This window comes from Tursiops truncatus, chromosome 20 (genome assembly GCF_011762595.2).
Source record: "Tursiops truncatus isolate mTurTru1 chromosome 20, mTurTru1.mat.Y, whole genome shotgun sequence".
Taxonomy (NCBI): Eukaryota; Metazoa; Chordata; class Mammalia; order Artiodactyla; family Delphinidae; genus Tursiops; species Tursiops truncatus.
In genome coordinates, this window is record NC_047053.1 from 10,709,654 (window position 1) to 10,977,972 (window position 268,319).

A 268,319-nucleotide genomic window follows, 5' to 3' on the forward strand; every position below is an offset into this window, starting at 1 on the left:
TGGTATGGCCGCTGTCCAACTCTCTGATGGTGACTTGCACGGAAGTCAGGAGCAGGACAGTGGTCTGGTTAGGTGACTTACCCCTGTCCACTGCTGATGGACGCCAACAGAAGGAGGCCTGGGGCAGGACCAGGGCCAACTTGAGCCCGGCAGCAAAGGCGCCAGTGAGTCCCTCGGCCTCTGCCGGTGTCACGTGGGTCTCTCTCACCCGAGCTGCTGGAAACGCCTTCCCTCCCTGCAGTGTCTCCTGTCCTGGCTCTAGCCATCCGGGCCCCTCCTCGCTGGTTCCCACACTTTAAAGAAACTTAGGGGTTGTCCACTGCCATGAGGCTCGCCCCCAATCACGAAAGCAGCCCTAGGAATAGATGCTGTTCTTTGGAGCCTTCCAGAACAACCGGGAGTGGCTGGTTTGTTCTCACCATCGCCTTCTCGCACCAGGCTGCCCCCCACTTCTGCCCACCATCCGGGACACTGGGTAGAATGTGCCTTCGCATCTAGAGCTCTTCTTCTTCTCCTTGCTGGAGCTGTGGCTTATCTAGTCCGTGCTTCCACCTTCAACCTTAAGAAAGGTTAGGACCCTGCCTGTCCCCTTCCCTGCTGGCGAGGGCCCGTTCCCAGCAGTTACGCTAATAACCCCAGCCTCACGTTCACAGCAGATCCTGTGAAGGAGGCACTGGGTCACCAAGGTTCTCATTTGTGATCTCACGCAGAGGCAGGAAGATTCCCTTAAGATCAACACAAATGACCTCTTAGGTGAGCCCTAGACCCCTGTGTAAGAACCCCTGGCCAGGAAAGACCCCCACCCACCCACCCACCCACCGACCTAATAGACCAAGGAGAATGCTCTACCTTTACATAGACCATGGTCCCCCCTCTATGCCCACAAGGGTGGGCCGCAAAATCTAGATGACATTCACATTCCTGCATCCTCAGTATTTTCGAAAGATGCTTGGAGACATCTTGCAGAACCTGTTGAACAAGACCTCCCCCGGTTTTACTTGAGTGCTGAGATGACCCGAGGCTCAAGTTTAGATTTTATTTCATCAATTGCTGTTTAGCCGGCTTCCTGTTCTTCTGAATGGGGTGCGCTGGTAGATGGGATTTTGGAGGGAGGGTCTGGAGAGGCCGAAGGGAGATTTTTTAAGAAAAGAGGGGGTTGGGTGGAGGCAGAGAGATGTGGCCGCGGCTCTAAGGAACGAGCTGATTTAAGAGGCTGCCCAATGGGTTAGCAATTTATCTCCTCCTTCCACGCTTGCAGTTGGAGCTGTGTTTTGTGTTTGTTTGATGTCAAGACTGTTGAGATTGGCCTCAAGCAAGACCAGTTGTCTTCAAGTTATATTTAGACCAAATACAAACGAGGAACTGGCTGAAAATCTAAAACGCACTGCAAGAGTGGTCCTTGGAGTCTACACTCCTGCAAACATGCATCAGTGCCAGCGGCCCCAAACAAGCATGTACCAAAGCTCCGACCTCAGACTCGTTGCTCCCCTGCCCTGGCCCCCCACACGACATTGTTTATGACAGATTCCAGAACACAGAGAAGCAAACACAGGTATAGATGATAAGGCACTAAGGAAACAATAGATCAGCCCGTGCGACCTGATTACTAATGTAACTGTATTGACGAGGCAGGAAATCACAACCAGATTATGTAAATAGATTATGTAACAGACTTTACTGGCATCTAGTAGACTCCCTACACCTATTAGGGCTCTTGTACACCTTTCTTCAGATACGGCTTTGCTCAGGCTCCACAGCTCGGCATGGCCCTTGCTCTGGACCCCTACAAGGTCCCAGCTCTGGCCATGCCGGCTGAGTACCAGGATGGCAGTGCTGGAAGGTCCTGAGGGAATCATCTAGACCCAAACCATCTTTATCTATTGTGTTTGAACCCGAGATGCACCTAACAGGATATAATAGGATTTGGTATTACCAGCTCATGGCATCTCCTAGCAGTCTCAGCAGTCTTTTTTTTTTTTTTTTTGATCTCTTTTTGTCCTCACCCCCAGTCCATTCCTCTCTTCCAAATGCTGTGTGCTTTTCCCATCTAACTTCAGAAGCTCTTTCTCCTGTCTGTGTAGCCTAAACATTATATACCTGCATGGATGCATTTAAAACATTACATAATGGGGCTTCCCTGGTGGCTCAGTGGTTGAGAGTCCGCCTGCCGATGCAGGGGACACGGGTTCGTGCCCCGGTCTGGGAAGATCCCACATGCCGCGGAGCGGCTGGGCCCGTGAGCCATGGCCGCTGAGCCTGCGCATCCGGAGCCCGTGCTCCGCAACGGGAGAGGCCACAACAGTGAGAGGCCCGCATATCGCAAAAAAAAAAAAAAAAAAAAAAGTATTTAAAACATTACATAATGGCACCATGGCTAGCCCGTTCTGCTTCTTACTTTCCCCCCTTTAATATTGTTTTCAGATCTATTCATACTGATATTTATGGATTTGGCGGGTTCCTTTTGATGATAATGTTTCCTAGTGTGATAAGACCTCATCTTGTATTTCCTCATCCCCTCTTGGTGGGCATTTAGTTTTCACAGCCCTTCGCTGCTACAGATGCTGCTGTAACAAACATCCCCCGCATTTCTTGGGTTTCTCTGTGTCAGAGATTCTCTGGGGCACATACACAGCACTGGAACTGTAGGGCCGTTGGGAACACGCAGATTTCCCTAATCACCGCATCAGTAAGCTGCTCTCGAGAGAGTGTTCTGCCAATACCCTCATTTGATGGATATTAAGACCGAGGCCCAGAGCAGGGAAGGGCCTTGTCCTAGTTTAGAACCCGACTGTTCTGACTTCCAGCCCAGTCTCCATCCGCTCAGAACACTCCACACTCCCTGTCTCCCACGGAGAGAGCAGGGCAGCTGCAGCCTCGTTGAGCAGGCAGCTCGGCCTGTGATACAAATTTCATCTCTCTCCTCCAGGTCCGAGCACAGTGGTACCCACCACAAGCCTCCCCAGGAGGGGATGGAGAAGAAGGTGGGCAGTCTGAGCTGAAGTCAGCAGAGAAAGGCCTCCTATTCACCAGGAATAAACGCTGGCAGCCCCCATGGCCCGAGTGTGATATAAGCTCCCGCTGCAGACCTGCCCCACCCTGCCCTCTCCACAGAGGCATCATCTGTACTTGCTGATACAGATCTCAAAGTGTATTAGTCTTAACTCCCCAGAGAGGACCCCACACTGCTGGGGCTCAGGCAGCTGCTGAAAAGAAGCCAAGACAGAGTCACTGGGGGGAGGGAACCCCTAAGAAAGGGTCATCCTGTCCATCCTTCTGCCTCCAGACTTTGCTACAACCTTCAGCTCTCTGTTAGGCTAGCTGGGAAGCTCTTCTTCACACCTGCTCTATTTCTCTCCAGCTGTAACAACAACACAATAACAACAATAACAGGAATAGATTTGCTGAGTGACTACTATGTACCTGGAAATGTTTTAAGTACTTTTTATGTGTTACCTCATTTAATCCTTACAGCAACATAATGAGGGAGGCATTATTCTAACCATCCCCATTTCACAGATAAGAAACTGAGGCCCAGAGAGGCTAGGTATCTTTCTTTAGGTCACACAGCTAGTAAGTGGTTGGACCAAGTATTCCAACCCAAGCCCTAGGATGCCTGTGATTCTGACCTTAACCTCTAGAGAGAAGACAAGAAGAAATAAATAAGACAAAAGCAAGACACAGGAAACTGAGAGGCTGAGGCTCTGCCACTAACTCCAGGTACAGCCTCAGACAGCTCACCGCCCTGCCCTGTCTATACTAGATTCACAGGTTTCCCAGAACCTTTCCGCTGGGCTCTGACCCCGTGGTTTTCCAAAGCCCACATTCAAGATGCTCTGGCAGGTGAAGAAGCTGAGTCAGCAGGAGTCTCCAGGGCACAGATGCTGCGGCCTTGGCCCAGGCAGAGGCCTCCTGGGGCTATCAGCCCATATCCCCTGGCCGGATCTCATCCCCTGGCCGGAGTGGGTGGGTGCTGCTGGGGCTATCTATTCTTATTGGAATTTGAATGCTTCAGGTCAGAGTGACTAAAAGGCTGAATTTTACGAGGGTTTTGAAAGTGAATTGACTCCACTTATTAAAGATATACTAGATTACTCGCTGAGTGAAAGGACGCTCCAGGGACTCCAGGCCTTTCTTGAAGACAGAAACATCCCTTTCCGAGCCCAGCCGCTGCCAGTAAACCACAGGGGGAGACATTGCACTGGGCAGGTGTCAATTAAATTACCGGCTGAAGGATCTCAGTCCATTAAGGAAACATCCTGGCCTAGAAGGGCTGCAGGTGAATAAAGAGGCAGCTGTAGAAATCCCCTCTGGTTATTTTATGCAAATCCATTTCTAAAGGCAGGAAGGCAAAGACTACAAGGAACGTATACACGGGAAGACTTTGACTTTTGGTCATGAAATGTATAAGGGAGAGAGAGGGATGAAGGGTGTTTGGTGCTCCAGAATGTGACGCACAGGACCGATGCCAGGTAGGGGTCAAGACACTGCTTGTTTTCAGACTCAGAGTCCTAGGGGAGTGAGTCCTAGGTGGGCGGGGGCTGGGAGGTTGTTTGTCTATGCCTCTGAGGATGTTGGACAGTTTGAAGGGTATCTGGACTCAGGGCTGGAGTTGGAAGGACCTCCAGACCCCACTCACCGCATACAACTCCAACTCAACGGACCCAGCACCTCACTATACAGATGGGGAAGCTGGGCCCCAGGTACCGGGGCTGGGAAGCGGGGAGTCACAAACAGGGCATTGGGCTTCCCTGGTGGCGCAGTGGTTAAGAATCCGCCTGCCAATGCAAGGGACACGGGTTCGAGCCCTGGTCTGGGAAGATCCCACATGCCGCGGAGCAACTAAGCCTGTGTGCCACAACTACTAAGCCTGCGCTCTAGAGTCCGTGAGCCACAACTACTGAGCTCACACGCCTAGAGCCCGTGCTCTGCAACAGGAGAAGCCACCGCAATGAGAAGCCCGCGCACCGCAACAGAGTAGCCCCCGCTCACCGCAACTAGAGAAAGCCCACGCACAGCAACGAAGACCCAACACAGCCAAAAATAAATAAATAAAATAAATAAATTTATTAAAACAAAAAACAAGGCATTGGTGGCAGAGGGTCTCCAGGTTCATCTCTCAGGGCTCTCTCCTCACACTCCTGCGTGGAGGTGGAGGGAGTGTTGCTAGCTTGTGGAAAGGAGTCTTTTCTACTCTCTTTGACCCCCTCCACCCCATCCTGCCAGGAGAAGTGAGGGTGTTGCTGGTGCCCGGGTAGCATTTGCTTGCGGAAGTAACACGAGGTCCAGACGGCGTGCATGCAACGTGGATGCTTCCTATTGTAGCAGACACAGACTCGGGCTCTCTTAAGCAAAAGGGAATTTATTGGCGGGCTGCCGGGGCTGAGGCTGCAGGGACAGGCTTGGAGAGCAGACAGGAACAAAGGCAGCTCAGAGGGCAGAGAACTGTAAAGCCCAACAGCCATCTCGTGGCAGAACAATTTGGCCCGAGGGTCACCCCCTGCACCTTGGACAGCCCCACCGCTGCGTGGGTTCTAGAGGAACCTCATCTTTGCACACTCATTCAAGCCAGGTCTGATTGGCCAAGGCTGGGACGTGGCAGCACGTCCCAGGTTCCAGCAGTGGGAGAGGGAGCTCTGAGAATCCTGCCATGGCAGATGGGCTCCTGCATTCCCAGGACTCTATTCCAAGGGCACTGGCAATGTCCCACATGAAAGGCTGCATCGTGCGTTCCAAATCACTTGGATATTGGGGGCTGCGTCATCTCATGGATGACATAGCCCCTGCAATCCCCCCAAAACTCAATCCTGAAGACTTGCCGAAGTTAAGGGTTCCAAAAGTCTTCAGGAGAGTGCTGTTGTCGCTGTTTAGAGTCATCTGGCACTGGCATCCTCCGTGCAGGAGGGTCCTGGTGTGTCCCCGGCAGGAAAGTTCTGGGAAGGGGCTGGATTAACCGCACAACTACGTGGAGAGGCTGTCAGTCCTTTCACAGTGCTTTTTAGTCCAGGCTGCCGCAGGCTGTATGGTTTTAAATGTTCCAACGTTACAATAGTTCATACTTGGGAATTAAGCACAACTATGGTTTTCAGAGTTCAAATTGTATTTCAAGCTATAGAGAGTAAAATTTAACAACTTGGCCCAAGATTCAGTAGATTTCTGCTCCCCTCCCCACCATGAGTTATTAGAAATTCCTAGGGTGGGGAAATGAGGTTTTTTTCTGTGCATCAAAAGGGAGCATGGCCTAAAAAAGTTAGAGGAAACACTGGTGGAGCTGATGAGCCCCTTTCACTATTGATTTCCTATCAGACCCGTCCCCGCTCTGCAGAAAAGGGGGTAATAAACCCTCCTCTGTCTACCTCAGAGTAAGAGGTTAGAAAATGCTTTGTGATGGGGGCACGGCTTGTACCTAGACGGCTTCGGAGAGAATTACAGGGGAAGAGGCCGGACCCCAGAATCATTCAGTTCAGGGCTCCTTAACCAGGCATCCGGGCCAGCCTGGATCTGGGGATTGCCAGCCCCCTGACATGGCACTGCAGGTGTGTGTGTGTGTGTGTGTGTACATGCACATATGTGTATGTGTGCATATAATGTGTGCGCGCGCATGTATATGTATGTACACGTGTTTGTGTGTGTACATGTGTGTGTGTGTGTGTGTGTGTGTGTGTGTGTGTGTGTTTTCTGAGGAAAGGGCCCATAGCTTTTTCCAGATTTTTAAAGGGATTTTTCCTGAAACAGCAAGAACTCCTATTTCGTCCATCCCTTTGTGCGGATGGGATACAGGCCCCCTGAGTTAGTGTGGGGAGTCTGGGGCATGTTCGTGTCTGACCTGTGAATGATTATGTGAGTTAATTAAAAGCATTGGCAGAGCTAAGCCCGCATCCCTGTGTCCTCCCACGGCAAGGTGGCCTTCTGCCACGCCTGCCACAGGTCACAGGGCTGCAGCAGTGCCCGACGCCTGGGTCTCAGGCCCCAGCGTGCCCTCTCCAGGCAAGGACGACAGGATCAACACTGACAGGAAGGCCGACACCCTGAGGCCCGGCCTAGATTGTCCTCGCAAAGACCCCACGGCTCGGCGGGCCCTGCATCTGTTCCAAACATGCCTGGGGTTTCTTTTTGACACTAAAGTAAATGTTGGCTGGAGAGCCACCTACGCGGCTGCCGGCTTCTCATTGGCGGGCCGGGAGGAAATTCTGCAGGTCTCTGAGGCTTGCCCAGACTCCTCCGTCACACGGAGCAGATATAAAATCCATTACCAAGAGCTAATAAAGGCGAGGAGACCAGGCTGAGGACAAGCCGAGGGTGCAGCGGGCCCGGGCGGGCGGGGCTCCGTGGGCTCCCCCTCTGCTGCGCAGCCTTCAATATTTGCCCCTCTTGCGGCACCTCCTTCGGATCCCCATTGTTCTCAGTTCAACAGTTTGGGCAGCGATTCTGTTTCTCATTCACTAGAAAAGCCCGTCCCTCCGGACCTCTCGGCACATTTATTGTGAGGCTGGAATTTATGACGGATTGGATTTCAGAGGAGGGATTGATTAAGTACAGATGGAGCACTTGGCAGGGGCCTGGGGCTCCCAGTAGACTCCCCCCATCTGGAAACAGAATAAAGATTAGGAAGCTTGAGCAAGGGGCAATCTGGGGCAAATCCTGCTTTCAAGGGCAGCGAGGGTGGACGCTCTCCCAGGGAAACTGCTTGTTTCTGTTCAAGGGCATCTTCTTGAAGCCGGACAAAAATTCTTTGTCGGCAGGAGTCGTGAGCTGCCAAGGCCACTCCTCACTGCCTCAGATGCACTCAGTCTCGGGCACACAGGCTCCCAGTGCAGGCGTCTCAGCTCTGGCTAAACCCCTCTAGCACCTTAGCCTAATCGCATTATATTCGCATATGCCCTTCCCTTTCGAGAGTTCGATCCTTGCCCTTGCTGTTCCCTCTGCCTGGAGGGGCCTTCCCCTAAGAGTTTCAATTTTCTTTCAAGGTCTCATTCAAATGCCACGTCCTCCATGAAGACCACCAGGATTGCAACCTTCGCTCAATAAAAATGAGTCACTCCTTTGAACGCACAACCATGCTCTGTTGCTTCCCTCTGTTTCACCTTAATTTTCATTCGCTTAACGAGGGTCTGTGCCTTACTTATCTCTGGATTTCCATAGATGTAGTAAACTTTGCATGACTGTTAATGAAAATTAAAATGTGTCTTGTGACCTAGTCTTAAGAAGACATGCTACTTTTTGTAGTGCACACTGGCAGACTCTCCAGCCTCAGGTAACGCAGCCTCTGTTTTCCTCTGGGAAGCTGCCGCTTCTCCATGTTCAGTCCATGTGGTTGGGATGCTGCTGATCCATCCTCTTTTCCAGATGCACATGTGACTAAGATCTGACCAATCAGAGCACAGGCATTAGGTCGGGGATGGGTCTGTTCCGTGGGTTGGGCCCATCAGACCAATGAGCAGTGACCCTGAAGCCTTCGTGGCACTCCTGGGAGAGAAGGGCTTCTCTCTGCTGAGGTTGCCAAGGGGAAAAATGTCCAGCTGGGGCCGCTGGGGCCCCGCATGACGCTATGTGGGGAGGGGCTACCTGAGAATGATGCCTTGAGGAGGCAAAGGAGGAAATTAGACCGGAGGGCGGGGACACTGGCTTTGCCACTGAGGCTGGCCTGCACAGGGCAGAGGCCTTTTGGGAACAGTGCTTGGCAGGTAGAGCAAAAGCCCAGGTACCGCCCAGGCGAGGGGTGTACCAGCATGTCCAATTCGGCACATGCTCCAGGCACAGGAGGCGAGGCCGCAGCTGTGGCTTCGGCTGCCTTCTGAGCGGATGCCCAGCCTCCGGCCGGCCGGAGGTTCTGGGGGAGGAGCCTGAGCGGCAGGCAGGATGCCAGGGCCCAGGGGGGTCCACGGCGGTACACTGGGAAGAGCCCAAATTTGTAAGCAGACCCAGAACCACTGTCTCGTTGGGAAAATCTCCTTCTCACTTGGCTTCAGTTTTATCTGGAAAACAGGTTAATAATCTCTATTTCAGTTTAGTGTGAGACTCAGATGAGATCGTGTACATAAAGCACCTACCTGGTCAGCACTCAAGCAGTGGACAATTATCATTACTCTGCGGGCTGAGCTCTGGGGAGGGGTCAGCCCCAGCAGGAGCGCAGGGGATGAGGGAGGCAGATGATGAAAACCGAGGCAGCAGCTCAGCTCTGGGCAGCGGGGACGCTGTGTCAGGAAGGTGGGAAACGCATCTTAGTCATCTTTGTAGGCCCCAAACTAAGCCTAGTGTCTGGCAGAGTGCAGGACCAGAGTGCAGGACCACTTACAGTTACATCTGCTAAGACTTTCTAGACCACCTAAGAATCATCTGCTTGAGAGAAAGACCAAATGGTGTTACAGAATGGAAAGGTCACTAGGTCTGAAGTCAAAAGATGCAGATTGAGTTTTGGTTCTGTCACTGTGTGTGCACATGACCTCTTCATTTCGGTAGACCTTATTTTTTTCATCTGCAAAACAAGGCTAGTGGACTTCCCTGGTGGCGCAGTGGTTAAGAATCCACCTGCCAATGCAGGGGACACGGGTTCGCGCCCTGGTCCGGGAAGATCCCACATGCCGCGGAGCAGCTAAGCCCGTGCGCCACAACTACTGAGCCTGCAAGCCACAACTACTGAGCCCGCGCGCCTAGAGCCCGTGCTCCACAACAAGAGAGGCCACCGCAATGAGAAACCTGTGCACCACAACAAAGAGTAGCCCCTGCTCTCTGCAACTAGAGAAAGCCCGCACGCAGCAAAGAAGACCCAACGCAGCCAAAAAACAAAACAACAACAACAAAAAAAACCAAGGCTAGTAATACTTCATCTGCCTGCCCCTTAAGGATGTGGTCCAGTTCAGAAGGTTCTGGTGGCACTGGGAGCCCTAGAGCAAAGCGTACAGGACCACTGTCCACGGTGCAGTTAGTCCCGTGGCCAAAAGGGACATCTCTCTGAGGCGGCCCAGCGGGATAAGCTGGAGGGGGAACCAGCTGTGTGGCTCAGGGCAGCCAAAGGAATGGCTAACTGTTGCCAAGTGTTTGGCTTCGAGGGCAAGGCAAGAAGAGACACAGGGCTGTAGGCAGGAAGAACACAACAAGAGCAAAGAGGCAAGGAGAGCACTTCAGAAAGAAGGCTGTGAGAACAGCCACAAGCATCCCCCTCCTAAGTCCTCAGTGACAAACCTAAGAGTGAACACTTGCTGAGCACTTACTATCCGCCAGGTGCTCTTCTCAATGTTTGCAAGGATTACTTCCCTTAATCCGTACAGTAACCCTGGGTGGATACTACTGTTATCCCCATTTCACAGATGAGGAAACTGAGGCATGGAGGTCCCAGGAGATTTTAACTCGTGGCTCACATTCTTAAGCAGTCCGTGTTACTGCTGGTACACAATGCAGGGTGGCTACAGTGACTGAAAGACAGAAGGGAATGTATTGAAAGGCATTTTGTGAATTGTAAAGTGCTGAGTAGATGTGGGATGGGGTTAAACCCCAAATATTCACTTAACCTCTCTCGGCCTCTCAGTAACTCTCCAAGAACTGTGTTGGACAATCATGGCTAAGGAGAACCATGTTTCCTCCTGGGCCTGGCCCTGGAGCTCGGTCTGTAGGGGCCATAAAGACAAGTGGCTGCACAGGTGCTGGTGGCCAGCCTCATCTCCCCAGCTCTCTGGACTCCCAGCCTCCCATGCCATCTCGAGGAATCATCTGCTGGGGGCCTCCCAGGTAATTCAGCCCAGGCTTAGGGAACCCTGGAGCTGTGGGGCAGATGGCAGAGCCCAAGTGTCCAGGATCTGATCACAGTGTGTCAAGAGCCGGACGCTGCTGGAATTCTCGCATTCCCAAATGGGATGCCGGGTGTGGATAGAGACAGAGCAAGCTTCTAGACACAGGCATGGCGCCCACAGTGGGAGGCCTTAGGCTGACCTCACCCCCACCCAAGGGAAGACAGAGGAACAGTGTGTGGATGGAAGATTCCAGGGAGACAACCAGAGCAGAAGGGAAATGCTTCTGGTCCAGGGAGGGGGCAGTGAGGGAGGCTGGGGAGGGGAGGGCGAGGCACAAGGTGCGAAGACACACCCAGAGGGGGTGCCGAGGGGCCCGGGGGAGGGGTGCAATGGAAGCAAAGGGAGACAGGGCCTGGGGAGGCAAAGGCTGTGACAGAGGGGCTCTGGGACAGGGTGACTTCTCTTGGATCCAGAGCAGAATGGGAGGGGAGCAGCCCCTCAGTCAGTCCCCGGGAGAGCTGGAGCTCAGAGAAGGGTAGGAGGCGCAGGCGTCTTACTCATTTCGTGGCGTCGGGACATGGAGTAGCCCAACCTCCGGACACCTGCTGGGGCATGCGGGTGGGGGATCTGATTCAGTGGGGGGAAGGATGGACTCAGCCACAAGAGAAGTCCCGCTGGGTGGATGGAAAGTCAGCCAGAGAAAAAGGTGAGAGGCAGCAGGTTTGGTTCAAGAAAAATCGATCAGGGTTACCAGGCAGATGGAGCACAGAAACAGTTAAGGGGACTCTAGGAAGAGCAGCAGATAAAGGGGGTTCATCAGAGAGGGTGGGGGCAACTTCGGGGCTCCCTGTTCCAGGCTGAGGGTCAGAGGCCACACTTGAGGCTCTGGGAAGACTGGGCAGAGCAGAGCAGGCCCAGTGTCACAGGAACAGGGCCCTGGGGAGGCTGGCAAGAGGGACCTAGAACCGGAGCCGCAAAGCAAAGAGGAGGCCTGGCCACACAGCCAGCCCAGAGTCATTATCAGAGCTGCGAGCCTGGTCAGGGTGGGACCCGCACTGACGGACGAGTCGACTGAGATCGCGTGGGCCTGACAGCCAGCCCAGGGCCGACATGGGATTCCCTGGGGCCCCGACCGAGGGAAGCCCTCAGGACGTCTGGTGGAAGCCCTTCCAGGCCAGCCCTCATTATTAGGTTCAACCAACTAATAAACAGATGAGAGGTCTCTGCTCTTGAGCCAGCAGAGGCGAATGGGAGAGGCCACTATTTAGGAAGATAGTGGTCACACCGCTGCCTTCCTGCTGCTTCTCATGAGCCCCCAGAACCGAGAGCTCTCCAGCCCGCTGGCCCTCCCAAAGGACGCTCCTGCGGTGGCCCGTGCGTGGTGAGCAGACACCCCTGATTTACAGGGTTTGCGGGGAATTCTCATCACTCCCTCAAGTTGCTAAAACACTCCCTCAGAAACATTCAAGAGTTAAGGAAACTTACATGGCACCACAGAGAAAACCGGAAGCTTTCCGACCGGGCTTAGAGCCCCTTCCTCTCCTCTGGGCCCTGGGGGCTTCGCTCCGACGCTCACTCTTGCCTTCCAGACCCACCAGTGCACAGTTCATGCCTCCTCCAGGCACTGCCTCTGGCTGCCCACTCCCTGCACACACACTCCCCTCGGTTTCAGGGAAGCAGGAACTGCGAGCAAAGGAAGAGAGGGAGGAGAGGCAGAAAGGATGCTACTCACCGCCTCCCCTCCGGCCCCCAGCACCAGCAGGCAGAGGGGAAAGGGACCCCGGCATCAAGGCAGTCATTGCTGCGGTCCCGCATCCACTCCTCTGCCCTCTGCCCGAGCCCTGGGCCCCCGCCAAGCCCACTCTGCAGCAGTTCTGGAAGTTCTGAGTTGGAATCCCCGATGCATCGGCACCTCGGAGATGGGATCTGCAGCTCCTCACAGGCGACATCCTACATCAGGTCACAAAAGATTAACAGAGATGTCTGTGGACTCTGCAGAGATGTGATAGAACCCCCATCGCAAACCAAAACCGACCCCAGGAAAAAGTGTGCCTTCCTTCTTTCATTAACTCAAAAGAATTTACTGAGCACTAACTACATGCTGGGCAGAGGCCTTGCCCTCAAGGAGCTGTACAGACTAGAGGCAAGCATGTAAACAGGTAAGACCCCCTAGGGCCAGAGCTGTGAAGCTGGACAGATCAGGAATTTCAGCATGTCCGTCCATTGGGACAGCCTATGTAACGCAGAAATACTACACTCATGCCTTTCTCTGTTTCTGAAAATAATGCATGAATAGGTCAGGAGAAAACTGGAGGGGATTAGAGAATAACCTATACGGGATCAGCCTTTGCTCATGAAGAACAAAAATTCTAGAGGTCTGGGATAACTGCAAGGCTATAAACAGGAAAATTTATATTTTAAGGATTCAACTTCCATTTTCAAATGAAAGTTTTTATTTCTTGCAATTTATTTTTGCATCTTTGGAGAATGCTTTGGACGAGGAGGTTCACTGTGGGCCAGGGCTATAAAGTAGACAGCAGACACGGAGGTAGGTGTAAGCCTCACCCACAGGAGCCAGAGACAGGGAGACCCAGCCGGTGGGAGGAGCAGGAGAGATACTGGAAAGATCTGCAAGCAAAGGAGTCTGGACCTGACTCTTCAGCGGACAGGAGGTGCTTAGGAAAGGACTGGTCCAGACAACAGCGTCTAAGACATGTTGAGCGGACACAGGAAGAGGCAGGAGGATGCACTTGAGTGAACTCTCAAAACTCTGACACCTATCTTTATGGGAGTAAGTGAATCCATGACCACGGTGCTGCTGAATACAGGCTTATGTGATCAAATTATCTCCCCATTCTGTGCCTCATTTGATTCATCTACAAAATGGGCGTATTAATGGTATCTACCACACACAGATATGAGGAGTAAGTACGTTGATACAGGGAAGGCATTTAGAGCTATGCCTGGTACATAGTATGTGCTCAATAAAATGTTAGCTTTTATTATCATTTATTTCTTTCTGGGGGTGGTGAGAGGTGGCAAATAATCCAGTACGCTCATATTAAACATAAAAGTATTCTCAGTGGTTTCTGTAAATCACATTTCACTTTGCCTGGAAAAAAAAAGGAGATGTAAATTTTTTCAAACCGACATGTACATACTTTAAAATATTGAGTTTATTTAAAAAATGAGCACAGTAAAAACTGCCACACAAATTATCAATAACAGACACTCCTATCAAGTGTACATATATAACTCCTCAAATAGAGGACCTTTAATTTCCCTTGAAGTCTTTTAAATTCTGAGTTTATATAAAATTAAGCAGGAAAACATTAACATTAAACAAAAATCAATTTTGCACAAGTAAGTGTGATCAAGCAGTTTAAATTATCACCTGAAATTCTTGTACTTCAGAGAAAAATCCCCGATGACAACACTATATGTGCTATAAAAGGATTCACATTATTCTGTGGGGTGTGTCTCACGCCACTCGTTCTCCACATTTCTTTCACCAAGCCCCAGGCAAAAAAGTGAGGGAAACTTTTTCGAGGCAGTGGCCTTATTTTATACACATTCCTTTTCTTTTTCTGAATCCAGAGTTTCTGAAAACACAGAGGCTTTTCTCTTGGTAAAATATGACTTATAAGACGTTCGAGGACCAAGCTATTGTGGTTCTTAAAGTTTCTTCCTTTCTTGGGGGAGACCCTGTGGTCTTCACGCTACCCAGATCTGTTTTCTCCTCCCACACAGGCTCCTTTTTGGTGTGGAAACATAGCAACTTGTGACCTCAGCAGAGAGGGGGGTGAGCTCTGTACCTCTGACCAGGCCCCAGAGAAGGCCGGCCTCTCCTGATGTCCTCAAACTTCCTCTGAATTCAGAGTTCTGTATATCAGAATATGTCAACCCACAGCGACAAAAGACTTGAGGAACTCAAATGTGAAGAAGCGCCTAGCAACTGAGAGTTAGAGAAATGTGTGTTTATCGTTGTACACAGATAACTGCTGGGTTCCCACTTTAATGATGGAGCAGTTTTGGCAGCATAACTAAGTCCTGTGCTCGACACAAGTCTGTAACCCGGCAGGACAGGTGTCCTGGTAGGAAACTGTCAAAGAAGCAAACACGAGCCAGGTGATGGGACCAGAGAGTAATTGCACTTGTGCTGGCATCAAGGCCACCCACAGATCAACAGCAACTTGAATCCCTGTGTGAAGACTTATCTGTTATCTTTCAAAACGCTCTGATCACCAAACTGAGCCAGTGTAATGAACATGGTATTTCAATGGGAAAATTATACATTCAGCAAATATTATACTGTCATAATTGATTCACGTTTCCTGGGCACTGATAAATATAACACAGTCCATCCTAGACTACCAGAACCATTGCTCTGACAATGAGAAGATGCAAAGTGAGGATGGCCTCACTGTCACTTCCTTCCTTTCAGTGGGAAGCACCTTCTGGGTCTGGATGGACAGCTGAGGAAAAAGATTTCCTGTGGCTAGTAGAAAGGGTGGTGCCGCCCCCTCACCAGTGACACTGGGGGCCCTGCCTTGGAGAGCCTTTATGTAGCCGCCTCCAAGAATTCTGAGGTGAACACGGCTTCTGCATAATCTTCACACACATCCTGGAATTCAGCAGCCACGGCCCCCAGAGCTTCATCTACAAGCTCTTCTGCAAAGCTGGAAGACAAACAACACAGCTAAAGGTACATACAGCCAAGTATGGGAGCCATTCTGTTACTCAGCTGAGGAACTTACCAAGTCACTTCTAAGATTTAAATGGAAACTCAAGAGGCCAAGAATAGCCAAGATAATTTTAAAGAAGAAAAACAAGGTGAGAAGCCTGGCTTTCCTAGACAGTAAAATGGTGGTGCTGAGATCCCAAAGTCAGGCTAGAGGGAGGGGCCTGTAATACACACGGGGCGGACCTCACCCTTGAGATGGTTGAAACCAGAGGTGACTGGAAACTAACTAGCTGCAACCCAGCCCCAATCCAGATCTCCCTCCTACAGCCACCCAACTGCCTGACAGAGGAAAAGGGTGTGGGCCTTCTCTGTGGGGCGGGGGGCAGGAAATTCCAGGTTCCTCTCAACACACACATACACACACACCCATACACACACACACTTTCCTGCCTCCAAACTGTTTGAGAGTAAGTTGCAGACTTGATATCCCTCAGGTACTTCTGGGTACATTTCCTAAAAACAAGGACATTCTCTTAAATAACCCTGACACAATTATAAAAATCTTAACATTAACACGGATACAATACTATTATCTAATCTTACCTACAGACCTTTTTCAAATTTTTGCCAACTGTCCAAAAAATGTCCTTTAAAAGAAAACATTTTCTAGTCCAGGATTCAATGCAGGATCACATGTTGCATTCAGTGGCCACATCTCTTTAGTCAATTTTCATCTAGAATCGTTCTTCAATCTGTCTTTCATGACCTGAACATTTTTTGAAGAGTAAAGGCTATTTTTTTGTTGTTTTAGAATGTCCCTCAATTTGGGTTTGTCAGGTTCAGGTTCTACATTTTGGGGACAAATGTCCAGAAGGGATACTGTGTCCCTCAATACAGCTATTTGTCTTACTATGATGAGTGCTAATTTCTATCACACAGTTACGCTGATGTCTGCCAGGTTTCTCCCTTGTAAAGTCACTATTTTCCCTTTGTAATTAATACTTATATTGCAGGGAGATACTTCGAGACTATGTAAATATCCTGTTTCTCATCAAACTTGCTGAATCAATTATTCCAGGGTTGCCAACACTGATCTTCTAATTCTGTCATTCCCAACTACATGGAAGAGCTTTCCCTTCTCTATTACTTATTTATGTATTTATATCGGCTTGGTCTTACACATTCTTATTTTATTCAACAGTTTGTAATCTGTTTCTATTATTACTTATTTTGATACTCAAAGTGTCCCAGATTGGCCAGTAGGAGCCCCTTCAAGCCAGCTCCCAGGTCCTCTTGACACGTTCCCATCATTCTTTGAACACTTCCTTTCTGCCACAAGATGATGTTTCAGCCTCATCTTACATTTTCCCAGCCCCAGTCTTGGAATCGGCTATTTCTCCAAGGAGCCCTGGTACCTTTTCATGGAGAAGAGTATTTAGAAACCAAAGTCTGGGTACTAAGTGTGCTCATTGCTACTAAGTGTGCCATCGCTTCTAGGCCCTCTCAGCAGATAGACTCGGACAGACAAACAGACACATAGACACACACCCCATGTCTATTTCTATATCTAACAAAAACCATAAATTCATAATACCTCCAATCCCACTTCAAAACAGGGGATTCATTCTAGCCTTCCCCCAGAAACCTGGCTCTCATTATTCACAATATACTTATTTATTTGATCAACCCTAAAATATAGAGAAAGTAGTTTTAGAATTGTTAACCCACGCTGCTGGGTAAAAGAAACCTACTTATTAGAATCTAATATGTGTTTACAGTCTTTTTGTCTTTAGCCAGAAGGTACAGAGTCAAAATACTGCATTCAAAAGTAACTCAGGGGCTTCCCTGGTGGCGCAGTGGTTGAGAGTCCGCCTGCTGATGCAGGGGACACGGGTTCGTGCCCCGGTCCGGGAAGATCCCACATGCTGCGGAGCGGCTGGGCCCGTGAGCCATGGCCGCTGAGCCTGCGCGTCGGAGCCTGCGCGTCGGAGCCTGTGCTCCGTAACAGGAGAGGCCACAACAGTGAGAGGCCCGCATACCGCAAAAAAAACAAAACAAACAAACAAAAAAAAGTAACTCAGACAAGGCCTTATCTGTATGTATCCCTTTAGTATGGTTATTTCTTGGAAATACAGTTAGTGTCATATTTCTTTTTGTATTCCAATTTAGGGTCAACCTTCACTGCCCGCCCCCATCCTTGATGACTTGGAGGGATGTACAGGAAACATTAACAGTTCCAAAAGTCAGAATTATACAAAAGAGGTAAACGAAGATAAGTGTCCTTCCCCTTCTCTCATCCCTTCTACCCCAATTCCTGTCCCAGTTTTATTTTGGCTAATCTGACAATCTTTCGTCTTTTAATTGGTGGGTATAGTTCTTTTTCACTTAATGTAATTCTGATATATTTGAGCTTCTACTACTAGAATACTACGTACTTTCTATTTGTCTATTTGTTCTCTCTTCTTTCTTTTCTTTTTTAGGATTTTGTGATTGTTTAAATTACATTCTTTCCTCACTATTAACTTGGATTTTAAACACTCTTACTATTCTTTTAGTGGCCACTCTAGATTACAATGAGCATCCTTGACTTAGAATCTAACATTAATTGATATTCTTACCATTTTCCCAGACAATGCAAGAACCTTACTAGAATATTAACTCTATTTATCCCCTTCCCAATTCATATGCTATTTTTGTCATGGATTTCAGATGTATATATACATACATACACACACCCATAAGACATCAGTTTTTTGTTTTATACAGTCAATATTCACTTACCTACATGTTGACTTTTTCTTAATTCATGCCTTCCCGTATTTCTGACTTTTCATCTGTGACTGTTTTTGCTCTGCCTGAAAAATACCCTTTTAATGCTTCCTATAGTGACGGTCTACTGGTAATAAATTTTCTCAGCTTTGTTTAGAACCTTCATTGCCTTCCGTCTTGAAACACATTTCACTGGGCTTAGATCCAGATTGGTAGCTTTCTCTTTTAGAACTTTAGAAAATACACCAGGTCATCCAGCTTCCATTGTTTCTGTTTCTCCTTTTTCCTTCCTCTGGCTGATTTTAAGATTCTCTCTTTGCCTTTCATTTTCCAGCAATACTGTGATATGCTACATATGGATTTCTTTTATTTTTCTTGCTTGGGGCATTTAGAGCTCCTTGAATCTAGGCCTGATGCCTTTTGTTATCTGGGGAAATTATCAGCCGTCCTCTCTATGGGTGTGGTTTCTGCCCCATTCTCCCTCTCTCCTCTCCTTCTGTGACTCCAGCCACATGGATATTAGACCTTGTCCCTTTACCCTCCACGTCCCTCATCCTCTCTTCTTTATTTTCATCTTTTTGTGTGTCTCCGTGCATCACACTGGATATTTTCTTCTGTGCTATGTCCCAAGTCTCTAATATTTTTTTCATAAATAAGATCTTTTATTTGTCACCATTAAAAGTCTGAATTTTCAGCAGATCCTTGGCTCATGTCCATCAGCTCGTTCAACTCGAGCACCTGCCTCGTCCCCAGTAGCTTTTCCAGAACAACTACCTTCACCAAGTAGCTCCATGAGTTTTCCCAATTCAAACTTGGGCTTCTTCAGCATTTTTACCTTTCTAACAATGACATCATGGAGCAGATAAACAGATTGGCAAGCCTTTTCTATGTCTTTTCCAATGCTGTCTGGAATCAATTTATTGACCACCTCTTTCAAGTCAGTTGTCTGCACCTCTCGGGTCATGATTTCCCTCATCTTCTTGCGGATCTGGCGGACCTGCTGGTGCTGGGCATAAAAGGTCTTCCGAATCTGACTGTTGCATTTTTTAGTAAAACCCACACAGAATAGATGAAGCAAATAACCATCAACGTGAGCTTCAATCATGGTCTGACATTTTTTTGACCATGGGAGCACATTTTGTCATGGGTAATATCCATGCCACAGAAATTAGTCAGGGAGTTTTTGCCCTGAACATCCTCAGTAATTAGCTTAAATTTTCTAAATGCAAACTCATCATTCTGCAGATCAGCAAGGCTCACTTCAAAAACACAACACTTGAGGCTGTCAGATGCGATTTTGGTTCCCTGAGTTCTCGTGTCTAGTGTTTTCCCAATATCTCTTACATTGAACATAGCTGGTGCTTCCACATCATAGCAATCTTTCTTAGAAAATGGGTCAACCACTTTCTTCTTGGCTCCCTTTTGGCCGCCTTTCATAAGACGCCTGTTCTTGCTGACGCCATGGTGCTGCTCAGAGAGCCAAAAGGCTCTAATCTTTTCTTTTGATGTGTCTAATTGGCTATTAAGCCCATCCAATGAGCTGCTCATTTCAGAATTTGTATTTTTCAGTTCTCGAACATCCACGTGGATTTAGTTCAGTTCCCCGTTCTCTGCTAAAATTCTAAAGTGTGTCCTTTATCTCTGTGCACATAGTAGGCACAGTTATTCCAATATCTGTGCCCAGTGGCTCTGATATGTGGAGCTGCTGTGGGTCTGGTTCTTGTTATTGTCATGTCTCTCTGTTGCCTGCCTTTTTTTTTTTTTTTACCATATACCAGACACTGAATTTGAAAATTGCAGAAATAATTTCAATCCTAAGATGATATTATAAATCTTCAGAGAAATGTTAAGTTTGCTTCTGCTCGGTGCCTGCGGGGCAACAATCTAGAATCACCTCAACGCAATCTCAGGAAGTGAGATGACGTGGAACCGAGTGGAGTCCTGAGAGGGCCTGCCGGCTTCCCGGTCACCCTTATTCCAGAGTGCCACCCTTCAGGGTCCCAATCAGAAACGAGGGAAGTTCATCAGGCCAGTTCCCCGCCCTTGGCAAGCCCTTAATTTCCACCTCTGTCCTCTGATCTGAAAAGGCCACTGAAAGTACCATTTATCTTCCTCCAGAACTGCCAATCCAGTGCCAGACAAGGGCTAACCTCCCTGGGTCTCTGTCTCCTCAGGATCCTGGCCCAGTTATTCTTCATTACCTAGTTAACTTCCTGGTGCCTTCAAGCATGTACGTTTTATTTTTAATCTAGCTTTTCTATTAACAGTTATCCTCAGTGGGAGAGGCGGTCCAAAATTACCAACTGTGTCATTACTAGAAGCAGAAGTGATTACTTTGTTTTTATGCTTGCTTTGCTTTCTATATTCCTATCACTAATTCATCCTCAAACTATGAGAAACACAAAGGTGCTCCCAATACATTCAAACACATGAGGTAATGTATCTGTTTTCTTCTTCTTTTTTAACCTTCCTCACGCTGGCTTCCCCTGCTGGAAACTACTCCTCCTGGAGCCCTCTGTCCTCCTGACTCCAATCTACACTAGCTGCCTTCTATGCTCACTGAAAAATTCTCTCAGAAATAGCTCTTCCCATTTTCTTGCAAGTTCCACGCTGGGGTCTTAAGTTTCCTAAATCCCGTCTTCCTCTTTCTCAATGTGCACCTTGTGCTGGTGGTACACACCTTCTGGTAGCTTACTGAGAAACAGTGCATGGGAACTACATTTTTGGACACTTTGCATACCTTAAACTGTCTTTATTCTACCCTTTTATTTAATCAATAATTTAGCTGAGCACAGAATTCTAGGGTAAATATGGGAGGCATGCTCTAATATCTTCTAGCAGGGTTGCTACTGACAACAATATGCCATTCTCATTTCTGATTATTTGAATGTGCCCAGTTTTAACTCTCTGGAACCTTCTGTCATCTTCTCCTTACATTGGGATGCCCACCTATCCTTTGCACAACAGCATGCCGTGATGTGTTCTGTTCTGTTTATTTATTCACTCACTCACTCACTCACAGTGGGCAACTGGCGAACCCTTTCAATCTAGAGACTAACAACCTTCTGGGGATTTTTCTATAGTATTTCCTCAATAATTTTCCATTCCTCCTTTTTCCCTGTTTTCACATTCTGGAACTCCTATTATGCAGATGTTTTCTCTGTTATAATAGCCTATGTAGCTTTCATGGTTTTCAGCAAATGTCTGGATCGCTTAGCAATCTGCTATATTCAAGACTGAGAGTTTCAACTAAGCCTCCTACTTTCTGACTCCCCTGGACCCACGCATCTAGTGCTCCTCATTCCTGAGTCTTACCAAGGTTCTTCTGCACAAATCAGCCAGGGTCTTGGCTCCACCCTCATCAGGCACTTGGCTCTCTCTGGTCTGCTAAGTCACTTACCATTTCTCTAACTGCTTTGTGGCTTTCAAAATTTTCTTGCTATTTCTTATTTGCTGTCATCTATGGTTTCATGCCTTTTATCTAGTCTTTCAGTGGCATAGAGTGGGCTAGGGATATAGGGAGTAGAGATAAATCATATGTTCAATCTGTCCTTTTCTTTTCTTTTCTTTTTTTTGCGATACGCGGGCCTTTCACTGTTGTGGCCTCTCCCGTTGCGGAGCACAGGCTCCGGACGCGCAGGCTCAGCGGCCATGGCTCACGGGCCCAGCCGCTCCGCGGCATGTGGGATCTTCCCGGACCGGGGCACGAACCTGTGTCCCCTGCATCGGCAGAAAACCCCCAACCACTGCGCCACCAGGGAAGCCCTCAATCTGACCTTTTCAACCAGAAGTCTCCTGATTTGTTTTTCAAACAAGGAACCTTTAAGAGTTTGCTTTCATTAAAAGCATTATCACCTGAAGCCTTCCCTTCCAGAATGACTCTTTTATTTACATCCAGTTTATATCACCTGCCCCATTTGACCACTGGAACAGTGCTTTTCTCGTGGAGGGAGGAGTGGAGATATTAAAAGAAGGAGAAAAACTCAGCTTACTTCTCCCTCACCCAGAGGCTATCAGATGAAGTCAACTGTCTTTGGATACTTTTTCAAGATTTGATCAATATACTTCTCATCTTTGGAACACTCAAATTAAGAAACAAAACAAGGGAGATCAAAAACAGAGCTAGAATATTTAGATGTGCTGTCACTTGAGGGTCAAGGACAGGAGAAGAGAACATCCGTGAAATTCAGGCGTATTTTAATAGATCTGACCTCAACATCTTAACCTATTAGTCCTTATAAACTGAGAGAGCTTTTCCCTACATCTACAAAACAACTATGAGCAAAATGTATCGTTAATCAAGTGGTAAGAACATACAAGGAACAGTCTATCTTCCTTAGCTTATTTTGGACTTCCCAAGATGCCAGTTAGCCTAACCAATCCAGACAGGTTCTGTGCAAACCAGTGAGTATGCTACAGGACTGCGTGTTAACACACGGAAGCGAGTCAAGTGTACCTACTCTCCTCTCCAGAAAATAAATGCGCGTCTCAACAGAACAAAGGGTCTCATATGCTTTGAAGGGTATGTATATTAAGAGAAGTCCCAGGACTTCAGGCCAAGCCTGAGAGATAGAACATAAGTGATCATCTCTGATCTCACCCAAAAGCCCACCAAAATAAAAGGAGATAAATGAACACAGAAATCTGCAAGGAGAAAAAGACAAAACTAGATGAGAAATGTCCAAGATTTTCGGAAGATAAAAAGCACATGGAAGAATCAAAATTGACTCAGCGGTACAGAGGAACAATACAGAGGAAGCCGACACCTTAGGGTACATAGAGGGAGACGCCAAGGAAAAGCAAGCTGATCTGTCTCACAAAACACGTCTCACAGAAAGACTCCGGAAGTAAGAGAACCAGGAACCATGAAAGTGGAATGAAGGATCCAGTAGGAAATGAACCAACTGGCTGAGAATCTGCAGAACAAGCAGTTAGACTGATGGGTCTCCACGTCTGCTCCTGGCAGCTACCTGACGATCCCTGCTTGACCCCCACAATAAAAGGAAGGTATATTCTTTGGAAAAAATAAACCAGTAATTTGGGGCTTTCCTGGTGGTGCAGTGGTTAAGAATCCGCTTGCCAATGCAGGGGACACGGGTTCGAGCCCTGGTCCGGGAAGATCCCACATGCCGCGGAGCGACTACGCCCGTGCACCACAACTACTGAGCCTGCGCTCTAGAGCTCGCGAGCCACAACTACTGAGCCCGTGAGCCACAACTACTGAAACCCGTGCGCCTAGAGTCCACGCTCCGCAACAAGAGAAGCCACCGCAATGAGAAGCCCACGCACCACAATGAAGAGTAGCCCCTGCTGGCCGCAACTAGAGAAAGCCCGTGTGCGGCAACGAAGACCCAACACAGCCAAAAATAAATAAATAAAGTAATAAACCAGTAATTTAAAACCCAGCCAAATCATCAATCAAGTATGAAGATAGACACCTTCAAACATTTTAAGTCTCAAGAAATGTCCTCTAATACACAAAGCAGTATAGGCTCCATCAGAGTAAGAGAATAAACCAAGAAAGAGGAGGACACGTGCAAACAGAAAACAAGGATCCTAACATGGGAGGGAGAATCGCATACTCAGCGTGGTTCCCAGGACCAGAACCACACTGCAGACCTAGAAAGCGGCTGGGCCAGACTGAGGCAGAAGGAAAGAGGGCCTCAGGAGAAAGAGTCGGGGTGGAGGCGAGAAACAGAGATTAATCAACATATCTGATCATGAGGAAAATTATGTTCAGACGTGTTGGCTAGTATGTGGGAAACGATAACAAATACATAAAAGAATAGGCAAATTAAAAAGAGGCAATTATTAACTCCTGGAATACATTTGAAACTTGTTCAAGAAAGAAATGTCATCATGGTATACTGCTTGGCTCAATGATGAAGATTATCTGCACGTATGTAATAAAGTGATGCTCATGAGGAATTTAAATTTGGGCTCCATTTTAAGAGAAGGAATTTACACACATCTTTCAATTAACTATTTACGTAAAAGAAGGCTACCCATTCTTCAAATATTTAGTAGCAGTGGGACTGTTTTCTGACTCCACAAAACTCCCCTTCTTAGGGGAGGCGACAGCCAGAAGGAGGAGGTTAAGTGTAGCAAAGGCTGTAGGCCTGCTGCTCCTACTGTAAGTTTTTTTTTTTTTTTTTTTTTTGCGGTACGCGGGCCTCTCACTGTTGTGGCCTCTCCCATTGTGGAGCACAGGCTCTGGACGCGCAGGCTCAGCGGCCATGGCCCACGGGCCCAGCCGCTCCGCAGCATGTGGGATCCTCCCGGACCGGGGCATGAACCCGTGTCCCCCAGCATCGGCAGGCGGACTCTCAACCACTGCCCACCAGGGAAGCCCCCTACTGTAAGTTTGTCCCGACCTTGAAGATTTCATGATCATAACTGTTTCCTGCCCAGTAATAATCTGTGTTCTCTGATGACACAGCCCTCAGTACCAGCAACAGGAAACCTGTCCTGTCTTGAATATTGTGCCTCTACCTAAGGAGGGGAGTCTGCAGAACGCTCCTTTGGATGCCATCAGCCATGCAGTTTTCCCATCTCCTCTCCCTGAAGAGAGGCATTTAGCAGAGAAAGCCTGTTCACTAGCCCCGAAGCAGCCACTGGAACTCCAGGGCGCAAAAGCACGGCCTGAGACCCTGGCCAGGCCTTTCTCCAGCCTTTCCGTAAGTTGACACGTGGCACCCAGTTCCTCAACAAAGCACAAACCTTCTACTGACCTTTCAGCTATCAGCCACGGGTTGAAGGAGCCCACAGCCTCGTGCGCAGTAACCCGGAGGTACTGCTCGAAGCGGCGGCAGTAGTCACCAATGCTGCGCCGCATGCCCCGCGGGACAAAGAGAGCAGCTCGGCCTTCCTTCTGCTGAGCATCTTCTGAAAGGGAGAGAAGGGGATTCTCTCTTTTTTCCGGTCTCTCCTCTGTTCCCACACTTTCATCTAGGGAACTGAGAGCAAATAAAAATGATGAGAGCATTCAAAATCATCTGCAAGCGAGGGTAAACTGTTAATTCACCCTGATGGTTTGACAACCAAAGGTTTACCTCCATTTCCCTTCCTCACACTGAACAAAACGCAACATCTTATCACCACTCATTGTTTCTCCTTTACACCGGACTAACCCTCCACACAGGAGGAACATGTGTCCCACGGACAAAAGAATTCTTAAAGCAGATCTTGCAGTAATTACCTGCACAATCACCTGTGCCAGTGTGATGCTTTCAATCGTAAAAACCAGCTAAACGTTACTGAAAGGATCCTTAAGATGCAACACACTCAATGCCCATCTTATAAGCACTACTATTTTACTGGGCCATCTTGGAGTTTGTCAAGATCTTGGTCAAAAGGAGAATCTCTCTCTGTCTTGTGGTAATTGAAGGAATGTGAAATCTAACAACATCAAAGGCAACCAACTACAATGAAATCTTACAGTCTCGTTACCACTTACGTGCCATTGCAGGGCCTTTCTAACACGATGTTCACATCTGGGTCTTTGCGAGCTGCTGTCTTTGTGATCCTGATTGGATGAGGAGAAAGACGCCTTTCACTTACTGCTGGGATTTTTTGGTCTAGAAAAGGAGAAGCATAAAATGACTGCATATAAAGAAATGCTGGTGTATATATCAGAGCTGTCTTGGTGGCCAATAACCTGTGAGGAAGTCATGGGCACATCTCTTAAGCATAAAGGTTGCATTAGCAGTACAAAGGGAAAAAAGTGCCCTTGTTTTAAATGAAAAGGGGAATTTAGAAGTCCCCAAGAGGGACTTCCGTGGTGGTCCAGTGGTTGAGGATCTGTCTTACAATACAGGGGACACCAGTTCGATCCCTAGTCGGGGAACTAAGATCCCACATGCTGCGGGGCAATTCAGCCTGTGCGCCACAAGTGCAGAGCCTGCACACCACAACTGGAGAGCCCGAGCGCCGCAACTACTGAGCCTGTGTGCTCGGGAGCTCACGCGCCACAACTAGAGAGCCCACGCGCCACAACTGGAGAGAAGCTTGCACACCGCAGCGAGGAGCCCACGTGCTGCAACAGAAGATCCCGCACGCCGCAACTAAGACCCGATACAGCCAAAAAATAAATAAATAAATAATATTAAGGGGACTGTCGTTAAAAAATAAAAAAATAAAAGTTACCAAGAAACAAACCAATGAGGAGTCAGTTTTAAGAAATAAAGAACTTGTTTAAAAGCTGCTGTCAGCTCTTTGGAAGACTCTTTGAAGAAGTCTGTGCAAAGCCAGGTTCCATTAGGATCCAGCCCCCATTCCGAGGAGTCTTAAGCAGTTGGGTTTGTTTTTTAACCTTTAAATGATTTGATTGCTGGAGAAGGAAAAAAACCATTCACACCTGAACACTTAATTAGCTGATTTGTCTCTGGGCTTCGTTGGAAAAATCTGCATGATGATAGTCAAAACATTTAACTTATTAACTATACCTTGCAGGCTTGACCGCTCTTTTGAGTTTTGGATTACTTATCATTTTAAATGCATTTCAAATGTAGAATCCCACTACTGGCACACACCCAGAGAAAATCATAATTCAAAAAGACACATGCACCCCAATGTTCATTGCAGCACTATTGACAATAGCCAGGTCATGGAAGCAACCTAAATGCCCATCAACAGATGAATGGATAAAGAAGATGTGGTACATATATACAATGGAATATTACTCAGCCATAAAAAGGAATGAAATTGGGTCATTTGTAGAGATGTGTATGGACCTAGAGACTGTCATACAGACTGAAGTAAGTCAGAAAGAGAAAAACAAATATCGTATATTAACGCATTTATGTGGAATCTAGAAAAATGGTACAGACGAACCGGTTTGCAAGGCAGAAATAGAGACACAGATGTAGAGAACAAACATATGGACACCAAAGGGGGAAAGCAGGGTGGGGGGGATGAATTGTGAGATTGGGATTGACATATATATACTAATATGTATAAAATAGATAACTAATTTAAAAATGTAGAATCTGACTCACATATTTATATGCTTATGATTTTTTATGCTCAGAAATACTGCAAAAGTCAGTTTTTGTAAAAATATTACTGAGAAGGGCTTCCCTGGTGGTGCAGTGGTTGAGAATCTGCCTGCTAATGCAGGGGACACGGGTTCAAGCCCTGGTTTGGGAGGATCCCACATGCTGCAGAGCAACTAGGCCCATGAGCCACAGCTACTGAGCCTACGCGTCTGGAGCCTGTGCTCCGCAACAACAGAGGCTGTGATTGTGAGAGGCCCGTGCACCGTGATGAAGAGTGGCCCCCACTTGCCACAACTAGAGAAAGCCCTTGCACAGAAATGAAGATCCAACACAGCAAAAATAAATTAATTAATAAACTCCTACCCCCAACATCTAAAAAATAAAAGAATATTAGAAAATATTACTGAGAGTACAATCAATTTTCAATTGATTTCAGAAAAGAGAAGATAAGAGATATAGGTTCGACACTGCACAATTCAAAAATCACTTTAAATTTGGTTTTTGTGATGCAACTGAACATACAATCAGAACAATTAGAAACAGAGGGTTCTTATGAGGATTTCATGATTCTGGATTTAAAGTGTCCAAAAATTCATTTCAGAGCTCCTTTTAAATGCAAACCTAGACTCTAGCAGAGTCAGAGATAGTGACTAACAATTTAAATTGTCCTTGAAAAAGAGAACACCGAGTCCTTGGTAAGGCTGTCTTCTGCATGATGCAACCTGACTGTGGCCATTGGCCAAACCATCAGTGAAACAGTCACCCTTCAACACTTCCCTCTCCTCTGCTTCCTTACGAAAAGATGCCCACTGATTCACTAAGCAATGATTAGAAGGGTCCCTGTGCCAGGCCCATGCTAGGTACCGTCGGGACACAACTGAATATGACAAAACTCTCTGGCCTCAAAGATTCTGTGGCTTCTTTGGGAGAGATAAAGAGCTCTAACAGGGTAGGACATGCCAAAAGTCTACGGGAGTTCACAGGAAGGGAGCAAAGTTCCAGCCTAGGAAAGCCAGGAAAAGCACGGCCGAGTAGGATCACATGAGCCGGGCCTCGAAGAATGGTTCAACTGTCATGTGAGGATGAAAATGGAAGCTGGAGTAGGAATCGGGGAAAGAGAGACTGACATGAACAAAGAATAGCGCTGGAAAAATTACAGAAGACAAAAGGAACAAATTTGTTATTTTGTTTAGATGGCTCATCTTTCTGTCAGAATTTGACATGGAGAATACTTTTCCTAAGACAATACCCCAAACTCATACTCTAAAAAAAGTATATATACATAAGCTGCTGTTGTAAACCTTCTATATCCACAATTTCCTTTACTTCTCTTAATACTCATAGTACTGAAATTCCTTTAGAGGTAATGTTTAACCACAGTTTATTTTCCTCCTTTCACTGCGTAAAGTAATAACTGATAAGCATGTGTCAAAGAGAATTTGAGTAACACTTCCCAGCCCAAATTGTGACAGTAGCCTAGCAACTGCAGCCAGAACGCATATGTATGAATTTTTTAAAGTGGAAGAGACAAGTGAAAGTCTTTTCAACAAACAGAGCAAGAACAAGTGGATATCCATTAGTGGAAAAAAAAAAAGAACCTCTACCTCAAACCACAGGCAAACTTTTATTCAAGATGGATCACAGGCCCACACATAAAAGCTAAAACCATGAAGCTTCTAGAGGAAAACAAGTCTCTCTTCTCAACTTGGGAGTAGGCAAAGGTTTATTAGATCAGAGAAAGCAAAAACTATACAAGAAAAAATGGACAGGTTAGACTTTATCAAAATTTAAAATGTCTGCTCATAATAAAACACATTTGAGAAAATAAATAGGTGAGCTATAGATGGGGAAGAATGTTTGCAGATATCCGCTGGACGAGATTAGTGCCTGCTGGGATGAGGGGAGGGAGAATGAGGGGTGATGCTACTGGATGCAGGGCTTCTTTTCAGTGAGGAAAACGTTCTGGAATTAGCAATGACGTCTGCACAATTCTGTAAATATACTAAAAATTACTGAACTCTTTAAAAGGGTAAATTTTATGGTATGTGAATTACATCCAATAAAGCTGTTTTGAAAACAAACTATATATACATATATATATATATATATATATATGAGACAAAGAACTCAAACCCACAATGCATAAAGAATTCCTACAACTCAAAAATAAAAAGACAATCCAATTTCTTAAAATGTACAAAAGATTTGGACACTTCACAAAGGAAGACATACAAATGACTAATAACTACTTGAAAATGTTCTAAACATCATTATTCACCAAGGAAATGAAATTAAAGCCATAAAGAGATATTGCTACAGGCCCACCAGAATGGTTACAATGAAAAAGACTGACAATTCAAATACTGGCAAAGCTCTCTAGCAACAGGAACTCAATGTAGATGGGAGTGTAAAACGGTACAGCCACTTTGGGGAAAGGTTTGGCAGTTTTTTATAAAGTTAAACATGTACCTATCCCATAACCTGGCAAGTCTACTCAGGTGTTTATCCAAGAGAAATGAAAACTTATGTCCATACAAAGACTATACATGAATACACCCATAGCAGATTTATTTCTAATAGCCCCAAACTAGAAATAACCAAATGCAGATCTACAGGCAAATGGATAAACTAGATGTGGTACATGCGTACAATGGAATACTACTCAGCAATAAAAAGGAATGAACGCTGATACAAAGTGTGGTAGGCTGCACACTGGCTCCACATTCTATTCCCTGGAACCTGTTAATGTCCCCTCTATGGCAAGAGGGACTTTAAGGATCTTGAGATGGGGAGAGTAACCTGGATCACTGGGGTGGCCCCTAAGTGTAATCAACATGTCCTTATAACAAGCAGGCAGAGGAAGATTTGACTCAGAAGAGGAGAAGGCAATGTGACAACAGAAGCAGTGTGAAGTAATATGGCTGCAAGCCAAGGACTGCAGGCAGCCTTAGAAGGTGGAAGAAGGAACCAGCCCTGCCACCACCTTGATTTTAGCCCTTTAAGACTCACTTCAAACTTCTGACCTCCAGGAACTGTAAGAGAAAAAATTTGTTTTAAACTGCTAAATTTGTGCTTTAACTTGTTACAAACTTGTTACTGTGGCAATAGGAAACAAGTAATAGATAAATTTATAAGATATCATGCTAAATGAAAGAAGCCTTAGACAAAAGAGTAAATACATGTATGATTCCATTTATATGAAATTCTAAAACAGGCAAAACTAATCTATAGTTAAAAAAAAAAAAGCACAGTCGTTGCCTGGGTGGTGCGGAACTGACAGGGAAGGAGCATAGGGGAACTCTCCACAGTGATGAGAAGCTCTGTTTTGAGAGAAGTGTTGGGTAACAAAGGTATGCCCGTCTGTCAAAACCCATCAAACAACACTTAATAAGTTAACACTTAATAAGTTAAGATCTGTGCATTTTATTATATGTGAATTTTATCTCAAAAGGAAAAAAAGCCATAAATAAATATTAAGCCCTAGTTAGTGATAACAAATGTTGAAATATTTCAGATAAGATGTACTGATGTCTTCAAGTTACTCTGAAATGCATCCAAAAATAAGATGGATTGATGGATGCACAGAGGATAAGTAGACATATGATAAAGCAAACACGGCAACATTTTAATTGTAGAATCTAGAAGATGCGTATATGGGTGTCCACTGCAGAATTTTTTCAACTTTTCTGTATGTTTGAAATTTTTCAGAATACAATGTCGAGGGAAAAAGTGGGGAAACACTCACCATTTTTTTCTTCCTGCATCCAAAGATGAGGATCAGTAAATACAATTTTATTATATCTTTGGCGAACCGTCTCCTGGTATTTCTTTAAAAAAAAAAAAAAGTATAATTTATGAGGAAAAAAATTAGTTTCATTACAAACCAGAGACAGTACAGCAGACATTTCCTATAGACCCATTACCAGAAACAGGCATCTCCCAGGGCCAGGAAGTGATTAGTTCATGAGATGAAATGTAAAAGAAAATGAAGCAATTAATCTAATTAATCTAATCTAGACCAGCACTGCCCACTAGAGCTTGAAGTGATGATGGAAATGTTCTATTTTTGCCATGTCCAATATACCAGCTAACTATTGACCGCTTGAAATGTGAGTGATGTACTTACTCTTAATTAATTTGCCTTAAATGGCCTCTGTGGCTACAGACTACCGTTTTGGAGCTTCAGGTCTAGACAGTTAACGAGGGGTAATCAGTTACAAGACTAGGATGAACTACACATTTTAAAATGTTCAAAAACCAACTAAAAGTTGCCTTCCCTAGAATGTTTCTGTTTAGCAGCAAAGCCAAAATGAGATTTCATCATGGTGGAGTTAAAAAGAAAATGCTGAACTAGGAGTCAGGAGACCTGGATTCTCAGCCCACCTCTGGTGGGAATTTTTGTGTGACCTTGGCCACGTCACTTACTCCCTTATTGGGTCTCAATTTCCTGCTCAGAACAATCCAGGGGTTGGCTTGAGTAATGTTTGAGGTCTAAAATTCTCTGAGAAAAGCGTTCTAAAGTAGTATCATGGGAATTAGAGAAGGTAAAGTTAGCTGTGATTTGCCGGGATCACATGCTAGCAGAGCAGAAGAGGCAACTGAACAGCATTTACAAGCTGAGGGATGAAGAAGTTAAGTTGTTGGTCGCATCGGTGGGCCTGGGCTCCGGTCCAGTGTCTTTCGTATCCCATACCAAAGATGAGTTATGTGTCAGGCAGGGTGCTGATACTTCATACCTCATTTTGTCCTTAAAAGCACCCTACTTATTAGAGAGAGTACAGGACTTTACCAAGGCCGTACACTGGGCTGGCAGTCGAGCTGGGATTTAAGCTCAGGACCAGGTGACTCTGAAGTTCTAAGCTACAGAGCCATGAGAAGAAGTGGCGCTCGGCAGAAGTCAGCAGCCAGCCACCGACCAGAGCTGGCAGTCCCGGCCTTACCTCCATTTCCTCCATGCGGAGCATCATGGCCTCCAGACATGGGCTGTCATTGCTGCCCCCCCAGGTGGCTAAGGCCTCAGGCTCCGAGATCTTAGAGTGAGTCACAGCCCAGAGCTCGTGAGCGGCATCTTCCAAAAAATCATCCAGCTGCTGAATGCTACTGGATTCACAATCAACAGCTGTAGCCTGCAAAACAAGGGAAGGGGATGGAGAGGCGATACAGAAATAACAGAGATCTTAAAGATTAATGCTACTCATAATAAACCAACCACGCAGTGATCCAACACGCAGTCTCTACACTACATCTAACCTCTCCTAAGTCAGTAAACGTCAAGAGCAGTAACATCAGTACAATTTCTACCACAGTCATTTAAACAGCAACATCAACTGAGGAGTACCATTACTGAGGAGTACCATTACTGCGAATTATCTTTATTACCTGTTTTGCCAGTTGGTAAAGCAAATATATTCCTTGTGCTATACTCAGAAGAACGTCCAATATTTCACATGTCACATACTACAGAGGACATACCTACAGTATTCTCTTTTTGGTTCAGTGCTTTGTAAAAACATCTGTTCATGACATCACAAAAGTTCATGATTCTTGTCTTTGCTTGAGACTTTCTACCTGTAACCTGGAAGAGCTTTGACCAGCCTTTCTTGACCTTGTATTCTTTACATTCACTTTACAGCTTGCAAAGCATTTTTATACGTGTTGTTATTTCTTTTGATTCTAATATATGTCTATAATCTGCTCTGAAAGAGGCTTTTACAAAGAATGTCTGCTGGGGGAATAATCATATCAGGCTCTGGAATGAGACATTCCTGGGACTAAATCTTGGTTCTGCCTACTGGTATGCCTCCAAGTGTGGGCAAGTTTACTTAACCTCTCTGGGCCTCAACCTTCTGGTCTGTAACATGGAAATAATAATCCTATATTTCAGAGTTGTAAGGATTACATGAGCATTTTCACATTGGAACACTTACAATGGTTGGCACGAAGAACAGTTACCGCCATAGTAATTTTTAAAACCTTTTAATCAATGGTTCACAGAAGAAAATATATTAATGGCCAATCAAGATATAAAGAAATGCTCAACCTTAACCAAAGTTAAAGAAATGAATATCAGTTGAATAACCAATACAATAAAATTAACAAAAAAATCTAGAGACAACTAAACCAATAATACAGGTCTGGTTAAGATGTGTTTATTTGTATTTTCATTCTTAATATTTAAAGAATTGAATATCAAGAATACTACGAGATGAGAGATAAGGTCCCAATATGCTGGTATGGAAAGATCACCAAAATATAAAGGAAGAAGCTGGATACAGAAGAGCATATGGTATCCGTTTGTGGGGGGCTTTTACTTTTTACATTACACTTTCTCTGAATCGTTTGCATTTTTAGCCACGTGCATATACAACTTTTAATTAAAAAAACCACACTTTGGAAAAGTGCATTTCACACACAAGTTCAGTTAGTGGCGGCAGCAGCAGCAGGAGACAAACACGTTATGATGGCACCTTTCCAAAACCTTTTTCCTGATACCAGGGATCGTCTTGTCTGCAAGAAAACTACCGAGAGCTTCAGTTTACTTGCAAAGCGCAGCAAACGTCTATTCCATTTGAGAGATGAGAACTCTGGGAATATGTGTTCAAGGTCCCACAGCTCTTTTATAAGTTAACACAGCAAAATAACTCTTTTTACTTCATCATGCCAACTTCAATGAGTTGGTTTTTACTCAGTTATTTATAAAAACTGACTGTTGACGGTGCTGCCTGGGAAATTCTGTGCAGTGATGCTGTGTAACAGCAGCCCAGAACACTGAATACTGGATAGAGTTACTTTTCTATTTCAAGAAATTGTATTAAAGCCCATTTAATGCCTCCAGAATGATTCTTATATATAAGAATGATCATTTCTAGTAATATTCAAACATGTCTACTTCACTGACAGCATTTATGGCCACTTCATATTTCTGTCATATTAATATGCCTTATGGAGCTGCCTCCCTAGATGGGCGGCTAGTCTCATTTTTTGCTAGGGAAAAAGGTATTTGGCGGCTCTGATGCACAAAGCATCCAGCCATAGCGTGCCCAGTCTGTACGAGTCAGAGGTAGGCTTTCAGCTTCCGGTCTCAGAAGCCTCACCTCACGTGAGATTCTGTCACAAAATATTGGTACAATAAAATTACAATTGCAGAAATTATGAAAATACACCAAAACTAAACTATTGCTTAATAAATTAGAACAGGGTTACATTCTCAAAATCTTTCTTCCCGTTCCTAAGGTTGGGCTGGTGGAACTTCATTCCAACTTCCTTCTAACTCTGAGACCTTCACCCTTGCTCTGCCCTTTACTTGCTTTGAGCATGTAAAGCAGTAACTTCTTTCCAACCTCCACAAAGACCCACTAGAGGCAGCCTGCACCTCCCCGTCCCTACGCCTAGGCAGGGTGGGAACATTCCCACAGATGCTGAACACAAGTCCTCCGGAGGAAGAGCACGAGGGTGGCCAACCACAAGATATGTTTCCATTCTTCTCAAATGTTATCATTTGCTCCTGAGCCACCTCTTCTCTCTGCCAGGCCAGGTACTGGTCATTATTAGGCACTCAAAACATGCTTGCCTAACAAGAAGTATTAGGCCCTCAGTATAAAGGAAATTAGGCCAGTAATGAGCAAAAGTAGGCTGAATCAGAGGAAATGAGGGCAGCCATTCTTCTGCCGCAGGCCATCAACATTCAGGGTCACGCAGTCTACCCACATTCTGTCATCAGGAGGAAAGGAAAAAGACGCTGACAAAAAATCTGTGGCTCTAGAGATTTCTGTGAGCTGTCTGCAAGGCTCATCTAAGTCATAATGCTAAATATACACTGTAAGAATGAATATGCCAAATATGAAAAACAACCTCCACCCTCTGGAGCGGGATAGTCTAGTGTTTGCAGGGTAATCCGCCTATCAGTTTTCCTTACAACCCAGGACATTATCATGCAATAATACCAGTGTCAGGCCAGAATGCCAGCCCCACACAACACACACCTTCTCCGCAGGCTGGGCTGTTGCTGCGATCACTGACAGTCGATCCTTCAAACGAGTATCTGCTTCCACAGAAGAATTGACTCTCTATTAAAACAGACAAGCATGCTCATGAATGATGAACATTTACAACCCATATTAGTACAAATGGATTTTGCTCCCAGAATAACTTCTGTGTGGAACTGTTCATCAGCTTTAGCTATATCAGGCTTTTTGCGGGAATTCAAAGCACTCTGTCTTCATGAAAATAAATGCCATGTGCTGATCTTGGCTTTCTGCGCCTTGTCTTCCCTCAACTTTGTAAACACTGTCAGAGTAGCTGTGTGTTTTTGTGCAATTACTCAACTTCTCTGTTCCACAGTTTCCTCACTGATAACATAAGGAGGTTGGACGGTTTGGCCACTAAGAACCCTCCCAGTTCTATAGTCCTGAGATTTCCATGGACTCTAAAAATGATTTAACATTTCTTAGACCAAGAGATACAGAAGTTCAGTGGTCTGTTCAGGGTCCCAGAATGTCCTTCATTCTATTTAAGATTCTAGTGCTCTTCTGTGGCCTCATCTACTCACACAAACAAGATTATTTCCATTTACGGGGTGGATCTAGAGGGTCTGGCCGTAGCCTTCAGCTCACCGCTCATAGGAGGATGGCACAACCTACTGGTGAGGCTCTATGCAATTTCATCTTGAAGAAAGTACCGGTTTGTGCACAGAAAGCTGTCCTAACATCTCTCTCCTTGGGAAAAATAGAGCAAATCATTCCAAATCACTGAGGTGAAAGAGCAGTGATGGGATTAGAGTGGAAGCAGTGAACGGAACACTAACACCACCAATAGCTCTATTTGATTAAGAACGTAAATTGCAATAGAAACTCATTCCCCAAACTAAAATCTCACCTTTCTCAAAAGTGGTACTTTCTCTTCCCCCATCTGGTTCCCTTCCTCACAATAGAAGACACATCAACCATGTGGGTGCCCCAAAGGGGCCCCAGCAGCACTGCACACACGCTATGAAGCACGGAGCAGCACCGCAGCTTCCAGCTGCCAGACACTCAGCCCTGCAAAGGCTCAGTGTGACCTCTGGAGCAACTCTTTTTATTTGAAACTTCCAAAAGGCAAGCACACGGGATGAACTAGATTACCTGGGCCTTGACCAGGAGAGGCTTCAAACGCTCCAGAACTGCCTTCTCTACCTTATCCGCTAATTGGGTGGCAGAAACACTATTTAGAAATAAAACTGAAAATTAAAATCAAAAGCAAGAAAATATCCTATTGTGCATATTTATTTACCACCCCAGCCGAAGGGAAACCAAATGATTATAAAAACTGTAGGGCCTCTAATTTTCATGGCCATATGAAATCCCTGGGGATCTCGTTAAATGCAGATTCTGATTCACTTGGTCTGAGGGAGGCCTGAGAGTCTGCATTTCCAACAAGCTTTCAGGTGATGCAATAATGCTGGTCGTGAACCTAACTTTGAGGACAAGGGCTGAGATAACATCTGAAGAAGTATATTAGGCTCTGAATCCATTTTGAAAGAATAATGGCTGCCTTGAAACAACTAAAGAGGGCAGAAGACTCGACAAATGAAACCAATTTTGTTCCCTTCCAAGCCCGACAGTAACACAATTAGACATAAACTCACAAAGACAAGGGGGGAAAATGGTGCTGGAAGCAGAAGGACAAAAGTGGTAAGTAACTTACTGGCCTGAGAAAGCTGAATTCTAGGGTCATAATGGGGAAACCTGAGAACTTACACAATTTGTACTGCTGACTTAAAGAGGCCCAAGACTGGTAGCACCAGGTATGCCTAGGCCTGGGGGTGAGCTGGGAGGCGGTGGCTTAACTATAAAAGACAAGAGTCAAATGATGTTTGAGAAGTTAGATCCCGAGGTCCCTTTCCCTCCTTCGCACAACTGGACCACTGCCTCTCTCCAGCTCTGAGGGAAGTCTGGTTGCTCATTCTCTGGAGGGGCCTCTTGACCAGGGGATGCCAATTACATTGAGACAGGAGGTGCCCTACTGAAAAGAGGGGGTTCATGTACGTGAGCTGAATGCCAAGTGGTAAGACTCACCACCCTCCTGCCCAGCTCAGCTCCTAGGACACTGGCATCAGGTCCTCACCCTCCAGGCAGAAGATCAAAAGACTCATCTCTGGATAGTTTGACCTACCCCAAAGGAAAGACCTAAAGACCCACATGAGGGTCCTTAGCCAACAGTCCACCCAGATGACCCTAGAGTAAAGCTCAAGGTCAATAATCCTTCCATCAGATGGTGCTAGAATAGCCAGATATCCATAAGGAAAACAATGAACTTGCGTCAGCATCTCATCTCATGCACAGAAATTAATAAAAAATGGATTGCAGACATAAAAATAAAACCTAAAACTATAAAGCATTTAGAAGGAAACACAGACCATCTTTGAGATGTCAGCATTGGCAATGATTACTTGTTTCACAGAAGAGACTGTAAAATGAAAAAACTGATAAGCTGATCCTAATCAAAATTTAAAACTTCTAGTCATCAAAAGACCCCATTAAGAAAATATATAGGCAAGCCACAGTATTGTGAGAAAATATCTGCTGCACATATTCTGAAAAGGGCCTCAAATCCAGAAAATATATTTTAAAACTCTTAGAAATCAGTAATTAAAAAAATGATAAAAAATGGGCAAAAGACTTGAACAGACACATGACAATAAGCACTAAAACAGATGCTCATCATCATTAGACTTCAAGAAAATACAAACTAAAATCCCACCAAGATACCACCACACTCTCACCAGAATGGCTAAAATTAAAAAACAATAAAACAAAAACCCCAGACATTACCAAATGTCAGCTAGGATGTGGAAAAACTAGAAAGTAACTCCCATACTAACTAAAAATGGAAAATACCCCAAAGGTTAATTCACAGGAGGATGGATAAACAGACTGTGGGACAGTCATGCAATAGAATACTTCTTGGCAATAAAACAGAAAACTATGCAAGGCAGCCCGCTGTCCCCCTGACCAGGCTTCTTCCAGAAGTCCACTGCACTTGGTTCACTTCCAGATGCCCCAAATGGGGTAAGCCCTACATTTGCAAGGACTCATTCATGACCTTGCCCATTAACTTCCCAGGATGGGCACCTAAAAACTCCTAGGGAAGTGCAGGATGGACTCTGTGCAGCCTACTTTCCCTGGGAATCTTCATCTACTACCAGCAGCGTGGCCTTTTCCTTGTTTAGCTAGGTTTGGGCTTGCTTCTCAGCTGTCAGGATGAACAATATATGGCTAGTGATACACACTTATATAACAGATTTATGAATAAGGGTAATGAAAAGATTAACACAGGAATCAGGACAGTGGTGAACTCTGGGGAGAAAGAAGGGGATGCAACTGAAGAGGGACTCACAGGGAGTTTGAGAGCAGGGGTGCTGACCTATCTCTTGGTTTGGGGTGGTGGTTCACAGTGCTCACCCTCGAAAGCAAGAGCCACAGCCCTTCCAGCCTGGGAGTGAACGTTCTATCGTGACCAGTGACAGCATGCACAGCTGTGTCAACGAAAATTCTGTTCATGTGACTTCAGGGTGAATCATTATCAGAGCTAGAAAAATGAGCCAACTGCAGTAGTATCAACTAAACCTTCTCATGAACTTCTTCGTGCCCGTAGTTAGGTGGTAACACTCTTGGGGGCAAATGGGAAAAGCAAACTAATTCAAAAACCTTAGGCTGCACTCAAGCTAACATGTGAAGCAAAAGTATCCACACAGCCACTCACAAGAGCAGATTGCATGTCAACCTCCTACCCTACCAAGCCAGGAGAAAAGTACCTCTGAGTGCAGTACAGACAAACAGATATAATACTGATCTTTCAGATTAAACTCCTCCGAAACTATAGATATCATATCATTCAAACTCCACACAAAAGAAATAATTCCTAGCAAAAATACTGTGTAAAATACACATAGGCATGCAGATATTCATTCATTCATTCATTTAGTGAGCTTAGGCCCAAATGGTCCAGCTTGGTGGTGAAACTATCTAGACCAATTAGAATAGGCAAGCATTCACTGTCCTTCCTCAGAAGCAAACACATACCTCAGTTTTTTTCCCCCTATTAATTAATTAATCAATCTATCTATTTATTTATTTATGGTTGTGTTGGGTCTTTGTTGCTGCGCGTGGGCTTTCTCTAGTTGCGGCGAGCAGGGGCTACTCTTCATTGCGGTGGATGGGCTTCTCATTGTGGTGGCTTCTCTTGTTGCAGAGCACGGGCTCTAGGCGCACAGGCTTCAGTAGTTGTGGCTCGCGGGCTCTAGAGCACAGGCTCAGTAGTTGTGGCGCACAGGCTTAGCTGCTCCGCGGCATGTGGGATCTTCCTGGACCAGGGCTCGAACCCGTGTCCCCTGCATTGGCAGGCGGATTCTTAACCACTGCGCCACCAGGAAAGTCCCATACCTCAGTTTTTGAAGTCTATCCATTTCTTCAGTTTTGAGTTCATTCAATTCCTTTGTTCTTCTGGAAGTTTCAGCATCAAGCCAACTGAGCCTAGAGGATGGTATCAGAGTCACCCTAACTCTCCTCAAACCAGCCAGGACTCCCTGGGGCTCCAGTCTGGGCTCCACTGTTGGCTTCTTAGGTGACTTCGAAGTACTTTAAGCAGGCAGATGGTCAATAAACATAAGAAGTGTGACTACACCACTCAACAATCTCAACTAGTTGTGAAAATGACTAGATGACGTAGAACAGCCCTGCTGCTTTGGTTTTTCTCTACCTCAGAAACATACAGTTACCTCTGTTTTTGCATTTTGTCCATTTCTTCGGCTTTTAATTCTTCTAATTCCTTTAATCTTTTGGAAATTTCAGCATCAAGCCAAGTGAGTCTAGCAGACAGTACAAAAGACTCAGACCAATTCTGCCTTGACCTGCAGGTAGCATTACCACATAAAGAGACCAGGAGTCAGGATCCCCCAGAGCACCAATCCTGGCCCCATTAAAGACTCAGGAGGTAACGCAGCCTCTGGGCCAGTAAAGCTCTCCGTGTAACGTTTCATGTAAAAAGACATTCACCCGCAAGAGCACTCCTAGTGAGTGTGCAGAGCCACAAAAAAGAAATACCCACGAATATTCTCGAGAAAACTAGCCATTGCTGCAGTTAGGACTTCTTGCTCAGCTGTAAAACAAAGCTGTTCCTGTATCTTCCAGCTCAAAGAAATGGGCTCCCAGGAGAGCCCTAAAGGCAGAGAAAAGTCAAATAAAAACAGAAAGGAAAAGCTGACTCGGAACAACCTTACTGTATGTGTTAGGGCTTGATGCTTTCAGTTTAGGGTACGTGAATAGTATCAAATTATCTAATGGTCCACTTTTGCTTTGGCTTCCCTATAATTGCAAGAACAATTCCAGCCAAATGAATGCAGAGCAACCTGTTTTCACTGCTCTCTTGTCATGGAATGGCCTCACCTCATCACCCCCTATTTAAAGCCTATTCTTTAAGTCCTAATTGATTTTCCATCTCCCTCCACAAAGCATAGATCTCTGCAGAGGTGTCCTGTCCCCGTTCTGAACTCTCTCAGCTCTTAACTCTTCAGTTCTCAGGGGACATACGATGTTCTATCTTAAATTATAGTCAGTGATATGTCCTCTCTACTAAGCAGCGCCTGGGATTCTGTCCTTTTTGCCCCCCTTTTTAAAAGTCTCCAGAGAGCTCACAACTGTACCATATACAAAACAAGCAATTGGTAGACAACTGACACATACATAATTTTTGAATGAATTAGACAAGGAATAAAAAAGGGGTTCACTGTCTGAGCTGCATAATTTGACAGAAAAGTTTAGTGATTTCCATTTTAAATAGCCAAATTTATACATGGGAAAGAGAAGAGTTCACTTTACAATCCTCGTGAAAGGGGGCCTTTACTTTTCAAAGACTTGACGAACGCCAGGACAAACCTCACTGCTTCGTGCTCAACAGCACCTCTCAACTGACTTTCCCCTTGAGTATCTTCTTTCTGGAGAGACTGTTCTTTTGCGGCATCTTTGGGGCTAGATTTCACCTTTAGCCAGGCAGCACTGCAAAAAAATGGAAAACTATGCCTTTGTAATCATTCACTCCACATCCAATGACTCGTAAAAGGTGCCAGCTCAGAGAAGACAAGAGCGTTAAATTAATGGTGATCTACAGGATGGGGCTCTGAATTGGAAACTGAATGTAAAGCAGAGTGAGATCCTCCAGGGTTCAGGCTCAGTGTCAAAGGAGAGAAGTCCTCCTTTGCTTCATGGAAGCAATCACTATTGTAAATGAAAAAGCAACTGTCCATTACAGAATAATGGGTGAACCTCAACAGAACCCTGTTTTAATATATAGCTTTGGGTCACTGATTACATTCCACGTTACATAGCAACGTTGTGCCTTTATGAGGCCTAATACAGCACTTTGAGCCCGTAAGCCTTATGCCCTCCCCTCCCCCACCGACCACACATACACTCTAGAAGGCAGTCCACTGTATATTTGGTTTGCAATATAAACTCCAACCAACTGCTGTTTTTATGAGCTTACAACTGAATTCACATCTCTATACTAACACGTATATAAAAATACAGATTTTTTTTTTTTTTTTTTTTTGCCACGTTGGGTGGCATGCGAGATCCTAGTTCCCCAACCAGGGATCGAACCCATGCCCCCTGCAGTGGAAGCACGGAGTCCTAACCACTGGACTGCCAGGGAATTCCCCAAAAACAAAGAATTTAGAGCAGAGAAACAAAAGCAAAAAAGCACATGCACTGTGAAATCAGAAGACCTGATTTTAGTCCCAGCTCTGCTATATAAGCAAGACATTAGATTCGCTGGACACTGTTTCTTCAGCTTTAAAGTGAGAGTCGAGGAATAAGCATAACTATCCGTTCACAGTCATTCAGAGTCTTCGGGGACTCCATCCCACCAGGCTTCTCACCGTGTCTCCTGCCCGCCTCTTAAAAGCTGAACCCTTCAAGTCACCTATCTTCTCACTTGTTCTCCTCCCCCCATTACTACTTTTGGCTGCCTTCCTTTTACTGTCCTACCTCCTGGCCCTTTCCATTGTGCTTTTGAGCACATTGTGTATACTGTCCCACAGTATACACGCTCCCCTTCACTTTTAAATTTTTTTTTCTATATATATATTCTATAAATTTATTTATTTATTTTTGGCTGCATTGGGTCTTCGTTGCTACGCACGGGCTTGCTCTAGTTGTGGCAAGTGGGGGCTACTCTTCATTGTAGTGCGCAGGCTTCTTGTTGAGGTGGCTTCTCTTGTTGCGGAGCACGGGCTCTAGGCGTGCGGGCTTCAGTAGTTGTGGCACATGGGCTCAGTAGTTGTGGCTCGCGGGCTCTAGAGTGCAGGCTTCAGTAGTTGTGGCACATAGGCTTAGTTGTTCCGCGGCATGTGGGATCTTCCCTGACCAGGGCTCGAACCCGTGTCCCCTGCATTGGCAGGCGGATTCTTAACCACTGCGCCACCAGGGAAGTCCTCCCCTTCACTTTTAACCAATTCCCCAAAGACTACTTCCACCTAACTGGACTCTGCAGCCCCTGAAGGACAATGCCTTCTCCCCAGCTCCGTGGAATGGCGGGTCCTCATTCTCCATGTGCTATGAGTGAGGGTGACAAGGCAGTAACGTCAGCATTATCCTAACTGTCCCCTGCGGTCAGGACAGTGCCTATGAGATTTGCATGGTTTTATAATTCATATTGTCTTGACTTGGAATAGGAATTATTTTTAAATATTCATTCATTCAGCAAAGATTTACTAGATGTCTACTAAGATTTACTACATCAGGCACTGTACATTCAGATATAAGGAAGGCACAGTTCCTGGCCTCAAGTAACTAGGATCCACTGGGTGAAGAGACAAGTGAAGGGCAGCCCATGATCCTCCATACGGTGAACATGTCCACAGGGTATTGGGGTGACCCGTGGGAGTTACTCTACCCATAGCCAGGTAGGAAAGAGGAACCAATAGGCTTCTAGCAAAAAATGTCTCATGTATCTATTACTCATCCAAATAAGCTTTTCTCCTTAATGGGAACTAAGGATGCTGCTTTATTTGCTCTAAGGAGTAGGTCGCCTTTGATCTGTGGAGGAAAATAAAGTCAAATACCCAAATGGTTCCGTGAATTTTTACATACCATTTAGGAGATGCCAGTGGGGATGTGGGGTTTGGAGGTATCCAAGGAGCCTTATGGTCCTTCACAGGCTGCTGGTTCATTTTTAACCTGGAGGAGACTGTTGTCCGTTGCAACCTGCTTTTGCTGTAAGATTGGGGTGGTCTACTTTTTTCAGCTTTGTGGAGTCCCTGCAAGAGATAACTATGAATTATAAAGCCAAACGGATATCAAAGAAACTGGCTGTAACCTCTGGCTTACTGAAGCTTCAAATGGCCCTATGATGTTCATACACCCATTCAGCAAAAACCTAAGTGGAAAGCACTGTAGCAGAAATTTGGGGAGGGTACAAATTACACTGAAACAACTTTGGTTGTGGGGAGAGGGGTGGAGGCATAAAACTGGAATCCCTGGCTTGGCCGTCTTTATATATATATATATATATATATATATATATATATATATATATATATATTATTTTTTTAAAAATAATTTTTCCTAACTAAACAAAAGAGGTAAATTGTAAAACATTCTTGGTTAAAACGCATCTCTGAGTCTTAGGCTTCCCATCTGTAAAATGGGAGCTAATGTGTTCACGAATTTCTAGAAGATTAAAAGGGCTAATGGAGGAGGAGCACGATGGTGGAGGCAGAAAGGCACACGCCATCTAAACAGAATGGCTACTGTAAAACACTGTAGAGGATGAGGCTGCCTCGGAGGAGAGCACCAGGCTGAATTTACACAGGCTGAATCCTGATTTCCCAATGACCCCCCTTAAGAGTTTGTTTGAAAAGGAATAAAGACGATCTTAATCCATGATCTCTCAGTAACAGGTGATAATTGCCAATATCCTTTTTCTGGGATCACCTGACAATATGCAGGTTTGCTACATAAGCCTCTGGACAACCCATCAGACGGAAGTAACTACATTAAGGGTATTTAGACTAGGAGGTGGTCTTGTGGCCAGTTCTCCACTGGTAGGGCCTTAAGTTAACTTTTAGATAGAAGCTTAAAATATAATGTACTTTCAAGCCAGCTGGCTCCCAAAGCCATATTAGAAAGTACTCACCCTAAGATGCCTTTCAATATCAAATATTTATCGATATTTATCTTTAGCAGGAAATCTTAATCCCCTCAAATTTCACACTTCCAAATCAGAAGCAGAAAAAACCTGAATTTTAAAATAGCCTACCCAGTGAAGACCTTGGTGTCAAAACAGTTAGGCTCTAATTAAACCAGGACAAGAAAGAATGCCCTGCCCTTAGTAACAGTATTAAAACTTGTTTTTTGTTAAAAGATAAAAATGACCTGGAGCTAAGCTTAGTTTAGATAGTTGGACTCAAGGGCTCTGGCATTCAAAGGCTTGAGAACTCAAATCCTAGCTCCACCTCTTACCAGCCTGTGTGACCTTGGACAATGTCAGATTAATACAAATGGGCCAGAAGAAAGGAGTGATTTCATACTTGCTGGAGTCTTGCCGGTGCCACAGTGTCTTTCTTCCTAAAGGGTGGCACATTCTCAGTCACAAGCTTCTTTTTCCCTGCTCTTGTTTTTGCCAGGGCTAATGCCTCTTCTTTGAAGTTCGCATTTTGGTCTACAACAGATGGAGCTTCTTCCGGAAGGATATCCGCATCTAATACATCAAGCTCGTTTTCCAACCTCTGGGTCACTGGAAGCTCTATATCAGGTTGATACTTATCTACATGGAGATTTCAGAAGGACAAATTGAGGGAAATGCTGTTCAAATCAAGTGAGAGTGATTATCTAGAGACAGATAAGCTCACAATAATACCCTGTTAAAAACTGAGGTGTTTTGCTGTCCAAGTTGCTCCTAATCCTATGACTCCTACTGCAGTTCTACAAGCAGAAACCTAAGTGCCATGGCTGACTCCCTGAATCTCACCTCCCACATTTACTTATTCACCCGGTCCCTCAGATCCCAGTTCTTAAATATGTCTTGTCCTTCCTTCCCTTCTGCCACTACCCAAGGTCAGGCTTGCAATATCCTGTGACTGTAACAATAGCATCTTCTAACTGACCCCTGCTTCATCTTCAATCACACCTTCTCCTGGCTACCATAATTATTTTTTTCAATGTAAATATTTAAATATCACTTCTCAAAACCTTCAATGGCTCCTAAGTTGATAGAGAATAAAGTCTGAACTCCATACATGACATACAACCTGCAGTGGAAAAGAAAGTAAAACTGTCTTTATTTGAAGATGAGATATTTCCTACATAGAAAAAAAATCCAAGAGAATCTACAGATAAGCAATTACAACTAAGAACAGAGTTCAGCAAGGTTTCTGGATAAAAGAAGAAAAATATACAAAAGTCAATATCATTCCCACACATCAAAATAACTAATTAGAGAAAACATAAAAGAAAAAATACGCCATTAACATTAGCAACTAAACTGTAAGGCACTAAGGAAGAAATCTAATGAAAGGTGTACAAGACTTTTACAGAAAATATTCAAAGGTATTGTAAAGGACATGAAAGAAAATTTGGATTAACTGTATTCATGAATGAAAAAATACTGTAAAGCTGTCAATTCTCCTCAAAGTGATCTACAATTTCAAATGCAAGTTCAATTAAAATCCCAACAGATTTTTCTGGGGATCTAAACAGGTTAATGCTAAAATTCTTATGAAGTGTAAAATCCCAAGATAGCCCAAATAATTCTGAAGAACAAAAAAGTGGGGAATAGGGCAGGGGTGGGAGTCTTATTTTCCCAGAGATCAAGTGTTCGTGATAAAGCTGTAATAATGAAGGCAGTGTGGGAGCGATACAGGAAGAGGCAGAAACCAATGAAACAGGATGGATATGACAAAGGCAGTATGACAAATCAGTGAATATGAACTGGATTGTTCAATAAATAGTGCTGAAATTATTAGTATCCACAGGTAACAAAATAAAAATTTAACTGTTCAGCGTGAGGATCCTTGCCTCAAACTGAACGCTTATATTATAAATGGAACAAAGCCCTAAATGTGAAAGGAAAACTTTAAAGATTTTAGAAGAAAATATAGGAGAAAATGATTATGACATCAGGGCAGAAAAGGCTTTCTTAAAGTCAAATAATGTTAACATATTTAAACTTAATTACATGAAACTACAACTTCCTTTTGACAAAAAGACACCATAAAGTCACAGACAAGCCAGAGTCTGGAAGTACATCTCTGTAATGCATATAACTAATATAAGCTTAATATACAGAATATGTAAAGAACGCCTATGAATCTGTAGGAAAAACCAACAATCCAACAGAGAAACAGGCAAAGGATAGAAAACGGCAATTGAGAGAGAAAATCTGAACCGTCAATAAAAACATGAAAAGATGATCATCACTAATCAGAAAAACTGAAATTAAGACAATGAGGTACCATTTCACACCCATCGGATTAGGGGGGAATTTTTAGTGTGACAATACCACGTATAAACAAGGATGTAGAAAAACAAGTGCTCTCACAAGCTACTAGTGCAGGAGTAAACTGGCACAGCTACTTGAAGCCTCACCCACACTGTCACCCAGCAGTTTCACTCCTGGGCACAGACTCAGCCTAGAGGAACCCTCACGCTTACACAGGAAGACATGAACACAGATATTCACTTCATCAGTGTTTGTAACAGCAAAAAAGTGGAAACGACCCAAATGTCCATCAATAAGAACTGAGAATAAACTATGGTATATTCATACAAGGGAAACCTATCCAGTGGTTGAATTAATAAATTAGAATTCATGTATAAATATGAACAAGTCTTACAAACGTAAGTGGAGGGGAAAGCAAACTGTAAATGTTGCATTTGTAAGATATCACTGACATGAAACGCATAGCATATGAAACAATACTTTATAGTGTTTATGGATAGAGACATAAGCAGTACAAGTATAAAAACAGGGCAGGTCCATATTATAATAACAAGAGTAACCTCTGGTGAGGGAGGGAGGGAGGGGTATAGAATGGGGAGAGAAATATAAAAGGCACTTCAGCTGTAGCTGTCATATTTTATTTCCAAAAAAAATTCTGAAGCGAATAAAACAAAAATGTTAAAGTTTGTTAAATTTGGCTAGTAGATATACAGGTATTTATTATTTTCATTCTTTTTCTATATATTTTAAATATTTCATAATAAAAGGAAAACTACATTTAGACTACTTTAACTACTTTAAGAGTAGTCTAAACTACATTTAGACTACTTTAATCCGGCCAAAGGCCAGATTCTCCTTGCACCACTTTTTTAATCTGGTACTTTTCAAGGTCATGGAAGTTATGCTGCAAGGATACATAAATTGGAAGGAAAGAATGCTTAGACTAAATCCTCAGTCTAAAACTTATTAATCCCCAAGTTTACATATAGCAAGGCAACTCTGACCTCTAGGTCCTGATGCCTTTTCAGTTCTGACTTGCATAAATCAACTGCAAATGTAGTACAAGTTCCAGGGGCAGCTGAGTTTGAGGACATTGCTGGTGATGGGGAGGGAACCAGCATCCTTACATCTGACAAGTTATACTAATGTAATCAACCACTGCAAGAACATTTCAGAAGCCGCTAAAGAAACACGCCAGCCAACAATTATATAAATCACAAGATCAAGTCAGGCTCACACATATATCCCAACTGAAAAGACGGGGTTTTCCACCCAAGTGGCTCCCTATGACTTTTGGGGGGGGCGTTGGGAAGAAGGGACCTTAGGAACTCAGAATGGAGGTATTAGGTAGAGTGAGATCTAAAACAGAAACAGAAACTGCAACCTTCTGAAATCCAGATTATAAAGACCAAAAAAATACCAATAAAATAAATAAGGGGGCTACCATATCCTTCCCCATGAGCAACTGTATTAAATTTGCAAAGTAGCTAACCATAATACCTCAATTTGTAATGATGATAACGACAGTGATTTTATGACCTGCCCTGACATCTGCACACATTTTCAGTATCTAACATAATTCGCATTCATATTTGAGGCTCACCATGACACACAGAGCAGGTGGGGCAATGATTACTACGGTTTTTCAGATGAGGAAGTAACAGTTAAGTGCTTTACTCAAGGTCACAAGGTCAGCAAGCAGCAGAGTCACATCTTCTGACTCTCTCAGTCCAGGGCAAGGCCCATTCATTCTGCCCTGTCAGGAACTACGGAGCTGTTCCACATAAAACACATTTTCCAGATAACTGAAGCTCTCTTATTTCTTGATGAATTATCTAATTTGCTACTTACAACAACTAAGTCAGTTACATCGGATAAGGACCACAGGCGTACCTGAGACATCTTGCAGGTTCGGTTCCAGACCACCAAAATAGAGCAAATATCACAATAAAGCAAGCCACACAAATGTTTTGGTTTCCCAGTGCATATAAAAGTTATGTTTACACTATGTAGTATGTAGTCGATTAAGTGTGCAATAGCCTTATGTCTTTAAAAAATGTATATACCTTAATTAAAAAATACTGTATCACTAAAAAATGCTAACCATCACCTGACAAGGCAGGGTTGCCACAAACCTTCAATTTGTAAAATCACAGTATCTGTGAAGCACAATAAAGTGAAGCACAAAAAAATAAGGTATGCCTGTATTATCCCCACTCACAGATGAAAAAATGAAGGTTCAGAGAGATTAAGTCATCAACCCAGGATCACAAACTGGCGGAGCTGGGACTAGAGTGAGGTCTTTCTGGTCCCCGTTTTTCACACTGTGGTCTGTCTTCCTGCTTTCCCACATTGGTGCCTACAGTGAGTTTTATATTAGCAGGTTTCCCAACTTCTCTCTCTGAATCTGGTCCTCATCTTTCACAACTCAGTTATGGGCGCCTCTCATCTTTTAACTCATTTAGGGAACATATCTCTGTGTGCAGGCCTGGAAAGTTCACCACATTCCCTCCAGAGTATCATAAAGGAGCACCCAGATCTCAGGTTACTGTGATTTGCAGCTCAGAGGCCTTTTCTTGTTCTATTTCACTTCTTCACAGTCACTCATTTAAATGCCTAACTATGTGTCGGCCTTGGGGCTACCACAGAGGATACAGCGGCAAATACACATCACACCTGTCCTGAGGGAAAGGCTGGCAAAGGCAGCCTTCTGGTTAGAAAGAAGGTGCCATACTAGTTCTACCTGTCTACCAATGAAGGGAACAGAATACCACATTACAGTGAGTAAATATCTAATAGTAACTGAGTAAGTTAGGTTTTGTTACATTCATGATAGAGGCAGTGCATTAAGCTACAGATTTCCACAGAATTAGTTTAGACTGAGACATAAATGAAAACCAGACTGATATATAACTTTCAAATCAGTAGAGGAAACAAAATGAAACAAGAACTTGATTAACATAATAAATTACAACAAAGAAAAAAAAAGTGGCAAGTGGAAAACAAAAAATAAGGTAGAAAGAAGTTCAAAGGTGCTATTAATCTCAGTAAATGTAAGTAGGTTAAATATAGAACTCTACAACAGGGTTAAAAACACCAACAATAAACTATTTACAAGAGACATTCTTAAAATAAAACAGCGAAGAAAAACTGAACATAAAGGGATGGAAAATGTTATTCTAGGTAAATGTCAAACAAGTTAGGTAGATGAAACAATATTAATATCAAACAAAACAGAATCCAAAGCGAATGACGTTAAAAAGGCAAAGAGAGATATTTAATAATAACATACAAAATCCACAGAAAAAAGATTTATCAGGGCTTCCCTGGTGGCGCAGTGGTTGCGAGTCCGCCTGCCGATGCAGGGGACACGGGTTCGTGCCCCGGTCCGGGAAGATCCCACATGCCGCGGAGCGGCTGGGCCCGTGAGCCATGGCCGCTGAGCCTGCACGTCCGGAGCCTGTGCTCCGCAACGGGAGAGGCCACAACAGTGAGAGGCCCGCGTATCTCTCTCTCTCTCTCTCTCTCTCTCTCTCTCTCTCTCACACACACACACACACACACACACACACACACACACACACACACACACACACACACACACACACACACACACACACACACACACACACACACACACACACACACACACGATTTATCAGTAAGGAACGCTTATGCATCTAACAGCACAACTTCAAAATGTACAAAACAAAAATGAATAGAAATACAAAGAGAAATTTTAAAAGTCTCAAGAGACTTTAACATACCTTTATATCAGTCATCTACAGATCAAGTAAATAAAACCAGAAAACCATAGAAGAAAAAGAAATAAAAGGAATAAAGACTGGAAAGGAGGAAATAAACCAATGGTTATATTCATAGATGACATGACTATATACATTGCAAAACACAAATAATCTGCCCATAAATTATTAGAAATAAATTAGGTTATCAAGGTTCCTAGATATAAGATCAACACACAAAATTGACCATATGTCTGTATATCCACAATATTCAGTAAAAATCAACTTTTTAAAAAGATATCATTTACTGAAAGCATTGAGAGCACTGAAAATAGCAATACCAAGGAATAATTCTAAATAAAGATGAACAAATGCACACACACATTATAAGTTACTGAGAGTATTTAAAGACAACCTAAATGAATGGAGGGATATATACCCTGCTGGTGGATTGGGAAATATAATATTGTAAAGATAACAATTCCTCACCAAAATTCCAATAGGTTGTTTGTTGTTGGAGGGGGAGGGGATGAAAATTAACAAATTCTGATCCTAACATTTCTATGGAAATACCAAGGGTCAAGATTTGCCAAGACATTCTGGAAGAACAGGTGACAAAAGCTGTTCTACCAGATATCGAGACTTAGAATAGTTAAGTAAGATAGTGTACACTAGCATAAGAACCAACAAATAAACCAGTGGAAGAGAAAAGAGGACCCAGAAACTGACCCACACGTATGTGGACACAACTTATGACAAAAGTGACACTGTATGCCACTGTGGGGAAAGAATAATATTTTCAACAAAGAGTGCTAGCTCAACTACATATCCACCTGGAAGAAAGTGAACCTTTTTTAGGAAACAACACAGGAAAATAGTTTCTTAATTTTGGCATAAGGAAAAGCTTCTTAAACAGGATCCAGAAACAAACCAAAAAACAAACAACCACCACCAAAAAGAACCTATACAGAAAAGATTGCTACATTGGAATACAGTGAAATTAAGAATTCTGTCCATCAAAACACACCTCGGCAACATTTAAAAGCAAGCTACATCTTATTTCTATGAGGATATTTACAACACAGGTAACTGAGAAAGGGTCCTATGTAGAATACTCCTACAAAGAACTCCTACAAATCAATAAAGAAAAGGAGAGAGAGAGAGAAAGGAAAAAAGGGAATAGAAAATGAGAGAGAGGGAGAGAGAGAGGGAGGGAGGACTGGTCAAGAGACTTGAACTGGCACTTCACAAAAGAAGACATGTAAATGGCCAATAAATATATGAAGAAGTACTCACCATTAAACATCCAGAAAACGTAACTAAAACCACAATGACAGCCTTACACATCAACCAGGTCGCCAAAATTTTAAAAACTAATAACAAGGGCTGGCAAGGATGTGTAGCAACTGTTCTCATACACGGTTGGTTGGAATATAAAAGGATAAAACTACTTTGAAAAAACTCTTTATTACAGTTGAACCAATACATACCCTGATGACCTAACAATTATACTCCTGGGAATAAACCCAACAGAAACACAGGCACACATGTACCAAGAGACATATATAAAAACGATCACAGTAGTTTCCCTTATAATCACCCCAAACTGGAAAAAACCCAATGATTAAAACAACAGAAGAGATAAATGGCCATATATTCGTACAATGGAATACAGCCATGAACATAAACAAATCACAGCTACACAAACAGAACAGATGAATCTCACAAAGTGTTAAGTGGACGAAGCCAGTCACAAGAAAATACCAATTGTGTGATTCTATTTTTTATAAAGTTCCAAATCAGGCAAAACCAAAGTACAGCATTAAAAATCACAGTGATAGTTAATAGAGGGGAAGAAGCTGGGGAAGGAGGTTGGAAGAGGAGAGTCTAGGGGGATTTCTTAGTGCTTGTGATGTTCCATTTCTTGACTTGGGTGGTGGTCATACACAAATGTTTGTTTTCTGATAACTGAGTTGTAAATTTATAGTGCACTTTTCTATCTGTACATTCCACTTCAATTAACAGAAGGAAAACTAGTTTACTGGATTCATCCACACTCTGATATAAATGGCATATTAAAAAGTTCAATATTAAAATCTTAAAACTATTTTAAAATACTATCAATGTATATATGTCAGTTTAAGAAGGAAAAAAAAAGAGGAAAAGAAAATCTCTTAGCAAAACAGGAACAGAAGAAAATTTCCTTAACTTTCATATGCCGATTTGCCAAAAATCAATAGTCAGCATCACATATGAAAAAGCATTCCCTTTAAACTGGTAAGGGGGGGGGCACGCACAGGGAGTTGATGTCCACCATTACAGCTATTATTCAATATTACCCGAATTAAAATCCATTCAATAAAGCAGAAAGAGGAAAAAAGAGAGGTATAAAAATTGCAAAGAAAGAGGCAAAACTTAAGTGAGCTCATCTATCTGGAAAAATACATAAAAGTTAACAAAACCTCATATTTCATCAAATCTGAAGTATCAAGTATAAGACATATCATTATTTTATGTACCAATACGAAATTTTAAAATATCGTCAAGTAATTGTAAGATATCATCAATTTAAGAATGCATCCCAATTTCAGAAATGTTCAAATGTAAACCTTAGAACCAATGAAATACAGTACCATAACAAATTAAAGATTTCAGCAAGGTGTCCGATAAAAGAGCAATGTACAAATCCAACAGCTCTCCTATAAGTAGCAATAACCAATTTCAAAATGAATTTTAAAAACAGATCCCATTCACAATAGCAATAAAAACTGGAAATCAACCTAACAAGAAATTTAGGAATTCCTATATTTTCCTACGTCAGGGATTATCATATGCAGAAAGTTATAAAATTCCACTGAAGGGATGGAAAAGGGGCATGAATAAATTGATAGATCATATTGTAAAGATGTCATTCCTCTCCTAATTAATTTATGAACTCAATGTAATACCAATCGAACTCCCAACAGCACTTTTCATGGAACTTGACAAGCTCATTCTAAATTCCTCTGAAGATAAGCAATCACCATCAGCAAAATTTTGAAAAGCACAACAACAAAGAGGAAAGAACTACCTCTTAAAATATTAAAATATGTAGGAAAGAATGATGATTTTGCCTACAAAATTAAAAATTTCTGGGAATTCCCTGGCAGTCCAGTTAGGTTAGGACTTGGTGCTTTCACTGCCAGGGTCCCGGGTCAAGCCCTGGTCAGAGAAGTAAGATCCCGCAAGCCTCGTGGCACGGCTGAAAAAAGTAAATAAAATAAATAATAAAAATAAAATCTTCTGTGCCAGAAAAGATATCATAAACAAAATTCAAAAGTAAGTGTCTAAGAGAAAATATTTACAATACATGTAAACCAGAAAAGGATTAAGATCCAAAATATATAAAGAACTTCTATATACCCATAAGCAAAAGACAGAACCCAGCAGGGAGATGGCAAAGGATATGAACAGATAAATCACAGAAGAGGAAATAAACAAGGCTAAGGAACACATGAAAGAAAAACCTTCCTGACTAGGAATCAGGGAAACACAATATAAAACAGTAAGGTACCATTTTCCACCAAGAGACTGGAAATTTTTTATATTTCATTATATAAAGTACTTGGCAAGGATATGGGGAAATACATACTGATGGTCACTGCTAAACAAAACATAATTGCATGCCCATTTTCAAGGGCAAGCTGGCAGTATCTGTTTAAATGTGCACACCACGTAAGCTTGCAACTCTGCTTATTGGAATAACGAGAATTTATTACCTACGTAAAAAAAGATCATATGTATCAACCAAACGTGTGTTTGTGTAGATATGTATATGTCTATCGTTAAAATGTAAATAAAGAAACTTAAAAAAAAAAAGCAGGGTTCTAACTTTCAGCTCTGCAGGGATTTACTTTGGTTAGCCCAAATGCTATGGTGCAGGAAAAGGGAATTTTACTTTCTCCACCCTCCTCTAAGGAAAAATACTCCGGCCTCCAGCCTAAGGAAGCATTTTGGCTGCTATTCCTTTATCCTAGTTCAAGTGCACCTACTGTGGACTAGGCTTTAAATCCTGACCCAGGGGAGCAACTGTTACAGTCCAGACAATTTCAAAGAATAAAGTATCTTGTAATAAACACTTTAGGACACATACCAGCAAGAAGCTTCTTTGCCACTGAAGGTCCTCTTGTTTCCTGTGGAAATACCTCCTTTGCTACAAAGGGCCTCCTCTCACTCTTTGGTGATGTACTTCGCCATCTCTCTAAGGCCCTTTGGCTACCAATAGGAAATCTGCTCTGAATTTCACTGAAACATTTCTTTGCCTTTTTTGGTGACAGTGTCTTTTCCAGGAGGGATTCCAAAGCCTGCCATGAAACAGTTAATCATTCTCTTAGTTTATCTCACAAAAGTCTGACTTCTCAATTATAAAACTGAAAATGGGAACTCCAGAGAAACTCATTATTAAATGGCTATCTCTAATTGTTAATGAAACATCACTTAATTTTAAAACTTGGTTATTTAGGAATCCAATTAATAAAAGAATTCTGCATGTTCTTTTACATGTTTAGCTCACTAAAACCAATAGCAAAAAAATAAAGAATATGAACACTCTTAACGGCATCCAAATTCTAAAATTAAGGATTCCTATTTTAAAAACTAACCACAGTCTTCAGAATATAATCCTATATGCTATATAAGCATTTTAATTCTCAATGAAAACCTCATAAACTTAAATTATCCTTTAAGTGGGCACACAGACTGTATTTAATGCACATCTTCATAAACTAAAGGAAACCTACCATGCCCAGTGGCTCTGGTCACTCATCTACCACAACGGGGGAGATCTGTGCCCCTCTACCCCTTCTAAGAGAGGTATGTCCTCTAACAAGTACCCACTCGTCACCAGGCAGCAAGGGCCCAGTCTCCCTCCAGTCAGTACAAGTTAAGGACAACTGAACACAGCCAGGGACATTTAGTTCAGATGACAGTAAGGCAATAAGAAAATAATAAGCTATGGGTTGGTGCCGTAGACATCAACAAGAAAGAATAAATTTCTTGTGCTACTGAATATTTTCAAATGTAGAGGAGACAAACATTATATTTAAGAAACATTATGTTAAGGCACTTCTGCTCAAAATTTGGGAAAGGGACTATATCTCTTGAGATCCTTTCTAGGATTAGCAAGATACGTCCTCTAAATGAAATCATCTGGCCAATAAATATTTCTTATGGATAAGTTTAAAAAGCACCACATAACTTGATATGCTACCTAAAGGTCTCCATTTGACAATAACATTCCTGATAGTAAGTTCTATACACACGAATGTAACCAACGTAAATCACAAACATATTTGCTGGATAATGAAACTGTAAAGGCAGAAGGGGACTTAAAGATCATCAAGGGCTAGTTAATGGTAGAACTGGTCTGTCACTTAGTCTCTAACTCTTCCCACTACAGCATCCTTCCTCTACAGCCAACAGCTTACTGTGTCACACTAACAGAAAGGCCATCCTTCTATTTGTGGATGAAAATGTGTGGCGCAGTGGAAATAACAGTGGCATGGGAGTCAGAAGACAGGCATTGGATTTCCAGCTATCGAGAGAAGTAACTGTGTCATGTCTCTGACCTTTTTTTTTAATCTGTAAAATAAAAGTAATAAAACCTATTGCAAATCACAGCAACGCAGTAAGGATGAAATGACAGCACTCCACAAACTTCAAAGAACTATAAAGATTTAAGGACACAGTGTTTTTGCTGTCTTTGTCACCAATAAAACTAAAAACACTATCCATTCCTGACTAGTACATACCGGTTGTGATTTCCAGAAGTCTCTAGCCATAGCACAAGACTTTAGACTCTGCTTCCATATATTTTTGTGTTTCTTTTTTTCAAAAATCTATCTAGATTGCACACTGATATTCTAATCTAAGCACTAATCTAAACAGTGCGTTACTGTTTTCCTTTTGTATGCTAATAAGTTCTTTTGGTCACGGTATGGAACATTCTGCTTAATTAATGGACCTGGTTAAGAGTTGTTATGTGTTCTAGACTCAAGTCACCAATTCTCAAAGCAATGAAATACAATATAGACTAGATTGTAAAAACAAAATTAAAATGAAGTGCTTCTTCTGCCCTCTGCAAAGCTTGAATTTACTAGGTACCAGCTTTGTCTTGTATTCTCCACAAATCTCAATGAAATTAGGCAATGGTAAACATTACTTCCCTGCTTAGAAACAATGCACTTTAAACAAAAATCGGAGTCAATTTCATACCTCAGTTTGTTGCAGGATATCTATCACCACAACAGGGACAGAAGAATTGGCCTCCAGCTTGGCAGAACAGAGTGAAAGCTGGCGGATGAGACTGCCCAATTCCTTGCACCAAATAGGAACTGCGTGCTCCACCCGGTCAGTAAACTGAGTAACAAACATCTGTAAGGCCCGAATGGCTCCTCGATGGGCAGCTGCCAGCCTGGACACTGCCCATGACTGGCAATAAATGAGATGCGAGAGTTATTTCAATACTCACAACTTCTAAACGTTAACCCAACCCTTACGAACATTTATAGCCAATCTTCTATGTAAGAACAACTTCTACTGTAAAAACTTTTTCATAGTAAAGGGAATTGTAAAGCTTAAAGGTTTTCTAATGAAAAAGTCTTTTCCCTTTCATGCTCAGTTTCTTATACCAGAAGCAACAACAAAAATCTATTTTCAGAACCTGTTTCTTGGAAGATGAGCCCATATTCAGAATATGTAAGATGCTCACTCCCTAATAGGTTTCTACAAGCACTGAAAATAATATTAGTGCAGAGAACCCACACATAATACTAACAAAATACTGGAAATGTAGTTTATAAGTAGTATTAATCATAATTAAATTGCATCATACCTTCTTAGTATGTTTAATTTTATGTGGACTCAATTTATCCAATTCTTCCTGGATTTCTTTAACCTGTTTTGTAAAGGGGGGAGAAATGAAAACTTCGTACCTTTCCACTGATCTTTTCTGTAGAAAAGGATACATTTTCTCTTGTCCAAATATAACCATTATTATTATTATTTTTTATAAATTTATTTATTTATTTTTTGGCTGCGCTGGGTCTTCGTTGCTGTGTGCTTTCTCTAGCTGTGGCGAGCAGGGGCTACTCTGCGTTGCGGTGCGTGGGCTTCTCATTGCAGTGGCTTCTCTTGTTGTGGATCACGGGCTCTAGGTCCAAGGGGTTCAGTAGTTGTGGCTCGCGTGCTCTAGAGCGCAGGCTCAGTAGTTGTGGTGCACGGGCCTAGTTGCTCCACGGCATGTGGGATCTTCCTGGACCAGGGCTCGAACCCGTGTCCCCTGCATTGGCAGACGGATTCTTAACCACTGCGCCACCAGGGAAGTCCCAAATATAACCCTTATTAATTCAAGTCACTTGAAAATGAAACAAGGCTCTTCATTCATTCACCCCCAAAGTAGCTATTGGTTTCCAGTTCGAGATGGTGACTAGAGCACAGGGTTCACCTTCCATCCCTTGGTCCCCAATGTAAGAGGAATTTAACGTGAAGGAGTGAAGGTGAAGGTGACTCTGGAAAGGTAGGAGGGCCAGATCAGGATGTCTTCAGTGCTGTGGCTAAAGAATTCAGCTTCCACCCTCTAAGTAACGGCGAGCCAATCAAACCTTTCAAGCACAGCTCTGATTCATGATTCAGAACAATCTTTACGGCAGCAGCGCAGAGTAAAAAACAAAATGAACCCAACAAGAATACAAAACAAAATCTAACTCAGGCATTATCTTTTAAATGAAACAGTCCAGTTTCGGGTTCAGCAATAAGGCTAACACGTGAGCTAAGTGGCCAGAAATGAGTTCAAGGCTTACTAATGAGTAAGGCGATAAAGTTAAAACAAACATTTAAAAATTCTATCCACAATGTAAAAAATGTAAATGCCTGCTTATCGGCCACTCCATGTGTCCTGAAAGACACTTAACACATTCTTCACTCTTTACTATTTAGTAAAGACAATTAAACTATTTACTATCTACTAAGCTTCTAATACACAATAAACATGAGACAGATGGGAAACTAACAAGGTCCCTATCCTCTAAGACTATAAGGTGCATTACTGGGGACCACAGGTTTCAGGGTAACTGATCCACTTAAATTTATCTGCAAAAATATGGGCTGTATAAGCATTTTTTTCTGGGGAAAGGACACATAGCTCTTAGTAGATTCTCAAGAGTCTATGACCCCAAAAAGTAAAGAAAAAAACAAAAACAAAAACAAAAAATCCCCCAGTATTTAAAGAGTTTGGCCAGGGACTTCCCTGGTGGCATGGTGGTTAAGAATCCACCTGCCATTGCAGGGGACACGGGTTTGATCCCTGGTCCGGGAAGATCCCACATGCCTTGGAGCAACTAAGCCCATGCGCCACAACTACTGAACCTGCACTCTAGAGCCCACAAGCCAAAACTACTGAGCCCGCGCACCACAACTAGTGAAGCCCGTGTGCCTAGAGCCGGCACTCTGCAAGAAGAGAAGCCACTGCAATGAGAAGCCCACGCACCACAATGAAGACTCACCACGTGGTGAGACTGCACTCACCACGACTAAAGAAAGCCCATGCACAGCAACGAAGACCCAACACAGCCAAAAATTTTTAAAAAGTAAATAAATAAAACAAATAAATTTATAAAAAAAAAAGAGAGAAGGCATCGCAATGAGAAGCCCGTGCACCGCAACAAAGAGTAGCCCCTGCTCGCAGCAACTAGAGTAAGCCTGTGAGCAGCAACAAAGACCCAAGGCAGCCAAAAATAAATTATAAAAATTTTTTAAAAAGATAAAAATAAAATAAAGAGTTTGGCCATATACACATAATACACAAACACACATAAAGGCTGAGGACGAGAAGCAGAATTATTTGTCCACGTGTTCAGGAAATTCGGCCTCACAAACACATCAGAATTCATGTAGGATACCTGGTGCTGATATTCCTGAGACAAAAGGAAAACAGGAATTCCCTGAGAAGGTCCCCGGTCCCTGAGCCTCCTCACCTGCTGCTGGAGGACGTAGAGCATTCGGGCAGAACGGATGGCCTGCTCCTTCCTCCTGACACGGATTCTCCGCTCTTCATCTGGATCCAAAGCTTCTTCCATGCGATCTGAAAATATTTTTCCCCCAAGAGTGGATTATAAACCACACATTAAAAACTTATAAAAACTTCAATTACTCAAAGAGATAATGAGGTTGACAATCTCTAGTTTTATTAAGAAAAAAAATGAAGCTGTCATAACCAAAAATTTCAGTTTTCCTCAACCATAAAACTAGGAACCAGCAAGTGGGCCTGTGTCCTGACTCAGAGATGGAAGAGACATGAAGACTAACTAGATCAAACTCCCCTCCAGGCAGGAATTCCCTGAACCAAATCCCACTGGACAGCCTATACCACAGTTATGCATCTCTTACTATTTTTAAATTCTTTCTATTGAACCCAAATCTATAATGCTTTCTATTTTTTTTTTAATTAAATTTCTTGGTCGCGTCACGTGGCATGCAAGATCTTAGTTCCCCGACCAGGGATGGAACCCATGCCCCCTGCAGTGGAAGTGCAGGGTCTTAACCACTGGACCACCAGGGAAGTCACGTGCTTTCTATTTTTTAAAAAAACCATTTATTGACCTATTTTTATGTTTAGCAAGATTTCTTTTGCATTCTCTTATCTTGAACCCAGATGAGAAGTCCTTTCTCCAACATATTGAGACACCAAGGGCTAAAATTATTTGCATGTCCAAAGTCTTCATTTATTTGTCAGGAAGCACACCCTCGTACACACTGCTGCTCCACATTTTCAAAAGATTCATTCAAAGAAACTGTTTCTGGAAGACTGCCTGAGCAGCTCAGCTCTAAAGGTCCCCTGTATGAGGCCCCATCACCAGAGCAGCGGGCCTCGTGGCTTTGCTCCCCTGGTATCATGGTTTCTACCAAACTATACTGTGGGGTCATGCCACAGACCGCCACTGAGCGATGTTAGGAGAAACAAGCCACAACACTGCTGCTATTCTGATGTAGGAATGTTTTCAAATTGTTCATATTACACAACATTCTCTTTATGAAGACCCACCAGAGAAATTTTTTCCAGCCTCAATATGTGGTATAATTTTTTTCCTCATACAACTGTTTTTTTCTTTGTAAATTCTGCAATTGATCACATTTTCCTGGTGAGCTGTGAGGAAGCTCAGAAACAAATCTGTAACCTGTTCCTAATAAATCTTATTTTTCCTTTCCTTATTTTTTCCTGTGCCAAAATATCCTCATTTACATATTTCGTTCTGTTTTATTCAATGTTTTTGTAAGGCACCTTAAATTCCTTACGTAACATGCATACGCACACATATGCATACATTACTTGACTTTATAGTGCAAAAGATCATTATAGACAATGTGTTATCTTAGCACAGTAGCTCCTTTTGATGTTAACTCCCTATTCCTTGCAGTCTGAAAGCTGGGCTTGATCCCCCTACTTCTTAGCTATGGTAACCCCAAATTTTCCATGTGCAATCACTCTTCTACTCCCCAGGGAAATGCAAGGGCATAGGGAACACTGAAAAACTGTAGAGAACAGTATATGAGGATTACACACCTTCCTTTCTACCCTGTGGTCAGGTATTTTATACGTATATCCATAACCCCCCATCACTGCTGTGTACTCATCTAACCACTGCCTAAGTTAGAACTGGTTTTAGCTATAATATACAGGTATTATGCTCTTTTCTGAACAAATTAATTTTTCCAGAAGGACTTCTGGATACAGAAGCAAAACATTACAGGATAATTTGCACTCAGGTGCTAGAAGACCTAAGCTTCAGACAACAGGTACCGCAATTACTAGGCAGGGCCCTCAGTCAGTCGACTTACCAAGAACAGCCTAAGGAAAAGGGGCTCTTTCAGGTGCCTCTGCTGGAAAGAGGGGCTAGGGCAGAACAAACTTGTCAGAAAAAAAGACACTGGTCAAACTCAAAGTCCACCTGTCTTGTCATGAGTGCTCACTCTAGTGACAGGAGAGAATGGAATGTGACAGGGGGCGGGGATCCTGAAGAATGTATTTGGACTATACCCTCTCATAGCATCTTTTCGAAGTCAAGAGTCCAATTTTTCTCACCTTTTTTAGTTAATTCTTCAATTTTATGGATACAACTGCTCAATTCTTTCTGGAGTCGCTGAACTTCCAGCAGGCTTTTGTGTCCACATAGGCTTTTGTGGTCACCTATCCTGGCATGTGGCTGAAGTCCTGGATCACGAGTGGGTGGCGAGTTTGGCATGGTGAGGTCTGACTGTCCTGGATGAGATGTGTACAGGTATACCTTGGCACCTGAGCTGGAAATTTCTACTTTGGATGGCTGGTTGCTGCCGTGACAGACTTCCCGACTCTTTGATTCCTTCCTTTCCACTCTATGGTCAGATATTTTATGGTTAGACTGTCCACATTTCTGAAGGATTTGGGGCTGACTTCTGAGATGGTGTTCTTTTATATGTTCTTCAAGTTGTCTTCGTTTTACATCTCTTTTGGCTAGATGGACGGCATAGCTAAGTCTCTCTTCTGATATGACAGAAAATGAAACAGAACTGCCCAGGTCAGGACCGTCTCTAAAACCTGAATCTCTACAATGGTATGACTCATTGTATGAGTGCTTTAGTTTTTCAATTCTAATTCCATGTGGGCAAGAATATTGGATTGCCAAGTTGCTTGAATGTGTAGGAACATTCCTATTAAACTGCAGCTGGTTCTTCAAAAAAAAAAAATAAAAGCAAGCACACATTAGAAAAAGAACATATTGCATAGTTAGTATATGTCTATAATCAAGTTTCTAACATTTCACCCACACGATTATTAGTGCTAAGAGGTGTTTTCCTGTTGTACTGATAGAATCAGCTACTCTCACACACCCTTGAGTTAACCACACACCCCTGGTTCTATCCTACCATCACCCAGTCCCCAGTATTATACTTCTGGTTTACTAGCAGCATACTAGAATCCTCCTCACAAAGTCAACTCAGAAAGCTTCAAACAGACCCAGTAAGTTCCTAAACTCCCCAGTGATGGACTTCTGCCCTGTATCAAAATGTCAGTTTCCAGCAAGTGATCAGTACAATTCATTATGAGTGTTCCTGAAAATTGCTCCACAGATGCACCACACAGAACCTAAGCCACTGACAATACTCTTCCTGAGATTTTTCATCTGGTGGTTAGACCACATCTCTTATCCTACACCTAAGTGCATCTTGCTCTAAACAGTCCACTTCACCTTCTTATGCAAGTTTAAGTGTTTGTTAGTTATAATCATGATAGACACAGGTTTTGTTTTTCACTTAACAAACATAGGCATGTTTCCATACTCCCACAGTTTTCATTATTTTTCACAGTTGCACTTTCCAAAATCCAATGAATGGCCTTTTCATGCTTAACCTAACTATAACCTTATTATTAAACAGTTAGATTGTTTCAGCTTTTCCACTAATAGAAATATTACTTCAATTAATAGTCCCATGCATTTACTTTTTTCCTCTTTTTAAATTATTTCCTTAGGATAAATGATCTGTTCTGCAATTACTAGGTCAAAGGGAGCAAACAATTCTGTGGCTTTGGACCTGTCCATGGCAGGTAAATAGCACTAGGAGAATCCGTGCATGCAAACCCAGTGCAGCCTGTGCTGTGATGCCTTATTCTTGAGACGGCCTCCCCAACTCTCACAGCACACACAAGAACATGTGTTTATACAATCATGTGTATAAAGAGTTACTTTAAACTAACCCAGTGTGATAAAACTTCAGGAAAGTATTTTAGGGAAAAAAAGTAGAGATGAGAGAGAAAAAAAATAATTACCATCTGAAAGGTGCACAGAATGAGGAACAATACTTGGAACTTATGGCCTTATTGGAGAAATCTTCCCCCAAAGTAAAAATAACCTAAAATACCTAGGGGATTTCATGTAAGTACTAGGAAAAAAAAAATGAAAGAATGAATTCCTCTTTAACCTGGGTGTAGGGAAAGGCTTTTCTAACTATGACTCAAAATCCATATGCAATAAAAGAGTGATAATTTTTACTACATTAAAATAAAAAAATTTAAAACAATTTCTGTTTTTTATGGTTTAAAAACACCATAAACAAAGTCAAAGAACTGAAAAACTGGAAGAAAAATATTTGTAAATTGAGATGAAAAAAGACCAAAACTCAGTAGAAAATGGTGAAAACACATAACAGACAACTAACAACAACAAAAAAAGAAACACGGCCCTTAAATATATGAAAAGTTCGTCAAGTTCATAAAAACACAAATTAAAACTACACTGAGACAGCAACAGATCAGCAAAAATTAAGAGATATAACAACACATGCTGTTGGCAAGACTGGGAAAACAGGCCTTCTCACAGGATGCTGGTGGGAGCACAACCCTCAGAGACGGGACTCCGGCAACAGCAAACGAAACCACACATGTGTTTGCCTTTTGACCCAGCAGTCTCACTTCCAGGAATTTATCCTGAAGATACACCCCCAACAATACAGATGCACAGGGTTACTCACTGCTCTACTGTAACTGCCAAGTATTGGAATTGACCTAAATGCCTATGTAGAAGCATGTCTCAAACTGTGCTATATCCTGGATTTCCTTGGTGGCGCAGTGGGTAAGAATCCGCCTGCCATTGCAGGGGACACGAGTCCGAGCGCTGGTCCAGGAAGATACCACATGTCGCAGAGCAACTAGGCCTGTGTGCCACAACTACTGAGCCTGTGCTCTAGAGCCCTCAAGCCACAACTACTGAGTCCGTGTGCCACAACTACTGAAGCCCACGTGCCTAGAGCCCGTGCTCCCCAACAAGAGAAGCCACTGCAATGAGAAGCCTGTGTACCGCAACGAAGAGTAGCTCCCACTCACTGCAACTAAAAGCCCACACTCAGCAACGAAGACCCAACGTAGACATGAATAAAGAAAGAAAGAAAGAAAAGAAAACAAAAGAAACTATGCTACATCCACACAGAGGAGTACTATGAAGATGTTAAGAAGAATGAGGAAGATATGTATGAACTCATGCAGAGGGATTTCTCAGATATGCTGTTCAGTGAAAAGAGCAAAGTGCAAAAAAGAGTATCTGTAATACTCCACTCTTCAAAAAAGGGGAGAAGTACTTCATGAGAAAGCACATACACATCTGATCATTTGTGCAGAAAGAAACAAAGGGAAGAAAAATCAGAGAATAATAAGATTAGGTATCTACAGGGTGTGGGTAGAAATTGGGTGGAAAGGATAGAGGGAATGGGGGGGCGGTAATACTTCACTGAATGTCCCTTTTTGCACACGTTTGTTTGGAACCACATTAATGTTTCCCATGTACTAGAGAGATAGGAAGGAAAAGAAGAAGGGAGGGAGAAAGGGAGGAAGATAATAAATAAAATTCATACGGATGAAGGAAAACCCTAAAAATAAATACTAACAGAAACCAATGAACCAAAATGAAGTTCAAACGACTAACATAACCACACGAAAAAGTGGAGGTTTAAAAAAAAAAAAATCAACCCAATTAACTTTTGAACATAGCATTTGGACTATATGCCCTCAGGCTAAAGACAAAAAGTTCTCTAAACAAATACTGAACTCTAATTTGCAGGGTTCTTTTTTTGCAGAGGCATGGATTGCAATTCTCAAACAGTTTTGTACATTCTAGGATTGAGCAAATGAGTACGCATACTGTGGATAACTGGAGACTGGTTTCACATTGTTGAATACGGGAGTTACAAATGGGAAGTGTTAGATTGGACTGGAGATACCTGTGTGAACTCATGGGTTTATTATAGACAGATAGGTAGATAGACAAACAGAAACACGGAAAGGGAGGAAAGAATGGAGTAAGACAGAGGAGGGGAGAAGGAAGGAGGAAGTGCAGATCTGCATACAAATGTGTGTACAGGCACACAAGTATATATATCTATTTCCCAATTATGTCCTCTGGGAGGGCATATAAGAGAAACACTGACATCCAAGAACCAATGAGCACATCTAGTACCCGGATACTGATTCCTGAAATCCATTCTCCACCAAAGGGATGAAGTCTCCTTTGATAAATGGCTGATTCTAGGGCTGGGACAGGGGAAAATTATGCTGAGCCTGGAATATCTTTTTATAGCAAAAAGTGGTCGAAGATTGATGGAAACGTGAAAGGGACACTAGAATCAGCTTGAAGTGACTCTCATTTCACTGGCCAAATCAGAGACCCTTTTTTTTTTTTTTTTTTGCGGTACGCGGGCCTCTCTCTGTTGTGGCCTCTCCCGTTGCGGAGCACAGGCTCCGGACGCGCAGGCTCAGCAGCCATGGCTCACGGGCCCAGCCGCTCTGCGGCATGTGGGATTTTCCCGGACCGGGTCATGAACCCGTGTCCCCTGCATCGGCAGGCGGACTCTCAACCACTGCGCCACCAGGGAGGCCCCAGAGACAATTAAGTAACACTCTCAAAGTCTGCTCTGATATAAATAAATAAATAAGTCACCACCACATCATAATACAAAATTGATTCAGGCAAAAATCATCCATGAGCTCTTTTCCGGTTATCGCGGCGCGAGGGGCCATAAGCAGCAAAGTCTCCCGAGACTCCCTCTACGAGGTGGTGCAGGAAGTCCTGCACGAGAACCAGCGCAAACGCGGTAAGTTTTTGGAGGCGGTGGAGCTTCAGATCAGCCTGAAGAACTATGACTCTCAGAAGGACAAACGCTTCTCAGGCACCGTCAGGCTTAAGTCCGCTCCCCACCCCAAGTTTTCCGTATGTGTTCTGGGGGACCAGCAGCACTGTGATGAGGCCAAGGCTGTGGATATCCCCCCCGTGGACACTGAGGCCCTGAAGAAACTCAGCAAGAATAAGAAACTGGTCAAGAAGTTGGCCAAGAAGTATGATGCCTTTTTGGCTTCAGAATCTATGATCAAGCAGATCCCACAAATCCTGGGCCCAGGCCTGAATAAGGCTGGCAAGCTCCCTTCCTTGCTGACCCACAATGAGAACACGGTGGCCAAGTTGATGAAGTGAAGTCTGCAATCAAGTTCCAGATGAAGAAGGTGCTGTGTCTGGCGGTGGCTGCTGGCCACATGAAAATGACAGATGATGAGCCTGCGTACAACATCCACTTAGCTGTCAGCTTCCTGGTGTCGTTGCTCAGGAAAAACCGGCAGAACGTTCGGGCTTTGGCAGAACGTTCGGGCTTTGTACATTCAGAGCACCATGAGCAAGCCCCAGCGCCTGTACTAAGGCACAGCTTAATAAACCATACTCCCACCATTAAAAAAAAAAAAAATCATCAGTGAATGCTAAACTAGCAAATGAAGTTTGGGGAATAAAAGGATATTAACATAGTCTCAAAGACAGATACTTCCAATTACAAAAGGCAAAAGAGTAACTTTACAATGGAAAACTTGGCAGACACCACCTTAATCAAATAATTAAAGTTAACATTGTCAGTAATGGGACTAAATCGACAGCGTGTACCTCCTGATATGATGCACTGAGAAGAACTCAGCATCACCTCGGTGGTTTTCCCACCGCAAGTGCATAACCTGAACGTAATTATAAGAAAATTTCAGACAAACCCAAAATGAGAGGAAATCCTCAAATAACAAGCCTGTAGTTTTCAAAAATGTCAATGTTATGAAATACAAAGACTCAAAAATCGTTCAGATTAAAGGAAACTAAAGAAACATGACAACGAAACTCATGATCTTAGATTTTCTTTCACTATGAAGGACATTATCCGAACAACTAACAAAATCTCAGTGAGGTCTGTAGATTACATGATAGCATCATTTGATGTTAATTTCCTGATTTTGATCACTGTACCATGATTATACAAGCAAAAGTACTTAGGGGCAAAAGGGCATCATGTTTGTAACTTACTCTTAACCAGTTTAGAAGTGTGTGTGTGTGTGTGTGTGTGTGTGTGTGTGTGTGTGTGTGTGTGTGTGTGTGTGTGTGTGTAGTGACACAGAGAGAGAGAAAAAAAAGGAAGGAGGGAGAGAGAGAGGGAGGGAAAATGTAATAAAATGCTAACATTTGGGGAATCTGGGAGAAGAGTATCCAGGAATTCTGCGTACTATTCTTGCAGCTTTTCTGTCAGTCTGAAATTATGTCAAAATTTTAAAAAAGTCTTTCTTTGAGATATTACTATACACCCACCAGAATGGTATAATTAAAAAATATATAGAATTAAAAAACACCAGCAAATGCTGGCAAAGATGTGGAGCAACTGGAGCTCTCATTCATTACTGGTAGGAAAATAAAATGGTACAACCACTTTGGAAAAAGGTCTGTTGGTTTGTTAAAAAACTAAACATACACCTACCCTATGACCCAGCAATTTTACTTCCAGGTATTTACCCAAGAGAAATGAAAACATGTTTACAAGAATGTACAAGAATGTTCATAGCAGCTTCATTCATAGTGACCCAAACAGCCCAGGTGTCCATCAATTGGAGAATGAATAAACAGTGGTACACATTTACTATGGAACACTACTCAGTATTCGAAAGTAACAAACTACTGATACATGCAGCAAAGTGGATGAATCTCAGAAATATTACACCAAATCTCAGAAACATCATACCCAGTGAAAGAAGCCTCACACAAAAGAGTACACAGTATATGACTCTGCTTACATGAAGCTCTAGAACAAACAAAGCTAATCTTGTTGAAAAAAAATCAGAATAGTGGTTGCCTGTGGAGGGCCGGGGTGGGACTGACTAGGAAGGGGCACGAGAGAACTTTCTGGGGTAATGTAAATGATCTGTATCTTGATAGTGGTATTATACATGGGTTATACATGTGTATACACATGTGTATACACTTGTCAAAACTCAGCAAATGTGACAAGATGTATACATTTCAGTGTACTTGTTGCAGATGTAAAATGTACATCAAAAGAAAAAAATGGTAAACAAAGGATGAATTCTAGGGGACTTCCCTGGTGGTCCAGTGGTTAAGACTTTGCCTTCCAATGCAGGGGGTGCAGGTTCAATCCCTGGTCAGGGAGCTAAGATCCCACATGCCTCGGGCCGAAAAACCAAAGCACAGAACAGAAGCAATATTGTAACAAATTCAATACAGACCATTTAAAAATGATCCACATCAAAAAAAAAAAAAAATCTTTAAAAAAGTATGAATTCTAGTGTATGATACGCATGCTCAAGTACTCAGGGTACTCAGAGTCTGCAATTTATTTTTTTATTTTATTTTTATTTTATTTATTTATCTTTGGCTGTGTTGGGTGTTCGTTGCTGCACGCGGGCTTTCTCTAGCTGTGGCAAGCGGGAGCTACTCTTCGTTGCAGTGTGCAGGCTTCTCGTTGCGGTGGCTTCTCTTGTTGAGAAGCACGGGCTCTAGGCATGTGGGCTTCAGTAGTTGTGGCACGCGGGCTCAGTAGTTGTGGCTCACGGGCTCTAGAGTGCAGGCTCAGTAGTTGTGGCGCACAGGCTTAGTTGCTCCGTGGCATGCGGCATCTTCCTGGACCAGGGCTGAACCCATGTCCTCTGCCTTGGCAGGCAGATTCTTATCCACTGTGCCACCAGGGAAGCCCCTGAAATTTATTTTGATCTGAGTCCAAAAGTATGAGGGATTGATGAATGGATTCTAGAGGGATGGATTGAAGGATAGATATGCAATGGAACAAACACATGAAATAGTAATGGAATCTACAGGTTCACTGTAAAATTCTGTTTGTTTTATGTTTGAAGATTTGCGTAAATACAATGCTGGGAGAAAAGACATTTTGGGGACAACGGGGTGAAGCTGAATAAGAACCATCTTAGATAATATTAGGGAATTATTTTTTGTCCATTTTCTTAGGTGTGATAATGGTTAAATCTAAAAGGTGATTTAAAACGTGTTCATTGCCCTTTTCTTTGTCTGAAATGTTTCATAACAAAACTCTGAAGAGAAAAATAGAACGAAACTACCTGGGTCTGAAGTTTCCTGGGGTCACTCCTCCCATCCAGTTGGACACTAGATGCTAGATGAACACAGGTTGAGGCTGGTCTGCCTGATCCCATCATGTCAGAAAGTGTAGTACAATAGTGAAAGCTCAGTTATCAGCCAACAGTTCTCTCCTAAAATCATTGCCTAAAATAAAAGAAAGTACTTTCAGACCAACTGTATTCAAACGAAAGGAAAGAGTAAGTAAAACACAGTGCCATGCTCATATAACAATATTGTAGTAGCCCCCAGCCACCTCATACTACAGAGTGAATGCTTAAGGACAGGTATACGACAGTTTCTTCCACTTACTAAAGCAACTACACTTTTGAAATTCTACCTTCCAAGCGAATAGGGGACACACTAGCTTAATGACTATCTCTTGAGCCCTTTTCATTCCAAATTTCACATCTCAAAGGTCACCAAAAACAGAGCTCTGCTACGGTAAACAAGCACTTTCCCGCAAGGAAGTTTTACGGATATACAGCCTACATTAATAAATCCTAACTACTAACCAAAAAGCAGTACACTTCACTCTTCTAGGTAGCTCAAAAGGACATAACTCTGAATGACTCTAAGTAAACCTGTGGCATCGGACTACCTAGACTGACGCCAGGAACTGCCATTAACTAGCTGAATGACCTCTGTACATCTTCAATTTCCCCCAAACTCCCCCCACCCTATATTCACATACAGTGTCTAACAGATAAGAGCGTTTTGTAAACTACACACGCATCAGTGCCTCTCCCTATTCTGAATGCCTCCTTATAGACACTACTGCCCCTGCACTCACACACTTGCTCATGTCGTTATTTACCTATTTCACAGGTATCTGTCTCATCTTCCCAGCTAGACAAGGTTCCTGGAGGGTTAGGGCCTTGTCTTGCTCTTCTCTGAGATTCCCCACAACAGTGCTTTGAGCATAGTGGACAATTTAACTCAACATTTGTCGAATTAAGCAGATTTTCCATAAACTGACTAGTGTTAACTGCATGGGGGAGCTTGCCCTCTCAAAGAATCCCATAGGAACTCAACTGGGAAATTCAGGTTTTTTTAAAGATCCCTAATTTAAGCTTTTGAATAAACTCAAGGATTGTAGACTGGATTTGCTTAAAGACTGACACATCTGTAGAAATATAAAGATTCCTTATTTCTAAGGCTGTAGAGACATGATCAAAAGCGGAGATGGGAGGAAGCACCCGAGTGAGGCAATCCCAACTGGCTTGACATCACCACAGTCCAGGGGCCGGAGCCGCAGAATGAAGGAGCCTGCAGAATTGGGGCCTGGGCATCTGTGGCTTGTATGTGGTCAGTACATTCCCCCTGGATGCCAAAGGCCTAACAGTCCATTCTCCAACAGGAAGAAACTAGGTGATCCCCACAGTTCCAGGATACCTCGAGTGATCTACACACACACACAAGCACATACACACACAAAGTCCAGGGACACCCACCCCGAACCGTTCCCCTTATACAAAGTCCTGGGACACCCCTCTCCTTGCAACCTGTCCCTTTCCCATTGCGCCAGAAAACCTCCCAATGTGTTATCCCATATACGATGAGGCATCTCCAGGAAGTATCTGTCTCCCCCATCCTGAGACACCCTTACGGCCTGTGCCTTCATCCATAACCCAGGACAAATCTCCCCCCAACCTGTTCCCTCCCAAAGAGCCCCAGGGTCCCCCAACTTGTTCCCTATATATACTACTGGAATGCACCCCTCAATCTGTCCTCCCCCTCACAATTTTCTCCCAAATTGTTCCCCCTCCCTCTGATTCTAGACCCTCCTGCAGCCTGTCTCCTCCCACCCTGCTGTGCATGATCTCTCAAGTGGCCAATGCCTGTCTCCTCCCTTGAAACCGGGGGCACTTCCTCGGCTTCATTCACCCCCCAAGCCGTGCCTGTCCTGGACACCCCTGGCACGTTCTCAGAGTCCGGTTCTTCCCCCGCAGACCTTGGGCAGCTCCATAACCTGGTCCCACGCCCACAGGTGTAAGACACGCCCCCCGGCAGCCCCAGGACACTTCTACCTCCTGTCTCCCACCTTGGAGCCCCGGGGCCCTCTGTGGACGGCCTCCTCCCCGCCATGAAGCTGGAGACAGCCGTACTGGGATCTTCTCCTGCAGACCCAGTCACCCACACTGCGGCAGGCCGGCACCCCGCCGTGGGAACTCCTACAGCTGCAAGCACCCCCAAAGACAGAGGTACCCTCACAGCCCCAGGGACAGCTCCATCGGCTCTCCTTCTCCATAGGCCTGCAATGCCTTCAGAGTCAGTCTCCCCGTTCCCAGGTCCTGAAGCCCTGGCAGCAGTGGGCACCTCAGTCGCCTGTCTCCTTCTCCATACCCCTGAGCCACTCCCAGAGCTGGCATCACCCACCAGCGGTCCAGGGGCCCCAGCAGCTGTGGACACCCCTGCGGTCAGAAGTACTCCCGCAGTCTGTCCCCTCCCTGGCAAGCGTGAGAAACCCCCAAGGCCAGTCTCCACCCCCAGGGGACCAGGTACCCGAGAAGCCATGGGCACCTCAGCAGCCACAGGAACCCTAGCACTCTGTCTCCTTCCCCATGATCCTGGGGAAGCCTCACAACCAGTATCCTCTCCCACAGACCACAGCTCCTGGGGAGCCATAGGTACCCCTGAAGCCAAGGGTATCCTGGTAGTACAAACCTCTCCCCATAGGTTCAAGTCATCCCTGGAGCCGCCTTCCTGACACACAGAGCCAGACACCCACATAGCGGCAGGCACCCTGGCAGGTATGCTTCCAGACCCAGACGTACACACAGCTGCGGGCGCCCCTGCTGGGGCACTCCTGTGCTTGGACACACCTGCTGCCTCTGGCGACCCCACTGCCTCAGACAGCCCCGCGGCCTGTCTTCTCATGCAGAGACATGAGGCATCCCCACAGCCAGCCTCCTGATCCACAGACCCGGGTCCCCCTAAAGCTGCAGGCACCGGAGCCTCTTGCCCCCCCAGAGCCTCTTGCCCCCCCAGAGCCCGCCTCCTTTCCCACAAACTCAAGACATTCCCACCGCAGGTCTCCTCCCCGACAGCCCCCGTCACTGCATCAGCCGGGGGCGCCCCCAGAGCCTGCTGCCTAGCCCACAGGCCTGGGACACCACCGCCGATGGTCCATTCTCCCACGGCTCCCGCTACCATCGGAGCCTGGGACACCCTCACAGGCTGTTCCGTTCCCCACAGACCCCAGACACTCCCACAGCCTGTCTCTGGCCCCGGAGTCCTAGGTACTCCCATAGCCTGTCCTATGTCCCACAGGCCTGGAGCGCCCCCAGGACCTGCCTCCTCCTCATCAGGACCAGACACCTCTGCAGGCTGTGCAGCTTCCCGGGACCCGAAGTCGCCCCCAGAGCCTGTCTCCACCCACACAGCCTGCCCCGTCTCCCCGAATCCTGGCTCACCCCGACATCTCGTTCCTGCTCCAGTCGCACAAGGCACCCCTATGGGCTGTCCCGTGCCCCACAGGCCAGGGAGACGTCCGGCGTCTGTCTCCTCCACGGCTTGTCTCCTCCGCCACGCGGCTGGGGCACCCACAGAGGGAGTTTCCTCCCGCGCAGCTCTGGGCACCCCTGCGGTCCGCCCCCTTCCCCCTAAGCCTGGGGTATCCCCACACACAGGCGCCTGCGCTGCCTGCTCCCTCCCCCGCAGACCTGGAGCAGCCCTGCCGCCTGGCTCTCCCTCCACAGCTCTGGGTACCTCCACAGCCTCAGGCCACCCCACAGTGGCCCCGGGAACCCCCCCAGTCGACCCTTTTCCCCAAGAGCCCGGGGCAACCCCATAGCCTATCCCCTCCACGGGCCCAGGCACCGCCACGGCTTGTCTTCTCCCCCGCGGGTGTGGGGCAATCCCAGAACTTGCCTCCAGAGCCCCAGGCACAGCCACAGGTGGCATCCTCACAGCCTGGCCTTGCCCACACCAATCTGAGGCCCTCTCACAGCCTGCCCCTAGGTCCGGAGCTATGGCTACTCCTGCGGCCCGGGGGACTGGCCTGGCCTGTCCTTTCACCCATGGTCCGGTGAGACCACCACAGCTGGTCTCTACCCACGAAGCCCGGCCAGGAACCCCCCTTTCAACCGGCCCTTCTGCAGACACGGGATGGAGCTCGACTCTGCTTCCTTCCCCACATCCTGAAGCTGCCCTCATAGCCTGCACCTTCAACCACAGTTCCAGAATGCTCTCATGCCCCGTAGATCCCGGACGACCTTTTCTCTCACAGCCTCGGGGGCTCCTATAAGCCGTCTCCTCCTCCTCCCCAGTGCCAGTCACCCACACAGAGCCGACAGGCCCCACCACCTGGGGTTCCCCCACTGCCCCGTTCACCCACACAGTCCCAAGGTCCCTTGCTACCTCCATCGAGACTGCCGTGCCAGGTGTCCCCGCAGCCTTGTTCGCCCCGGCGGCCTGGGCTGTCCCCGCTGCAGGTCTCCTCCCCCATGGCCGCCGACAGTCCTGCAGCCTTTCCGCACTCACACAGCGCGTCTCCCGCACCGAGGACCTCGCCCGGCGCCTCCCTCCACGGCTTCGGGACGTCCCTGCACCCCGTCTCTTCTCCCACGGCCGCCGGACTCCGCGCCCGAACCTGCTGGGCCCCACGCAGCGGCCCTGCGTCTCCGCCGCTAGCTCGCCCCTGCGCAGCCCCGGCAAGACTCCTGGGCCAGCCGCCCCACTCATCGCTCCAGGGCGACTCCCGCCTTCCCAACGCAGCCCCGCGGCACTTTCTGTCTCAGCACCGGCTCCCAGAGCGGCTCCACACACGCACTCACACACTCAGCTCTAGCCCTCTGAGCCTTCCTCCCTCCCAGCCCCCTACCCCCGCCCAGTGCCGGACGCCCGCCCCCCGGTCCCGGGGCCCCACTAAAGCCTCGGCAGGAGAAAAGGTAATTAGGCCCGACGAGCGGCAAGATCTGCGCTGGGTCAGAGTCTCCTCTCCCGCAGATCCATGACTCCTAACGCGGCTTCCCACAATCCCCCCAGCTCTGGCCAGAGCCCACCTGGTCTGGGGCGCGGCGCGCCTACCAGAAAGCGGGCTGGGGGCCGCAACTAGGCCTCCCTTCCGGCCGCTCGCCCAGTCGCCATGGCAACGGGCGCAGGGCGGGTTGGGAGCCGTTAAGGCTCCGGAGCCACCTAAGGGTCCAGGGGCTGCGTGGCGGCAGGTTTTGCAGCCACTGCACATGGGCTGGGGCCGGGACCAGACAGGGGCAAAAGCCGGGGTTTCGGGGTGCAGTCAGCACTGAGAGACCTGAGAAAATAGAATAGAAAAACAGTGTAGAGGAGTTTTGGCCGTCAGAGGCTCCCGTAGCACCTCAGAGCCGGGCTTGCTTTCTCAGGCCCTGCCCAGCTCCCGCCCACCCGGAAACAGCTTCGCCCCACCCCGCATGGAGCTTCTCCCAGCGGCCGAAGACACCTCTAGCTGTCCGAGTCACGCTCTCCCGATGGCCCGCTACGAAGAGGTGAGCGTGTACGGCTACGAGGAGTTCATGCAGGCGGTGGAGCAGCACAGTGGCAAGACCATTTTCGCCTATTTTTCTGGTTCTAAGGACGCCGAAGGCAAAAGCTGGTGCCCCGACTGCGTGCAGGGTGAGGCCGGGATTCGGGGGCTGCAGCCCAGAGTAAGTGGCAGGAAGGCCGAGGCTATGGCCAGAGTGAGGTGGAGAGGAAGCGGAGGGAGTCTTGTTACCGGAGTCCCGCAGGGCGATCTGAGCTCTCACCTTGCCTTTTCCTACCCTGTTCCCGACTCTCCTCCTATTAAGTCCTTCCCGCCCCGCCAAGTGTGCTCTTCTACCATTCGACCCAGGTAATCTTGGAATCTAGTCCATTAGAACTTTTCACTTCCCCAATGTGATTAGTGTCTTACAGGAGACGTGAATTGGTCTCCTTATGGTAAGTCAGCAAATATTTGTCTTTCATTGTTCTGGGCGCTGTGGCCTGGGGACAAATCAGGACTGAAAGTGGGTCCTTACCCTTAAAGTGGCTCTCAAAAAAAAAAAAATCAGAAAAAAACACGTGACTTCCGTTTATCTCCTCAGTTAACTGCAGGATAAAGTCTGAGTACTTACCAAGACGGAGGGGAGGGGAGGGGAGAGGGACGCTGTTCATCAGTGCCTGATTGTAAAGTTGGTAATTATTTCTATCAACTTTTTAAAAAGCTGAACCGGTCGTACGAGAGGGGCTGAAGCATGTTGGTGAAGGATGTGTGTTCATCTACTGCCAAGTAGGAGAAAAACCTTAGTAAGTGGCAATGCGTACTCTATTTCCCAGACATGCACTAGACTCTTGCAAATTTAGGCGGGAAGGGTCTTGTGATTCAGGTTCTGAGTTCTAAGATACAGTCGGATAAGTCAAGCAATTAGAATATATTAAATACGAATTAAAAATTCGAATGTTCAGCCATTTGTATTAGGTAAGGGTAATTCAATAATTTGGCCTGATGTTAGTTCAGAACTTGTCTTTACATTTATTTTATATCTTAGTATATATTCACTTAAATGAAAACTTTGCACAGGAGAATATATGTTGTAGATGTCAAGGTTTTTAAAATGTTTACAACAAAAACAATGATTACTGAAAGACTGAAAGTGGGAATATATCAAATACAAAGCAGAATGTAAGAAACCAAGTAAATGTTTTTCATGATCACCTTCTCCTTCTGAAATAGTTGGAAAGAGCCAAATAATGACTTCAGGAAAAAGTTGAAATTAACTGGAGTGCCTACACTACTTAAATATGGAACAGTGAGTATCTTTCTTTAACTGTGTTGGGGATACAGTTCACCCTATCAAAACTCTTTTAACTTGTTCTGGATTCAAATTTGAAAAGATCTTGACATTTCATCCCAAATATCACATTGCTCTTCAGAATGTATTCAAAATACACATGGCTGTCCATTCCTATGGCCTACCCCAATAAGTTATTAATAATGCAAATATTAGGGTTTTTATCATGCCTTTTTTCTTTTTTTGGGGCCTCTCCCGTTGCGGAGCACAGGCTCCAGACGCACAGGCTCAGGGGCCATAGCTCACGGGCCCAGCTGCTCCACAGCATGTGGGATCTTCCCAGACCAGGGCACGAACCCGTGTCCCCTGCATCGGCAGGCGGACTCTCAACCACTGCGCCACCAGGGAAGCCCTTTCATGCCTTTTATTTTTTTATTTATTTTTTAATTAATTAAATTTATTTTTGGCTGCATTGGGTCTTCGTTGCTGTGTGCAGGCTTTCTCTAGTTGCCGCGAGCGGGGGCTACTCTTCGTTGCAGTGCGCAGGCTTCTCATTGCGGTGGCTTCTAGTTGTGGCGCACAGGCTCAGTAGCTGTGGCGCACAGGCTTAGTTGCTCCGTGGCACGTGGGATCTTCCCGGGCCAGGGCTCGAACCCGTGTACCCTGCATTGGCAGGTGGATTCTTAACCACTGCGCCACCAGGGAAGCCCCTTTTCATGCCTTTTAAAAGCCATCCTTATTTTAAAATTCTGTAAGCACTGTTGAAGAAAGTTGGTTAACATACAATTCCTTAAAACAGTGGCATCAATAGTTGTTTTCGACTTAATCCATAATTCTGGATGAAAAGAAAGGGCATGTCCTCTAGTTTAGTCATGGCCCTGGGATTCTAAATTAAAGAGTTAAAGGGAAGGGGTGACATCGGGCTTCCTGTCTCCTGTTTTAGTCCACGGAGCCAAGTATTTTAATGATTCACCTTAAGGTAAATATCTTAACTATTTCATAAAGCTTGTTACAACTAGTTAATAGTTTCTGAATAGCATAATTTTTCTGTTCCAAGACTTGTGTCATTCAAGGTAGAACAACTCATTCCCCTCCTAATAACATTTTTGTAGCTGTGGGTTAAGATATGACTGTTGTTCTCTTACAGCCTCAAAAACTGGTAGAATCTGAGTGTCTTCAGGCCAACCTCGTGGGGATGTTGTTCTCTGAAGATTAAGATTTGACGATGGCAATTGTGTCTTTATTTCCTGATTTGCTCTAGTATAAAAGAATCTGCATACTTGCTTTGAATTCATGTTGGCAATAAATAAATGATGATGTAAAAAAATTGGTACATGTCTAAACAATAGAGAGTGCTATTAAAATGCTCATGAACCCTCAGTTTGCTTTAATATATGGGTATATTTAAGCTACCATAGGTAAAATAATTCTTCAGGAGTGGCAGTAATAGCAAAGGAAGCTATTATTGGAGATGACAGAAATACCTAAAAGCCCCTAATAGTGCAGTAGACAGCTTCCAAATCTCTAAAGGAGTTAGGATCTTTTACCTTAAATTCCACGAATTTACAAAGAGCTGTTATTCCTGAAACTCCTTCTTTGGCTTTAGAATGTAGAACTTAACCTAACCACTGAAGGGAAGCACAGCACATCTAATCCAGCCTCTGCTTAATGCTGGCAGGTTCGTCACAGCTGTCTGAATATGCTTCACTACTTGGGATGAGGCGGGTGGCAGAGAGGTCAGAGACCGTATAACCTAGTGATGGGAAGGACTCCAGCCTGTGAGTCAGTCTCATTGATTATCACTTCCTAGCTGTGTAACCATTAACCTGTCTAAACCTCAGTCTCCTCCTTTATGAACATGGATCGTTCTGAGGATAAAATGAGAATGCAACTAAGCACTTAACATTGTGCCTGGTTTGCGGTATCTGCCAAATAAAGGTCAGCTTTCCCAAATGAGCACAAATATTTGAGGCTCCTCACCTTTGTTCTAGTCTTAAGGCCAAGAGTCCAATTAGTAGTTAACCACCAATCTTCTCCCTGCCATTACTAGGTCAGTGACATACCAATGATTCTTCCTTAAAGCTCTCTTGCAAAGCAACTGGTGATACAGGTATGTCTCCTGCCCTGCAGAATTTAAGAACCTTTATGCGGTTCCTGCTGCCTGACGTAAAGAGGTCACTTACTCCACACCTCTCACTCTGTAGATGAAGGGCAGGATAGCCGATCTGAGGGACAGCAAGGTTCCAGGAGACAGACTTGTCCCAGGCCCCACTGTACATGAAAACAGAGCTCGGCTTAGAGTTTGGGATGTTCAGTGGCCCTCCCCTTACCTCGCCCCCTGCTGCCTTAAATTGGTCTGAAACACCTAACATTTCTATTCTTACTCAGCTGACTGTTAAATACTAATAAAAGCTTACAAAGCCACAGGGAAATCAAAGTAAAACAATTCTGGTTTAACAGAAATAATCTATTAACAAGAAAAAGTTAGTTCAATTAAATAGCACACTAACGGTTCTAGGTGCTACCACAGTAAAGGTACATAGGAAGAGTTGTTTTGTCTTCACTGTACAAAAGCGATATATACATGTCTTAAGAGCCTGGTCTGGATCCAACTGTTCATTTTCCTGATGTGTTATTTTGCTGTTGCTGCTCCGCCAGGGCTTGCTGAAGGCGCATCCGCTTCCGAGAATAGTGCTGCCAGTGCAGAATTTGCTGCTCATCAATAAATTTCGCACACTGAGCATTCACCAGCTCCTTACGGAAGTGTTCATATTGGAGCAGTTCTAACATGTGTAAACACTGAGGGTACCTGGGGTTAAGTTTATAAGTTAATGAGCGACATAACGTAATAATACCACGCTCTAGTTCAGTCACTCACCTAAAAACGATCTTGCAGCCTACCATTTCTGTAACATTAATTTAGTATACTTTGGTAGTACAGTTCTTTTTTTCCCTGCTTATGCATCAAAAGTCAGCAAAATTTTCAAAAGTGAGAAAACTTAAGTTCAGAAAGATTAAATAACTTGCCTAAGACCACACAGTAACTGGTAAACGGAGTCAACATTGGGGGACAAATCATGCTATTCTCTTCTGGTGGTTTCCAAGGTGAGGAACACGAACACTTTTTATTTTAGTAATTAATTATGTGTTTAATTAATACCTACTGGTTTTCCATAAACAATAAGACAACTTTTATTTTAAAACTGAGTCAATCTCAGAAAGAACTAAGCACAAATATTGTATTCTAGTTTTCCATAGGGATATAACAATTCTGAAATTAAGTACATATACTCTAAGGTTGAGCAAATATGTAAGTAAATATGCTGTAGATGGAAAGCCAAATTTCTGGCTCTCAGAAAAAGAGTTTCAGATAAGGAAGGGGAAGGCTAGAATGAATCTTGTTACTGAGTTGGAATTGAAAACATCAGTATGAACTCATGGCTTTTAATATATATATATATATATATATACACACACACACAGAGATATAGAAATAGATATTTATATACACACACACACACAATTTCTAGCTTTGTGTGTTGAGAGGGCCTACAAGCAGTGACACCAATAAGCACACTGAGTGCCCAGATCATGGGTTTTATATAGAATTATCCAAGGTTGGTTGGAGACATGGCTGATTCTAAGGCTAGCAGAGGGAAAGTACAAGATGAGCCTGGAATATTATGTAGTGCCAGAAAGAAAAATGCTCAGAAAATTATAGGGATACGTCAAAAGTACTCAGGAGCCAATGTGAAGGGGCTCCCACTGGCTATATCTGGGATCAAGAAGATACATAATTATAACCCACAAGATAAAGAATCCAAGAGTCCATATTGATGTAACTTTTTTAAATGAATAAATAAATCAGGAACAAGGAAATGTTCCTTCCTTACAACTGAATACCAACTAATAAATGAATAAAGAATGATGGAATTAGAAAATCTCCACAGTAAAAATTGTTTCAAGCAAGTATCTTCCATAGATGCTAAAGTTAGGTAAAAGAATGAAATATGAAACAAGATATTTACATAGTCTCAAAGTATTCCCTCACAAAATATGTATTAAATGCAAAAGGAAAAATAGTAACTTGATACAGAGAAAACTGGCAGCCACCACCTCAACCAAGTGACCAAAATTAATATCACCAGTAGAGGGACAAATTGACATCCTATGACTCCTGATATACCAAGAAGGATATAACATCACTTCTGTGTCACACTTATGGGGGGAAGAAAAAGAAGACTGATGAACTCAGATTAATGGAGACTAAGACATGACAACAAAATGCAGCATCTGAGCCTAGACTGGACACTGCCCCAGAAACAGGACATTAGTGAGACAGCTGGCAAAATGTGAGTGAGGTCTGCTGGTTAGATAACAAGATCAGATGATATGTCAATGTTAATGTTCTGATTTTGATCACTGTACTATGATTATATAAGAAGTTTGCACTTAGAATATCTGGGGGAAGAATATACAGGAATTCTTCTTACTGTTTTTCCATTTGTTTTTAAGTAAAATTATTTCAAATAGAAAAGACATAAAATTTAAATGAGTCAATTAAAAAACAGTGAGTCTTATAGGGAGTACACAGAGCCAAAATTGTACAAGTGGTATTCAAATGACTAAAGTTTGGGGACAGTACACTACAGCAGTGCTTCTCAAATTTTAATGCACACATGAATCACTTCTTTTTTGGAGGGGGGCGGTTCGCGGGCCTCTCACTGTTGTGGCCTCTCCCGTTGCGGCGCACAGGCTCTGGACGCGCAGGCTCAGCGGCCATGGCTCACGGGCTCATCTGCTCCGCGGCATATGGGATCTTCCCGGACCGGGGCACGAACTCGTGTCCCCTGCATCGGCAGGCAGACTCGCAACCACTGCGCCACCAGGGAAGCCCACGTGAATCACTTCTTAAAATGCAGACTCTGGTTCAGGAAGTCTGGGGTGGAGCCTGAGGACTGCATTTTTAACAAGCTCCCAAGTGATACCAATGTTGCTGGTCTGAGAACCACATTGAGTAGCAGGGCCCTACACCATGTTGTCCTTATTACAGATTTGCTTCCTATACTCCAAAGATTCACAGTTGCTTGTAATTGTCAGCAGCTAAGCCTGGAAAGCCCTACTCATACCTACCCTGGCTATTTCCTTTTCATGAGGACATTGTTGGTAGTTAAAAAGACCTAGGTTTGAAACCAGCTCTGCCATTCTCCAGCTGAGTGGCCTCAAACAAGGTACTTAAACTCCCTTAAGGTTTAGTTTCTTCAACTGTAAAATAAGTTAATGTGACGACCAAGAGAATGGTCTTCAAGTAGCATTTAGTAACTGGAACTTAGACACACAGTGATCATTTATCAGACTTGTAGAGTCAATGCTCAGAATACATTACATGACAAAATAAGGAATTATAAATATGTTAATAGGCTACAATTATAGCATTAACCAACCAGATGAAATAGAAGAGGTACAAAAGGAAAGTTCTGCAATTAGATTTTTTAAAAATAAATAAGAAATAAACGGAGAACTAAACTAACAGCATTGATGAAAATAAGAACTGAAAGATTTTAGTTGACATAAAGCTCCCAGCAAGTCAACAATATGAATCCTTGCCCCCTCATTCCCTGCCCCCCCAAAAGGTAATGTAAACTTAAGTTGAACAAATAGAAGTATAATGTCCATATGAAGAATAAAAAGCTATTTGGTCCACTGTACCTTGACATCTGAAGGCCTGTGTTTAGCTCTTGGCTGAAAAACATAAGGCGTAAGTGCAAAATATCCAAAGGTGGGCACATGAGAAATGGCTGAAGGTAGGTGAGAAAAAAAGATGTAAGAGATAAATTATAGTTGCAAGTCGTGGCTATTAGTGAAATGGTGGAAACTGTCTAGAAGAGGCAACTGCTCCTCTGCTCTAGCCAGTGGCTGACGTGGGAGAACAAAGACCTGGGGTTACCAGATCCTCCAGAATTTTAGAGAGTAGCTAGAAATCTGGATTAAAATATGAAACTTTCTAATCTTCAAATGTTGGCAACTATTAAATGAAAACCTTGTGCAGAAATGAAATGGGGGTTAATTTGCAACCTCTCTTGAATTTAAATATCTGAATGGCTGTTCCTCAAGAGGGCATAGATTGGTTCTGGATTAATTCAGGGATAAAACTCAACATGGGTTGAAGTTACATGGAGGTATATCATATTATTATACAAGGAAGAACTTTCTAGCATCTAGCTAACAATGGAATTGGTTGCCCCTGAATGGAGTAGTATGGGCTCACTGGAAACCTCCAGCCAGCATGTAGATGACCATCTCAGCAATGTTGTGGGTGAAACTGAACTTGATGGTGTCTAGGGCTCAGTGTCCAACACTGAGTCTCTAAGTCTACATACATATAACATGTTGCAATCTAATAAAAAAAAGTCTTTTCTCTGGATTATTAAATGAATAATGGTTCTTTATAAAGGGCCAGTAAGGGTGCCAAGGGTCCTGCAAACTACAGGAGGATGTGGGCTTCATACATCCTCCTTGTTATAAGACACAGATCAGAAAAGTGGGAGTACACGTTTGAAACGTTTTCCTCTCAAACTTGTGTTTGTTTAGGAAAAAGAAAGACTAAAAGTTTCACCATTGCTTTTTGACTACCTAGTTAAGACAAAGCACAGGTGGGAATTCACGGTTTCTTTTTTACCATTAAAAAGGAATAAGTTCAGGGACTTCCCTGGCAGTCCAGTGGTTAAGACTCCACGCTCCCAATGCAGGGGGCCCGGGTTCGATCCCTGGTCAGAGAACTAGATCCCGCATGCCACAGCTAAGACCTGGTGCAGCCAAATGAATCCATAAATATTTAAAAAAAAAAAAAAAAAAAGTAAGCTATAGCACTACTGCAAATTAGCAGAAAAAAAAAAGGAATAAGTTCATGATTATAGTATGCTCCTTGCAATTCATAAGCCTTAAAAAGAAAGCATCTATTGCACAACTTGAATAATACATATATTATGTAAAATATATAAAATAAAATAAGCAGCTACTAAGACTCAGGTAAGGGTACCTCCTCCAGAAAACCTTCCTTACAAGTAAGTACCCCTTTCTATGGTCTTTCATGTTCAGGCTATGGCTATGTCATTGCATATATAGACTGTGGGTTCCTTTGGGTCAGAAACCTGGTGAGATGGAGTGAGTGGTACAAGGTAAGGTCAGACAAGATAGGGCCAGATCATACAGGTCTTTAGCTCGAGAAAAGAGACTAGATTTTCCTCTGCATGCAATGAGAAGCAACTGAAGAGTTCTAATGGAATGCTGTGATTTCTATTTTTAAGATACCAAGTCGGCTTCTGTGTAGAAAATGGTTCTTCTTTGTTTGGCTTGGGGCGGGGAATGGTGGGGAGAAAGCAGGGATACTGGTGAGTATATCACTGAAATAATCCAAGTTAAGTTAGAGATCAGTGTGTCTCATATTAAAATGGAGACAACTAAAAGAAGTGCAGAGATTCAAACTGTATTTTTTCCAATGTGAAACTAAGAAGTCTATTAAATATCAGTGCTTTGGAGTATAATAAAGTACACACATATTTAAGACTATAAAAATTAAACTTACTTTAGATACTTGGCATATTCTGGTTCTTTCCAGTAAAGCAAGTACTTAAGATAATTAACAAAAGCTTTGTCTTTGAAGTAACCTCTTTGGGCAAGAACTGAAAGGCATAAAAAAAAAAAAATACACCTGTAGAGCAAATCAATCCTTGGACTACTGATTTGTGACTCCTAACATACAAGTAAAGAATTTACTTACATAACATCCCCACCACCGACACTCATTGAATTCACAACAGAAGTCCCAGTTTGCTCAATTATATATATACCAATGTAAGTGTAGCAATAATTCTGTTCAATTGAGAATGTACAAAAGCAGATACGAAAGTCATCCCTCAAATCCACAGGGGACTGGTTCTAAGAGAGCCCACAGACACCAAAACCCACAGATGCTCAAGTCTCACATAAAATAACATAGCGCAATGACAATGACATTATTGTCACCCTCTGTATGGGAAGATTCAACCAACTGCAGTTGAATCCGAGGATACAAAGGGCCAACTATGAATTGGAACTCTTCTATCAGAAATTATAAATAGCTACTCAATTCAATGAGGTGTTCAACAACTTACAATTAAGGTAATTTGGGTTGGCTAAACACTGCACAAATTCCAACTCCAACTGAAACCGAAGTCGATTTCCAGCATCATCTAGGAGAGAAGATAGCAAAAATCATCCAAAATAAACGTCACCATATACAATACTGATTTGTAGAAAGAAAACAGCAGTAAAGAAACCTGACTAATGATGAGATACGTTTCTACATAAAGAAGGGCACGTGAAGGTTTTCCTAAACTGGGCGAGGGAGGAGAAAAATCTTCCTTAGAAGTGTAAGGAAAGCAAAACCCTGATTAAAAGGAATGTTTAATCAGGAATGAATGAATTCTCTAATGTTAAAGACAAGTTATTAAAGAAAACAGGATCACACACGGGGTCAGAACATTTATCACTCGTGAGCCACTATGTTGAGATTTTAACATTTTAACATTGACCACTGTTGTGGTAAGTTGCAGTAACTGTGCCTTGCCTTATTTTAATGTGTTACAAGTTAAGTGATTAAGCTAAGCAAAAACAAAGCAAACGCTAAACCTATCAAGAAAAGTTCAGAATGCAAGCTGAAAGAGACCATGGTGAGAATGCAAGATCAGGGAACGCTTGCTTCGGTGAGACGCGTCCGTTACAAAATAATACACGAGTTTGTCGACGATGTTTGAAACTTATGCAAGCTCATTTAAGACGCAGAAAACAAATCGAGGAAGCGGTTTAAGATCCAAAATCTCTCCTTTAGCCTCGCCGGAAGCCGACCCCTCGCCGGGGTCGGTGTCTGAATAACAAGTGAGGAGAAAGGATACACCAACAAAACAAACTCTGAAAAGGCCAAACTACCTTCGCCCTTCCAGACGCTAGAAGAGCCCTCGCCCCTCCCGGTCCGAACAATCACCTTGCGGGGAGTTAGGCCTGGAAGGAGAACCTGGGGAAGCGGGAGCAGGTGTCTGGGCCCAGGATAGTTCTATTTGCCAAAACGCACGGCTCGGACCGCCACTCACCTGTCTCCATAGCGACAGCTGCTGCCATCACCAGCAAAGGAGCTAAGCAGCCAGCAGCCCGACACCGCGAACGCCGGGAGTGGCGGGGGAGGTGCCGGAAGCCGCGGCTCCCCCTTCCTGCCGCGGTGCAGTGTGGGATGCGGGGGGCGGGCGGCTCCTCTCATCCCAGGCCCGCCCCGGCTCGGCCCGTTCCCGCCTCCGCCCGCGCGGGCTCCTGACAAGTTAGGGGGCGATGCAGGGGCTGACCTAGCGCGGGGCCTAACCCAGGGTTTCAGAGGGGCCGTCACCAGCCCCCGCCAGGACCACTGTTCCTGCACGTGGCTGTGTCATGGGATCCTCGGCTACCGCTGTGCCTGCGTCACAGTGCCATGTGATGTCACTCCTCACCGTGTGACGTAACCCGTCGAGGAGCGTGGGGCAGTGGGGCCTCGCGAGGCCTGCTTGGTTCCGTTACCCCTGTAAGATGGCCTCACCCCTTGGGGGAAAGCCCTCTCCGCCCCGGGCTGAGGCCACCCGCTCTGAGGAGACGGCAACGGTCCGTGTGGAGACGTCGTCCCACCGCGTGGAGACGACCTCCCGTGAGGTGCGGAGGTCTTCCCGGCAGGTGGAGACTACCCAGTGCCGCAGCGAGGGGTGCTCCGTCTCCCCCTCTGGGAAACGGGCCCCTCGCGTCTTCGAGGTGTCCTACCAGCACGTGGAAACCGCCTCGCAGCGCACGGAGACGGCCTCCCGCCGCGTCAGGGCCTTGTCTCTGCGGGTGGAGACGTCTCTGCACCGCGTGGAGAGCCCGCCGCGGCGGGAGCAGCCAGACGCTCGCCAAAATGTCCAAAAGGCCCGATGAAATGCTTCCTTCCTCGGGGCCACGAGAGGGCCATGGCCCTTGGCCAGGGCAGAATTGCCTCCAGTTCGCAGCCAGCCTGCTGCCAGGTGGACCGATCATCTTTGGTTTCCTGGAAGCAGACCACAAATCAATTTAAGAGCCAAGCTGCGGTTTCAGGACTCAGCCAACATTCATTGACCCTGCTGCACCCTGGACCATCCTTTCCTGCCTTTGACCCAGTGAACTACTTTAACTTGAAGCCAGCACAAAAAGTTTTCGGGCCCTATATATTGTATATATTGAGATGATGGACAAAGAGGCTGTTTGAACCTCTGAGGCAGGTGAGTTTTGGATTCTTAGGCCCTGAACGACCTTTGCTGCTTCAAATTTAGGGACAAGGAGCAAACTGAAGTCATGACCAGTGGAATGATTATATGCCTGCAGCAAACCTGAGGGGCAAGGAGCAGACTTTCCTTAATTAGTTGGCCTGTGTTTATGTTTCAAAATTGTTACTTTCTTTATGCCAAGCCCTCGTGCATGGTAGCCCGAGCCACACGCATTTTAACATAGGTCAAATGTAGCTCAAAGTGAAACTACATCACCAGTCAAGAATAATCTTAGAAAGGAAACCTGACCTGTGATTTGAGGAGGTACAGGGGAGGAATATTTATTGAGCACCTACTCTGTGCCAGGTGTTATTTTAGCATTTGGGCTATAGCAGTGAACAAGGCGAATAGGGTCTTGGCTCTTGGGGAGCTTACACTCTAGTGAAAAGGCAGACAACAAATGACAAAACAAGAGTTTTGTATTGTGATTAGCACTATGAAGGAAATAAAACAGGTAGTGTGATAGAGAATGTAAGGGGGTTGTTTAGATGGGATGGTCAGGGAAGGCCTTGCTGATTAGGCAGCATTTGATCTGGGACTTGTTTAGTGAACAGTGAGCCATGCAAAGGTCTGGGGAGAGTGCATTCTAGGTAGAGGAAATCAGCCAAGTCCAAGGGGTGAAGGGGAGCAAGCTTGGACTGTTCAAGGAGCAGAAAAAAGACCAGTGTGGCTGGAGCTTAGGGAGGGAGAGCGTTGTATGGAAGAGAGGATGTTAGAGAAGCAGGCAGTGGCCAGTTCATAGAGGGTCTTGAAAGCCACAATAAGGAGCTTGGGTTTTATTCTAAGGTCAGTGGGAAGACGCTGGAGGGTTTTCAGCAGGGGAGTGACATGATGCATTTTGCATTTAAAAAATATCCTGGTTCCTGTGTGTAGGATGTAGGACAGTGGTTCTCAGGGGTGATTTTTATCCCCCAAGAGACATTTGGCAATGTCTAGAGACTTTTTTTTTGTTTGTCACGATGGAGGGGGGCAGTTGCTACTGGTATCTAGTGAGTGGAGACCAGGGATGCTGCTAGGCCTCCTACAGTGCCCAAGACAGCCCCCCTCCCCCAAGCAAAGGGAACTACGTTTGGACTAACACACTTAGTCCAAAATGTCAATAGTGTGAGGTTGAGAAACCATGATGTGTAGGGGACCAGAGAGGAAACAGGAACTAGTTAGGAAGCTAATAATGTGGTCCAGTAAGAGATGATAGTGGCTTATACTAGGGTGGCAGAAGTGGAGCTAGAGAAAAGAGTGCAGATTAGGGATGTGTTCTGGAAGTGGAGCTGACATGACTGATGGGTATGGAAAGTGAGGGAAAGAGGAATAGAAGAGGGCTTCTCTGGTGGTACAGTGGTCGAGAGTCCACCTGCCGATGCAGGGGACACGGGTTCGTGCCCCGGTCCGGGAAGATCCCACATGCCGCGGAGCGGCTGGGCCCGTGAGCCATGGCCACTGAGCCTGTGCTCCGCAACGGGAGAGGCCACAACAGTGAGAGGGCCGCGTGCCGCAAAAAAATATTTCCCACAATAATAATATTATTTCCCACAATATTATTTCCCACAATATTATTTTGAAGCTCTGTTATTAAGTGCAGAAACATTTAGCATCATCGTGGCTTCTTGATAAATTGAGGTGCTTTTGTATCTGTGACATGGTATACAATCGCTAGCCCAACGTGCGTGCAATGAAGAACGAAGAGCAGTGCTGTCCCTCTATTCCCAGCCAAGAAGGCGTCGCATGGCTCCATCTACTAATCCGTTAGACTTACTGGTCTAGATAGTAGCCGTGACCTGCCTTCAGTTGTTGCCAACCAGGTTAGTTTGGAAAAACTAAGTACCTGTCAGCACCTGTCATTCTCATAATCCATTCATTTATATATAAGCTGAAGGCAGCTTACAAAGTTCAGCATATGTATTTTCTGTCAGCTGTGTTGAAAATACTTGAAAGAATTCTGTTACTACAACACTCTTTCCCCAGATCACATGAGCCATGGAAAGAATCAGGAGCCCAACCAGCAAGATATTTAGGTCAAGGGCCCATCTAGATCTCCCAGGATTCCGGTTCCTCCATTCTTACCGCTGCTCCCATCCCACCATAGCTGGTACTTGACCCAGCCTCTAGGGGGTTCCACAAACTGTTAGGCTGGAGAAACAGTTCACCGTTTAAAAACTTTTTTTCTGAACGGTTGATCTTCATGGTACAGATGGAAAAACTGAAGTCCATAGAAGCCAAAAGTAATTTGGCCAGGAGCAGAGGTGCTAGCAACCACTTTTGACTGCCTCCTAGGATGGTTTCTTTTGATAACCAAATGAAGGTAGGTCTAGTGTCCTTAAATTTACTTTACAATGAGCATAGTGGATCATACTAAAAATAGAAAAGGAAGAGAGACAGAAGTAACATTTATACTGAATTCTACAGAACACTCTCATTCATGTGAGACTCCGAAAACATTATTATTTTGAAGCTCTGTTATTAAGTGCAGAAACATTTAGCATCATCATGGCTTCTTGATAAATTGGCCCCTTTATCATTATGAAATAACCTTATCTCTGGTAATGTTCTTTGCTCTGAAATCTATCTATTTGATATCAATATAGCTGCTCTAGCTTTCTTTTGATTATTGTTAAGATGGTGCATCTTTTTCCAACCTATTTGTGTCTTTATTTAAAGTAGATTTGTTGTTAGTATTATAGTTGGATCTTGGTTGGTTTTTCTTTTTTATCCTAATAATTTCTGCCTTTTACTTGGGATGTTTAGACAATTTATATTTTCTGTAATTACTGACGTGGCTGGGTTTAAATCTACCATCTAGCTGTTTGTTTTATATTTATTCCCTCTGGTCTTTGTTGCCTTTTCTCCTTTTTTTTTTTAAGACTAATTTAGTACTTTTAATTATTCCATTTCATCTCCTTTGTTGGCATATTTACTCTTTTCATTTTAGTAGTTTCATGAGGGTTTAATATACATTTTTTGATTTTTCATATTCTACCTTAACATGATATTATACTCCTTGACCCATACTATAAGAATCTTACAAGAGTATACTTCTGTTTTTCTTGACTTTTTTTGCTATTGTTGTCATACATTTTACTTATACATGTTACAAATCCCATAGTACATTGTTAGCATATTAGCTTTAAACAGTCGATTGTCTTTTTTTTTTTTTTTTTTTTTTTTTTGCTGTGTGCGGGCCTCTCACTGTTGTGGCCTCTCCCATTGTGGAGCACAGGCTCCGGACATGCAGGCTCAGCGGCCATGGCTCACGGGCCCAGCCGCTCCGTGGCACGTGGGATCCTCCCGGACCAGGGCACGAACCCGCGTCCCCTGCATCGGCAGGCGGACTCTCAACCACTGCGCCACCAGGGAAGCCCCGATTGTCTTTTTTTTTAATTTTTTTACAGTAGGTCCCTGTTGGTTATCTATTTTAAATATTCAGTTGATTGTCTTTTAAAGAATTTTAAGTGATAACTTTTAAAAGCTCTGCTCACATAGTTAGCAGTTTTGATGCTCTCCACTCCTTTGTATAGATCCAGATTTCCATCTGGTAGCATGTTCCTTCTGCTTAAAGGACTTCCTTAATCATTGCTTCTAGTGCAGGTTTGCTGGTGATGAATTCTTTCAGTTTTTATATGTCCAATAAAGTCTTGATTTTGCCCTCATTTTTGAAATATATTTTGAAAATCATCAATGTAGTCTAATCTGTTTGTTTTACTTAATAAGGAAACTGAGGCACAGAATGAGAACATCTTGCCAGTCACATGGCACTTAGCCTACCTGCAGTGGCACTGCCCCAACCACTCTGTCAGAATAGCAAAGATTTTGCCACTGGAAACTCATTCATTTAGTTGTCAGTGGCCTGTCCACATTACCCTTTAAATACACCAGGAGAAAGGGCTAAAGTAAATAAATTGCTCTTTAGTGTGTCTTCGTTGATCAGATTCCTTTACCACATCCGGAGCCACTTCATCCATTAGGCGTGGCAGGCTCTAACCCTACAGGTTGTGAACTTTGTAAGGGCCTGCCACAATGGTTGAAGCTTGAAAACTTCATTGGCTTCAAAATACAAGAAGAAGAAAATAGCAAAATTAAAATTAATAAGTGCCAATGTGCAAACATTGTAATATATGTGATAGGATACGGGTCAGGACCTCCAAAAATAAGAATATCTAAGACCCAGGTCTTAAAATGGCTCTGCCAAGGTAACTATAAACTGATATCTGGACTCTGGAGAGATGACAAGGTAGGGCCTCTCTCCAAAAATGATAAGACTGATAAGACTTTGGCCGGGGGCAGCCTAGAGATCTCAAGTTTCCTTTATTTTCTTTCTTCCCTCCTTTGACCAGACTGACCTTCCCACTGACTGAAAAACTAGACCTCGGATAAGTGAATTCACCCCTCTGGGCCTCACTGCCCCCACTGAAAATGAGATGTTTGGACTAATCTTTAGATCTGTGATTCCCAAAGTGAGGAATGCAAACGTTGCTGGTGTGCAAGAGGATTTTAGGAGGTATGGAAACATTTTTTATTTTGATAATTAAATATTTATTTCAGTGTGTATTAGATTAAAAAATATAACTAGCCCTCAAACTTGGTATTTCACCAATATTTTACTTCAGCTATAGTAGGCTTTTTTTTTTTAAAGAAGATGTTGGGTGTAGGAGTTTATTAATTTATTTATTTATTTTGGCTGTGTTGGGTCTTCGTTTCTGTGCGAGGGCTTTCTCTAGTTGTGGCGAGCGGGGGCCACTCCACATCGCGGTGCGCGGGCCTCTCACTATCGCGGCCTCTCTCGTTGCGGAGCACAGGCTCCAGATGCGCAGGCTCAGTAGTTGTGGCTCACGGGTCCAGTTGCTCCGCGGCATGTGGGATCCTCCCAGACCAGGGCTCAAACCCGTGTCCCCTGCATTAGCAGGAAGATTCTCAACCACTGCGCCACCATTGAAGCCCTATAGTAGGCATTTTTAAATGTTTAAATGAATTGATTTAAAGAAAAAATAATCAGATTCCATAAACAATTGGCCTTGGGTGTGGCCAGAAGTTTGAAAGTAATATGGAATACACTGACTGATGTTTGGGAAACGAGGCACTAATTTAGTTCCTTAAGGGAATGTTTTTTGAACTCCATGAGAAAGCCTGGGGCTGTGACATCAATTTAGTGGATTGTAATCAGCATTTTTCTTATTAATGAAATAAAAATAGAAAAATATAGAATATATCAGAGTGTTCACACATAGTAAAGGTAAGAATTTCTTTGTGAAACTTTTCTGTATTGTCACAGTGTAAAATATGTTAATATTGAGAGTCACTGTCCAGAAAGTTGCAGAAAAGTGCATCCTGTGAGTCCGTGACCATCTTTGAGTTTGTGCCATGGCAGACAGTGGACAGCAGAGGTCAGGCAATCCCCGCACGGCAGCAAAGGCTGATCCTTAGCCCAGCAGAAACCTCAAGGGAATGCCAAGCGGCACAGAGGCCTGACGCCAGGCCTGAGGTGACAATTGTTAACAGAAAATCCAGCTCATTGGCCTTCAGGGGTGACCACTACTGAGAGCGACCAGAGCTCCACAAGCACCCTGGTCCTCCCCTGCAGCGGGACACTCCAGGTGGCACTGCCGCAGCCACTTTCCGTCTTCCATCCCCAGATTGCATTCTCATCTCTGGACTTTCAGAACACCCTGGGGATGCTTCGGTGTCTAGACTAAGGCCCTGTGATTCAGGATGCAGCCCTAGCCGTGTTCATCTTGGAAAGTCACAGTATCTTCGTGTTGTGTGCCCACACTGATTTAAGGCGACACTCTCGTGTTTCACATTCCCTTCGCCTTGATTATTGGAGAGCACCCAACACGCGTTGAGCACTCACTCTCCCCCAGGCACCGTTCAAAGCACTCCTGTTCCTCACATCTGCATGTGGTAGATCAGAACACTGGGGCATAGAAAGGTTAAGTGATTTACCCCAGGTTACCAGATAGGAGGAAGAGGAGCCAAGCCCCAAACCCAGGCCGGCTCCTCTGCTGTGCTCTTCGCCACTAGCGTTTGCTGTGCTCTAAGAGAGGGCTAGAGAGCCTTCCCAAAGTCTCTGCCTGCTCTTCCCAGTGTCATATCCAGTGGCGTCTTTGGTCCACATCTTCCCTGACCCCTCTGTAGCATTTGACCCCAAGGACCATCCCCTTCTGGAAATTTTCTCCCCCATTGGCTTCCATGAGCTGCACTCTGGCCCCGTCTTCTTTCACTGAGTCCTCTCCCTGCCCCTGAAACCCTGCAGACATCAGCGGTCCCCAGAGTTCTTTCCTCAGCCTTCTTTTCTCACTGTGCATACCTCACCCCAGCACTCATGGTGCCAACTGCTGCCTGAGAGCTGACGGCCTTCCCACCCAGACGTCTCTCCTGAGCAACTGGCCTGGACATCTTGCTCTTGACGGCCTAGATTCATCTTCTACTCAAAATGTCCAAAACTGGCCCATCTGCCTCCTGTCCCAACTCCACCCCATAATTTCAGGCATATTCCCACACACCTCTGCCTGCGTTTCCTCAGTGAATAACGTCATCTGCCCAGCTGCCAGGCAGAAATCTGTTACTTCTGACTTCTCACTATTACACCCTCATACAAGTCAGTCCAGTGGATCTGTCTGTTTTGTCTCTTGAGACCAGCCATTGCCTTAGTTCAGAGTTTTGTCATCTCTCTGCCTGGTTTTCCTTTTCTCTCTTCTGATCCATCTCCAGCATGCGACCAAAATTATGTTTTGTGAAACACGTTTCACTCTTTTCGTTCCCCTCTCCCTCAGACACTTTCAGTGCTTCTGCACCTCCTGTGCTACGCCTGGCCTGGCCTTCAGCTCTCTGGCATCTCTGCCACCAGGTCCCTCTAGGCGCTCTGTGCTATGGCCACTTTGTGCTTGTGCTCACTCCTGAAAGCACACTTGCTGTGCCCTCTTTCCAACTTACGCTGGGACTCCAGCGCCACTCCCTGAAGAATCAAGAGGAGGAACAGAGGAATGGGAGAAGGTGAAGCCAAAGCAGCTGCAGGACCTGGTGTTCTGTGAGGACGATACACCAGGTGTGGCTTATCCATTGTCCTTGTGTGACCAAGTGGGCACTTCTGGATGAGGGTGTGTCATGTACCAACACCCTGTCAAGCACATTAGTGTGCAGGGCCTGCGTCCAATCCTGAGACCTCTTTAACTCAAGGCGGGAGCCTGGCTGTGATGCAAGAGATGCTATGATTCCCAGGAACCAACATCATGACCAGGCCGGGCTCCCCATTGCCTCTCTGATCTCACCTCCTATCACTCCCCTTACCCCCAATTCCTTTTCACTTTATTTGCCTTCATGCTAATCCTTAAATATGCCAAGTTTATTCCTGCCTCAGGGCCTTTGCACTTTCCATGTATGCTGCCTAGAATGCTCTTCCCCAGATTTTTTAATGATTTGCCTCTTCACATCAGTTAGGTATTACATAAAATATTGATTTTACTGATTAAATACCCCCAACCCTTATTTCACATTTTTCTGTAGCACTTTCCACAATGCGAATTTATTTTATTTGTTGCTGGTTTACTGTCTGGGTTCCCCACTGGAAAGGCAAGGACCCTGACTTGTTTGTCACTATATCCCCAAAAGCCTGTAATGACACCTAGCACAGATCAGGTGTGTAATAAGTGTTTGTGGTAAACATGAGTGAGAGAATGAATGAATGGTCAGGATGAATTTCAGGACCCTCAGCAGTTTGGACTCAGACTGAGACTGCCACTGCCGTCTGTCAGTCTGGGCAGGATTGGCTGGTGGTGAGCCCAGGTCTTTGGCAGGTTCAAGGGTGAGGAACTGGGGGAGGCCAGGTGAACTCTCACATTTACCCTTGGCCCTCTGATGATCCTTCTGCCAGGTAAAATCCTGCCTGTCCTCAAGGCCCTGCTCCATTTCCACCTCCCCTCCATCCCACCCTGAGCCCACTTCCTGAGTGTTGTCCCTCCCCACTGCAGCTCCCTCTTTTTACGGCACCCATGTGATTGCTCTTTAAATTACTCTCATTGTTTACTCCTGTCTCTCCCATGAGATTGAAAGCACATCAAGGACAGGGACTATCACAAAGCCTCTGTGTTCAGTAGCTATGCCTAGACCGAATGAACAAGGCTAGGTTTGTCTGGACACAGGTATGATTACTGAATGTTCTCAGCCCCTGTGAGGCAGGGCATCCCCTGGCAGTAAGCAGGGGGTGTAGCTTCTCTAGAGCACAATTAAGGGCACATTTGGAAAGCCATACAGACTTTGAAGAAAGACAGAATTGCTCGGTGACAGACGCTCACTCATATACTACATGGTCGTTTCCCCTTCTTTTTATTCACCCATGATTTACTGAAATCCCGCCCAGTGATTCTGAGATGGCCTCCAGGAGCTAGGGGAAGATGTAAACGGGAAGATTCAAGTTCAGAATCAGACCTGTGCCTACCGTTGGGGCAGGCCAGGAGGGGTGACCCCACGACCCCTCCCTCCCTTTGCCTTCAGTCTGTTATAAATTGCCTTCACCCCGTGTTGCTTCCGCTGGGAGTCCGGACTTCAGCTGCTTAAACAGATTGCTGTGCTTACAAATAGCAAGGCACTTCAGAGCCTGCAAAATCACTTTATGCCTTTTCTTAAATGAAGATCCAACTCTACCATGTCTGTTCTGGTTTGGCTTCTTGATCATAACCTTGGAGTGACTCAGTGGGCATCACCCAGACTCCCTGGGGCCACCAGAGTGAGCTGGCCAGGTGGGCAGCCTCAGCTGAGACTGTCTCCCAACCAGTCTGAGGTCTGCGGGTTAGGCTTCACAGTTGGAGAGCTCCAGACAGGGAGCGACAGGGTAGGTCCCTTGGGAAGACAGGAGTGTGTCAGGAGTCAAGGAGCACCTTTCACCAGGTACGGTGGGCCACCCAAGCATCCAGGTGGCTGTTTTATGTAATTATTACTTTTTATGTACAGATAGTTTTATTTTTGTTTATTTGCACATACCATGGTTTTCGTATTCCCTATTTGCAAAAATATTCACAGCAGCCATACTATAGCATGTTGGACATGTGGATAGCACTGCAGTCATCACCTTTTATGTACAAAGCTGTTATTTTTCTGTTTATTATTTCCTTGCAACCCATTCCCAGGAGTGGAATTACCACGGGAAATGGGATGAACGTTTAAAATAGCTCTAGAGCCATATTGCCCAATTCCTTCCTTAAAAGGCTGTGCTAATTTATGGGGCCACTGACTGTGTTTAAGCAGCTTTTTCCACAGCCACGGGAGCATGAGATGTTACCATTTCCTTAATGTGGGCTAATTTAGGAGGTGTGGAGTGGCGCATTGCTACTCCAGTGTGCGTTTCCCTGACTGCATCGAGGATGAGCCTGTTGTAGGTACTGGTCCACTCTTGCGATGGCCTTCCTGCTGCGTCACCGGCCCTGTGTGTCTGTCTCTCTCCACCTCCCTGCCTCTCACTGACTGAGTGTCGGCCTCATTCTCTAAGCCTGTCTGTCTCAGTCTTTCAGCCTCTGAATCCTGTCTTTCTCTGGTTTCTAACTGGGCAGACATATGGCTGATTTATGAAGGTCCTAGACGAGCCCTGACAAGCTGCTGGCTGGACCTGGACACTGGCCCCTGGCCTCTAAGGCCTCCCTCCCTCCCCAGTGAACTCAGACAAAGCGGGCTCATCTGGGCTGACCTCCCGAGGAACAGCTGGTAATGACCAGGCTGTCCCTCAGTGATCTCCTCCAATGATGTGTTCCAGGCTCTCCAGCCTCAGGACAACTCGCCAAACAGACGTGCACATCCTGGCAGTTGGGAATGTGTGGTCTGACAGAGCCAGTGAGTGGGGCCCCCAGAGTCCAGATGTGTGGACAGCAGAGGGGCCCACAGCAGTGACAGCAGCTTGACCTGCCTTCCTGCTCCAGTGAGCCCCTTGCCTGAAGTGGCAGAAAGAGCTCACCTCTCAGGCACAAAACCCACTTGGCCCCAAGTGGATAGGGAGCCCCCAGCACTCCATAGTGTGGCAGGGACGGGGGGCTGGCACACTGCTCCACTGCCAATGGCCTTGAAGGTTCATGGGCACTTGGGAAGATTTCAGAAAGGCAGCTGACCTCAAGGGAAGCTGTGCAGGTGCCCTTGATGAACCCCCGTGATTGGTGGGTTGCTGAATCCAGGCTCCGGACCTGCCTGCTGCCACTTGTCACAGAGGCAGACAGGCCTTGAGAGTTTGGGCTCCTGCAGTCACCTCTGAGACTCCATGGATGGTCCTAGCACATTAGAATCCAAGAGATTGTTAAAAGCCAGACAGGAACTCAAACATCAAGTTTTCTACCCTTTCATCTAATATTCTTAACACTCAGCTGTTTCTCTTTTTTTTAATTAATTAATTAATTTTTGGCTGTGTTGGGTCTTCCTTGCTGCACGCGGGCTTTCTCTAGTTGCAATGAGCAGGGCCTGCACACGGGCTTTCTCTAGTTGCAACGAGCAGGGGCTGCTCTTCGTTGTAGTGCGAAGGCTTCTCATTGCGGTGGCTTCTCTTGTGGAGCACGGGCTCTAGGCACACGGGCTTCAGTAGTCATGGTGCACAGGCTTAGTTGCTCCTTAGCATGTGAGATCTTCCCGGACCAGGGCTCAAACCCATGTCCCCTGCATTGGCAGGCGGATTCTTTTTTGTTTGCTTTTTTTTTTTAACATCTTTATTAGAGTATAATTGTTTTACATTGTTGTGTTATTTTCTGCTATATAACCAAGTGAATCAGCTATACGTATACATATATCTCCATATCCCCTCTTGCATCTCCTTCCCACTCTCCCTATCCCACCCCTCTAGGTGGTCACAAAGCATGGAGCTGATCTCCCTGTGCTATGTGGCTGCTTCCCACTAGCTATCTATTTTACATTTGGTAGTATATATAAGTCCATGCTACTCTCTCACTTCGTCCCAGTTTACCCATCCCCCTCCCCGTGTCCTCAAGTCCATTCTCTACATCTGCGTCTTTATTCCTGTCCTGCCCCTAGGTTCTTCAGAACCTTTTTTTTTTTTTAGATTCCATATAGATGTTTTAGCATACAGTATTTGTTTTTCTCTTTCTGGCTTACTTCACTCTGTATGACAGTCTCTAGGTCCATCCACCTCACTACAAATAACTCAATTGCATTTCTTTTTATGAGCTGAGTAATATTCCATTGTATATATGTGCCACATCTTCTTTATCCATTCATCTTTTGATGGACACTTAGGTTGCTTCCATGTCCTGGCTATTGTGAATAGTGCTGCAGTGAACATTGTGGTGCATGTCTCTTTTTGAATTATGGTTTTCTCAGGGTATATGCCCAGTAGTGGGATTGCTGGGTCATATGGTAATTGTATTTTTAGTTTTTTAAGGAACCTCCATACTGTTCTCCACAGTGACTGTATCAATTTACATTCCCACCAACGGTGCAAGAGGGTTCCCTTTTCTCCACACCCTCTCCAGTATTTATTGTTTGTAGATTTTTTGGTGATGGCCATTCTGACCGGTGTGAGATGATACCTCATTGTAGTTTTGTTTGTTTGTTTTTTTGAATTTTATTTTATTTACTTTTTATACAGCAGGTTCTTATTAGTTATCCATTTTATACATATTAGTGTATGTATGTCAATCCCAATCTCCCAATTCATCCCACCACCTCACTGTAGTTTTGATTTGCGTTTCTCTAATGATTAGTGATGTTGAGCATTCTTTCATGTGTTTGTTGCCCATCTGTATGTCTTCTTTGGAGAAATGTCTATTTAGGTCTTCTGCCCATTTGGGGATTGGGTTGTTTGTTTTTTTGATATTGAGCTGGCAGGTGGATTCTTAACCACTGCGCCACCAAGGAAGTCCAACGCTCAGCTGTTTTAAAAACTCTTATTATATAAGAAGTGCATATGCCCATTTTTAAATATTTGAAAAATACAGAAAACAGTAAAGAAGGAAATGCAATACTACAGAGTCATCAAAGATAACTGCTGTTATATTTCCATCTCAACATTTTTTCCTATGGTTGTGTATATTTTTATTATCACCAAGATCATATAGTATATACAATTTTGTATCTGCTTTATTCACTTTAAATTAGATATAAGTATTTTCAACATAATGAAATATTCTTCTTTTTTTTTTTTTTTGGCTGCATTGGCTCTTCGTTGCTGCGTGCAGGCTTTCTCTAGTTGTGGCGAGCGGGAGCTACCCTTTGTGGCGGTGCATGGGCTTCTCATCGCGGTGGCTTCTCTTGTTGCAGAGCATGGGCTCTAGGTGCGCAGGCTTCAGTAATTGCAGCACATGGGCTCAGTAGTTGTGGCTCACGGGCTCTAGAGCGCAGGCACAGTAGTTGTGGCGCACAGGCTTAGTTGCTCCGCAGCATGTGGGATCGTCCCGGACCAGGGCTTGAACCCATGTCCCCTGCATTGGCAGGCAGATTCTTAACCACTGTGCCACCAGGGAAGTCCCAAAATATTCTTCATAAACACTTTTAATTCCTGAATAAGAGTTTTGAGTGGACACACCATAAATACCTACTATTATCCAAATGTTGGGCGTTTATGTTTTTTCATTTTTCAAGAATGTAAAAACACACTGAAAAAAAAAACGCTGAGGTAAACATCTTTTAAGTATAAATCTTTGTCCACATTTTGAATTTTCCCTTAGATTAAATTCATACTCATAGGGGTATAAACATGTTTTTAGTCTTTCTATTTTGCTTTCCAGAAAGGTTGAACCAATAACACATGCCTAAAACAAACAAACAAAAAAAACACACGCTTATCTCACTACACACAGCTACATGAAAAAATATCATTTTTTTAAAAATTTACTTATGTGAAAAGCAGTGTGTCTGTTGCTTCCTTTTAATAGATAAACTGAGACTCAGTGAGAAAAGGGACCTGCCTGGGGTCACCCCAGGAGTGTGTTATCTCATTCCATCCTCACAACCTATGATAGTGGGGAGCTAAAGCACACAGATGGGGTAACCTGCCCAGTCTCTCACTCAGCGCATGAGACGTGGAGCCTGAGTTTAATCCTCCACAGTTGGAACCCAGGGCCCTTCACCTCTGTTCTTTGGCTGTTCGTTCCCAGATATGATGCTGAAAGGTGGTTTGGGGCCAAGACCTGAAAGGACTTGGAGTTTGGATTTACCCTATAGACAGAGGGGCACCATTAATGGGTTTCTTAAGCCTCAAGACTGTGTTTTACAAAGATGTTTGTGGTAGACTGGCTGGGGGAGGCTGGTGACAGGGAGGTTGGTTGTGGAGGTGCAGCACACAGATAATGTGAACAACAAAGAGGCCTGCACAGACCCATGCGCACGTGGGCTTGTGGGTTACGGGCTGTGGGCAGTTGGAAACATTAGGCGTCTGGGGAGGCCTCCTGTGCCCTTTTCACTGGGCAAGGGCCATTTTTATCTGCTACATGTCAGGCAGAACCTGTGCCAACGGCCAAAGACTCCACCTCAAATCTAGCAAATAAGAGAGAGGATGGTATGGATTACGTTATATTTAAAACAAGCCCACACAATGCCTGTAATTTTTTATTCTGACTCCGTAATTATAACTCAAGACCAGTCAGATCATAGTTATCCTCACACCGACCCGCTGCTGAGACACATTGAATTAAAGGCTTTGCTGCTTCTCCAGATTCTATTTTAGACACCAAGCACTGTCAGGTAACCGGCTTTTCACAAGGCTCGTCTTGGTGGAGCCCCTCTCGGGGCAGCCTGCACGAAGGCCAGGTCAACACTGGGCTCTTGAAAAGACCCCCGATACTTGTGATGCTTTGCCCAACCTGAGCCTCAGGCCTGAGCCAGGGGCCTGGAGAGCTGAGGGAGCACCACCCTTGGAGCAGGCCAGCCTCCCTTGGTCAGGCCCATCTCAGAGCCTCTGCACTCTAGAAGATTCCTGAATGCTGCTCTCCCCCAGACCCTTCCCAGGGTCCCAGGGTCAGATAGGCCAAGCCCTGGCTATTGGGCACAGTTGTCACAGATAAGCTGGCATTGCCATTGCCCAAAGGGGCCTAATTTAGAAAAGACGAGAAAAAGGAAACCAAGGGAGCACAAGCCAGCTGGGCTTACACAGGCAGCCCCTGTGACTAACCAGGCCTAGGCTAATTAAGGCCCCCTCCCCATCTTGGGATCCACCAAAGAACACCACCTCTCAGCGCCACGAAGACGCCCCTAACAGAGCAAGAGTGGGGTTGGGTCCCTCCTCACAGACCTGGAGCCCCACTGCCCCTTCCTCCACGTGGCCCCACACACCCAGTCCTGCCTCCAGGGAACCCTGGGGGGGAGATAGGCTAGCTCCCGTTTATCCATAAACTGCAGGCAGGCCTGGGCTCTGTCGGAGGTCCTTCACATGTACCATCCCATTTACTCACATCTCGTAATCATCACTTTAGACATGAGGAAATGGAGCGCGGAGAGGTAAAGTGTGGGGCTCCAGGCCACCCAGTCCATATGTGAAGGAGTGGGAGCTGGAACCCACTTGTCAGACTCCCTCAGATCACACGGCTCGTCCATAGGCAGCTTGCCTGAAACCACCAGGCCTGCTCCCAGCTGCTGCTTGGTGGTTTCACACGCCCGGCAACTTGCTAAGCACTTGAGCCCAAGAAAGCCCAATCCCAGTACCTGTCTTAGCACAACTTTCTGCAGCACACAGCTCCTTGCCTCAGCCAGCTCCTTGCACGGACCCTTGCTCTCGTGTCCCACAGGAAGAACGGACAGTTCCTTGCTCAGGCCTTTGATGCATCTTGTACTTCTATTTTGACATTTAAGACATTATTGTCACCATTCACATGACTCTCCTACTAGACTTCTTGGGGGCAGGGCCTGTGTCCTGTCTCTTTGTTACTAGTTTGACACCTGGCACGTAGTGGCTGCTTGCTGTTTGTTTTGTTTTTTGGGGGTTTTTAAATTTATTTATTTTTGGCTGTGTTGGGTCTTCGTTGCTGCACGCGGGCATTCTCTAGTTGCGGCGAGCGGGGGCTACTCTTCGTTGCGGTGCGCGGGCTTCTCATTGCGGTGGCTTCTCTTGTTGCGGAGCATGGGCTCTAGGCGCGTGGGCTTCAGTAGTTGTGGCGCGTGGGCTTCAGTAGTTGTGGCTCGCGGGCTGTAGAGCGCAGGCTCAGTAGTTGTGGCGCACGGGCTTAGTTGCTCCGCAGCATGTGGGATTTTCCCGGACCAGGGATCAAACCTGTGTCCCCTGCATTGACAGGCAGATTCTTAACCACTACGCCACCAGGGAAGTCCCTGCTTGCTGTTTGTTGCAAGAAAAAAGGAGAGTCTGAAAAATTATTCATCCTTCAAAAGTATGCCTAGGATAGATCCTGGGAAGGCTTTCCTGAGTCACACAAGCTGAGTTAACCCCGTCTGCTCCTATACAATCAGTGGGAGGATTGTTTACTTGGGTACCCCTTTGGGGGCAGGGACAGAACCCGATTCTTCCCTGTGACCCTGTCTCTCAGCACAGGGCAGGCATTTAGCAGGGGTCAGTACATGTAGAACTGAATTGCTCTTTGCTTCAGAGTCCCAGATAAAGGGCACCATGACCTGAACCAGCCAGCTGCCCAAGTCACCTGGCTGAAACCACCAAGGGCTGGCATGCTAGGGATGTTTGCTGAGGAAGGGAACACCGAAATAAAGCCAAACTTTAAAAAAGAAACACACCCAATAGGTGTTCTATTTCTATGAAAATCAGCTCTGTTTTTAGGTAACTGCCATCCTGCCTCACCTCCCCAAGGTGGGCCCTGCCTTCCCACAGGGCCCCTCTACACCGCACCCGGTAATCATGGCCTTACCTGCCCCCATCCCCTCCCCTGTTTGCTCTCTGGGGTTTCCCTCGATTGCAGGGTGAGAGCTTCCAGACGCCCCAGAGGCCTGTTTCATGCCGGCCCCAGTCTCCCTCCCTCCCTGACCTACCCTTGTCAGGGCCCAGGCCTTGGGGGGGGGTGGAGGAGGGGCAGGGCAGGGAGTCAGCCCCTTAACTGAGCCAGAGCAGGGCAGCTTCACAGCTAGGGGTACAGGAGCCAGGCCGTGCTCCTCCCAGGTCTCTGTCAAGCCAGCAGGGCCCCTCTCCCTAGTTCAGACAAAACTCGAGGTCTGCATGGCGCAGTGAAGAGAACGGGGCTTTGGTGTCACTGTCGCGGTGCTGGGCCTGGGCCTGGCTCCTCCTCCTCGGCTGCCAGCATCTAGGCAGGTCGCCTACCTCCCACCCTCTCCCAGCTTCAGACCCCTCCCTGGCCAAACAGAGCCAGACCTGCTGCACGGGTCTGCTGAGGGCCACGCCACGATGAATTTCTCGCAGGGTGAGAAGTTTGGTTTGGAGAGCAGCAACTCCATGCTTCCTGTGTGCTCATCAAGAATCAAGCTCTGGGGACTTCCCTGGTGACGCAGCGGTTAAGAATCCACCTGTCAATGCAGCAGACACGGGTTCGAGCCCTGGTTCGGGAAGATCCCACATGCCTCGGAGCAGCTAAGCCTGTGAGCCACAACTACTGAAGCCCACGTGCCTAGAGCCCGTGCTCCGCAACAAGAGAAGCCACCGCAATGAGAAGCCCGCACACCGCAACTAGAGAAAGCCCACGCAGCAACGAAGACCCAACGCAGCCAAAAATTAATTAATTATTTATTTTTAAAAAAGAAGCTCCAGGCACCCCAGCCCTGTTCTGTGAGCCTCATTCTGGCTCATCCTCACCTCCTCCATTAGCTCCTTTGTCCCAGAGTCCCACTGGAGCCTTAGGGAGCACCCCACTCTTTGGCAAGATTCCTGCTTCTCACAGAGGGCCAACAGGGTGATGGACCCTCAATACCTTGGCAGCTCCCTCCAGCCTCCAGCCAGATTCTAGGAAGAGACCAGGGCAAGCCTGAGGCGGGGGCTGGGGCTGAGGCCCACCGTCCTGGGAAACTTGTGAGCCTCCCTCACAGCTCAGCACTCAGGCAGGCATCCAACTACCCACGGCTGCGGTTTCCAGAGAGCCGGGCCTCCCACCGCAGGGACAGTAAGCTGAGAAGCACTGGAGCTATAAATGTGAAGTGGTGAACCATGGGACACTGCCGCAGCCCCACAGTGGGCAGGAGCCCACCCCCCCCCCCCCGCCCAGCCTCCCTGCCTCCCAGCAAGCTTCAGGCCCCGCCAGCCCTCTGAGACAGCCCAGGCCTGTCCACCGGCTCCGCTCTGGGCTCTGAGCAAGGCTGCTGCCCCACTCCCACCCCCGGGAGGTCCCAGGCACAGTGTAAGGCCCGGCTGGGGACAGGGCAGGCAGGACACCACACAGCACTTTGTACACCAGCAGTCAGGGCCTCTGGTCTTACCTCACAAGCATCATCTTATTTTATGTTGACTTATGCAAAAGGAGGGGGGCCCGTAATCGTTTTGAAGCTTCCTGCTTCTCAAGGTCTCACTCCTCCCCCTGGGTGGTACTGAGTCACAACTTCAGATCCATCTGGAGGCTACCTTGGGCACAGTCAGGGTGACCTTGGGGTGGACCTGGGGCTCATGTGGTCTTGATGAGCATCCTCATAGGCCCTGCCAAAAAGGAGACCCCAGGAGCGGCAGTGATGCCTGATAAAATAAGAGCAGCCCCTTCACCAAGTGCCCACCCTGTGCCCAGCCCAGAGCTCTCAGACCATAGAAGGGTCATTGTTTCACAGGTGAGAGACCACACCCAGGGAGGAAGTCCAGAGCTCGGCTGTGCCTCAGGTCTCACCACCACTCCTATACTTCAGACCTGGGCGGGAGTGCAGTGCAAGGTGGGGAGTAGGGGCCCATCTGGAAGGGTCTGGGGAAACAGAGGACAGGAAGGAAGCCCCCTCTTTCTCTCCTCTCAGAGCCTGTCAAGGACAGGCCTCTTCTCCAATACCCCTACTCTGCTGGACAATCTGTCCCCTAGCACAGGCCCCTCCTGTTAGGCTAGGGAGCTGGCCAGGAAAGGTGAAGTCACCCTCAGTGTGTCTGTCACCTGCCCCACACGAGAGCTCAGAGGTGAGCCCTTGGGTCTCTGGGGAGTCCCCACACAGTGGGATTGTCTTGAGCGATATCACTTCAATATCCCTTAGCTGGCGCCCCTCAGGGAGGTGGACAAGAGATGGATACCTAGGGAGTGCCATCAGCCGCAGTGGAGGCCCTGCCAGGAGGAAGCACTCTGGGCTGGGTGATGGGCAAGAGAGACAGCAAGGGCTTCTAGACATGACGCCAGGCCCAAGGGTCACTGGCCAGGGAAGCAGCTGGCAGCCTGTCCTCACCCCTTTTGAGTCAGGTATTTTGGCTTCCCAAGTCCACAAATGGGGAAAAACAGGCTGGGCAAATGTTTACTGCAAAAAACATTTAATATATCTTATTTGTAAGAAACTTGAAAACTTTACAGGAGGACATAAAAGTTTAATATATGAAAAAATGACATTTTGTTGTGTAGCATGGATCAATATTATAAAGATGTCATTTCTCATCTAACCTAATCTATAAACCTGTTCTGATTCATTTAGATTCATAATGTGTATTGAGCCATTACTGTGTTCCAGGTGTGTTCTAGGCACAGGGAATACAGGATTGAACGAAACAGGCAAAAATCCCTGCCTTCATGGGGCTTACAGTCTTAAAGATAGGAGAGAGATAGACAAACAAGATAAAGAAGTAAAGAAGTAAATTATATAGTATGCTAGATGAAAAATGCAATAGAGAAAAATCAAAGACATTATAGAGAGTGTGGGGTGGGTGGGGAGTTATAAGTTAAAACAGGCTGACTAGTAGTAACATTTGAGCAGAGATTTAAAGGAGGTGATGGGGCAGGAGTGTACTTGGTGTGCTCTAGGAGCAGCAAAGAGGCCTGTGTAGTTAGATCAGAGTGAGTCAGTGGTTCTTAGACATTTGGGGATGCCTGGAGACATTTTTCATTGTCACAACGGGGGGGTGGGAAGTGCGGGGTTGCTGCTGGTCTTTGGTGAATGGATGCCGGGATGCTGCTGAACATCCTGCAGTGCATAGACAGCTTCCTACAACAAAGATTTATTTGGTCTGAAATGCCAGTTGTGCTGAGGTCAGGAAACCCTGGAGAGTGAGGCAGAGTAGCAAAGAGATAGTCAGAGAGGTAAACTGCCAACCAGGTTTTTTTTTGGAACTAGAGAAGCTGATTCAGAAATTCTTATGGAAAAATATGTGATAATAGCTGGGGGCAGGAGGTGGGGAGGATTAAAAAGAAGAATAAACAGAGTTTTACCATATTTTAGCATACACTATAAATATTCTTACGACAAATGACTAATTTCCTTAATATATAAAGAGTTCTTATAAGTGAATAAGAAAAGGCCTTTTTAAAAAACTCTTAAAAATAGGAAAAAAGGAGTTTACCCCCCCAGTAAGGATACACAAATGGATTATAAATATGTGAAAAAATTATAAATGTTACTTGCAGTTTAAAGAAATGAGAATGAAAATCATGAGATAGCATTTTGCAACTATCAGAGTAGCAATGATTGAGAAATTTGATTATATACAGAGTTATTCAGGATATGTGAGAATATGGCCACATGCACATTTCTTTTTTTTTTTTTTTTTTTTTGGCTGCATTGGGTCTTCGTTGCTGGCTTTCTCTAGTTGCGGCGACTGGGGGCTGCTCTTCATTGCAGTGCGTGGGCTTCTTATTGTGGTGGCTTCTCTTGTTGTGGAGCACAGGCTCTAGGCGCACGGGCTTCAGTAGTTGTGGCACACGGGCTCAGTAGTTGTGGCTCACGGGCTCTGGAGCGCAGGCTCAGTAGTTGCAGTGCACGGGCTTAGTTGCTCCACAGCATGTGGGATCTTCCTGGACCAGGGCTCGAACCCCTGCATTGGCAGGCGGATTCTTAACCACTGCACCACCAGGGATTCCTCATGCACAGTTCTTGAGAATATATATTGGCATAGCCTTTTTGGAAAGCAAGTTGGCAATATCTGTCCCAGATATTTTTGGGGGGGTGGGGGGGCCGAGGTGCCACACAGCTTGTGGGATCTTAGCTCCCCAACCAGGGGTGGAACCCGGGCCCTCAGCAGTGAAAGTGCAGAACCTTAATCACTGGACTGCCAGGGAATTCCCCTCTGTCCCAGATTTAAATACATATATGTTTTCATCCAGCATGCCATTCTAGGCAAGTATTCTACTCAGGTATGTTTACAAAGATTTAAGTACAGACATGTTTATTACAGTCCTAGCAAAAGATTGGAAATGACCCAAATGCCCATCAACAGGGGTCTTGTTTGTTATACGGTATACACTTACAATAGAATACTATGCAGCTTTTAAAAAGACTGAGGCTTACTCCTAGGCACACGGCCAAGAGAAGTGAAAACACATGTCCACAAAAAGACTTATGCAGAGAATTTTATAACAGCTTTATTCAGATAGCCCTCAACTGGAGCAAACCTAACGTCCATCAAAGGAGAATAAACAAACCGTGGCATATTCATACAATGGAACACTACTTAGCAACAACAATAAAAAGAATGAATGGATACACACAACAGGAATGAATTTCTAAAGCATTTTGTTGCACAAAATAAATCAGACACAAGAGTAGGTACTGTATGATTCCATTTACATGAATTTCAACAGGCAAAACCAACCCATGCTGACAGAAATCAGTACAGTGGTTGCCTCAAGAAGGTGCAGATTCCTGGAAGGGGCAAGAGAACCGTCAGGGGTTAAGGAGATGGAAATGAGGTGTTGCTTACACCTTTTATACAGTTGTCTAAATCACTGAATTGTACACTTAAGATCTGTGCAATTCACTGAATTTAATTTTACCTCAGTTTATAAACAAAATTGGGAATTCCCTGATGGTCCAGTGGTTAGAACTTGGTGCTCTCCCTTCCGGGCCCTGGGTTCAATCCCTGGTCGGGGAACTAGGATCCCACAAGCTGCAGAGCAGCCAAAAATAAAAAATGAAAAAATAAAAACAAAATTAACTATTGAATGGAGAAATAAAGTCAAATTTAATATGTCCTGAAATGGAATGATCTCCAAATAAATTAAGGGGGAGGGGTGGAAACAAGGACAGAAAATGTGTATCGTATGCTCCCAGATGTAATAAAGAGGACACATACCTATTACATAAGCTTGTATACAGTTGGCCCTCTGTATCCTCGAGTTCTGCATCTGCATATTCAGCCAACCACCATGCAGGATCACAGATACGGGGGTGCCAACTGTACTAGGCCATTTTATACAAGGGACTTGCGCATCTGCAGGCTTTGGTACCCTCAGGGGTCCTGGAGCCAACCCCTGCGGGCTGACTGTATATGTAACATGTCTGGAAGGACATGTAAGAAAATGTTGGGCAATGGTTGCCTTTCTGGAAGGGCCTGGAGGCTTCAAGGTCTAAAGTGGAGGGACATGTCTCAGTACTTTTTTGTACTGTTGGAATTTTTTCACTGTGTTCATGGTAACTTTTTAGATATAAAAACTAATTAAAATTTCTTGATTGGATAACAGGGTGTTCTGAGGTTGAATTGTCATATTTCTCTACCCTTGATAGCTGGAAGCAGGGACATAAATGCTACTCTAACACTGCCAGCAGTGGGGTGGGCCTATGTCTCTGAGAGTAGAAGTGGGCATTTGCACGAGCATATCAGGGGAAGCGCCTGGAAGGCGTTTCTGGGGCAGGGAAGTGAGAACCTGAATCCTGGCTCAGGACACCACAGGAAGTAAACTGAATATCTATCGGAGCACAAGGATTTGGGCAGGAAATGATAAGCTTTCTGTCGGAGAATGTCAAAAGCCATCCCATGATGTGGAAGATTTATCATGATGGAATTTTTTTTAATGTGAAAAGAAGCTTCTTTGGTGGGTTGGAAGACAAGGCTTTTAAGAGGATGTGGGACCAGGGGAGAGAGTACCCCAGAAAAAGGAGTTCTGAGCTAAGAATAGGACTTCCAGGTGTAATTTTTAACCAGACAGTCCAGCATTTGGTCTTTATTTCCACAAACAAGAACATGCCATCAAGGGTCCTACCAGGGAATGTCCGTATTCATTTTGAGAATTGGACTCTGTGCTATTGAGCTGACTCCCTGCTTGAAGTCCAGAGCAAAAGTTTCATTATCCATTATTCTTGTGTGTAAGGGATGGTGGGGAGGAAGGAAGACTTTTCCTGTCCCAGGGAGATGCCCTGCTCACTGGCTTTGCCAGAGGAGGCAGTCCAGGTCTTTCCCTAAGGAAGTCCTCAGCTCAGAGGGACAGGGAAGGATCCCAATTCCAGATCAAAGGATAAGGAACCCTGGAATGCATGGGATCCTTGTGGAGTCATAAGTCCCTGGCAAAACAGTTCAGAGAGCAATCCTGGTCAGGATTATGTGTTCAGCTAACCTTGGGCCCAAATGTTTGATGTATGCAAAGAAGAAGGAAATCAAGGGTCTTGGGTAGAACCTCTTTACAAAATATAAGAGGCAAAAATATCAGTGGGGAAAAGGTCTCAGAGGGCTTTCAGCAAATGGCTAAGACCCAGATGGGAGCAGGGAGTGGGCCATGTAATAGACTTTAAACCAAGACATCATGGGGATGTGGCAGGGGCTGCATCTGGCCCAAGCAGATGAAGGGTCAGTGGGGTAAGGGTGTTCATGACTCTAGAGCCCTTACAGATGCTCTAGTCCGGCCCCTTCCTAATGGAAACTGAGGCCCAGAGAGTGTACTGACTTGTTCAGTATCCAATGTCAGGACTGAGCTTGGTCCATGACTCAGACTCTAGCCTCCCAATCCAGTGGTTCTCCTGGAAGTGGAGGCAGAGGTGAAGCCCTTGACCAAACACATACTCTCTTCCTACCTAGGAATGTGTTTCTACTGAATTCCATGGAAAGGGAGCCACTCAAGTAGCCTGGAGTGAGGGCAGCCCTCTGAAGGGGTCATAATAGCAGACCCTGGTTCATCACCTACCCAGCCGCTCCCCCTTTTCTTCCCCTGCCGGAAGCCATATTTTGTAGTAGGTGAAAACCTCTTGATTTCAGGAAACATAGGCCAATTTCCCAAGCCCAAGAAATGAGTCCTAGTTGGTCTCATGGTATTCCAATTCCCCTTTGTCAGTGATTGGCCTAAGGGTGGGCATATGATCTAGTTCTGGCCAACGAGACATAAAGGGAAGATTGTAGGGCCTTCTGAGAGAGCTTTTGCTTTTCTAATGAAAGGGAAAGATGCAGGAGGCGCCATCATGCCCCCATCTCGCACACCTTCCTTCCTGCCTTTAATGCAGATGTGTATAATGAGGGTCAAGCATGACAGCAAAGGCATAGCACCCTTAAGATAGCAAAGTGGGTGATCAATCCCAAGTCTTTGGTGGCCCGAGATAGCTGCTGGACCAGTGCCAGCAACCGTCTACCTCCAGACTTCTTGTTAAATAGATATTAAATGCCCTTATGATTTAAGCCGCTGTTAGCTAGGTTTTCTCCTACTTGCAGCCGAAAGCAATCCTGATCTGCACTGGCCATAAATGTTAGTGCAGCTCCAGCCAACTTCAAGAGATGCTGTTTAGAAACAGCCTTTGGTCAGCCTCCTCAACCTTGGGATCTGTTCTCCTGAACCCCTGCCCAGCTTTCTTGTCATTCCTCAACCAGATGGAATCCCCCCACCCTTCCACCCACCCCACCACATCCTCCCCCATCAGCCTGGCCAGTCCTACTCATCCTTCATTGCCCACGTTGGATGACCTTCACTGACCTTGCTCACTACCACCAGGCATACATCTGATTGACAACACTGATCAATCATTTATTTACCAATCACACTTGTGGTGGTGTGCTGTGGATTAGCCATAGGGCTAGCACTGGACCCAGCAGGGAGTGCAAGTCCTTGGGAGCCCTCACTGGTGGGGCAGACACATCAACAGCGGCGGTGTAGGGAGTAGTGATAGAGGGGTGGGTCGGTTTTATCTTGGCAGGGGAGCAGGTAGCCATTTCCATACTGCTCTCTCCAACCAAAGGCTTTATTTCTCTGGGCAAAGACCAGCCCTGTCTGTTCCAGGACTGACCTAAGCCCATCGCAGAGGAGGCAGCAGAAAGGGCTCTTGTGAATGATCCCTGAGCAGGCAGGGCCTTGGGGTAGATGTGCTCTTGGCCACCCACCTTTCCCTACCGTCCCTGTAAGGCCAAGGCCCTCAATGGCTAGAGGAAGCAGCAGTGGACATGGCAGCAGAAGATCCATATTGGAACCTTAGCCACCACTAACTTGATGTGTGACTTTGGACATGGCCTGGCCTCTCTGAGCCCCAGTATTAATGAAAGACAGAGGAGGTTAATAATGCCTGCCTATCTCACAGGCTGCTGCAAAGACTGAATGAGATAACTGTCTGATGCACCAGGGCCGGGGAGGCCTGGCACACTGGAGGTGGGCAGTAAGTGTTCATTCATCCACCTGCCTGCCCACCCCCACCCTACACACAGCAGAAAGCCAGAGACAGCGCCGTGCACCTTCCGTGGGAGACAGACTGGGCGCTCAGACATCGTCCCACCCAGGAACCAGGTGGCGTATGCTTGGTCCTCGGGTGGGGCATGGGGGTTCCTTGGGTTCCCATACTTTCTCCTGCTCTGAAAAATACCATCAATGGAGCAGCACAAGAAGGAAGGGAAATTGGGTTGGTGGTAGGAGGATAGGATTCTCTCATGTGTCTCTCACAGGTTGTTCTGAGGGTTCCCAGACCACTCTGGAGTCTGTCCAGCAACTTCAGGGAGATTCACTCATGGGCAGGGGCTGTCTGCTCAGGGACCGCCGGGCACTGCTTGTTCTCAACGATGCTCTGTCAGCAGCAGGCTAGACTGCCAAGACCAGTCAGCAGAGGGAGGCTTTCCCCAGAGGTGCCCAAACTCTGGCATGACAGACAAACCCTAAAGGAACCCTGCTTTTGGCGGTTAACAGGTATTCCTTCTAGGTCTGCAGGTGAGGGAGGACCTAGACCTCCGCCTGTGGCCCCAAAGGAGGCCATCACTGCCCATACTTGGAGTGTGATCCCAGCTGTCGTGGGGCAGGAGAAGCATCTCCTGGAAGAGCCAAACTGACCTGCCTGGGACAAAAGGGGCAGATTCCAGCAAATGTTGGCCAGACAATAGAGGGGCCTAGGAGCTGAAGGAGGTGCCCCACAGAGCTGGGAAGGGGGTCCAAACTGTCAGTTCAAATGGAGCAGTGAACTGTCAGTGGGGTGCTGCAGGTGGTATCGTCCGGAAGTTATCGACTTAAATTCCTCATCCTTTGGGGGTGGCACCATACTCCTGGTGGTCCCAGGAGGCGCTGATTCCCACTCGCTCCAGCAGTGGAAAGCTTCCCAGGACCAGACATTTTGTCCCCAGGCTGGGTTGTCCCTTCCGAGTGACAGGAGGGAATCTGAGGCAGCCCGAGGTAAGCTGGGAGAGACACAGGCTCTGGAAGGTTGTTTTCTCACCTCCAGAGCTGGGATCTGGTTGCCATTTGGATGACGAGAGAACACCAGAGCCCAGCCATGGGGCCAGCTCGAGGCTTAGTGGGGGTGGGACCCTGCCTGTCCCAGAGATGATGGCAGGCCCCCAGGAAAGATGGACGCCAGCAGCCTTATGGGAGGCTCCCTTCACTTCCGAGCCTGCCCTCCAGACACCCATCCCCAGCTGAGACCCCAGGCTTGGAGGAAGAGGTGGCCCGTTGGCTGGGTCTCCGTGGGGTGTGGGCATGATGGGGTCACCTTGGGGCGTGAACCCCAAAGCTCTGCTATGAGTTGTACTGGAAGGTTCAGGTGTCCTCAGATGGGCAGGGGCCTTGGGTGTGGTCTTGCGGCTCTTTCTAAGTCTCAGTGTGCTGTCACATTAGCCCAGTCAGGGAAACTGTCCAAGTCAAATATGACCCGGCCCCAGGTGTTGACGGCCAAAAATACACAGGTGATTCCAATGACGTTCATTATTAGTCCTGTTTTCATCTGGAAAAAAACAGGGTCAGAGTCAGCACCCTGGGGTCTGCCAGGCTGTCAGAACAAAGGTGAATGGGCCTTGGGAACCAGCACTCTGGGAGAAGGGAACAAAGGACAGACAGACTGTTTGCTGGGCCTCCCGTCCCCGGGCCAGGCCCTGTGCTCACCCCACCCCCCAGGCAGAGCAACTTGGTGTCCAGTAAGAAGCACCACTGCTAAAGCAGCCTGGGAAACAGGCAGGACAGGTGGGCTCTTCAGGCCCATTGGGACGTTTGGAAACCTGGGCCTCAGGGAGGCGAGGGAGTGACTGGAGGGGCCCGGGTCTGACTGCAGGTCCAGCGCTCACCCCAGCGCCTTCACCGTCCCACAGGCACGTGCTGGCCTTTCTAGGGCATGCTCTGCGTTCTTTGGGTGCTCACTAACCATTGCTTTCAAACCCTGTGGCAGAGTTTTCACTGGGGATTGGAACTGAGTTTGCAATTCCTGGTTTCTGGGACCCACCCTCTGGGTGAGAATGCTCCATGGAGTCCCAAAGATACCCAGCGGAGGCTCTGAGTTAGCTAACGCCTTCCTGGCCTCCCCTGCTTGCCCACTTGCCTCTCCCCACTCCGGAGCTGCAGAGCCGCCCTCCTCCCACCGGAGGCTGGGATAAAGCCAAAGCAGAGCTGAAGAATTCCTCCTTTGGCAGCGTTTGTTTCCAAGGCAGCATCTGCTCCCAGGCAGTGGTGTCTCTCCCCCTGCCTGCTTCCACGTCTGTAGACACCTCTGTCAGTCTCTCTGGCTGTCATTAACATTTCCCCTCATCTCAGCCTTGCCCCTCCTGACTGTCCTCACGGGTTCTTACTAGATTGTGAAGTCCATCTTGTCCATGTGGGACTCCCACCCTCACCCCTTCCAAGTGCTCAGTGAAGGCTCCCCTGGTGGCTGCTCGGGCACTTCCAGGTGGGAGATTCTGTAACCCACCTCTCAGCTTTGGGAGACAGAACAGTCTATGAAATAAGAGATCATGTCAAAAAAGAAGAAAAAAGCTGCATATAAATGCAAATAATGAGTTGGGTCTGGACATTTGGTCCCAAACTGTTTGACACCACAAGTCATTAATAAATGGGGCATCCCTCATGACAAAAGCATCATAGCTGATAGGAGTGAATAAAAGCGGCTGCGTTACCATGTCGGAAACCTTGAGGTGTCCATAGGAAAACACGATGGCATTAGGTGGGGTGGCCACGGGCAACATGAAGGCAAAGGATGAAGTCAGGGTACAGGGGATCATGATGTACAGCGGGTTGAGGCCAATGGAACGTGACTGGGGAAAAACACAGCACTACAATGTCACAGATGCAGAAAACAAAAGCTCCTGGGGACCATCACTCTAAAAAGCTTTTCCCTGATGTACTGTGTACATTCCCACCTCTGTGCCTTTGTCCTGCTGGCTCCTCTACCCTTTGCCACAGCTGGATGATAACTCTGCTGGACCCTGAAGGCTAAACTTACCGGAAAGCCTTTCTGAACCCCCTCAATTCACTCAGCATATACTTCTTGGGCACCTACTATGTGCCAGAGACCATGCCGGGCACTGCTGCAGCCCATGTGTGCACATGTCTGTCTGTCCTGACACAGAGAGAGCCTAGAGGGCAGGGACCACATCTTTCACCTGTGTGTGTGCCTCTGGATGGGTGTGTTTTTGTACACATTTGGGATCATTTTGTGTATGAAATTTGGTATCCATCTGTTCAAAGCTTAAAATTCAGCCACATCTAGCACAGAGTAGACAGATGCTCATAAGTAGTTGTTGAATGAATGAATGATATAATAATTTGTAATGTCTGTCAATACCAAAATTAATAATCTATCATGCAGATCTACTTGCACATGAGAGCAGACACATATGCAGAGATGTTCAGTGCAATATTGTAACAGCAAAACACACAGGAAACAGACTCGACGGCCATCAATAGCAGGACGGTCAAATAAAATACATATATACAAACAATGGAATAGTTTGCAGCTGAAAAGAAGAATTGAGTAGGTCTTATGTGCTAACAATGGAAGGATCGCCAAGATATATGATTAGATTTAATAAGGTGCAGAACAGGACCATGGAACAATGCCATTTGTTTAAAAGGAGAGTGTGTGTGTCTGTGTGTGCATGTGTAATGCGTCCAGAAAGATACCTAAGAAATTAATAACAGGAGTTGTCTCTAGGGAGGAAGCTAGAGCGTAAGGGTCTGTATACTCTTTGGTATGATTAGACGTTTTCTGGCTACGTGTATGTATCACATTTTCAGCTTTGAAAAAGTATGTGTTCCCATTTTATGAAATACCCTTCAGGACTGTGATTTTTTTTTTTTTAAATGGCTTGATAGTATTACATTGTATGAATATATGATAACTTATTTCACCAATCTCTGCTATTATGGAAGTATTTTTATAACAAATAATTCTTTGATGTGCATCTTTATAATTTAAGCTTGTAGGCATCTCTGATGATTTTCCTAAGAGATTCCTGGACATAAAATTCCCAGAGTCCGGTATAATCTCTTAGCAGTAGGGTTTTTTTAAATCCTTGTCATTTTATTTTCACAAACCTTATATCTTAAACCTTTCTATGCACAAAATATAAATATGTACATAATATTTTTTTTACCAGTGGCCTCCAATTTTCTTTATTTTCACCACTATCAGGAAAGTATTTTAGCATATACTTTTAATATAGGGGGTTTTATTATAACATCTATACATGTATCACTGTATTGATATATTCTAAACCATAGGAAAAAATAAATATTTTTTTTTATTGGAAAAAACTTAAAAATTCCCAGAGTCAAAGGGTATGAGCGGGTTTCAGGTTATGGTTCCCATGGGTAAACAGGTCTCTGAAAAGGCTGCGCCAGTTACACTCCTAGGAGTAACTGAGAGGAACCAGTCTGCTTCCTGGTTTCCCCATGGGGTATGTACCCCATGTGCCTCTGTGACCCAGCTGGGGGGTCACCACCTTCCCTTTGCCTGCAGGTGGGTGCTGAGGCAGGAGTGTGAGGTCTGTGTGGAATCTAAGTCAGGACTTCGGATTCTAGAAAAGCTTGTTTTCGAAGGGCCTGGCCACCCTCTCAGGTGAAGACCCCCATTTGACTAGTGTCTGGAGGTGACAAAGCCAGGCCTCTACTAGGGGAAGGAGTCCTCACTATGGCATGACCAGCATCAGAAGACGTTCCTCGGCATCTTTTCGCCCTGGGCAGCCTGCTTAGGGGAGGGGGAGATGGGCCGCCTTGCTCTTTCTAATACTTCCATCTTCTCTTGGAATAAAAGGAGAAAATCACTTGGGTTTGCTTTTTATACACGTGGACACCCTGGCAACTGAATGAAAATTTACCAACTTCAAAATCCTGTGTTGAGGCCTTTGTAAGTCTGTCCTCCCAACTCCAGAATGACAGCCCCAGCCTCTCCCCAGCTCGTTTTACATCTACAGCGGGTTTTCATAGGCCTCATCCTACTTGACCCTCAGCACAAGAGTAGGAGAAAGAACTCGAGTGACGGGTTTGAGGATCCCACAACTTGAACTCAGGTCTTCTGACTCCGAACCTAGGGCTTTTTCTGTACCACCTGGAGGTTGGAACTGCCAAGTGATGAGTGACAAAAGGAAATGCAAGAGAAGGTCACAGTCGAGCTTCCTGTAAGCTCTGCTTTCTTCTTAGTCCCAATTCAAAAACATGCTTGCCCACGGAACACAGCTCTTTAGCCTGGCACTCAGCATCCCCGTCCACCACCACCCGCAGCCTCTCTGGGCTCAGTGCCCACTGATCCCCAGTCCCTGAGCTTGCCAAGCAAGGCTTGTGGGAGTTTTCAGTCGTGCACTTCATTTCCTTTATGTGGGCTACTCCATCTTCCCAGAACGTCCTCTCCCCTGCCACCATTCCCAGGCTCCATTTCCCCCAAGATTCTTCCTGGTGGGTTCCAGCCAATGGTGTCCCCCTGTCCTGCAGGCCTTCTGCTCTCCTGTGCTATATTCTGAGAGACCCTCTATCATTCCCCCATGGCCTCCTTGGTGTAAGCCCTGTCTCCCCAGCTTGAGAAATAATCTATGACATTTATAAATAAATTTAGGGCACCTGGTTGTTGCTTAGCACTTTTGGTCAGCGTGGAGGCTACAAAGAAGAACCAGCAAAGCATTGAGCGCAGGCCCAGGGCCATCAAGGGCACACAAGTCTGTGTTGGAGCAGGGCTCAGGACCCAGGTCTCCAGAACCTGGCCAGGCTTGGGCCCCTGGTGTCACTGCCTCTCTAGGGACCCAGGATATGGTCAGCTTCCTATGAAATGACGACTAAGGGTCATCACCCCCAGCAGAGTTACTTACCATGGAGGCAAAGATGGGCAGGAACAGGGTGGTGGTAGCCACGTTGCTTGTGCATTCTGTGAGCACAGCAATGAGTGTGGACAAGATCAAGGTGATGGCTGCTGGGGACACAGCATGCAAGGGCTCCATCTGCTTCCCCATCCATTCTGACAGCCCCGAGGCCTGGGAAATACAGGGAGGGCAGTCACCACAGGGCTCGTGGCTCACAGTTCCTCCAGAGCCTGGAGGGACCTTCATCTGTCTCCAAAGAGCTCAGCCCACCTTCACTTCTGATTCTCTCTCTCTGCATACATTACCATAGGTGATCTAATTCATACCCACAATTTCAATCTCCATCCTCACTCTGCTGTCTCCTAAATCCTCGTTTCCAGCCCAGCTGGTCTGCTGTCTGGATTTCCACCCAGATATCCCATGAGCGTGTCAGACCCAACATGCCCCAACCTGAATTCCTCTTCTGCTCCCCCTGGGCTCCCCAGCCCAGTGACTAGACTCACCTAGTGTCCAACCTAGAAGGCTAGGGGGTCATCCTGGGGTCTCTGTCCCCCTTATTTCTTATGCCCAGTCACCATGTCACCCAAAACATCTCATGTCTATCATCTCCTCTCTGTCTCCCACAGTTCTTAAAGCTCAAGAGAGTGATTTGAGCCAGAAATTGGGAATTTAGATTTGGGGCTTTAGGCTAAGAATGGATTGTCCAGGGCGAGAATGAAACGTGAACAAAGAAGCAGCCAAGGACAGAACCTTCAGGAACACTCATATTTAAGGGAGAACAGAGGAAAAGTCAACCAAGGAGGCAGGGCAGGAATGGTCAGAGTTAGAAGTAGACAGGGGAAAATGATGTCTTGGGGACCAAAGGAGGAAGGAGTTTCAAGAAGGAGACAGTGGTCCATGGAGTCCAGTGTTCTGAGCCTGTGTTAGATGAAGGCTAGGGAGCATCTACTGGGTCTTCCCCAACCCCTGTCCGGCCTAGGCCTCCACTTCAGACATCCAGGAGATTTTTCCCAAGTGCAGATCTGACCAAGTTACTCTCTGGCCTCAACCCTTTAGTAGCTACCCACCACCTTCAGAATAAGGTCCACACTCCCTATCTTGACCCTCAGTGAAGTGGCGTCTGTGAGCCTCACCAGCCTTATCGTCTGCTGTTCCTCAGCTGGATACAACACGCTGATTTCTTTACTCATGTGTCACTTCTTTCTGAAATGCTCTTCCAAACATGCCCCCCTCTCTAGGCTGTGAAATCCTCAAGAACAGGGACCATATATCAATCTCCTCTGTAATTCCTGTGCCTGACCTAACACAGACATGATAGGAAGGTTTGATGATGAATGAATGAGTGAATGAGAGATGGATGGAGAGGTGACTAAATGGATGGATCTGTTCATCCAAATAATAGTTGTGTACCCACTATGTGCCAGGCTCTGTCCTAGATGCTGAGGAAACAGCAATAGTAAGATAGACCAAGTCTGTGTATTACGCTCTATTCCTGGATAGATGGATGAACGGTTGGACAGAGGAGAGCAGCACCAAGCATCCCTCCCTCTGGCTCATTTCTTCCCTATCAGGGAAGGGGGGAGGTAAGAAAGTTGCATTTTTGGGTGTTTTCCCCCAAAAGCTCTTCCTCTCCTCCTAGGTCACTACATACCTAGCTAGAGAAAAAAATTTTTTAATGGCAACCATATCAACAAAGTTCAGCAGGAAGAGGAACCAAAGGTAATGGTGAAAATATTCACAAAGACTTGAAAGAAAGATCTGCCTAGAATAAATCAAAGCAGAGATTGTTATTACCAAACCCCACAGGAGACCTCCCAGCATCCCCCATCCCTTTTGGCTAACCAGGGTCACTCATTCACTCATTTCTGAAAATCACTCAGGGAGTACTTTCTCTATTCCAGGCACTATTCATGGTGCAGGGTACCTAGATGACAAGGCAGAGGCCCTGTCTTCAAGAAATGAACAGTTACATGGAGAAGACAGACACAGAAACACACAGGCACAGGCCTGGGGTGCCGAGAAGGAGGGGTGCAGCAGTTCTCAGCTGCCCTCTTGGTGAAGGAAGGGGCCCTAGGCAGCCCACAGTGGAGAAGTTACCTCGCATCCTTTAGCCAGAGCAAAGCCACCCCCCAGGAGCAGCACGATGCCCCAGGGTACTTTCTCCTGGGCCACCTTCCAATTCAGCAGCGGAGGTGGATAAAATGGTGTTTTCATTTCTGAGAAGAGATGATAAAAACACACACACATACATTGGGAATTCCCTGGCAGTCCAGTGGTTAGGACTCCGTGCTTTCACTGCTGAGGGCCCAGGTTCAGTCCCTGGTTGGAGACCTAAGATCCCACAAGCCACGTAGCGTGGCCAGGAAAAAAAACAAAACAAAAACCCATACATAGCCCAGAGCAGCATTAGCAAGCAAAAGAGATAAAACAGATCTAATGCAGGGGAATAAAAGCCTGCAATAAAAGGACAATGAGTGCCGTCTCATATCTGTAAATTAGCTAAAATTTACGGTAATCACTACAACACCCGCTGCTGGTAAAGACATGGTATGGTAAAGCTGTTACACACTCCTGTTAGTGTTATAAATTGGTGCAGTCTTTTTGAAAAGCAATTTACCAATACATTTTAAAAGCCTTGAAGACAAATATACTCTTTTACCCCAGCTGCAATCACTGCAAGAAATTTATCCTAAAGAAGAAACACCCTCAAAGAAAAAGCTATATTCACGAAAACATTTATTTATAATAATGAAGAATTCAAAACAGCCAGAATGCTCCATGACAGGGGAATGGTTACAGCCCCCGATACAATATAATGCCGTTATTAGAGAAAATGAATTGGAAGACTGTGGCGATAGCAGGAAATGTTTCTAGCATAACCACGAGCAAAAACATGAAAACAAAAACCAGTAAAGAAACAGGATTGAAATTATGTGTGTTTTGATTATAGCCATATAATATATATGCATATTAACAAAGACTGGGAGGGAGAGAGAAACCCCCAAAATACTGATGGCATTATGGGAAATGTGAAATCTCTTTCTGTTCCTGTTGTAAAATAAATACGATTTCAAATGTTTAAAAAGCAAAAGAGGAGATTTTGCACTAAACAATATGCAGAGAAGCCTTGGAAAATACGCTGTGCCCAGACTTTGTAATCTAGCCACAGTCCTTTTCAGCAGGGTGAGATGTTCTCCCTCCCGGGCCCAGGGAACACCATGGAGATCCTTTGCTGCCGGGGCCCCAACCCTGATGAATGGGAGGCCAGGACAGGAGCCTTACCTTCCTCAGTCTGGCTGCAGAAGTTGAACTTGGGCTTCTGCGAAGGCACAATGAATAGCAAGATGGCGACAAAGATGGCCACTGTGGCATCGGAGGCATACCTGGGCAGGGAGGAGCACACGGGATTAGCCCATCTTGGCTACACGACAGTCATGCAGCAAGCCTGCTCTGTGTCTGAATGCTCCCACGTGAGGAAACAGGCTCATCTGAGTAAGAAAACTGGAACCCCAAAGGCCAAGATCAGGAGGGGTGAGGTAGACTGAATCCTGGCTGGACACCGAGACTCCGGCGTTCTTGGCCTAGCTCTGCCACCAACTTCGAGTGGCTCTGAGCGGCTCACTTCCCTCTCTGTCTGTGTTGCTCCATAGGTGAACTTCATGAGCTCTTCCCAGCCAGATTCTCTGGGATTCTGGGTTCACCAGGGTGGCCACAAGGACTTTGGGGCTACCCCAAGCAGACCTTCAAAATGGAATGAGCAGTAACAGGCAGCAATCTCCCTGTCCACATCTCCTGCCCTTTCTAGGATATGCATGTTTCTCAACCTTTCTTCTATTCTGACCACATAACAGCCAGGAGAGAAACTTCATATCCCCCCTTTTGCCAAGTCTCTGTCTAAAGAAGCTTCTGGACCCCAGGATGTGTGTCTTCAGAGGGACTCGCCCGGACCTGAAGAAAGATGAGAAACGAAAGATGGCAGAACAGAGACTTGGAAACCAGAGCGCTGAGAGCCCCAGTCCCAGCCCAACCGACCTCTCTCTATAACAGCCTGGCTACCCTGCCAGCCTGTTGGGGCAAAAGGGGCCACATGAACACATCTGTGAGCTTGTCAGGAAGACTGGTGAGACAAAAATGAGTCCAGAAACCAACAGAGTGCTCCAGAACTGGACAGCAGAAAAGGAGGAGAGCCATGTGGGCGTGCTGTGGGAGGAGCCACTTACTTTGTCTTGCCCTCCACCCAGGTGATTGACAGCCAGCCGGGCATGAAGCCGGGGTCCCGGGAGAACCACAGGCCGACCAGCAGGAAGAAGCAGAGAAGGACGTTGACCTCAGCGAAGGAGAGGGGCCCCAGCTTCCTGTACTCCGCCCACAGCACCTCGTGGGCAGCCTTCTCCTCACTCTTCTTCTCCAGCCCGCAGCCCCAGGACTCTTTAATACTAGAGAATGCAAAGACAAGAGGATGGCGGGGCGTCTTGGTTGACTCAGGGCTGGTTGAATGGAAGCGTGAACACTGGGCAGCAGAACATGATAGAAAGCCACACAGGGCTGCCTGTCACCCGGGGGCCCTTGAGCAAGTCCCTTCCCACTCCCCAATTCTGTCATCTGCCTACCCTACCTCACAGGACATAGTGGGGCAAAGTCTCTGTTTTATGGGCCCAGCATATGTCCCCAGGGTGCCCCCAGAAGAAGCCTGAGATGGCACAGGTAGGGTGTCAGGGACAGTGGAGGTAGGAAGAGAGGATGGTCAGGAGGGTGGGAGGCTGAGCAAAACCGGGAACAGGGGATGGACAGGAGCATCGGAAGCAGAAGGAAGCAGAGCCGAGGCCACTGCTGGCAACGGGGTCCCGGCAGGTGCCAGTCGCCTAGAGACCGGTGGCTGCCGACATCTGGGGGTGGCCGTGAGAAATCTGGAACCGGCACAAGGTGGGGCTGAGGCTCCTTCACGTGCTCCGTCTTCCTCCTCCCACTGCGGCCTGGAGCTGCCTTCGATGGTGCCAGAATGCCAGTCCCCATCAGCAGGTGGCTCAAGAGGACACAAGGAAAAGGACAGGTCCCAGCAGACTGGGTCAGGCAGGAACAGGGTGGGTACTTGCATTGCAAGGAGCTGACATGTAGGATTAAGGACCCAGAAGACTCCGGGGCTCGTAGTAGCTGTGGCTAAGGCAGGAGGGAAGCCAGCCAGGTCCTGCTCTTGGATGGGCTCCCTAGGAACCAGTGCCCATTGGCCAACACGCCTGCCCAGGGCACCCTGCAGGACTTCCCTGGGGAGTGTTGGCAGGAGGGGGCAGGAAGGAGGAGGGATCTCGGAGGAGTTATAGAGGGTACCTAGCCTTGGGGAGGGGCTGACTGGGGCCACTGGCACACAGGATGCCAACCCCGAGGGATCTGCTGAGGATTCCAATCACACGTTCCAGCCCCCGTCAGCCTGAAGGTGGGGGGCAAGGCCAAGAGGATTATCCCTAGAGAGGCTTCCCTTGTGGGAGTCCTTCCTGGGACCCTAAAACAGACTTCCCAGGAGCACAGGGGTTAATGGAATACATGCTGAGGTGCCGAATGCTGAAGCCAGGGCTGGACGGGAACTACCCTTGAGAGGGTGAAGGCCATGCAGGGCATGGGGCACGGCCTAGAGCAGGGACTCAAGGAGGTTGGGACACAGCTTCCCGTGGTGCTCGGGGGTTAGGAAAGGAAGTGGCAGTGATGGGGACTCAGGTCTGCACCGCCGGCCAAGATCTCCGTTCTGGACAAGGGGCAAGGACGTTTGTCCTCAGGGTCACCCGCCAGGGACACCTCCAGATCATCCAGCATGGGGATGGCTCTGCTGGCGTGGGAGCTGGCCTCCTTGTCCTCGCCCCCTTGGCCTGAGAGCGTCTGTGTTCCACCCACTACCGATCTGCTGCCACCTGTCGTTCTCAAGACTTGGGGGCTGGACCAGAGGCTTCAGGCTTCCAGGATAAGGGGTGACTTTGGTAGCTGCCCAGCCCCTGTCTGATGCTGGAGACACATCCCGACACCACACTGGCTGCAGACTCCGGGGGCTGCATCATATATGCAGTTGTCCAGTGCCGGCCCCCTGCAGTGGTGCCCCCGGGCCTTCAGGTCCCTCTCACACTAAGTGGTTTCACATTCATCTTTGGGTTTATCCGTCTGGTGACCGCTGGGCTGGCACGGGATGCAGGCAGATGGATCCAGCTTTCCTGTGGGGGCCCCGGGAGCTGGGTGGGTGCATGATGAACTGGGTCAGTGCGCTGCAGGAGAGGCAAAGGGACCCCGAGCCCCTTGGCAGGGGCCAGAAGAACCGTCATGCCTAACTCAGGGCTTAGCCTGGTGAGGAAAGTTGGATGTAAGCCAGCAGGAATATCCCAAGAGTCCTGGGTGCTCTTGGGAGGGTCTGTGGCTCCCTTGGCTGGATGTGGCCTAGGAAGCTGCCCATAGACTCAGGAAGCTAGAGTTTTTCAGCATTAGGCTGGAGGGAATGACCCTGACATTGCTCTCCACGACCAACCAGATGAGGGATTCAAACTGCAGCCAAGCACCCGTAGGAGCAGCTTCCCTTTCACACGGGGGCCCGGACACCGGGCAGGGTGGGGTGTGCGACGAATGCTTACAGCTACCGTTATGTCGTCATTATGGCTGCTTTGATTATGGACAGAGATTTTTTGAACGGCAGTCTTGAAAACAGTTCCTCCTTCAGGAGAAGACTTAACCAGAGTGCCCCTTTTTCCCATTAACGCACAGGTCTTCGTGGGCGCTTTTACCTGTCAGCTCTGAGATCTCCGGGCCGCATAGGCCTCTGTTTTTTTGCTGGGCTCAAGCGCCGTGTGAATTAAGGCACAGAGCACATGGCTCACAGCTAGGTACTTTATACTCCAGTGTGAGAGGGTCACCTTCACGCCATAGAGAAGTTTGTGCATTTAAAAATGACAACAACATTTTGAGGTATTTGTCAGCCACACATCATGGTTTCTGTCCAAAGTCTGGCTGCTGTCAAGGTTGACTCTTGGTCAACTGTGTGCTGGGAACTGGAAGGTAAACTTTGCAGAAGCTGTGTGCTGCTGGGAACATTGTAAGCATTCAGTAAATCTGGGTTTGGACTGACGTGGATATTATCAGGAGGTCTGCTGTGACCTGGCCTGACAGACACTGGCAGCCAAGTGGAAGTCTGTCCAGCAGTGTTGACCGGCACCAAGAACAAAGTTTCTTGTTAATTGCTTTGACAACGATACACCTACTCTTTCTCCCTGGGCTGGGAGCCCGGCCGGGTGTAGGGGTCAGAGAGGACTTACCGCAGGCCACAGAGGAGCTCAGGTCAGGGGAGGGCTGGCACTGGAGCATGACTACAGGTGCCAAGGGGCAAGGCGTGGTGTGCCCAGGGAAGTCCGGAACAGCGAGCAGGCAATCCGTCAGAATCAGAATGGGGGTAGGGGGAGTTGGGAAAGGTGTCGCTGAGGAAGGAGCATTTGAACTGGCCTTGAGGACTGAGGAGGTTGGAAGGTAGGAAGGCAGGGAGTGGCATTCCAGGAAGAGGGAACAGCATGTGCAGAGGCACGGTGAGCAGCAGGGGTAGCGCGAACTGGAGGGCAAACTAGCAGGAGATGGGGCTGCAGGAGGGACTCTCTAGACTCCCCTGCTGAGCCGAGGCACGGTTAGATCCTCTGTGCCATAAGCATCTCAAACTTACTTGAATCTCATATAAGTACACCGGAGCCACAGCCAGGAGAGCAGCAGCATGATCAGCATATTAGGGAAGGCAAATCCAAACCAAGAGGCGAAGTTCACGACGTCTTTGCTGTCAGGAAACAATCTGAAGGGGAAAATGCTGGTCCACATCTCTACCAGACACTGAGCTGCGGAGAGCGGGCGGAGGCTGAGCAGCTGCCGGGCCCTGAGAGGGGGTCTGGAGTGGGGCCCCCTCCTCCTGAAGTCCAGCCACCCACACCCGTCCCTCAGCATTACCCCAGTCAAGCAAGGGCCCCAGAACACAGCCACGCACAAGGCAAGCCTGAGGAGCGACCAACTGCCCCTCCTGGAGGTCCACACCCCGCTGAGAAGCTCGCGAAAGGCATGGCCCTTCAGTCCAGAAAAATACCCCTTTGTACACACAGATTTTGGCCAACAGCTTCAGGGGGTCCACAGATGCCTCAGAACCTCACCCCGTGGGCTTCTGCAAGGGAAGGCCCCCCCCTTAGGAAATCAAATCTCAAAAGCTTCCCAGGGTGGGACCAGAAGATGTTTCCTGGGGGCTGGAGGAGGGTCACTTCCGCCCCCAACCCCAGGCACTGCTCCCTTTAGCCCAAGGGTGTCAAACTAGCCACAGAGCTTTTCCCATTCAGCCCAGAGGAACTTCAGGGGAAACCATAAGGCTGTCATTACAGAAAACACTCGCAGGAGCAAAACAGTCTGCTTGTTGGATCTCGAGTGTCTGCAGGCCCGCCCTTCCCACCTCCCAGCTGCCCTCCCGACCCCTGTCCAGGGTGTTTGTCTGCACAGGACGGGCACCGTCGTACTTCTGTTCCTTCCCTCTGCGCCCACTGCAATTTGTACTTATTTTCATTTACACAACCGGCCAGAACTCTCTGGATGTCTGCTACCCTCAGCTGCCCACGAGTATCCCATGGGCAGGGCCCAGGTTCCTCTCACTTCTGTGACCCAAGCCCCACCCGGCACAAGACCAAGAACAGAACTGGGTCCTCAAAGCCTGGGTCCCTTTGTGGCCAAGGCTGGAAAGTTCTAAACTACCCCATGGTCTACCTGGAGCCTCACAGGGGCACACGTCCCTCTCAAGGGCAATTAGAGGGGCCATAGTGAAAGAGGCGGTGAGGCACCAGGTGACCTAACCTCTAACCTTTCCAGGTGTCATAGGACCATCGCCATTAACAACCGAGGTCGTGAGCCAGCTTTGAGGGGAGCATCTTTAGGGGCATCTATTTTCTACAAGTTTTAACCAAGGACCCCGCTTCTCGGATTACACTGTCAATTCCCATGACTAGCTCCACGTTCAATCCACATTCCCTGTCTGAGCGAGAATCCTGAGCCCAGGAAAGAAAGGCAGGACTTGTCCTGAGCAGAAAGCAACCCGGTCTGTGGACATCAGCTCCTGTGCTGTGGGGTCCTGAGCATGTGCAGGGAGGTTGGGCCACAGAGGCTGATGGCGGCCCACCCTCTCACCCCTGCCAGGCGGCCCCCACCCCCATCGAGGCTCCAGAGCCCAGCTGAAGAGGAGGGAGAGGTGGGTGGGCCCCTCCAGCCCCATCCTCCCCCCACTGTTGTCCCCAAAAGGCATGGCCAGCGACTCACTCTTGCATCTGTCCCAGGAGCACCACGTTGGGTCCCGTGCCGGTCAGGGTGGCAGTGCCTCCGATGCTGGCTGCGTAGCACACGCACAGGGTCATGGCCTTGCATATGTTCTTCCTGTCGACCTCCCGCTGCCTCATGGAGGGACCTTCAAAATTCTCTTGGCTCCCTGTGGTGGGCACACTGCCGTGGGCACACTGGGGACCACCTGCCCAGCCTCAGCTCCTGACCCTGCCGCTGACCTGAGGACCCAGGCATGCCAGGTCTGCCGGCTCCCCGCCCAGGTTCTGTCCCCCGCCTCCAGCCCAGTGCTCTTATCCGGCCCCACGTGACCCCCAGCTACGTCCCTCGGCGAGCCCAGTCAGCGACGTCAGACACACTCCTTTCTTTCCTGCCTTCTTGCTCTTACTCAAGCTGCTCCCTTCATCTGGAGGGAGGGGCCCAAATCCATCCCAGATGTCCTCTCCTCCTAGCAAGGCCTCTCCCTTCTCTGCGCTCCCTCAGTGTCTGGCTAATGGCAACCCTTGGCCTCCCCCAAGTCAGACGAACTCTCCGAGGGGCCTCTTGACTCCGTCCCACTGGGCTGCACGATAGGAGTGTGTCTGCTTCATCTCTGCAGCCCCAGGACCTGGCCCAGGGTCCGGCAATCAGGCTGTCAGCACAGGCCCTGAGTGGCCCCACGCCGGGCCCTGGGGATGGGGTAGCGAACAAGACAGAGAAAAACACAGGCACTCTCTGACTCTCCTGAGCTCGGTGCCTAGCGGGGAAGCAAAGGTGGGACGACCAACCCCAGTACCTGCGGGAACAGAGTGTGGAGGGATTTGGCCTGTTCAGAGGAGGCCGCCCTGAGGATGAGTAGGGGTAGAAGGGGTTGAGGGGCATCCAGTAGGTGCTCAAAAGATACCCAAATGAATGATCAAATCAACACGTATTCATTTCAGTGATGGCGGGAACGGAGGGCAGGAACTTGCTATAAGCTCTACTCAAGGATCTAACTTTTATGCACTAATCACATTCCTAAAACTTAGGAAAACAGCGTCTTCTAAGTATTTCTCTATGTGCCTGCTAAAAGGAGGGCTCCAGGAAGCAGGGAGGTGGCTAAAGCTGTTGGCAACAGAGGGGAAGGCTGCCCTGGCCAGGGCCTCACCTGGCAGCTCGCCGGCCTTGCCCCTGTCTGCCAGCTCCAGAGCCCCGAGGCTGGCCTCGGTGGCTGCGCTCATGGCCTCCATCTGCCGCAGCACGGCCTCCACAAGGGGCACCATCATGGCCGTGGTGGCCGTGTTGCTGATCCACATGGAGAGAAAGGCCGTGACGCCCATGAAGCCCAGCATCAGCCTGCAGAGGAGGGGCAGGGAGGAAAGCCGGAGAATCCCCGCCCCCACCTCTCACAGCCCCTGGGGAGCAGCGGGGTGGGGGTGGGGGGGTGCGCTAGGCGCCCCCTGCAGGGAAGCCAGGGGTCAGGGCCAGGGTGCTGAGGCCAGTTCAAGGTTGGCTATCCAGGAGGGGATTGCAGATTTAGTGCCTGCCTGCCTCCCTCCCTCCCTCCCTCCCTTCCCTTCCTCCCTCTGCCCCTCTCTCCCACAAACATTACTGACATCTACTCTGCTGGCTACCGGGTCACCAGGCAGCCTGAGCCTCAGTCGTGGTCCTAAGGCGCTCACCATCTAGCCAGGGAAGCACCAGCATCCAGTCTGTGTGGACCCAGTGTGGAGAGTTGGCCCTAATATGACGTAGGGGTGTGCTGAGCAGCCCTGTGTGCAGGCAGACCAAACTTCCCACTTCTATCTAGAAGATTCCCACCCACCCTGACCCCACCTCTCCCCTCATGAGTTCAGAAGGGCTGCGAGGAGTCAGCCTTCAAGGGTAGGATGAGCCGGGGAGGGCCCTGGGAAGTGGGACCTCCTTCACGGCTGATCCCCTGCCCCACCTCCCTCCATTCACACTCTTTGCCGCCCTCCGCTCTGCAGTGGACCAGATCCCCAAACAGTATTCAGAAAACGTTCCGTTTCCGTGTAACACCCCACCTTCCACCTCTGTGCCACCTGTGTCATCTGCCTAGAAAACTCCTCACGGTCTCTCAAAGCCTTCAGGCAGCATCCCTTCTCTGTCACCTCCTTCCCAGTGCGCACCAGGTAGGGCTGACCACACCCTCCTCAGTCTTCTCTAGGACACTTCTCGCTGGCTGGATTTGAAACTGTTTCCATGTCTGCTCTCTCCTTAGCACATGAGCAGGGAAGGTCTGATTCCTCTCCATGGGTCCCACACACCTGGCACAAGGCCAGGAGCAGAGGAGCTTGGGAGGGGTGGTTGGCTAAATGGAACTCAACCTCTTGGTCTCCATGCCCCTCTGCAGGCAGGCTCCTCCCCAGGGCCACTAATCTGTTTGCCTGAAGAAGGGTCTCGGGGCTGCACTGCACTGGGCTTTAGCTGGTATCCATGCAGGTAGACCTCATGGACCCATAAGTACAAAGGCTGGGATCCAGGCTAGGATGAGGGTCAGAGTTCACATGAATGAGGCTTCAACATGATGCTCCGAGGCATCAAGGGAGCCTCAACATACAGGTCGCCCCCAGCACAGGCAGTGCCCTGGACAGCTGGAAGCCAGGCTCGGAGGAGGAGCCAGGTGACAGGAAGGAGCAGAGAAGCGTGTGGGTTTGGGCACCCCAGGTTTGGGAGCAAAGGGGCTCCAGCATACTCCAGAATGAGCCCCACCCCCCCCACCCCCGCTGACGGAGAAAAGCCAACCACTCAGAGGATCCTGAAAACAGGAACTCTGAGGCCTCACATCTCTAGAAAATGCAATGGCTTCTGATTTGACACTGTAAACCAGTCACTGGAGGGGCTCGGGTGACAGGTCGGAGAGTCACAAAGCCCTCACTCAGGCTGCTGAGGCGCCAGGGGTGCTCGGGTGGGCCGGGGCCTCTGTGTGCTCAGAGCCCAGCATGGCCCTTGACGTGAGGACGCAGCAGGAGGGATTTACTGTGAGTTACCAACCTGCCTTCCCAGGGCTGGGCTGGGTCACGCCATCATTTAGGGAGCATGTTGCCTCAAAAAAAGGTGCATGCTGAGTTCCCAATTAGAGGGGGCAAGGCCCCATCAGACAGGCCCGGTCTAATCCCCATGTGACGTCAGCAAACCATTTAACCCCTCTCTGCCTCAGAACAGAACGTGGGTGATGGGAATAATCCCCAACCCTCAGAGGTGCGGTGAGAGTCAGATGAGGTGGTAAATAAGCCCCCGGTATCATGCCCGGGGCCCTGTGGGCGCTCAGTACACCCAGGTGATTCTGCTGTATCAACTCCACGGCTTGGTCGGAATGGCCTGTGACTGTCAGGGGAGATCCTGGAGAGGGTGAGACGACTGAGTAATGGGGGAAGGGTGGGGTAAGCAGCAGCTTTGCAGAGGGAGTAGATGTGCCAGCCTTGGAGGGATGACCTTTCTGCTCCCCCCTGAGCTGCATAGTTGAGCCATCTCTTTCCCGCTTTCCCCACAAAGCCCCTAGGGGTATCAGGCATGGCTTGATCCAGCCTCCACCCACCCAGGGGTCTGCCTGGCTGCAAAGCCCAGATAAGGCCATGGCCAGTCCTTGCCTGTGGGGGATCTGGCCTGTGCCACATGCCTCTCCCTGGCCCTGGGGCCTACTGCAGAGCCCTGCGGTAAGAGAGAAGGCGTAATTACTGGGCAGGCTTGGCCCCCACCCAGAGGAGCGTGCGCAGGGCGATCCTCTTATGCAGGTTCCAGTGCTCCACGGCCACAGCCACGATGAGGCCACCCAGGAACAGCATGTTGGTGTCCTTCATGTACTGGACGCACACCTGCAGGACGGCATGGAGGCCCCATCAGGCCTGCCCCCTGACCACACACTACTTGGGCTCAGGGTCACCCAAGTCCCCAGAGATAGGCGAGCAGAGTATGCTGACTTCAGGGCAGCTTGGAATGGGGATGGAGGGTCAAGGGTATGTCTCTATGCCAGAGAGAGCCCACAAACAGGGTATTATCTGGTCCCCCGGGTCCTAGGCAGCTCAGAGAAGGGCTCGGAGAAGGAGCCACTGGGAGAGAAGCAGGAAGCCGCCCGGATGCCCTGGGGCTGCTCACCTGTTTGGAGTCCAGAATTTTGAAGAGCGGGAAAAACAAGGCAGGCATGAGGGCAGTGACAGCCAGAGGGATGACTTCTGTGCACCAGTAAATCGCCATGAGGATGATGACATAGGCACACCTGACAAACTGAAGAGACGGCACTGAGGCCTGGCGAGCTGCTGCCGCCCTGCTCCCCACCCCAGAACGCTCGGGACAGCAGGGCATGGACTGTCAAAACAGGGTGGCATGTCAGTGGGGACCGCTGCTTCCCTGCCCCCGTCAGCACAGCCTTCCAGGTTCAGGACAGTGAGGAGGGCACAGGACCCGTCACCAAGAGGCCCCTGCCCCCCAGCTGTGCGGTCCTGGGCAGGTCTCTCACCCCTCCAAGCCTTGCATCCATCCTCACGTCTTCACAGGGAAGAAGAGGGGGGAAAGGAGGAAGAGGAGGAAAAGGAGGAGGAGTGCAAGTGGGGGGAAGGGGGGAGGAGGAAGAAGAGAAGAAACAAGAAAATACTGTTTCTGATGACCTGCTCTAAAAATTAAATCATTTTACAAAGTAAGTGCAATTCTTAGGGAAGGCTCCCCAAAGCACATCCTCAAACTCCTGGTATCTCTATCTAATTTCCTTCTCAAAAGGCTGCTCCAACTGTCTCGGCTCCCAGAAATGTGTGTTCTAAGCCAGCTCATTCAGAGAATGGCCAGCGCTGAGGATTTGCAGGGCTGTTTTTTATTATAACTGAGAAGATAGTCTTGGTGTCTATTACCCTCTCTAGTTACAAGGGTCTCAAGCTTTACTGTTCGTATTTAATCTTGTGTGAACCGCCTGTTCACACCCTTTAGCTACTTAGCCACTGGGATCTTGGCTTTGGAGTGAGACAGACCTGGGTTTGGTTCAAGCGCTCACGGCCCCGGCCCCTTACTCACTGTAGGACTTTAATTCTCCGTCTCATCGCCTAATAAAATAGGGATAATAATGCCCACCTCCCTGGGTTGTTTTTTGTTTCATCAGCATTTTTACTATAATCATTATTAACCAACCAGGCTCTGCCTCTCCCTCATTCCAGCCCCCTCCAGTTTAATCAGCCTCCAAAACCTATAACTTCTACCCCAAAATCTTCCTCTTTCCCTTCTTCCTTCACCCTGTGGCCCTGCCTTTGCTCAGGCCACATCTTCTGCCTGCATCACTGCGGCTATCTTTTTTTTTATTTGCTGTTTTATTCACTGTAGTTTTTTTTTTGTAATTGAAGTATAGTTGATTCATAATATCATGTTAATTTCAGGTGTACAGCACAGCTATCTTCTAATACGATCTTTCTACTTGCATCACTCCACACTGCTGCTCCCTCTTTCTCTTTTTACAAACCGGATCATATCACTGCCTTGTTTAAAAGCCTTCCTTTGCCTTCAGGACAAAAGCCAAATGCCTTAGCCTGTCTTGGGAGACCCTCTGTGATGGAGCAGGCCCTGCAGGGCCCTCCAGCCACATCTCCCATGCCCATTCCCACCCCGAGCTCCTGAGACCCCAGGGCACTGGTGGGAACTGAGGCAGATGCTCCGCCTCCCACAGCTGCTCTCACACATGACATCATTCCTTTGGCCTGGAGTGAGTGCTTGGGGCTCAGTTCACTGCTGCCCCTAGTCTGGGTCTGTGTCCTTCCTCTATGCACGCCCCCACCCGCAGCAATTAGCACACTGGGTTGGCATTATATTTCACCCACCATTGAACACTGAACAGTGGAGTGAGCAGTGGAGGGCAGAATCCGTGTCACTCGGCATCCAGCACAGGCCTGAAACCCCAGGGACAGTGCAGATGCTGATGAGAAACGGACCAGCACAGCACGGGCTGTGACAACACTGCTGGGAAAACGTACCTGCACACAATCACTGCTTATCACCACCCGAGATAACACATATTATACGCATGGAACATCACACAAAGGCTGAGACATTCTTTGTCTGGATTGTGTTATCAGTGATAAAAATAAATCGTTCTCCGGCAGCCCATGAGAACCCCAGGACACCTCTCTACTGTCTAATGCAGGGTTTCTCAGCCTCGGCACTACTGACATTTTGGGTTGGATGGTTCTGTGTTGGTGGGGGGTGGGGGCCTGTCTTGTGCATGGTAGGATGTTTGGCAGTATCTCTGGCCTCCACCCTGCTAGATGCCAGTGGCACTCTCCAGTTGTGACAACAAAAAATGTCTCCAAACTTTGTCAGATGTGCCTTTGTTGGGAAGGAGGGGAGAATCAATGCTGGTTGAAGCCTCTGGGCTCAAGGCAGGATAGCAACGTGGTTAGAAGACCAGGCTTTGACACCGGGCAGGCCTGATCAGGCCTCTCTGCCATTGTGTGGCCTTCAGTTCCGCCTTCTCTGGGCCTTGGTGTCAAGGGAGAGAGAGGTAGGAATGGTCCGCTGCAGGGGGGGGCAATAAGAGGGTGTGCTGTAGAGAATTTTAAAACGGTAATACTGTCTAAAACTCACTCTCCTTCTTCTTATCATCATGTGAGAACAATTCCCAACAATGTCTTTTTTTTTTTTTTTTTTTTTTGCGGTATGCGGATCTCTCACTGTTGTGGCCTCTCCTGTTGCGGAGCACAGGCTCCGGACGCGCAGGCTCAGCGGCCATGGCTCACGGACCCAGCCGCTCCGCGGCATGTGGGATCTTCCCGGACCGGGGCACGAACCCGCGTCCCCTGCATCGGCAGGCGGACTCTCAACCACTGTGCCACCAGGGAAGCCCTCTCTCCTTATCATCATGTGAGAACAATTCCCAACAATGTCTTTGATAAAATATTCCTCCCACTCCCAACCCTGGCCCCTCTCCCTGCTTGTTTCATGTCCTCACCTGTAAATTGAGGATTTAAAAGTACCCATTCTTAACATATGGCACACAGAAAGTGATTTTTTTATTATCTGAACTTAGAAGCGGCAGGTGACATGTGTAACCAGTTTTCCCGGGACAGTTCCTAGAGGCGCCAGAAGTAACCAACAGAAAAGACACAGGCTAACTGCCCTCTCACTTCCATGCTCCTATCAGGAGGCCCAGGAGGGTGCCCCATCCCTGAATACTACCAGTCAGCAAACTTGACCCTCCCTCGTCTAGAATGCTCCCAGAGTGTTGTGGAGAGAGCAGAATAGGACAGGTGACCTTGGGGAAGCCTGAGGAGGGGTTGGTCACCGTGCAGAATGAGATGGATTCTACCTGCAGATGGGAGCCCAGTTCTTGGTCAGTTCAGAGCCTTCCCTGCAGCTGAGAATGTGGCCGGAGGAGCACTGCAAGCTGAGCTCACAGTGGACAGTGGGATTTAAAAGTCCACACCCAGCACAGTGGAGAGCACATAGTGGGGCTCAAAAAATACGTTAAGTGCACAACTGGAGAAAACCATGGCTCATTATTTACCTAATTATTAACAAATAAGGGCGTCCATGACATAGTGCTTAATGGAAAATTGTAGCTAAGAGAACATACTGTGTCTTATGGGATTTGAAAGTCTTTTCATTTTTACTTTATACTTCACAGACTTTAAAAATAATATATAGGGCTTCCCTGGTGGCGCAGTGGTTGAGAGTCCGCCTGCCGATGTGAGGGACGCGGGTTCGTGCCCCGGTCTGGGAAGATCCCACATGCCGCGGAGTGGCTGGGCCCATGAGCCATGGCCACTGAGCCTGCGCGTCTGGAGCCTGTGCTCCGCAACAGGAGAGGCCACAACAGTGAGAGGCCCGCGTACCGCAAAAAAATAAATAAATAAATTTAAAAAATACATAACTTTAATAACACAATGAATCTACTTTTTTATTTAATAAAAAGCTATTTTTATTAAAGAAAGAACCCAGAGAACAGGCAGAAAAGTGGAGCAGAGATGAAGACAGGAAGGAAGCAAGGTGCAGGAGAAGAGGAAAAGAAGAAAGCCTGCAGGAGAGGGGCCCGGGCACTGGCAGAGGGTGACATGCCCTGGGAGTCGCCGCCCCGCTTGGACAGTGCCGCCCAGGCTGCCAAGTTCTCGCCAGCTTCCCCGCTGCTCTGCCCCTGCCCTGGGTTTCCCTGCAAACTTTGTGGCCGTGGGTGGGGACGGGGAGCTCTTCAGGGTGACCAAAACAGAAGCACACAGGGAGAAAACAAGCAGACAGGGTTCTGGCTCCCAGTCACCTGCACCACTGGGAGAGAAAGCACATGAAGTCAGCCCCTGGAACGACCTTTACTGATACCTCCTCTTCCCTCACCTGATTCTCACTCCCGGGGCAGGTCAATGACATGCGTTCACAGCCTGAATTGAGGGTCCCAGCTCAGGGCCACCTGTGTGCGGGGGGATGGGATGGGCAGGGGTGGTGGTGGGGTCTCGGTCATACTCTTCTGGAGCAGGAAGGTCAGCAAAGCTACCATAATTGATGTCCAGGGAACCTCACTCCCCACCAGCAGAACTAAAATCACAGCTCTCCTGCCTGGCTCCCTCCCACAGATGATAACAGCCCCAAATCTTTTTCTACAGAGGAAATATGGCCGATCACAGTTGGTGTGGAAACTAAAGAACCACTCTAGTTGGATCTGCTGTCCTTGGCCCATCCAGGGTCTGTGTTCAGCCCACCCAAGGGCTCCTCCCAGCCTCCCCCTCCCCCATCCTAGGAACCAGCATAATCTCTTTTGGCACCAAAAGCCATAAAATGTCAACAACCAAACCACCTTGCCCCATCGTACAGACAAGAACACCAAGGCCCAGAGAACGCAGGGGCTTGGCTAAAATCACAAGGATGGGGCTTCCCTGGTGGCGCAGTGGTTAAGAATCCATCTGCCAGCGCAGGGGACACGGGTTTGATCCCTGGTCCGGGAAGATCCCACATGCCGCGGAGCAACTAAGCCCGTGTGCCACAACTACTGAGCCTGCGCTCTAGAGCCCACAAACCACAACTACTGAAGCCCGCGTGCCTAGAGCCCGTGCTCCGCAGCAAGAGAAGCCACTGCAATGAGAAGCCCGCCACAGCAACAAAGAGTAGCCCCCACCCGCCGCAACTAGAGAAAGCTCGCGTGCAGCAACAAAGACCCAACAAAGCCAAAAGTAAAATAAATAAATAATAAAATCACAGGATGGGTGAAAGGTGGAAGTCCAGTTCTCTCAAAGATTGGCTTCCCGATACCCCAGTACAACCCCATTCCTCTAGGACTGCCCTCAGAACATCCCCTAAAGAGCTCCTCCGTTTCCCAAACCTGCTTGGGCTGGGGGGAGCTGAGGTTTCCTGTCTGGGCTGAGAGTGAAAGGTGGAAAGAGGGAATGAGGAAGGAGCAGCCAGCAGCCAAAAGCCTTCAAAGGGCTCGGGCCTCTGCCAAAAAGGCCTCGCACTGCCCAGCAGGGCCTGGGCCCGGGCTCCCCGCACCACCCCCACCCTGTGGCCAAGGCCATTCATTCTCCGCTTCCCTCCTGGGAGCACCAGGAGGCCAGGGCTTGGGACACGGCTTCCCAGAGACCCTGCGTCGTGCCACCCAAGGCGTGAGCTCTGGGACCGTGTCCCACCTCCTGCTGCCTCCACAGCGGGCAGTGAGCAAAAGCAGGCAGACCTGACCTGCCTTTCAGCTGGGAGCAGGTTTCTGACTCAGCTGTGGCTGCCCAGGTTTCAGAGCTGGAAAGAAATGTGGATCATAGACAGGGAAACCGAGGCTCAAAGGAGGGCTAGAGAGGGACAAAGATGGCACTCGGGTCACTTAGGTGATGATCTTTCCGTGTAGGTCCCCGACTGGCCTCGGAAGCCACCTACAGCTGGGAAGTCCCCATTCCCCAAGGGAAGAGACAGGAGCAAGAAGGGAAAGACAAGCCCCCAGGCTCCCTCTTGGTACAGGTGGCATTTGGGGGGCCTGGGGACCGGGTTATGCACTCTGGGGAGATTCTGAGCCTATAGAGGGGCTGTGTGGCCAAGATCGGTGCTAACTTCTGGGTTTCTGTGCTTGCCAAAACAGTTCTTGCGCCCTGGGATCTGTGAACCCCAAGATCCATGCCTGTCAGAATTCTCTGCAGGGCACCTCCCATAGCACCCGGAGCTCCTGAGCCTCCGTGCCCCAGGGGAGCCGTGCCCGCCCCCGGGAATCCGTGCGCTCCACCTAATGCTCCCGGGTTCGGTGCCTGCTGCTGGGCACCCGGCGCCCAGAATCCAAGGGGCTGCCCAGAGACGCAACTGACCTTGGCGGGCATCAGAATGATGAGTGGCAGCAGCAGAATCGGGGTGACGAACAAGATCACGAAGGACTTGAACTTGGAGACATAGCTCAGTGCGGAGGCCATCGCGGAGAGGGAGTCTGGCGGGAGAGGCGAGAGAGGGGCAGCCAGTAGCTTCACGGGCTTAAGAAGGGGCCGCAGTCCAGGGGGTTGGAGGGGGCGGCGGGAACTCCGCCTCCCATGGTGGGGCCTCCCCGCGGCCCCGGGGCGGGGCCAATCCCGCGGGGTCGGTGGGACAAGCCTGCCCCCAACTCTGCCTCTGGGCGGAGGCGGGCGGCGCCCACGGACTCCAGCGCTTCTGACGGGCCCTCCAGGAGTGGTCTGGACCCTGGCACCTCCTGGCTCTCCGAGACTTTTCTGCGGTGCCCTAGACAGGCTCCCGCGGACGGCCAAGCGGGAGTGACTGGTCATTCAGTCTGCGGGCTTAGGCGTACGGCGCCCCCCTGCATCCGCACCTGCCCTTCCTGGGCCCTGCCGGGGTCCCAGGCGAAAGTCCCTAGCGGTTTGTGAGTCTTTCGGATCCGTCTCCCCAACCTCTCCCTCCTTTTCACCTGGTTACTCCTGCCCCTCCCACTCTCACCCTGGAGGGGTCTCCCGCAGGGACCCACCGCGCGCCCAGCGCCGTCTGCTCCGCGGGCCTCCCCTCCCGCCCCCCCCCCCCCCTCAGCTTCCCTGCAGTGTCCGCGCTGCTCTGGGCACAGGACTCGTCCCCAGCGCGCCGTCTCCCACCCAGCGCATCCCGGGCACTCTCCATCGATCGCGGAGGAGGTGAGGCCACCGTCCTCCGCAGCCCGGCGTGCTTTCGCCCTCCAGCGGACACTGGCGCAGCCCGCCGACGCCCAGCTGGCCCTGCGTGCGCGGAAGGCGGACTGAGCCCGCCTGACAGCGGCAGCTACTGCCATTCTACAGGGGAAACGAGAGTCCCAAGAGGAAGGGACTTAACCAAGGCTGCCCTGAGAGGGTCGTTCATTCACTCGGCCCGCCTCCTGCGGACAAGTACTGAGCACCTATTCTGTGCTAAGCCCTGTTTTGTGCGCTGGAGGTACAAGGTTGCAGACACCACCACCCCATCACTTTCTTCTTTCCTCCCTTCTCCTCCTCTGCCTGCCGGGCTTCACATTCTGTAGCTTTCTTTGGGGGAGGCCTACCCCTGTTTGTGCTTTAACCACAGCCTGTTCCTTAGTGATTAGTATCCTGTGTCTTCAACCCAGCCCTGGTGCCAGAGTCCCAGATTCTCCATATTTCCACCTTTTTCCAGCCTGGATGTGCCTCAGGCCCTAAAACTCAACACATCCTAAATCAAATTCACGCGTCTCCTCCTGTGACCTCCACCTAAGGACAGGTATTCCCCCAAACCCTTCCTGTATCTTTCTTCTGTGCTCCCCCTTTGTAATTCTCATTCATCTAAACCTGGGTTTCCCTGCCTCCCCCCATCCCAGCGCACTTAGCACTGTTTGTACCTGTTTAATTATTGGTGTGATTTTTAAATTTTTATTTATTTATTTATGGCTGTGTTGGGTCTTCGTTTCTGTGCGAGGACTTTCTCTAGTTGTGGCGAGCGGGGGCCACTCTTCATCACGGTGTGCAGGCCTCTCACTATCGTGGCCTCTCTTGTTGCGGAGCACAGGCTCCAGACGCGCAGGCTCAGTAGTTGTGGCTCACTGGCCCAGTTGCTCCGCGGCATGTGGGATCTTCCCGGACCAGGGCTTGAACCCGTGTCCCCTGCACTGGCAGGCAGATTCTCAACCAGTGCGCCACCAGGGAAGCCCCATTGGTGTGATTTTTATTTAACGTTTGTTTTATTCATCACCATATGTCCAGCCAGCACCTTTTACAGTGCCTGATCTGATATGTGCACTCAAAACTTCTTCTCTGGGATGCGTGAGTGAATGCAAGTTGTCAATGAAAAAAATCAATCAATAGTCAATCTAAGAAAGAAATGGAAATTTTTATTACAGCCAACCTGAGGATTAAAACCCAGGAAATAGTCTTTCAGAAAGCTCTGAGCACTGCTTTTCCTGTTAGAGGTCCAGGCACTTAAGTTTTTGAGACAAAGGGTTATACATCAAAGTAACATGTTGACGGTTTACGTAGTCCAACAAGGCAAGTAGTGGGTTACTGTGACCCCTTACAGCGTTGAAAGAGGAATGTTATCTCCTGAGGAGTTACCTCGCTGGCGCCAGGAGAAAATACCCCCCCCTTTTTTTTGGCGGGTAGGCATTCCTGTGTCTTCTGAGGGGGTCTAGTTAATGTATAATGCAGATGCACAATGCACATTAAAGGGACGAAAGTAGTGGCTCAAACAGGCAGAGAGAGAATTTTATGTTTAAAATGTTTCTTGTCCTGCCTTAAAAATAATTGTATTTCCTCTAAGTAAACCAGTTCCTTACAGTAATACAACTGCTTTTATTACCCAACCGCACTTGGGTCCGTTAGCCAAACACTCAGCAAAGCCAGTCCACTGACACTAGGCTGTGGTGAAGTGTGGTGTTTATTGCAGGTGCCAAGCAAGGAGAATAGGCAGCTCATGCTCAAAAAGACCCAGACTCCCCAATGGCTTTCAGGGAAGAGTTTTTTTTTTTTTTCTTTGCGGTATGCAGGCCTCTCACTGTTGTGGCCTCTCCCGTTGCGGAGCACAGGCTCCAGATGCGCAGGCTCAGCAGCCATGGCTCACGGGCCCAGCCGCTCCGCGGCATGTGGGATCTTCCCGGACCGGGGCACGAACCCGTGTCCCCTGCATCGGCAGGCGGACTCTCAACCACTGCGCCACCAGGGAAGCCTGGGGAAGAGTTTTTAAAGGCAACATTTGGGATGAGGGTTGCAGGGGACATGACTTTCTTCTGATTGGTTGTTGGTGGTGGGGTAACAAGGTGGTCTTGCGACTCTTGATCGTCAACCTTCTGGTTCCAACTAGTCTGGGGTCTATGTGCTTGTGGTCAACATGTACCCCATCCTCCACCTGGGTGGGGGCGGGGGGGAGAGGTCTTAGTTCTTGCAGAACAATTCAAAGATGTGTGTCAGATTGTATATATATCCCTCGAGGAGGAACTAGTACCCTGTTTTATTGCTGACCTATTGTTTCTTGACTGCTTTTCCTCTGTTCCTGCGTTCCCTCACTTCCCTAATTAATAACTGCTTGAGTCTGCTCTTTGGAATTCAGGGAAGACCTAGGAGACCAAAGCCTTTTTCTACAAAAAAGAAATGGGTACGGAGGGGCTTTTTTACCCAGGAGGACCCCACAGGGTCCTGCTCGGTTTCAATCCCCCTTTTCTTTGATCCTCCTCAATCCTAAGGGGAACAGGGGCAGGACAAGAAAGAGAATAAAGTTTTGGATAGAGAGGTTAATCATAAACTCAGCAGGGGAACTCGGTTTTAAGGGGACTCGATTTCACTTTACAGGGGGTATACGTGGTTAGAGCGTGGACTCTAGAACTGGACCGCCTGGATGCATGTCCTGCCCCTAATCTCATCCTGGCTGTGTGCCTTATCAAGTTGCCCTCTCTGAGCTTATTTTTTCACAAATAACACCAACTTTGATTTGAGAAGGTTGCTTTGAAGATTATATGAGTTAATGCTCAGAAAATGCTTACCAGTGCCCTGGCATATCATCAACAATCAGGAAATATTTGCTCTTGCAATTATGGGCAAAATACTCTTAGTGTCAGGAACAATGGGGAAGGCTTCACCCAGGAGGTGGCATTTGAGCTGAGACTTCAAGGCTGAATAAAAATGTGCCAGGCAGCAGTGGAAGGTAGTCAGAATCACCAATGAATGATAAAGTGTTCAAATCGTTGAGAAAAATCCTGAGATAATTCAGGAATACTGGAGACTAAAGTGCAGCGACAACAAAAATAAGCTAATAACTGGAAAGATTATACCAAGTTCATGGGTAGGAAGACTAAACATTGTAAAGATATGCATTCCTCTCAAATTAATCTATAAATTCATTTCAATTCCAATGAAAATCCCAACAGAATTTTTATTTGACAAGCTAAATCTAAAGTTCAAACTTTTGCAAGGAGCCGAGAATAGATAAGACACTTCTGAGGAGAGGGGGGAAATGAGTCTTATCAGAATAAGACTCACTAAGTGATAGTAAGTAACCGTTAGCTATTGGCATGAAGATAGAAAAATAGATGAGTAGCGTAAAATGAAGAGCCTAGAAGTAGACCCAGGCTTAGATGGAAACTTGCTACGCAAGAAAGATTACATGGACTAACCAGTGCCTACTGGCAGCTGCTAAACTAATTAGTTTTTAGCAGTAGAGGCATTTTTCTTTCACTAAATATGTTAAACACATAACAAAAGTTTGATCATAATATGTAACAAATTAATAAAGTTATTTCTGATTTTTTAATCCACGAGTCATTCAGTTTTTCCCGATTCTCATCAATTGAAATGGGAATTCAATTGATACGTGCAAATTTATCTACCAGAAAATACTGACAAAGTACTGATGAGGACGTGTAGCAACCGCGTCTCTCATTCATTGCTGGTGGGAATATAAAATAGCGCAAACACTCTGAAAAATAGTTCGGTGGTTTCTTATAGAGTCAAACATACATTTACCATAAAACCCAGCATCACACACCTGGGAATTTATGCTAGAGAAATGAAAACTCATGTTCACACAAAAACCTATATGTGAATGTTCAGAGGGATTTTATTTACAATAGCTCCAAGCTAGAAACAATCCACGTGCCCTTCAGCGGGTGAGTGGTAAAGAAGCTGCACTTTATCCACGCGGTTGGAATACTACTCAGCAGTATAAAACAAGAAAGAAGAAAGAAAGAAAAAGAACGTACTTGGATGGATCTTAAGGGCATTATGCGGAGAGTAAAAAGCCAATCACAAAATGTTACGTACGGCATTCCATTTATATAACATTCTGCAAGTGAAAAAAACTAGAGGGAGGTGGAACAGACCAGTAGATGCCAGGGGTCAGGGTTGGGGGAGAATGTGACTATAAAAAGGTGACTGAGCAGTTTTATATCCTAACTGTAGTGATGGACATACTAATCTATCCACGTGATAACGTTTCATGGAACTACACCCACACCCGCATACACACACACACACACACACACACACACTGCATGTAAAAATCATTAAAACCAAATAAAGTCTGTAGTTGAGTTGTTAGGATTGTACCAATGTCAGTTTCCTGCTTTTAATAGCATGCTGTGTCTGTATGGAATGCTGTGGTGGGGCAGTCTGCAGAATGGGAACTCTCTGTACTCTTTTTGCAACTCCTTATAAATTAAACTATGTTAAAATTTAAAAACCCTTTTAAAATTGCAGTAGGTAAAAAATAAACTTTAGACTAATGAATCCCATCCCTCCCAATTCATATTTTTATGGCTGATATTGTAGCAAAGAGAATGGTATTACTGTCGAGAGGGTGACATGCATAAAACATGCCTAGGAATGCAATTGGTGAATAGTTTTTCTTAAACTTTAGATACTTTTATTCGAGTCTATTTGTGTCTATTTGGGCAGGGTGTGTAAGTATTTCTATGGATAGAGCAGCTACAAGGACTGGTCACTGCTACTAAAAGCAGGCATCGCTTGTCTCCAGGCTTTAACTTGGGAACACTGTTTTATTTGTAAACAAGTTTTGGTTGCTAAAAATTCAGCAACCAAAATTCAGCTTGATTCGCTCAGAGTATAGGATGTTGCCATTAGAAGAGAGCGTTGGTCAGCTTTCGCCAGGTTCAGCTTGCAACAGCAAATATTTACTCCAGAGCTGCAAGTCGGCTGGGAGTCTGCGGTTTTCCAACTCTGCTCCCAGCTGTGGGTAGATTGTGGGCAGCTCCACACTCTTCTCATTTCTGAACTGTGGGTCTGCTTCACTTGCTCTCTCATTCCGAGACCCAGACTGAGGAAGAGGACGCTCTCAGGACACGCTGTTCCCAAGGCGGAGAGCAGGAGCAAGAGTGCTGGTGGGACCTCGCAGCACCTCTAGAGCTTCTGCTCAGGTACAGCGTACCTCATCTCCCCGCTTCCACTAGCCAAAGCAAGTCCCGTGGCCAAGTCCAAAGTCAACAGGGTGGGAATTGTACTCTGTCTGCAGGGAAGGATTGCAAAGATGGGAAGGGAATTAATAATTGTGCACAAATAATCTGACCTACCACACGTGATAAATGTCAAGTCCAGGGCACTACACTTAACATCTTTTAGAAGTGGTGTGTGTGGAAATGGGATCAACTTATTTGAGTTATATGAGCTTGGTTACTTGAGTTACAAGAATTCAGAAGTGAGATGGTTGTTACAGGGATATAAATTAACATAGCTCTTCAAACTGGAAAGTGAAATCAGACTTTTTTTCATACAAAATAAGTCTTATTTGGATGATTACTTTGACAATCAATACTGACTTTGCCAATTAGGTTATATAGAGGATGTTTCCCATAAGCCAACTGTGCTAAATTTGTAGCTTCAATATTTTGACACATGTATAGTTGAATCTCATGATAACAGAAAATAACTGTCCATTGTAACAGATGTATTGAAATTGTAAGATGTATTACAATTAACAATATTTTCATTTTCCCAAGTCTTTCTGAGTATATTGAGTCTTAAGAGATGCTTCTATGGTGAAAGAGGTATTTAATTATCATTTGAAAATCCTAATAAAGACTTTTTGGTGGAATTCTTGAAAGTTGAACAGGAAAATGACCCTAAAAGTCTGAGCAGCAAATGCTTTTCTGAGCCAGGTGCTTTCCAGTTCTTTGCTGTCAGTGAAATTGAGTGAGAACCAAATCAGGCTGCCAAATGATACAACATCCAAAACAATTTTCTATGATAGATCATTATGCGATTTTTAGTGAATTTGGTGCAACTTGGGAAAGTTCATTGAAGTAAGAAACTCTGCTCTTAAAAATCTTCTATTCCTGTCTATTTAGCTCAGCAAAGTTGCTCAGAGCCTACATCTATAACAGAAAATGAGGATAGAATTGATGCTGAATCTTGCCTCCACCAGGTAATAAGTAACATTCATCCATGGCTAACCGCTAACAAATCAAGCGCCATCGACCTTATTGAACTGCCTTTGCAATCAAATTTCACTTTTTATATATAATAATTATTTATAAAAATCTCTTATATTTATGTTGCTTTGGTTAAGTATATACTAATAATTACTGTCATAACTTAAAGCAGAAGAAAATTTTAACTCTTAGAGCCTTACTTTCATAAAAAATTTTGAAACATGAGTATTTCAATTTGTACACATATTTTTATTGTGGAAAAATATGGTTGGGAGAGCAGTAGAAGACTTCAAATAAAAAATATGTTAACAGAGATTTTATTAACTAAATGGAATGGAAATATAAGATAAATGAGAAACATAACTAGATAAAATTTTGGTCTGTCAAGGAAGAGTTTATTTGAGTAATTTTAAAGTGGAGGGCTTCCCTAGTGGCTCAGTGGTTAAGAATCCGCCTGTCAATGCAGGGGACACGGGTTCTTGCCCTGGTCCGGGAAGATCCCACATGCCACGGAGCAACGACGCCCGTGCACCACAACTACTGAAGCCCGTGCGCCTGGAGCCTGTACTCCACAACAAGAAAAGCCACCGCAGTGAGAACCCCACGTGCACCGCAACAAAGAGCAGCCCCCGCTCGCCGCAACTAGAGAAAGCCCGAACACAGCAACGAAGACCCAACGCAGCCAAAAATAAATTTAAAAAAATAAATAAATAAAGTGGATAATAGCATGTATCAAATTACTATGATATTTAGATTCCATTGGATACATGTTGAAAAGTGAAGTAACAATTTTATTTTTAAATGATATTTATAATAACCAGACATGACATTCTTTGCAACTATCAGTTTGAACTATATGAAATTGTTAATATTCAACCATTTTCAACCTACAAATATGGCAGATTCATATGGCTCAAATTAGTATTTAAACTTATGCTATAATAACCTAAATGAGAAAAGAACTTGAAAAAGAATAGATACATGTATATGTATAACTGAATCACTTTGCTGTACACCTGAAACTAACAAAACGTTGTTAATCAACTATACTCCAATATAAAATAAAATTTTTTAAAATAAATAAAAACATTTTTTAATAAACTTATGATAAAAAATTTAGATGACAACTTAAAATGTGGAAAGAGATACATAATTTTTTCAAAATTACCTTAGGGTAATTTTGGGTAATTTTAGGGTAATGAGTGCACAAGAAGTTCAAAGATCATTGTCCTAGGAAAAAAAATCTGCACATATGTACAGGAGACATATAAAAGAAAGTTATGGTAATAGTGTTTTCAAGAACAAAAAATTTGAAAACTCCAATAACAAGAGAATAAATAAATAAATTGGGATATTTTCATGCCAGATTTTTACACAGCAGGAAAAATGAAGGAATTAGAGGTATAAATATAAATGAAGCTTATAAGTATTTGGTGAAAACTTTATAATATTTGGTGAAAGAAGTAAGTTACAGAAGGAGACTTACAGAGTGATAATGCTTATAACGTTTTAAATATGCAATATAATACTATATTTTGCTTAAGGATACAAACAGAAATAGTAAAAGTATAAAGACTAGAGGGATAAATGAACACCATATTCAGTCTGGTTTTAACCTGGTAGAGAGGAGGCCTGTGATAGAGAGGAGAGCTCCAACTATATCTGAAATGTTTTATCATTTTAACTGTGTGTGAATACAGAGATGTTTATCATATTTTCCTTTATAGTTTTTAACGTATTTTAAATATTGCAAAATAAATGCTCATAATATTTTTAAAGGGGCCTGCATATATTTAACACTAGTAAAACACTCATGAGACTCCAGGTATAAAATAAAGGAAAAAAAATATTTCAGACAAAGAATAGCTAATGTCCCACTTATTGAATATTTAGTCTCCAAAGGTCATCTTTGGGGGTAGGGGTATAGAGGGATAGTTAGAGCAGCATAGGGATGAAAAAGAACTGGGTGTTTTTAAGTTAGGGATCTTTTTATCACTGTGTATACAAGGGAGGTCTGAATGAAAATGTGAACTTTGATCCCTTTTCCAAATGGATGCTGGGTCCAAAGTTTTGTGCCATGAAATAGTAATGGTGGCCTTGATTGGCAAATCTGAAAACACAGATTTGCTGAGTGAGGATTCAGAATTTCCCCTTTGCTCTAATTATTCAGTTCCCTTCTTGCTGAATGGCAAGTCCTTTTTTGCCTCCTCTCTCTTTCTTTCAGATACATCCATCAATAGAAAAGATAAAAATATTTGTTGGGAGGGTCTTCCCTTTAGTAAAATGCGCCCCTTTTATAGCACATTGCATTTCGTTGTTAAAGATGCCATATAGAGGGCTTCCCTGGTGGCGCAGTGGTTGAGAGTCCGCCTGCCGATGCAGGGGACACGGGTTCGTGCCCTGGTCTGGGAAGATCCCACATGCCGCGGAGCGGCTGGGCCTGTGAGCCGTGGCTGCTGGGCCTGCGTGTCCGGAGCCTGTGCTCCACAGCGGGAGAGGCCACAGCAGTGAGAGGCCCGCGTACCGGAAAAAAAAAAAAAAAAAGATGCCGTATAGAGTTCTATCCCTCTGAATTAAGTTGTATAATTCTTTTTATATAAAGTTGTTCAGAATCTCCACAGTGCAGATTGTCAAGTGGACAATAAGGTAACTGTAGATGGAATGGGGTTCAGCAGAGGCAGAAGCCAGACTGCAGTAGGGTAAGGAGAGGACGGGAGATGACGCATGGAAACAAGCAAGATGAGACTCTTCTCTTTACAGAAGTTCAATTGTAAAAAAAAAAAAAGAGAGATTTACTTGAAAGGGCTAGAGGGTCAAAGGAGTTTTTAATTTGTTTATTTGTAGTATTATATACATTTTAACTCAATTTATACAAGGTTTAGCAGTATGCAAAAACAATATTATATGTTGTTTATGGGTCCAAACATATGTAGTAAATGTCTAAAGGCCACGCCAAGGAATAATAAGCTCCAAATTTAGGAGAGTAGTTATATATGGGAATGCAGGGCAACAGACCTGGAGGACACAGGGGACTTCAACTATTATTTCTAATATTTTCTTAAGCTGAGTAGTGGGTGAACAGATTTTTTTTTTACTTTGACATTTAAAAATATTAATAATAATGCTTTTACTTATATAAAATAAGTGAGGGGATTATTTCAAAAAATAAACAAAATTTATAGAAAGATCAAATTTTATTTAAAGTAGAATTAGGAAACTGGAAAGTCAGGTCTTTGCTTAGAAATTTCAGAAAAGAAGAAAAAAATAGAGGGATAGCAGAGAAGATATCAACAGAACCCCAGCTGTCATTTACAATATGTAAATAAATAATCTAGTGTTGCTTAACTCCAACCAAAAAGGGACAGAGACTGGAATATAACTGTTAAAAAAAAAAAACAAGAGGAATGCAACAGAAGGGAAATTGTGCAAGCAGAAGGGAAGGTTTCCCAGTATGCCTAAACGACTTCCCTTACTATATTTGCAAAAGGTGGTTATATGGACCTAATCTGGAAGTCTGTATGTGTGGTTCTTTTCATCTGCCCTGAGAATGGTACAGCCGTCCCTCCAAGTATGGGCGGAGGAGGAAGGAGACAGAGGTGGAGCTTTGGATTGTATATAAATGTGAGTGTTCTCCCAACTGTGTGCCCTAGAATTTCTTGATTACCCTGAATATCTGGTGTTTCTTCCTGCCAAGCAGGCTACTGTTGAGGTCAAATCAGCCAGTGTGGTCTGATCTGCCTTGCCTTACTTGCTCTTCCCATCAGCGGCCATACATGGAAGTGGCCCTGGAATGAAGGATAACAGAGTTCATTTTCCTAATGACATTTCCATCTGGCTGTTGACGGTCATCATTGAGGCAACCTGTTATCTCTTTGGCTCTCCCAGCACCCTCGTACCACTAGAAAGGGCCAAGATGGCGACAAGAAGGAATTAAAGGGGCTTCCCTGGTGGCGCAGTGGTTGGGAATCTGCCTGCCAATGCAGCAGACGTGGGTTGGTTCCCTGGTCCGAGAAGATCCCACATGATGCGGAGCAGCTAGGCCCGTGCACCACAACTACTGAGCCTGTGCTCTGGAGTCCATGAGCCACAACTACTGAGCCCGCATGCCACAACTACTGAAGCCTGTGTGCCTAGAGCCCATGCTGCACAACAAGGGAAGCCACTGCAATGAGAAGCCCGCGCACCACAATGAAGAGTAGCCCCCTCTCGCTGCAACTAGAGAAAGCCCACGCGCAGCAACGAAGACCCAACACAGCCAAAAATAAATAAAATAAAAAGAAGGAACTAAAGCAAGATGTTCAACAACACTAAACAGATATTTCAACAACCAATTAATCACCCTACCTACCCCACCTCTTCCCATCCCCCAGAAGTACACACTTGCAACACTACTTCTAGCACTTTATTCCAGTATTTACCTCTATATTTCTTTTCTTTTCTTTTCTTTGGCCTGCGCCATGCAGCACGTGGGATCTTAGTTCCCCGACCAGGGGTGGAACGCGTGCCCCCTGCAGTGGAAGGGTGGAGTCCTAACCACTGGACCACCAGGGAATTCCCCATATTTCTGAGTAAAATAAACTGCGATCTTGCGACTTCCCAAGTTTATAAAATATTTCTTGACTTCCTATCATAAAAGATGAGCATGCAGCCCTCTTACACAAATCCTACCACATCACTGCCAGCCATTTCTCCTTTCCCTCTCCAGGTCTTCTCAACATTTTATATATCAACGTTCTAACTGGTGATCATACACCTGCCCGCTGCGTGGGTGGCTCATCCCTAAGGACATGAAAGCTCTTCGTCTGGGAGCCTCCAGACCTCATCCTGTGCGTCTCTTCATTTGGCTGGGCCGGGTTTGTATCCTTTATGATACACTGTAATCATAAGTATAGCACTTTCCTGGGTTCTATGATTCATTCTAGTGGATTCTCGTACCTGAGGGAGTCGTGGGAACTCCCAGACTTGTAGCCAGCTGATAAGAAGTGAGGGTAACCTGGGGACCCCCAAGCTTGTGGCTGGTATCCTTAGTAGCTAGTGGGAACCCCAGGATTTGTAGCCAGTCAGGAGTGTGGGAGGGTTTGGAGTCCCTGAACTTGCAACTAGTGACTGAAGCGAGGTGGGGCTCAAGGGGAATGTGCCTTTATCCGGTCAAATTTGATCTAACTCTGGTAGTTAGGCTTAGAATTGTATTGTGTATGGATAAATACAAAAGACCATTCTTCTCCCTCTTGATTTCTTTAGAATTCCTATGGCTTTTTAATGCACAATTTACAACATTGTCAGATGGTGTCAGGACTGAATTGTATCCTCTCAAATTCATATTTTGAAGCTCTAACCCCCAAAGTGTCTGTATCTGGAGATAAGATTCTTAGGAGATAATTAATGTTAAATGAGGTCGTAAGGGGGGGGTCCATTTTTAAAAACTAAAAGACACTAATTATTCTCTAAAACGAGTGGCTGTTCGTCAGCATGACTTATACGAAGTAAGCTTTTCTGATAGCAGAAAGATGCTCAGGGTCTAAATTTTTTCTCTTTCATTTCCCCGCCCGCCCCCCCAGAAAAGTGACAATAAAAGATTTAATGTACATGGTCATTTGTCCTGGGTCACATGAGATTTGGCAGCAACTAAGGTGGCCATTCCGTGATTGAGATTTAGAAAGTCACCAGCAAGAGGCAGAAAGCCCCAGAACACTGACCCTGAGATGTGCCTTCGGGGCACTGAAGCAATGACCATCTGGAGACAAAGAGGAGAGCTGGGATTGCCGATTGCATGCGGATCGGTAGGGGGAGAAGGTGAGGAGGTGCTTTGACCAGGAAAAGAGCTGAGAATGTGTGGAAACAGACCTCCGAAGGAATGGAAGGGAAAAATACTTGGGACCACAATTGCAGACAGAATGCGATGAAGTTGCTGTTTCTTGCCCATGAGTTTAATGACAAGCTTCCTCCCCTTTGGATGCCAACTAAGCAGGAGCCGGCAGGGCATCCCCTGACTATGCAGCCCAGCCAGGCCTGGAATCTGCCCCAAACACAATCACAGATATTCCCAAGGCTTGAAGTCCATCCAGAGACTAGTCATTTGATGCAATTGCCTGTGGTCTGAAAAACAAACTCCCACCCAAACGTATTGTACCTGGGGAGACTGCAATCTCAATGATCATGTCTCCCAGGACTCAGGCCCACTCTGACCACAGGATCTTTCTAAAGGCATGACCGACAGAAGTGTGCACAATTCCACCGTGTAATTTTTGTCTGGGAGGTAAAATACGTGTGTCGTTACATCATTTTCCTTAGCGTAGCGATCCCTTAAGAGAAGAAAGCCTAACCAAGATCCCTTCTCAAAGTCAACCATGGAAATAACATTTTAATATTCTCTCCTGTCTTCCGTGACCTCGTACAGCTTTCACACACAATTTCTCATTTTATCCTCAAAACAACGCATCGAGGTATGTACTATTATTCCTGCTTCCTGGGCCAGCCTAGAATTTCTGCTTCCCCCTTTCCGTCCTCCCGTTGGAAGGTCACGCTGGGCAACCCAGCCAAGTCACGTCGGAGGGATTAGTTCCCTGTGACACCCCTTCCCCCACTCCCCTGACCCACAGGCCGGACACAAAAGAGGCTGCCGGAAACTCCTGACCGCTGCCAAGCCGGTAGCCGCAGTGCCCTGGAGAGGAATTCTCAGCTCACAACAGAGCATTTCTCATCTAGTTTTTTTATGGGTTTGGGGTTGGGGAGGGGTTGGTGACCAGCCAAAGACGGGTGGCAGAATGATGAAATCAGGCAAGCCCGCAGCACTGATTCATGTCACGGTGGGAACGGGGACAGGCTTTTGTGCCAACCAGAATGTGCCTTGGTTACACACTCCAGTTAAAAATAGTGATGGCTCAGGATCGGCCATGGTGGTCCAAAAGAAATTTTCCTTCGTCTGTAATATTCTAACTGCTTTCAAAGCAAACATATTTCTGCATTAGTTACAGAATATAAGTTATCTTTAAAATTCAGAAGGAAATGGCCTCCGCTGCTGTTTGGAGGGCCCTTGGGTTCTGGGGTGGGGTGGGGTGGAGGTGAGGGTGCAGGGAGATTTCTAACTTCTGCTCTGATTATCTCAGACCCGCACTGTGCACACCCGTTCAGCTCAGCCAGCGTTTACCTGCCCACTACTGCACAGCCCAGGGCTTCACAGCCTACCAGGCACAAGCACATGGGACCCTCTGGAAGAAGGTGATGAATCAGAAAGAGTCTGATGAAAGAGGTGATGAATCTCAAATCACCTACACCCGTGGTTGGCTGAGGGCAAGTTGGGGCAACGGACAGACAAGCAGCCAACCATAACCAGAGGCAGAGGAGGTAGGTCCTGTATCAGTCATAATGTCAGAGTTGGCCTTGAAGAACTTGTGGAATTTTGAGATGTAAGGAAGGGATGGTGCAGGGGTGGGCCAGCCCGGGAAGAGGAAACATCTTGGAAGACAATTAGGATGTAGATGAAAAAACTCATGGTCATTTCCAATTCCACCGCCATAGCCCCCATCACTGATCCTTGTGCCCCTGGAACATCTCACCTGTGCAGCCCTCTTTGACATCTCTACCACCCCCTCCATTCTGGGGGATCTCAACAGGAGACAATGTGTGTGAAAGCACAGTTTTTTCCACTGTTGTTGCTATTCATAAAACTGCCTGGAGATAGACAGAAGTGGGAAGCAAAGGTCAGAGGGATTAAAGAATTTGCCCAGGGCTTCCCTGGTGGCGCAGTGGTTGAGAGTCCGCCTGCCGATGCAGGGGACGCGGGTTCATGCCCCGGTCCGGGAAGATCCCACATGCCGCGGAGCGGCTGGGCCCGTGAGCCATGGCCGCTGAGCCTGCGCGTCCAGAGCCTGTGCTCCGCAACGGGAGAGGCCACAACAGTGAGAGGCCCGCGTACCGCAAAAAAAAAAAAAAAAAAAAGAATTTGCCCAGCTGGTGAGGAAGGGAATCAGGAAGTTAACCCGGGTCACCCCCATCCCCACCAGCTGTCAAATAAGGTAGATGGTGTCTGGGTTTATAGACCCCTAAGTGAGATCACCCTGGTTTCAATCCCAGTTCTGACATCACTGTGTGACCTTGAGCAAAGTACTTAACCTCTCTGTGCCTCCATTTCCATTGGTACAAAATGGGGTAATAATCCTTACACCAGAGCCATCGGGCAGATTAAAAAGGATCCTGCCTGTAAAATGTTTAGTATAATGTCTGGAACACAGGAAATGTTTAAGCATTCATTCGCCACTGCTATCTCCTATCACTGATAGTTATTGTCCCCACCCACTGTCTCTCATTCGGTACCTGAATTTTGGAGGCTGGTAGTTGGCTGGAGACCACGTCTGAACCTTTTCCTTAATCCCACTATCCTCCTCAGAAAAGCTGCTCTCACTCCATTTGCAGACTTCACAAGAATTCTCTCAGCCTGCTTGTGCCATCACTCAATATGGTGCTTTGGAATCCTTCTGTTAGCACAGCTGTGTCTGGGGTCTGGGAAAGCTCTGAGGACCCCGGGGGTGGGAGATGCACATGAGAGAGGGTCTCTCGAGCAAGTGGAGGTGGGGGGTATGTAAGCAGCCTCCCATCCTGTTCCTCTGTCTGGCAGGCCGGCACCCCTTCTCTTCCTGTGTGCTACCCAGGGCTGGCCCGGACGAAGAGCTTGTCTGCACCTTGGCTTAGATGGGCTTTCTTGCAAGCTCACCCGCAGGGGAACATGAGAGCTGCATGCTCACTGAATCCTAGACCCTCCCGGCCTCACTGCTGGGGCCAGGTCCCCTCCATCCCTGACAGGTTCATCCAGGGACTGGGTCGTAACCAGGAGGAAGTTCGGGGCCTCCTGGGACTTCCACCCACAGATCCCAGCTCTCCTCCTGCAGAAACCCAGCCCCGTCTTTCTTCCATGGTGGGTCCCACACTTCTGGAATCTTGAGTGAAGCTCATGTGCCCCATCCTCTTATTGTTCATATGAGAAGGCAAAGGGCCAAGGCTAGAACTCAGAACCAGCCCTTTCCCCCTGCATCAGTGGCTCCCAACTTCTTTCCACGTTAGAATCACCTGGGACCTTTCAAAAACTCCAAAGTCACAGCCACATGCCAGACCAGGGAAATCACGCTCTCTGGAGTTGGGCAGGTAAGTTTCCCAAGTGATTCCAATATGTGGGCAAGTTTTGGAGCTACCGTCCTTGCAGCCCCAAGAATCCCGATAAATGGCCACACGTCAGGCTAAGTGCCCTGCGTCAGGATTACCCATTACCTCAGTGGTCCCTTTTCGATTGCTGACCTTCTGAACATCAGGAGGGACTTACTCATGTGTTAGTGAGAAGCTGCTACACGTTGAGCAAGTACTGTAGAGTTATGTAGTCGGCATGCTCACTAAAGTTTAAATAAATTAATATGCTTAGACAAATGTGCAAAGCCACGATCAAAATTCTCCAATTATTCACTAATATCTTAATCGTGTTTATAAAAAATAAAGGTGAATATTGAAGCTAATTAAATCTCCTTAAAAATGCCAAGGTGAAGTGTATAAAATCCAAATGTCTCTGATGGGGTTGCAATTATTTGCAAATTTTTCAAATCCCACTGAGCGATTAGATACACTGTTTTATCATTTTTATTTATCTAACTAATTACATCCTGCTTCTCCCCGTGAAAAGAACACAAGTAGACAAACAACTGTTCTATATTCACTTGATCCAATTATGTGTGTATAATTTTGGACATGTGTTGCCTTTAGCAGAGTTTGATTTCTTTGAATCTCAAATTTTGGGGTCAATTAGTCCAGTCATTTATAACTGTCTGGGTCCTGGACTCCTTTTGAGTCCACGTACTCTGATGAAAGCAATTTTTCACACAGTTTCTGGGAGCACCTGGACTCCCAAAGTCCCCCAGGTCCCCAGCTGAGTCCAGAAAAATGAGGAAACAAGCCCAGAGGCTAAAGTGACTCAAGCTGCCAGTCAGTTCCACTCTCAGGATTGGAACTCCCATCTCCCGACCCTCTGGCCATTCTGGGAGAGACAAGCCTAGGGCCTCCTTGCCTGGGTTCAAAGCCTGATTCTTCTGCCTGTTGGCTGGCGATGTGTGTGAGTTATATCACCCTTCAGTGCAGTGGTTTCTGTGTCTGAAGACGTCCTCATTTGCCTGCCCGCTTGTTGTGTTTGCTGTAATTATTTACAAGCGAGAAAAGAGGCGCTCGGGGGATAGGCAGTTGCCCTAGGTCACCAAGCTGCTAAGCGATGTGTCTCCAAAGCCTGTAGTCTTGGCACATACCACGCTGCATCCCCCATTTCTCCCGGCCCTGACCGGGACCGGAGTAGGATGCAGGAAGTCCAGGAGCCACTCTCAGGGAACAACCTTCAAGTTCAACAGGGCACGCCAGCTCTCTCCCCGGCAGAGAAAGGACCAGCAAGAGGACCAGGAAGGAGAGGGAGGTCAGTGTTTTATGCAAGGGGATGGAGAGACATGCATGCAGTGAGGCCAGCCTGGGTGAGGGGAGGGGCTGCTGCCCAGTGGGAGGCCTGGCCTCTGGCTCCCACCCCAGGGGTCGTAGAAACAGCTGGTGGCAGCAGCACAGGCCGAGGGAGGCGGCAGGGGCTGGCTGGGCTGGCCGAGCTACAGAGGGGCTTCCTGGAGTGTCCAGCCACAGGTACCTTGGAGCAGCCCTGGGCTGAGAAATCTGAAAACCCCTCCCTTCCCGGGCTGTGGGCCGGGTTGTTGGAACACTTTCAGTTTTGTTTCTCTGCCCTCAAGAACCGAAACTCCTCGAAACAGAAAGACTCCGCAGACCAGAACATGGAGGGAAACTTCCAGGCGTGCAGGAACTGGTAAGAAGTTGCTTTCCCGGCGGCCGACCTGAGGCTGGCTAGTGAGAGGGGCAGACAGGATAAGGCTGTTTCTGAAGTTAAGAGAAAAGGGCCCTTGTACCCAGGAGGGCTAGGGTGGAAGATTTAAACTCAGGAGATGTAGGAAGATGATGAGAGATGGTCAGGGTTGGCTAACATCCCACCCCAGATATTTCAGTCTTTCTGGGACAGTTCTAAAGCCAAACAGCCAGGCTAACTGTCCCTGCTGGGCTATTCATATTTTTCAGAACTTGGGTCCTAACTTGGAGTTCTGATCATATGCTCTTCACACCAGTCTTAGACAGAAAGGGGCCCACGGAGGTTGTCCGGGACCACACCCGCCCTCACCTTGAGAGGGTGCTGTGGAGCAGGGTGAGGGGATAGAGCAGGAGTCCCAGACCACACGTCTAACTCGGGGAGACCTGGCCTCTTGAAGTACCTCACTCTCGAAGCTCCCTACCTGTGGTGGGAACCAGGGGGATCCCTCCCAGAGAGCTTCCTCCAGGCAGACCCTCCTGGCTGAACCGGCTCAGGAAGAAGAGCTGAAGGGCCAGGCCGGACAGAAGGAGAAAGGGGCCAGGCCGGGCAGAGGGGCAAGAAGAGGAAGGGAGTGGGAAGCAGCTTTTGTGCCACCTGCTTGGGCTGTGCAGAAGCCAAGACCTTGTTCAGACCAAGCAGAGTGAGGCTCTGGCTACTCCCCTCTGGCCACATCCCGTGTGCCCAGGACATGGGCGGGCAGCTCTCATCATCCTTTAGGCCTTTAGAGCTGTGGCCACTACGTGTCCTCTCTCCCAAGCTGCCACAAGCAAGAGCTGGTTGAAATGAAAGCAGGAGTATTAAGAAACACCCTGCCTGGGAACTGGGAGGGTCAGAAGCTTGTGTTTTTTGGGGTCTCCAAGAAGGGTCTCAACCTCTCTGTGGGTTGCACAGGTGAGCCTTAAGGCAGGGAAAGGTAGATGGCTTCTCGTTCTGGGAGACCTGGGAAGCTCTCCCTATGGGGATTCTGAAAGTTGGCATTGCCCTTGCAAGGCTCTGAGTGGGCATGCAGGCCTGGATTTCCAACTGGCTGTGGGCCAAGCAGGGGAGTGCTTGAAAATAGACAAAATATTTGAAAGAATTTGATATTTGTTATTTCATTTTAAAAACAGCTTTACCAAGGTATAATTGACATAAACTGCATTTATGGTACCTTTTAAAAAATATTTATTTTATTTATTTATTTGGTTGCACCAGGTCTTAGTCGAGGCAGGTGGCCTTCTTAGTTGCCGCTCACCGGCTCCTTAGTTGTGGCATGTAAACTCTTAGTTGTGGCATGCATGTGGGATCTAGTTCCCTGACCAGGGGTTGAACCAGGGCCTTCTGCATTGAGAGTGCGGAGTCTTAACCACTGCGCCACCAGGGAACTCCCTGTGGTACACTTTTAAAGTGCGCCATTTGACATGTTTGACATAGATATATACCCATGAAACCATCACCGTGACTACTAAAATTCAATAAACTATCAAGTTAGGAAGAACAAAAGGGAATTTTATTCAAGCCACACTGAGAGTGATGACCCAGGAAGCAGATTCTCAGAAAGCTCTGAGAACAGTCCCACCAGTTAAAAGTCGAAGGCACAGTCATGTACATTTTTGAGACAAAGGATCATACATCAAAATGACATACTGGGGCTTCCCTGGTGGCGCAGTGGTTGAGAGTCCGCCTGACGACGCATGGGACGCGGGTTCATGCCCCGGTCCGGGAGGATCCCACATGCCGCGGAGCGGCTGGGCCCGTGAGCCATGGCCGCTGAGCCTGCGCGTCCGGAGCCTGTGCTCCGCAACGGGAGAGGCCACAGCAGTGAGAGGCCCGCGTACCGCAAAAAAAAAAAAAAAGAAGATATACTGATATTTCACAAAAAATTCACCAAGGATACATAGTCCAAGTAAGCACGTACAAAGTATGCCAAGCAAACAGCGAGTCACGGTCACTAGGACCCCTACGGGGCTGGGAAAGAACCGTATTCTTTTATGAAGTTCCATTGCCAGCTTCAGAAGAAAGGAAGAAAAAATGGATCTTTACCGTCGAGCAGGCACTCCCATCTTTGAGAAGCTCTGGTTAATGTGTAATACAGATGCACACCGTACGTTAGGGAGGGAGGAGGCCCAAACAAACACAGAGAGAATTTTATGTTTAATTTTTTCTTGTCCTGCCTCAAAATATAAATTATATTTCATCAAATCACAATCAAGATGATGAACGTATCCATTCCCCCCAAAAGTTTCCTCCGACCGCTTTGTAATGTCTGCCTCCCGCCCCTCCTTGCCCGCCCCCTCTCACCCCAGGCAGTAGAAGAGTTTACAGAGCATCCTTACACTTATTTTATGATTTTGCACTGTTCTGATCTAGGACCAACATGGGGAAGGGGGGCAGGTGGTATCGTCATCATATTTTCAGCGCTTGAGGCCTTGAATGATCTTAATCCAGCAGCCGTGGAGACGAAATACGGCTCCATGCTTTCTACCATGAAATAAGCCTGTTTTTCCTCCCTCTTGATCCTGCAGCAAAAGAAGCGGGGCCCCTGGCCACTTGGCCCTCCATGGGGCCCACTCTCTGCTCTTCAAGGTCCTCTGTCCGGAGTGCAAGGAACCGGTCCTACAGGATACGATGGAAGAGCACAGCGGGGGCGGGCACCAGCAGGTGGGGAGGCGGAAGCAGGGATGGGGGTGGGGGCACCAGGTGGCCAGCCGGAGCCCGGCCCGCACTGCAGCCCGTCTCAGGTGGGCACCCCGCACCCAGCACCCCCTGTGAAGTGGAAAGGGTAGTTAAATCTGCCTTTCTTATACTGCACTGAGTCAACCCTGGTTTTCCCATCCCCTATCCTTTCCCTACAGGCGAATGGGTCCAGCCAAGGCAAGGGAGTCCCTGTTTCAGGAAAGGTAAAATGTTCCGTCGAGATGCGTCAAGAGGAGAGACAGGAAAGGAGAGCTCTAGAAGGCACTCATGGCCAAGGCTGGTCAAAGGTTAACCTTTCTCTCCTGCTGTTTCTGGAGATCCTCAAGCTCAGGCACCCATTTCAACTCAGCGGGTCCCACAGATGTGCCTTGAGCACAGGGCTGGTGCTGCAGGGAGACGAGGGAACCTGACTCCTGCCCCCAGGCGCTCACAGCCCCGCACCTGACACGCACAGCCAGGGCCACTGAGCTGGGTGGGACTCCAGCGTCTCCCTCCGTGTTTAGGTGGGGTGCGCAGCGTGTCAGCAGAGCCTGCCAAAGCACTTGCTGGAGATTCACGAGGTGAGAGTCAGCTGTGATTTCTTCTCCCAAGCCCAGGAGGAGGGGAAGGGGCCAGTAATAAAGATCTCCCCCCTCCCCCTCCCCCAGCTCTCTCTTCTTGCCCAAGGAGGCCTGGGGCACAATGGGGAACTAGCTCATCACAGGGCCTCCTGCCCCCGGATGCCCGTCAGAAGGGCCTGCCATGGTCCACAAGCCCAAGAGAGCTCGTGTTTGCCAAGGAGAGTCCCCCCACCCCCTGGCCTTTCCCACCTGCTTTCTCTTACTGGCTTCAGTCCCCCAGGGAAATAAGCTCATATCCCCAACGCAACTGCAGTCACTGCAGGCCAGTGACCATGCCCGTCCCGCCTGCTTCCCCGCAGGCCAAGGAATGCCAGGAGCACCCCGTTGAGTGCCAGTTCTGTGAGCTGGCCGTGCGCCTCAACAAGGTGGACATCCACGAGCACCCCTGCGGCAGGCGGACAGAGGTCTGCCCAGACTGCGGCCAGCGCATCGTGCTCCACATGCTGGCCCGGCACAGAGACGAGTGCTGCGGTGAGCAGACCCGGCTCCAGAAAGGTGAGCAGGGGTGGCAAGGGATGTAAGCTCTCAGCAGGACAGGTGACATGTGTGATGACAGATACACGTGTCTCAAATTCATCTGGCTACTCTGGACCACGTACTAGAGTGGCCTTCTTGTGTGTCTGCTGTGGTCTCTAAATGACTGGTCCAGGGACACCAAGACGCCAGGAGCTGCGGGGCTGGGAGCTACACAGATGAGTGCAGAGGCAATGGGGGCCCGACAAAATGGGAGGCTTCCTTGGAACCCCTCAAGCACAATTCCAGCCTGGCAGAGACCCACCTGCATCCTTTTACAGATGAGAAACCTATGCATAGAATGAAACAGGGCTTGCTAGAGGCAGAAACCAGACAGGACATCCAAGTTCCCTGACACCAAATCAGGAGATTTCACCACCATCAGCAGCGGACAGAAGGGATCTAGTTGTAACTCCTGACCTTCGAGCCTATGTGTTGGCCGCCTGGTAGCACTGTGTGTTGTCTTGACCTGGTTACCTCTTCATGAGATGTGTTTACGGAGGACAGCAATGTGACAGGTCTTGTGTTCACTGGTTGTTTTAGTAACACAGTAACACATGGAGAGAGCCTAAAATGCTTTGGATGGTAAGTCTCTCCTGGTAAACGATTTTATTAAAATCGCCAAATGAAAAACTGGAGCGCTTGAGATGCGTGGACATTTCCAGCATGGCTGGGCTTCAACACAGCCCACAAACGGCTCTTCAGCACAACTTCACCAACACAACACAACTTCAACAAGACAACACAACACAGCTTCAACACAGTCAACAAAGATGTGTGCAATAACTCCTCGTTTGATCACAGAGCTCAGAGACCGGTGAAATGAAAGAGCAGTCAGACCGGACGGGGCTGGCATCTGCGGTAACGGCTCCTTCTGTCTCCTTAGAAACCAGTCCTGCGCCAGGAAAATGTCTCTTCATCAGGGCTGTGTGCTGCCCCGAGTGCACTTTTGCAGCTTAAAGGAAATGATGTGGGTGATTCCTGCTGTGGGTGGCCTGTGTGGCCAAGGACCCTGGCCGTGCAGGACACTCACGGCAGGCCGGGGACAGTTCATCATCAGGACTGCAGGCCATGTACGCGGTTGTGGGACAGTCGGGCTAGCCATTGTCAAGGGCAATCATTTGTGCTGTTGTTTCCATGCTTTTTCAGGGAAGAGAATTCCAGCTCCTGAAAGCAACATCTGCTGTCATTATTGCAACCAAATGATCCCAGGAAATAAGTATTTCCACCATGTGGTGAGTAGAAATTAGTTATTTTCTAATGGTGCCAGTAGCTAGTCTATATTCCAAAAAGAGTGATAGGAAAGGTAGATTCCGGGTCCAACTTTACACAGCATGGATAACAGAGGTTCCCATATTTAGTTTTGCTTTGTTCAAAAAGGGATGTTGTGAATTGGTGTAGGCTAATTTAGCACACATCATTGGTCTCCCATCGTGCCAGCCCTTCAAGGAGCCTCCCTGACCAGTCCAGCTATCATTGATCACCTCCAAACATCTTCAGCCTTCAGGGCCTGGCCATGGCAATTTGGTCCTTAATAGGACCTGCCTTATTATTTTCTGTCCCATGCGGGAGTCTTCTCAATTAGACTGTGAGCTCCCTCGAAAAAGTTAACAACTTTCTCCATCTTCCCACAGTGAAACTGGTATCAGGGCTAGGTACCAAAAGGGGGACTCTGTAAAGATGTCACGATGTGATTGATTGATTGATTGCTTTTGCCTGGGAACATTCACAGACTCCTCCCTCCATCACTCGGAGCACGTTTTAGTGCATTAGCCCGTGCCAAGCTGCTCCCTTCTTTTGCAGGATGGAGCATTTTCTTTCTGGGGAAACTTCCTAAGGCTTCTCTCCAAAGAACTCATTTCCTTCTGCTTCGATGGAGCGCTGTTTGTTCTTTCTTTACCCTTCAATTCAGACAAACATGAATATCAGAACTAAAGAGACCCTAGGGATGATCTAGACCTTTTTGTTTATTGTGGGACAATACATATAAAGTTTACCATTAGTGACATTTAGTGCATTTTAATAGGAATACTTGACTTAATAAAGTCTAAATTAGTCATATTCCCTACCCTCCTTACAAACAATATATGGATTTGAGAACATGTTGACTCCGATTCTCTATTCCCGCCTTATATGTAAATGCTATGGAATTTAGTTTCACCTTGTTTTTTTTGTTTGTTTTTTTTTTTTTTGTGGTACACGGGCCTCTCACTGCTGTGGCCTCTCCCACTGCGGAGCACAGGCTCCGGACACGCAGGCCCAGCAGCCATGGCTCACAGGCCCAGCCGCTCCGCGGCATGTGGGACCCTCCCGGACCGGGGCACGAACCCATGTCCCCTGCATCGGCAGGCGGACTCTCAACCACTGCGCCACCAGGGAAGCCCCTCACCTTGTTTTCATACTATCCCTCTTTAGTCATTATTATCATTGTCATTTTATGCAATTCATGCCTGCTTGGATATACTCACACATTCACCTTTCTCTTTGCTCACGTTCTTTCTTAAATCCCAAGCTTTCCGTCTGGGTAGGATTTCTCCCTTCCTGAAATACACGTCTAGGTAGTTCCCTCAGCAAGAAGCTGTGAGGAGTAAATTTTTAGTTGCCTGCACAGGTACTTTTTTCCTGCATTACTGAATGGTAGTTTAACTGGGTGTCCAATTCTACGTTAACCGTTATCTTCTCTTAGCGTTTTGAAGTTTATTCCACCGTCTTCCCACCTCCATGATTGCTGTTGATAAGTCTGCTCTCAGTGTAACTGCCATTCTCTTGTGGATAACCCTTTTTCTTTGGTTGATTTCAAGATCCTCTTTGCCTTTGATCTTCCTGGTTTCACTGCAATGCATCCAAGAGAAGATTTCTTTTTATTCATCCTGCTTAAAACAATATGCTCAAGTGTGTTTATTTTTTTCTTTCTTCTTCAGAATTTCTCCTGCCCAAATCTAAAGATTTCGTTCTGCCTTAATCAGTTCTGAAAAGTCTCAGCTCTAATCTCTTGGAATCCCCAATCTTCCCTAACCCCTCCATGTTCTCCCAACTCTTTCTGTGGAACATATTAGATGTACATCAGGCCTTCTCGTTCTATCCTCGTGTCCCTTAACCTTTCACATTTTCTCTTCCTCTCTCCTGTGTTCTGAATAATTTCCTCAAATCCTATTTTCAAGTTCATTCTTTCTTGGCCAAATCTAACTTGCTATTTTTAAGCCTATCCATTGAGGTTCAGTGTCTGTATTTTTCATTTCAAGAAGTTCTGTTTATCTCTCTTTCAAATTCACCTACTCTTTTTTTCATAGGGTCATATTCTTTTCTCTTGTTTGAATCATTTTTAATTAATTTATTTTACAGTCTTTCTCCTATAGTTCTGTTATCTGAACTCCTTGGAGACTAATCCTGCTAATGGTTGTGTTTGTGACTCTTACCCAAGGTAGAGTGTTTCCTTGTGTGTACATTTGAATCATGAGCTTCTATTTGGTGAGACTCTATCTGTGAGAATCCTGTATGACCTAGTTTGGGATTATGTAACCTCCAGAGGGATTTTGTGATTGCTTCTGCCATACATCCCAAATTTTACATGAATTCTTCTGCTTGGGTATTCCCAGAGCCTGAGGATTTTGTAAATCTGAACCCCAAATACAAGAATGGCATGAGCCTTGGATTTTGAGTTTTCAGGAGTGTCAGTTTCGCTTCCGCACCCTCAATTTCTAGTCCAAGGTAGACAAGCTCTCTTGCCACTTTCCTTTTCCAATTAGCCGATTCTTTTCTCTTAGCCACCACAGGTTAGCCTTCAAGGTTCCCAGCTTTACGCAGGGAAAGGGGAATCTTACTTCCAATTCCACATCTTGTGTGGATGGGACTCTTCTCTTATCCAAGCTCTTAGATACAAGATTGGCCCCACATCGCCTCCTGAAGTGTCAGCTCATGTGCTTAACAGGTCAGGTCTTCATTCCTGGAACATGGACCTTGCTTGCTTGCAAAGTCAGCTCAGTGAATGTCGTATTTTATCCAGCATTTCAGAGTGGGAATATTTCAGGTTGTCTTGCCTATTGTATTGTCCACCATTAAAGCTGAGGTCATTTTAATATTTGAAGTATGACTCATAATTGCAGGACAGATGCCGTCCAATCTCAGACTCTGTGACATATTCTCCAGTTGGGAAACCAGATATTCCTCCTTCATCCCTTTCAAGTCAGGCTGCTGAAGATCAAACTTCCACAGCAGAGAAAGACGTCCGTCCAAAGACGAAAAATACAAGCAGATTTCCCCTTCTTTCTGAAAAGTCAACGCGGCAGGCACCAAGAGGCACAAACAAAACCACGGATCTGCCTTTGAAGTCTGATGGCAAGCTCAGGGGCTCCTCTCCTGTAGAAGACGAGACAGCCTATGACATTCTGAGGAGGTGTTCTCAGTGTGGCATCGTACTTCCCCTGCCAACGCTAACCCAACATCAGGTACCCAGCCTCCATTCTCTCCTCATCCGGCTGGGAGCCATCTGGACAGTGTTTAAAGAAATCCAAGACCTGCAGGATATTCTCAGACATCTTTATCTCCCCTTTCTCTGTGTGTCCAAATCCATTCTCATAGCACCTATCACCTGGTTATATATGTGCATCATCTCCCACCTCTGAAGGCAGAGCCAGATCTTTCATCTCTGTATCTCCAGTTCGCAGCCCAGGGAATAACCACAGCAAATGCCCCAAAACTGTGGAGCAAACAAATGGACAGAGCATACCCAATCTAGCTGTCTAGGTCATAGCGTAGATAAGGCAATCCAGGCCCAGAGATGAGAGCCTTGGTCAAGATACTAAGTCAGTTGGTATCTTACCTCCAGCAGATCAGGATTTGCAGCCTCAAAAGCCTGATTTTTTACATCCTAGATTATTTTCCAATAATAATAAGAATTAGTATGAGGTAGTTAACCATTATGCACCAGTTACAATGCAAAGCTCTTTACAAATGGTTAATCATTATAAAAAACATGCAGGTATTTTATCCCTATCTTACAGATAAGGAAGCCAGACAGAAAGGTTGAGTAGCTTCCCCAGGATTATACAACTAGAGAGTGGCAGAATCCAGCCTAAAATACATGTGTATATAGTTCCAAAGCTTATGCTTTTAAGCCCCAAACAGGATGCCTCACTCAAAAAAAAAAAAAAGCTTTCATTATTTGATGTCTTTCAAAATACAAAAGTACTAGATACTACTAAATACTAGATTTTGTTGTAACCAGTTGACATGATACCATACAAACAAATAGAAAGATAAAGCGCATCCTCCCCCACCCCCACCCCCCTTCCCCAGTCCCACGCCCTGAGATGCTAGTTTCAGTATCCTGGTGGGTGTCCTCCCAAAGCTTTAACTGTTCACACAAACACGAACAAGCCTCTATGGGGTTTGAATTGTTTTTTCTTTTCCCCTATATATCATCTTCCTATATTCATTACTCTGCCATTTGCCTTTTTCACTGAATATATGATGCACACTCCTTACAAAAAAGTAGACCTAGATCTTGTTTTTTCTAACTTCTTCTCTGTATGCACACAGCACCTGATTTTACAAAGCTGAGTGAATTTCGTACTTGCTGGGGGTGTTATTAGCACCGTATTTCCTTGCCTCCCACACTTTGAAATTTCCTTCCGTACTTCCCTCCATCCTTACATAATAGGGTCGCCGAATTTAGCAAATAAAAATTCATTACTTGGGACAGAAATAACTATAAAATAATTGCATGAGACATACAAAAAACATTCTTTGTTTCTCTGAAATTAGCTGGACATCTTGTATTTTATCTGGCAACTCTGTTGTATAACCACTCACACACATACACATTTGGAGTCCAATTATACACATTTCTTTGCATCTTAATGTTATGATTCATCAATACCCAAGGACATCCCTCCAAGTCAAATGATGTTGCCCCCCGCTTTTTAATGGCATAAGAGTCCATGGTGTGGGTATCCTCTAAACTGTTCATCCACCCGCCTCATGGTGATAGATAGGCCTCTATTAAACATTGTCCCAAGCCTCCCATAGACCCCTCATGGCTCACTGGGCTCCATACATTTTCTATGCCATCTGTAGCTCAGGGTTCCTGCTCCGGGAACTGGGGATAGGATTGCCCAGAGATATCCTAGGAACTAACACTCCCCACTTTAAACACACTGACCTTCTTTAATGTCCATTTCTTTAGGAGAAATGCTGGTGGTTAGCTTCATCAAAAGGAAAACAAGCGAGAAGTTCCAGCTAGCTTTGGAAAAGAAAAGGTACAACGGATTTAGAAGATTTTGTTTTTACCCTGGTTTTTCTGCTTGCTTTCTGTGCTAGTCTTTCCTTGTGAAAAGAGATGGGTTTTATTCACTGGGTTTCTTTCTTGTAGAAGAAAAGGTTTGGATTCTGTTTTCCTCCTTTTGAGCCGAGATGTTGGTTTCCCCAAGAGCTCCAGATAAACCAGAAGAAAAAAGGGCTCTGACCCTTCTGCCTGAGAATTCTGATCAAGCGTCTAGGCTCCACACAGCCTGGACACCTTAGGGAACCCAGCTTTGTCCCCGAAGAATAAAAAAGCCCTCCCTGAAAACTTGTCCTCCACCTTTTTGTAGATTTTTCATTGGTTTTCCAGGGCCACGGATGGCAGCGGCTAGCACGGCAAGGAAAGGGGAGTGGCAGCAAAGAAGAAAGGGGAGAAAGGAAGAGAAAAATGAGGCTGGGTGGCAGGGGAGAGCCAGAAAGCACAAAGACGTGCTAGTGAGGGCTGTTAGTTGGGAGACACCTAGAGATGCAGCCCACCTCCCAGCAAACAGCACACGCTACCTTTCTGCCTGGCCCGTGGGGAGACCCCAGACCCCACCAGGGAAGGAAGGGCCCAGGACACCCCACCCTCCCGAAACTGGAAAAGTGGGGCATTTCTCAAGCTTTGTCAAGTTGTCGAAGTCAGGTTTGCTTAAGACTTTCTTTAGGTCGGCAGCGACAGTGGTTTCCCGAAGAGAGGCCCCGCATGCTGGGTCCCCGGGACTGGACAGGACCCCGAGGATGGGTCAGGACAGGAAAGGTGGCGACTGCGCGGGCCTGCGCCCCAAGTCTGGGGGCAGAACCTCTTCCTCGCAAGAGGAGGGACGGGCAGGGGTCGCGGGGCCCAGCCTTCCGCCTCTGGTCCCCCCGGCCAGGGCGCCTTCCCGGGCCACCTGCGCGGGGACCCGTCTTGACCCGCACGCGCACGATCGGTTGAGCTGGCAGCCCCAGGTTTGGGCCCCGCGGCCGCGGGCTTGAGCAGAGCCCGGCAAGTGGGGGCGCGTCACAAAGGCGGCCGGCCCCTCGGCCTCTAGCCCCTGCGGGGCCGGGCGCGGAGCCCACCGCCGGTGGCGTCGGAGCCGAGGCGGCGCGGGCGCAGCAGGCCGGCGCTCGCGGTCCCAGCAGCCCGAGCAGCGAGCGGCGGGTAAGGCGACGCGAGCGGGCGCAGGCCGAGAACGCCCCGAGGCCAGCGCGGGGGTGCGGGGCTGCCCTCCTCACCTGCCGCCCACGCAAGGCTCCTGGGCCACCTCCCCTCCCCGGGTGATCGGACACGTAGGTTTCCTCCCAGGCTCGGCAGCTGTGTGACGTGGTAAACCCAGCCTAGGTTCCAGCGTCCTTAGGCTGGGTTGGAATCCCGCTCCCCACCTAGCACGCCATCTCACCGGGACACTTTCCTAACCTCCCATTTGTAAATACCTTCCCTACAGGGATGTTTTGGAAGCACCTTGCCACCCACATTCTGATGGCAGCAAACACTTGTATAATAACATTTACTGTGTGCCAGGCACTGTTCTGGTGCTTTCCGTATATCAGCCCGTTTAATCCCCCCAACGCTAGGAGAAAGGTACTATTATTACCCATATTTACAGATGTGGAGACTGAGGCATAAATAAATTAATTAACTTGCCTAAGGTCACATACCGCAGTTGACAGAACCAGGATCCAACCCACTAAGCTGCAAGAGGGGAGGTTCCAGGCGGTGACATGACTTTTGGACCACTTGCAACACCTTTTCCAGCCCACCAAAGATGTTCTTCCAATCCCTCTGCCCCCCATGGCTTAAAGTGTCGTATAATTCTTCAGACCCTGTGACCTTGCTGGGTCAAAGGGCTTCGATTAGCTTTCTAATTGGTTTAGCTTTTTTCTTTTCTCTTTTCTTTTCTTTTCTTTTCTTTTCTTTTCTTTTCTTTTCTTTTCTTTTCTTTTCTTTTCTTTTCTTTTCTTTTCTTTTCTTTTCTTTTCTTTTCTTTCCTTTCCTTTCCTTTCCTTTCCTTTTCCCTTGACCGCTCTGGGAGGCTTGTGGGATCTTAGTTCCCTGAACAGGGATCTAACTGGTGCCGCCTGCAGTGGAAGTGAGGAGTCCTAACCACTGGACCGCCAGGGAAGTCCCTGGTTTAGCTTTTCTTGAGCATCTCTTAGGTGACTGGCTCCTTACTAAGTGCCGTGGAGTCCCCTAGCCCCGGGCAGTTTATATGTGATTGAAGACACAATCTTATTTCTTCATTAGTTAAATGTTTAAGAACTTCCTCAAAAGAAGAATGAGGCTGTCCCTAGTCTCAAGGAGTGTGTGGGTTTCTGGGAGAGAAAGGCTTAGATTATACTAAGATTATACTAAGGATGGACACAGAGAGAGGGGAAAGAGAAGGGGAGCCGGCTGACCCCACTGGAGCCCTGTGTCCTGGGTGGGGGCAGGCTGCTACCAGTTCCCGTGTGGAAGTCTGTCTGGGTGGGAGATGGGAGGGCCGGCTGGAGGCAGGGACCAAACTGTTCTGTAGGTGATCATGGGGTAGGGAGGACAGAGGCACAGGGGAAGACCCCCAAATAGGTCCCCTACGGGAGCTTGCTTGAGGATGCTCATCGCCACTGTGCTGTCATGGGGAGCTGGAAGAGGCCTGGGGGTCCATCACAGGGAGAGTGGGTAAGAGAGAGAAGGGGATACCCACCGCCGGGTCTATTCAGATGACAGATGCCGTGTGAGCCGTACGCAGGGCAACGTGAATGATGCTTACGGACGCTGAACACACATTTGGCAAGCGCGCACACAACCAAAAAGCAGCGCATCAAACACGCTGGAATAGTTGCCTGTGGTGGGGAGCAATGGAGTGGGACATAGAATTAAAAGGGAATAAATGAATAAATAGAATCAAAGAGCGGTCTTGCACAGACAAGTGTCTGTCCCGAACTGAAAATTATGATTAACTTGTCCCTCTGAACCCAAGGCCTGAAAAGTGGACGTAGGAAAAAAGTATAAGAGAAAGAGTAAGAAAGCCCAGGTCTAGCCTGAGTCTTGTTACTAACTTGCTGTGTGACCATAGGCAAGTCCCTTCACCTCTCTGTGCCTAGTTTCCACGGGTTAAAAAAAAAAAAATCAATTTTCAGATCTCTTCCAGCTCTGAGTTTTTGTGAACCACAATGAATGATCTTGGGTTACCTGGTAAAGAAGCCAATAAAAGCTTTATGGAGTGGTAGGGCTTGAACTTTAAAAATGGGGGGTTTGGGAGACATAAAGAAAAGGAGGGTAGTTCTCAGGCAGGGGAAACATTGAAAGCAAAGCCATGAAGATTACAGCAGATGGCTATGAAAAGTCTGACCGAGGGCTCAGTGTATCTGGCGGGGCCTTAGCCCAGTTCTTCCCTGGGACTCCCTAGCCTGGCTGGGGATACCACCTGCAATCCAACAGCCAAGTCAGAGACCTTTCAGTCCTCCCAGTTCAGGTGTTCACCAGTTACCAAATCATGTCTACCCACCCCGATTCCCACTATAATGCCACCCTAGTCCCAGGCTTCAAGCCTGGCCTCTACTATGGACCATCCTTCCTCCATTCCCCCAGAGTATTCTTTCTTTACCTCAAGACTGACCACGTCGCTTCTGGGCGTGTGATCCTTCGACCTGCCCTGACCTCAGCTGATGTTCTCCACTTTTGTTCTGCTGCTGCACCTTTTGAATATAAACAGAGCCATCAGCAATGTTGCTCAACACAGACACTGATTCTCATCCAGAGAAGATGTCAGAATTCCAAAGTCTTAGGGAGAGGGGACAGTGAGAATCCCTGGCTGTAGGACACGGCCTTTATCACATCATTCAGAACATCTTGAATGATGCCCTTGAACCAGCACTTCCCACTGCTCCAGCTCCAGTTCCATCACTCCCTGACCCTCACAAGTTAAGCTCCAAGCAATTTTTAGTTCCGTGAATGTGAACACATCACGCATACTCACAGTTCTGTGGCTTTGCCCATCTTGTTCCCTCTGCCTGGAATATACCAGTTCCTCCACCACCAACCTGTCTGCCTTGCAAATCCTACTCACCCTGCAAAACCCAGCTCAGATGCCACCTCCTCTGAGCAGCCCTCTCTACTTCTTCTTACACAGACAGAACTAATACCCCCGTTTGTGCCACCCTGCACCATGAATATGCCTGAGGATTTTCATGCCTCCCACAGTGCTGTCATTGAGTCCTGGTCTATGTCCCTGACAGACCCCTGATAGGCTGTGACTCCTTGCAGGTGTGCACAGTATGGTGGATTTATCATTGCATCCCCTGCACCAGCCCAGTACCAACACATGGGGCCATAGTGCAAGTTTGTTCCATTGGGTTTAATACGTGTTTGGCAGGTAATGGTTCTTCCTTTTTACTCCCCACAGAAAACAAGTGATTGCTTTTCTTTCCTCATTTTTGGAAGCCCTGCCTACCACACAGCTGCAGTGGACATCCCGGTTCCTTGATGGACGAAGAAGGCCAACTGACCCAGCCCCAAGACCAGAGCTGCTGGGCCACCCTGCCCGATGTGTGCCTACATCGTATTTTCTGGTGGCTGGGAGACAAGGACAGGTCCAGAGCAGCCCTTGTCTGCAGAAGGTGGAACCAGATGATGTATTCGGCCGACCTCTGGCGATACAGGGCCATCACATTTAGTGGGAGACATTCCAGGGTACACGCGTACGAATTTGAGTCGGCTGTTTGGTATGTTAAGAAATTTGGTCGTTATCTGGAGCACCTGGAGATCAAATTCCTGACTCCTTACAGCGTTGTCCTGACCAAGAAGTTCCAGGTCACCATGCAAGGCCTTCTGTCGTGTCTGGGCAAGAGAAACAACCGTCTGAAATCTCTCTCCATCCAGTACCTGGAACTGGACCGCCTGGTCTGGAGGAACAGCGTCAGAAGCTTGTTCTTGAAAAGCTTGAGCTCCTTCTTGAAGAAAATGGGCAAACACCTGGATCATCTCAACCTAAAAGGGGCCAGGCTCACCGTGGAGCAGGGCTGCCACATCCTCAACTCCCTGAGCTACTTACGGACAGAGAGTGCGGTGTCAGAGCTCAACATCGAGGACTATTTCAGCCACCGCCTCGCCGTCTACAGCAGCCCCCAGTTCAACCAGACCATGGCCACGTTCCGCAACCTGGTGTCCCTGACCCTCAACTACAACTGCATCTCCGATGAGCTGCTGGAGAACTTGGGTGAGAACAATGCCGGCACCCTCTGGAGCATGAACATCAAGTGCCACGTTCATGACCCCCACGGGCAGGTCGTCTGGGGCATGTCCTGGGCCAAGCTGGCCAGGTACGCCACCAAGCTGAAAGTCAACTTCGTCTTTGAGAAAGTCGTGCAGTATGAGCGCTTGGCCCGGATCCTCCTACAGGAGATCCCGATCAGGAGCATCAGTCTGCGAAACTGCTCTTTCAGCAACCCCGACTGGTCCATGAAGCCCACTCTGACGGATCTCCTGCCCACCTTCCGGCACACTCTGCAGGTAGGTATGAGCTGAGGGCTGGGAGGCTTGTGAGGAGCGGCTGCCCCTCAGGTTCCTGCTCCCTGCTCTTGCCTGGGCTTGCACACGCTCACTCAAGGTCAAATTGAGGTTCTGGGAAACGTCACCAAACTAAGCCTCGCCCGGTCCCCAAGACCGCAGCAGAGGACAAAAGCTACTGCTCACTTCCTAGACGTGGAACCAATTCCTGATTGTCTGTCAACCAAGGAGAGCGCCTATATCCCTGGCTCAGAGCTGTGAGGCCTGAGCGCGCAGGTGCCTCTACAGGTGAGAAGCAGGTCAGCAGCTTCTGCTTCTCCACCCAGCCACAGCAGCACACAGGCCCCAGTGTGACTCCACACCAGGCAAAAAGCCAAATTTGACCCAAGTTACAGAAGAGCTCAGAGGTGTGGGCAGCTCCCCATCTATAAAATCAGGATCATTTTGTCCCCGCGCCGAAGACCTCTCAGCTGTGAGGGTTGATACTCAAGCGTATAAGTACCACTACGAACAGTGAGGGATGACAGAGTGCTAAGAGCTCATTGATGCTCACACAGCCCTGCAGTGGGCAGGCTGACATCATAGCCATTCGGTGCTGCCCATGGCCACCTGGTTAGTCCATCGCAGGGCCAGGACCACCACTTTGGTCTCCAGACTCCAGATACATTGCCTTGAAACTCCAAGTCTCATAAATTTGGATGAGATCGCTTTCATTCCCAAATCCCTTCTTCCGACCACTGCTTGTCCAGTGCCCCTTATCTAAAGCACTTGAACCACCATGGGCTACCAGGCCAAAGCCGGGTCATGAAAGTGTTATGGAATGATCCAACCAGTCCCAGCATCTCTGTCCACATCCGTCTTCCCCTCTGGTGCTTTTCCAGAAACTAAGTTTTGAGTTCAACAACAACCATGAGTCTCTGGACGAGGAGCTGCACCTCCTCATCTTATCCTGCAGGGAGTTGTTTTACTTCAACATCTGGGCTTTCCTTGATGTTAACTTTGTGGAGCAGATCCTGAAGAGTCAGGAAGAAGGGCGGTGTGCCCTGCGCACACTCAAGGTAAGAGCCCGCCCGGGGTGGGTTCCACGGGGATCGGGCAAGGGCATCCAGGCCCCTGGGCGGGCAGGCGTCCAGCCCCAGCGTTCCTGCTCTGGGATGAAGGTCAGGAGCGAGGCAGGGCATGGGGGCTGGATGTCTCACAAGTCCGTCCATTGGAAGTTAACAATTTCACGGAAGGGAATCTGGAGGTTTCATCCTTAGCTGGGCTTGGGCTTTTCCTGGTTCTGCCAACAATTGTACGTGTACATCATTCAGATTGTCTTTGGGGTCTGGGTGATGTAGCCACTGTGTGTGTGTGTGTGTGTGTGTGTGCGCGCGCGCATGTGTGTGTGTGTGCGTGCGCACACGCGGGGGTGTTTGTCTATTGGCACAGGTGAGAATTTATACAAACAGATATGAGACGCCTGAAGAGGACAGGACACTGCGGCATATTTACAGGAAGTACAGAATGCTGATCGATTCAGAGTTTAACTATTTTTCCGTCGCTTACTGCATGACGTAAGGAGCGCTCTCCAGAGGAAGAAAGCCAAGAGCACTTTGACCTTGACAATCCGAGCCTCACAGAATGACACTTCGGGCATCCCTTACCCCCAGCCCTCTTTCTCCTCTCTCTCCTCTTTGCTAGTTTCACACCAACATGACACCCCAGCAACGGCTGGGACTTCTGGTCATGTGAAGACCCCAGGTGACTTTAAAGTGCTATATTTACCAACTATCTGGGTGTGATTTCTTTTTTTTGTCATTTGGTTTTGCTTTTTGACCCTCACTCAGCCACAGAACTGAAAGCCCAAAGCCGCTTGGAGCAGTGTCTTACTCGGGGACCCTGACTCTTGCTAATCTCCCTCCGGAAAAGGTGTAAGTAGCCAGAGAGCAAATGGAGCTGCATTTTCCACTGACTGTCAGCGTCAGTTCAGAAACACTTTCTATCCCGGCTGACCTTCACATGAGAGCCTTCTGCCACTGACGCTGGCCAGGCCTGATCTCAGATGAAAGAAATTCACCAGCACATCCTAGAGTGAAGCAGGGAAATTCCCTTGTTTAGAAGGAGCCTGCTCAGAGCGGGAACTCCCTCCCACAGGAGATCAGCCCCTAATTTATCAGTGTTGTGGACTTGGGTCTCCCACATCTGCTTTTCTGGGGTCTCCTTTATTCCCCATCCAGGCAGCATGGCGCCCAGCCTGCTACAAACGTTCAGTTCTCATGTGGGGCTGAACCAGAAGTGGCCTTTACACTCATACTCACAAAGAATCTGTAATGTCCTGGAGAACTATTCCTAATGTGATGTTAAGTGAAACTGTGTTTAGCGTGATACCGATCATGTAAAAACACAAACACAGTTTTGTGGGTTTTTTTGCAGTACGCGGGCCTCCCACTGTTGTGGCCTCTCCCATTGCAGAGCACAGGCTCCGGACGCGCAGGCCCAGCGGCCATGGCTCACGGGCCCAGCCGCTCCGCGGCATGTGGGATCTTCCCGGACCGGGGCACGAACCCGCGTCCCCTGCATCTGCAGGCGGACTCTCAACCACTGCGCCACCAGGGAAGCCCTACAGGGGTTTTTTTAAGCATAGAAGAGATATACCAAAAATCTTAATAGTTATCTCTGGGTGGTGGGATTATGGGTGATTTTTATTTCCCTTTTCATGCTTTCCCCTATCTCTCAAATTTTCTACAAAGACCATGTGTTATTTTTATAGTCACAGGTAAATCTGATGGGTTTTAAACGGGGAATAAGGGTAAATTCCTGAGCCCATGCCATTGACATAGATTGCTTTTGGTCTTTTGAGATTTTTGTGCATATAGTTGCTTATGGGGGGGTTTCCAATAGATAAAAATGAATGTATCTCAGAACATTTTGACAAGTGTCTCACTTGCGATTTTATCTTATCTTTTGTATGTTGTGTCCATATTTATGCTTAGCTTTTCAGGTCTTTGTTCAAGTTCATATTTATCCAGTGCTTTTCAATTTTCACAGGATTTCCACATTCACTGTCATATCTGAATGTCCCCGCAATGCTGTTGGGTGCCTATGGTTCCTGTTTCATGAACATTCAGAAAAGATCAACACTGGCAAGTGGTGTGGAGTCCCTATCTTGTTACCAAACTTGGGTTCTGCTGCTTGTCACTCAAGAATCCAATACTGAGAGACAAGTGTTGGGTAAAAGGAAAGATAGCTTTGTTGAGGAAGCCAGCAATCCTGGGGAGAAGGTGGACTCATGTCCCAAAGAACCAACTCCCCACTGTTGATCAGGGGCAAGAGCTTTTAAAGGGGAGTTTTAGGGGTGCACAGGTGGGTGGGGGGCTACATGCAGAACAGCACAGTCAGCTCCAACAGTCACCTTGAAATTGGTCATGCGGAGGTCTGATCAGCCTCATCTTGATTGTTTTAAGTACAGTTAATCTTCAGTTCCAGGGTCGCTTTGTTCCCATTTCCTTGAGGCCAGTTCTTGAAATTGTGCAAGATGGAGCAGCTCATGTCATGGCCACAGTCTGGTCATCATGTAGGTTACTTCTTCCACCTGGTGGAGGTTTCAGTATCTGTAAAACAGCTCAAAGGATATGGCTCAGAATATTATCTGTAGCCCTTGAGGAGGAACTATATGTCCTTGACTTTCCTTAATGGTTAAACTATGATTATTTTGTCTTCTTTGACTGTTTGCATTTCTTTCGGCATTTTCTTGTCTGATTAAATTTATTCTTTGGCTAAAGTTTTTCTACAGACAAGAGGTGGCAGAGGGTAAGGGGCATCTGTCCCAGAAAGGCCCCATAGGGTCCTGCTTGGTTATAATCTAAGGAGAGCTCCCAGGTCTTAGTTGCTGAAGCCAGAAGGGCCCTTGGGAGCCATCTAGTGCCTGTGGACCAGAGATGAGGCAGCTTGCTTTAGGGGAGAGGGAAGGCTCAGCTGGAGTGCAGACCACCTGGGAGACTGACTGATTGATTGATTGGTGTAATGATTTATTCATGCTGTGGACCAGTTCTGGTTAGTTTCCTTTCGTCCCCAAACACAGGATCTAAGCATAGAGGACTCTTTTATGGAAAACATGTTAACAGAAGTAACATTTTTATGAACACGTTTTCCATAAAAGAGTGGATTTGTTTTCCAGTTTTGCAAATCTCTTGCACATCCCGCTTAATAGCAGACAGCTGTGTTCTCATCCGGGTTTCTGTGGTCTGTCGTAACGTCAGACGCCGTGCGGGGAGCCTCCGCAAAACTCCAGAGAGAATTAAAGTGAAAAAGGCACGTAACGTCTTGCTATTAGTGGATCTCTTGAAAACATGTCTCAAGGACCCTCAAAGATTCCCCTGACCACACAGAGAGCTACCGCACAGACCTTCCTGTTCCCCGAGGAATCGAAACAGCAACAAGCCCGGGAGAGTCCTAGTGGGAACGTGCAGAGCACACGAGGTTTCCGAACCCACGGATTTTTAACAGGTATCCGCTTTTTAATTTACCGCTTTCAGAGGCGCCGTGGTAGGTGGAGACACAGACCTGTGGCCTGGCTGGGTGACAGCTTATCCACGCCTGTCCTCCAGTGCAGGGCAGGAGGCCGGAGGGCTGCTCCCACACGCCTCCCCCTGCTGAGGGTCCACAGAGAGCATGAGGTTCTTTGCAGAAACGCGCAGAAGAAACTGGCACGTCCTGTCTTGTATGGACGAGCAGGAAGCACATTCTGACTCCCCAGTGCCTCCTCTCAGCTGTTGGCGGGGCTGATGAAGCCCCGGCCACCAAGTGACTGGGGTCAGCTCCTCAGAATTTACGAAAATAGGAGGAAAGTAGGGCTGTGATCAGACTAAGGTGTAAACGGTTACCCCAGGCAAACTGACAATGAAAGTGCAGTTTTTCGTTTTTGAAAAGACTCTCAGGGGCGGACCTCTGACTCTCTGGGCTGGAAGGGTTCTGAGACTTGGGTTCTTGGTCCACTTAGGCCACTAATTTGTGTGACCCTGCATAAGTTCTTTATCCTGCTCAGGTCTTAGTTTCTGCTGTCTGTCAAATGGGAAAAGCTGAACAGTGTATCACTAAGGTCCTTGAAAGACTAATAATGCTGGGATGGGGTGTGTGACACTGAACCCGGTGTGAATGGCCACATTCCTCAGCCTGGGCTTCCAAGCCAGGCTGCCTGGGTTTGAGTTCTGAGCTGCCCCTCACTTGCTGTGTGCGCTTTGGCAAGTATTCCCTGTCCCCCCGAGTGTTAACAGCTCTGTTTGTGCATGGAAAAATAATAGCGCCTCCCACCCGGGTCTGCTGTGAGGGATCAATGATTTAATACATGTAATGCCACACATAAGCCTATCCCTTGGACGTTCAACAAATGTTGGCTTTTATCTTGTTTAATAAATGAGGAAACAGACTCAGTAAAGGAAGGTCACTTGCCCAAAGTCATACAGCCATTTCGTGGCAGAACCAATACTACGGTTTTCTGATTCAGAACCCAGAACTCTTTCTCCCAACCCTAAGGATAAAACGGGAAGAACCCAGTTCCCCTCCCCGTCCCTACTCAGCCCATGACAGACAGATAATTAACGTGATCACTGGTTGAGTGTTTACTATGTGATAGGTATTAATTCACAGTTTCATTTAATCCTCACTACAGCTCTTGAAGGTAGAGACTGTTATATCCCTCTTTCAGAGAGAGAAGAAAACTGAGGCTTAGCATGATGAACCTGCCCAAGGTCACACGCTTAGGAAGCTTTGGAAGTGAGCCTCAAACCCAGCCCAACTCCAAAGCCATTCTCTCACTTACCACGTATCGCCTCCCACAGCAAAAAGATTTGGAGTCAATCATACTGTAATTCCATTGAGCACAGGAGCGTGTGGAGGAGAGGAGCAATGAAAACTTTTGTTTTACTGTGTTTAGCTTAGAAATGCTGCCGGGTCCAACAGATCTCTTAAGAACCAAGTATTTGAGTAAAACAGTACAATATGAATTCATCGTTATGATGTTTTTAGGATGATGTCATTGTTTCAGAAAAAAACGTCACCAGCGGTAACTTGATAGAAACAATCTTTTATTAACACAAAATAGTCCGCTTCTTTGATGGATACTTACGCCTTTATACAAGTGACCCAAAGAGCTATTCCAGAGAGGGGACCTACAGAAAATGTGATTTGCAGTTGGAGGCCACAGAATTGTATTAGTTCACTGGATGAATATCACACACAGAGATTGCCTGCCTTCCCTGGGTGGTGTTTAGAAAATTAATCTGATTCCTATTCCTCTACATTTGCAAAAGTACAGATTTTAAAAAACAGTCTAGACAGCCACACAGAAAATCTCAAATGCTCAGGTGGTGTGTAAGCCCCTTGAGAGCATACATTTTTGCTTTGTTCGTTGTGTATCCTGCGTGCGTAGAACTGTGCCAGGCACAGCAGAGGCACTCACCATTGAATGATTTAAAATAAGATCTTGTCGAGGTGTGAGTCCACCTTCGTTTACAGTAAATAATTGCTTTTTAAAATATTTATTTATTTGGTTGCACCGGGTCTTAGTTGCGGCAGGCAAGCTCCTTAGTTGCGGCTTGCCAGCTCCTTGGTTGTGGTATGCAAACTCTTAGTTGTGGCATGCATGTGGGATCTAGTTCCCTGACCAGGGATCGAACCCCGGCCCCCTGCATTGGGAGCATGGAGTCCCCTGCACCACCAGGGAAGTCCCTAAATAATTGTTTCAAAGTAAAATGTTTACAGATTTTAAAAATATTTCTTAAAAGTTAATGTGCATAATAGGAAACTGAAAAACACAAGAAGCAAAAATAGTCACCCATAATCACAGTTTACAGTTTGACGTGTCCTTCTAGGTCCCATGTATGTACCTACACAACTAAACATCCATTTTTATGTAATTAAGATTGTATAGTTATGTATCACGCTTTTTCACACATCATGAATATTCACTGTTTCAAAGACCCAAAGCTATTCAATATATGAGTATTTTGATAACCAAGAATACACTATACCAACTCAATCAAGAAGAAAAAAATGTAATCCTGCCTTTCTTGGCGACAAACATTTCATAAAAGACAAAATTGGCAACAGGCCTCTAGCTAAAGATATTGTCAGAGTTATGATTAAAATACTGCATTCCCTTAATGTTCAATTAAAAATGAGATATAGGGACTTCCCTGGTGGTCCAGTGGTTAAGACTCCATGCTTCTCCTGCGGGGGGCACAGGTTCAATCCCTAGGTGGGGAACTAAGATCTCTGCGTGCCACGTGGCTTGGCGACCCTCCCCCCTCAAAAAAAAAAGAGAGATAAAGCAACAGAGTACACAAAGTATAATGCTTCTAAGAGAATTCATTATCCAATGTATACTATTAAAATATTAGCAAGGAGATATGTTTCCATTGACTTACTCAGCAATGTATCTCTATAGTACAGCCGAAAGAGATACACACACATCAGTGGTCAGCCTCAAAATGTAAATATGAACACATCCACACACATCCCTCCCTCTCGAGCCAGCGCACAGCCACAGTGCTTACTGTTCAGAAAGGTGGTTTGGCCAATCCCTTCCCCCCTAAAATAACAGTATTTCATATGAATCTTAACAAAAAGATACTTTCAAAATGTCTTTTTACTACCTCTACTTTTAACATATATCAGGCACTTCAGAACATCCACTAGATACTTCAGAAAAGTACTTAGCATTGTCAACTATTTATACAGCAGTGAGGAATAAATTGCACACACAGAACAATGGTTATGACATGGAAATGTCTCCCAAGTGTGACCAGTCTGGCACAGAGCTTCCTTCCTTCCTCCTCAAGGTCTGCCACTCCATGTCCTCTAACCCACGTATGTGTGGGACGTACGTGGACCTGGATCACCCCGATGTCACCTCTAGAGGTGATTTAACTGTTCCATTTCAAAATGTCATTTCCAGAAGACATTTCTTTCCTACGACTTTTTAAAAAAACAAATAGGCATTTACAAGGTGTGCGATTTTCTAACTGTTATCCGTGGGCAACCTCTTTACATCTAGAAGGCCTAGATGGGGCAAGTTTTCTTTTGAAAAGTGGTGCGGGTGGAGGGTGGTGAGTTGTGAGTAGCTTTTTCGTATTATATAGACAGGCCTTCTATAAACAGCCAGCCAAAAGGTGGTGCGCACTTCCCATTGGCCAAATATGGTCTGTTATTCTACCATTTCTATCTCCTGAGATCAAGGTCTGGTAGAAATGACAACCACTGCCCTTCAACCCCTCCTCACCCGGGGCTCTGCTCACCCATTAAGGCCTTTGTCAAATGTTGTCTGGTCCAGGTGAGGCACCCGTTGTCGACCAGGGCTCCACTCACCTGACAGGCCCATTAAGGTGTCCGGACGAGGAGAGGTCTCGTCCAGTTGGGACAGAGTGGTCACCCCAGGTCCAGGACCTACACAGCTCCAAGGCCTGAGGGTGGCCAAGCTGTTGTCCAGGTAGACCCACCTTCTCGGGCCCTCAGAGTTCTGACAGCCCCCGTGGGGTTCGAGTGGCCACTGTTCTCGCCCTGCCCTACCCAACTCCCAGAAGTGCCGCGGCTGGGCGGGGGCTTCATCTGAGCCCCCAGCTTTGGGCCGAGAGATCAGGCAATCAGCAGGGTCTGGCTAGGAGATGGGGGCAGGGGAGAGGTCTGGGCCCAGCCAGTGGGCAGCCTGTCCCCGGCCCTCAGGTTACCTGCTGGCCGAAGGCCCGAGGACCTGGATGGAGGGCCCCATGGGAGAAGGCTCTCTGCCCGAACTCCAAAGTAAAATGTTTTGTTTTGCCCACCTTACTGAGAAATAAGGCAAATGTCTTCTTTCTTTTCTAAGCCACCAATAAGAACACACATCATGGTACCGATACACCTGTGCAATTATTTTAGTCAACTCTCTCGTGTACTTTTAGACCACAGGCTGGTAATATAAGGCCTTCTCAGTGCAACAGACCTTACAAATCACTCTACCAGCCCCTCTCACCACCACCCCAGTGTCCCCTCTTCACAGATGAGGAAAATAAGGCCCCGGGGCGTTGGGGGTCTCGCCTACCAGTCTTCAATAAGTAACTATCAAAACTGGAAGCAAAAGCATGTCTAACCCCAAGGCCTTTGTGCTTTTTCGGCCACAACCATTCCTAGGGAATTTATCCAACCCCCTTCCCCTCCTCCCCAGGGGAAACCTTCTAAGTCACAGCCTAACTTTGTCACTCACCTATGTAACTGATGGCCTGCCTGTGACTGAGGAATTAGACAACTGTAGAGAAATACAGGTACAAGAAGAATGACAAAGATGTTTCCTGAAGGACCATTAGTTATAGCAGAAAAGTAAAATCAACTAAAGAGTCCATCAGCTTGGGAGTGGGTGACATAAGCACTGGTAATTCTGCATCATGCAGCAATTTAAAGACGGAGGTGGGACTTCATGTCTCCACGTGGACACCCTTCAAGACGTACTAAGCGAAAAAAGCAAGCTGCAGGTCTGTCCTGCGAGGGTCAGGCCACAGGGCTGTCCCGTGGCCTCCCACCTCGGGCTTCTGCAGCCCCTCTGGCTCTGGGGCTCATCAAGCTCCCTGCGACGCCCCCGGCCGCCGCCTCGACCCCCCACCGCAGACAAGACCAGACACCGGGGAAAGCGATCCCGGAGGGTGGGAGCCAGCGTCCGCCTGCTTGCTTCAGGGGCCCGGACGCTGAAGACCAGGGTTTCCTTTCGTGGTGGTCGAGGAAACCGGAGAACAACCAGTTTCATTTGAGGAGGTGAGAGTTAGAAGCGACGAGGAACAGGTAGGCTGCAGGGGTCGCCGACTAGCTGCTGGCTCTGGCCCCGCCCCCAGGCTCTGATTGGCTAAAGCCAAAGCTTCGGGCCGCGCCGCCCACTCGCGGGAGCATTTCAATGAATGGACCTGGACCGCTCTTCCACTGCCTCCTGGGAAGCCCCACCTAGGTCGCCCGTGCCTAATTACTTGCCTTTCTCCAGAACTTGAACTTGACCGTGGTCTACAGGGTCTTACATGATGTGACCCCAGTCCACCTCCCTGGGCTCTTCTTGTACCACCTTCCCCTTTTCTCCAGCCACATTGGCCTTTTCTCTGTTCACTAAAAAGGCCAGATGAGATTGTTTTCCCCAGATACTCACATGACTGCCACCTTCTTGTTGTTCACCTTTATCTCAGCTCATCCGAAAGGCCTTCTCCCATCACTCAATCTAAAGTGGCAGCCCGTCCTGTCACTGGTATCTCATCATCGTATTTCCATCACCACACTTTCCACTATCTAAAATGACTTTGTGGTTTAACTGTACCGTCTGCCTCTGGATTGAGCTCCACGAGGACAGGAAGCTCTGTCTAATTCATCTCTAATCTCAGTGCCTAACACAGTCCCTGACACTGTAAATTGGAGCCCAGCAAGTATTTGATGTTACTGAACAAACAAATAACCGTACCCCACCCAACACACACACACCAATGATGTGCAATAGATATGAGTATACCAGTGCTGACTGGCCGAAGATTCAGTGGGTTTCCCTGTGCAGGGGGCATTGCTGGAGGCATCGAGGTCTATAGTAGCTTCCCTATGGAGAAGGTGACAACCCAGCTACAGTTAGCGAATCCTCCCGCTTCAAGGGAGTAGGTGAGATTCTTCCTAATTTTTACATTTTTTAAAGGCTTGCAAAAATTTATAGATGAATTTTGAAGTAAAAAATACTTTTAGGCAACAGATCCTGGTTTCAGGATCTGGAAGCCCGAGGTCCAAGTAAGCCTCGGTCACTCATTAGCCACGTGCCCTCTGGCGAGTCAGTTCCTGCTTCTGTGCCCTCCTTTCATCATTTGAGATCCTGTCAGTGAAAACGCGTTACAAATTGTAAAGCTCTTTTGCTGGATGGGCGAGCTCTCCGATCACAGTTGGAGCCTGTGATCCCTTGCCACCTCTGCCCCAGATCACCTGGTGCACACCCCTGCCTCTTCCCAGGCCTCAGTTTTCCCATCTGTACAATGAGGACGATGGATAAGTTGTTTTCAAACTGTGCTCCCTGGGCTCCCCTGGGGAACGCTACAGAGAGAGACTGTTGGTGAAGCTGTGTTCTCAGACATCCTGCTTTGGGCAAAGGAGCTCTCCCTCCAATTTTTGCTTAACCACAATTATCCCATAAGATTGTGTTTGACAAAGCACACATGTGGCCTAAGCTCAGCCAGTTAGATAATTGATCTCAGGTCTTTTCATTTGTGTGAGTGACTTCAGTATTTGGAGATGAGGATCATGGACCAGTTTGGCCCTTCCGAGAGACATTGCCATGCTTCTGGCTTCTTGGTCTTTTAGAACAGGTTTTGTCAACCAGGACACTCTTCTGAACCACAGAACACAGAAAATGATTGAGTGACAATTTCCCCCATCTTTCCAAAAGCCTTTGCCTTTCCTCTTTCTTCCTGCCTGGACCCAGACTCTAGACCTAGACCATGGGGATGGTGGAGCTACACTAGGATGGTATGGTAAGGAGCCTGCGCTTTGAGGACTCTTCAACCTGTTGTACTAGCCCCGGACTGTATATCTCTATTTTTTAAATGGAATTATAATTTACATACAATATTTGTTTCAGGTGTACAACATAGTGATTCAATATTTTTATGTTTTATGAAATGATCACCGTAAGTCTGGTTACCATATGTCAACGTACAGAGTTGTTACAATATTATTGACTATATTCCCTATGCTGTGCATTACATCCCAGTGAATTATTTATTTATTTATTTGGCTGCGTTGGGTCTTCGTTGCTGCACGCGGGCTTTCTCTAGTTGTGGCGAGTGGGGGCTACTTTTCGTTGCGGTGCGTGGGCTTCTCATTGCAGTGGCTTCTCTTGTTGCGGAGCACAGGCTCTAGGCGCGCAGGCTTCAGTAGTTGTGGCTCGCAGGCTCTAGAGCGTAGGCTCAGTAGTTGTGGCGCATGGGCTTAGTTGCTCCGCGGCATGTGAGATCTTCCCGGACCAGGGCTCGAACCCGTGTCCCCTGCATTGGCAGGCAGATTCTTAACCACTGCGCCACCAGGGAAACCCCTGAATTATTTATTTATAGCTGGAAAGTTGTACCTCTTAAACCCCTTCACCTATTTTGTCCATTCCCCCACTCTCCTCCTCTCTGGCAATCACCCATTTATTCTCTGTATTTATGAGTCTGTTTCTGTTTTGTTTGTCTGTTTTGTTTCTTTAGATTCCACATATAAGTGGAATCATGTAGTATTTGTTTTCTCTGTCTGACTTATTTCACTTAGCGTAATACCCTCTAGGTCCATCCATGTTGTCGCAAGTGGCAAGATTTCATTCTTTGTTATGGCTGAATAATATTCCATTGTATATATTTATACCACATCTTCTTAAACCAGTTGTCTGTTGATGGGCACTTGGGTTTTTTCTATGTCTTGGCTATTGTAAGTAATGCTGCAATGAATGTAGGGGTGCATGTATCTTTCGGAATTAGTGCTTTTGTTTTCCTCTGGTAAATACCCAGAAGTGGAATTGCTGGATCATATGGTAGTTCTATTTTTAGTTTTTTAGTTTCAGTTGGGGATGAAGAAAAGCTTCTGGAGATGGATGCATAACAATGCAAGTGTACTTGCTGCCACTGAATTATACATTTTAAAATGGTTAAAATGGTAAATTTTATGTTGTGTATATTTTACCACAATAAAAAATGCAAAAAAAGTACAAGTCAAAAAAATTAAAAGTTTAAGGTTAAAAATGTCTCCCTTGCACCTTCCCGATGTGTTTTGGGTAGACAGCATGCAGCTGGAAAAAGTGTGCATAAGTGGTGGCGGGGGGAGGGGAAATGTGTGTGTCTGACAAATGCCTGTTTCCATTCCCCCATTGCTCTTACACCCTGAGATCCTCTTCCTCACTCACTCACTAGGCTGCTTTTGCTTTCTCTGGAGTTGAAATGAGGGAGGGAAAGGGAGGAGGAAAGGGGCAAGAAAGGTCTTATTCTGACTAGTGCTGTGTGACCTGCCACACAATCTCCCCGGGTCTGGCATGTGTATAAAGCTGACTGTTCATCTAGCGGGGCTCTTTTGTAAGTTCTTCCCAACCCTCTAGCCCACACCATTACCTGGGTCTGTCACCCATAGGTCTCATCCTTGGTCAGGACTGGCAGCTGACCTCTCCTAGGCCCACGGGCAGGCCTAGGCTTCAGCTTCTTGCTGCTAAGTCTCAGCTGCCCTCCTGGTGGCGCCCTTGGACAGGTTTTATTATCGCTCTATGCAGGTCTTCGCTCTCCAATGGCTCACATCTGGTCCAAGGGAAACAGTCACACATACTTTCCTTCCTACAGATTTTAGGGGAACCGTTTCCAGTGCAGCAAACTGTCTTCACTTTACTATCAAAAGCAGTGGTAGAACTAACACAACATTGTAAAGCAATTATACTCCAATAAAGATGTTAAAAAACAAACAAACAAAAACCAGTGGTAGCCAGCAAGTCTGTCATGCATTCTATTTTAAAAATCAGATGAATTGAGGTATAATTTACTTAAAGTAAAATTCACCAATTTTAACTATATACCACCGTTGACCAACACCACAATCAGCATAAAGAACATTTCCCTCGACTAAAAAGGTTCATTGTGCCCTTTGCCTCACCTCTCACCTCTGGCCTTTAGCAACCACCAATCTGATTTCTATCCTTATACATTTGCCTTCACCAAAGGAATCATGTTTTGAGGATCTACAGATTATAAATGGAATCATACAACAAATAATCACTCAAATTTGGTTTCTTTCTCTTAACATTAATGTTGAGAAACATTCATATTGTTGCATGTATTACTAGATTTTTTTGCTGAGTAGTGTTCATTGTATCTATATACTACAATTTGTTTATTCACCCATTGATGGAGTTGTTTCCAAATTTTTATCGTTACGAATATAGCTACTATAAACATTTGTGTACAAGTCTTTGTGTGAATACATATTTTTATTCCTCTTAAGTAAATATCTAAGAGTGGGATTTCTGGTTCATATGGTAAGTGTATGGTTAACTTGATTTAAAAAAAAAACAAAAAAACTACCAAATTACTTTCCAGAGTGACTGCACCATTTTGCATTCCCACCAGCAATGGATGAAAGCTCCAGTTGCTCTATATTCTTGACAACACTTAGTATCGTCAGTTTTAAAAAATTTTAGCCACTCTAGGGTATGTGTATGTGGGTTTGTTGGTTTTTTTTTTCCTAATGTGTCAGTACTTTTAATGTTGTGTACACCAAATTATAGTAAATAGATGACTATAAACAAGAAGAAGTCCCTCTGTTTTCATGAATAGCACACTGCGTTACAGGAAATTGAGTTTATATTCCACCAAGTGTGGTTCTCCCATTAGTTCACTTTGTGATGTGTCATTAAAAATATCTTCAAATCCAATAGGCTCGTCATTATTCCTCAAATATCCAGTGAAAGGTTTGAGCTTGGAAGAAATGGAAGATGCTGCATTGCTTTGCATTCCATTTGTAAATTTAGTGGAGCAAATAGACCCCAGAGTTTCTCAGTGTAGAAAAATTCATTTTGTCTTGGTTGAGCTGGAAATTTTATTTCTGACAGTTTAAGAGGATGACTGGGAAAACGTTCATTTTTCACACAAGAAAAAAACCTTTTCACAGAAGATCATGGCTTTCAAAATGTCCACTTGCTGAAAGTTCAGTAACTGGAATACTGTCCTTTAGCTGAGATCCAAGCCCAAGTCACCCTGCACACAGCCTCTCAGCACCATTACTGTCAGCCGGCCCTGCTGCTCACTTCCATTTCATGTGGTTTTAATTTGCATTTCCCTAAGGTCTAATAATGCTGAACATCATTTTATTTGCTTATTTTCCATTCATATATCTTCTTTGGTGAAGTGTCTATTCACATCTTTTGCCCATTAAAAAAAGTAAGCTGTTTTTATTGAGTTTTAAGAATTCCTTGTACATTCTAGATACAGGTACTTTACTGGATAAATGTATTTTGCAAATATGGCTTGCCTTTTCATTTTTCTTAATGATATCTTTTGAAGATCAGAATTTTTCATTTTTGATAAAGTTCTATTTATCATTTTGCTTTTGTTTCCTATCTAAGTAGTACTTGCCAAGGGGGTGGCCTGGTGGTTAGGATTCCAGGCTTTCACTGCTGTGTTCCAGGTTCAATCCCTGGTTGGGGAACTGAGATCCTGCAAGCCATGCAGCATGGCCAAAAAAAAAAAAAAGGATCACAAAGATTTTTGTCCTATGTTTTTTTCTAGAAGTGTTATAGTCTTAGCTCTTATAATTAGGTCTATGATTAATTTTGAATTAATTTGGGGGTATGGTGTGAGGTACAGATCAAGGTTCATTTTATTTTTGCATATAGGTATCCAGTTATTCCAGCACCATTTGTAGCAAAGACAATCCCTTTCACACTTTCCAGCCTTTGTTGAAAATCAATTTGCTACGGACTCGGACTCGGGTCCTTGGACTCTTTAATCAATAGAAATTGAAAAGAGGCCAGATGAGAAATTCAGGCTTCATCAGGAGGGAGCAAAAACAAGCAACAGATGCCCTTGCTTACTCCTGGAGGAGCCGCGAGCTGGCTCCTTAAATTGGATAACAATAGGGGTGGGTCCATGGGTTGGGCAGGAGGTGTAGCTTAGGTGGTCCACCAACCCCTTTGTGGTGCTGTATGCAGGGATCATGCGTAGTACCCTGCTTTTCTCCCAGCACCTCAGAAGTGGCAGTTGGTTTGTGGCCTCTTTGTATCTTATTGTTCATAATTCGCCCCAACTGCACATGCATGAACTTATTTTTAGTCCCTTATAGTTGCTTTGTATTCGGTTGCTCCAGGAGAGGAGGTGAGATTTGTCCAGCTGCAAGTGCAAGCACTCCAGTAAAGGGTCCCAGGTCCCATGTCCCAGCCTTGACTCTGTGTGTGTGAGCCTACTTATGGACTTTCTATTCTGTGCCATTGATGTCTCTGTACCCTTATACTGAGCTATCTTGATAACGGTAGCTCTCAAAATTGGGTAGTTTGAGTCCTCTAATATATTTCTTCTTTTTAAAACATTTTTTGGCTAAATTTTAGAATTATCTCATCAATTTTCAAGAAAGAAAGCATGCAGGAATTTTGACTGGGATAGTTATACTCTACAGATCCATTTGGGGTGAATCAACAATAATACTGTCTTATGATTCATCAACTTGGTATATCTCTCTGTTTATTTAGAACTTCTTTAATTTATCTCAGCAATATTTTGTAATTTTCTATGTTTGGTATATATATTGTTAAATATATTCTTAAGTGTTTTGAGTTTTCCTCTATTGTGTAGGGTATTGCATTGTCTGCTATTGTAAATACTATATAAATGATATTTTAAAAATTCAATGTCCCACTAATGTCTCACTAATATAAAGAAATACAGTTGCGTTTTGTATATTAACCTTGATCCTTTGATCCTGAGACCTTGCTAAATTCATTTAGTTGTTACAGTAGTATTTTGGTAGATTGCTTAAGATTTTCTACCTGGACAATCATGTTTTGTGAACAAAGACTTTTACTTCTTCTTATCCAATCTGTATGCCTTTTCTTTCCCTTGCCTTATTACACTGGCTAAGACTTCCAGTACAGTTTTGAATAGAAGAGGTGAGACAGATATCTGAAATTGGGGGAGGAAAAAAATCAGATATCCTGATTTTTTTCTCCCCTAATCTTAGGGGAAAAGCATTCAGCCTTTTATATTAAGTATAATGTTAGTTGTAGGCTTATCTTGACTGTCCTCTGTAAGGCTGAGGAAGTTCCTTTCTGTTCCTAGTTTGCTGAGGTGGTTTTTTTTCCCCCTAAATCATTAGTGGATGTTGCATATTGTCAAATGTTCTTTCTGCGTCTTTTGAGAGTATCCTGTAGTTCTTATTTGCACTGTTAATTTGGATTATATTGATTAATTTTCAAATGTTAAACCAAGCTTGCACTCCTGGGATAAACCCCTTATGGTCATGATGCCTTATTTTGTTATATATTACTGAATTTGATTTGCTAAAATCCTGTTAAGGATTTTGTATCTATGTGCATAAGGGATATTGTTCTGTAGTTTTGTTGTAATGTTCTTAGCTGGTTTTGGTATCAGGAAAAACCAGGCCAGGAGCTGGCCTCATAGAGTGAGTTGGGAAGTATTTCCTTCTCTACAGATTTCTGGAAGAGTCTGTGCACAATTTTTAGTATTTCTTTCTTAACTGTTTGGTAGAATTCATCTGTGAAGTCATTTGTGCCTTGAGTTTTTTGTTTCTGTTTTTTTTTTGGAAAGGTTAGCTATTCTTTTTGAGTGAACTTTGATAGCATGTGTCTTTCAAAGAAGGTATACAATTTATACAAGTTTATTGGCATGAAGTATTTCATAATATTCCCTTATTATCCTTTTGATGTCTGTAGGATCTGTAGAAATGTCCTCTTTTCATTCCTGATAATTTGTGTCTTCCCTCCTTTTCCTTTTTCCTGATCAATCTGCCTATATTCCCCCACCTGCACCCCATTTTATAGATAATTCAAAGAATCAGCTTTTGAATTCATTTCTGACATAACTGACTTTATTGTTGTTATGTTTTCTACTTAAATTCTGCTTGTTATATTATTTTCTTCTTATTTCACACTTTACTTTTTCCCATTTATCGTCCTTTTGTGACTTCTTTGGATCAATCAAATATTTCTTATGATTCCATTTTATCCCCTTTGTTAGTTTATTGGCTATAGCTTGCTGTTACTGGTTGGTTTCAGGTTTATAGGTTACGGTGATGTTATACCATCTCATGTATAGCATAAGAACCTTACAATAGTACATCCAAATCCGTGAACTGGAGCAACTGTAGAGTTCACCTAATTTTTTCCCATCTTTCAGAGATCACTGTCCTTTGTTGCCTGAAATCAAGTGTCTTGAAAATTGTTATTTCATATATTTTGTCTGTTCTTAGATTGTTTCAGTAAGAGGGTAAATCCAATCCTCATTATTCCATCTTGGTTAGAAGTCGAATCTTTTCGGCAGCTTTTAAGATTTTCTTTTTATCATTGGTATTAGCAATCTGATTGCGATGTGCCTTGGTGTGGTTTTCTTTGTTTCTTTGCTTGGGTTTCATTGAGATTCTTGGATCTATGGGTTTATAGTCTTCATCTAATTTGGAAAATTTTAAGCCACGATTTCTTCAAATATTTGTTCTGGGGACTTCCCTGGTGGTCCAGTGGCTAAGACTCCACACTCCCAATGCAGGGGGCCTGGGTTCAATCCCTGGTCAGGGAACTAGATCCCACATGCCGCAACTAAGAATTCACATACCACAACTAAAGATCCCACCTGCCACAACTAAAAGATCCCACATGCTGCAACTAAGACCTGGCGCAGCCAAATAAATAAACAAACAAACAAACACTTGTTCTGTTCCCCCATTTTCTCCTCTTCTTCTGGGATTCCAGTTTGTAATTGGAGTATGTTAGATTGCTTGATATTGTCCTACAGCCCACCACGACTCTGCTGACTTCTTTTTCAGTGTCTTTTCTCCTAGTGCTTTATCTTGGGTAGCTTATATTGCAATTTCTTCAAGGAAACTGATCTCTTCTGTAATATTTCATCTGCTCTTAAGCCCATCCAGTGTATATTTCATTTTGGATATTGTGTATTTAAGCTTTAGAAGTTCCATTTTGGTCTCTTTTTTTTTTTTTTTTTTTTTTTGCGGTACGCGGGCCTCATCACTGTTGTGGCCTCTCCCGTTGCAAGAGAACAGGTTCCAGACGCGCAGGCTCAGCAGCCATGGCTCACGGGCCCAGCCGCTCCGCGGCATGTGGGATCTTCGCGGACCGGGGCACGAACCCATGTCCCTGCCTCGGCAGGCGGACTCTCAACCACCGCGCCACCAGGGAAGCCCTGGTCTCTTTTAGATATCTTTTATTTCTGTCCCTATCATGGCCAGATTTTCCTTGATTATATTTTAAGATTTAAAATAGCTGTTTTAGCAGAAACTAACATACATTGTAAAGCAATTATACTCTCATAAAGCTGTTTCAAAAAATAAAAATAAATAAAATAAAATAGCTGTTTTAAAGTCTTTATCTATTAATTCCATAATCTCTGTCATCTCTGGGTCTGTTTCTTATTATTCGTTTTTCTCCTAGGTACGGGTCAGAATTTTCTGTTTCGTTACATATGTCTTGTAATTTTCTAATGGGTGCTGACTATTGTGGATTTTATCTTGTTGAATCTTACGTGCTGTGTTTTATTGTTTTCCTTTAAAGAGTGCTGGGTGTTGTTCTGGCATACGGTTAACTCACCTGTGACTCAGGTTGTCCTTTCAGGCTTCTTTTTATACTTTGTTATGGCAGGAAGCCTTTATTTTGGGACTAATTAGCCCTACTACTAATGCATCATCCTTATTCCCCTCCCCACCAGCTTTACTGACGTATAGTTGACGAATTAAATTGTAATATATTTAAAGTGTACAACATTATTTGATATACATAGACATTGTGACAGGATTCCCACAGTCAAGCGAATTAACACATCCTTCACCGCACATAGTTACCTTTGTTGGGGGTGGGGGGGAAGCTTAAGGTCTGCTGAGAGAGTAACTATACAATAGTGTGTTATCGGCTGTAGTCACCATGCTGTGCATTAGATCCTCAGAACTCATCCATCTTACAACTGAAAGTTTGTACCCTTTTACCAACCTCTCCCCATCCCCCCCTCTCTCCAGCCCCTGGCAACCACCACTGTATTCTGTTTCTATGAGTTGGAGTTGTTTTTTTTTTTTAACGTGTAAGTGATATTATGCAGTACTTGTCTCTCTCTGCCTGGCTTATTTCACTTAGCTTAATGCCCTCCGGGTTCATCCATGAATCTGCAAATGACAGGATTTCCTTCCTTTCTTTTTTTTAAATAGATCTTTATTGGCGTGTCATTGCTTCACCATACTGTGTTAGTTTCTGTTGCACAACGAAGCGAATCAGCCACATGCGTACACATGTCCCCATATCCCCTCCCTCTTGAGCCTCCCTCCCATCCTCCCTATCCCACCCCTCGAGGTACTGAATAATATTCCATCGTGTGCGTGTGTACGCGCACATATGTGTGTGTGTGTGTGTAATTTTCTTTATCCATTCATCTGTCAGCAGACACCTAGGTTCTTTCTATATCTTTGCTATCGTGAATAATGCTACAACGAACATGGGAGTACAGTTATCTCTTAGAGACAGTGCTTTCATTTCCTTTGGATGTGAATCTCCCAGAAGTGAGATTGCTGGATCATATAGTAGTTCTATTTTTAATTTTTTGAGGAACCCCTGTACTGTTTTCCATAGTGACTGTACCAGTTTACATTCCCACCAACTGAGTGCTAGAATTCACTTTTCTCAACATCCTCATCAACATTGGTTATCTCATTTTTTTTTTTTTTTTTTTAATGGCTGCATTGGGTCTTTGCTGCTGCGCGCTGGGCTTTTCTCTAGTTGCGGCGAGCAGGGGCTACTCTTTGTTGCGGTGCGCAGGCTTCTCATTGTGGTGGCTTCTCTTGTTGTGGAGCATGGGCTTTAGGCGCGTGGGCTTCAGTAGTTGTGGCTCTTGGGCTCTAGAGAGCAGGCTCAGTAGTTGCGGCGCACGGGCTTAGTTGCTCCATGGCATGTGGGATCTTCCTGGACCAGGGGTCGAACCCATGTCCCCTGCATTGGCAGGCGGATTCTTAACCACGGCGCCACCAGGGAAGTCCCTCGTGTCTTTTTGATAATAAACATCCTAACAGGTGTGAAATGATATCTCATTGTGGTTTCGACTTGCATTTCTCTGATAATTAGTGATGTCAATCATCTTTTCATATTGGCCATTTGTATATCTTCTTTGGAAAAATATCTATTCAGGTCCTTTGCCCATTTTATAATTGGGTTTTTTTTGCTCTTGCGTTGTATGCATTCCTTATCCTTTTTGGATATCAACCCCTTTGGATATGTGGTTTGCAAATATTTTCTCCCGTTCCATGGGTTGCCTTTTCATTTTGTTGAAATGCATGACCCATCTGAAGACTCTACCCAATGCTTGGTATATTACGAGGCCTCTCCGTTCTGACTGGTGGAAACAGGGACTATTCTTACTCCTGTGTGAGCCCCAGAAATGTTTGGTCTACTCCTCTATGATGGTTCTTTCCCTTGCCTTGGGTAGTTTCCTCTCACACACAAGCACATCAGTTCTTAGCCCCAGTCCTCTGGGGATCCCAGTCCCCTAGCCTTAACCCAGGTGGAGGTCTGGGGCCCTGGGGGAAATGGCAGGGACCGGAGGGGAAATGGGGGGGTGGGACAGACACTAGGAAGCCCTGTGGAGGGTTGGAGAGACTGGGAGGATGGGTGAGGTTGAGGGACTGGGGGTCTGGGAAGGGATGGGGGAGCTGGGAGGAATTTGGAGGAATTGCGTGGTGATAGGACAGATGGGAAGGGAGGCAACCAGGGCTGGCCATCTTGATAAATCACAGCCCTTCCAAAAACAGACCCCTCTGGTCCCCCGCTCTGTGGCCACCTGCTGCAGCAGGCCCCATGCTCTGGCTGGGTCTGTGTGGTGGCAGCCGCTAGGAGTCTCCGCTGGCTGGACCTGGAGCTCCCTGGCTGCCAGGATGGGCCCTGTCCCCACCCTGTGATCAGCATGCTCTCATCCTGCTTGGGGTAGGAAATGAAAGGGAGCCTGGGCGACCCTGCCTTTCCTCCTCACTGGGTCCGGGGGTGGCTGGAGGTGGCATTGAAACCGTGTTTGTGTTTTACTCATATCTGGCCAACCAAGGGTCTCAGTGTGAGGGCCCTTCTGGCAAGTGGGAAATACTGGAAAATAAATAAAGGTGCTCTGGTCCCACATGAGGAACTAGAAAATGAGTCTCTAAGCAGACGGACCAAACGGGGAGCGGGGGTCCTGGAGGGACTCTGGGAAATGGGAGGAAGTTGGTGGGGCTCAGGGCTGGCGGTATAAAAAGACTGAGTGTCTGGGAGGGTTAGGCAAGGACTAGGGGAGCTATGAAATAGAACTGGGGGTGATTTGGGGATTTGAGTTGCTAGGGAGAGACTGGGAATGGAAGGAACTAAGGAGGTGAGAGGAGCTGAGATTCCAAAAGGGGTAATAGGGGGCGTAGGAGGGAAGAGGTGAATTGGGAGAGCCTGGGAGAGGCCAGGAAGGCTGGGGGCTCACTGGAAGGATGCTAGGGCCTGGAAGAACCGTCAGTGACGTTCAGGGGCTGGGAGGCGCTAGAGGCTCTGGGAAGAAGAGAGAGGTGATATGAAGACGGGGGCCGGGGAAAAAGTGGGGGCTACAGGGCAACACGGGCGGGGCTGAGAGACTCTCTTTCACCCAGAGGTTAAAACTGCCTGCTGTGATTAATGGATTTCTCAACTTCTCCTTGTAGAGCTACCAGTTGTGGCATTCCCCACTTCAGGGCTGAGTTAGGTACATGCCTCACTGCAATCCCCACCTTCACGCTGGCCCTGTTGAAATCCACCTTCCACGTGGCAGTAAAGGAGACCAGGTCCTCCCCTTACTTGACACCTTCCAGAGCTCCCTCCCCTGTACCACTGCCCTCAAGGCCATCCCTCCTATGGACCCACCCCCTCACCGCTGCCTCCCTCTCCGTCCTCAAGCCTCTGCCCATCTTTCTGCTGTCCACCAGCCTCACCGTCCTCAAAGCATTTTAACGCTCCAGACTGGATCCAGGCTCGGGCTTCTTTGCTCCTGCTGCTGCTTCTGCCTGGAATGTTCTTTCCTATACAGGTCTTAGCCACCATCTTACTTTTCAGGTCTCAACACAAATTTCACCTTCTTTGGACAGGCCTTTTCAGACCCTCCTGGATAAAACAGCCCCCAGCTCACTACAGTCGCTCATGGACCACAGGGTTCATCTTCCTCATGGCACTGACCAGCACCTGCTGTCACGTGACTGCACCATTTGTCTGCATATTGAGTCCCTCCACTAGAATATAAGCCTCTGGAGGGCAGACTGCTGTCTTGTTCACTGCTGTATTCCCCACGCCTGGAGCCATACCTAGAAGACAGTGAGGTTTCAATAAGTGACCGTTGGTTGACTACTGATGGACACATGCGTTCACACTCACGTTCATAGCAGCGTTATTCACAATAGCCACGGGGCAGAAGCAGCCCATGTCCATGGATGGAGGATGGATAAACAAGATGTGGTACGTACATACAGTGGAATATTATTTGGCCTTAAAAAGGAAGGAAATTCTGACATACACTGTCAGAATGTGGATGAAACTTGAGGACATTATGCTAAGTAAAATATGCCAGTCACAAAAAGACAAATACTGTACGATTCCACTTTCATAAGGTACTTAGAGCAATCAGGTTCTGAGACAGAAAATAGAATGGTGGTTTCCAGAGGCTAGAGGGAGGGGGACATGGGGATTTATTGTTTAACGGGTACAGAGTTTCGGTTTTGCAAGAGGAAAGAGTTTGAAGATGGATGGTGGTGGTGATTGCACGATAATGTGAATGTCCTTAACACCACTGAACTGTACACTTAGAAATGGTTAAGGTGGTAATTTTTTTTTTTTTGGCGGTACGCGGGCCTCTCACTGTTGTGGCCTCTCCTGTTGCGGAGCACAGGCTCCGGACGCGCAGGCTCAGAGCGGCCATGGTTCACGCGCCCAGCCGCTCCGCGGCATGTGGGATCTTCCCGGACCGGGGCACAAACCCGTGTCCCCTGCAGCGGCAGGCGGACTCTCAACCACTGCGCCACCAGGGAAGCCCCGAGGTGGTAAATTTTGTTATGTGTTTTGTACCACAGTAAAACAAGAACACGATTGACGCACTCATGACTGCTGAATCCTGTTAGCGGATTGTTCATTTCATCAGTATGAAATATCCACCTTAATCTTAATGCCTTTTGTTCTGAATTCTGTGTTGTCTGACCTCACTATTGCCACAACAGCTTTCCTCTTTCTTTTGTTCTTGCCTGGGAAGGATATTTTTGTCCATCCTTCCTATGTCAGTATTTCCATATTATAGTTGCTTTTTAGCAACAAGTTTGCTCTTGTTAGTGGAATATGATTGGATTTTATCCATTCTGAAAGGCTTCGTTTTCTTAATAGGTAAATTTAAGTCACTTAAATGCATTGTGATGGGTATATTTGGACTTACTTTGACATCTTATTTTGTATCTTCTATTTACCATGTTTTTTTCCCTTTTCTTTTTCTAATTTTAGTTTTTATTTCCATTAGTTATACATGCACATAAAGAATGAGGTCATTTCCTTCAATGTTTGTTTAGAAAAAGATGTTTGTTGGGTTACGGGTTTTTTTTTTGGCAATCACTTTCTTATTTCCTCTGGAGTTGATTTTTGAAATATTTACTCCTACACAGTAGAAATCTTTCATTTTATAAAGTCCACAATATTACTTTTTTCTTTTGTGGATTGGCTTTTTGTGTTGTGTATTAAAACTCAAAACTCATGATCTACAGACCAAACCCAAGGTCATGTAGATTTTCTATGTTGATCTCTATCATTTTGATAGTTTCGCATTTTAAATGTCTGTTAATGAATTTGATTGAATTTGGTGTAAAAAATAAAGTAAAATATTTACTCCTGTATTTCTAAATGACATGTTTGTGTTACTACTTCCTGATTATTAAACTATCTTGCAGCTTCATCCTGTCCTCCATATTTTGCTCTGCCATACAATGGAATATCATTCAGCCATGAAAAGGAATGAAGGACCACAATGCATGTTGCATGGTTGGACCTTGGAAACATGCCAAATGGAAGAAGCCAGTCACGTAAGACCACGTGTTCTATGATTCCATGTATATGAAATATACAGAATGGGCAAATCCAGAGAGACAGAAAGTAGGTTAGTGGTGGAATTGGGGAATGGCTGCTAGTGGGTACAGGATTTCTGCTTGGAGTGATGAAAATGTTTTGGAACTAGATAGTGGTCATGGTTGCACACCTTTGTGGATATATGAAAAACCACTGACTTTACATCTGCAAAATTTACTTAATGGCTGTAAACTATCTCAGTAAAAAAGCAATCTGCATCTCTATGATCCTTCTGAAGAAGACAAGAACCTTAGTGTCTTAGCTCAGAGTCCTACTGAAAGCAAAACTTGTGATAAGGACTCTTGCGTTAGAAGGTTGATCTGGGAATCACGGCAGGAAGCTGGAGAGAGAGACCGGGAGAGTGAGGGATGGAGAAAGCACCACTATGAGTGTGATACTGAGGTCTCTGCAGTGGGCAATTTGGGCTCAGTTCCAGTGGGGACCTTCTGAGGAGCCTGTAGAAAGCCTCTCAAAATTGTCCACATGAAGAGCTAGCGGGAGAAGCATTTATCCGTCAGCTCCCATGCCCCCAGGTTGAGGGCCGCCTCTGGAGGCGTTAACTCCAGAAGCCCTGGAGCAAAAACTGAGCCTGTCATCCAGAGCCCCCCAGGAAGAGTTGGTTGCAGCTTTAGCTGAAATCAGAGGAGCGGCAGGGAGGATGTGAGTTAGGACGCCAGCAGCATCTGATACATGGAAATCTTTTTTTTTTTTTAACTGAAGTATTGTTTATTTACAATGCTGTGTTAGTTTCAGGTGCACAGCAAAATGATTCAGTTGTGTATATATATAAATGTTCACATTAGTTTCCCTTATAGGTTATTACAAAATATTGAGTATGGTTCCCTGTGCTATATAGTAGGTCCTTGTTGGTTGTCTGTTTTATGTATAGTAGCATGTATATGTTAATCCCAACCTCCTAATTTATCCCTCCCCCACCTTTCCCCTTTGGTAACCATAAGTTTGCTTTCTGTGTCTGTGGGTCTATTTCTGTTTTGTAAATAAGTTCATTTGGGATACATGATACTCATGACTGCTCTCCATACTCTTCCCTTCCAGCTCCCATGTTCTTGTGATCTGAAATTTTAGGACCAGGAACTAAACATAATAACATTAATGATAGTTATTTAGATTTGCCAATATATTTAACTGATTTATTTGCTCACTCTTTCTTTTTTTTTTTTTTTTTTTTTTTTGCGGTCCGCGGCCCTCTCACTGTTGTGGCCTCTCCCGTCGCAGAGCACAGGCTCCGGACGCGCAGGCTCAGTGGCCATGGCTCACGGACCCAGCCGCTCCGCGGCATGTGGGATCCTCCCGGACCGGGACACGAACCCGTGTCCCCTGCATCGGCAGGTGGACTCTCAACCACTGCGCCACCAGGGAAGCCCTTCTCACTCTTTCTTATTCCAACCCACTGCTTCTTTCCAAGTTCATTTTTCCATTTAAGTGATGTCTGAAAATGTACTTAATCTGCCATTACTCTTAAACAATAGTATTGCCGTGTTCACAACTCTAGGTACAGCTTTGTTGTCCTTTACTCCTTTGAAAATATTTTATCGTCTTCTGGCTTCTAGTACTGTTGATGAAGACTCTGGTGTCATATTCTTATTCCTTGTTTTCTGGTACTAGGATTTTTTTGTCTTGATCCTTGATGTTCTGAAGTTTTACTAAAATGTGAAACTAGTATAGATTTTTTTGTTTTTTGTTCACCGTGCTTAGGATGTGCTAAGAGTTTTCCCAGTCTAAGGATTTATGGATTTTTTTTTTCATTTCTGGAAAGTCCTCAGCCATGACCTCTTTAGCAATTCTCTCCATCACTCTTTCTATATATCTGTTCCGGATACATCTGTTTCTATTCTCCTCGTGTCTAATTTTTTTCTTTCATATTTTCCACCTCTCGATCTCTTAGTCATATGTTCTTGGAGATTTCCTCAACTCGAAACTTCTAATTCATTATGTCTCTCTCCAGCTCTATTCAGTTAAGATATTCAGCTCACCTTTTCAGTTTTTTATTATCTGTAATTTTAATTTCCCATGTTTGTAATGGATTCTGTCATCTGTCCTACTCTTATTTCACGACCTCCTTTTGTTGTTTTGTGGTTGCGGTTTCTTTGAGGACCTTAAAGATACCTACTTTAAAGGCTTTTCAGATTGCTCTAAAACTTTGTTTTCTCAGCTATCAGTTCTTCCACTTGCCAAGTGTGTTGGCTTCCTCAGTGCTCTGTGATTCTTGGTTGTGAGGTTATCTGGAGGTTCTGCAAAACCCAAGGCCATCTGCTAGTGGCCTCAGCTCTCTGAGTGGCCTCAGAGAAACGTATGTTTCAGACACCTGGAGGGTGTCTGAGATGGGAGCTGCTGGGAGATGGGGTGGGGATGAGTCAGAACCGATGTGTGTGGAGGGGTGGCAATACAGGGAGCCGAGCCCCTGAGGCCCTGAGGGGCTTGGGGTCCTTGGGGATTCTGGAACAGAAGGGCCTAGAGCCAGGGGTTCCCGACCTACCGGTGCGGCCCTTCATCCGAGAGTGGGGCTGGGGCTGGAGTAGGTGTGTGGAAGCGTTTCCAGCCTCCTCCCTGGGCTGCTAACCTGGTGTCTGTGGAGCTGGGGACAAATGCCCTGCCTCTCAGTGTCCTCCTCAACAGCACCAGCTGGTCCAACCCCCCACCCCGGGCCAGTGTCAGGTTCCGGGCTGTTCCCTGGGGGGAACTTTGATCTGGAAAGAATGAGAGTGACCGAGCTGGCTGCTGCCCAGGGCCGAGCAGTGTCACTGAGACCTGGCCTGGGCTGTCCCTGTCACCTTCCTGCCCACTGGGACACCAGGCAGTCCCTCCAGGGCTCAGGAGACACAGAAGGGATCTTTCCTGCTTTCTTTGCCTGCTGGTTCTCTTCATCTCCATTTGCTGTTCAATCACTAGTTCCTGAGCTCACACATCCAGTGCCCCTCGCTGTCACTCACTCATTCAACAGGCCTTGGCTGTGGAGCTGCGGGCTGGGCGATGGGGCAGAGGGCTGAGTGAGGTGGGGCCCTGACCTTTCAGGATCCCCAAACCGAGATCACTGCTCAAGAGAGACACAAGCCACACATTGGAGGAGGGAGCCAGGGCGGGAGAGGAGGGATGTATTCCAGTGGGCAGTGTGGGGCAGGGAGGAGAGACGGGGAGTGCTGCAGGCTTCCCAGAGGAGGTGGCATTTTAACTGGGCTCTGAAGGTCTAAAGAAGGAGTGGGGAGGTTGTCAGACAGGATGACAAGTGGAAAGGATGCTTCAGACAGCGGGACCAGTGCAGCCACAATGGCAGAAATGTGAGAGTTTGTGCATTTTGCTGGAAGGGCCTTGAATGGCACCCTAAGCCATTCATTTGTTGGCGGAGCAGATCCATGGGCCAGAGGGACCGTTTTGTTAGAGGAAGGAGACTCTGGGGGCTTCCAAGGGAGGCGACAGCCTGGTGGGCCCTCGTGTTGGCCTCCGCACTCCAGGCCTTCCCAAGGATGGCTCGTGCCCTTGTACACCTCCCTTATCCGCCCCAGCCCCAAGGAGTCTCCAGGACACTTCTGAGGAAGCCCAGCTTGTCTGTGGACTGCAAAGGACTCCAGAGGGGCCCTGGCCCGGGTCCTAGCCCAGCCTCCTGCCGTGGCCTGGCCTCCCCAGCCCCCCTGCTCACTCTGAGTGACATGGCCTTTTGCTGGGCTGAAAGCGGACCCTGCCCAGCCTGGGGAAGGCCCAGTGAGCTCTAGCCCTGGAGCTCTGGCTCCCCTTCTCCTGGAGGCCACTGAGCCAGGCCCTATAAATAGCCCGGGCAGGGGGAGGGGGAGGGGAGCGGGCCAGGCAGGGCTGGAGGGGGCAGGCTTTGGGTGGGCAGGCGCGGAGGCGCGGGGAGAAGGGAGAAAAAGCCCAGAGTTCGAGCGAGGCCCCGTTCTGTCCCTGACAAAGACGGCTCGCCCCTCTGGGTCTCAGGGTCCTCTGGGCCGGGGCAGCCAGGCTGGCAGAGCACAGAGCGCGCACAGGCAGGGACTGTTGTTCTAAGAGGTCAGGAGAGACCCCTCCTCCTTCCTGGGTGGCTTTTCAGAGGCACAAGGGGCAGGATATTAGCTGTGAGGGGCCCCAGGCTGGGCCTGTCCTGCCCCAGGGACCACTTCCCCAGTCCCCGGTGGCACAGGACAAGCTATGGTGAGGTGCCGGCTCTTCCAGCACCTCGTTTTCCCCTCTTGGCGCTGCAGATCCCAGGGTGGGGGCAGGGAGCTGGGGTGAGTCAGCGGAGACCTTTCCGGGCCCTGAGGGGGAGGCTCCTGGAAATGGAAAATGTGAGCCCACAGCCTTATCTGGGCTGGAAGCAGCTGTCTCCACCCCACACTCTCTGCAGCCCCTGCCTTTGCCGGAAGAGGCAGGCGTCTCCACCCAGGCTTGTGTGCTGTTTTTTCTTTTCTCTCTGTGTAGCCTGGCTTTCAACAGAGACCCGTGGGAGATGCTCCTCCGCTGGGACCAAGAGGGCACCGTGTTGGTCCGGGAGGGCGGGAAGCTCCACCCTTTTACCCCCTTCCCCCATCAAGACCACCCTTAGAATCTTCTATGCAAGTCTCTGCAGAGCACCCAGGATCCATACCTTCTAGAGACAGACTTCCAGGTCTGGTTAAAGAAGCAGCGAGAAATAGGGCACGTGACACGTGTGATCAAACTCACACGATATGCACACAAACATCTGATATACGTGAGCATAGGTAGACACTCGACCTACACATACAGGCACGTGCGCATCCTGTGTTGACACATGTACCGCAAGCATGCATACATGTGTGTCTAGAAACACATTCACCACTTAGGAGCAAATGCATAAAAATCCCTCCTAGCACCACGGGTGCTGGAAAATGTGCCCACACCACATACACGTGCAGGTGAGTGTGCAGGTGAGTGTGCAGGTGAGCGTGCAGGTGAGCGTGCAGGTACTGTAGACTCTGTGCCTTCCACATCTTCCCTCTACACCAACACACCCACACAGGTGTTGTACACGCAAGCCTGATACGTGCACAGACGCATCCTCAGATACACGGGAGAAAGAGGAACATTACAAATTTGCACGTGTGTCCGGCAGCGTGTCCCTGGGATGGAGTTTAAAGGAGGGTTCGGTAGCGGGGAGTTGGAGTGACCCAGAGGGCAGAGGTCTCTTTTGTCCTCCCTCCCAGGGACCTCAGTTTCCAGGATCGGCCCCAGTGGCTCCGATTCAGGCAGGCAGAGCTGCGGGGCAGGGGGCAGAGCCTCTGTGCCCCTCTCCTGGGTCCTGGCTGGAGATGAGGCCCGGGGCCCCCAAGACTGGCCCACCCCGGGCTCCTGCACAGCCTGTACCACTCTCCTGCTTCCCTGCTTAGCACTCCCCTTGGCTCCTGAACCCAGCAACCCGTCAGGAAAAGATAAACGCAAGCCCTGTGTCCACACCCCTATGGGTCTCATAACAAGGCAATGGTTTCCAGGGCAGAGGCTGGATTTCAGGATTTGGGAGGAGGAGCCGGGGATGGTATGCTTGCCAGGAGGGAGGGGTCCAGTCCTGGAGTGTATTTCTCCGTTGGGTCCCTGTTAGCCTACTCCCTGTGGGTGCCTGCAGCTGGGGACCCTGAGGAGTGTGGTGCGGCTGCCTTCACACACCTTCCCAGTTACAAAGCCAGACTGCCAGGCCCATTAGCCCGTCCCAGCAGGCTGAGGGCTACATGGAGGCCATGGCAGGGCCAGTCGGGGTCTGACAGACAATGGGTCTGGCCTGCCCCATGACTTTGCAACCTGAGCCCTTCCTGGCAGAGGGGCTTGGAGGGGTGAGATGACCAGTGAGGTCGGCAGCTGCCTTTGACTCAGTGCAAAGGCTGATGTGACCTTGGAGACAGGCCCTGTGTAGTACCTGTGAGCCCCCTCTAATGCCTCCTCTCTGTGACCCATCTTACTGAGTCCATCCATCCACTAGTCCTGTTGGTTCCACTGGCTCTCCAGTGAGTCCCCTTTCCCAGGCATTCAATCACACAGTGTTTATGGAGTACTTTCTAAAGCCAGTTGCCTCCCCAGTTGTGGGAATGGATGCACAGCAGAGACAGACCCTGCTCCCTGAGGATGCGCTCCGACACGTGCACGCAAGCGTATGTACGTACCTCACCCATGCACGGGGACCAGGGTGCAGAGGGTGAGGAGCGGTCCCAGGTAGGTGGGCCCAGGGCGGCAGAGGACTGCACCAGCCCACTTCTTAAGTCCTTTCCCCTCCCCGTAAGCCCTATGTGTGTTCTCAGAACGTCAGGAGTCTGGGGAGCGGATGGGACCTTCAGGGCTGAGGGCTGGAGGCGGGTGGGTATATGGAGAGGGGCTGGACTGGAGGTGGAGGAGGGGAAGTCATCAGTATGGGTGTGTGTGGGGGGGTGACACCACCCAGAAAGGGTCTGCGGCTGAAAGGGGGACAGGCCCAGCTCAGAGCCCCGGGGACCACAGTTAAGGGATGAATGAAAGCACAGTCACTCAGGAAGGTCACCGGGGAGGAGAAGCGGAGGAGGCAGGAGGGGAGGCAGGAGGGATGGTCCTCAGGGGCTCCTGCCAGAGGGCCATCAGGGTGGTTCTGGAGAGCTCCGAGGAGCCATTCCAGGGGATTGGAGCCTCTGGGCAACCTGGGAACAGGAGGCACTGCCCAGACTTGGCTGGATTGGACTGTTGCCTCCAAGGGGTGCTGGGAGCAGAGCCAGGGCCCTGGGTTCCAGTCCTGTCTTTGCATCCCTTGCTGTGTGACCTGGGGCCTGTCCCTGGCCCTCCTGGGGCCTCAGTTTCCCCACTTAGGTCCCTGGCTTCATGGTTTAGGCTTGCCTGGGATTTGATTTCAGGAGGTGAGTGGCAGGGGACACAGGAAGGCTCGTCCCGAATCCTGCCCCCAGCCCAGCACCAGAGCAGATCAAGGGACCAGCAGACAGTGGACGGGTCAGAACCAGGGGAGGGGGAGCTGGAAGGGCAGGTGCCAGAGACCCCAGGACTTGGCAGGAGGTCGTCCTTGCTAGCCTGCTGACATCAGGGCTGGTGAATGTGGAGGGAGGTCAGCTGGGTCCATCAGCCCTTACCTCCCCCCCGCCGCCCCGGTCTGGTACTGGGCAGGAGCTGAGCCGGGGGAGGGTGAGAGGAGGGGCCTTGAGGGGGCAGCAGAGAGGAGCCCCTGGGGCCTGGGATGAGCATCACCCTCTGAGCTGAACTGTCAGGGAGCCAGCCCTTGGGTGGCGCTGGTCTTCAGTGCCCCCCTCCCCGCCCCAGAATCGGCGCCTCCTCCCTCCCTTCTCCTCTCCCTGACCCCCTGCCCCTCTTCCTCCCACTCCTGGTTCATCTCTCCTCTCCTAGGCTCATCTCCAGTTACTGACTCAGTGGTCTTACTGCCGAGGGAGAGGGGCCAAGGGAGATGGTTTGCTTCTTGTACTGTCTGCCCAGAACCCACCGTGAGCCCCATCAGGAGAGGGGCCAAGGGAGATGGTTTGCTTCTTGTACTGTCTGCCCAGAACCCACCGTGAGCCCCATCAGGAGAGGGGCCAAGGGAGATGGTTTGCTTCTTGTACTGTCTGCCCAGAACCCACCGTGAGCCCCATCTCTGCCCTTGACAGAGTTCCTACTGCAGCCGCAGATGGAGCCCTGCCCAGCCCCCGAGCAGCCCTACCCAGATGTTGTCACAGTGGATCAGGAGATAACCCAGCTGAGGTGGGAGAGTGTGGATGGATCCTGGGCAGCCAGGCTCTAGATTCTATCACCCATTAGGGGTCCCACTCTAGAGACCTGGCCAGCCTTCCTTCTCCTGGAGGCTGGGAGAGAAGGCTGGACCCCTGCCCCCCACCACCACCACCCTCACCTATGCTGCCGGTCCAGGCACAGGCCCAGATGCACATCCACCTTAGGGCCAGGGACCAAGCTGTCCAGCCCCTCCCAGACTTCCCCACCTGGTCCTTCCTCAGGTCCTGCAAAAGAAGAGGCTGGGCTTTTCTGCCTGAGAGCTGGGTCTCTGAACTCCAGGCTCCCGGGCTCAGACCTGGAGGGGCTCTGAGTGTTACTCGGGGCAGAAGCTGCAGCAGCAGCCTCTCTCCTAGTCTCTATCAAAGATTCTACCCCGAGAAAGAATGCAGGGAGCAATCTGGCTCACCCTGTCCACACAGCTACTTGGAACACACACACACACACACACACACACACACACACACACACACACACACACAACAAGAACGCCTTTTGGCACTTGACTTTCTCATGAAATAATTGCTGGAAGGCTCCTTGGATTAGGTAACCCAGCGTTCCTTCCTGTCCCCACGGTGGAGGGGGGAAAGGGGGAACCAGCGTTCAGCATCTGTTAGGCTGATCCAGTTCCTTTGGGGCAGAGCAGGCCAGTCCAGGAGGTCTGTGGCTGCAAACATCTTTGGAAGCCTAGTGTGATGGGAACAAGCCTTTCGGACCTCTCGTTCCCCAGTCATCTGGCTGTGCCTACCAGCCACCGGGCCTCCTCCAGGGGGGCCATGCCTGGGAAGGAGAAGGCTAATCAGGAAAGATTTGTTTTGCACAAAGAAGGATGGGATGTTCCCATTTTTATTTTAAATCAATTTTACAATATATTTGGGAACGTACAGCATCTTTGCCCATCATCCTATCATTCTGAAGCAACAGCTGTTTTCACTCCTCCCTTTCTTGGGATGGTTGGGGGATGGGGGGTATGGAAGGGAGGAATATCTGGGTTCAGGCATGAAAGGAGTGTTGAGAGGGAGTCGAGGTGGGAGCCCCGGCCTGTGGATAGAGGCCAGGGACCAAGGCTCTGATGGAGGGAGAGGGTGATTAATTCCAAGGTCGCCGATCCTAGGATTTGGATATTGGGCCCTAAGCACGCTCTCTCCTCTGTCTCTAACCTCAGTCACTCATGGATCCCCTAGCAGGGGCCCCTCAGTGAGCCCTGAGCCCCTATGACCACCAGCAATAAGGATGCAAAGATCTTGCTACACAGAGTGGGTCTGGGAGGGGAGAGCACATAATTGCAGAGTCAGGGAGGGACCTCACCACCTGTCTCCTCCCTTAGGTCTTATAACAGGTGCAAGAAATTCCAGGCAAAGATCCCACAGGTGAGTATGTGTTTGTGAGGGCCGTGTGCACGGCGTAGAGTGGGCAGTGACGGGCACAGGGTGAGGGTCGGGGTTCTGGGAATTACTGCTGTGGCTCTCAGGTCTCCCTGAGCAGTGAGGGAGTCCCTACCCCCAGTAGGACCTGGGCCCTGCGAGTGAGAGCCCCGATGGAACGCATAACCCACGTCCGCGGTCTCCGAGGTCAAGTCCACTTGGGGATCGAGGCCTTCTTCAGGTGGCCCGCAGCCCCTCCCCCAGGCCGCACGCCGCTCCTCCAGGGTCAAGGGGGGCTCGGCCTCCGCACTCCCTGTGCAGCTCCGCACCGCGGAAGAGGAGAGGCGGAGTGAGCTCTTCTCCTCCGGCGCCACCGGGGAACCCCCCCTCCCCCACTTCACTGCATCCCTCGGGTCGACTGGACAGGGGCTGTCCCCCCGAGCCGCCTGGCCCCGCCCCCGCGGCCCCGCCCCCGCGCGGCGCCCAGTCCCCCGGCTCGCGGGGCCCGCCCCGCCCCCTGCCCGCCCCTCCCACCAACCCTCGGGCGTACCCGGCTGCGGGCGTCCAGTTGCCGCCCGGAGCTGCGGAGGTCGACTGCTCGCCCGGCTAGGCCCGATCTCCCTCACACGTAAGCGCTCTGCCCCGCCATGGAGCCGGCCCCCGACGCCGAGGAGGCGCGCACGGTGCGCGAGGCGCTGGGCCGCTACGAGGCGGCGCTGGAGGGCGCGGTGCGCGCGCTGCACGAGGACATGCAGGGGCTGCAGCGCGGCGTGGAGCAGCGCGTGGCCGAGGCGCTGCACCTGGCCGGACCGCTGGCGCGCACGGTGACCGAGCTGCAGCGCGACAACCAGCGGCTGCAGGCGCAGCTCGAGCGCTTGACGCGCCAGGTGGAGGCGCTTGGCTTGACGACCGGGCTGGCCCCCGCGCCCGGCACGCCCAGCCCTCCGCCCGCGCCTGGCGTCCCGGACCGCGCGCCCCGTCTGGGCACCGCGCGCTTTGCCAGCCACGCCACCTTCTCGCTGTCCGGCCGAGGCCAGGTGAGCCTCGGGGAGCGCCGGCGCCTGTGCGCGTGCGCCAGGGGAGGAGGGCTCCGCGACCCCCGCCGCGCCTATAGGTCCCGAGTGCGTGCGCCTGCGGGACTGGGCGCTGCCCTGCCACCCGCCGCTGCGACTCCGTCGTGGGGGTCCGGCCACCATCCTGCGAAGCACCGGCTTAGTCTACCCGCTGCACCTGTCTTGGGCCCCCTCCCTTCTTTGCAGCCGGGCCCTGTTCGCCCCGAGTTCTGTCCCCCTCTCTCTGCTGTCCCGTGGCACTAAGGGCTTGGGCGCTGTTTAACACCGCCCGGGGCCCGGCCGGCGTGTTGGGGTGGTCAGCAACCCACCCCACCCCCCACTCCCACACCTCCATTGACGCGCCCCCTGCGATGCCGCTTCACTGAGGCCTGACGGTTCAGGTTATTGATTAACCCAGATTGAGAACTCAAGCCCGGGTGTGTGTTGGGGGCAGGAGGACGCCGTCTGCTGGGGCGCAGCCGGGGCAGCGGCGTTTGGGAACTCGCAGGAGGTAAATCCTCACCTTGAAGGGAGAGACGGGGTGGCGGTGGGGGCCAGGGGGAACCAGTCGTGAGCAGTCTAGATTTCCGGGGTCAATGACCGGCCAGAGGCCCACACGGCGTGGGTGTGGGGCGGAGGTCTCTCCCCTGAGCCTGGGGCCTCCTGGAGCGGCGGGTAAGAAGGTTCCCGTGGTGTGTGCAGTGGCCCTTAGGTGGGATTTCCCACCCTGCCTGGCGTGTGCTCCGGGGTTGGGGTGCCAGGGTCTGGGTAGTGTGCACCTGCAGTCCCTCCTTGGTTCAATCCATCACACCTTCAGGTCTCTTGTGTGGGTTGGGCTGCACCTCCAGGGGCCAGGAGGAGGGGGATCAGATTAGCCCCTGCCCCTGGAGGTCCCAGCCAGGGTGGGCGATGGCCCCAGACCGAGCAGTACCGACATCGCGGGCAGCCAGAGCAGATGTTCTGCTCCAAACACGATTGTCCCGTCCCGGTGGGTGTCTCAGGCTGGCTTTGTGCTGGAGGCCAAGGACCTGCTGCTGCTTGTGCAGGGGGCGGTGTGTGGGGCTGTGTCTGCCGCCTCAGAGAGGCTGGAAGGACTCACCGGCCAGAGGAGAGCCTGGTGGGTATGAGAGCAGAGGGAGGAGTTGTGAAGGCCCCTGGATGCTGGGCCGGGGAGTTGGGCTCTGCCTTGGGGGGCTGGGGTGAGAGGTTCTTAAACATGCTGGTGGCAGAGCTCCTGGGTGTCCCGGTGCTCCGTGTGAAGTGGCTAGAAATGGATACACTTAATTCTGTCCTATAAGCATGACCACTGTTTGGCCATGGTATAAGATCACCACTGTGAGCTCACACGCACCTAATAAACTGTGTCATGGGCTGCTTCTGAGATTTTATTTTAACACACATTTGCTACTTGTCTGCTCGTGGAAGCAGCTGTCCAAGTTTTCGAAAAATGCTTTCAGAGTCATGTAAATAGGTACATGAATTCACGCAAATATGTGAGAGGAATCTCTCCAGTCATCTAAGTTTTCTCAGTGGGGAATTAGTCACGTGGGGTGGGCTAGTCCTCTTGGCTATGGAGCTGGTGGGCGCGGGGCACCGGGCAGGGGAGGGACAGGGTCCTCCTTGTATCCAGCAAGGTCCCTCATGGATGGATGGCAGGTTGGAGGGTGGCTGGAGACAGGATAACTTAAATGTGGTGGTCCAAGGAGAGGACAGCCAGAGCTTGGGGAGCCCTGCTGGGGGACTCCTGAGTCACACATCTGGTGGAGATGCTGGGTTCCATTTGGGTTGTGCTGAGGGTGTGAGGCTGTGGGACATCCAGGCGAAGGTGTCCCAGAGCAGGCAGAGTCACAGATCCGGTCGAGGCCGGAGGTCAGGGGGACATCGGGGCAGAACTGGTGGTTGAAGCCCTAGAATGGGTGAGGTCTTCAGGGCAGCCATGCAGAAGGAGAGGGTGAGGCCAGAGCCCTGGGCAGAGTCCAGGGAGCTGCCAGGGGGCTGGAAGGCCCTGGAAAGCCCATTCTTAGACATGGAGAGAGGGAAGTCCTCCTGGAAGAAGAGGTTGGGGGTCAGCAGGGATGCTGCCCCTCGAGGGATGAGGATGGAGACACAGTTGAGGAGTAGGTTCTGGACTTCAAAAAAGCCTGAAAGGGGCTTCTCTGGTGGCGCAGTGGTTGAGAGTCTGCCTGCCGATGCAGGGGACATGGGTTCGTGCCCCGGTCCGGGAGGATCCCACATGCCGCGGAGCGGCTGGGCCCGTGAGCCATGGCCGCTGAGCCCGCGCGTCCGGAACCTGTTCTCTTGCAATGGGAGAGGCCACAACAGTGAGAGGCCCGCGTACCGCAAAAAAAAAAAAAAAAAAAAAAGTGAAGGGAGGTGGAACAGCCAGCAGAGTTGAGCGCTGCGGGTAGAGGATGGTCGAGGCCTCCAGTGGGATCAGAGGCTCCCTGGGCCCGAGGCAGCTTCTCCCTGCCCTACCAGAGGCGCTGGTCCCCACTCCTCTTGCAGCCCACCTCTCTCTCGCCCACCCGGGCTCCGAGCCAGTTTCTGGCAGGGAGGGTGCTGTGCAGAGTCATCCACACGTGCTTGTTCATGGGCTGTTACTGGCAGCTTGTGAGCGGACACTTGGTCGTGAACAAGGAATCGGGGCTCCAGGGTGAGACTGGAAAGTGTCAGCTGGGCGCCGGGGCTGTCTGGCCTCTCATACTCCCATATTCCCACGTGTGTGTTGCCGGGGGTCGGGGGGGGGCAGGGTGGTCTGGGTAGGAGGGTCTCACCCGCGCACGAGAGCCAGTGGTGGCAGTCATCAGGCAGTGCGGAGGCCGGTGTTCCACTGCCCCTCTGTAACAGGCAATGAATTGTAGAGACCCTTGGTTGAGACCCTCTTGCTTCCTGCGGTTTCAAACCAGGGACTGCAGGGGTGGGAGGTGGGTCATATTCAGCATATACTTATGCCCTGAACTCAATGCAGGGTTGATCTAGTAATCCAGTTCTGAGCGCACAAACCTTGACCTTGCTAGGTAGTGAGTAGCCAGGGAGGCTCTGGGAGGAGGGAGAGGGCAGGGCAGTAGAGTGGGAATAATCAGGAGGACTCCCTGTAGGAAGCCTGAGACCCTGCAGCAAATAGGAACTGCTTTGGGCACATTTGCTGTGAGGCCTTAGGGACATCTCCCAGCTGGACCTCAGGCTCCTTGCATCCAAGGGGGATTGGCCCATCCCTGTCTGGCCCCTGTGCCGAGTGGGCTGCGTAGTTATAACAGTGACATCAACCCGATCGGTTCGTAAGAGTGTCCACGGAGCCACAGCTGTGGTCCGGCTAGTGGAGGGTAGCCTGAGGCCAGGCCTGGCCCGGGAGGCTGTGCCAGGGTTGGTCCCTGGAAATGTCCTCAGCTGAGCTGGCTGTCTCACCGGGTCCCCACGTGAGACAGCCAGGAGCAGCATCGAGGTCCGGCGTGAAAGAAACCAGACTTGCCTTATCTGCCTTCCTTTCCCAGACACACTGTGTGATAAGAGAGTTAAATGCTTTGGGTAGAAGTTTGAATTGAGTCTTTAAAACTGTGGTGTGAGAGAGGAGGACGGAGCAGCCGTGTTAGGGGCTCAGGATGGGGGTTCTGGCGGCTTGTGGGCTGTGCGAGGCACGCAGACGTGCTCCCCTGCCCAGGCGCATGAGCCCACGTGGGGTCAGGCAGCCCCAAGAGTGCCTGAACTATTATTCCTGGCCTCACAACAGTGTTTAAACACTTCCCCAGGGAGAGGGTCCCTGAAATAAGACTCAGCACCCCCCGCCTCTCCCCCGAACATTCCCAGGCCTGGGCTTCCTCACAGGCAGCCTCCCCCTTCTTCAAACAAAGCCCAGATCTTGGGAGTGTGAGAGCCAGCTCCCCAGGACCCGTCTCATCCCCAGGGCTCTCCAGTGACTTCTACTCTGACCCCAGCACACAGAACCCACCCCCTTCCCTTCCCTGTGGCTGAATCAGGCTGCCCCCACCAAAGGAAGACCACTGGGGGAGCAGGCATGCTGGGGGCCCTGTGGGTGGGCTCAGGGACTCAGATCCTGCTGGAGCACTTACCCCGCTCTCCCCCTCCCCTCCCCCTCCAGGGCCCGGCCTCACAAATTTGTCTTGAGTTGTCTCTCCTAGAAAGACATGAGCACTTTGTGGATAGAGCCCTGGGTTGGGGTAGGAGACCCAAACCTTGACTCTGCCGCTGCCTTTGGTCACGGGGTGAGGTTAGGGATGACCCCCACCCACCAGGCTCCTATGAGGGGCTGGAGGGGGATCTCTGGATGGGTTGAACGAGCAGTGGGTCCCAGTCTCGGGGATGGCGTAGTGAGGGGAGTCCGGCCTGCCGGCGTGAGTCAGTCCCATCCCCTTTCCCTCCTGCTTTGCTGGAGACCCCTTGGCAGGAATCCAGCTGGTCCAGGACCTTCTTCCTGCCTGATTGTGGCGTCTGGTCCCCCTGGGGCATCATGGGGTGGGTACGGGGCCTGCAATGTGCGGGGGCTAGGAGTCTGCGGTGGCGGGGGGGGGGGTGCCCAGAGAGACCCACATTCCTGGGAAAATGGTTTCACCAGTGGCCGGGCCCTCCAGACCTCCGCCTAGACCTGCGGAACCTGTTGGACCAGAGTAGAGTGGGCGGGCAGGACGTGAAGCCCCCAGAGCTGAGCGCCCTGGTGACGGGTGGGGGCTGGGTTCAGGATGGACTGGCTGTTTCTCCTCCCTCTGCCGAGCTGGCTTCAGGTTAGGCTCTAGGGGTGCCCTCTCCACTCTGAGGTGCCAGGAGTTGCCCCCTCTTCTCCAGTGTTCCCACGAGTGGGGCCGGCCTGTCCCGCTCCATCCTCCTGAATTGGAAGTTGGAGGAGTCACCTCCCCTCCAAGCCCAGCCTCGCCCCAGGCTCGAGTCCTGTCCTCTCCCACTTCCCCAGGGTCCCCACCGCACAGAGGGTCCCATCACCCAGCTGGAGCCTTTCTCGCAGCCTATAAACATTGTTCTACCTCGTCCAGAGCCCCTCCCCCCGCCCCTCATGGCTGCAGGTTCCGTGTCTCCATCTCTCCCCGAGGCTGTCTCCTGCACCCACCCCCACCTCTGATTCAGCTCCTGAACTGTCACCAAGAACCTCTTTTTTTTGCTAAACCCAAAGGACCTTTTTAGATCTCGTCTTGACCTTCTTTTTCTTGACCTGAGGCTACCTTTGGAGCCGCTGACACACCAGCCTTCTCGACACACTTCCACCTGCCTTTCTCCACGTTCTTCTGGTTTTCTTCCTCCCCTCTCTGGCCGCTGCTTCTTATTCTCTTCTGCAGGTGCTTCTTCTGCCCCCAGGTGTGGTGCCCATCGCAGGCCCCATCGGCCCTGAGCCTGCTCTTCCTCTGTGCTCCAGATGTGAGACCCCTGTTTCTGCATCATTTGTCCATCCTTCCTCTTAAACTTCAGACTCAAATATCCAGCTGCCTCCTGACCTCAACCCCCTGAGGCCCCAAGGACGCCTTACACTCACCATGTCCCAAATTGAAGTTCTTATTTTCCCACCGATCCCCCCCCACCGCCATAGTCAAGTCAGCTGGGCCCAAAGCCCAGGCTTGAAAGAGGTGTGACTCCCCCATCCCTCCATATCCACTTACTCTCCCCAAACCTTTGAGTCCTTTTTCACTGCCCCATCTCTCCTCCCCAGGTCCCCATGTGGGACTAGTGAGGTGACTGGCCATCTGGTCGACCCCTTCCATGGCACTATGTCACTGGCTTCTGAAGGATGTTCCTAAAACACAGCTGACAACCTGCAGTTCCTTCTTGTCCAAGGGGTCAAGTCCACGTTCTCCAGGCTGGCACCTTGGGCTGCATGGTGCTTCTCCAGCCACCAGATCAGAATGCTTTGTGCCTTGTTGTCTATCTGCTTTGGCAGATACTGGTCGCTTCCACTCCTGGTCCCACCTAGCTTACTCTAGACTGGCTCTCAGCTACCCCTGCCTCTGGGAGGCCCTTCCTGGCCCACGGGGCTGGATGAAGTCTGTCTTAGGCACACACCCTCATGCTGGCTTGATATCATCTGCTCACAGCCCTGGCTCCCCCACCAGACTGATCCCCCCCATGGCGGGGAGGACACCTCTTGCACTGGTTGCGGTGATAGCTGAGCCGTCGGGGGCCAAGGATGGGCCTTTGTCATTCTGGGAACCTGGTAGACAAGGGGGCTAGGTAGTCTGGAGTCGTCTAAGGAGAGGTACGGCCACCTCTCAAGGCACTCATCATGGGCTCTTAGTAGAGCCCCGGATCGGGGTCTGCCTGTGTTCTCCTCTTGCAGGGCAGACCCTACCAGCCTCACAGATGCTCCGAGCCCTCCAGCCTTCCTCACTGTGACCAGGGCAGAGCCAAGGCTGAGGACAACATCCCTCCTGGCCACACATCTCAGCTGTTTCTCACTGTGTAACCTGGACTGCACACATCCCTCTCTCAGCCCTCAGGTCCCATCTGTAAAATGGGTGTGGTGGCATCTTCCCGGGGGGACAGAAGCAAGTTGGTCTAAGTGGCATGCCCAGAAAAAGGACCTGACGCTTGGCAAGGCTTTGCATAACCTGCTCCCTCATCTCCAACAGGGAAACCGACCCAGAGGGGGCACGACCTGACCTGGGTCACCTGGCGGCTGGCGGCACAGCCAGGATGCCAGGTTGCCTGCTGGCTCTTGGTCTTGGCTCTCTCTCTGCATGATACCCCCCACTGCTGTAGCCCAGAGGAGATGGAGGGGCCCCATGGAGCCAATCAGGCCTCTGTGCTCTGGACATCCAGGCAAATCTTGTGACCCTGCAGCGTGAGGGCTCCTGGGCCCATTGTTGGCCCGGAAGGACCTTATGTCGCTGGGTTTGGGCTGCTCCCACACAGGCAGCCCCCGGGACGAGTAAGGGCCAGGCTCTCCGGACCCCAGGCATCTGGTCCAGCCTGGGGGAAGGGGTAGGGCGCCTTGCACACGCTTTCAGAACTCCCAGTCTTGACATTTGTCCCTAGCATTTGGGGGTCTGGGATGAGCCCTGTGGAGGTGTTTGCCTCCGGGATCCTGGGGGCTCAACTTGTGAGACTGAGTCCTGTGTGACCTTGGCCCATCACTGTACCTTCCTGGGGCTGTCTCTCTCAAAACTGAGTGTTGTTTGCCCTGTCAGAACCAGGGGGTCACAGGGGGTGCGGGCAGCTGGCCCCGGCTGACTAGGCCTCGGTGGTGTTTGTCTCTCTGTAGAGCATGGATCACCATGACGAGGCCGGAGAGTCGGAGATGAGAAGGACCTCAGACTCGTGCATTGTCGAGAACGGGCACCAGCCTGGGGCAGGTAGGGCTGACGGCAGAGGAGAGCGGGCTGGGTAGCTTTGGGGTCAGGGCCTTGGCCACCCCTTGTCAGGGATGGAGGACTTGAGCCTAAACCCCAGCAGGTGGGGAGGCTGCCAGGAGAGCAGCCTCATTCAGCGTGAAGTAGAACTGTGTAAACACAGAAGAAAATGAGAGATCTCAGAAGGTGGTGAGCTTCCCTGTTTCTGGAGGAATGCAAGCAGGGGCTGAGGAATTGTCCAAGCACTGAACAGGGTAGAAAGTGGACTGATAGGTGACTATTTATTGAACTGTCTATGAGGGAAAGTTGGAGCAGACGCCAGCTCTGGTTGGAGCAGCAAGACGTCCGCAGCAGGGGGAGGTCAGGGAGGCTGGAGTGGTCAGGGAGGCCTTCCTGGAGGAGGTGGGAGGAAGGTTCACAGAGACTGGAGTCCTCCTGGGAGGGTCTGAGGCCCCTGTGGATGCCACGGCTGACACCCCCAACCCTGCTGGTCCCATGTTCCAGGTCCAGGTGATGGACCCCCTGAGACCACCCAAACTGTCCCGGCACCAGAACCCCCCAAGCCTCGCCCTGCGAGCCTCTCCTTGCGGTTGCCTCACCAGCCAGTCACGGCTATCACGCGAGTCTCCGAGAGGTTCTCTGGGGAGACGTCAGCCGCAGCTCTCTCGCCCACGTCTGCCGCCGTCCTGGGGGGCCTCAGCCCCAGCGAGGCCACCACACCCTGGACTCCCAGTCCCACTGGTAGGAGCAGGAGGGCATGGCCTCAAACTGGGAGGGAGGGCAGGGGCTGGGGGCAGTTGGCAAGAGACTCAGGAAACCTGGGCAAGCCCCAGCCCTCCTCTGCTGTCACTGCGACCCCCTTCCCTAGCTCATCTGCTCCATCAAATGGGGCTCATCTTTCCCGACTCCTCCCCCCAGAGATGCTGTAAAGTAGCCTCGTCCCCCACGGGAGACGACTGTGGCTTTTACTGCAGGTCGAGGCTGTGGTTAGAAGGTGGCCTCTTACCCTGCACACTTTGGTGTGGTCCCCGGGGCCTGTCTTGGGCCTGGGGTCAGGCCTCAGTGGTGTGTCCTGGGGTTGGGCTGTGTGGGTTTCCAGAATGAGGGCTCGGGAACAAAGTGTTTGCTGGATACGTAGCACAAGAGGCCCTGGGCTCTGTGCTCTCAAAAGCGGGGCTGGGGGCGGGGGACACTTTAAAAGGCCTCTTTTATGTCATTGCTGTATGTTCCCAGCATCCTTTCTCCTCAACTGTTGGCCAAGGCAGGGCCAGCTTAGCCCAGGGGTCCTGCCCCTGCCCTGAGTGACGCTGGGTAAACGGCTCAGGGCCAGGTCAGAGGAAGGGAGGCTGGCAGTGGTGACCCTCTGCGAGGCCAGGGTTTGTTACTTCTCTCCCTTGCTTTGTCCCGAAGAGAAGAATTCTTCTCTCCCACGGTCTTTATCCAGCTCTGGCTACGGGGCAGTGACGGCCAGCAGGAACAACGGCAGGTGAGTCGGGGCCCCAGTCCCCGGTGGGGGCAGGTCAGCCCTCCCCAGGCAGCGTCTGGACTTTGCCTTGAACTCGGGCTGCCCGGGCCCCTGCAGGGAGCTCCCATGATGACCCAGGATGAGGCACCCTCCTGGGCTTGGTTCCAAGGGAGAGCAGCGTCAATGGGTGGGGTTTGAGCAGAGGACATGAGGCCGCGGGGCTAGGTGGAGGGTTTTGTTTGGAGAATATATATATATATAGGGCCTCGGGCTGGTTTCTCTTAGGACCCTTGAAAGGAAGTCTGTGCAAAGATTGGAGGGGGTGTCTCAGTCCCCACAGGAGGATGGAGCGTGGGGCGATCTCCCACTTTCCTCTCCACCCATCCTGCTTTCCGCCCGCGGCTGAGGACGTCTCTAGGCGGGGGCAGGTCTGCTGCCTCCTGGCCTGTGGTTGTTCCCATGCTCCCCCAGGCCCACCGGATTGTGATCGGAGCTGGGGATAGAGGCTGGCTTGGCTTTTGTCCCCCCTTTCAGTAATAAAAGGAGAATTGTGGCTTTCTGGAAAACTGTTGCAGGGGAGAAACAAAGGGGGTCTTTTTCGTGGTGGTGAGGAGGGGGCCTGGTCCTGGTGAAGCCGGTTCTGCGTACACCTCCCGCGAGGAGGATGCCCCCACCCCCACCCCGCTCAGCCCAGGCACGGACACCTGCGAGGGGTGACGATGCTCAGAGAGGGGCCCACTGCCGGCCAGGCCTGCCTCGGACAGCAGCTCAGTTTGGAAAAGCTGCAGAACCGGTTGGGGACTAGAGCAAGTGGTGCTTCCTCCCTGCCTGTAGCCTGGTTGCTGCCTCATTCTACACTCAGTGGGGTGGGGGGCCCGGGGCCCAGGTAAGCTAGTGATGGGCGGGTCTGTGTTCCTGACTCCGTGCTTCTCTCCTCAGCCCACCTCTGGTGACGCCACCCGAGTCTCTCCCATCCCCGCAGCCGCCAGCCACGACCCAGGCCCATCGGCAGGGGGAGCGTCGCCGGGAGCTGGTGAGGTCGCAGACGCTGCCCCGCACCTCGGGGGCGCAGGCCCGGAAGGCGTTATTTGAGAAATGGGAGCAGGATACAGCTGGCAAGTACGGATGCTCTCACCCCCCGCCCCCCAGACCAGTCTGGGCCCCCAGAGTAGGCCTGGGCCCGGACTAGGGTCAGGCAGGCACAGCGCGCAAAGCCGGCCCTGTCCTGTTCCCCAGGGGGCAGTTCCCCAAGATGTGACCTCTTGGGCAAGACACAAGGTCAGGGCCAGCTACGGAGCAGGCTGAGGGATAGGTGGCCCCAGCTGTGCGGAGGAGAGGAGCGGGCAGGGGGCCAGGCAAGGCCTGGGGAGAACCTAGGCCCCCTTCCCCTGGTCCTGGAGGGGCCCCGGCTGCCCTCACACCCACATTCCTCACCCAACTGGAGAAGTTGGTTTCAGGGCGTGACTGGAGAGGCCAGAGGGCAGTCACTGGGATGCCCAGCAGTAGCTGGAGGTGACACGGTGAGACCAGCCCCCTATCACGCCCCACCCCCGCTCCCAGATGGGACCCACCTCTGCACACATTTATCCAGCGCTCCTGTCCGCTGGGGGTATTGATGCCTGTTGCTTGTGGGGTGCGGCCCAGGCATATTTGATGATGACCACCCCCAGTCCCGCTCCCAAGGCTCTGACTCTAATGAGTCAGAAGGGACACCCAGGAAGTGTCCCGCTGACCCAGAGAACCTGTGCTTGGCCATTAAGGAGTGTCCTTGGGGCCCAGAGGAAGAAACCGTTGCTCCAGGCTAGGAAAGAGGGCGGCCCCGGAGGGAGGCTCAGAGGAGGGGTGGGATGAAAGGAAGCAGCACGGGCCATGCAGCCTCAGGTCCTCTGCCCCAGGATTGCCCATGTGGGAAGTAAACAGGGGACCTGGAGGCTGGAAGGGATCTGGTTGGGCCAGACTCCATCAAGGGAGGCTGTGCCCTGGGATGGGGGACTCATGCCTGGACGTGGGTGTAGGGCTGGGAGGGTTGCGTGCTACCTGGGTGAGCAGGTGCGGCACGTTCTCGGAGTAGATGGCAGCCGAGGGGCAGCTCCCCAGCCCCCCAGCAGGCCTGGCCTCTCTCTGCAGGGGGAAGGGCGAGACCCCAGCCCCCAGCAGGCCTGGCCTCTCTCTGCAGGGGGAAGGGTGAGACCCCAGCCCCCCAGCAGGCCTGCCCTCTCTCTGCAGGGGGAAGGGCAGCCCCCCAGCAGGCCTGCCCTCTCTCTGCAGGGGGAAGGGCGAGACCCCAGCCCCCCAGCAGGCCTGGCCTCTCTCTGCAGGGGGAAGGGCGAGACCCCAGCCCCCCAGCAGGCCTGGCCTCTCTCTGCAGGGGGAAGGGCGAGACCCCAGCCCCCCAGCAGGCCTGGCCTCTCTCTGCAGGGGGAAGGGCGAGACCCGGGCGAAGCTGAAGCGCTCGCAGAGCTTCGGCGTGGCCAGCGCCAGCAGCATCAAGCAGATCCTGCTCGAGTGGTGCCGCAACAAGACGCTCGGCTACCAGGTGAGCCCGGCCCGGCCGCCGGGACCCCGGCAGAGGCGGGAGTGGGCGCCACCCCCCCGCTCTTGTTCCCCTGGCCGGGACGGGAGCCCCAGTGTGGGGCGGAGGGGTAGGAGCTGGAGAAACTGTACCCTCCCGATCGGTCCCCAGCCGCTGCAGGTGGCGTCCAGCAGGCACGGCTTGTTGCTGAGCTGGGGGGATGGTGGGCCTGGGGAGGGGCTGGGAGGACCTGCTTGTGGGGTCGAATCAGGTGGAGGAGCTGAGGCCGGCGCTGTGCTCCCCCTTACCTCCCCGCGTTGGCCTCGCAGCACGTGGACCTGCAGAACTTCTCCTCCAGCTGGAGCGACGGGATGGCCTTCTGCGCCCTGGTGCACTCCTTCTTCCCCGATGCCTTCGACTACAATGCCCTGAGCCCCGCGCAGCGGCGGCAGAACTTCGAGCTGGCCTTCACCATGGCCGAGTAAGTATGGCGGGTCCCCTGGCTGCCAGCCCCTCCCAGTCCCCAAGCCCGAGTTCTGCCCTGCGTCCAGCACAGGGGCCGGCAGGACGGGGGCAGCTGTCCGCAGACCTGAGAGCCTTGAGGCCACCCAGTCTGTCGCCTCCCGTACAGATGGAGAGACTATGGCCGGGAAGGGGGGATTTTCCCCGGGCCCCCCGGCACTCAGTAGTAGAGCCAGGCTCTCTCCTCTTCTCGTGCACCTGCCCTCTTGGCTGGTACCCGGCCTCTGGTGTGCGGTCTGCCAGGCCAGCCACAGACAAGGTGCAAGGGGCAGTGGGGCAGGGTCCGCCGGAGCACTGAGCCTGTCCTCTCCAGGCTGGTGAGAGAGACAGTTGCTTGGGAGAGCCCAGCAGCTGAGCAGCAGGAAACTGAATATCTGCCTGGGGGACATTTCAGACTTCGCCAGTAGGTACACTTTGCTTCCCTAAATGTCGTAAAAGCGTTTGATATGAAATTGCCTACCTTCTTAAGACCTGCTCATAGGGAGAAGATTGGGTGAGGGGTGATTCTGGGTTCAGGAGGTGCTCGGGGAGCTTGGCATTTGGTCGTAGGCTGAGGGCTACCCCCCGTGCCTCAGGGGAGTGTCAAAGAGTGCTCTGGTGAAGGTGCCTTCAAACCGAGTAGGCAGGAGGGTTTAACAAAGGGCTTCCTTGCAAACGTGTGGGCAGGAGTGAGCAATGAGCCAGGCGCCGTGGGGTACCCTCGGGCTGGGGAGAACAGCTGTGCGGAGAGGGCTGGCTGATAGGAGCCGTACTTTGGGGCAGTGGGTGCGACCAGCTCACAGTGACCCGGCAGGAAGGGAGCTGAGGGCGTAAACCCTCCACCCTCCCCCACCTCCTGCCCTCATGCCAGGGCCTCACGTGGGCTGGACACGGAAGGCAGAGGGCGGTCCATCGAGTCCGTGCCCCCGGTCCAGGGCAGGCACGGGGCAGAGATGAGGGTGTTGAGGGCTGCCTGTTGCTGGGCTTTGTGGAATTAGGGGGAGGAAGGTCAGAGGGCAGGAGGACCTCCCCAGAGCTGAGTTTCCTGGAGGGAAGATTTTTCATTCTCTCCTGGCCGCCCACCTTTGTGCCTGGTGGAGTGAGCCTCTGGCCACCCGTGTGTGCCTGACCCCCCTCGTGTCTTGTCCGCGACCCCGGTGCCCACGTCCGGGAGGTGCTCTCACGTGCTGGTGGAGCTGGAAGAGCCCTCCCTGAAGCCTGGCCTGCCCACCCCCCCCCCCACCCCGAGTCTGTTCCACCCCACACCTGGCCCCAAGCCCGGCCGGGGAAGGAGTTGGAGCTCACAGGTTACAGCCCCGTGCCCGGGCCTGCGGATCTCGCTCTAGGGGCAGAACGGAGACCCTGACTTGCTGGCGTGCCGGCGTGGCCCCCGCTGTGTTGTCTCGGGTGACCCGCGTGGCCTCTCGCCCCGTGGGGTCGTAAGAACTCCTTGTATGCTTTGGGAGCCGTCCCTTCCCTGGCTGTTTAGGATTAGCTGTCGTCCTAATTGCGGAAACAGCTTTGGGCAGAGCGCGTTACACAACCGAATCCAGACGGTGCTGAAGTAGCGCCAAGGGTAACGGCTCGATGCTGAGGAGGGGGCGCCTCCCCAGCTGCTTGGAAGCCCAGAAAGGGTGACTGTCGAAAAGCAGATGCTCAGAGTGGACAGGGCCCGGGCTCCGATGTGGGCACCCAAGACCCCCCCCCCCACACCGCTGGGTGAGGCCACGCTTGTCTGACAGTTTTTCTCCATCGAGTCCAGTGGGCCTGGCGGTGCCCGCTCAAGCCCCGGCCGCCTCGGTCACCCTCAGCCCTGGACCAGGCTGGGCTGTGGCAGGGAGAGGGGTGCCCCGGGCCCCAGGATGGTGGCCCTGCACCCCAGCTCGCAGGGAACATAACTTCCCTTGGCGGCTGGAGCCAGAGCCGTTCGTGGCTGTGCTTTCCCAGCACGAGGTGTGAGCTCAGAGAGCCTCCAGGCTCCAACCAGATGTTTCTTCTACTCCCACATTGGGGTTGGGGCGTGGGAGCCTGCTTCAGGCTGTACCTCCCTCCCACCCAGGGCAAAGGACGTGGTAAAAACGGGGCCCCGCCTTCCTGCCGCCTGAGCCGGCTCTGGCTAGCTGGGGAGGGGAGGGGAGGGGAGGGGAGGGGAGGGGAGGATGGGCTTCGGGCCCCTGAGATGAGTTCTGGCTTATCTGCTGACTCGAGAGAGGGCAGGGAGGGGCGCCCACAGCCGGCCTGAGGGGGAGGAAGGTGCCTCCCCTCCTGAGTCATCCGGGAACTCAGCTCACAGGTACGTGGGGGACAGGGCTGGGAGGGTGGGCCTGCCTGCCCGAGGCCTCCTGGGAGGATGGCAGCTGGGCTCGCCTAGTTTCTTGGACAATAAGCTGGTTAGAACAGCTGGAGAGAAGGCACAGGGACACCTACTCGAGGATACTGGCTACCAGTGTCTTAACAGCCTACTCCTTAGTTTTGCCAGCAAAAGCCAAGCAGACATGCGGGGCTGGGGGAAAGCCGTCCAGGGCCACGCAGGCAGCAGAAAGGCAGTTTGCGGTGGGCGGTGTAGGGTGACGGGAGCCTGGGCTCTGATGAAGACACAGCCTTTGGAAAGGAAAAGCAGCCGTGGACAGGGCCCCTGCACATCAGGAAGGAGAAGCTTCCAGACCCTTCAGCGAGCAAGGGGCCTTCAAAGCACAGAGACGCATCTAGAACCTGGGGAGTAAGAGGGGTTTGTGATGCCCCTCCCCCTGATAATTTACCTCCCCAAAGATTCCCCGGGGCCTAATCTGTGAGTGATGCGGTGTCAACAACACAGTGAGCTCCCCTCCTCCGACAGGCGTTCGGGGCTTGGAGAGCGGGAGGACCAGCTCCTGTGGTGGGCGGTTCTCCGCCGAGATGGAGGGTGCGGTGTAGGCCCGGGGCCGGCCAGTGTAGCTGAGGAGCCCGCTTGCCCTGCGGGGAATGTGTCCTACTCTCAGGTTACAGCCCAGCTGAGGGAGCTTCCAGGCTATTTGTAGTGCCCATGTGTCTCTAAAACCAGATAGGAGGCTGTAGTCCGAGCCCTGGCATCCCAGGCTGCATTTAGAGAAGGCTTAGACAAATAAAAATAACCCCTCAGGCACCTCCTCCACCTGCCTGCCTGACAGGCTAGCCCTGGAGTGACGAAGATCACAATAGGATAGTAGTAGGAGAAAATCCTCTGACCCTTTTTTTTTTTTTTTTTTTTTTTTTTTTTTTTTAAACATCTTTATTGGAGTATAATTGCTTTACAATGGTATGTTAGTTTCAGCTTCACAACAAAATGAATCAGTTATATATACACATATGTTCCCATATCTCTTCCCGCTTGCGTCTCCCTCCCTCCCACCCTCCCTATCCCACCCCTCCAGGCGGTCACAAAGCACCGAGCTGATCTCCCTGTGCTATGCGGCTGCTTCCCACTAGCTATCTACCTTACGTTTAGTAGTGTATATATGTCCATGCCTCTTTATCGCTTTGTCACCGTTTACCCTTCCCCCTCCCCATAGCCTCAAGTCCATTCTCTAGTAAGTCTGTGTCTTTATTCCTGTTTCACCCCTAGGTTTTTCATGACATTTTTTTTTTCTTAAATTCCATATATATGTGTTAGCATACGGTATTTGTCTCTCTCTTTCTGACTTACTTCAATGGGCAGAAGACCTAAATAGGCATTTCTCCAAAGAAGATATACAGAGTGCCAACAAACACATGAAAGAATGCTCAACATCACTAATCATTAGAGAAATGCAAATCAAAACGACAATGAGATATCATCTCACACCAGTCAGAATGGCCATCATCAAAAAATCTAGAAACAACAAATGCTGGAGAGGGTGTGGAGAAAAGGGAACCCTCTTACACTGTTGGTGGGAATGTAAATTGATACAGCCACTGTGGAGAACAGTATGGAGGTTCCTTAAAAAGCTACAAATAGAACTACCATATGACCCAGCAATCCCACTACTGGGCATATACCCTGAGAAAACCATAATTCAAAAAGAGTCATGTACCAAAATGTTCATTGCAGCTCTATTTACAATAGCCCAGAGATGACCCTTTTTTAACCCCAAACAAGGTGGGGCTAATTCATCTAAAATTGGTAGTAGGCAACCGATAGCTCTGGTTCTTGCTGCGCAGCGACATTTGAAATGACCTGTACTTTCTTCTTTGGATGATGATTCCATGCTGTTTGAACTATTTAAAACAAGTTTGTGTTTTCACAAAAGCGGTTTTGTTTTCATTTAAAAGGCAGTTGGGGCCTCTAATATTTTGAGACTGAAATGTTTTTATAAAAGTCAGTGTTCATCATCATTTTCCTTTACTCACATCCTGTCTCAGGAGTTGTGTCCGTAGCTTCTAGAAATCTTATCATTACTGTCACGGCTGGTTGGGGTGGGGTGGGGACCAGATGGTTAGGGGCTCAGTCCCCTGGTTTCTGGGGAAGCCAGCACCTTGCCCATAGCTTCCTGTCTGCGGGGTAGAGGGTGATACCAGGGTCAGGCCTTAGCGCCCGTCCTGACTGCCACCCTGGGCAGGGGCAGGGATGTCATTAGTGGGAGGGTCAGTGCAGCCTCTAGAATGAAGAAGGGGGGCCAGCCCAAGTTGGACAACACTTGGGACGTGCCAGCAATCCTAGAGAGAAACCAGAACCCGCTCAGAGGAGGGCCCCCAGGTACCCACTGGGGGCACAGCGAAGGAACCAGACATGGTTAGTTTCAGGGTAAGATGGATATTAAGATTCTCTTCCAACACGTGAAGGGCTTTTTTGTGGGGGGAAAAGCAATTAGACTGAGAATAGCCTTGTGAGGCCAATAGGTAGAAAGTACCAGGAGGCAAAATCGCGTAAGAAACGTGAGGGAGAACTTCCTCCTGGCCAGGGCCACCCGCAGAGGGATCGGAACGGTGCTTGGAGGAAATCAGGGCCCCTTCCCTGAACCTGGAGGGGAGCATGGCCGAGGCAGGGCCTTCACCAGGTGGTTGGTGCCTCTGAGGGGGGTGTTTGGAGGGTGGGATTTCAGTTCTCTTCCAAGGCTGAGGTTTAGGGTTCTAACGGTGCCCACGTTTCCTGGGGGACTGAGTACTCAGGCCACTGCTGTCAGTGGTGATACCTGGGCACACACCTGGCATTCTCCATCTGCAGCCCTGGGAGGGTAGGAGGAGCTCTCCCTGCGCTGCAGGTATGGAGAAGGGCATCAGACGCCACCTGATAGCTCAAGGAGGTGAACTCAGGTCCACGGCCTCCCCAGGAACTCAGATTTTCAGTCCTTGACTATCAACAAAGCACCTCTGCGTGCATATCCTCATCACAGCGTCCACTCCCCTGACACCGAGCCTCTCCCCGGCCCATCCTGGGCAGCCAGGGTGCCCGCTTATCGGGCCAGAGCCACTCGCCACCCCACGAAGCCCTCGGCTTCCCTTGCAAGCTGCCCGCTCCAAACCGAGGGGGAGCCCGCCGACGGGATCCAGGACCGGCGTCTCCGTTTCGCCCTGACTTTCGGTTTCTGATAGGAGGCCCAGCGTCAGGCCAGCACCACAGGATGGGCCCCGTGCTGAGATTACAGCGCTTGTCTTTGGAGCACGCAGGCCCAGGAGCCGGCAGGGACTGGTAGAAAGTGCTTGGGGTACAAGGCACCACCTCCCAACAAGAACAAGCCCACCGGGAGGGGGAGCGGAGGTCGGGGGCTGACTTTCCACCGAGGAAATGGCACGGAAGGGTGAAGCTATGGGCAGAGCCAGGATCTGAACCCAGCTCTTTAGAGTTCCAGTTCAGGCCTCTTTTCCCGGATGACCCACTCTGCTGCTTGGAGCGAACCATGATAATACAGACAGCAACAGTGACCATTCCTAACGTTTACTGAGCTCTTCTGACGAGCCAGACACCGTTCCTGCTGGTTGTGTGATGAGCTCGTGGATCCTCCCACCTCCCCGTGAAGTGGCTGTTATCCAGTCGGGGAAACTGAGGCCCTGAGAAGTTAAGTGTCGTCCTCAAATCATATCGCTAGGAAGGATACAGCTGAGATGTGAACAGTGTCACTCATGGACTTATGGATATGGGGGCAAAAAGACCGGAGACCCTGGAACCACAAGAGTGCACACAGCTGTTGAAGCTGATTGGACCGAGTGCAGTTGCTTTGGGCCTTTTGGGTTCAGCCTGATGACGCGTCTGGCTCGGCACAGGGCGGGGCTTTGCTGGGCTTGGCGAGGGTCCCTGCTGTTACCTCCCAGGTGGATGCCCGTCTTCCCACCTCCATGAGACCTTGAAGCCGGGAACTTCAGTCCCCCTCCCAGCTGGGAACGGCAGAGGGAAGAGCTTTTTTTTGCAGCGCAGTGAAAGGCCCCAGTTTCCACATGCATCTACACCAGTGGGCCAGAAGTTAAACCAGTATTTCCCAGAGCATGAGGCGGGCCCAGGGCGAGGTTGAGGGGAGGCTCACAAGATGATTTGAAGCAACTTTTAAAACTTTGAGTTGTTGTGACCCTTGAGTAGATAATAAAATCAATTTAGTGGCTCATGACCAGCATTAAAATAAACCAAACAGAAAAACAAAAAAAAGGAGGTGGGGAGAGAAATAAAGATGAAATCTAGAGAAAATATGAGTAGTAGAAAAGGTCAGTATCTTTATGAAACTTTATTTCCACATAAATGTATGTGCGTGCTGAATGAATCACGATGAAACACCTCTAACTATGGGTTATGGTTAAAAAAAAGGTGAAAGACACTGTTGTTTTTTTTTTTTTTTTTTTTTTTTTTTGCTGTACGCGGGCCTCTCACTGTTGTGGCCTCTCCCGTTGCGGAGCACAGGCTCCGGACGCGCAGGCTCAGTGGCCATGGCTCACGGGCCCAGCCGCTCCGTGGCATGTGGGATCTTCCCGGACCGGGGCACGAACCCGTGTCCCCTGCATCGGCAGACGGACCCTCAACCACTGTGCCACCAGGGAAGCCCAAAGACACTGTTTTAGGAAGTATATGGGTGAATTTATTTTTTACTTTATTCATTTTACATTTATAGCCTGTGCTGATTCTCCATATACTGCTGATACACGTTGAATTTTTTTAGTGAAATTTAATTTTGGAGCTAAATTTTTATTAATGAAACTAACCTTTTCGATTAATATAAGTTTGTCTAAATTAATAAAATTGAATTTTTTAGCAGAACTTAATTTAGTGAAACCTTAAAGTGAAGCTGAATTTCACTGAAATTTTAAAGTAAGTCTAGTTATGTAAAAACACGAGTCGTAAGGGCGGTTCCTGGATGTGGGAGTCTGGGAAACACTGCATTAGAGAAAGCAACCGCAAAGGCTCTTCTGGGGTGATGTGAATTCACAGTTGGAGAGCACTTGGGAGCCTCCAGCTCCGGGCTGATGGCTGGGGCCGGCGTTCTGATGCGACTTCTGTGTTTCAGGAATCTGGCCAACTGTGAGCGCCTCATTGAGGTGGAGGATATGATGGTGATGGGCCGCAAGCCAGACCCCATGTGCGTCTTCACTTACGTCCAGTCTCTGTACAACCACCTGCGTCGCTTTGAGTGAAGCCCCTCGGGGCTGGAGAGCCAAGCCCCGAAGGAGTCGGTGGGGCCGCCTGTGTCCCGGAGTCAGGATGCCCCCCGAGCAGAGTTGCATTCTGGTGTGAGAGAGCTATTTGTTCTGTGCCTCGTAACCGCGCTCCCCAACCTGCCCGGCTGCGTTCCTGATGGGAAAGTACCGCTGAGCTGCGTGCACTGACTGCACTGATCACAGCCAGGGGCTCCAAGGAAAAGGAAGTATTCCCAGAGAGAGAGAAATTGGTGCTAAATAATTACCTTCCTTAAAAAAAATAATAATAATAATGCTTGTCTGTAGATTCTGGAAGCCTGAATCAGTGTTCCCTCTGCTGAACTGGATCCATTGGCTTTACAGGGTTGCATTGACTACCAAGTGTTTTTTAATCCAAACACCCAGAGTTTTCTACTTCCTCACACTATTGTAGGTTCCTTTCCTCCCGCGCTCTGGGCCACTGCCAGGAAATATAGAGACGCTTAATCAGCAGCTTGACAAAGAAGGCTGAAGTCTTGGGAAGAAACTGTTTAATCACTCCCAGGTCCTGGGCAGCAGCTGACCTGCAAGTCACCTCGGCTCTCTGGGGAAATGGGAGGGCTCTCGCCGGGTCCCAAAGTGGTCCTGTCCTTCCCAGGAGGGCTCCGCACGTGTTTGGCTGAGAATAGGCCCTCGGGAAGTTAACACTTTTAGGGAAGGACGGGCATTTGGTGCTGCGAGGTGGTTTTTAGTCACAGCTTCTTTTAAGGGATTCGCTGCAGATATTTATAAAAAGTAACTCCATCTGTACCACTGACCGTTTGTACATAAAAAGATGTGTCGCACTTCGCTTGGGATTTGTTATTTCTGTTTGGGAGATGGGGTGCCTGGGAATAAGAGATTTGTCATCCATTTCAAATGAAAATCTGCTTACATCCCCCCCCCCCCACTTAACTGTTTCTGTACCAACATCACCACTCAGAAAGTTCAAAATCACATTTGCTCTTCTTGCGTTTGCCTGTCAGTCACCCGTCTCCGTGTCATGGAAGGAGCACGAACAGAAAGTCCCCCCTTGCAGTTCTGTCCCCTGGAAGTTGACTGACAGATCTGTGATCGGCAGTGGGGTGGTCCCGCACGTGGGGGAGCCCATCGAGGGGCACTGGTTTATTTTCACAGCTGTTCGGTGGTACAAAAAAAGCTGTTAGGGTTTTAGTAGAACATCTTTAGATTCTATAAAGCCGCCGCCATTAGGTTATTCTTATTCAAGAAGCATTTTCTAATCGGCTTGGATTTTAGCCATGAACTTGGAGGACTTCCCTTTAAGGAGTTAATGTATGTCTTCAGCTCGTGCAGTGGGTTCTAACCACCAGCATCTGTGCCTTCTCAGAATCACCCGTGGTCCCTTGTGTTGGGGGACAGAGCTCTTTGGGGGTGTCGGGAGGACCACGGCAGAGCTTGCCAAGTGGGTGATTGGTAGTCTCAGCAGATTTGTTTGTTCGGGCTGCAGCCTTGTCCCTTCCTTTGGATTCTTCCACAGTGGGAACCACTCCCTTTCCAGCTCTTGTCTCGTGGAGGCTTGGGAAGGTGAGCCCTATTATTAGCAAAGACACTGCACCTGGTTTTTTTTTCTTACTGAAGTTTAGGGTTTCAAACCTAAAGCCAATCCAAGCACACAGGGGTTTTATAAAAAGCACGCCTATACATTCCTGAGTCCTTGCACATGTTAAGCGGAGCGCTCCTGAATTGCACACGTGGTCTTGCACCTCTGCACATAAAATAGAGCAGACCCTGCTGGCGTAATGAACAATTTCTCTTAAATTGAGGCGTGGTGTCCCTCATGTCTCACATTCAGAGTAATCCAGGCTAGATATCTTTAAAGTAGGTCCTGTAATGTTCTCGTCTGTGGTTTGGGGGGGAGGGGCAAATGAGGGCTCGTAAGCTTTAAGGGGTTTGAAACTTGATTATCTCCAAGACAAAGCCTGAGGGTTCCAAGGTGTGGGGCAAGGTGTGGGGCAAGTAGGGGGGTGGGCGGAACGCGAGCAAGCCGCCCAGTCTCAAGACATTTGGAAGCCATCGTTTTAGATCAGTCTTGCACGGAAAGTTCCCATTTGTGCAGTTGGACGTCGAGTCGCCTTCTACCATGGTACAGATGGTCTCACATGTTTTTTTCCCATCCCCACGACACCTCCCGAGAGGAATGATTTCTCAGAGCTGCTTGTGTTCCATAAGATTCTTCTGCTTTCCCAGATCCCTTCACCTGGATTTTGTTAAAACTTATTAAGTGACCAGATTGGCTTGTGCGTTTTTCCCTGAAGGGAATGTTTCTCCAGAGCCAAGATGGGCTTTAGCGTCTCTGACAGCTGATGGAGATTTTTCTAGCCAAGGGAGAGCTCATAAGCACTTTCTGAATATGATCTTGTACATGCTGGTTAGAGGAGAACGTTCAGGCCAGGTGTTCGGGGAACAGTCTGTGAAGGCCAACGAATTTCGCAAATGTGTTCGATGACGAAAAGCTCTCAGTTTTCCCTGCTGCAGCGGTCAGTGCTCTGTAACTGGAGGAGACATGTGTGAGAGGATATTTTCTTTTCTACCATCCCAGGTCTATGTGACTCCAGGCACTTGGATGGCATGCTAAAAATGCTGAGTAAGTTGGTCAGTTTTAGGTGGGACATCTGTGCAACCCAGAAGAACCAACTCTGAATTGGGTTTCTCGAACTTAGGGACAGGTGACCAACGCATCCTGGTGAATCGATTATGCCTGTCGAGACGGCCAACTTGATTTGCCTTTGTTCCCCTCTCCGAGCTACGCTCTCGCATCCACCCATCATCCCCTTCTGCTGAGTGACGAATGTTCTCGGTAGGATTAGTATCCGTCTTATCTGTCTCGCTTTTGAGATTTGGTTTGGGCTTGCTTTTAAAGCCTTTGATGTCTTATCTCTTGGTTTTTGGACTTGATTTGACATCAAACAGCCCTCATCGTCCTTTGAAAGGGCACCTTAAAAATGCATAGGCCTGCCTCTTCCCTAGAAAGCACCAAACAAACCAAAAAACACCTGGGAAGGACGAACCAAGAATGCTGCGCTCTCTGGGGTATCCAGGCAGCCTCTGCAGGAGGGAGACCGTCCGACTGGGTGTAATGAAGAGCTGATGGAGGCCCCGAACCAGTAGGGCAAGACGATATGGGTGGTGACACCCGAGACATGCCAGTGTTTGGGTGCATCTTGACTCCACCCTGGTCCCTTGAGTTGATCCAATGCTGTCACATAGGCAAAGGGCAAAGATCTATATTTTTTACAAACCAAATTTTTCATCACTCACAGTTACAAGTGTCCTTAGCGTGTTTGATATCTCGGTGATATGTGCGTTATTAAACCCCTCTTCCTGGCATCCGTGACCTCACCCACACTCTCAGGTTCCCCCCACCTGTCCGGCTGTTTCTTCCCAGTCTCCACCATGGCCTCCTTTCCCTCCATCCGTCACTCCCCTGTGCTGTGTCTTCTGCTCTGTGCCCTGTCTTCCACATCAGGGGTTCATAACCCAGGACTGGTGTGGGCTTTGGGAGCCTGAATGTCCAGATAGAATGTTTTCCCTTCCTTTTCCCTTCACAACTGGCTCCTTCTCCAGTGTTGACTGCGTCAGCAAACGGCAGCACGATCACTACCCATTGTCTATGCCAGGGACCTGAAAGCCACCTTGTCCCTGGGCATCACGGACCAACTGCCAAAGCAGTTCACCTGTTTCCTTTCGTGTGTCGTACACCAGGCATTTGCAAAACGCTTGCTAGCAGAGCCTCATGATTTCTGTTGAGTGTCCTGACGCATCAGAGCTACTGGTTTTCCCCAAGGTTTTATTCTGATAATCCTCAAATGTACAGAAATGTTGAAAGAAGAGTTCAGTGAACATCGCGTATTCTTTTGTCTTGATAACATTCTGCCATGTTTGTGTCCTGTCTCCATTTTTCTGAGCCATTTGGAAGTAAGGTGCATTATGACACTTGGCCCTGAATACCTTTTTAGCAGACGTCTCCCGAGAATAAGAACATTCTCCTACATGAGCACGATATGCCAGCATATACCTAAGAAACGGAACATTTACTTGTATACAGTGTACATTCACATTTCCCTAATTGCTTCCACATGCCTGTTAGGCTGTTAAAAATTGTTAACAATCCAGGATCCAATCAGAGTTCACACACTGCACTGGGTGGTTGTGTCTCTTTAATTGCTTTTAATCTAAAACCGTCCCTCCACTTTTTACTGCCTATTTTTAACCTAACTCTTTTGAAGAGCCCAGGCCGGTTGCCTTGTAGACTGTTGCCCACTCTGCTGTCGTTTGTTTCCTCCTGAGTAGATTCACGTGAAACGTGTTTGGCACGAATACAGCCCAGGTGATGGATGTTTCCATAGCATCACATGAGGAGCACACGGTGCGGGGTAGCCCCCTGTTGGCCATGGGAGAGTTGATGGTGTGGGGAAGGGTGTCCACCAGACCTCTCCATTGCACTCTCTCCCCCTGTAACTAGTTAGAAATCTGTGGGTGATGCTCTTGAGACCCTGTGAGTATCCTTCCCCCCAACATCTTTAGAATTATCAGCTGATGATTTTTGCCTGAATCTGTGATTAGACTGGGAGTTGAAAAGGGTGATTTTTTTTTTAATTGAAGTATAGTTGATGTACAATGTTGTGTTAGTTTAAGGTGTACACCAAAGTGGTTCAGTTGTGCATACATATTCTTTTTCAGATTCTTTTCCATTATAGGTTATTATAAGATATTAAATATAGTTCCCTGTGCTGTACAGGAGGTCCTTGTTGGTTGTCTATTTTATATATAGCAGTGTGTCTCTGTTAATCACAAGCTCCTAATTTATCCTGCCCAGCCCCGCCACCCTGCTTTCCCCTTTGGTAACCATACGTTTCTTGAAAGCGGTGATTTCTGAGTTCCATCATTTCTTCTATATTTAATAGCTGACACTCCTCTGTAAAGAAGGCCATTCTCTCTTCATATCTCCTTTTTTTGAGTATTACTAGGGACTTATGATTCTTTTTCAAAAAATGCAATGTGTTGAAATCCCTGTCATTATTATTTTTGATACTCAAACTGTCCAGTTTGTCCAGGGGGAGAAGACAGCTCTTGTGTCCTTTTGATGTGTCCCCATCAGCCTCTGAGCACTTCCTTGCCTTGTGGCACAGGGTGTTCCAGGCTGACCTTTTATTTTCTTTGCCGTAATCCTGGAATCAGCAGCAAGGGATCCTGGTCTCTTTTAGTGGGGAGTCGTATTTTTCAGTCAGGATCCGGGAACCAGGTATGTTCATTGCTACTGGGTGTCTTGCTTCTAAGCCCTTTCAGTGAACAGAGCTAAGAAATTTTATGTATAAATGCCTCCAAGCATACCAGCAAATCCGAGACCACAGGATTCATCTGCACCCTCCTCTATTCCATACTTACGTTTCTTTTTCTCCAACAATCCTGATCCCCGACAATTTCGATGTATTACAACTGTCTTCTATGCTGTAATACACAGACAAGAATTCCATAATTTAAAAACTGATGCCGAGGCCAATGACGAATCCACTAAGTAAAGTTCAGGATTTCTTGGCAGCCCTCCCTCCCTCCCCCCACCCCGAATAAATCCTCTTATGGTGCACAGATACTTCCCTCAAAAGCTGCTTGCAGTAGTTGTTTTCTCTTTGAAGTCATGTTATGAATTTGATATATAGTTAGGTTCATCTGTTTCTGTTTGCATTCAATGGAGGGTTTGTTTCCATGAGTTTAGTTTATTTTTTAAATGTGCAAATTCTTTCCCTAGTTTAAAAATCAAAACTGTATGAAAAGGTATCCTCCCATTCACGTTCCCCCATCCATTCCTGTTCCCTCCTTTACTCTCTGGTTCATCCTCCCTTTGTGTCTTTCTTTCCTTCTTTTTTTCCCCTTCCCTCCCTCCCATCCACAATAATAAGCAAATACATAGCTATGTTTTTATTTTCCTTTCTTTCTTACATAAAGGATGGCGTAGCCAATACTTGCTATGTACCTTGCTTTTTCATTTTCATTAGCAAGTGAAATCGTTTCATAGAGCTCGTCCTCCTCTTTAAAAGGTGGCTGCATGGTCCTCTACTGTGTGGATAGTGGCAGTTTCTTCAGCCAGTCTCCTGTGTAAGGGCATCCAGGTCCTTCTGATGTTCAGCTGTTACGAGCAGTGAGCAGCCTTGTGTATGTGCTGCTTTATACTTGTGGCGGTGTGTCTTCAGGGTTAAATCCCAGAAATGAGGTTGCTGGGTTAACGGGTAAATGCCTACTTCGTTAGATATTGTCAAATTCCCCTCCCTACGGGTGGATTTTGCACTCCCACCATGAGTACCTGCTTCTTCTCCAGCTCACTTTTTCCCCAGACTTTGTCAGACTTTGGAACTTCTGTCAATCTCATGGGTGACGGATGGTATCAGTATAATTTCAATTTGTATTTCGCTTAAGAGTGAAGATGAGAATATTTTTATACTTATGGGCTATTTCTGTATCTTTTTCTGTGAACTCTCTGTTCGTGTCTTTTGTCCCTTTTCTCTTTCCCCCCTTGATTTTTTAAGAACTCTTTATATGAGGAAGATTTCTGTATCTCTTTCTTTAAATTTTTATTTTATTAAAAATGTTTTTAGGGCTTCCCTGGTGGCGCAGTGGTTGAGAGTCCGCCTGCTGATGCAGGGGACACAGGTTCGTGCCCTGGTCCGGGAGGATCCCACCATGCTGGGGAGCGGCTGGGCCTGTGAGCCATGGCCGCTGAGCCTGTGTGTCCGGAGCCTGTGCTCCGCAACCGGAGAGGCCACAGCAGTGAGAGGCCCGCGTACCGCAAAAAAAAAATAAATAAATAAAATAAAGGTTTTAAAAAAAATGTTTTAAAATGTTATATTTTTAATGCAATTTTGAAAGGTTACTTTCCATTTACAGTTATTACAAAATATTGGCTCTATTCCCATATGATGTAATATGCCCTTGTAGCTTATTTTATACCTAATAGTTTGTACCTCTTAATCCCCTACCCCTAAATTGCCCCTCCCCACTGGTAACCACTAGTTTGTTCTCTACGTCTGTGAGTCTGCTTCTTTTTTGTTATATTCACTAGTTTGTTGTATGTTTTAGATTCCACATATAAGTGATATTGAACAGTATTTGTCTTTCTCTGACTTATTTCACTTAACATAACGCCCTCCAAGTCCATCCATGTTATAGCAGATGGCAAAATTTCGTTCTTTTTACAGCTGAGCAGTATTCCCTTATATATAGATACCACATCTTCTTCATGTTTTAAAATTTATTTATTTATTTATTTACTTATGGCTGCGTTGGGTCTTCATTGCTGTGCACAGGCTTTCTTTAGTAGTGGTGAGTGGCGGCTACTGTCGGTTGCGGTGCGCGGCTTCTCATTGCGGTGGCTTCTCTTGTTGCAGAGCACGGGCTCTAGGCGCACAGGCTTCAGTAGTTGTGGCTTGTGGGCTCTAGAGCACAGGCTCAGTAGTTGTGGCACACGGGCTTAGTTGCTCCAGGGCATGCGGGATCTTCCCGGACCAGGGCTCGAACCTGTGTCCCCTGCATTGGCAGGCAGATTCTTTTTTTTTTTTTAATTTTTTTAAATTTTATTTATTTTTGTCTGCATTGGGTCTTCATTGCTGCACGTGGGCTTTCTCTAGTTGCGGTGAGCAGGGCCTACCCTTCGTTGCGGTACGTGGGCTTCTCATTGCGGTGCCTTCTCTTGTTGCAGAGCACAGGCTCTAGGTGCGCGGGCTTCAGTAGTTGTGGCACGCGGGCTCAGTAGTTGTGGCTTGTGGGCTCTAGAGCGCAGACTCAGTAGTTGTGGTGTACGGGCTTAGTTGCTCCAAGGCATGTGGGATCTTCCCAGACCAGGGCTCGAACGTGTGTCCCCTGCATTGGCAGGCAGATTCTTAACCACTGCGCCACCAGGGAAGCCCGATACCACATCTGCTTGATCCATTCATCTGTCGATGGACCTTTAGGTTGCTTCCGTATCTTGGCTATTGTAAATAGTGCTGCTGTGAACATTGGGGTTCTTATCTCTTGATCCCAGTTTCCTCCATCCACTCTGCCTGGTAACCTTATGTAACGCATATCACTTCTCACTTGGATTAGAACAATTACCTCCTAGAACTGGCCTCCAGGCCTCCATTCTTGGCCTTCTCTAACCCATTTTCTGCCCTCAGCCACCAGAGTGATCTTCCAATGCAAATCTGATTGCATCACCACCTCCACTGAATGGATTCCCGTCATCCCTAGGATAAGCAATTCCTTAACAGGGCATTGAAGACCACCAACCTGGCTCCAACTCTCACCTCTATCTTCATCCCTCACTGTTCCCTCTGCCCTGTTCACCTGAATCTCTCCTACTTCATGCTCAGAGCTCAGTCTAAATATCACTTCCTCCGGGAGGCCTTCATTGACAGCCCTCCGCCACCTCTGTCCCCAGAGCACCATAAACTCATTTTGTCCTGTCACCCACCACTCTTGTTTTATCACTAGACCGTAAGTGCCAGGAGGGCAGAGAGTGGGCCCGGCTCCCTACTGGGTGCCCATGGTCTCACAAGAGCCTGACACACAGTACGTGCTCCACGAGTGCTTTCTGAACGGATGGGCAGTGCTGCCAGGTGGGCAGGTTTCTCTGAGCTGGGCGAGCACAGGAGGAACAGGCCAAATGAACCAGTTGTTCTGGGCCCCGGGACCCCGCCCAAGTTTCTGAAGGTCACGTGCCTCCTTTCAGAATGAATCAGGTGCCGCTGCCTCTCCTTCCAGTGGGACATTCTAATCCAATATTGCTTCAGTTCCAATCGCCAGAGACTCTCAAGCGCCCACGGGAGGAGCAGAGTCAGGCATTTGTTTATTGAGGTGATGCTGATACATGAAGCCGAAGGTAACAAGCTGTAACTGAGCTTCTCCAGGCTTGACTGGAACCACCGTCGGTTCAGAGGTTCAGATTTCGGCCCCCAGAGTTCAGCGTCACGGCCTTGGACGAGGGGTGGTGATCAGTGTTACGGGTTTTCCACTACGAAGGCCACCTTCCCTTCAGTCATTATCACGAGACTGGAAAGAAAGAAAATCCAGTTCGGTTAGAACAGAGAAGGGTTGAGAACGCTTCGGGGCATCTGCTGTGATCGGTTAGAAAGCAAAGCCGGGGAGGGGAAAGCAGACCACAGCCCCTCCCCTGGCTCTGGGACCCCCAGAAGGACCCACAGGGTGGCACCTTCCAGTGACTAAAACGCCGCCCAGAATCAGATCAGTCCTAGCGTAGTTAAGCAAATGGCATTAACCACATGGCACATGGCAGAATCACAGGGCGAACTCCTGCCGATGACACTGAAGTATCCTGAGCCACTCAGTTGGTCCACTGAGCCCCTGGGGACAGAGGCAGAGCTGTGTGCCCATCCGTTCCCACTGCCATCCTGGCCTCAGACAGAGTTTGCACATAGGTGCTCAGCGGGCTCTGTTGACCTGACTGGGACAGGTCACCTGCCCACCTGTTGACACCACTCCACTGTCATGGTTACCATCGCATTGCACATTGGCAAGTTTGGGGGACGCCAGGCCACTTTATCCCGCTAATAAAGGCTTTGACGTAACTAGAGCAGGTTCTGCGCAGAACTAACCACAGATCAGGGGTTAATTAGTCAGCCCTGCGGGCAGTCCTCAGTCTCTGAAGGAGTAACTGATTTACAACGGTCTTGCCTCCCACTGGTGACTTTCCCTCTGCTCCCCAGGGCAGGGATGGGCTCCAGCACACCAGGCCCGCCCCCCGAGAGGGACCAATTCCACAGAGGAAAACCCAAGGTTCTGCCCCGAACTGTGTCCCCTGCACCCTCGCCACAGTCTTCCTCTGGGCATAGGAATTTCATCCCAAAGGAGATCTGTTTGTTTCTTTCTGTTACTTTATCCAGCAGGCTTACGCTGACCCAAGGAGCGTGACTAAGGGGAAATGGAGTATTTTCAGTCAGGGGCCATCACAGTCACTGTATCAAATATCTTTTGGAGAGGTGGATTTCATGACAGGTGTGTTTTTATTCAGGAAAAATAATGCACTTTCCTTCCAAGAACGTTCCCTCTCTCTCTCCCTTACCCCCATCTCACGCTGCCAGGAGAACCCTCGGTGATGGCAACCACCATGTTTAGCGTGGAGAGACCATAACACCTGAAGGAGAGTAACACCAGAAGACCTGGCTTCAAGCCTCTACTGTCTTTTAATGACTAGGTGAACTCACCAAGCCATACTTTTCTCTTCTTTCAAATGGGCATCAGCCCTGCCCTGCTGGTGTGGAAGGGGTGGAGAGGGGGATTAGTGAGATGATCCAAGACCTGGGAAGCCGCGGTGGTCCTTGTTGGGACAGTCTGGACAGGAATGGAGCCCCGGGTTGGTCTCAGCGCTCTTTCAGGCCAGAGACGTGAAGGAGAAGGCAGAGTGGAAAGGTGGCTGGGTTGGGATAGTTTCTAAAACTGCCCTTGCATTATGGATTGGGTATTTTTCCTGTACACTTAAAAAATCAAATAAATAAATAAATAAAATAAAAAATCAATTTTAGAGAGGGAAGAGATATGGGAACATATGTATATGTATAACTGATTCACTTTGTTATAAAGCAGAAACTAACACCATTGTAAAGCAATTATACTGCAATAAAGATGTTTAAAAAAATTTTTTTTAATAAAAAGCAAAAAAAAAAAATCAATTTTAGGACTTCCCTGGTGGTCCAGTGGTTAAGCCTCTGTGCTCCCACTGAAGGGGGCATGGGTTCGATCCCTGGTCGGGGAAGTTCTGCATGCTGCGCAGAGCGGCCAAAACAAAAAAATCAATTTTAGTGAAACAAAATTTACATCCTTTAAAAAACTGTTTTATCAAAGTAGTACATGTTCATAGGTTAAAAAGTCAAAGGGTACTAAAAGACATACTGAAAAACACTAGCCCCCTTCCCTTCCCACAGCCTCACCCCATCTTGGGATTCCTTCTTCTATATATCTCCCTTTGTATTTATCCCTGTTTTTTGTTTTGTTTTTTTGGGTTTTTTTTTTTTTTTTTTTTTTTTGCCATGTCACACAGCTTGCACGATCTAAGTTCCCTGACCAGGGATCAAATCCAGGCCGTGGCAGTGAAAGTCCAGAATCCTAACCACAAGGCTACCAGGGAACTCCCCATCCCTGTATTTCTAATGGACGTTGTTTCACTCCTCTCTCTCGATTTTCCCTTTGTATACATCCACTGACTTCCCACAACAGGGGATGATAAGGTGCCCCTCCCACACTGTGATCCCATCACTTTCTCCCCATCAATCCCCCCCAATGTGGTCACATCATAATTTTTGGCTAAAGCAATGGTCGGTGTTTATTTTGTCACAACTATGCTAATAGTGTTCATCTCAGAACGTCCCCTAACTGAATTATCTTCTTCCCCAAACCTGCCGTGGTGGTTTTAAAACATGTTCACAAACCCTTTGACTTTCCTTCTACCAAGAGGGGAAACGGATCCCCTGCCTACTTGATATGTGACTTGATTCTAAGGAATAGCAGGTGGCTGAAGGGATGCTGTGTTGCCTCTGATGCTGGGTCATTAAAGGTGACGTGGCTTCCCTCTCTGTCTTGGGACATACCCTGTGGAGCTCTGGGTGACTGTGTAAGAAGTCTGGCTCTTCTGAGGCCACCATGCTGGAGAGATTATGTGGAGAGACCATGGAGAGAGAGACAGAGAGAGAGAGGTGGATGTCTGAGGAGCCCCAATTTGTCCATCCTCCAGCTACTCTAATCTTCTAGTAACCCTAGCCCCAACCAGCAAGTGAGACATGCCCAGCTGAGCCCAGCTAATGATAATAAATGATGGTTGTTGTTTTATGCCACTAAGTCTGGGTTGGTTCAGTAATGGATAACAGGATCATTGTTCCAGCTTCAGTCTCCCCATCTCATTTGACTGCAACTTCATCTTTCCAGTTGCTCAGACCAAAAATCTTGGAGGCACTTTTGACTTCTCTCTTTCTTTCACCCCTCACATCTATTATGTCAAGAAATACTCTGGCTCTGCCTTCAAAGTCAACCCAGAGTCCACTCACTTCTTACCACCTCCAATGCTGACACCCTGGTCCAAGCCACCATCATCCTCTTGGGTCATCATGGTTGTCTTTTACCTGGATCATGGCAATAGCCTTCTAACTGCAGTAGCATCTTGCCTCTACCTTTCTGCCTGCTACAGTTTATTCTTTTTTTTTTTCTTTTTTTTTTTTTGCGGTACGCGGACCTCTCACTGTTGTGGCCCCTCCCGTTGCGGAGCACAGGCTCCAGACATGCAGGCTCAGCGGCCATGGCTCACGGGCCTAGCCACTCCGCGGCATGTGGGATCTTCCCGGACCGGGGCACGAACCCATGTCCCCTGCATCGGCAGGCAGACTCTCAGCCACTGCGCCACCAGGGAAGCCCCGGCCCCATTCTTTTTGCTAGTCTTCAAATGCTCACTTCTACCTTAGGCCCTTTACACAAGTCATTCTTTTCATTTATTTCCTGGAACTAGTAATTACTTTTTGTTTTCTATTTGCTTAGCATTCTATATACCAGTTGCTTATTTTTCCCCCAAGCGCTTCAGTATTTCTGGATATTATTTCCTATGTCCTCAAACATGTCATTTTCTTTTATTCCTTGAGTGCCTCCCTCCTGGTCCCCGCTGGACTGGCTGCTCTCTAGCCACTGTCATCCTGGCATCTCCTTTCACTGTCCTCAAACATGAATCCCACGAATCCTAGTTCCACATCTTCTTTCTTAGTTTCCGTTCTCATTTTGTTGGTGTATATCCTGCAGTAGCTGTTTCAGAGAAGATATACATGTGAGGTAAAATTTAAGTCCTTTCATGTTTGAAATGTTTTATTTCACTTCCATATTTCACTGATCATCTGGTTACAAGTATTTGAGGCCGAGGATGATTCTCACGCGGAAGTTTGAAGGCTTTGCTCCATTATTTTCTAACTTCCCTGTGGCTACTTAGAAGTCTAATGCCCTTCTGGATCTTCTGTATGTTTTTCTTTTTCCTTTCTGGAAGCTTTGAAAATCTTTTCTCTATTCAGGGTCTTCTGAAATTTGTGCTGATGAATCTTGGTGCGTCTGTATTCATTGTGTCAGACACTTAGGGGGGCCTTTCAATCTGGAGACTCATGTCCTTCAGTTCTGGGAAATTGTATTGCTTTTGCTAGAATTTACTTCCTTCCATTTCTCTTTTCGCCTGTTCTCTCTTGAATTCCTTCCTGTTAGTTGGAAACTGGACATCCTGGAATGGTCCTCATTCTTATCTTTCCTCAGTTATTACTATTATTTTTAAATCTCTTTGTCTTTTTGTTCTACTTTATCTCCTGAACTTTCTTTTAAGTATTTTTAAAATAAATTTATTTATTTATTTATTATTTATTTTGGGCTGCATTGGGTCTTCGTTGCTGCGTGCAGGCTTTCTCTAGTTGCGGCGAGTGGGGGCTACTCTTCGTTGTGGTGCACGGGATTCTCATTGCAGTGGCTTCTCTTGTTGAGGAGCACGGGCTCTAGGCACGCAGGCTTCAGCAGTTGTGGCACGCAGGCTCAGTAGTTGTGGTGCATGGACTTAGTTGCCCCGGGGCATGTGGGATCTTCCCAGGCGAGTGCTCGAACCTGTGTCCTCTGCGTTGGCAGGTGGATTCTTAACCACTGCACCACCAGGGAAGTCCCTCTTTTAAGTATTTTATTCTTACTCTCCTTTTAAAATATTTCCAAAATCTCTTTCTTTTTTTTTTTTTTGGCCTTGTTGCACAGCTTATGGTATCTTAGTTCCGTGACCAGGGATTGAACCTGGGCCCTCAGCAGTGAGAGCACGGAGTCCTAACCACTGGACTGCCAGGGAATTCCCCAAAATCTCATTCTTGTTTTCTCATTAATCCTTTTAAAAATAACATCCAACTCATTTAATGTCTATAACATCTTATTTTACTTCTCTGAAAGAATTATTGAAAGGACTTTTATTTTCACATTTTTTTCCTGCTCCCATAGCTTTCTTTCCTCCAGATTCCTTCTTCCTGTTTGTTTGGGTCTCTATCTTTCAAGTTGGAAGCTTTCCTTAAATATTGGGTGGTCCTGGACTGCTCATTCTATCTAAGCCTGATTCGCTAAAAAGATGAACAGAGGCTGTGAGGGAGTGGGTGGGCTTGTCAATGGGAAAGACTTACTACAAGGTGACTGGGCCTCAAACTGGCTTTTGAATGGGGGCGGGACTCTAAAATGTCAGACAAGAGAGTTCTTTTCTCTGGAGCCATTGAGTTATCCAGAGAGAACTTTTATCAAATCTTCTAGCAGTGAGGGTGAGAGGGGCACTATAGGGGTGTGGAGAGGGCTGGGCTAAGCCTGCCTGTGATGCCTGCTTATTTTCAAAAGCAGAAGGTGGAAGGAGGTCTAACCACCCCCTATACAGGCCCTTTAGCCGCCCAGATTTTAGTGCCATTCCTCGTTCCCACCTTCTGTAGGCCCTGTGCCTCCAAGTCCCCAGAACATAGAGTTGCGCAAGGCCAACCCCTTCTGCTTGTTGGTCTCCTTGTCTGCAGAGGCCCAGGTAGTGATCCCCAGTTCCACCAGATCAGCTACCATCCTCCCCATCTTTCCAACTGTTTGTGGAACTGTCTTATCCATGTTGTCTCTTCTCCCATTTTCTCCCTTACAGGCTTATGTGTATATATTTTTATTCCTTTGCTGCCCTTTTAGGGAGGTTTGGGAAGTGGGAAGTCAGCCATCTGCCATGCTTCCTAAGAAGCGCGTTGCATTCTAATAACAGAATTGGCTGTATTGCTCAAAGATGAGAGAGGGCGGTTAAAATACTCCATTTACGTGCGGGATGTGCATTCTCGCTCATAATCCACACGTGCCTTCCACGAGGGGCCAGCCCATCCGATTCCCAGGTGGTGGACTCACCTCCCAGAGCTGTTATGAAGATTCAGTGAACTAAGACAAGTAAAATGTACAGTGCCTGGCATTTGAGTCCTAAAGTATAATTATTCTTATCATTTGGAATGTACTTGACTAAGGGCTCTGAGGATTTAGGTGAACTTCCAACTCTCCTCTTCTGTGCCCTGAAGCAAGAGCGTTCTTCTGTGAGCTTCTCCTGGGAGATCCACCAGCCATGGGTCTCGGGGCTCTGGATTTTGAGGAGGCAGTGGGGAAATCCCTCTGGCCTTGGCCACTCTGGCCGTGAGTAATCGGCATATATGGGGCATCCCAGCTCAGCCCAAAATGTTCTTGTTTTTTGGCATGAACCCATCTCTTTGCAAACACAGACACTTTGTCTTTCTTCTCAGCCCTCTTTTAAAGTTTTCTTCTTCCTATTCCTGCTCATATACATCTTTTTCAACATGAACATCAGCCTTTAATTTGTAACAAAGAGACCTGGCTTCTAGTTCTGTCTTTGCCATTGATGGCTTAGAAGTAGCTCAAACGAGGCATCTAGATTCAACCTGCCTAAGTTTGAAGCCCAGCTCTGCCACTGATTAGCTGTGTCCCAGGGGCAAGCACTCAATCTTCCATGGGCTTAGTCTCCATTAAAATTACCATCTCTCCAGTGGAGATGGTAATAAACTCATAGAACTGCTCTGGGGAGTAAAGAGATACTCCATGTGAATCTCCCAGCCTGAACTCAGCGTTCAAAAAAAGCTAGATACAACTCTTATTATCATGCCCAGTTTAAACCCTCGGGCAAACTTTGTTACTTCGAGCACAACTGGAGATGAGGACTCTTAGGGGTTTGAAGCTTTTCAAATGGCTGAGGCAGAGGAAATGTGATCTCCTTGATTTTGTTTATAGCTTCTACTAAACCACATAGCAACAGAACAACATAGCAACTAATGAAAGCAATTCCGTTTTGCTCAAGTCAGTCAACTTGCGTTTTTTTTTAATGTCATTCTGACTTAAAAAAAAAACTACTTGAGTAGGTTTCGTGTCATCTAGACAAACCCCCTGTGCTGAAAGCGGTATTTGATTTTTGTTTCTGCCCAAAGCAGTTCTCATCATAAATTTATAAACGAATAACAAGCTCCCTCTGTTCTCACGAGCCTATTTTATAAAGTTTCTAGATTGTTGCCACACTGCCCTCTAGCGGAACATGATGATTTCCTTGTCTTAGGTTGCAGATTTTTTTTTCTTTTTTTTTTCTGTTGAAATACAGTTGATTTACAATGTTTCAGGTGCACAGCAAAGTGATTCAGTTTTTTATATATATATATATATATATATATATACACATATATATATATATATATATATACACACACACACATATATATGTATTCTTTTTAAGGTTTTTTTCCACTATAGGTTATTACAAGATATTGAGTATAGTTCCCTGTGCTATACAGTAGGTCCTGTTGTTTATTTTATATACAGTAGTGTGTATCCCATTTATTATTTATTATTAATAGTATTAGACTCATTTGAAGATATGGCTTATCCACATATTTTACAAAACTTTAAAAAAAATTACTTATGATTTAATTCTCAGTCCTTTGAACTATGAGGCTTGGTTTTCTCCGTCTAAGAATCTACCTTCCTGCAGAGCTGTTCTACCTGGTGGGCACATCAATCTCACTCTTATGGTTCCTCTGGGTTCAGAGGGCTGCTCTCAAATTAGTCCACAGCAATTCTGATGGAGCAGGGAGAGCAGGCCTCACAGGGCCCAGGCCAATTGCTCTGCACAGGGGACGCAGTTAGAACTCAAAGAAACTGCCTGAAATCATCCTTTTGTGCCAGTTTCTGTCCGACTTCTCCCCAGCTGGATGTGCTGATGATCCTGAAGGGGATCAGAATATGCCACCCTAAAATATGCCACATTGGCATAAGGATTATTCGGAGCTGGAGGTAACTGAGAAACAACAGATGCAGGAAAAGTTCTCTGCCCTCCCTTTATCTGCCTAAAAGTAGGGCATAAATTTTCCTTGGAGGAAGGTGTCCCTCTGTACCAGGAAGAAGAAACTAACTCTTTTCACCAGAGACTGGGGTCACACCAAGATGAACCTGTATAAACAGACCTTACTTAAATAACCCTTATTTTCCATTAGTTTCCCCATACGTTCCCTAGTCACTTTCCCAGAATTTATCACCCTTAGAAGCTCACATTTCCTTACTTTTGTCTAGTCACTTCTTCACAATTTATTGCCCTTTGTTAAAATGGTATATAAGCCTCAAGTCTAGCTGCTTCTTTGAGTTTTCACTTCTTTTATTGTGAAGCTCCTGTGCACACAAAAATATTAACATCAATAAAAATCGTATGCCTTTTCTTCTGCTAAACTTTGTCAGTTTAGTTTGCACGTACCAAGATACTGAATATAAGAGAGTAGAGGAAACATTTTTTTTCTTTCCTGCAATCCCAGGTGTGGAGATAATTGCGAAAAGGGCAGGAGGTGGGTTAGCAGCCTTTGCTGCACCCTCCAGGAAGCCTCCAGGGAGCATCTGGCAGCTGGTTTGACTCTTGAATTTACTACCTCATCCAATTCAGCACCTTCAGCTGCTGTGCCTGACAAATGGCTAAAGACAAGAAACCAACCACACAAAGAAGCCAGTGCACACTTTGCTCTGCCTCATCTTGACTTTCATGGGGCTTTGTGTGCTCTATGAAATGTTAATCCTCCAGGGTGAAACCCAAGCTAGTTTATCCTTAGAGTTACCCGGGCCAGTAGGGATGGTGAGCAATGAAGCACTAAATTTCCTCTCCTAAAATACAAGGGATCTATTCAACAAGCTCACTGTTGCAGCACAGAAAGCTATTCTTGTATCAGATCAACAAAGGGAACGGGTCCAAGTGCAAAGACAATTTGAGGTTTATGTTCTGTTTCCTGTGGAAAAGTGAAACCCAAGGGAAGACCACTGGTAGGACACAGCAGGCCCCACAAAGGTGCAGCGTTTCTTAAACTTAAGTTCTGATCCAGCAGGTCTGGGCTGGGGACTGAGAATCCATACTTTAACAAGCATTCCTGGGGGGTTCTGATGCAGATTACTGGAGAGTTGCCCACATTCTGAGAAATACTCAATGGTGCCTGCCAAGATTCAATAGCAGATACCATTAAAATTATCAGGAGCACGAAGCCATGACAATATAGTAAAAGGATAAGTATAATTACATTTTCCAGGGTTTGGCTCAATCAGATTTTGCTTGGCCCATGTAAATGCTAGTAGATAGATATTTATAAACAATAAACATATGTTTCACGTCCTGAACTGTACTTTTAAATAGAACATTAGGACATAGTCATTATACGTAGAGAACAGCCTGGTGGTTGCCAAGGAGGAAGGGGTTGAGGGAGGGATGGAGGGGGAGTTTGGGGTTAGCAGATGGAAGCTTTTATATATAGAATGAACAACAAGGTCCTACTGTACAGCACAGAGAACTATATTCAATATTCTATGACAAACCATAATGGAAAAGAATATTAGAAAAGAATGTATATATATATGTATAACTGAGTCACTTTGCTGTACAGCAGAAATTAACACACTATAAATCAACTATACCTTGATAAAAGATATTAAAACTGAAAAAAGAAACAGTCATTACAGAACATTATTAAGCTGTAGTATACAAAATCAATACACAAAAACCTGTTGTGCTCCTTATATTATTATACACTAATAATGAACTATCAGAAAGAGAAATTAAGAAAATAGTCCCATTTACAATTGCATCAAAAAGAATAAAATACCTAGAAATAAATTTAACCAAGGAGGTGAAAGATGTGTATATTGAAAACTACAAGACATTAATGAAAGAAATTGAAGAAGACACAAATAAATGAAAAGATATTCCATGCTCATGGGTTGGAAGAATTAATATTGTTAAAATGTTTGTGCTACCCAAAGCAATATACAGATTCAGTGCAATCCCTATCAAAATTCCAAAGGCATTTTTTCACAGAAGTACAACAAACAATCCAAAAACATTTATGGAACCATAAAAGCTCCCAAATAGCTAAAGCAATCTTGAGAAAGAAGAATAAAGCTGGAGGTATCACATTCCCTGATTTCAAACTATATTACAAAGCTATAGTAATCAAACAGAATGTGGTATTGGAATAAAAACAGAGACATGGATCAGTGGAAAGAAGAGAGCCAAGAAGTAAACTCGCACATATGACAAAGGAGCCAAGAATATACAATGGGGAAAGGGCAGTCTCTTCAATAAATGATGATGGGAAAATTGAACAGCTGCATCCAAAGAAGGACTGCCTTGAAAGGTGATGAGTTCCCCATCACTGGGAGAGTTCAAGCACTGGACAATGATTTGGCATCCTCTATATCTGCTATAGAGGATATTTCAGCATCAGATTGGACCAGATAATTGTTCAAGTTCCTTGCAGTTCCAAGAATCAGATTCTCTTAAAGGATAACTCAAAAATTCAAAAGTAAACCTATAGGCTTAAAAACTACCAAAGTGGCTTTCCAAAATTCTTTCATGCATAATGGAATCAAGGTGAGTAGAAACTCTAGTACCGTATACACTGAATACTTTAAAAGTTTGAAGGAATAGAACTCTTAAGATGTATCTAAGCTATCTGAAACGTACATCAAAATAAGAGGAGTATGGGACAAAGAACAATGCAGTAGCATCCTTTGCTGATTTTCACAAACCCCAAATAGGTAATCATGAGGGGCAATTTCTTTAAATTACACTCAAATTGTATGCTTTCTAAGGTCTTAAAGTATTTTAGCTTTTTAATGATTGGGATCCATAAATGTATAATAATCTTTGTCACATCTTTATAATTAAATCGACTCTTGGTAGGAGAACAAAAGCAAGCATAAAAAGAGAATCTGTTTTCCATAGCTTTTCCTATATAGAATAAAATGGTACTTAATAAGAAGTAAGCAAGCAGTGATTGGGTAACATAAATCAGAGCTGGCACATTGCGTTCTTTTACTGAGTAGCTTGTTTCCTGATATTAATTTAGGCAACAGGGTGTTCTCAGACATCTCCCTTCCACTTAGGAGAGCTGCATTCTTATGTCAATGCTGCTCAGTCTCATAACGGCTGGACAGTTCAACTGACTAGAGCACATTCGTTCAGTATGCATTTATTGGGCACACACTATATGTGCAGTGAGGCTAGGCACTCTGGGCAGAGTAAGAGTTAGTCCTAGTCCTGCAGCTAGGGTCATGGGTCAGTTCAAGGGTCATGGTAGCACTGTAGGAAAGTTAAACAAGAAGTTCATAATACCTGATTTTTTTTTTTTTTTTTTGCGGTACGCGGGCCTCTCACTGCTGTGGCCTCTCCCGTTGCAGAGCACAGGCTCCGGACGCGCAGGCTCAGCGGCCATGGCTCACAGGCCCAGCCGGCATGTGGGATCTTCCCGGACCGGGGCACAAACCCGTGTCCCCTGCATCAGCAGGCGGACTCTCAACCACTGCGCCACCAGGGAAGCCCATCAAAATTGTGTAAATTTTTAATTAATTAAGGTAAATAAATAATAAATAAATAGTTGCAGAGTGGTTTTTTTTTTAAAGTATATCAAGAGATGCAACAGCATCCAAATTTAGGCCTTTCAGAGAGCAAAACCAGCAGAAGAGAGTCCAGCTGGCTGGACTCAACTACAAGCATTAGTTCTTCGGTGAGGGTCTCAAGGTTTTTCTATCCCTCTCCATGCCGTGGGGAAGGGGGAGAGGATTAAATTTGTATACGGATGCAAAATACAATGGTGACCTATGATCATAATTCATATAGCTAATTTCATGTACTTTGGCCAATTGTATCATGTTCCCAACAGGTCCAAGAAATTTCCCCTTCTGTAACCTGAGGTGCGGGGACGCCAGGGTCGGGGCCTCCAAAGGTAACCACAGGGGTCATTCAGGGTTGCTCCATCAGGATGCCGCCCCTTCTTCTCGCCTGAGTAGGAGAGGACGCCCACCAGCGAGCACCTCCCCCGAGGCCCAGCTGCCCCGCACGCTCAGGAGCCAGACCACCTTCTTCAGGTGTCCTTGGAATGCATTGCTGGGGCTGGGACTCTGGCCCATTCCCGCCGGCTCGCCTTCCCTTAGTGGGAAACCCGGGCTCCACGCCCTGAATACCCATTGGTAGCCAAGACTGGCGACTCTCCCGCTGGTGTGCGGGTGGCTGGCGAGGCCACTTCGCTCCTTAAATAGCCCCTTTTCTGAGGGATGGGGAATATGAATATGCAACACGAGCTCCTCCAGACGCCACTGGACAGGCGGCCTGTTTAATATTCATGACGCCTCGTGGGCCTTCAGGACGCTAACAAGAGAATCAAGAGATGTTAGGGGGTCGGGCTCCACGAGGCAAAGCCTCCTCTGATTGGTTGTTCTTAGAGGTTGCCTTCGATTGTGGGGTGTGAAAGGTGGAGCTGCAAGTTTGGCATAGAGCGGGAGATTTGAATACCCATTTTCTGTGTTCTAGGCTGTGCGGAAGTGTTTTTTTTTTTTTTTTACCAGCACTACAACCATAAAGAACATATTCCGAGCACTGTACTCTTAGTTTGAGAGCTCCAATCCACTCATTTTCTAGATGGAGAAATTACTCCTGACTCCTAGCCTGAGTTCGGCCACCGCCCTCGGCCGGAAGCTGAGGGGCGGGCCCAGGATGCGAGACCCGACCCCGCCTCCTATCTCCTCCTATTAATTCCTCGCGGCCCGGGCAACCCCAGGAATCTCTCGTGGCTAACTCCACGCAGCGCCGGGCTTGTGGCTTAGTGGTCCCGGGACGGCCTGCGGCTGCGAGGACCTGAAGCCATCGTCCAGCCCAACATCGCTGTACACCTGGGGAGTCCGAGACCCAGTGAGAGCAGTGCGGCCCGAGGTGGCCCAGCCCGCAGCAGGACCAAGGCCAGTTGCAGGTCTCCTGACTCCCAGCTTGGTGTCCCGCGTCTTCGTGGTAGGTTGAGATAGCCGAGCATCTGGCCTGAGCGCTCCCGGCCACATCCCCTTGTCCCCGGCGCTGGGGGAAAACACAGAACTCGCGCCTGCGCAGAGCCTTCTGAGGAAAAAGCTTCGCGGCAGACCCCGCCCCTTTTGCCCTGGAGACGCGTCTCCGGTTGCCATGGAGACTGCGCTGTTTACAGCCCAGTTCTGCAAGAACCCGGAGCTCCGGTTGGGGTAAGGAGGCTCCCATCCCGAAGTTGTGTAGTGGTTTTTTGTGGCGCTGAGGGTAAGCCCCGGCCCCACACCACCAACCCTTAACTGCAGCGCACAGACCTACCCAATGCCTTGTGCCCATTGGTATCAGCCCGAATTTAGGTTTAATTTCGACCTCAGCCCTAATTTAAATTTCTCTGAGAGCTACTCAGACTTATCCAGAAATCTTGGGTTAAGTTTTGAGCCCCACACTCACACTTGGCCGAAGCCATAGGAGGGACTGGACTAGGAGACCCCATGTTGTCAGAGGGAGCCGGGTGGCCTGGGGCTCAGCCTGGTCAAGCTCTGACTCCGGGTCGCTCCTTGTATGTTTGAAGGACTTCAGAGATCCAGAAGCCTTTAAGAGCAGGCGGTCAGGTATATATTTTGGGTGAGATGTTGGTGGGGGCAGTTTTTAGCCCCGTCTGAGGACGGCAGTTCTCACAGTCAGAGCTGTGTGCAGATGAGGTGGGGAAGTGTTGGTCTTTCTGCTGCTGCTGGTCTCTGCCTGCTGCCTCCTCATGTGTTCCTCTCCTTGTTCTCTCCTTTTCTTTGTCCTGGGAAGGTTTTGTTTCTTTCATCTGCTGAACAGGCTCAATACCCAGCTGTCAGTTTACAGATGTCACAGTTGTTCTTTTTTTTTTTTTTTAAGAAAACATGTCTGGGTTCATCTGTTTGGCAATACCTACTAAAACTGAACACTGCCTTATGACCCAGCAATTCTAATGCATTATAAAAATGCGAGCATATGTTCACCAAAAAACACATTGTCTCTAAATGAGAATATTCATAACATTCTCATAATAGCACCAAACTGGAAACCCAAATATCCATAAACAGCAGAAAAGAGAGACAAATTTTGGTATAATCATGCAATGGTATATTACACAGGAATGAGAATGAACAGACTACAAGTATATGAACAGTACTGATAAGTCTTACAAGCATAAGGCTGAGCAAAAAGAAGTCAGATATGGACGAGTACATAGTGATTCCATTTATATTAAGTTCAAAAATACCAAAACTAATTTACAGTGTTAAAAGTTGGAATAGTGGTTCCTGTTGGGGGGAGGGGGTGAAGAATAGTGATCAGAAAGAGACGTAAGGTGCTGGTAATGCTTATTTCTTGATCTGGGTGCTGGCTGTACAGAGGTTTTCATTTTGTGTACAGATTATGATTTATGTACCTTTTGGTCTGAATGTCACACTTTAATAAAAACTGACATTAAAAAAAGGACAACTTGCTTTCAATGAATCTAAAAAAAAAAATTCTGCTTTTAATCAGGACTTTAGAAACCTCAAATGGCCAAACTACTACAACATCCACCCAAGTTCTTGCCCTCAGAGTGGCACATTGCTAACAAGAACCAGTACCACAGAGCAGAGGCCCAAAGGTCCCGGTCCGAACGCCTGGTGGCAGAAAGCCAGAGGCTTGTGAATGAAATTGAAAAGACCACAAGAAAATCTCAAAGCGATGTGAACAAGAAACTAGGTAAGATAACATATTTGGTATATTTGGGAACATGTTTGGATGATACTGTTGAGGTATGGTGGTACTGTCATTTGCATTTCATGTTCAGGAATGGCAACGTATTATCTTGAAATATTAGGGAGAAACATGTGTATTCTCTGGGCTCTGTCTTTAAGTTCACTGCCCTAAGGTAGAGACATGGTAACCCAGTCTGATTTTCAGCCATTCGTCAGCCATTCTTTTACTGATTCGATACGTATCTGTTGAGCGTCTAAGAGCATCTGTGGACTAAGCCCTGGGAATATCACAGAGGATGATCAGAGCCTCAGTTTTTGAGGGGCTCCTGGATCGAGGAGGAGAAAGATAGAAAAATGAATAATCAAAATATAACTAGATAGGAGCTGGGGGAAGGGATACAGAAGTGAGGGTGGAGTCTGCCTGGAGAATTGGGGAAGACCTCCTAGAGAGGAACACTTGAGCTGAGTCTTTTTTTTTTTTTTTAATTTATTTATTTATTTTGGCTGTGTTGGGTCTTCATTTCTGTGCGAGGGCTTTCTCTAGTTGTGGCGAGTGGGGGCCACTCTTCATCGCGGCGTGCAGGCCTCTCACTATCGTGGCCTCTCTTGTTGCGGAGCACAGGCTCCAGATGCGCAGGCTCAGTAGTTGTGGCTCACGGGCCTAGTTGCTCCGCGGCATGTGGGATCTTCCCAGGCCAGGGCTCGAACCCATGTCCCCTGCATTGGCAGGCAGATTCTCAACCACTGTGCCACCAGGGAAGCCCTGAGCTGAATCTTAAAGAAAGAGTAATGCTCTCTTGACAATCCCATTCCTACGAACACAATGTAAAAGGTGGGGCCCTTAAATAAGCAAAACAAGAATAAAAATAAGATGAAACAAACAAAAGTCTCAAATGCCAAAAAGTGATGAACCAGAGGTCACAAACTCAACAGTCTATCAGAGTTGGGCAGGTAACATAAGGGTTTGAATAAGACCCCTAAGACAATAGGGAGTGGTGGGACTGAGGGTTCCTGGAGAACATGTGCTCCATCAATTTCAACCCATTTTTTCCCAAGAAAGAATATGGGCCCAGTGTTGCCGAGTTCGCTGATTTTTTTTTTTTTTTTTTAGAAAAGCTGGAATTTTACCCACTTTTTAAATGCTAGCAATTGATTTGATATATTTATAACACTGGGCAGGATGAACAAACACATCTATAAACAAAACCTGGTTTAAGGGCTGCTAGTTTTCAACCTCCAATAAACCAAAACTTCATTCAGGCCTGCAGGGTTACATGTTAGGCTTCTCCTGATGGGTTGATGCTTACTCCTGATACCAGCCTATAGGTAGGCCTGATCACACTAGACAATAAAGCATTCTGGTTGACAAGCCGTGTCCCTGCAGACAGAGCTCCCAGTTAGTATTTTAGCATTTTATTCTCAAATATGACCAGATGAGGATCACCAAACATGTGAGGGAAGGTTCTAAAATGGCAAACACTGAAACAAACAAAACTAAAGAAAGTACACAGAGCAAAAGAAAAAATAACACTATAAGATCCTCAGGGAACTTAGAAAAGACATTGCATCTATGGAACAAGAAGACTCTTAAAAAAGAGAACATTCAGAGAACAAGAAAGTGTTCTTGGAAATTAAAAATATGAGAGCAGAATATTTTTTTAAGTCAAAAGAAGGGTTGAAAGATAGTGTTGAAGTGTCTCCAGAAAGTAGAAAAAAAAGACAAAGAGCTACATAGAAAACAGGAGAGAAAAGACAAAATTAGAGGATCCATCTGGGAGGCTCAGTACCTATAGGCGTTCCAAACCCTCCTACACTGTTGGCAGGAATGTAAATTGGTACAGCCACTATGGAGAACAATATGGAAGTTCCTCAAAAAACTAAAAATAGAACTACCATATGATCCAGCAATCCCACTCTTGGGGATATATCTGGACAAAACCATAATCTGAAAGGATATATGCATCCCAATGTTCATTGCAGCACTATTTACAATAGCCAGGACATGGAAGCAACCTAAATGTCCATTGACAGATGAATGGATAAAGGAGATGTGGTATATATATACACAATGGAATATTACTCAGCCATAAAAAAGAATGAAATAATGCCATTTGCAGCAACATGGTTGTCTAGAGATTGTCATATTGAGTGAAGTAAGTCAGACACAGAAAGACAGATTATCATATGATATCACTTATATGTGGAGTCTAACAAATGAACTTAGTTACAAAACAGAAATAGAGTCACAGATGTAGAAAACAAACTTATGGTTACCAGAGGATGGGGGGGGAGGGATAAACTGGGAGATTGGAACTGACATATACACACTACTTTATATAAAATAGATAACTAATAAGAACCTGCTGTGTAGCACAGGGAACTCTACTCAGTACTCTGTAATGGCCTATATGGGAAAAGAATCTAAAAAAGGAGTGGATATATGTATATGTATAACTGATTCACTTTGCTGTACACCTGAAACTAACACAACATTGTAAATCAACTATACTCCAATAAAAATTTTTTTAAAAGTTGTATAAGAAAGTAAATTTATCATAGTATCATGATATCATGGTTTGGGTGTAAATAATATTTACATACCTACAATAATATAAACAAACATTAAATTATTATTTAACAACATGGTGACGCAGCTATATTGGGAAGATTGAAAGATCAGAAGTGTGTTGTATAAGTCGTATAAGAGCAAACTCTTATCTTTCATCATAGGAAATCAATAGGTAATCTTAAAACTGATAATGAATAAATAGCAATGTAAGCAAATGCCAGAAGAAATACTAAAAGTGTTTAAAAAGAGGTTGCTTCCAGAAAGTGGGAGTGGGTAGGGGTGGGTCAGAGAATTGTAATACTTGTAAAACTATTTGACTTTTCAAACAATATATGTGTCTTTGACAAAATTAAAAGTTATTAAAAACAGTGGGTTTTGAAGAATTAGAGTGGTGAATTAGAATGGTCTTTGGGTTAATTTGATGTTGAATGTAAGAAGAAATATATTCTTATTTCCTTCCCTCCCTCCCTCCCCCCTTCCTTCCTTCCTTCCTTCCTTCCTTCCTTCCTTCCTTCCTTCCTTCCTTCCTTCCTTCCTTCCTTCCTTCTTTCTTTCTAATGAACTCAGAGATGTAAAAATGCCCCAAATAGCACAACCCTAAGAAGAAAAGAAAGTATCTCGGGTAGGTTTACAATAATCTTCAAGTTTCTAATCTAAGAGTTGGCTACATTGGAAATAGATTAATCCTGGTGTGACTTCTCTGTGTGCTTCAGAGCAGAGGCTTGAGGAAGTCAGGTTCTGGAAGAAGGAGTTAGATGACAAACTTGAGCAGCTGGTGCACGCGACCGAAGATCTACTCATCTATCAGACCAGATTGGAGAAAGCCCTGGAGAGCTTTAAAGAGCCCTTGGACATCACTGAGAAGTGTCTGGAATACAGGTAGGAGGGAAGGTTCCTCTAACGAATCATCTGTTGTAAGCAATGAATTGCGAAGAGGTAAAAGCTGACTGTGCTAGGTGATGGGTTAGAATGAGACAAATGAGCAAGTGTTCTTTTAGAGCCTGAAATTATCTCGCATGCCCAGGGTGCTGGGCAGTGGGAGGAGCACTGGACTTGGCTCATGTCTAAACTCTGCTCTTGACTAACTTAAATATAAGTTAGGACTAGGTTTGGCAGTGGGTAATCAGAAAAGGGCAAAATAACATTGAACTTAGATAATTTCTTTCTCTCTCACATTTAAGGAGTCTGGAGATAGTTCAGGGTTGGCATGGTGTGCCACAGTGTCAGGCTTCCAGACCTTTTCTGTCGTGTTGCTCCACTATCTTGTTGCTCCATGTGCGTGGCTTTTACTCCCAAGTTTACTTCATGATTCACGATGGCAGCTGGAGCTCCAGCCATTACATCTACATGCCAACAAGTAGTAATAATAAGGGTTTGGCATTCACCATTTCTACTTGTATCCCGTTGACCAGAGCTTAGTCACATGGCCACACCAATAGAAACTGGGAAATGGTGGTCTTTATTTTGGGCAGGCAGAGCAGGTACAGTTACTAGAGGGCAAGTCTGCTCCTATACACAGAGCCACATGGAAGCACTTTGTAATCCAGAGAGCGCTGTGCAAACATACCTTCTTACTATAATTTCCCTCCGGTAAGTCCTATGAGTAGGATGATCCTTTCTGCTCTGGGGTGATGCTGATTTGCAGACCTGATGCCTGTCACAGCCCTAGGTGGGGCACCCTTCTGCCAGCACAGCCCCCTCCAATCGAGTGCATCCTCCCCACTAGCTATTGAGCAAACCCTCCCAAATGCAGATCTTTCCAGGTCACTCCATGCTTAAAATCCTTTCATTACAATGCTTTGCCCTAGTACCTTCAAAATAAAATTCAAACTTCTTAGCTTCAAAAACAAGGTCCATCATGGTTGGGGCCCCAGTGATCCCTCCAGGGCCATATCTCATCCCCAACAGTGAGAGGTACTTAGGGGTGCTGAGCTGCTTGCGGCTTCCCAAATGCACTGTGACTCTGTCCATACTCTTCCTCCTTCCCAGAAAACCCTGTTACCTCAGTGAGCTTAGCCAGGACCCCCTCTGCAGCAACCAGGCAGCAACCTCCCAGCCAGATGTAGAGAGTTTGTGAGGCAAAGGGAAGTAGCAGGTGATCAAAGAGGCCAACATCCAGTTGGCTCAAGTCTACACCTAAGGGTAACTAGGATGTAGAGGACATACATGGATTGAGTCCATGCTCCTCTGGGGAAGGTACAGTGCCATCTGCTTTCTTATCTCCTTTGTCCCTTGCCACAGCCCTAGGAAGTACTAATAGTTATGCCCATTTCACAGATGAGGAAACCAAGGCACAGATAAGTTATACAGCGTGCCTGAGGTCACACAGCTGGTGAGTGGAGACTTCCTCCCTAGCACTGTCATGCAGGTGGAAACGAATAAATTGTCAGACAGTGACTGATCAATTTTGGGAGTAAGCGGTTAAAAACATGAGTGATGCCCAGTTAGTTCTGTGACAGGGGGTGAGTTGCGTAATCTCTCTGAAACTCAGTTTCCTCGCCTGTACTTGAGAGGTTACGTGAGAAGGAACATCCGCATGAAAAGCTCAGCACGATGCTTGTCTCATAGTAAGTGCTCAGTGGCGGGGGCACTATTAATTTTGGCATCATTATGACTATTACTATTGTTACTATAGAGCATCTTTGTGGATTCAATCCTTGTCAGAGGATCAAGGAAGGAAACATGTCTTTAAAATTCTAAGTCAGAAGACAGTGTTTCCAATAAACAGGTAAAAAGTAAAAGGCTTCAGAACCGATGGCCAGATTGAGGCCCAAAGTCCAGCTGGGATTCTTCAGACCAAGTAATCAGTCACCGATTAATTTTTCCTCATTATGTTTTGGATATTTTGAAGTCACATAGACACCAACTAATGTCCATCCCCCATCACATCATCTGGATGGATCTGGTCCAGTTGTCCAGACAGTTTTAAAAGTCAGCAGCTTTTGCGTTGCCTTCCTCCGCGCGTGGGATGACCATCCCCCTTTCTCTCGGTCAGGGAGAAGCGAGTTGGCATTGACTTGGTCCACGATGAGGTAGAGCAGGAGCTGATCAAGGAGGCGGAGATCATCCGGGGGGCGATGGCCCTGCTGACCCGCACCCTGGAGGAGACGTCCGAGCAGATCAGGTATGGCCATGCAGGGCCTGCCCTCGCATCTCCACTGGGCGTTATCTAGAAAAGGCCGTGCTCCATGGCCCAGAAAGAATGGGATTTAATACCCTACAAGCACTTCCCATGCCCCAAGGTGGCCCGGCAACACTCAGAATGAGACCAAGACAACCTCTCATGCGTGACAGTCACCCTCTGGTGGTGGGTTGGGGTGCGGCCAGATTTCACCCCTGATTGTAAACTGGAGGACACTGGAGCTGACCTCTCACAAACAGGATGCCACAGTGGTGACATCAGAAAATGTCACATCTGGAGGGAAGATCTTGAAGTCCCGGCTTGGATATGTTAATTTGTCACCAAGTGTCTAATGGTGTGTGTGTGTGTGTGTGTGTGTGTGTGTGTGTGTGTGTTGGGGGGATGGGAAGGTGGGAGGAAGTGTCACCATATTGCACTAGACTGGCTTCATTTTCCATGGTGTCCCAAGAACCTGGTATAGGTGCCACCTCAGCATTCCAGAGGGAGAAACCCAGTTTACCTTCTCCCTTCAGGCTGAACCGCGCTGCCAAGTACAGTCTTGAAAAGGACTTGCGGGACAAGTTTACAGCCCTGACCATTGATGATATCTGCTTCTCACTCAACAACAACTCGCCAGACGTCAAATGTTCTGAGAACATCGTGAGGGTTGAAGCAAAGTGAGTGGGTCCCTGCTGGCCTGGCCCTGCTGTCCTCCTCCCTGCTGCGTGTCCTCCTCCCTGCTGCGTGTCCTCCTCCCTGCTGCGTGTCCTCCTCCCTGCTGCGTGTCATCGTAGTGCTTCTCAGAGAGGCAGGCAGGACCTAGCACATCATCCTGAATGCAGGCTGAGAGCTGGGAAGAGGCAGGCTTGGGGCAAAAGCGGGCGCTGAGCAGTGAGTACCCTGACACAGGACCCACAGGCGCCTCGGTCCTCCGGGTTGCCCCCACTTTAAGAAAGTCTGATATAAAAAAAATTGGGGGGTGGGGGGGGCCATACTGTACAGCATGCGGGATCTTAGTTCCCCGACCAGAGTTTGAACCCACACCCCCTGCAGTGGAAGCGCAGAGTCTTAACCACTGGACCGCCAGGGAAGTCCCTGATATAAAATCTTTAAACCTTTCAAATTTATTCATTTACCTATTTGCATTTTTAACAAGTAAAAGAATTTAAAAATGTAGAAAGGGCAAGTTACTAATTTCCCCATGTGTACTCCTTTCTATCATTACACCCCCTGAGATAACCAGTGTTATCTCTATGTTCTTACAAACATATGTATACACTCACCTACACCAATAAATTTTGTTTCTTTACAAAAATGGGATCGTACCATGTACCTTTTCTGTAACATCTAACTTACATTTTTCAAGTAACATTACATCACAGACCTAACTCATTCTAATCTTTAAAACGTTCTTTTTGAAGTAACACATACATATAGAAAACTGCACAAGAGTTCCCTGCTGGTCCAGTGGTTAGGACTTGGCACTGTCACTGCCGGGGCCCGGGTTCAATCCCTGGTCGGGGAACTAAGATCCCACAAGCCATGCGGTGCAGCCAAGAAAAAAGAAAGAAAAGAAAAATGCACAAATAATAGTAAACAGTTTAACGACTTATCATTGTTTTAGTTCTCTTTTGCTGTATAACAAGTTACCCCAAAACTTAGCAGCTTAAAAACAATAAACGTGTGTTACCTCCCAGCTTCTGTGGGTCAGGAGCACAGGCACGGCTCAGCTGGGCGCCTCTGGCTCACATCTTATGAGGTTGTAGTCCAGGGGTCTGCTGGGGCTGCAGTCTCATCTGAAGGCACAACCGTGAGGGGGATCCACTTCTGACCTGGCTCGTGTGGTCATGACAGGCCTTGCCACCCGAGCTGCTCCATGGAGCTGTGCCAGGACGTGGCAGCTGGCTTCTTCCACAGCGAGTCATCCAAAAGGAAGCAAGAGAGAGAGGGCAGCCAAGACAGAAGCCACAATTTTCTTTCAACCTAATCCTAGAAATAACCTCTCATTATGTCTATTCAGGAGAGATGAGTCAATGAGTTCATCACGCATCTCAAGGGGAGGGGACTATACAAAGGTGTGAACGCCAGGAGACACAGGGGGTCACTGGGGACCATCTCAGAGGCTGCCTCTAGTCACACAGCAAACAGTCTCCATGTAACCACCAACCAGGCCAAGAAATAAAACATTACCACCAACACCAAAACCTCCACCCTGTCCCCTCTTGATGAATACCTCCTCTCTGCTCCCCAAAGAGAACCACATTCCTGATTTCTAATAGGTTTCTTGTGCCTACTTTTGCATTTAGTAAATAGCATCATGTACTATGTATCTCGTGTGTCCGTTTCCTTCCAGTCAACATTATTTTGAGATTCCTCAAGTGTTCTATAAAGCAGTTCCTTGTCAAACTAGCAATTTATTCATTTCTTTATAGCATTCCAGTATGGACTCATGTTCTCCTATTTTATTCAGTGTGTTATAATCGGTTACTATTATAATTTACTTTGATACTTAAATTGTCTCTACCTATGTGATCTTGACGAAGGTACTCCGTCTTTCTGAGCCTCAGTTTTCCTCATCTGTCAAATGGGGGTATGAAAGTTAGCTCACTAGGCCATCGTGAGGATTAAATGAGAGGATGTCTGTAAAGTACCAGCCCAGAGCCTGGCACAGAGTAAGTAGGTTTCCCCAAAGTGACAGTTATTGCCACTGACAGACCACCATTCGCTCTGCCTAGAGATGGGGAAACGTTCTAGGTGCTTCTGATGGTGGAGGGAGGCTTAACTTCCTGTGGGTTTCCAGTAGCTTGTCCTACCGCCATACCCACACACCCAGCCCAAACATGCTATGAACGAATGCATGGGTCCTGTTTCAGCTCTGTGAGTCTGGAAGACTGGATGGACTTCTCCAACACCAACGTGGAGAAGGCTGACAAGCAGAGGAACAACTCTCTGACGCTGAAGGCCCTCGTGGACCGAACCTTGTCCCAGACGGCCAACGACCTAAGCAGGCAATGTGACGTGGTGGACACCGCATTCAAGAATGGGCTGAAGGAGACCAAGGACGCCAGGGACAAGCTGGCTGCTCATCTGGCCAAGGTGAGCTCCCTGGGGGGACCATGGAAGGGCACCTTCCGAAGGTTTTACCCTGTAAACCTAGAATGGCCTTCAGGGCTTGTGATCCTGTGTACTAAGGAGTAGAGGTCACTCAGCTCTCTTCATCTTAGCAGCAGGCTTTGGGCTTTGGGGGACTGGAGCGGGCCTTGGCCCCGCTCTGGGCCTCTCGTACTCATTGCTGCAAAGAACAGGCTGTCTCCCCTCTCTGGGCCTTAGTTCGTCCTTCTGTGGAGCATAGAGATGCACCGTATGCTCTTATACGTTCTTTTTTTAAAAAAAAAAAAAGATTGATTTTTATTTACTTATTTTGGCTGCGCCAGGTCTTAGTTGCGTCAGACGGGACCTTCGTTGCGGCGTGCAGGATCTTTTAGTTGCAGCATGCGGACTTAGCTGCAGCACGTGGATTCTTGGTTGCAGCATGCATGTGGGATCTAGTTCCCCGACCAGGGCTTGAACCCGGGCCCCCTGCATTGGGAGTGCAGAGTCTTATCCCCTGGACCGCCAGGGAAGTCCCTTATACGTTCTTTATGACTCTGAAGTTCCGTGAGTTGAGTGCAACCGATTTCTCCAAACCCAGATGCAACTTTGGGATTCTGGCTTGTTGTCTGGTTATCCAGCCGTTTGCTGGTAACTGGCTCCCAGAGGAGAAAAAAAGCCCCTGCTGTATAGAATTTGCAGATTTCTGTGGTGTAAATTCTTCCACCATGGTCAGTTTCAAGTTACCCATTTAACACAGGTCTGGCAGAATTCCTGAATGCTTAACAGTTGGAGCCCAATAAGCCGGCTGTAGCCCGTGTCCCTCACCGGCAAGGACCGCTGGATCCTGAGCATATGGGACCATCCGCAGGCTAAGCTCAGGGACACTGGGTAGAGTCCAGTGGAACAGGGGCTGAACTTGGACTGAGGATCTGTGGGCCCACATTCCAGTCCTGCGACAGACCAGCTGAGTGGCTTAAGCGGACGCCTCAAGCTCTCTGAGCCTTCCGCCTCACCTGTAACCCTGGGACAGCTACAGCTACCCGATGTGGCCACTGCTGGCCCACTCCTTGCTTTTCACTGATGGTGAAGCAGCCATGGAGAGCGGAAGAGACCCCAGGTGGCAGGTGCATCACTGCTCTAGCCCCAGGCCTGCTCAACTACCACAACCTTGTCCTTCTGCTGCATTCCTCCCTTGCCTTCCATGAGCCCAGAGTCTAATTGTCAGAAAAGATTTATCTCTGTGATGAGCAGGGCAAACCAGAATGTCATCAAAAGTTATACTGCAATAGTCCGCAAAACGACAGGTAGAAGAGCCTTGTGGGTAAGCGTGTACAGCCTGGAGCCAGACAGCCTGGGTTCGAAATGGGGCTTCAACACTTGCTGTGTGATCTTGGGGAGGCTACTTAACGTTTTGTGTTCTTTTATGAGATGGTCAGTCAAGTGTAGCCATAAGGAGACAGGGGGCTCAGGAAAAAACAAAGTTTATATCGTATTCACAGGTCCTAGAGACAGGAGGCAGGGCTCCCCACGCAGGGCCACGTGGAGAACACACTAGGGTGGTCAGGCGGCAGATGACAGGAGCAAGGGGAAGGTGGAGGCCACGGCCTTTATTGGGGTTTCCTCAGGACCCCCAAGGCAGGGCAAAGGTAGCACTTTAGGATCAGCTAGTGTGAATAACCTCAGTGGGCTCTGGGCTATGGAATGGTCCCCAGGTGCCTGGCACCCGGCCCTGGGATGACTGAGGCAGAGCAAGATGGCCTCCTGGGCTGAAAGGGCAGAGAGAGGAGGGAGAGCTCTGGGCTTGCAGATCCAAAGCCTGCTCAGGCTGGTCCTTCGCCGTCTCTAAGTATCGAAGAGCCCAGGGAGGGGCAGTTTCTCCCAGCCAGAAAGGTTTTTTATGATGTCAGAACATCATAATGTATAGAAAATTTAAAACATTTATAATACACTTAAGCTGCCTGTTCCTGGGACTTCCCTGGCGGTCCAGTGGTTAAGACTCTGCACTTCCACTGCAGGGGGCACAGGTTCAATCCCTGGTCGGGGAACTAAGATCCTGCATGCACATGCCACGCTGCACGGCCAAAACAAAAAAAAGCTCCCTGTTCCTTGGTTTCCTCATTGATAAAATAGGGACAGCAACAGTACTCACCTCCCAGAGTTGGTTAGGGTAAAATTAGACAACCCAAATAAAATATTTAGAACAATGCCTGGCACATACCGATTTTATACACACACACACATATATACGTACATTTACATAGTTTATACATATAATCAATATAATAGATAATCAAAATTGGCTGCTGCAGCAGCTAATAATAGGAACAACAACAACAATAATAGTAATAATGATAAACGTAGCCAAAGACTAGTCAAGAGGCTTCCTGGTGGAGTAAGAACTTAGTCCAGGCCTTGAAAGATGAATCTGAGATAGGAAGGCAGCGGGGAGGAGGGTCCCCACCGTAAGAGAAGAGGCAAGAAGCTGGGCTTTGCAGAGGCCTGTGAGAAGCCCCGTCCTGCCGGAGGAGATCCTGCAGGAGCTGGGAGCTGTGTGGCTGAGGCCTTGGCAGCAACATCTAAAACGAGCATCCAGGGACTTCCCTGATGGTCCAGTGGGTGTGACTCCACACTCCCGATGAGGAGGCCCGGGTTCGATCCCTGCTCGGGGAACTAGATCCCACACGCATGCTGCAACTAAGATCCCGCAACTATGAGCCCGCATGCCGCAACGAAGATCGCACGTGCCACAGCTAAAAATAAATAAATAAATGTCTTTAAAAAGTAAAATAAAATGAGCATCCAAAATGGTCTGGACAGGCTCAAATGATGGACTGAAACAAATCGGGTGAGACTCCCTGCCCCCACCTGGAGATACCAACCTAGGCTCTATGAGAAAAGGCTCCAGCTGGGTATCACCTGGCCAGAAGCCTCCGCGGTCCTGAAGAGGCTCGGCAAACGGAGGCGACGGCCTCCAAATTAAAGGGTAGGGACGGGCTTCCCTGGTGGCACAGTGGTTAAGAATCCGCCTGCCAATGCAGGGGACACGGGTTCGAGCCCTGGCCCAGGAAGATCCCACATGCCGTGGAGCAACTAAGCCCATGCGCCACAACTACTGATCCTGCGAGCCACAACTACTGAGCCCGTGTGCCACAACTACTGAAGCCCACGCGCCTAGAGCCCGTGCTCTGCAACAAGAGAAGTCACAACAATGAGAAGTCCACGCACTGCAACGAAGAGTAGCCCCCACTCGCCACAACTAGAGAAAGCCCGCGCACAGCAGTGAAGACCCAACACAGCCAAAAATAAAAACAAATAAATTTATGAAGAAAAAAAAGAAACATTATGAAAACCAGATGTAATGTGTGGACCTCATTCGAATTCTAATTTAAACATACCAACTCTTACCGAAAAAAAAAAAGGACACTGAGGGAAATTTGAACACTAGATTTTAGATAATAATAAAGAATCCTTCTTTCGTTTGTGTGTGATAAAAAGTATTGTCGTTATGTTAAAAGAAAAAAAAAGAGTCCTTATAACTTAGAAACACATACTCAAGTATTTTAGACTGAAATGATATAATATCTGGGAGTTCCTTTAAAATAAATAAGCTGATGGCAGGGGTGCATAGAGGGCATTATAGATGAAACGAGATTGGCCATGTATTGATCATTGCTTAAATTGATGATGGGTCCATGAGGTTCATTATACTACCTACCTTCATGTATGTTTGGAAATTCCCATGATGAGAAGTTTAAAAAGAAAAGGAAGAAATAAAATTTTAAACTAGGGAAATATTAATCTAAAAACCCGAGTAGCTTCAAAGGAATCTTTTCTTTGCACAAAGCCACCATCAAAGAAACCAGCAAAACTCGGATTAAACTGCTCACCCTTTCTTCAGGCTTCTAGGGGGCAGAACTGGTACTGAAACAGAGCAGGACCCTATGGTCCTTGCTCCCCTCCCCCTGTGTCCTCAGCCTGCCATCTATCTGTGGAAAAACTTGAGCCAAAGAATAAGTTTAATCAGAGAAGTGAGAAGATACAGAAACAAAGGAAAACAGTCAAAGGAGACCAAATAATAATAGTTTAGTCATTAAGCAAAGTCAAGGACCTTTAGTTCCTCCTCAAGGGCTGTAGATAATATTCTGAGCCGTAGCCTGTGAGCTGTCTTGTAGGTACTGAAACCCCCAGCAGATGGAAGAAGTTAACGACATGATGATCAGACTGTAGCCATGACATAAGCTGCCGCAATTCTGAGAATTGGTCTCAAGGAAATGGGAACAAACCGACCCTGGAACTGAAGATGAATTGTGCTCAAAACAATCAAGATGACGCTGGTCAGACCACCGATGACCAATACCAAGGTGACTGTCAGAGGTGACTGTGCTGTTTCTGCATGTAGCACCCTCCCTCCGTCTATAAAAGCTCTTGCCCACTGATCGTCCGGTTGTGCTGGGGAGTTGGCCTTTGGACAGGCGTCTGCCCTCCCCGCCCGCCCCCCTGGTTGCCGGCATTCAAAATAAAGCAAACTTTCCTTTCCACCAACCTGGCCTCTTTAATGGTTTTTGAGCGGCGAGCAGCCGGACCCCACCTTCAGTTACAGTACTAGTGGGTGGATTGGTAAGGAAATAGGCAGCATTCCGCTCATGATACAAAGGTACTTTATACCAAGGTAAATGGGCAGCCTTCAGCCTTTGCTGAGGGAATCCACATATCTGGGAAGGCAACAGTGGCCACCTGTGTCCGTTCCCTCTGTGAGGTTCTAGGGTTGGGTGAGTTACGTTGCCCATGAGCAATCACTGCTGTAGTGAAGAGGAATCAGACTCTTTCTGGGGTCCTGCTCGGGTAGGTATCGGAGGTCCCCTCTTCCTAACCTCCTATGAGTGTCTGCTGTTGAGTTTTGAGGAACACACCCTGGCCTCACCTCCTCTAATCCTTTTGGTAAGGTCATGGAAGAGATTGCCTCCCAGGAGAAAAATATCACAGTTCTTGAAAAAGCCATCCTTGACCAAGAAGGACCTGCCAAGGTGGCTCATACACGCCTGGAGACCAGGACACATCGGCCTAATGTGGAGCTGTGTCACGACGGTGCACAGCACAGGCTGATCAAGGAGGTCGATGAGATCACCCACAACGTCGCAAGGTAGGCACAGGGCTACTGGGGCTCCATTTAAACCTGGCCCGTGAGCAGGGTTAGGCAATGTCATCGTGGGTGATCCCGGGCGGGCCTAAAGACCTTTGCATCTTTCGCGTTTGAGGGGTTCTTTTCTAGAGGACGGTCTCTCCTAACTCCCGCCAGTTGCTGCCATGCAGGGAATGCACCCCAATGTTTACATTTTCCTGAAGTCCAACTCCAGATGTTTAGGTACAATCTACAGTTTTAAATGTTGGCAGTTCATGGGTTTATCTGCCTTGTGAACATGGCCCAGGGCCGCCAATTTGAAATCTCTGTCTTAAGGAGGAGAAAGGAGAAAGACACCTCAATTTGGATCCTGCGCTGAATATATGAATACGTGTTTCCCCCTGAAATAGTGACGTAGAGCCATAAGTTATTCCCTAGTGTTCTTCCTCTTCTCCTAGATTAAAGGAAATGTTAGCCCAAGCTCAGGTAGAGCTGCGAGGCCTGAATGGCAGGCAGCTCGCCCTGCAGGAGGAGATCCAAGTCAAGGAGAATACCATCTACATCGACGAAGTGCTGTGTATGCGTGTGAGGAAGTCCATCCCTCCAAGGGGCGGGGATGACCACGGGAAGTGGGCCGGGGACCTCGACCCGGACACTGTCTGCTGAAAGTCGGATTCTCAGTAAGCCACTCTCATTAAACAGAGTCATAAAACCGTAGCACAGAACTCTCCTTTCAGGTGGGCAGAACTTCCAGTCAGCCCACCAAAAAGCCTTGGCTGGGGTTCCAGGCCTGCTCGGGGCCTGAGATTTGGGTGCAAAGCTCTATTCTGCTACTGCTAGTGGTGCTGTGGTTGTTCAAGGGTTAAGTTCCATGAGTTAGCACAGGCCATTCTCATCACAGGACTTCAGGCCTGGGGGAGGGGTCCAAGACATTTTAGTTCAGATTTATGTCAATTCAGAAGTTGGGCTGGATCCCCTACTCAGACCATGCCCATCTTACTCAGGAGAGGACCGGCGAACACTTCTCCTGGCCCTCAAGATTCCTTTTCCCTAGAAAACAATGTGGTGGTTGCTGACTTAGACCCCTGGCTGGTCCACGGGATGCATGTTCAGTTCATACGGAACTTAGATGAGAGAGGAGCAGCCCTGGGTCAGGAGTCTCCCCACCCCCATCCCCGTAAGCCTTCCCAACACCTGTGGGCGTCTCTCTGGGCCTCTTTCTCTCGGGTGTAATTGAGACAGGCTGGGACCTGAGACCCTCTAGTGGAGTGATTGCACCTGAGCAAACATCTCCCCGAGCAACAGAATACAAAGAAACTAGAAGGGCCTAAAAATAACTCTGCACAAAAAGGCCACAAACCAACTGCTATTTCTGAGGTGCCGGGAACAAAAACAGGGTACTGAGCATGATCCCTGCCCAGGGCACCACCAAGGGGGCCGGGCAGACCACCTAAGCCAGCCGTCTGTCCCAACCCACTGACCCACCCTCATTGTTACCCATTTAAGGAAGCAGCTTGAGCCCCCTCGGGGAGCGAGCAAAGGCACCTGTTACTTGCTTTCACTCCCTCGTGCTGCAGCGCTAATCCCAGTAAAGCCTCGCCTGTCTCTTATCTGGCTTCTTCTTGATTTCTGTTGATTAACCTGTGTCAGTAACAAAATGAAAGAGGAGGGATAGGACCCAAGGGCCCTTCAGCTCTTAGGAAGTTAGGGGTTGGGGAGCGGGTGAGCCAGGTTGCTGTTTTCTGGGGTCATGGTTACTGACTCGGGGCCCTGGACTCTTTAATCACTAGAAGTCGATAAAAGGCCAGACGAGAAATTCAGGCAAGGCTTGATCGGGCCTCATGCTGCAGCACGAGGGAGCGAAAACAAGTCACAGGTGCCCTTACTTGGGGGGGGGGGGCAGGCACTCAGATCCATTCAGACCTTAGTCTCGGGATTGCCAGCCTGGGAAAGAGGAAGGCGAGGTTCCCGGGCTCAGTAGGTAAGCCTTTCCAGTGGGCCGTCCTGTCGCACCACCGCGTGAAAAGGATTTCTGGCTTTTGTTTTCTTTGCTGAATGTAAACCATCTGACATCGGTTTTCTGACCAGGTAGTAATCATTCGTAGTGGTTTTTTTAATACTCAAGTGACAGTAAAAGAAAAGAAAAAAAAATTCCTCCCGTTCTCGCCACAGATTCAAGTCAGTGGCTACGAGTGTGGGTTCTGGAGTCACACATGGCTCAGTTCAAGTTCTCCCGTCACACCCGCCGCCGAGGGCGCCTGTGGGTGAGATAACCCATGAGAAGCGCTTCACACAGAGCCCTTCCGGGGGGTGGGGGGCAGCAAGCAGAGGAGGGACAGAGTCCGGACAGTCTAGGGCTTCCGGGGCTTGGGGACCGCTTGGATATACAGGGCGAGGGAGGGAGAGGGGCCAAGGACGGCTCCCCGGTTTCTGGCTTGGGTATCAGAGTGCATCGGGGCGCCTTTTTTGCTGAGAGGGAATGTGGGAGGCAGAGGGCTGGGCAGTGAGGGTGGGGTCGGGGAGTGAAGGTGACGAGCTCACACGTTGAGGGCGAGGACCCTGTGGTGGGGAGGAAGGTCCAGCGGCAGCCAGAGGGCGGGGAGACATCTGCAGACAGGCGGCAGTGGAAGCCAAGCAGCGCGTGAGAGTTTGAAGAGCTCGGAGGAGGGGTCTGGGCCTGAGCCCCGGAAGACACCAGTACTTCCCGGTTGAGCGAAGAACCGGACCAACCAGCAGGCTAAGACAGAACCTCCGAGGGGCTGAAGGAAGCCAGAAAAGCGTAGCATCACAGGTGCCACAGTAGGAGAATGTTTGGAGGCACTGGTGGTCAGCGGGTCAAACGCTCCAGCGTAGGCCAAGAAAGGAAAACATCCTCTAGGTCTGGCAGCTGGGCAATCCCCAATGACACTTTGCCAAAGGCAATTTCAATAGAGGATTGGAGGAAGTCAAGAAGTGTAGATGCCGATTTTTGAAAGATGCTTATCTTATCTCAGGATGTCTTTGGAAAGAAAATTGGTAACCTCTGCTCTCTGCTGGTACGCATTCTTGGCCCCAAGGACCAAGAAGCCGAGAGGTGGGAGCAGAAATAGGGAAACATTTCCTCTTTTATCACACATGAACCGGCAGTAAGAGGCCATGTTAATTTCTTTCAACTTGGCCTGTGTCCTTGAAAAATCAGTGTGTCTTGGAAGTCGTAAACATTGAAGGTGTGAGTGCAGACTTTGAAAGTATCTAGTCCAACTCAGTCATTGTACATCTGGAAAAACTGAAGCCCAGAAAGGAAGTAGCAGAGTGCTAGACTCAGCTGTCCTGCAACATTCACACCTACTGTTGTGTTTACCTTTACACGTGAATTACGTAATGAAGTTATCACAGAGAACCAGATGCTGGCTTGGTTTGAGCCTTGTTGAAGAATTGGGGTCCTTGGTATGTTCTGGAAATCCTGGAAGAAGACAATTTCTTTATGAACTATTTCCCATTGCATTCCTTAGGTCATAATTGGCACTTAAGTGGACGATCTCAATTAGGTATGAAGACTCTTTAATGGGGGGAGTTAGCATCCCTCAAATTTGAGACAGTTAAAATTAAGGAAAGGATGCCTTTATGTTAACAGAGATTAACCTGTCAGTAGTAAGACAAAACAAAGAGTGCCTTTTTCTCAAGCTGGTACGCACCCTGTTCTCTCACAATCTCCTGATACCACAGGAAAATCCTTAGTATTTGAGCGTTTGAGGTCTATTCGTGGATAAGTGTCACCTGTGAGCAGCATAGAGTGAAAGGTGCTGGGTCCCTGAGGGCTAAGTCTTTGGCAGGAGTTGATCACTCTAAGAATCTGCTTACATTTCTCAGACCCTTCTGGGGACGTCTCAAAAGTTTAGCTACTGGGTGGTGAGTTCCAGAAAAAGAGAACGTGTGAATGGACAGAATGTCATGGGATTCCTGTGGTCTTTCAGCCCAACTCCCCAGTTTTATAGATGAGGAAACAGGTTCACAGGGAACTGGGGGAAAGCAAGCTACTTGCCCAGGTCCCTGTAAAGGTTCAGGCAAGGCTGAACGCCTGGCCCCAAACTCAGGGCTCTTCTCACTATGGCCTGAACTAACTCCCCAGCTCCCAAAATCTTCTTCTCTGAGAACTGCACGCCAGCATACACAGGGAGGGCTCCACAACCGTGTCCATGTGATAGACATACCCTGCCCTCCCCGGCCAGACTGCTCAGCAACCCATCAGGGCCGGGCAGAGTCGGCCTCCTGGGAATCGGGATTTTGAAACAGAAACGCATAGAGGCAGGAAATAACTAGAGGATCTAGAGATCTAGAGAGGAGGGTCACTAACTCCTGTGGCCACATCCCCAGAGCTCCCCTGGGTCCTCTCATGCAAAGAGTTGAACAACCAGCTCTTTCTATGAGATGCCCCACTCTTGGCTTTAGCTCTCAGAAGTTTTTTGCTAAGCTTGCTCAGTTAAGAATCTTAACTAATATACCTTGAAGGAGGGCTTCCCAGGTGGCACAGTGGTTGAGAGTCCGCCTGCCGATGCAGGGGACGCGGGTTCGTGCCCCGGTCCGGGAGGATCCCACATGCCGCGGAGCGGCTGGGCCCGTGAGCCATGGCCGCTGAGCCTGCGCGTCCGGAGCCTGTGCTCCGCGACGGGAGAGGCCACAACAGTGAGAGGCCCGCATACCGCAAAAAATATATATATATATATGTATATATATATATACACCTTGAAGGAAAGCGTGAGTAGCCCTGCTGGGATCAGAGCATGCGGGCAACACACCTTCTGAATGTGCAGAGGGCTCTAAGTAGGCAACAGGGTGGCTTCTTGCTTGTATTCAAATTCCTGCACAAATTTCCCTTCTCAGAGACTGCCCCCCTCAACTCAATTCAGCAGGAACCACCGTATTTGCACCATCTAGCCCTGCTCCTCCCCACGCCCCGCCCCGGCTGGCTGGGTCAGTGAGCAGCTAACGGAAGGTGGGCCAATGAGCCCCTCTCCTGAGGAGTTTGGACGTAGGACCAGGAGATTTCAGTTCCATCCGGCTGCTCTCTAGATGTAGGCTTTGGAGGGTGGGCGACAGCTGCTGTCTATCATGTGGACGGGTAACAGCCAGTTTGCGACTAGAGAAAAAGTAGAAGCTGCTTCCCCAAGAGAAAGAGAGAAGAAGGTGCTTCCAGCAGCCCTGCTTCTCTGGGCTCCAGGCCATTTCTGAGGCCCTCGGGTTCCGCGAGACACTCAAGCATCCTTACACTGCTCAGTGATGCCCAGTGGTTTTTCTGTGGCTGCCACCCAGGAGAGCTGGAACTCTCACAGGCCATGCCACTCAGCTGGACAAGTGGGCGGAGAAGGCTGGGTAATGAAGGGAGTTACCCTTGAGTGGGATCTTGATGAAGGAATAGATGTTTGCTGGGCGGAAAGCTGGGGCAGGGGTGGATTCCAGTCAGTGGCACAGCACACACAAACGCAAGGGGTCTCAGAGCTGAATATATTTCCCGAGGAATTGTGTGTAGGTCTCTATAAAGGATGCTACGATTGCAAAACCAAAAGGACTTATTATAGAGCCTTGCAAGACAGGTATACCATTGGTAATGCCAACAGTTATGACAACTGTTAACGTGTTGAGTGCTTATAATGAGTTACTTATGCAAACTGTTACTATGCTCATTTTATAGGTGGGGAAACTGAGGCTTGGAGGGGGTCACACAGAATTCACCCCCAAGCAGGTTAACTCTAGCACACGCGCTCCTGAAACCATTATGCCCCATCATTTAGTAGCAAGGAGAGATTTTTTAGATGGAAAAACCTGGGCACAGAGTTAATAACTTGTTCAGAGTGATTCAGTCCCAGATTTAGAGACTGAGCTCAAGTTTCCCAAATCAGACCTGAGAGATCAATACCTTAATTGATCTTGGGAAGTCTGTTTCCTGTGATGACCTAAACTCTACTCTTTGCCTCTAAGTTTGGAAGGGGGTTGGTGACCTCAGGTCCAAGGTGAATAATGCCCAAAGTGGTCTTCCGTGTTGAGGAACCACAGCCAGGGACTCAGTTTCCCAAATGTGGAAGAGTTAGGGAAATCATGAAATCAATCATTGCCTTCTAGATCTCCTAACCACCTGCATCTGAGACTACTTGTTGAACCTGATTTAGACTTTGGGGACACATCCTGTCAGTAAAGGGCTGGGGCCCCCGTACAGCCCCTGGACTTCGTGCTCCAGGATGATCAGCTACACACAGTGCCCCGAGGCGGGGCACACAGGCTGCCTAACCCAACAGCCGTGCCCAGCCCCCAGCCTCTCCCTCACTCTCCTCCCTTACAGAGGATCCATGAACTACGTTTCCAGCCTCCCTTGCAGCTGGCGGGGGTGGCTGTGTGACTCAGTTCTGGCCACAGAGGCAAAAGCAGAAATCGGCCGGGGGCATCCAGCAGGAAATTCCACCACTGGTGCTGTCCCTTCGTCCCCTCCTTCCTGCCAGGGCAACGGCTGAGGTGTTTCAAACAGCCCCTGGATACCATGGGGAAAGACCAAGAAGGGCACATAGATAACTAGTCCCAACGCTGGGGAGCCCCAGAGCAAAAGCAGCAGCCGGTTAACTCTAAACTAGTGAGAAAAATCAGCCCTTATTTGTTCAAACCATTGTTGGATGCACTGACGCTTGGACCAGAATGTAGCCTGACTGATAACCCCATCTCAGAGCTAGAGTGTGGCCCCAGAGACCTATCAGCTAGTACAGGGTTCTAGTTTCTGTTTCTGTCTCTCTCTCTCTCTGTATCTCTCTCTGTCTCTCTCAACTGTCAGCCCCAGAAAACAGTGCCCCTTGTCTATACCAGCAGGGTGGGTTGAGGAAAGATCTGCTCCCTCCCCTTCTGTAGTGGAAGAGAGAGGCGGGAGCCAGGCACTCGTTATTATTAGCCTGTCATA

At 47.8% G+C, this 268,319-nt stretch overlaps 10 protein-coding genes, 1 non-coding gene and 3 pseudogenes across 37 annotated transcripts; 8 read left to right on the forward strand and 6 right to left on the reverse strand.

The window, feature by feature from the left end:
* Positions 1 to 6,870: 6,870 nt before the first annotated feature.
* On the reverse strand, positions 6,871 to 74,577 carry KIAA0753 (KIAA0753 ortholog). Of its 5 annotated transcripts, XM_073798476.1 has the most exons (19): positions 74,355 to 74,577; positions 69,333 to 69,495; positions 61,506 to 62,130; positions 59,401 to 59,507; positions 57,261 to 57,323; positions 56,642 to 56,857; positions 54,522 to 54,732; positions 44,737 to 44,972; positions 43,298 to 43,464; positions 41,084 to 41,203; positions 39,928 to 40,017; positions 39,593 to 39,682; positions 36,293 to 36,371; positions 35,156 to 35,239; positions 32,114 to 32,299; positions 30,919 to 31,000; positions 25,634 to 25,754; positions 24,909 to 25,133; positions 13,883 to 15,403 (listed from the first exon to the last, which is right to left on the reverse strand). In XM_073798476.1, exons 2-19 carry the CDS (start codon positions 69,426 to 69,428, stop codon positions 15,286 to 15,288), a joined length of 2,916 nt encoding a protein of 971 aa, XP_073654577.1. In that variant the 5' UTR covers positions 69,429 to 69,495; positions 74,355 to 74,577; the 3' UTR covers positions 13,883 to 15,285. The 5 variants fall into 5 exon arrangements, 3 of the variants coding, with proteins under 3 accessions (XP_019782385.2, XP_073654577.1, XP_019782390.1); XM_019926826.3 differs by lacking the exons at positions 13,883 to 15,403; positions 39,593 to 39,682; positions 39,928 to 40,017; positions 74,355 to 74,577 and adding exons at positions 6,871 to 8,972; positions 12,457 to 12,674; positions 70,166 to 70,301; XR_002174731.3 differs by lacking the exons at positions 13,883 to 15,403; positions 39,593 to 39,682; positions 39,928 to 40,017; positions 74,355 to 74,577 and adding exons at positions 12,568 to 12,674; positions 70,166 to 70,301 and having other exon boundaries at positions 24,909 to 25,062.
* LOC109548606 (small ribosomal subunit protein eS1 pseudogene) lies at positions 15,274 to 24,898 on the reverse strand (annotated as a pseudogene).
* Positions 65,929 to 66,682, forward strand: LOC109548607 (large ribosomal subunit protein uL1 pseudogene; annotated as a pseudogene).
* LOC141277429 (uncharacterized) lies at positions 71,046 to 74,346 on the reverse strand. Its single transcript, XM_073798475.1, has one exon. The coding sequence runs from the start codon at positions 74,032 to 74,034 to the stop codon at positions 71,053 to 71,055; it is 2,982 nt and encodes a 993-aa protein (XP_073654576.1). The 5' UTR covers positions 74,035 to 74,346; the 3' UTR covers positions 71,046 to 71,052.
* A 135-nt stretch (positions 74,578 to 74,712) lies between the features above and the next one.
* TXNDC17 (thioredoxin domain containing 17) lies at positions 74,713 to 77,456 on the forward strand. The gene is made up of 4 exons (XM_004310445.4): positions 74,713 to 74,940; positions 75,510 to 75,591; positions 76,019 to 76,094; positions 77,224 to 77,456. The coding sequence occupies exons 1-4, from the start codon at positions 74,739 to 74,741 to the stop codon at positions 77,290 to 77,292; spliced, it is 429 nt and encodes a 142-aa protein (XP_004310493.1). The 5' UTR covers positions 74,713 to 74,738; the 3' UTR covers positions 77,293 to 77,456.
* A 1,072-nt stretch (positions 77,457 to 78,528) lies between these two features.
* Positions 78,529 to 85,361, reverse strand: MED31 (mediator complex subunit 31). Of its 2 annotated transcripts, XM_019926848.3 has the most exons (5): positions 85,205 to 85,361; positions 84,230 to 84,307; positions 83,662 to 83,758; positions 81,786 to 81,818; positions 78,529 to 78,885 (listed from the first exon to the last, which is right to left on the reverse strand). In XM_019926848.3, the coding sequence occupies exons 1-5, from the start codon at positions 85,230 to 85,232 to the stop codon at positions 78,693 to 78,695; spliced, it is 429 nt and encodes a 142-aa protein (XP_019782407.1). In that variant the 5' UTR covers positions 85,233 to 85,361; the 3' UTR covers positions 78,529 to 78,692. The 2 variants fall into 2 exon arrangements, with proteins under 2 accessions (XP_019782407.1, XP_004310494.1); XM_004310446.4 differs by lacking the exon at positions 81,786 to 81,818.
* A 158-nt stretch (positions 85,362 to 85,519) lies between these two features.
* C20H17orf100 (chromosome 20 C17orf100 homolog) lies at positions 85,520 to 86,362 on the forward strand. The gene has a single exon (XM_073798492.1). It carries the CDS (start codon positions 85,668 to 85,670, stop codon positions 86,043 to 86,045), a length of 378 nt encoding a protein of 125 aa, XP_073654593.1. The 5' UTR covers positions 85,520 to 85,667; the 3' UTR covers positions 86,046 to 86,362.
* A 4,377-nt stretch (positions 86,363 to 90,739) lies between these two features.
* On the forward strand, positions 90,740 to 164,126 carry XAF1 (XIAP associated factor 1). Of its 14 annotated transcripts, XM_073798482.1 has the most exons (16): positions 90,757 to 90,902; positions 143,089 to 143,165; positions 147,878 to 148,025; positions 148,731 to 148,965; positions 149,570 to 149,615; positions 150,279 to 150,516; positions 152,230 to 152,310; positions 153,497 to 153,610; positions 153,930 to 154,003; positions 156,565 to 156,780; positions 156,895 to 157,023; positions 157,240 to 157,296; positions 157,656 to 157,851; positions 159,019 to 159,104; positions 161,973 to 162,314; positions 164,054 to 164,126. In XM_073798482.1, exons 7-16 carry the CDS (start codon positions 152,271 to 152,273, stop codon positions 164,108 to 164,110), a joined length of 1,311 nt encoding a protein of 436 aa, XP_073654583.1. In that variant the 5' UTR covers positions 90,757 to 90,902; positions 143,089 to 143,165; positions 147,878 to 148,025; positions 148,731 to 148,965; positions 149,570 to 149,615; positions 150,279 to 150,516; positions 152,230 to 152,270; the 3' UTR covers positions 164,111 to 164,126. The 14 variants fall into 14 exon arrangements, with proteins under 14 accessions (XP_073654579.1, XP_073654584.1, XP_073654585.1 ...); XM_073798480.1 differs by lacking the exon at positions 148,731 to 148,965 and having other exon boundaries at positions 147,878 to 148,029; positions 149,481 to 149,615; XM_073798481.1 differs by lacking the exons at positions 143,089 to 143,165; positions 148,731 to 148,965 and having other exon boundaries at positions 147,878 to 148,029; positions 149,481 to 149,615.
* Positions 111,548 to 136,271, reverse strand: SLC13A5 (solute carrier family 13 member 5). The gene is made up of 12 exons (XM_033847762.2): positions 136,148 to 136,271; positions 130,002 to 130,130; positions 129,585 to 129,721; positions 127,054 to 127,241; positions 125,910 to 126,075; positions 124,294 to 124,416; positions 120,836 to 121,051; positions 119,898 to 119,998; positions 118,713 to 118,831; positions 116,625 to 116,786; positions 113,442 to 113,579; positions 111,548 to 112,282 (listed from the first exon to the last, which is right to left on the reverse strand). The coding sequence occupies exons 1-12, from the start codon at positions 136,247 to 136,249 to the stop codon at positions 112,157 to 112,159; spliced, it is 1,707 nt and encodes a 568-aa protein (XP_033703653.1). The 5' UTR covers positions 136,250 to 136,271; the 3' UTR covers positions 111,548 to 112,156.
* Positions 164,054 to 171,384, forward strand: FBXO39 (F-box protein 39). Of its 4 annotated transcripts, none has more exons than XM_019926846.3 (4): positions 164,054 to 164,126; positions 168,513 to 169,618; positions 170,497 to 170,673; positions 171,047 to 171,384. In XM_019926846.3, the coding sequence occupies exons 2-4, from the start codon at positions 168,593 to 168,595 to the stop codon at positions 171,173 to 171,175; spliced, it is 1,332 nt and encodes a 443-aa protein (XP_019782405.1). In that variant the 5' UTR covers positions 164,054 to 164,126; positions 168,513 to 168,592; the 3' UTR covers positions 171,176 to 171,384. The 4 variants fall into 4 exon arrangements, with proteins under 4 accessions (XP_019782405.1, XP_019782406.1, XP_073654578.1 ...); XM_019926847.3 differs by having other exon boundaries at positions 171,067 to 171,384; XM_073798477.1 differs by lacking the exon at positions 164,054 to 164,126 and adding an exon at positions 164,240 to 165,292 and having other exon boundaries at positions 170,497 to 171,183.
* Positions 171,385 to 171,521: 137 nt separating this feature from the next.
* On the forward strand, positions 171,522 to 224,721 carry SMTNL2 (smoothelin like 2). Of its 4 annotated transcripts, XM_073798490.1 has the most exons (13): positions 171,522 to 174,103; positions 192,428 to 192,791; positions 194,261 to 194,392; positions 200,472 to 202,121; positions 203,476 to 203,518; positions 203,655 to 204,549; positions 211,781 to 211,871; positions 212,373 to 212,609; positions 213,279 to 213,354; positions 214,273 to 214,452; positions 215,752 to 215,869; positions 216,175 to 216,326; positions 223,768 to 224,721. In XM_073798490.1, exons 6-13 carry the CDS (start codon positions 204,160 to 204,162, stop codon positions 223,892 to 223,894), a joined length of 1,371 nt encoding a protein of 456 aa, XP_073654591.1. In that variant the 5' UTR covers positions 171,522 to 174,103; positions 192,428 to 192,791; positions 194,261 to 194,392; positions 200,472 to 202,121; positions 203,476 to 203,518; positions 203,655 to 204,159; the 3' UTR covers positions 223,895 to 224,721. The 4 variants fall into 4 exon arrangements, with proteins under 4 accessions (XP_073654591.1, XP_073654590.1, XP_073654592.1 ...); XM_073798489.1 differs by lacking the exon at positions 192,428 to 192,791 and having other exon boundaries at positions 203,476 to 204,549; XM_073798491.1 differs by lacking the exons at positions 192,428 to 192,791; positions 200,472 to 202,121; positions 203,655 to 204,549.
* Positions 183,928 to 184,324, reverse strand: LOC101335341 (proteasome maturation protein pseudogene; annotated as a pseudogene).
* Positions 224,722 to 245,510: 20,789 nt separating the features above from the next.
* TEKT1 (tektin 1) lies at positions 245,511 to 262,120 on the forward strand. 3 transcript variants are annotated; one of them, XM_073798315.1, is made up of 8 exons: positions 245,511 to 246,047; positions 247,299 to 247,505; positions 250,784 to 250,949; positions 253,066 to 253,194; positions 253,725 to 253,868; positions 256,065 to 256,287; positions 261,228 to 261,424; positions 261,862 to 262,120. In XM_073798315.1, the coding sequence occupies exons 2-8, from the start codon at positions 247,316 to 247,318 to the stop codon at positions 262,067 to 262,069; spliced, it is 1,257 nt and encodes a 418-aa protein (XP_073654416.1). In that variant the 5' UTR covers positions 245,511 to 246,047; positions 247,299 to 247,315; the 3' UTR covers positions 262,070 to 262,120. The 3 variants fall into 3 exon arrangements, with proteins under 3 accessions (XP_073654416.1, XP_033703325.1, XP_033703326.1); XM_033847434.2 differs by having other exon boundaries at positions 245,511 to 245,995; XM_033847435.2 differs by having other exon boundaries at positions 245,511 to 245,774.
* Positions 254,645 to 254,716, forward strand: TRNAD-GUC (transfer RNA aspartic acid (anticodon GUC)). The gene has a single exon. It is a non-coding gene; the product is annotated as a tRNA-Asp (tRNA).
* Positions 262,121 to 268,319: the final 6,199 nt, after the last annotated feature.

Excerpts from the sequence above, each read along its gene's own strand:
- XAF1 (XM_073798478.1), top strand. The coding sequence starts at position 90,866 with ATGCAAACGTTGCTGGTGTGCAAGAGGATTTTAGGAG. Across the intron at positions 157,852-159,018 it reads GCAGACCCGGCTCCAGAAAG|GGAAGAGAATTCCAGCTCCT; the intron begins GTGAGCAGGGGT and ends ATGCTTTTTCAG. Across the intron at positions 159,105-161,972 it reads ATAAGTATTTCCACCATGTG|GACAGATGCCGTCCAATCTC; the intron begins GTGAGTAGAAAT and ends TCATAATTGCAG.
- FBXO39 (XM_073798477.1), top strand. The coding sequence starts at position 168,593 with ATGGACGAAGAAGGCCAACTGACCCAGCCCCAAGACCAGAGCTGCTGG. Across the intron at positions 169,619-170,496 it reads CCTTCCGGCACACTCTGCAG|AAACTAAGTTTTGAGTTCAA; the intron begins GTAGGTATGAGC and ends GTGCTTTTCCAG.
- C20H17orf100 (XM_073798492.1), top strand. The coding sequence starts at position 85,668 with ATGGCCTCACCCCTTGGGGGAAAGCCCTCTCCGCCCCGGGCTGAGGCC.
- SLC13A5 (XM_033847762.2), bottom strand. The coding sequence starts at position 136,249 with ATGGCCTCCGCACTGAGCTATGTCTCCAAGTTCAAGTCCTTCGTGATC. Across the intron at positions 118,832-119,897 it reads CTGCAGCCAGACTGAGGAAG|AAATGAAAACACCATTTTAT; the intron begins GTAAGGCTCCTG and ends ATCTCTTCTCAG. Across the intron at positions 113,580-116,624 it reads TGCCCATCTTTGCCTCCATG|TCACGTTCCATTGGCCTCAA; the intron begins GTAAGTAACTCT and ends GTTTTTCCCCAG.
- LOC141277429 (XM_073798475.1), bottom strand. The coding sequence starts at position 74,034 with ATGAGTGGGGCGGCTGGCCCAGGAGTCTTGCCGGGGCTGCGCAGGGGC.
- SMTNL2 (XM_073798490.1), top strand. The coding sequence starts at position 204,160 with ATGGAGCCGGCCCCCGACGCCGAGGAGGCGCGCACGGTGCGCGAGGCG. Across the intron at positions 212,610-213,278 it reads CTGGACTCCCAGTCCCACTG|AGAAGAATTCTTCTCTCCCA; the intron begins GTAGGAGCAGGA and ends TTTGTCCCGAAG. Across the intron at positions 216,327-223,767 it reads CTGGCCTTCACCATGGCCGA|GAATCTGGCCAACTGTGAGC; the intron begins GTAAGTATGGCG and ends TCTGTGTTTCAG.
- TEKT1 (XM_073798315.1), top strand. The coding sequence starts at position 247,316 with ATGGCCAAACTACTACAACATCCACCCAAGTTCTTGCCCTCAGAGTGG. Across the intron at positions 250,950-253,065 it reads GAGAAGTGTCTGGAATACAG|GGAGAAGCGAGTTGGCATTG; the intron begins GTAGGAGGGAAG and ends TCTCTCGGTCAG. Across the intron at positions 261,425-261,861 it reads ATCACCCACAACGTCGCAAG|ATTAAAGGAAATGTTAGCCC; the intron begins GTAGGCACAGGG and ends CTCTTCTCCTAG.
- TXNDC17 (XM_004310445.4), top strand. The coding sequence starts at position 74,739 with ATGGAGCTTCTCCCAGCGGCCGAAGACACCTCTAGCTGTCCGAGTCAC. Across the intron at positions 74,941-75,509 it reads GTGCCCCGACTGCGTGCAGG|CTGAACCGGTCGTACGAGAG; the intron begins GTGAGGCCGGGA and ends CTTTTTAAAAAG. Across the intron at positions 75,592-76,018 it reads CAAGTAGGAGAAAAACCTTA|TTGGAAAGAGCCAAATAATG; the intron begins GTAAGTGGCAAT and ends CTTCTGAAATAG.
- KIAA0753 (XM_073798476.1), bottom strand. The coding sequence starts at position 69,428 with ATGATGGGATCAGGCAGACCAGCCTCAACCTGTGTTCATCTAGCATCT. Across the intron at positions 39,683-39,927 it reads GACAAAATGCAAAAACAGAG|GCTCAGTTGGCTTGATGCTG; the intron begins GTAACTGTATGT and ends ACCATCCTCTAG. Across the intron at positions 15,404-24,908 it reads CCGTGGCTGATAGCTGAAAG|CTTTGCAGAAGAGCTTGTAG; the intron begins GTCAGTAGAAGG and ends TTTGTCTTCCAG.
- MED31 (XM_019926848.3), bottom strand. The coding sequence starts at position 85,232 with ATGGCAGCAGCTGTCGCTATGGAGACAG. Across the intron at positions 84,308-85,204 it reads AGCTGTCGCTATGGAGACAG|ATGATGCTGGAAATCGACTT; the intron begins GTGAGTGGCGGT and ends CTTCTCTCCTAG. Across the intron at positions 81,819-83,661 it reads GAATATGCCAAGTATCTAAA|CCAAGAGCTAAACACAGGCC; the intron begins GTAAGTTTAATT and ends TATGTTTTTCAG.